The sequence below is a fragment of the Zootoca vivipara genome, chromosome 10 (genome assembly GCF_965207765.1).
Source record: "Zootoca vivipara chromosome 10, rZooViv2.hap1.1, whole genome shotgun sequence".
NCBI classification, from domain to species: domain Eukaryota; kingdom Metazoa; phylum Chordata; class Lepidosauria; order Squamata; family Lacertidae; genus Zootoca; species Zootoca vivipara.
The window spans coordinates 42548333-42796671 of NC_142593.1; the positions used below are offsets into that span (position 1 = coordinate 42548333).

Here is a 248339-nt window from a genome sequence, read left to right on the forward strand (position 1 = left end):
AGGAAATCTGCCAATGGCAGGCACAGAGATGCATACTACAATATATTAGAAATTGTTTCATTTCCCAGGGAAGGGCATTTCCCATTTCTACCGAACCTACATGGATGGGACACACACTCCTATACGCACCTAATTATACACCACTGGTGTGCGTCAAACACCTGTAAGCTAGGAATGCGCGCCTCGCACACTGATCCAAAAGTACCGGTGCACACTGTTTATGGCTCCGATTATGGAGCCCGTTGTCGCTCTACATGTTTTCTCATTCAGAGTAAGGAAGCCATATTTATTTCAGTGGGACTTACTCGTAGGTAAGGAGTGCCTCGAGCTGCAAGCCGGACACATGAACAGTCTTTTCAATTTTGCTGCTTCCTTTTTCTTTTCTTTTTTTAAGGCAGCAAGTCGCCTTTCGGAAGGGCACGACCACTTTGGTCTGGGCGTTCAGAGGCTGGAATGATGCCCCTTCCCCCAAATTGTTCAAAATCAGGAGCTCTTCCCTTCTGTGGCTCCCCTCCCAACGCCCGTTTCCTTCCTCCAACTCCATAATTTCAAAGCGACTTAAGTGCTGGTTCATCAGGTTTTCCCTTTGTCCGCACCAGCTGTAAATAATGGTTTGGAGATTAGCTAATTAAGCCGCATTAATCACTGATAGAAAGGGGATAAATCAAGGCCCTGCGCCAAATCACCCAAACTCTCCCCTCCAGCGCCAAAGGGAGGAGACAGGCAACTCAATCCGGAGCAGACAGGTGCAGTTTCAATTGCTGCTGGAAGGCAAACTCGTCCACTTCGTCTTCCTGTCTTCCTTTCTCCTTTTCTTTCTTTCCTTCTTTCCTTCTTTTCTTTCTTTCTTGGTGGTGCAAAAATCAGATTCATTTATACTTACCGATTGCGCGGCGAAACGCGCCACTTTCGGAAGCCAATTGAAAGCAGAACCAGAACCATTGGAGGAGGGGGGGGATATCGGAGTATCGACCGGAAGAAAGAGCGGGGAAATTCAGAGATTATTTTCCGCTGCCCAGTTTTGACTCTCAGCCCCAACCCCGGTCCCGGCACATCGCTTTCAATCCCTCATTTCTGACGATCCCTTATGGAGAGAGGCACGGCACTGCGTCCCACTTTCCGTGCAGAAGCAAAATTATAACTATGCCCACCCCCATCACAAAATGCCCCTGCTTTCGTCCTACCTCCACTTCTCTCACACACATTTTTAAAAATCCGGTCACTCCATTGAATCTTACTGTGTGTGTGCCCCCCCCCATTTGCAATGGAGTCGAGAGAGACAAACGGTGCGCAAGGACTTTGACCTGGTCGTGCTAGCCTTTCCTTAGCCACGCTAGGGAGCGACGAGCCAACAGGGCACCTGGATCAGGAGCGGTTCCCAACAAAGCCAAAAACTTTTGCAGAGAAGCCCCCTCCCCTCAGTCCCTTTGCGGCACAGCAGTTTGGATACAGATCTAAACCGCAACTTCCTCTCTGGCGCTCAAGAAGTATTTTCATCCCGGTGGCCTGTAGAAAGAAGCACCGGTGTGCACCCGCGGAGAACCGCTTCTCTCTGCAAGCCCTCCTGGGCATCCTTCCTTCCCCGCTGCATCCGCAGCATCAGCAGCCAGACTGAGCCGGGCTCCATCCATCCCTCAAGTGCCCTCCATCCCTCCCGAGGTGCGCACAATACTGTCTGTTTTTCTCTGGGCAGCGCTGCCAAGCGCAGGTGGCTCATTCTCTGAATACCAAACCCTCTGAATAGCGCAGCCTCCCCTCTCCCCACCCCACATCAACCCTGTCTCCCTTTGATTCTCCCAATCTTCTTCCTCTTCCTCCTCCTCCTCCTCTCTCTCTCTCTTGGTCAAGAACCTTATAATTAATTTTAAGTTAGTCAATGTACCGTATCATTAAAAACAGTCTGGGGGAAAAGCAGCGCCAGAGAGACACAGGGGAGGGAGGGAGATGATGGGGGGGGTTGTGCAGGGGGGAGTTCGGGGGTGCGAAGAGATCCACTCACAGAAGAAGAAAAGGGGGGATGGGAGAGAGGAGGGTCTATTTGCATAAAGCTTTGTCTTTCGCCTCTGTAGAGCTGCCAAGGGTTATAACGCTAATTGCGCAAGATTAATGTGGCCATTGTTGAGCGCTGCTCTCTCTCTCTCTCTCTCTCTCTCTCTCTCTCTCTCTCTCTCTCTCTCTCTCTCTCTCTCTCTCTCTCTCTCTCTCTCTCTCTCTCTCTCTCTCTCTCTCTCTCTCTCTCTCTCTCTCTCTCTCTCTCTCTCTCTCTCTCTCTCTCTCTCTCTCTCTCTCTCTCTCTCTCTCTCTCTCTCTCTCTCTCTCTCTCTCTCTCTCCAGACCTGTGGATCCAAGTTGTAAAATCCGTAGGATGTGGTGGGGGGGAGGCTCTCTTCCTCCCATAATAGCCCCATCGTTCATATTGAAAGAGCCGCTTTATGGGACAGGTGTTTAAATGTGCTTCTCCACTGGAGGAAAGAAAAAAAAGGAACGACGTTCCGGGGTAGGGATGGGCGGCGGGTGCGCGCTCTGGGTTGCTACATACCCTAGCTATTATCGTACGCAAGGCTGGATCTGCGCGGCTGGGAAAACCTGTGTAACAGCGCGGTTTAGTGGCCAGAGCGCGTATTTCAAGGGAAGCGAATGGCGGCTCAGAAAAAGCAAGCGATTAAGAGCGGAGCGATGCTGTCCCTTAGCGGTCTGAGAGGCAAATGGACTGTTCGCTTCTGCTGTTGGGCAAGGAAACGTGCTCATAAAGTGTGGCTGTGCATGCAGCAGAATTGGGTGGGTTTTGCTGCGCAACCCAGCAGTCTATTTCTCTCCACCCCCCCCTAAAATCGGTGGGGTTTCCAAGAGCCGGGGTGTGTGGGGGATTCTTGGAGCCAGTCCCGCCCCCCCCAACAGGGATTAAACCACCCCTGCTCGGTTCATTATGCCAAGATTTCGGACAGGGCTCTTTCCAAATCTTACCCCGTGCCAAATTACTAAATAGGCAGAGCAGGCACCTGTCTATGAGACCCACCCTTTTAGGGGCTCTGCAACAACGGATCAAAATATTGCTTTGATCTTTCAAGAAAATTACAATCAAGCTTTGTTAGTTCAGTGTTACTCCCCTGAGATTTTGACTGTCTATGAGCTTCCACAGGGTTTAATCCAGCACTGATCTTACCTGGAGATGCTGAAGCTAAACTTGGGTCCTACCCTCCCATAAAGAAGTTGTCTTATACTGATAGACATTGGACCATCTAGCTCAGCATGTCTACACTGGCTGGCAGCATCTTTCCCAGGTTCCATATGAGATGTCAGGGTTATCAGTCAACTGACTGATTTCTAGACCACCTCTCCAAAGCCAAAACCAGGCTCAAGGTGGGAGGTGTTTGCGGTGAGTTCTGGCACCATTTTTTTCTAGAACAATGGCACTGGTTGCAACCGTAACAAAAGTAGTCGTAAACAAGAAACGAAACGTCAAAAAATACACAGCCACACCGAACAATTTCCACAAGTTCTAAAATAAAGATACAAAAAAAATGACACCCCAGCCCACGAATCTGTTCAACAGCCTCAGTTTTTGTAGCTGGAGTCAGTCAAGGCCTTGCCCACTCAGGCAAGGTGGGGGAAGGCCTGCAAGGCAGTAAGCAGGTCTTCCAGGACTCGCTGCCAAGATGGATAGCAAGCCCCTCTAATGCCGAGGGCTAGGGCACTGTGCCATGGGGGCAGGGGACCCTGTGGGGGTGGACCACATGCCAGAGTGGCTGTGTCCTTCCTGGACCACAGGCAGCTCGGGACACGATGGCTCGGGTGCCCTGCAGGCGCAGAGCCACCCAGGGCAATCTGCCCCTCCCGCCCCCCCCTAGCTATGCTGCCAGTGTCTGTATGTTTCTACACAGGTTCTACCACTTAGCTCCCTGCTTTCTCCTTAGCTGGTGAGCATCCCAATGCGAACAGGATGCAGAACATTTGCAGACAGGTGACTCAAATGGCTTCTGGCCTGAGCTTCTCCTAGGAGGTCTGTTTGTACTACAGGAGGGGAGAAGGGAGGAAGCAGCCTGTAGCAGCAGTGAGAGCATTGTATTTCAGGCTGAGAATTGATGATAATTGATTAACCTGAGTTTTCACTTCTGCGGCTTCACCAAGCCTTTTAGCTCTGATGCCTCACTATTACTTAGGGACCTTAAAATGCAGGCCCATGAAATCCTGAGAAGGTTATTATTTTGCTGAACACCTTAGCTGAACAGCTACCCAGGGTTATGCTCACACGGGTGATGCTTTGCTGCCTAGGAAATGTACCCAATAAACTTTTAAAAAACCCCAACCTAACAACCATTGCAGTAAAAGTTGAGTGAGGGCGTGCAAGCCAATGTTACTGTTATACATCAGTAAAATATAAAAGCAATTTCTAATGGCAAAGTGAGTATTTAGTAATGGACCTAGCAGAAATAAGGAGCATTTTGCCTTTTTCTTCTTCCCACTCTCTTTTATTTATTTTCATTCTGTCCCCCCCACTGCCACCCCTGTGCACTTCTGCAAGTTTGGGGCACATTCCATGGGAAAGAGAACTTTCCCTTAGGATCACAGAACTGTAGAGCTTGGAGGAACCTTAGCATAAATGCCCAACCCTAGGCACAGTAAAGGCTCCACCGTGCAGGATACATGAAATAACTATAATAATAATAATAATAATAATAATAATAATAATAATAATAATAATAATTACCCCACCCATCTGGCTTGGTTTCCCTAGCCACTCTGGGATACTTCCAACAAAATATTAAAAATAAAACAAAACATCAAACATTAAAAACTACCATAAACAGGGCTGCCTTCAGATGTCTTCTAAAAGTCAGGTAGTTGTTTATTTCCTTGGCATCTGATGGAAGGGCGTTCCACAGGGCAGGCGCCACCACCGAGAAGGCCCTCTTTCTCTCCACAAAGGAGGGTCCACCATGTCCCATGACACTGTCTTTTCCACGGTCAAGCAACTTCTAACAGCCAGAATCTGATTCCTTGCCATTTCTTCCTGACATCTAGAGCAACAAAAAACAAGACTTCTGTGTGTGATAGTTCATATTGTGTGTCAGCAGCTGTCCTTTGGACCTCCCTGCCTATTGACATGAGGCAGGCCCCTTTGCTGTATTCTTTCCATCACCTGTTTAAAATATTTGTTTTAGTTTTAGGTAAGCCTATCCAGACACATAGGAGTTACATTTGTTTTATTTCTTTTTAGCTCTTGCTGATTTTATTCACCTGTTTTAAAGTATTTATAATCAATCATTGTAACCTTTTACATTTTTGTATCAAGTCCGCTAGGTCAGTACTTGAGAAGGCGGTGGACACCATGTGGTTTGTTAGCTCACCATGTGGTTTGTTAGCTCACAAGTGCTACATGGCTCCTTTTGCCCATTCTTGAAGGTCCAGATCATTGTGGTTGTTGTTTAGTCGTTTAGTCCTGTCCGACTCTTCGTGACCCCATGGACCACAGCACGCCAGGCACTCCTGTCTTGCACTGCCTCCCGCAGTCCAGATCATTAGAAAAACCTTTTCTGTACCACCCAAAGCCTCACCTAACCTGTACCTTCAGTGACATCCGAGGTCAGCAAAACACAAGGCAGATTTTTCTCTGCACAGTGCTCCAGATGGGGAGAGGAGCATTCAGTTTTGAAAGTTTGCCACTTTTAAAAACATGCAAGTCAATAAGCCTAATCTAGGCAGAAAAGTGGGGTGGAGAGACAGCTTGCTTTTAGCCTTTACTGATTATCTTTATGCCGCAACACTTTTTCACGAGGAAGGATTTCAAAGTGTAGCTTGCGCCCCACATGATTCAGGTGGCAGTGGGACTACAAATCATCCTTGACCATTGGCAGTATTGGCGGAGGTTGATGGGAGCTATAGTCTAACAACATCTGGAGGACACCACATTGGAAACCCCTGGCTTAGTCCAAGGCAATGATGGCGCTTCCAAGATAAACCTGTTGTGTATCATTCTGGCCCCGGTACTGAACCACAGTGTACCACTAGACCCTGGCAGGAAACAAACAAACAAACAAAAGGCAGGACTCCAAAGGCAGGATGCCATCTGAAGGACACAGATCTTATTAATCAATTTATTTATTGCATCTACATCCCACATTTTCCTCCAACGACCTCAAAGTGTGCTGTACATGGTTCTCTCCCTCCCTTCCACAACCTGGAGAGGCAGATGACACCGAAAGGCAGTGACTGGCACAATGTTACTTAATGAGCTTCCTGGCTGAGTGAGGATTTGAACCTTGGTCTCCTGGGTCCTAGCCTGAGGCTCTTAATTTCTACACCACTATTATGGGAACGTCTGCAGCTCTACATTTTTGAATGATGGGTTTTGTTTTTTAAAAAACCGTTTTCAGTTTGTGTGTGTGTGTGATTGAGAGTTACTTTTTAAAAAGGAAATATTTCATTCTCCGGATTGCAGAGTGCTCAAAAGGAGAGACGCCTTCCTCTGATTGCCTGTTGTGAAGTTTGGTCGTTTTCCTGTAGAAATCACTCAGAGGGCAGCCTGATTAATAGACAGAAGCATCAGTATAGCTGGCATTGGCTTAGCGTTGCACGGCTAGCCGGAGAAAGGGTATGTGCTTCCTTTTCAATCTTTCCACCAGCGGAAGTATCTATCTTGAGAGGTGGGGGAGCTTATCTCTTTCAAACATATTTTTAGTCATATTTATTGTATGGTTGTAAATTGCCTTGGGACTTATGTGAAAGGCAATACATAAATTAACAAAATTCTACAGATGGAATGAGAACACGCCACGGAGGGGAAGAATCGAGGCTTCATCACACTTCTATTTAGCCTGAGCTTCCAGTTCCATAGTCCAGCACATGAATGGCAGTACAGGAGGTAGAAATGGCTCTCTACATGGGGTGTAACTGCTGGAGTAGCTTTCCAGCAGATGAGTCAATGTTGTGTACTGGAAGGCAGAGGAAGAGGATCGAGATAGCATAGAGGTCATTGCAGTGCAAAAGATACGAAGGAGCTAATCTGGTGCTCCTGTTGGTGTGTTTGCACCTCGCCAACCGCACCTCTAGCATAGTGGTTCCACGTCTGACACAGGGAGGAAGTGTCCAAAAAAGCAACAAACATACTTTATCTCTCGGGTGATATGAACATGAAATAGCCAAGCCAGCCTGCACCATTTGCAACCAAGCAGCCAACTTTGTCCCCCCCCCCAAATGATTTTTATTACATTTCCAAATACACAACATCGAACAATCAAACAACATACAACAACAACAGCAGCAGCAACAAACAAAAATAACATAATTTTTTGCATTTTTCCTTCTATTCCCTTATTCTAATTCATTTTGCTCTGCCGAGCTTTGACTTCCCTCCCTCCCATCATTCGGTTTTCTTTTCTACTCCTATCTCGCAGTTTCTTTTAATCCAACTAATTAAAACCAATTCGTAGGATTTATTTCAGCCCTGCAAGTGTCTCTCCCTGGTTTCAGATCCCGGAGGTCAACTTTGCTAATTCGGCATAGTCAATCATCTTTGTCTGCCACTCCTCAATGGTCGGTAACTCCTGTATTTTCAATTTTTGGGCTAACCAAGCAGCCAACTTTGAGCACCATCATATTGCTTCCTGTTCACGTGCCCTCTCTAAGTAAGTGAGCAGTAACAGAACACTGGGGGAACAAAAACAGCTTCTGCTTGGCCTTACCCTGCTCCTTTATATTGGGAGTGGGGGAACGTTACTGCAGTCAAACGAACAATTCCTGTTTTGCCAGGAATATGAAGGGGCTGAGGCTCAGTGTTTTGCTGTAATATTTGCTAGAGAGAATTCCTTTGTCTGCCTTGGCAGGAAGCTCTAACACGATATACTTCCTTCCTGCCTGGGCAGCCTCCGCTTTCTTCATCATGCTTCGTGCATGTCTGAGCTCTGCAGCTCTGACACCATTTTCCAACTTACTATCTAAGTTGGAAGCCGAACACTTTGGTAATCAGATGTTTTGGCTCCCAAACGTCGCAAACCCAGAAGTAAGTGTTCCAGCTGGCGAACATTCTTTGCAACCCGAACGTCCGACGGGACTTCCACGGCTTCCAATTGGCTGCAGGAGCTTCCAAGCTTTGGTATCTGAATGTTTTGGAATTTGAACGGACTTCTGGAATGGATTGCATTCGACTTCCAAGGTACGACTGTAGTTATAAACCTGCCTTCATTTTGCTACTGTAGCAGATGCTTCAAGGCCTAGATTAGGTAAGTCAATGCTACTTTTACTTCTTCACAAAACAATGTATGTGCGATTGTTGTTTTTCAGGGGGAGAAAAAGGGACAATGTCAGGAAAATCCAGTCTGCCTTAAAGCATCCTGGATTATTGTTTCCACAAGGTTAAATCAACCTTGTTTTAGCTTCCAAGCTTAAGCTGTAAAGGACAGTACTCTGCTGATCTCACTAACGTGAGCAAGGAGTGATAATAACTAAACAATATATTGTCTCCTAGTCTCTAAATCCATTTCTACAGGGAAGGGAAGCCATTTTCAAGCCAAGGGCCACATTATTGTCTGGGCAAACTGCCCAGTGATGGGTGGGGCCAGAGGCAAAAGTGAGTGGAGCAAGAATGTAGACTTTAGCTTTTGTACAGTAGGCTAGTTTCGATAAGCACTCTATTTTCCATCCAAAGAAGAAGCATTATCACCAAGGACACATTCCAGCCAAGCAAAATCACTTGGGTGAAATTGAGATGGTAAGGGGTATGTCTAGGGAGGGCTGTGGTCTGAGAAGAGTCCAAAGGCTCAATTAGAGAGGCTTGGAAGGCCAAAATGGACCTTTGGCCTGAAGTTTCCCAGCCCTGCCCTAGATGATGATGCCATTTTTGGTTTACAAGGATGGACAAGTCATCAACAGCATCAATAAGATGAGGCTACTCAGGGAAGTCTTTTGCCAAGCCCCCACCTACACTCCAAACCTGGAGCTGACACTGGTGGGAACGCAGTTCTATACATGCCAAGAATTCTATATTGGATATGCCTCCACAGAATGACAGTTCTCCAGGTTTACTTGACTGGGGGCGGTTTGAACATCCATGATTTTTTTTTAAAAAAAAATTTGCAGTGCAGACTTGATCTTTATTTGAGCTGCACATATGTGCTAATTGAAACCTGCAGCCCTGATTGTATGTCACAGGGGCTGAGCTGAAGTGCTTTATTTTTACTGGTGTTTTTTTTTTTGGGGGGGGGGTGAAATAATCCCTCAAGGACAATGGGATTTCCTCCTGCTGGATCCAAATCCTCCCCCAGTTTTTGCGGATTGCTGCTTGGCAATCAAGGTGTGTTTCCTTTCTCCTCTTGGCAAGGAGGTCTTCCTCTTCCCTAATGGGTGTTATTTCCAAGGCAAAGTGTTGGTGGTGAAGTGGGTGGCCTGGCTTCAAAAGAAGTTGAGCATGGCCTGCCAGATTTGCAATTCAATTGGCAGGCATCCTAGGGAGAGGCTGGGAGGTTGGGGGACTGGGAAGGATGCAGGAGCTGACTGTACTCAACCTTTAGGATCTCCAAATCACCTAAAATGCAAAATGAGAATTTGGTGTCCAACATGTTTTCCAGACCCTTGCGAGAGCAGCAATTCAGCCAGGGCTGCATCTGCACTGAATTTGGAGTCTCAGCTTTCGTAACAGTGGTTACAACGGTGGGATAGATTTATTAACTATGCAGACAGCTCAAGCACATTCGGTGCTGCACATTCCATCAGAGGGAAATGGTTCTACTGAAACATCAGCTTGCCAATCAGCTTTCAAGTGATCACGTCAGCACAGGGGTGCCAACTTGGATAAAATATTGGGGGGGGGGCAGGTAAGCCCAGCCCTGCATAATTGATGTGGGATGTAATCCTCTGGATCAGTCAAGTACAAAACTTCCTGTTCGCCTAGAGTGGACATGCAGGGGAATGTTGGCCCTGCTAGTTGAACTTCCTGTTACACCTGGCCTGGAGCATCCTTTCCTTTGCATGTGACTTGTAGGTGGGCGTGACCTTTCCAGAGCTGGTAAAAGACCAAGTCACGTAGCCACCTCCCTTCTTTTTCGTCCTGCCTGCTTCACCTAGACTGCACTTGGTTCACTGGTGGAGGAAGAGGAGTGCGGCAGTGCGATCCCAGTGGGGTTCCATCGCTACTGCCCCCTGCCAGCGCTGGGCGCCCCGCCCCTACAGGCGGTGCCCCCACTCCCAGAATGGGCGCTATGCCCCTGCGGGCGGTGCCCCGCAGCCCTGGGATGCACACCACTTCCCTGTGGGCAGCGCCCCCCGCCCCCGGTGCCCGAGCATGAAGCTCCGCCACTGCCTTAGTTATCTCCCATATGAGGCAAACCTGTTTGTACATATTTGTAACTTTAAGCCTAAAGCCTGCCTTCTGGGATCACACTGTTCTCTGCCTGATCGTGAATAAAACTTCTTTTTGTTACTTATGGTGTCTTTATTCTTTTAGGAGGGATCAAAGGGGTCTTACCAGGAACAACAGAATGTATCTCAATCTGGGCAAGCCAAATTGAATTGCTTATTATTTTAAAGCACTCTGATGTATACGGAAACATGCTAGTGCAAGTTAGGAAGGATTACCGGTAATCAATATATCCTCTCCTGTTACCCACAATATTCCCACAATTGATCACATGACATGGTGCACGCACACAATTTGAATGGCAATGCCCATCAAATTTTTTTTTGGGGGGGGGGGAGGAACTGTAGCTTGTTATGGCTGCTGGGAATTGTAGCTCTGGAGGAGAAAACTGCACTTTTCAGGATTCATTTGTGAGTGGGATGTGCTTTAAGTATATGATGTGTATACAGGCCTAGACAGGAGCAGGATTGCATCCACTGTGTTCCTGCATTAATTTGAGCTTCCCGTTTTAGAATTTATGTGCATACAACTTATATATGGTATAAGCCCAAGGAGCATGTGGAGATGACTGTCAGGGAAACTGGACATGGTACATACTTTCCTTTCCACCATATGTCCAGGCAACAAGGCTGGTCATCTGATTAAAACTCCTGCATTCCTTTTGTATCTAATATTCATGCAAACAAAACATGTACAGAGCAGATGTAAACCTGCTGTGGAGCAGGAGGCTGGGACTGGGATCTGCTTAATGGCTCCCTGTGGTCAGGTCTGGTAGCAGATGTATACTTTTAAGTCACTGTGTTGCTTGTTGTGTAAGATAGAAGAGAAACAAGCAGAAACTAAGAAGTATTGAAGGGAAGAAAATTGAAAGCTTGTGAGAGTTTCACTATGATTTCCAGACTACGAATTTTCCCATGCGCCAGGCTTTTGATGATTATCCGAAATGAACTTCTAAATGTTTGGAAGCCTTCCCAGGAATAATCAACACATGCGAAATATCTGAAAATGATATACACTTTGCATTGAAAGCCGTGGTGAAGAACCAGCTCGGTTTTAAACTGGAAGCTCCAATGGGGACTGCAATGGCATTTCACTCTAATCTTTCATTTTCTCACTAGGGTGGTCTCCAAGTCATGTGGTTAGCACCGTTTTGAACATATGGCTATGACAAAGACTTGTAAATTGTGAGCCCTGCTTTCGTGATGACACTCGAGCCAAGCAGTGACAAAATGCATCATCAACCCATCGGGGTAGCCAGCCAACGTGGTGGCTTCCAGACTCATTTTTGTACACATTTTGGGAGTTTGGAGAAGTGCATTCCCAAATCTAGAGACTGGGACGTTTCAAAGGGTAGCTGTGTTTTGCTTTGGGTATTGTTTCAGGAAGTGTGAATTTAGGTTTGCATTAAAATGAAAAGAATTATGTGAATTGTAGTCTGGCAACATCTGGAGGGTTACAAGTTCCCCTATCCCTGTTTCTACCTTGCTTTTATGGAAGAGACTGTTCTAAAATGGCTCGGTTACAGCATCTTAGAATGGGACACTATGCCCAGATTCGCAAGGGAGCACAGAACTCCGGCTGGGACAGAAAAGCAGATCTTTGGTATCAAAGCAGTTAATGCACATATGTTTGAGAGTGGTCCATATGTTTCCAAGTGTCCGGGGCACCTGCAAAACTTTGGTGGTGATGGTTTATAAATAGTCTCTGCCATGGGCTTAGAAACAGTATAATGCAATGGAATAAAGTGCGGCAAGTAAACAGAGAGAACCTTATATCGTTTGCATTTTGAAGACCATATGTGCCTCTGAGCCTTCATCCAACTTACAGGAACTTTGTGGCCAGACTGCTGAGCCATTTCTTGGACGCTTTTCAAAGTGTGCCATTATGCTTTTGGGGGGGGGGGCTTTATTGTGTTTGTGTGTCTTCAACGTTAGTCCTACTCAGAGCAGACCTATAGAAAATAATGCGCATGGCTAACTTCAGCCCACTGATTTCAGTGGGTCTTCCCTAGGATAGTGATCAGTTGGATACAACCATGTATTTATTTATTTAGTAAGCCACTTAGGGACAGTTCTGGGAATAAGTGGTATACAAATAGACGGAGTAAATAAATAAAATCACATAATATGGGGGCTAAATTAGTTGCACTCATTTCCAGCTGAAATCAGTGGGGTTTGTTAAGACACGGCTAACTTGTCCCATTTATTTCTGCTCACTTAGGAGCAAGTAACGTGGGCTGCTGTCCTAACCCTACTTACCTGGGACTGGGAGTAAGCCCCATTGAATTAGATGAGACTTACTTCTGAGGCCCCATCTGTATGATACATTTAATGCTGTATCAAAACACTTTAAAAGCTTGTGGATTCCCCTCCAAAATCCCGGGAGATGCAGTTTGTTAAGGGTGCTGAGAATTGTTAGGGCGCCCCTATTCAGTTTCCTGGGAGGAGAGATTGGTTGTTAAACCACTTGGAGAATTGGTTACAGGTAGGTAGCCGTGTTGGTCTGGATCGAAGTAAAATAAAAAAATTCCTTCAGTAGCACCTTAAAGACCAACTAAGTTTTTATTTTGGTATGAGCTTTCGTGTGCATGCACACTTCTTCAGATACAGTGAAATGGAAGTTTCCAGGCACTTATGTAGAGAAGGGGTGGGGATGGGGAGGGGAGGGGGGATCCACCACCCTTCTGAGTGATCCCCCCTCCCCTCCCCATCCCCACCCCTTCTCTACATAAGTGCCTGGAAACTTCCATTTCACTGTATCTGAAGAAGTGTGCATGCACACGAAAGCTCATACCAAAATAAAAACTTAGTTGGTCTTTAAGGTGCTACTGAAGGAATTTTTTTATTTCACTTGGAGAATTGTAGCTCTGTGAGGGGGAATGAGGGCTTCCTGACCACTCTCAGCGTCCTTGGCAGACCGAACTTCCCAGGATTCTTTGGAGAAAGTCAGAACAGTTTAAAGTGGCATGATACGGGCGTCCCTCCCTGCACTTATGTAGGGGTTACGTTCTGGACCCCCCCCCCAAAAGTGAAATTTCATAAAGTGGGGAACATCCTCTAAAAAGCCTCTACATGCCTACTTCCCCCTGCTCTCTCGCTCTCTCTCTCTCCCCCCCCCCAGTCCAGACCAATATATCTAGAATTGAATCTCTGGGGCCAGCTGAAGGATGCACAGGAAAGCAGCTGCTGCTGCTGAGCTACCCCACATGTCAGCTGTTAGGCAGAGAGGCTGAGCAGCCTAAACAAGTCCCACTGTGCCACCGGTCTCTTTGGAGCTTCCTCTGCCCTCGCTGACATCCTCTTCAGGCTCTGGGGAAGGTCTCTTCTGAAGGCACGAGGGCTTTCCAGCTCTCTCCCGCCATTTCCTGGTATACTATTCTCTTTATTTATTTCCTGAAAGACCAGCATTTTAATAAGGAATGGGAAAAATATATAATTTACCTTAAAATCCACGGTAAGCAATTGCAATTATGAGTAGGATTGCAATAACACTTGTAGTTTAATTGTGAGATTTGGGTATAATGGAGACTTAAAAGATTTGGATTATCATAAAAGATGCAGGAGGGAAAAGATTAATACAAGGACCCACAAAGGTGAGGGAGGAAGTCCAGGAGATTCTCTGGAATTCTCTTTTTATGTTTGATAATTGTTTGTAAAATTTTTAAAACAGGGGGGGGGGTTCCTGCACATATACGCAGTTGCACGCGAGTAGAATGTGCATAAGTGGTGTGTGTGTGTGCCTGTACTGCTTTAAATGTATAGCATCTGAGTCAATGTTATTAGGACTGCAGCCTTGGGCTGACTCCAACTCATAGTGCAGAATTCCAGAATCCTTTCAGTTTAGCCATGCCCTTTCGATGATGTATGCCTCAAACTGTCACTTCACCTCCTCTTTCGTCATTGCGGTCGCTTACCAATAGAGTTGTTCAAACCTATGGGGCTTGCTACTTCGTGTATAACGGGTTGGGCAGGTTTTGCTTCCAGGCATGTGCCTTCTTGAATCTTTTGTGCAAAAGCTCCAGGAAACGAAGTGGTACTTTTCACCTTCATAGTGCCTCTCAGTCAAGCCAAGCTGTTTCTCCAACATCTGGAATCTTTTATTATTATTTTCTATGTCTAGTTTAAGAGCGTTTTGTAGGTGGTAGTCTAGTAAGGGGGGGAATGGGGAGGGCATACAAAAGGCAGTTGTCTTTAACATTAGGCCCAAAGCAAATTTTGCCAGGAAAGTTGGATGCTAATTAACAAAATATCACTAATGTTACTTCTACTAATAAAAAACAATTATCTTTTGGATTTTAGCTGAGGGCAGTGCTCCAAAAATATTTTATGTCTGATGCACAGATAAATCCATGGATGCTTCACTGATTTTTCTTGGAGTGGCCTCAGGATGAAGGAATGATATAAAAGTGAACTATTTTGAAGAGATTTCTAGTTATCCAAGGGAAAATGATCCCTGTTATTTCTTACACTGATCTACAAAGCAAGATTTCTTGGTGGTACGGCTTTTAGTTCTCTTTCCATTAAAATAAGGCAAGGAAAAGGAAAGATATTTTAGTGTGGCAGATCCTTTACTTTGAAACTCCTTGCCTAATTATACCAAGCAGGTGCTGCCACTCTGTTCTTTGTGATGCCTGCTTAAACATTTTTGTTTAGGCAAGCCTTCCCAAACACATAGAAGTTACATCTGTTTTATTTCCTTTTCGGCTACTGTTGGTTTTGAATCTAGAGTCAAAAATGACCAGGCTGTACCGTTTTCAGGCATGTGGAACAAGTTACATGATCGAATGCTATGCCAACATCTGCTCTCCAGTTTCTTGAAAGTAGGGATGGGAGGAAAGTTCAATTCAGTTCAGTTCACATTAAAAGGTGACCCTACCTAATCTGCTGTGTGGGAATCTGAACCGACTGCAGTGCCTGGAGACAGACAGTTAGGTTGTGCATCCATAGCAGTGACCAGAGGAGGAATGACCACTGGGAGGAACACAGAGAGAAGAAACATCATGGTGCATCTGCAGCAGCACAACTGGGACACAGCTACATTAGTAAAGAAAAAGTGTTTTGCATGCGTTATAACACTGTGACATCAGGTGCTGTGGAGTCCCGTCTTTCGCCAATGTGATTTCCAATTATGAAGTTTGCAACACGTTTTCCTGAAATGCTTTCTAAAAATAAAAATAAACATGTGTCTAGATCCAGCCCTGGACACCTTTATCTGCCCCAGCTGCAACAAAACATGTCTCTCCTGCATCACTCTTTACAGCCACAGCAGGCACTGTAACTCTCCAGCAGTTTGACCTTACCTCCAAAGGTGTGCTCCTCCATTGTCTGCCGAGACAGATAGATGCCAGCAACAACTTTCTTTCTTTCTTTCTTTCTTTCTTTCTTTCTTTCTTTCTTTCTTTCTTTTAGTTTAAAAATCCTTTATTAATAAATTCAAATAAAAATATTTACATGTTCAATTGAAACATGGATAATCAAATAAAGAAATGTAAATACATACCAGCAAAATATGTCATAGACAATTGTTCAGAATTACCGTACATCAGTTTTCATGAAGAAGAAAGAGGAGAAAGAAAGAGAAAAAAGAAAAGGAGAGAGTTACTCCATAGAGGGAATGTAAAAGTAAGGCGGAAAAAAAAGGAGAAAGAAGAAAGAGGGTAGAAATAAAGGATAGAAAAGAGGGGGGGGGAGAAAAGTACATTGCAGAATAGTGTAGTACAACATTTGAGACTTCCACCGCTTCTCCGTACAGTACTTATCTCAGCATGCATAAATAAAGGTAATCTGTCTTTTTGTTATTTTTCTCATTTTAATTTATTTTCCATCATAAAATTATCCCATTTTCCAATTCCTGCAAGGTTATTCTAGAGCCAGCAACAACTTTCATAGCAACGGCAATTGGCCAGCCAGCTACCTAATTTGCACTTTTGCATAGACAAACGCAGCCGTCCTTTGATATTCACTCTTTTCCGAATTTTGCAATGCAGTACTCCAGTCAAGGAAAGTGTACAAAAATGCATATAGGGGGGAAGTCTCCATAATGCATACATTCGTGGAAATAACATACAAAATGCATTATTTTGGGGGAAACTGCATTGCAATAATGTGTATATTGTTACTCGCCACCCCAATCTCTGTAAGCAGTGTGAGATTCCAATGGTTACTGGCGCACTTACCCTTTTGGGACAATGAGGCACAAGGGAGTCTGTGGTGTCTTTATGATATATGGTTTATTTACACATTTATATACAACCTGCTTCTAGATGGAGAGAGTGCAGAGCATTCACATCCTGAGAGGGTCCTGTTCCTCCCATTGTTGAAACCACTGGTTTCAAGACATGTCTGTCCCTCTCTGCAGGTCTCTCAACTTCTGTGTTCTGTTTTCTGCCTTGTGGGTGGCTTTCTCAATGGGTCATTGATTCTGCCTTTGCTTCATAATGAAATTCCCTGGTCAGGAAAACAAGTCCCGCCTGTATTATTACACTGCTAGATCCACTGTTTAAAAGTCAACATTTACTGAAGCCAGAAATTATGAGGTTTGCTTAAATACTAACATTTACTGAATCCAGAGATTTTAGGGGAGTGTTGTTGTTGTTGTTCAGTCGTTTAGTCGTGTCCGACTCTTCGTGACCCCATGGACCATAGCACGCCAGGCACTCCTGTCTTCCACTGCCTCCCACAGTTTGGTCAAACTCATGTTTGTAGCTTCAAGAACACTGTCCAGCCATCTCGTCCTCTGTCGTCCCCTTCTCCTTGTGCCCCCAATGTTTCCCAACACCAGGGTCTTTTCCAGGGAGTCTTCTCTTCTCATGAGGTGGGCAAAGTATTGGAGCCTCAGCTTCACGATCTGTCCTTCCAGTGAGCACTCAGGGCTGATTTTCTTCAGAATGGATAGGTTTGATCTTCTTGCAGTCCATGGGACTCTCAAGAGTCTCCTCCAGCACCATAATTCAAAAGCATCAATTCTTCGGCGATCAGCCTTCTTTATGGTCCAGCTCTCACTTCCATACATCACCACTGGGAAGACCATAGCTTTAACTATGCGGACCTTTGCCGGCAAGGTGATGTCTCTGCTTTTTAAGATGCTGTCTAGGTTTGCCATTGCTTTTCTCCCAAGAAGCTGGTGTCTTTTAATTTCGTGACTGCTGTCACCATCTGCAGTGATCATGGAACCCAAGGAAGTAAAATCTCTCACTGTCTCCATTTCTTCCCCTTCTATTTGCCAGGAGGTGATGGGACCAGTGTTACTCCCCCACAACTTGGGTGAGCACCTTCTCTTGGCCCCATCAACATCAGAAGCACAGCTGGTGGTGACACAAAAGACAGCTAGTTTTTTTTCCTGTGGTTGCTCCCATATTGTGGAATCCCCTTCCAAGAGACGTTAGACTGGTTCCAATTTTGTTCTCTTTCCACCAGCAGGCTGAGACCTTCCTGTTCAGACCGGCCTTTGGAAACTAAGATGCAGACGATGCTGATTCCTGGGCTGATGTCAGGGAGAAATGTATTTTAATTGCTGGTTTAAAATATGTTTAAATATATTTTAATGATTTTTTTAAATAAAAAAAACTAGTTTGTTTTTATTACTCTGTATTTTACAGTTAATGTTTTAAATGTTGCAAGCCACCTTGAATCCCAACTTGGGGGTGGAGTATAAAAATATTGAATAAATTGCCGGTTTTCATTTCTTAGTACAGAAAGTATTGGTCTGATGTGTAGAGATCTTTCCTATTCTAATTCATTCAAGAGGGTTCTGGAAGCTTCTCTGTGTGAAAGAAACTTCATGATGTTTGGGTTATTCCTTCAGAGAAGCTGAGTACAGCTGGCTTAAAATGGTTCTCTTGTCTCTTTCTGTCAAGCTCAAGCTGACTATAGGCCAGAAGGAGCCTGGCTCTCTCTTTCTGCCTCTCTTTCCTTCTGCTGTGGTCTTCTGTATGTAGTGTTAAGGTTTAGTCTCATTATAAGTATTGTAAGTTTAGGTTAAGTCTGCTGCAACTGGATTTCTTTATGTACAGTGCCAATCTTGAATGTATTGGATTTGTGACCATTTATGCTCATTTACCTTCAGTAGCTAGGGATGCGGGTGGCACTGAGGGTTAAACCACAGAGCCTAGGACTTGCTGATCAGAAGGTTGGCGGTTCGAATCCCCGCGACGGGGTGAGCTCCCATTGTTCGGTCCCTGCTCCTGCCCACCTAGCAGTTCGAAAGCACATTAAAAGTGCAAGTAGATAAATAGTTACCACTCCGGCGGGAAGGTAAATGGTGTTTCCATGCACTGCTCTGGTTTCTCCAGAAGCGGCTTAGTCTTGCTGGCCACATGACCCAGAAGCTGTACACTGGCTCCCTCGGCCTGTAAAGCGAGATGAGCGCCGCAACCCCAGAGTCGTCCGCAACTGGACCCTAACGGTCAGGGGTCCCTTTACCTTTACCTTTTACCTTCAGTAGCAGTAAAGCTCTGCTGAATGAAATGCCTCTGGTCTATTTTTGGGGGGCGGAATCCTGCAACGTGTTTAAGTTGTTACTCTGCTAACTATACATTGGAATCTACTCTGGATCAATAATGAGTAGAATTTCAATGACATAAATAAACGTAATTAGGCAAAACTGCAGGCAAATATTGTGTAAAGTGGAAGAAATGTCCACTAAACTTTGATGAATTTTCACGAGGAGGGTTTCTGTTTTTTTGTTTTTTTTTAATCACAAAACTGATGAGGAAATGCAGAGACCTAACTTAAGAGTGGGAAAAATTAGAAACTGAGAGAAACTGAAATTGACAGGACCACTCCTCCCTAACTCAATGGAGCTTGCTTTGATTGTGGCATATGTTTGATTGGAAAAGAAAGGGAGAGAGAGAGAGAGAGAGAGAGAGAGAGAGAGAGAGAGAGAGAGAGAGAGAGAGAGAGAGAGAGAGATACACATTCACCTTGGAACAGACAGAGACACACAGAGAGAAAGATGCACAGCCACAGCATAACGTCGTACTGATGGCCTGTGATGGCTGTATAGAAAAGGAAACTAAAGGCTAACCTTTCATTGGGTGCTATCATTCTCATGACCCTCTAATCATGGTGCTTATCATCAAGCCTTTTTGTTTCTAATTTTCCCTTTTCCTTAGAAGAGCACCTTCCCCTTCAAGTCAAGATCATTCAACAATCTCACGTTTCAAATTCGCCGGCTGGAGAAAGTGTCATGTTGTGTTGGATACGAAGAATAGGAGGGTGCTCATCAATCAACGGTTTTGCAGGGTGCTAATCCCCGCCACAGTTAGCTGATTTGGCACTCTGAATTTTGACCACTGCCATGGTCAATCACTAAGCAGTTCTATTCAACTTCATCACCCACTATTCTTGTCGAGTATTTTTGCTCTCTTCATCTTGGACACCTAGATAAATACAAGAGAAAAGGTGGCGGCGGCGGGGGGGGGGGGGGAGAGGACAAAACAATCAAAACTCATAATTCCTGAGAGAAATAGACAATGTAGTAGGAATTCTTTCTTTCCTTCATTTATGAGCCAAGGTATCTTAACATAATTTTACAACTCTATTCCTTTTTATCCTATTTATCAAAGCTACACACTTTCATTGTTTTGCAGCTCGATCCTACGCATGTATACTAAGGAGTAAATCCCACTGAATTCAATAGCGATGACTCTCAATTAAGTGCATAAAGGTTTTCAGTCTAGCATTTTAATCAGAAGTTTTAGTCAATGAATCAAGGTGGGCTAGGTTGACTTGGTGGGATGGTGATGGCTTTTTTTTTTAAAGCATAATTTAGTTATGGGGAGCTAGTGAATTGGGAAATAGAGAAGGGAAATGAAGATTAAATTTAAAGAAGAGTCTGCTCACATATGTTTCCCTGCCCCAAACCCTCCAAGTGTCCCTATTTTCCAGGGACAGTCCCAGAGTTACAGAAGCTTTCCCAGTTTCTGATTTGATCCTGGAATGTCCTGCTTTTCTTTAGGGTGTCCCTATTTTCATTAGAGAAATGTTGGAGGGTCTGGAATTATGTGACACCCCCCCCCCGGCAAGGTAGCTATACCTTTAGTTGGAGGGTAGTTAGAGAGTTATCCGACCGCTGAGTCATCTGATGTCAGCCCTGTATAGGGTAGATCTTTTTAATGTTTAATGATTTATTATGTTTTTGGAAGCCACTCAGAGTGGCTGGGACAACCCAGTCAGATGAGTGGGGTATAAATAATATAACAACAACTACTAAATCGGACGTCCCTATTTCATAGCTGCCAAGTTCTCCCTTTTTTAAAGGGAAATTCCATTATGCTGAATAGGCTTCCTCGCAAGAAAAGGGAAAACTTGGCAGCTATGCTATTTCCATCAGAGAAATATTGGAGCTTATGCTGCCCCCATAAAGCCAGATTGGTAGATATTTCTTTGGCTGCTATCTGCTCCTGGGGCAAAACTAGGGAGAACAAGACTGAAATCTTTTCCAGGAGTAGAGTTCGATTTGTGGGACTTCCCTCTGAAGGAGGTATGTCAGAACAGCACTTTTGGCTCTCTGGGAGAGACAAGAGAACAAGTTTCATTTCACCAGGCTTTTGAGCTTGGAACTCACAGCCCAATCCTAACCATTTCTACTCAGAATCAGAGGCGTAGGAAGGTCAGGTGGTACCCGGTGCGGAAAATCTCTTGTCACCCCCCCAATTATTATTATTATTATTAATATTATTATTATTATTATGAAAAAATGGTTTTACATTTTCTTACAAAGGAATGTGGATTCTGGGCCTCTGATAACAAGTAGGAGAATATGGACAAATACTTAAATCTACAGGATGGACTGTGTTTCAGCTTGTGTTATTTTATTTATATTGTTTATTTAATAGTTTTTTTAAAAAAAAATATCTGCAAAGTGGTTTACCAAAACAAAAACAAAAACAAAACACCACAGCAGTAAAATAAAAAAAAATTACAATCCTACCTTAAAACACACAAAAGCTGAACTATTACAATTAAAATTACTTCAACTTCCTAAGCATCTAGGTATGCTTGAATTATGGTGCTGGAGGAGACTCTTGAGAGTCCCATGGACTGCAAGAAGATCAAACCTATCCATTCTGAAGGAAATCAGCCCTGAGTGCTCACTGGAAGGACAGATCGTGAAGCTGAGGCTCCAATACTTTGGCCACCTCATGAGAAGAGAGGACTCCCTGGAAAAGACCCTGATGTTGGGAAAGATGGAGGGCACTAGGAGAAGAGGATGACAGAGGACGACATATAACAACATATAACAACAACAACAACATATAACAACAACATATAACAACAACTACTAAATCGGACGTCCCTATTTCATAGCTGCCAAGTTCTCCCTTTTTTAAAGGGAAATTCCATTATGCTGAATAGGCTTCCTCGCAAGAAAAGGGAAAACTTGGCAGCTATGCTATTTCCATCAGAGAAATATTGGAGCTTATGCTGCCCCCATAAAGCCAGATTGGTAGATATTTCTTTGGCTGCTATCTGCTCCTGGGGCAAAACTAGGGAGAACAAGACTGAAATCTTTTCCAGGAGTAGAGTTCGATTTGTGGGACTTCCCTCTGAAGGAGGTATGTCAGAACAGCACTTTTGGCTCTCTGGGAGAGACAAGAGAACAAGTTTCATTTCACCAGGCTTTTGAGCTTGGAACTCACAGCCCAATCCTAACCATTTCTACTCAGAATCAGAGGCGTAGGAAGGTCAGGTGGTACCCGGTGCGGAAAATCTCTTGTCACCCCCCCAATTATTATTATTATTATTATTATTATTATTATTATTATTATTATTATTATTATTATTATGAAAAAATGGTTTTACATTTTCTTACAAAGGAATGTGGATTCTGGGCCTCTGATAACAAGTAGGAGAATATGGACAAATACTTAAATCTACAGGATGGACTGTGTTTCAGCTTGTGTTATTTTATTTATATTGTTTATTTAATAGTTTTTTTTAAAAAAATATCTGCAAAGTGGTTTACCAAAACAAAAACAAAAACAAAACACCACAGCAGTAAAATAAAAAAAAATTACAATCCTACCTTAAAACACACAAAAGCTGAACTATTACAATTAAAATTACTTCAACTTCCTAAGCATCTAGGTATGCTTGAATTATGGTGCTGGAGGAGACTCTTGAGAGTCCCATGGACTGCAAGAAGATCAAACCTATCCATTCTGAAGGAAATCAGCCCTGAGTGCTCACTGGAAGGACAGATCGTGAAGCTGAGGCTCCAATACTTTGGCCACCTCATGAGAAGAGAGGACTCCCTGGAAAAGACCCTGATGTTGGGAAAGATGGAGGGCACTAGGAGAAGAGGATGACAGAGGACGAGATGGTTGGACAGTGTTCTCGAAGCTACGAATATGAGTTTGACCAAACTGCGGGAGGCAGTGCAAGACAGGAGTGCCTGGCGTGCTCTGCTCCATGGGGTCACGAAGAGTCGGACACGACTAAACGACTAAACAACAACAACATGCTTGCCTAAAGAAGAATGCTGTTAGCAGGTGCCCGGAAAGAGTCTAGCAAAGGCATGTGCTTTGTTGCCATAGGCGGGGAGTTCCAAAGTGCAGGTGCAGTCACAGTAAACAATGCAGTACAGATATTATGTGGAACCTGTAGTAGTGCTTGAAACTACTGAAAAGGAGATTTTATTTATTGTGATTTCACCATGCTCTGTATTATCTGAAAAAGAAAACATTTATTTAAAAAAACAGGACTGCACAGCAGCAATCTTTCCTTGCCCCCCCCCCACCAGCAATGATAAAGTGAACTCCAAACCACATGCCCATTGATTCTAAGGAAACCTTCAATTGCCTTGAGAAGGAGGCAGAATAACGGAAGCCACTTTCACAAGGGAAGAACACTTTTAAGAAACTGAAGGATGGATTTGGGCCCAACCCTAATATGCTTACTAGATTTTATTAACATTGATGTTAGTTTTGGCGGTGGTAGTAATGATTTATTCTATTTTTGATAAGCCTCCTTAAAGGCTTTTGTTGTCGTGAGGCTTGGATAATGTGCACATTTATTGATTTGTAATCAATTAATCCAATGAGTCATCGACTAAAAATGCTTTTAACTGTGCGGCACCCATGTAACACATTCCATATTTCATACGACAAACCGAGTCGCTAAGAATCCATATCCATGTGAATTTTATTTCAATGGATTTCGTTCATTCGATTCTCATTCCCATAGCTCTTAAAAGCGGAGGCAGAGGAAACTAGTGCTGTTAGACTACAACTCCCATCATCCCTGACCAGTTCTTTAGTAGTGGATCAGGCATTGTTTCAGGAGACCTCCAGTGTAGCATCTGAGGAATATTGCTCATTCTCACCACTTTCATTGCCTCCAGTCTTCGCATCTGTGCTTTGGAATAGATTTAATTTTTTAAAATTTTTTTTACTCCAAACAATAAAACCTTGTTGCTGTGCTCACTGCACAGACTCTTCTTCTTCTTTGGCGATCACTCGTAGCCGAGTAAGATTGTCTTCCATAAACACAATTTTAACAATGGGTCCATAAGTGACTGTGGAGGCCAATTCTGGATCCACATGTCCTTCTACAGTGGGGACATTAGTTTCCAGGCAGGAGTTGATCACGGTGTGGATTTGCCAAGCGTGCCTTCCTCTTAGCACGTTTCTCCCTTGCGTCCAGAGATCGAGTTTCTTCAAAGCCCATGTCACCTTTGGTAAAGGCTGTTCTCCAATTGGAGCACTCGCAGGCCAATCTTTCCTAGTTGTCAGTGTTTATACTACATTTTTTAAGATTTGCCTTGAGACAGTCTTTAAACCTCTTTTGTTGACCACCAGCTTTATGCTTTCCATTTTTAAGTTCGGAATAGAGTAGTTGCTTTGGAAGACGATCATTGTGCATCTGCACAACATGACCAGTCCAACGAAGTTGATGTTGAAGAATCATTGCACAGACTGGGTAGGTATACTTTCAGTGTAATTCTCTGCTTGCCTCTGAATAAGTAAGTCTCACTTAGTTCAACAGTGCTGACTCCTTGGTAAGTGGGTTTAGGATTGCAATTTATGTTATTCCTCTGTAGCGATTGTTACACTGCCCATTTTGTTAGTGATTTTTCTTGGCCTTTTAGTTCCCGTAAATTTTTATGCACTTAAAGTGTGATTTGATCATAGCGTTGGAAGGGACCTCAGAGGGCATCTAATCCAACCTCCTGCCGATGCAGGAAATCCACTGTTTGGAGGCTCTGCTTGAAAATCTCTCACAAAGGAGAGGGTTCTACCTTCCACACCTGCATTGTTGAGCTGTTTGTAGCTTTAGGAAATTCTTCCTATTGTTAGTTGAAATCTCTCTCTCCCCACCCCCCCCTTGGCAATTTGAATCCATTCTCTCAGGTCCTATCTTCTGAAGTTACTGAAAACAAATTGAATCTATCAGCCATGTAATAGCCCTTCAAATATTTGAAGATTGCTATCATGTCACCTCTTAATTGTCCCTTATCCAGAGTAAACAAACCCAGCTCCTTCAACTTTTCCTCACAGGAGTTTATCTCCAAGACCCTCGCAATCTTTGATGCAGAAAAGCAATGAGCATCACACCAGATTATTCCATATTTGTTGCATGCATTCCTTTACTAAATATATATCCCACTTCTCCTTTGGTGTGTTCCTTGGTATCGGATCCTGGGCTTGTTTCTTCAGCTACGGTGGTTCCACTCTTGTCTTTTTGCAAAGCTACTTTTGGTGCAGTTTAAAGAGCTACCAAGATAAGGTAGAGCAGGGGTCAGCAAACTTTTTCAGCAGGGGGCCGGTCCACTGTCCCTCAGACCTTGTGGGGGGGCAGACTATATTTTAAGGGGGAAAACAAAAAAACGAACTAATTCCTATGCCCCACAAATAACCCAGAGATGCACTTTAAATAAAAGGACACATTCTACTCATGTAAAAACACACTGATTCCCAGACCATCCATGGGCCAGATTTAGAAGGCGATTGGGCCAGATCCAGGCCTTAGTTTGCCTACCCATGAGGTAGAGCTTCATACAGTCATACCTCAGTTTAAGTACGCTTCGGTTTGAGTACTTTCAGTTTAAGTACTCCGCGGACCCGTCTCAAATGGATTAATCCACTTCCCATTGCTTTCAATGGGAAGGTTCGCTTCAGGTTAAGTACGCTTCAGGTTAAGTACAGACTTCCGGAACCAATTGTGTACTTAAACCGAGGTACCGCTGTATGTGCTTTTTTTAAAAAGGAAAAAGTACGGACTACACTGACCTCTTGTGGACAACTTGATGAATGCAACAATACCTTACGGATTTGCTCATCAGAAAATTAAGGTGCTGTGGTTTCCCATCCCTGGCCACCTGCACCCAATCACTGCATGGCTTTTAGTTGTGTTGTTGTGTGTCTAAAATGAGAATAAGGATTTAGCAAATGACTGGGTTGATTTATACACCCCACAAGCATTTAGATCAGGGATGCAGAACCTATGGCACTCCAGATGCTGTAATGCCCCCAGATGTTTCTCCTGCCCAGGCCTCTCTGTCTGGCCCCTGCCTCATCAGGATACTCAGAACCCATAGAAGGAATTCCTTCACCGGTTCCATCGCTTCTGCCCCAAGCAAACAGTGCCCATGGATGCTCTCTTGGCTGACAGAGAATTTGTATTGCATTGGCAACACCTGTAGTCCACTGCTTTCATATAATCTAGGCCTCAGACATGACTGCACACTGAGAGCGCTGTAACCTTAAAATTATGTGACTTGTTAGGTTGTTCTCAGGATGCTCATTCCACCTGTTGTTGAACTACAGCATAGCAATGGAAATCGAGGAGCGTCAGGAAGATTTGGGGCATCACATGGCAGGACAGATTCTCAAGCAAAAATGTGCTCTCCCAAGCCCACATTGCCAGCCATCTTCACACTCCTGTCTCAGCGAAATGTACGCTGGCTTGTTCATGTCCACAGAAAGGAAAGTGGCAGGATTCCCAAGGACCATGCTCTATGGGGAGCAGGTTTCAGGCGCTAGGCCTGTTTGTAGACCAACTCTGTGTTAGAAATACGTTTGCAAACATGACATGGAGGCTGGCAACGCTAACCCTGCCATGTGAGAATTCCTTGCAGAAAACCACAGTGCCCGAAGACAGGCGGTCAGGCCATGCGTCCAGAGCAGTGACCAGAGAGGAAATGACCACTGGGAGGAGCGCAGAGAGAAGAAATGTCATGGTGCATCTGCAACAGCACAACTGGATGCCTTCATCTCCTCCAGCCCCAACAAAACACGCCTCTCCCCTATCGGCCTTCACAACCACAGCAGGCACTGCAACCTTCCGACAGCTTGGCCTCACCCCCAAAGCTGCCCTCCTCCATTGTCTCCCGAGGCAGAAGGAAGCCAGCAACAGCTTTCCTAGAAATGATAATCCATGATCTGGCAGGCACCTCAAAGGCCATCTAGTCAAGCCCCTTGCCAATATGGGACACCCACTACTACAGGGCTTGAATAGGTGGCCATTTAGCCTCTGCTTAGAAACCTGGAATGAAGGGAAAGTCCACCATCTGGACGGGGAGAGGTTTAGGCCATGGGATTTTTGTAAAGGTTAACACAAGGATGCTGTGCTAGAGATCTTCCTTGATTAGGACCCCAAGGACATAGGGGCATTTGGAGTTGAATAGGAAGCCGCCCTCAGATGTTTAATTACACAACGTCAGGTATTAGAAAAGCAAGGTGAAAGGAGGGATCAAGGCCAGCCTGCAGTGCTTTTCGCCAAGCCCAGTGCAGCCCACCCATCATGCATTATATAGTTCATCAGGCGTGTGATAAGGCTCCTGTTTGTGCTGTCTTCATGGGGGTGAAAAATGGGAAAGCTGCATCAAACATCTGGTAGGTCCCTTTATGTGTCCAGGGGTGGACAGATGAGAAAGAAGATAGAGCTCCTGCATCTTTAATAGTCGCGTGACAAGTTGCGTGACAAGGTTGCCAGACATTCCCCTTAAATAACTCACACCACACACAGAATTTTAGTTTGGGTTTTGGCATTAAATTTGGCCACAACTTTATTTAAATACAATTAAATGTGAGTGTTGGCTTAGACCAGGCATCCCCAAACTTCGGCCCTCCAGATGTTTTGGACTACAATTCCCATCATCCCTGACCACTGGTCCTCTTAGGTAAGGATCATGGGAGTTGTAGGCCAAAACATCTGGAGGGCCGCAGTTTGGGGATGCCTGGCTTAGACATTGGTAAATCCATCTGTCCCCCACCTGGGACAGATCAGCTCCGACTTCCCTAGCCGTATAGGGAAGTCAAGTAAACACCCCATGGGAGAGGAGGGAGCTGTGTCCAGGCACTCTCCCCTCGACCAGAAATGCTCCCCAAGGCTCGTGCTCTGTAATGGCCCCAGCCCCACCCATTGCGGGGGTGTATGGACTAGAGCCCCGGAGCCCCAGGATTCCTTTAACGGAATACTTCTATGTGGAGCAGCATTTTAATAAGGGGTAGGCACCTCCATGCCTTACCCCTCCACCAACCAGAATTATTAACCAATGCCTAACCGCCAACCTAACAAGTTGTGACGATTTGCTAAGCAGTAGGCAAAAACCAATGGCAACAGCCAATCAGCCAAATGGCAAAATTCCTACTGGGCCCTTGCAAAGCAAGTGACCCCATGAAAGGCAAAGCAATGTCAGGCTAACCATTAGAAAAAAAGGCAGTGGGCGGGCGGGAGATCCGAAGCACTTTGCAAAAGTGAAACTAACTGCTGGACGCTGAGGTTTCAAGGGCCAGTCCCTGTCAATCATAAATCGCTACATGCTTTTTACCCCAGCAACCCAGGATGGTCCTATCACACTCACTCCCTCTCTACCAACACCACCCCAACCCAGGGGATGTCTTTTAACCCTTCCACAACCCGTGCTCTCCCTGATTGGAGAACGCGCTCTACGCCAGATGAAATCCTCTCTCCTGCACCACTATTAAAGGTGTGTGTGTGGGGGGGGGGAGGCCTTCCTCTTTTTCACCTGGCCAGATTCATTCAAGGCAACATTTGCAAGTTTAGTCACTGAGAGGTGATGTCAGGAAGGAGACAGCTGCCGAATGGAATTATCCCTGTAGTTTTCCAGCCGCAACACCTAGAAGGCCTGCCATTCAGCAAATCAAAAGCGAAGCCGATTCTGCAATTAACAGAGAACGTCTTCGTTTACGGCTGCTGTTGCTTTCGATTCAAATCCCATTCATGCAGGGCTCCAGTAAGGGGAAGCTGAAGGCTGTGTCCCTGCAATAGCAAGCATGAAGAATTCAAGGAAATCTTGATAGGATTTGGCACTTCATAAACAAAATATGAACACTCTGCCTATCTTGCCACACAGCTGCCTTGCCTTCAAAGCGATATTATCCTTTAAAAAAACGTGCCACAACAAATCTATTTGTATATCAAAATCTGTTTGGCTGCATGTGATATATAGGTCATCTGCTCCAGCTTAACTTGAACTCGAAATTTCCAACTCCCAGAGCTTAGATTGGCTCAGTATCTTATCTTTTCTTCTTCAGTCTTCAGCCCTCAGTCATGCTGGCGGTGTTCGGCTTAAAAAACCAACCAACCAATCTATTACTTGTACAAATTACAGCATTGGTAGGCAAACTAAGGCCCGGGGGCCGGATCCAGCCCAATCGCCTTCTAAATCCGGCCCGTGGACGGTCCAGGAATCAGCATGTTTTTACATGAGTAGAATGTGCATCTCTGGCTTATTTGTGGGGCATAGGAATTTGTTCATTTTTTTCTTCAAAATATAGTCCGGCCTCCCACAAGGTCTGAGGGACAGTGAACCTGCCCCCTGCTGAAAAAGTTTGCTGACCCCTGAATTAGAGGCTCATAGAGGGTATGCCAACCCATCAGCATTTGACTTATGAACTGATCATATATAACATCCTTAGGCTTCATTCCTATATATGCTTACCTGGAAGTAAGACCCATAGGATTGCATTGCACCACTAATTTACTTTGAGTAGGTATCCAAAAGAGCTCTTTCTCAGCTGTAACTGTGCACAGGACCGTCTCTTAAGCATATCTGGCACCCTGGTGTGAAGATCGCTCCGGCGCCCCCTGCCCCGTTTCCCACCGCAGCTGTCTGGTGGGCGCAGCCATGCGGCACCCCCCCCCCTTGCCATAGAGCCAGCCCTGACTGTGCAGTTTGACACCTGACCCCAAATAGGGATGGACATTTAATTTCATATAATTTATTTTAAGGGCCTCTCGAGTTCTCCTTTTCTTGCACGTTCAGGATGAATTGTGCTTCTTGATGTCACGGGGGCAGTCACATGCATTCCCACTTTCAATATTGTTCATTGTTACGAATGTCTTGTGGTCACCACACTGCTACACTTCCCATCACCTGGAGTACTGTGTCCAGTTCTGGGCACCACAGTTCAAGAAGGATACAGACAAGCTGGAACATGTCCAGAGGAGGGCAACCAAAAATGGTCAAAGGCCTGGAAACAATGCCTTATGAGGAATGGCTTAGGGAGCTGGGTATGTTTAGCCTGGAGAAGAGAAGGTTAAGGGCTGATATGATAGCCATGTTCAAATACATAAAAGGATGTCATATAGAGGAGGGAGAAAGATTGTTTTCTGCTGCTCCAGAGAAGCGGACACGGAGCAATGGATTCAAGCTACAAGAAAGAAGATTCCACCTAAACATTAGGAAGAACTTCCTGACAGTAAGAGCTGTTTGACAGTGGAATTTGCTACCAAGGAGTGTGGTGGAGTCTCCTTCTTTGGAGGTTTTAAGCAGAGGCTTGATGGCCATATGTCAGGAATGCTTTGATGGTGTTTCCTGCTTGGCAGGGGGTTGGACTGGATGGTCCTTGTGGTCTCTTCCAACTCTATGATTCTATGTTCAGTACCTAACCTGTAACATCCTGCTGAAATTGTCAAGGATTGTGAGTTTTATGGGTGCAGAACTTTCTTGAGCTTTCTCAAAAACATGCTCGCAGCTGTTGTTTATCTGTGTCTGTGAGACTCAAGGTCATTGCTCAGAGATGGGTAATATATATTACTTGCCACTGAGCTCAGTTCTATGTTCTTTTTCTGTTTTTTGTCTAGCCTGGCTGGTTTTTTTTTGTGTGTGTGTTTTGCTTCTGTAACTGGGATGTGCTCTTATTAGCTGAAGTTTTGAACTTTGCTGCCGATCCAGAGAGATCCTGTGCGCTTTTGAACCTCAGTAAGCTATTACTGAAGAATTCTACTTGCTGTGTGTGTGTTTTCCTTTGAACTCTGCTGGACAGCTGGACTTCAAGCATTTGCTACTCTGCTGCATTCTGCCCATGACCTGGAGTTGCTGTCCTCAGGCATGGAGACAAGGGTGTGTGTGACTGAATACTGCACCAGCCCTGTCAGAAATCCTGTAGCTTTTTATGCAACCCATGTTCTGGGTTTATTTTTCTCCTGCTTTGTTGCTCTACAGCATCCCCTGGAAAACAATTATGTGGTGGCATTGGGGAAATATCACAGAACAAACTAGAGTAGAAAAAAAAATCTGTCACAAATGCACTATTATTGTGTTAGGAATTTGTTGCATCTACAATAAATTACCAGCCAGGAGGGACCTTATTCTCACCTTATTCTCTATAGAGTTTCAGAGCAATAATAAATACAGTCATACCTCGTTTTAAGTATGCTTCAGTTTGAGTACTTTCAGTTTAAGTACTCCGTGGACCTGTCTGGAACGGATTAATCCACTTTCCATTACTTTCAATGGGAAAGTTCGCTTCAGGTTAAGTATGCTTCAGGTTAAGTACAGACTTCCAGAACCAATTGTGTACTTAAACAGAGGCACCACTGTAACAATAAAGCCAAATGCAATCCTCACCTCCACTACAGCATCAAATGGGGCATCTACCTGTATAGAAGCCCAGGTAATGACTGAGGACCAGGTACATATCGTGATGTATATTTTCATGGCTTACATATGCAGAAGTCTCTTTCCCTGTGCAGCTCTCAGCTGCCAGAGGAGGGGCTGATCTGTCATGAAAGCTGGGACAGAAACTCCATGCCCTCCAACACGACTGACGAAAAACCAGGACAGCAACTGCCACACTTCCACACAAGTCACGTGACCCATGCAATATTGCGGCCCCGAAAAAGTGCTTTGGGGTGGGGGAGGCGGGAATCACAGTGCAAAATCATCCAAGGTTGCATTGCTCAAAATAGCTGCTGTGCTCTTTCCCCCCTTTTCTTTTTTTGACATAGAAAGACTTGCTAATCTTTTCTCATTAGTAGTCTCATACAAATGGAAGCCTTTTGCTTTCAGAGAGTTGTGGCCCTAGATAAACTTTCAATGCAAGTAAAAGAAGGCTAAAGGACAAGGAAAGGAAGCTAAAATATCTTTGTATGACTTAGCTTTCTCTGTTTAGAAATGTAATTAACCTAGGCTGTTATCCTGTGGAAACACACAGATCATCATGGTTCTAGTTACAGGTAGGGAGCCGTGTTGGTCTGAGTTGAAGCAAAATAAAAAAAATTCCTTCAGTAGCACCTTAAAGACCAACTAAGTTTTTATTTTGGTATGAGCTTTCGTGTGCATGCACACTTCTTCAGATACACTGCTGTATCTGAAGAAGTGTGCATGCACACGAAAGCTCATACCAAAATAAAAACTTAGTTGGTCTTTAAGGTGCTACTGAAGGAATTTTTTTTAATTTTGTCTCTGGTAGTCTTTCCTTCCCTTAAGATTCTAATGTTCTCCTTTACTGAAGGTCGCCAGCAATGGTAAGACCAGCCCTGGAAGAACTATTTATAGCACTGTTAGAAAGAAGAGATCTTCAAGAAGCTATTAATGCCCTAGGCAAGAAACCCCATAAATATTATGCTGAAATGTGATTATAGACACTGAAACTGAGGACAGAGTGACAGGCCAGGAGAGGTTTAAGCAGTAGCTTTAAAAGAAAAAGAAAAAGCAAACCTACCTGAGCAGCATAATTCCTTATAAAACATTGAAATGTTCTTGTGACTCTTCAGCCAAGATCAAGAGCAGCTGACCGTGGTGCAGCTTAAAAGCACATTTCTACCCCTGCTTCCCAGTTCATATTGTTGTAGGCACCACCCCAATCTCCAAGCAATGTGAGATTCCAGGGGTTGTTGGTGCTCACCTAGGGTTCAAGTTTCCTTTTGGAAATGAGGCACAGCGGAGACTGTGGTGTGTTTGTGATATATTGTTTATTTACACCTGAGCCTACGATGCAGAGGCTTACAGCATCAACACCCCAAAAGGGTCTTGTGTATGCCATAGCTGCAGCCTTCAAAAAGATATCAGGCATTGTGCTTTGCTTCTCTGGCTTTTCAGCTTGCTTCCTTTACCAGCCTGCAACTCTTGTTCTTCTGGGATCACATCACATCACAGCAAACTCCAAACTCAGGCTTTGTCCTACTCACTATCTAAAACGGGGTAGGCAACCTAAGCCCGTGGGCTGGATGGGGCCCAATTGCCTTCTCAATCCGGCCCATGGATGGTCCGGGAATCAGCGTGTTTTTACATGAGTAGAATGTGTCCTTTTATTTAAACTGCATCTCTGGGTTATTTGTGGGGCATAGGAATTCGTTCATATTTTTTTTCAAAATCTAGTATGGCCCTCCACATGGTCTGAGGGACAGTGGACTGGCCCATGGCTGAAAAAGGTTGCTGACCCCTGATCTAAGAGGTGGAGCAGGGGACCCCCCTCTTTTGGTTTCTTGATGGCCCATCACATTTCCCTCTGTTCTCTTAATGACCCATTACCCCAGGCAATTACCTCATCAGGAAGCTGGTTTGGCTGGGTCCAGGGGTTAAAACAGAGGTCGGCAACCTAAGGCCCATGTGCCAGTTCTGGCCCATGAGCTTCCTGAAACCGGCCCACGGCCATTCCGTGGATCGGCGTGGGGATTCTGTGCTTTATTTTCGCGGTGCTATTTTTTTTCTTGCTGCGGGGACCGACTTCAAGGTCAGAAGAGTGCCGGAAATAGCGTGTGTGCATGTGGACGGGCGCTCCTCCATCCTGGAAGTGCCCCGGAAATAGCGCTATTTCCAGTGCACTTCCAGGATGGAGGAGCGCCCGTGTGCATGCACACACACTACAGTATTTCTGGCGCTCTTCCAACCCGGAAGAGTGCCGGAAATAGCTTGAGCACACACGCGGGGGCGCACGTTCCAGCCCATCGAGAAGTCTGTCGGGGAGTGGACCGGACCGGCCTCAAAAAAAGAGGAAGCTCTGGGTCACGTGCATGGGCATATATAGGTCCCTCAATCTGTTTGGACTGCGCCCCATTGGCTAGATTGAACCCAACATCGAGGGACCTACCAATCAGGTGTTGTGGCTGACCAGTCTTGCCCACCCACAGGAGGTCAGTCTCCAGGTCTCACAGCAACACGTGCCCTCTTTCAGGGAGGACACGATTTCTAAGATTTTGGGATGTATCTTTTGATTTTTCTGTTTTGCTTTGAAGAGTTATGCCAGTAAAACTTTGAATAATATTTTTATGGGTTTGGAAAATGCTTTATTTCCAAAAGGTGTCAGTTCTTATGCTTCCAGTCACTTCAAACTGTGCAGTATTAATATCTGCAACAGAGACTACAAATGCATGTTTAACTCTCCAGTGGCCTCACATTCCAAAGAAACCAGTAGCAATGCTGCCCCTGGAACTTCCTGCCACATGGAACTTTGGAGTGCACAACAGCAATCCTATTGGATAATAACAACAAAACTGGCTTGCAACAGATTTGAGAAATATAGTTAGATTGCAAAACCAAGCTAAGGAGGAGATCCTGGGTAACTGCCAAGTACAGGAAGACTAACTGTGAGAACAACATTGCAATGAAAAGGCGATGATTCTTGCCACACATAAGGCTTTCTCTATTTCTGCTATTTTCATTTACTACTTATTATCTGACATTCCCAGGAAATGCTGAAAGTGCTGAGATGCTGGGAAAGACTAAAACAGAAGGCACAGGGATCACTGGAGACAGCTAGAAATTAAGGTGAGAGGCCTCCCAGCAGACATTGCTCATAGGAGGCCTTCTTTCCCAGTCTTTGGAAATTAGTTTACAGAGGCAAACATCTGAAAATGTAATATACCGTACTCCTCCCACCCTCCCCAACCAAAGCAAATAAATTAAGTAATAAACAAGGAGTTCGGAAGGAGAAAAAGAAATACATTCTTCATGGACTGGAGGAACAAACAGCTCGGTAAAGAGGAAACGTGCAAAAACAGACAAAGTCTTGTGTGGTTTGACCAGACTGTGCTATTTCAGTGTAAAGGTTTGCGATGCCTCAATGTATGATAAGGTAAAGGTAAAGGGACCCCTGACCATTAGGTCTGGTTGTGACCGACTCTGGGGTTGCGGCGCTCATCTTGCGTTATTGACCGAGGGAGCCGGTGTACAGCTTCCAGGTCATGTGGCCAGCAAGACTAAGCTGCTTCTGGCGAACCAGAGCAGCACACGGAAATGGTGTTTACCTTCCTGCTGTAGCGGTACCTGTTTTATCTACTTGCACTTTGATGTGCTTTTGAACTGCTAGGTTGGCAGAAGCTGGGACCAAGCAACGGGAGCTCACCCTGTCGCGCGGATTCAAACCGCCGACCTTCTGATCAGCAAGCCCTAGGCTCTGTGGTTTAACCCACAGCGCCACCTGCGTCCCCAAAAATGTATGATAAAGGAGATATAAAAAGGCAGCATGGAGGAAATATTAGCTACCAAGTAATATTCGAGATAAGCATCGAATCAAAGCTAGTATCTCCCAGACAGGGTTTTAAGAAACACACTACTCTACTAGTATTCAAACCTTCTAACTTTGTGTTTGCTCCACATTATACAACTACTTGCTGTTTTTATGGCACTGTTACATTTTGAAGTGCTTGATGATCTTCATTTTCATTGTGTTCACCTGTAACAGCCCAGGGATGAAGCAGGTGAGTATTATCCCCATTTTACAAATTATTTTACAGACGAAGAGCTAAGGCCTCAGCCTTATAGGAATTTCTCCCAAGTGTACTTGCCGAATCATACCAGGAGTGGGATTAGGTTGCCATAGCACCGACAGGGAGCTAGGTGCTGTATAAAGAAATACTTTCTGGATGGGGAGTTTATCATGGAATATTGAGATGTGAGTCACTGATGCCGGGATCATTGCCAGTGCTTTTTTCCTGGTACGCATGGGTACGCATACCCATAACATTTAGTGAATCTAGGGAGAAAAAGCTAAAAAAAATTTTTTAAAAAAATAGTTTCTTCTCTAGCATGGTGAATCGTCAGTTCCGTTGCTACCCCTATGGCAGCCTCATTTCCTGTCACTGTGTTTCCCGAGTCTCAGGCGGAAGCGAGCGTTTAATGTGTGAAGTTGTGTGGAATGTGAATGTGTGGTGTTTTACTGATGAAAGTTTCGCCTCACTGAGGGGCAGTATTTATTTCCCCCGATTTGAACTATAAAATGGTGCTTTCCTTGAGTCAAAATGGGAGTACCCTTTATACAAGCACCTGACTCATGCTGTAACTTGTTATACGGTAGCTGTTCTTTTGGAATTGCTATAATAATTCCAGAACTTCTGCAATCGTCTGGTCTGTGCTGTAACATTCCAAATTGTATTTGTTTCTTTTTTAAATCCATTGAAAAAAATCCAGTTTATATCACCCTTATGATAAAAAATGTCTCTCTTTCCTTTCTCCCTCCTTTTTAAACAAAATAAAAAACACAATTTTGGCAGGTGCAGATTTTGTCATCTCTACCTGACAAGCTGTACCTACCAAAATTCCCTCTTCTATGCACTGATGCACTTTGTTCCATTTTCCCAATGTTTGTTCACCTGATAAATGTTTGTGTTTGATGTGATCTTTCACACAACACAAAAACGCTTCTGGAAACATGGCGGAATCCAGTGGAGGTTTAGTGCTCTTTTCTGTGCTTAGTGAGAGGCTTTGGGTCAGGTTACCTTTCCTATGAAGCAGCGTTGTAGGAAGGCTAAAACTAGATAGCCTTCAAAGATAGCCACCTTGAGCTCCTGGGAGGAAGTGAAGGGGGTTGGGTAGGATAGAAATATGATAAATAATAACTGTACCATTTACACTGATGCTCATTCTGAATGCAACATTTTAAGTAAATTAAATTAGATTAACTATCAGTCTCAGACATCATAAGCAACAGGCATTGTTTATTAAATGCTTAAAGAACCGGCAGACACTGTGCGGTCAATAAAGAGCAATGAGCAGGCTGTAGCTCAACGGTAGAGCATCTGCACACAGGTTCAGTCCCCAGCATCGCCAGGAAGAGATGTCAAACAAGCACACCATTCATTTTTATGCAATTTGGCATTGTTGTTCTTTCAAAACATAATTGGCGTATTTATATGTACACAGAGCCCTGTGCAAATGTGTCATCTGCCTCACATTTAGACATCTGGCAAGATGTTTTGGGTACGTTGCTTGCTTGGTAGGCTGGGCAGAGGACAGAGTCCCTCTCTCCCCGTCCCAACTTCCCCCCACCCGCCGGCCAACATGTGCAGCCTGTAAGGCCATCTAAACCAAATCCTATATTTTATTACCCTGGTTGCACATTCTGGAAGATTAATGATCAGTTTAAATGCAGAGCACTTTTATTAGCACGCTGATGTGCGTGTGTTTTTCCCACTTAATGAAACCCCGGGGGGGGGGGCGAAAGGAATTAGAGGAAACACAGATGTGATGAGCAAGACCCGACATTATACGCAAGGCAGTTTTATGTGTGGCTGGCTTGTGTATAGAGATTTGGGGGCTACTCTGAGAGGCCAAGAGGACATGGTGACAAGCAGGATTTGTCTGAATATGTCGCAGGTGTGCTCCTCATTATGACCTCCTGCAATGTGGAAAGCAGTTCTTTCCTTCTATTCCACCACCCACCCAGCACTCCACAGTGCTTAAATTCCCTGAAAATGTAGACCAATACTCTTATAAACATCATTGGTATGGCAGCGGGCGTTAAAGCAATGCTTTTCACTGTGAATTGCACCTGTGTTTTGTCTGTCAGAGCACAGTCCATCAAAACCCAGGAAAGAACCTGCATTTCTAACAAAGCCTAGCCCATGTCAGCTAAGGAGAAACCAGCATTTAACGGGGTTCTGTTTTTCAATTTCTCTGTTGCTCTGTGGATTTCCTGTGCCTTGGGTGCTACGCCTTGGGAAGGACAGCTTCTCTAGAAAATGATTATAAAATTAATTTCAGAATGTACAATATGTAGCACCAGGCTTGGGTTCATTTGCAACTCCCCTGCTCTCCACCCAAATCTACATTGCTGAGTGATTCCCCAAGCATGCACTGATAAAACACGGAAGGAAGGAAGGAAGGAAGGAAGGAAGGAAGGAAGGAAGGAAGGAAGGAAGGAAAGAAGCTTCCCTTTATACCTAGTGAGCAACAGAATGATCAACAAGCTGGGAGGGAAGAAAGAAGGGGAGAAAGCAGTAGGCTGAGGAACTCCAGTCACAATCATTGGGTGGGTAAAAGAATCAATGGATTGTCTCCAACTAAGTTCTACTTAGAGTAAAGCCATTGAAATTAATGTGCCTGCATGGGATTAAAGTTGTAGTCTATTTTCTGATAAGATTTTCTTACGGCAATATCAGTCAAGGCCTTTCGACTGGAGAATTGGCAGCCCGTCATAACAAGATGCTTTTATACTTAAAAATTGATCACAGAACAGGAATACAACACAATTACTATAGGGGAAATGGGGGAAATGGTCAGAGGAATGCAGCTGGGAATGTACAGAGGAGAGAGACCATTGATTCATTTCTTCTAATACATTATTTAATCTTTTCAAGCAGCACTTCGTTTAAGCAACAATAATAACATTTAGTGTTGCATATATAGAGATCTTTTTAGACTGTCTCGGGCACTTTACTGAGGGTGGGTTGCAGCCAAGTAAGTTCTACTCAAAGTAAACCTATTGAATGGATGTGACTCACTGTGCGTTCTGCACATATGCACCAAAGGCAAAGAAGAAATAGCAACAAAGCCCAATCCTTGCCTTTAAAATGTAGACTTTGTGAACAAAAATTGTGACAGCAGGGCAGGACACAAAACAAAACTATTATACAATTGCTTGCTTATTTTCTTGACCAAACTAGTTAGGTTAGAGCTAAGTCCCCACAAATCTACAGCCAGATGAGGAGGGCCTCCTGTAGCATCCCAACCAAGCTCTGCAAAACCTTTGTCAATATTTTGTGCTATAAAATTCTGCCAATATCTCTTAGATAATTACCAGAGGTGCAGTGAGACTCACGGAGATCATTCCTCCAGCTGAGATTCAGAGCTGGGCACAGTAGTGAAAATGAAGGCATCATAACACCATGTAGGAGATCTGGGATCACAGCCTAATTTTGGAATTTGTTCTTTCCTGAAAGCAAGAACTTGAAAGGTTGCATGGGAGGCTTCCGGTTGACCACGCCATCTTGCTCAGACGGGGGTCCGCACAGCGGAGCGGACCTCGGCGCTTCAGAGGTGGAGGGAATCGTTCCAGCGAAGCGAAACCTCCTTAAAAGCCCCAAATCGAGCTTTTTGGGGACAGATTTTGCCTGGCGGCGCCAAAAGCGGGCTCTCTCCTCCCCGGATCGGCTTTGTTTAAGCCCCCGAGAGCGAGGAGGTGAACCGCGGCGGACAGGCTGACATTGCTGCTCTGAGAGTGCGAAGCTGCAAGTCTGGGAAGTGGAGGTGGCCAATTCTTCAAAGAACATTCAGCAAATGAATAGACTGTGAGTAATTTGGATTCTTTGGAATGTAAATTAAGGCAACAATTTGGACCTGGGAGAGAGGGGAAAAGAGGAAGCCACCCCCCCCCCCTACGGTAACATAAGAGACAGTAAACAGAAACCCGAAGCCGTAAACAGAAGATTTCAACTTAAAAGGATTCCTCAAAGGCATCAAAGAGAATCTCCCCTAAATGCAGGGTAAAAGGGGAGAGAGACTGTGGTTGTGATTGCCCTGCAGAAAGAAGTTAAGACTAAGAAAGACCTTTCTGTTCCTCGGGAGCCGGCAGCCCAGACAATCCAGTGAGTTGATCAGGATTTATAGTTAAATTCTATTTCTATCTTTATCTCTGGACTTTTTGGAAATTCTTTTTTGGTTTATATACTTTTGAAATGTGAGTTCGAACTTTATTTTTAAGAATGCAGCCAGCTTGTTAAAATGGAGTCGAGAAAATAGACTGCGATTATATTCCACCCCATGTGACAAGTTTTGACCTTGACAGGACTGAACTATGTCAACAAAAAGGTACCCGCCTGAGTTTCAGCGGACTGTTTTGACCTTAATGTGGGAAGCAAGAATAGAACTATGTCAAGAGGAGACACAACGGCAAGTGTTACAGCAACAATTCCAGATGATGATGGCAGAATATGATTTCTTAGAAGATGAAGCTTTTGAAACTGAAGAAGACGAATGTGAGAATGACAATGATGAGGACTGTGATGACTTAACACAAAATGAAGCCCATCACGAAAAAAATGATGATTTTACTCTACAAAAAGTTGGATGGAGTGCCTCCCCTTCGAGGGGGGCACGATTGGACTTACTGGAACTCCAGAATGACCACAGGGAAGAAGGAAAAATTAAGCAGAGAAGAGAAGAAGCTCAGGGGTCTGATATGGAGGCCTGGATGGCAAAAGACTGTAAACAGGGGGTGGGGTGAAGGGAAAGTGAAGTTGTGATTGTAAGGATGGGTTAATAGGACTATAACTGGACTGCTGACTATGGAACTTGCTGGATTGGTGGGGTGGAGCCAGTACTCGGGGGGGTGTAAGGTTAGTTTGGGAATAATTATAGGTTTAAAAAGTGAATTGATTCTGGAAAAAGGTGAAAATATGGAGGCCTACAGAGGGGTAAAAATTAGGCACGGGAAGAAAAAATGGGAGTTTGATTTCTCAGTGATTGGACAATAGGCGAAAATGATAATAGTTAGTTTAAAAGTGGTACAAGATATAAAGGTGTATGTTATAAAATATGAACTATGAAACTGTTGAAGATGATAAATAAGGGAGGAAAACCGGGGAAGGGGGGAGGGTGGGGAAGCCCACAAAATATGGTTTAACAATTATGAATTTAACAATTATGATGAATTTTTTTTTGTCTTTTTTCCTTTTTGTCTTTTTTCTTCTTCTCTTTTTTCTCTTTTTCTCTTTTTGTATTTTCTTTTTTTTTTTTGGTATGACAATAGATGGTTGGATGGATGAACTCCTGCGTACTGCCCTGGTTCACTGGAGCTCCCTGGTGGCAGGGGGGGGGGCTTCGGGGGCAGGGGAGGGGGAGGAGGACAGAAACCCAATCATAAAATGGACCACTTCTGACTGTTCACCTGCGTGGGATACTTCTGTGGCAGGGGAGGACCCATGGAGGGGGGTGGGAAGAAGGTGGAAAAGGTGTATATGTATGTACCATCTTTTGTAATTTGTAAAATCAATAAAAATTATGTTTAAAAAAAAATGAAAGGTTGCATGGGAGAACCTTTTGAAGTCATTGGTTTAAGGCTGGCTTTTAGAGAGGAGGAAGCGGCTGAGTCTCCACCCTATCACAAAGCACATCATCCACTGATCCACATCTCCTGGAGCTGGTCATGATTACTTAGTGGCGATGGATGTATACTCTTGCCTGCAAGCCTAATTTAGAAAAGGAAAGTCTGAAACCACTACCGGAAGCCTGGAAAACAGCATTCTAGTGGATATTAAACACATTCCGCTGATGATAACTATTGACTTTCATTAAAATGGGGCTTAAGTCAAGAGTTAGTGGATTTTTCCAGATGTGATCCCTTGAGGCTCAGGCTGTTGTTGCTTCAGGCTCTGCTAGTGGTCCCATTTCCACTGATTCTTTTAGGTGGGCAAGTCAAATTATGATGTAAAACACCACTTTCCAAATAGCCATTCAGGTTTCCTATTGCCTTTTGATGAACTGCAGTTTGCTGAACAGGGATGAAATCTCCTGCGATTAAATGTGTGGACAGATGTGCCACTGTGAAGCTGTGCATTTGTGCTGACAAGACACAGATGCATTCCAAGAGTTGCCTGGGTCTTTCAGAGAGGTTGCTTTCCATCCCCAAGTGCAAGCCAACATCTATTGCATGGCAATCTCTTCACATTTGCGATGCTGCACCACATTGCACCATCATGTGCTGTATGAAACCACTGGATATAATCAGTTTAGAAAGCTCTGAGTTCAAATCGTCCCTCTCCTTCTGAATAGCCTTGGGCCAGGCTCACTCTCTTTGGTTTAGTTTCCTCACAGGAGTGTTGTGTAAAAATTAAAATGCTAAAGACCCGTATGCTCATTGGAGGGAAGATGTGGTACAAATACGTTATCCGCATGGCAAGCTTCTAGTAATGTTTTGAGATTTTGGACCATTCCTCATTGGTTGGACTGAGCCTACTTGCATACCGTGTGTCAGCACATGTGTCAGCTATATTCATAGCTCTGGATGAAGGAATGGATGTGAGAAGCCAGCAGATGGATCTCATTCTTCCTTCCCTGTCTCTGCATTAATATCCTCAAATATCGTGTGAACAGGACTAGGAATTGGATATTTTTTATAGGAACAAGACTGAAGCTCAATGATAGAGCATGTGCTTTGTTTCTGAGCACAATTCAAAGTGTTGGTGCTGACCTTTAAAGCCTAAATGGCCTCAGCCCAGTATACCTGAAGGAGCATCTCCATCCCCATCGTTCAGCCCGGACACTGAGATCCAGCGCCGAGGGCCTTCTGGCAGTTCCCTCGTTGCGAGAAGCCAAGTTGCAGGGAACCAGACAGAGGGCCTTCTCGGTAGTGGCACCCGCCCTGTGGAACGCCCTCCCAGGAGTGTCAAGGCAATAAGTAACTATTTTACTTTTAGAAGACAACTGAAGGCGGCCCTGTTTAGGGAAGCTTTTAATGTTTGATGTTTTATTGTGTTTTTAATATTCTGTTGGGAGACGCCCAGAGTAGCTGGGGAGGCCTGGCCAGATGGGTGGGATATAAGTTAAAAGGTAAAGGGACCCCTGACCATTAGGTCCAGTCGTGGCTGACTCTGGGGTTGTGGCGCTCATCTCACGTTATTGGCTGAGGGAGCCGGCGTACAGCTTCCGGGTCATGTGGCCAGCATGACAAAGCCGCTTCTGGCAAACCAGAGCAGCACACGGAAACGCGGTTTACCTTCCCGCCGGAGCGGTCCCTATTTATCTCCTTGCACTTTGACGTGCTTTCGAACTGCTTGGTTGACAGGAGCTGGGACCGAGCAATGGCAGCTCACCCCGTCGCAGGGATGCGAACCACTGACCTTCTGATCAGCAAGCCCTAGGCTCTGTGGTTTAACCCACAGCGCCACCCGCGTCCCGCGGGTGTAAGTAATAAATAGTAATTATTGTTATTATTCATAGAATCAGAGTTGGAAGGAACCCTGTGGATCATCTCGTCCAACCCCCTGCAATGCAGGAATATACAACTGTCCCTTATGGGGATCGAACCTGCAACCTTGGTGTTATCAGCACCACGCTCTAACCAACTGAGCTATTCAGCTTTTTTTATACTGAAGGTCCTGACTAGGGCTGGAAAACTCTGGAGATCCACTGCTAGTCTGACAATGCTGAGTGAAATGGTCCAAATGGTTTGATTCGGAATACGGGAGTTTCCTATGTTTCTAGGCAGCGGTGGCCCAAATTTACAATATGAATAAAATATGAATAAGCAACACTCAACATTGCCACAGAAACATTTTCCAAACATTGCAGGAGGTGGCTGCTTCAAGCTGTCATGAGCTGAATAATGGAGACATTAAGTGTGTTGTTGATCTACCATTTAACTTCACTCGGAGTTTGGATTTTTACACAGGCTCTTCTGCAAAATGATGTGGTGAAGATGCTCAGAACAGCTGTGATTCAAATACCCCACTCCCTCATGGAGAAGCCATATAGACAATGAATCTTTTAGTGGGGCAGCACCCACCTTTCGGAGCTCCCTGCCTATTGACACGAGGCTGGCACCTGCTGAAAACATGTTTAGGGAAGTCTCCCCAGATATGTAGGATGTTGACATGTGTTTTAATCCATTTTTAGTTTAACATTTTTAATTACTTTTGATTGTTTTGAATGGCTTTCAAAAACGGTTTTTACATATCCTCCAACATTTCTCCAGTGAAAATAGGGACATCCTAAGGAAAAGTGGGACATTCTGGGATCAAATCAGAATATAAGGGTGGCTTCTCTAAATCAGGGTCATCCCTGGAAAATAGGGGCACTTGGAAAGTCTGTTTTATTGATAATTGGATATTTTTCCTAAATGGCTTTCGGTTTTGTTTTGGGGTTTTAAAAAATCAAACACTACATACATTGTATGTAATAAATAAAAGAAACAATTTTAGCACATATTCCACATGTTTTTACCACAGATCATCTCCTAAGGGGTTGTAAAATCCCAGATGACCAAGGAAACCTGGGACAGTTTAGTCATCTGAATGTGGACTCACTGGCATAGGGAAGATTTCTAAGGATCCTGGGAGCCTGGCTGAAGGTCTGTTTGATTTCCTGCCTTACTCACCAAAAAGCACATAAGGCCAGGCCTCATGCTTCTGAAGCATTTTGTAGTGCTTCCCAAGCAAGAATCAGATACTCGGCACACATTGAACAAATTCAGGATTTATTGAAAGTAAACATTTGCATTGGCTACAACGTTATAACTGTTACAAAGCTGAATAAAAGAGCTTAAATGGCAATAAGAAAGCAAGTGCGGTAAAAAGGGACTGGAGAAAATATTTGGCCTTAGTGATCTTTTGGCAGTTATTTACAGTATGTACAAATTGTTCGATATCTGTAATGATCTGAAGGCACCATAGGCTAAAAATTAGCAGACTGCGAGAAGGTTTTGTGCACAAAATCCAAGAAGTTTGTTGGAAAACAGGTTGTTGAGAAACAGAGGCCTAACTGAATGCTTAAATCATGGGAGTGGCTGCATTTTCTTCAAAATTCAAATACAGTGGTACCTCTACTTATGAACTTAATTCGTTCCAGAGGCCTATTTTTAACCTGAAACTGTTCTTAACTAGAGGCCTGCTTTCCCTCTTGCTGCCACTGCGCCGCCGGCACACGATTTCCGTTCTCTTCCTGGGGCAAAGTTCTCAATTCAAGGTAACTCTTCCAGGTTAGCGGAGTTTGTAACCTGAAGTGCTTGTAACCTGAGGCATTTGTAACTTGTATACTGTTAAGAATTGGGTGATTTTATCTTTTAAATTTTATTTTTAAACGCTATTTTAAAGAGCACAACATGCTGCAAAGATGGTGTGTAAAGACTCCATTTTATGGGAACTGCTGGCAGTAGATGTTTGATGTCACCTGGGTATTTAACAAAGTTTCACATTCTAGGGTTTGTGGTGTTGTTGTTGTTCCCTTCTGACAGCTACTTGAAATGTCTTTGTCTACAAAAGGCTAACATCTACCCTACTGAACTGTACAAAACCCCAGTGCAGAATTGGACGAATTGTAATGTACATCTGGGCTGCCTTAGTCTGAGCAGACTTCAAATGGAGCAGGAAGCAACTGGCAAGTGACCCATTCAGTACTCGAGATCTAGGCTTAAATAAAAAATTGCTTGGGTCTCATCAGCAAACCAGCCATCATTATGCACATCCCACAACACAAATGATTAACGGAAGCCAAACGGACTGCAGACTTAGCTCAGTCTCAGACCACTTGAACTGCAGTGGAATTCTCTTCCAAAGAATTCTGGGAATTGTAGCTTGATATTAGGGATTGCTCCCTCTTGCCAGCTCCAACTACCATTCCCAGATTCAGAGAAGAACCTATGAAACTAGATTATGTATAGCTATACGGAAAGTGCTTCGTATGTTGAACTCCTAAGAGCAAACCAGAAGCCAGTGCCCTTAATTCTTAAAAATATAAAAGCTTTGCTTCCTCCTTGTACAGCAGCAATGGAAGCCACTGATTCCTACACCTTTAATGACTGGATGGGAGAAGTTCAAGGAGCTGTTTCCACACCTGGATGACAAAATAGCGCCTGCCAAATATCTCCCCTTCCGCACAGCTATCCAAGTCCTCCTTTGTAGTCAGTCTCCCTAGTCAAATATAATACAAGGAAGTAAAATTAATGAAGACGGTTGCATCTGTAGTGGATCAGACCCGACATATTCTGCCAGCTAGGTCTTCTTTCGCCATGTTGACTGGAAAAGCTGTTCCCTGTCTTTGGCACAAACAATAAAAGGAACAATGGAGGGGAAGTGTTATAGCTCAGGGGTAGAGTATCTGCTTTGCATGCAGAAGGTCTCAAGTTCAATCCCCGGCATCCCTAGGTAGGGCTGGGAATGTCCCCTCTGTGAAATCTTGGAGCGCCACTGCCAGTCACTGAAGACCAGGGTTTCCCAAACTTGGGTCTCCAGCTGGTTTTGGACTACAACTCCCATCACCCTGAGCTAGCAAGGCCAGTAGTCGGGGATGATGGGAATTGTAGTTTGGGAAACACTGGTGTAGACAATGTTGAGCTGATCTAGGATAAGGCAGCTGCCGTGTTCCCAGGAACTCAGGAACTCTGGCAAGGTCTGCCACTCTGAGCATTGAACTAACCCAAATCCATAACTCTGTGTGTCCAGTGTGATGTGCAAGTGGAATTCTTGCATGCACAATCCCCCCATTCACTTTAATGAGAAGGTCAACTCTGAAGGCCAAAGGAATGCATAACTAGAGCTAATCTTCTCCATCTGAGTTCCCGTGGGTATGGCAGTAACAATCCATAGGCATGAAGTGTCCTCTTCCCATTGATCCTGAGAGCAGGATCAGGCCACTGAAGAAACTCCCTACACTGACTTGAGCAGAACATTTATGAGTTTTTACAAGCAGGGACCTTTAGTGGATTTCTGTGCACTGAGTTTTTCTTTCTTTTCAGTTTATTGGGTTTTGTGATCTGGTGCCAATACACCATTGGAAATCTTTTAAGATGGAGCCAAACTAGGCAATCAGCCACTTTTCCATTCCACAAATCATGCCATCTCACCACTGCTTTGCAGCTATTCATTGGCAACCTGGCCTCCCAATACATAAGAAGAGTTGTCTCTGACCACTTTAGGTCCCAGAGCCATTTGGTACAGCCCAGATGTGCAATCTTAGTTTGAACATCTGCAATATCCACGTGAAACCCACCAAAGAAGTCAATTTGTAAATAGTCCTGAGAATAGGACAAATGTGTTTAGGGTGATGGGTTAGCACACGGGTATTAACAATCACAGAGATGCACAGAGATTCTGTTCTATTCTTAGGATAGAATAAACCTCCCAAAGTAGGTGGATGCAATTCAGAAATCATGGTGGATTGCTCTGGGCAGAGGGCTTAGAGGGTTGCCATATTTCGAAAAGCAAAAAAAGAGGACACATTTGCCGACTTCTACTTTTCACTATGGATCGCTATGATGACTCTAACCATGGAAAAGTGGATGTGTCAAGAACATATATTGGGCTCCTTATAAGATGTATTTCACCTCCATGGCACCTCTTGATTTTTCCCTACTTTGCTAGGAGTGACAACACACCTTCTTAGCATTGTAAAAGGAGCAGATTTGTAAAAGGATGGGGAACAGAAACTTAGGATACAGCTTGTCAATGAGGAACTGAAAGAGCTAAACACCACACAAGCCATTATGGCCACCCCATCACTGTACTTTCAACAGCAGTTTGATACATAGGAGAAGAAGAGGATGCTTTCAGGGCATGGAGATGTATGCTCATCACCATTTACTGCATGTTAAGCCATTGCTAAAGACATAGCAGTAGAACAGAATGAGAAAAGAATCAGTACTTGTTAGCTCTGCATGAGCTAGCATATATAAATGATCCCGCCCCCCTGCTCTTTTAGGTTCCAGGTATAAATGAAGATCACCACCCCACCATTTCTAGATCAGTTCCAAAAAACTGGACCAAACAAGACTAAACAAAAGTATCCAAGTTCTAATTCCATATCCAAACAGAACACCTTATGTTAGATTTGGGGTGCAATCCTGACACCCCCCTGTGTCCTGTCAGTTGCAATAACTAGGTGCAGAATTTCAGCCCCAGTCTCAGGCTGTTCTCCTTTTATCTTGAGGTAGTGTTTGTAATGGAGACTTTCAATGAGACAGGTGACTTACTTTGAACCAAGGTGCAAGTCCTCTGATGGGATTGTATCACTTCAAAGTGGCTTGGGATGGGGGGAAGCTGGCCTGGACATCTCTTTGATGTGTACTTTCCCCACAGACAAGGAAAGCATTTTCCCCTCGCACATTCTGGAGTGGGAGAATCTCACGAGAGGACTGTACCATGTCAGGGAATGCATTTGAAATGGCTCACTGTCAATGGGTGGCTTCCCAAGGAGAGAATCAGAAGGCAGTGACAGAATCCAGGAGGGATTTCTCTGGTGTAATGGCCATTGAAACAAGTGGAAATTGCCCCCAGACACATTTTAAAAACAGTATAGCAAGCATAAATCCCACAGGAGAAACAGTCTACTTGGCAACCAGATGTTCAATGCAAAGGGCCCTGCCCACACAGAAAAGTAGACTGCTCTATTTTGGGCTTGTGTTTTCCACAAGCATGGCAAATTCCAAAATGGACAGTTAACAAGGACATATTCCAAGCATTTAGGGAATGTGAACAGGTTCCCCATTTCCGACAGGACTCAGGTGCCTTTAAAGAACAGAATGGCAGGCAGAAATCCAACAAATGTCGGGTCCCCTACCACAAAGATATTGTGCCTCTTGAAATTCTGCCTGACATTCAGCTACAAAAGGCACTGCACCCTGAGGAATGGTAGCAGTCCTGCTTAGCTCATGCTGCAATTCTCAGCATTACTCTTCTTTTAAAATCCCCCTGCTTTTGCTTAGGAGCTATTAGCAGTGCTGTGTGTAACTGCACCATCTTTTTGCTGGTATAATTGGGCATGTTGCACAAAACTGGAAACTGGGGCACCAGTGCTGAGGGATACAATAGCATGTCAGCGTTCCTTGTTGTAAGAACAAAAGAATGGCTCTGCTGGTTCAGACTAATTGTCCATTTTGTCCCAGATCCTGCTTCCCGAAGTGGCCAATTAGATGCCTCTCGGAAAGAGCCGACAAATAGGGCACGAGGCCAATGGCCCTCTCCAGCTGCTGTTCCCCAGCAGCTGGTATTCGGAGCCATCTGATGGTATGAAATGTGTGCAGGAGAAAGGACTTGATGAGATCCTAATGGACAAGTTGTATGCAGAGGTCTTATTTTAACGATGAAATAGAGCGGCACTCCAGAGAAGTGAATTCCAAAGAAATTAACCAAGTGGTATAAAAATACAAAATCACACTTAGGACACTGCTGATACACGCCCCACACCGGGGGGGGGGAAGGGGAATTCCTTGCAAAACAATCCCACAGGGCCATGATGTGTACGATACAATCACATGGTCAGGGCCAATTTGCACAGTTCTAGCCATTTCACTCAGTCAGTCCTTCCCATTAGATCAAGAACCCTACAAGACAGGCCTTGGGGATATGGTTGCACCATTTACAAATGCTACAACCACATGAGAGAACACCACACTGCAGAGATGAATACAAAGGGGACATCCCACCAATGTTTGATCCTCATATATATCGATGCATGAGAGAATGAGTGAGCCATGGCATTTTGTTTTAGGGACTGCTGGTGAAGCTTCATGGAGCTGGATACAAGGTGTACGAAAGCAGCAAAGGGTGGCTCAGAAAAGAATGGCTGAACTTGCAGAGTACCACTGTTTCTCCTTTCCCCAGCCATAAACACATTCAGCTGATTCTTAATTTCAAGATTCCACTGTAGTGGCATCAAGTGCGGCACCACAATCTATTTCTGACTCAACCGAGACTAATTTGCAGGTGGCGTTGAAGCTGACAAAGGCCTAAGGTATGAGATCCATGTATGACCTTCTTGCAGCCACAGTAGCAAACCAATGAGTGAACAAAAACTGGGGAATTCAGCAATATATAAATTTATTCCCCCAGCCTGGCTGCTGTTCAACAAAGAGGAGTTTGAAGTTCTCCAGAAAATTTGTGGCACCATCTCTGTTATAGGGCTGGTGGCATTCTATCAGAGGAATTATGCCAGGAATGGGGAACCAATGGTCTACCAGATGGATGTTGGACTATAACGCCCATCATCCCTGGCCACTGGTCATGCTGGCTGGGGCTGATGGGAGTCCAACAACATCAAGAGGTTCACAGATTCCCCAGCCCTGAATGATGAAATTGAGGAAGCAGATGAGAAAGAGCAGGATTTGTTGGGAGTGAGAAGCAAGGATTTGGGTAATACAGTTGAGCCCACTAACCTGGGAAATAATGGTGTCTTAGATTTACTCTAAAAATGTCATTGTTCCAGACTATGTCTGCATGTGTATATGCTATAGCAAGCATTAAAAAATAAGTGAATGTTGTTGTTACATATTGACAGTTCCTAGTTAGAGGCCTGCAGGAAATGTGTTCTTCTGGAATTTGAATATATTAAAAATGTCATCATTTTCTATGGGTCTCATAAAATCTTTGGAATTACTGGCAGATGTTAACATTCACCAAGAGTGATAATCCATCACAATGCAAGTAGACTTCCATTTCCTCTTCCCCTCCCTGAAGGCCCCCCACTAACACACAAATCTGTGGAGGCTACCCCAACCCTCCAGAGCAGATCCTGGGGCATGCAGGAAGGGCAAATCTCATTGTGCATGTGGATGTCTATTGAACAAGTGGGCAAATACAATTAGATGTCACCCAGAGGGTCCCCCCCCCGGTTTACAATAACATATAGAATACTTACGATTTTACCTTTAGCAAAGGCCATTTTACCCATTCATTTTACTAAATGCTTAGTTGGGCACCCAGGAAATTTGCATGACAAATCTGGTACGTTAAATTACGCCTAGAATAGAAAACAATAATTTGAAAGATTTCTCATGTGGGAATGCCCCAGGCAAAGCCTCCTAGCCAATTATCATTGGGTTGATCAAGCATTCCATTAGGTACTCAAACTATTAGGGAACACCAGTTTTACTATTAGCTGTTTCTGCTGAATTCTGGTTTTGGAAATCTTGTGTTTCCGTGCTTTGTTTCCAGCAGGCTGAAATTTTGTATAAGTAAGAAAGTTATTATTATTTGCAGTGGCGACTGCCTTCCTGTCAGTAATAAAAGACATAATAATAGTAGGTGCTCAGCGTAATGTAGGATTGGTCCCTACGCCTGGCTGTGATCTTATTTTCATGTTATGGGAGGAAAGAACCTCCACTGTTAATTTGGCAAAAAAATATATATAAAAATGTGCCAGTTCTTGCATTGCCCATTGGTTTCGGTAACATATGCACTGAAGACAGGTGCAAGCCTTGGACCCACACATCCTGCCACATTGCAAATGGGGTTTTCATCATGAATCAATGCCTATGTAGCTAGCAGCCATTCGAATCATCTGCCTGCCACACAAAAAAAAGGCAGTGGATGAAAGCAGTGTACTTGTGTGGCCCCCAGTTCACATGAAAAAGCTGTGCACACTGTAGGAGGACATGTGAGCATGAAACCCACTTCTGCACCCTAAACCAGTGTTTCTCAACCTTTTTTGGGCCAAGGCACACTTGTTCCATGAAAAAAATCACGAGGCACACCACCATTAAAAAAGTTAAAAAATTTAACTCTGTGCCGCCCTATATTGACTATATAATTATGACTGTAAGAAACACTTGCCAATTGCTGTGTTGGTTGCAATCTCCTGTAATAAGGCTTCACAAGCCGCTGATTTCTCTGCCAGCACAATCCTTTGCTCAGCAAGTTTCAGGTTGAGCTCATCCAGCCAGCTTCTTTAAGTTTGTCTAAAACCACCCTCCCGTGGTGGTGGCTGTTGAGAGCTGCGCTCGCTCCGCGTCGTGACCCGGCCGGCTTCCTTTCCGGCGGGTCAGCGCTGCCTATTGGCGACTGCCAGGCACGTGACAATGCAAATCGCCCTTCTCGTCGCCGCACGTCGCGACACACCAGCCAGCGTCTCGCGGCACACTATTAGGTTGAGAAACGCTGCCCTAAACGACACAATGCACATGAACCAGCTCCACAAGTCCGATATATGTGACTCTCTCTCTCTCTCTTTGTGGATGCATGGATTAAAAGAACATGGTAGATTCAAAAGTACATTTCCACATTTCCATTTCACAAAATAAATGGAAAAAAGTACCAGTATCAGATGAAGGGAAACGCACAGAGGCTTCTGTAAAACACTTATGCATATTCCTGCTTTGAAGAACAGGGCTACTGCCACACAATTCAATAAGAAGCCTAAGAAGGCAGCTGGACTTTCCAAGCAATAAAGACTCAGGGCTTCACCTGTGGAAACATGAAGATTTCACAGGGGCAGCATTGACAGTTCAGGTACTCGGCAGCCCCTTACATATTGATCCACTGTGACGATTGCATGATTTTTCCACCCTTTAAAATCGATTAAGGACTTAGTCGAACCATCTTCACATGCATGACAGAAGGATGCTCTGGCTGAATCTACCGGGAACTTTTTCTCCAAAAGCTGCACCTAAAGGAATGAAAAGCGCACAGAACCAAGCACATACCCTTACGCTGATCATCGGCATTTTCATGTTGCCATATATGTCAGCGCAACAGAAAACTCCCTTTCCTGTAACATTGTGGGTTGTGTACATGATTTGTATATAGCAGAATGAATATATTACAGCTTACTTCCCCCCCTTTTTTTTACATTCCAGGCAACCAGTTTCTACGGTGTATGAAAATGTGAATATTCTACTTATTGCAAAATATCCTGTACTACGTAGGCTTCCACTTTTGTTTATTTGTTTTATAAAAAGAATTTCTGTTCCAGTCATCGTAAATTTAAAATACAGGTAATACAGTACTAAAATGATCCAATTCAAGTCTTTAATATAAAAATATCAGCACAGAACTCCTTTTCAAATTCTGTTTATTGTGAACAACCCGAAGCGTCTGTTTGACTATCAGCTGTGTGTCCCTACAGCTGCTTGCTTAGATCCCTTTCAGATTTGTTAATTTTCCCCTCTCCCCAGTGTGATAAGAAATGCTAAGTAAGAAAAAGTATTCAAAGGGTTAACTTGTTCGGAATAACAATAAATTAGGGTTGTTTCCCCGCCCGCCCCAAAATTTCTTCTTCAGTTCAAAATCCAGCTTTGAGACTGAGGAAGGCTTCCAAATCACATCAAGGAGTTAAGAGTGGTCCTTTTAACCAGTAGCAGTTTGATTACCAATGACCCGGAGTATTTCTTTATGAATGCTTGGCTCTTGAGTGTTTATACTTGTGTCCCCTACTTGGCCATCTTCATAGCTAAGAAAGAAAGAAAGAAAGAAAGAAAGAAAGAAAGAAAGAAAGAAAGAAAGAAAGAAAGAAAAGTACACAAAATAAATTTTAAAATATATATATTTCGAAACTTTCCACAGTACAAGAAACAGTGTGATCCTCCGCCTAAATAAGGGGAGTCGCCAGAGTGAGGCCCTCTAGATCAGGGGTCAGCAAACTTTTTCAGCAGGGGGCCGGTCTACTGTCCCTTAGACCTTGTGGGGGAGCCAGACCATATTTTGAAGGGGGGAAATGAACGAATTCCTATGCCCCACAAATAACCCAGAGATGCATTTTAAATAAAAGGACACATTCTACTCATGTAAAAATACGCTGATTCCCGGACCGTCCACGAGCCAGATTGAGAAGGCAATTGGGCCGGATCTGGCCCCTGGGCCTTAGTTTGCCTACCCATGCTCTAAATGCTGTTGGATTTCTGCTCGCATCAGCCCCAACCAATATGGCCAGGAATGAGGCGAGTTCAAGTCCAGAAGTATTTGGAAGGAACCCCATTGGCTACTCCTGCTGTATATGGTTTGCCCTGAGTTGTGCCACGTTTCTGGATTCTGTCAGTTTACAATACCGTTGTACCTTGGATCCCGAATGCCTTGTGACTTGGACGTTTTGGCTCCCGAATGCTGCAAACCCGGAAGCAAGTGTTCTGGCTTGCGAACCTTCTTTGGAACCTGAACGTCTGACGCTGCTTCCACGGCTTCCGCTTGAGTGCAGGAAGCTCCTGCAGCCAATCAGAAGCCCTGCCTTGGTTTCTGAACGTTTTCGGAAGTTAAATGAACTTCCGGAACGGATTCCGTTTGAGAACCAAGGTACCACTGTAGTGAGTCTGGGAAGTGGAGAAGCAAGGAGGAACTACAGCACAGGGTAACAGAATGCACTTTTTTTCTTTTTTGAAAAATGTATTTTATCCAAACATTCAATGTGCATTTGGGGATGTTATGTTAATGGTGGGCACACTATCATTTGGTCATGTCTGCCATGACCAACTCAATAAAGAATTTGTGACAAACGTCTTGTGTCAACTGGGTGGTGGAAGCAGAGTTGTACCTAGGCTCTCCCCACCCCTGCTGGTCCCTTGAATCCTTGGCAAGGAGATGTATCAGTAGCTCCCTGTCCCCAGAACAGTTTGTAAACCACTACTCTAGGAGACTGTAGCTCCGTGAAACAGCAATGCGGATCTGATCCAGGGATAGAGTTTGCGGAGGTAGCTTGGAATAATTTGTGGGGTAAAAATCCCACTAAAATTAGTATCAACTGGGATCTGAGAAAATGCCTTTAAATTAGTACAGTGGTGGCATTTGATGGCATTGTAGTGTAACGATATTAGTAAAACTATTGCACTATTGTGCTGGAGATTCTGCAATAATATACCGGTAGGTACAACATTTCATATGTGGTGGATGTTTGGATTTGATATCCCGCTTTATCACTACCTGAAGGAGTCTCAAAGCGGCTAACATTCTCCTTTCCCCTCCTCCCCCACAACAGGCACCCTGTGAGGTAGGTGGGGCTGAGAGACTTCAAAGAAGTGTGACTAGCCCAAGGTCACCCAGCAGCTGCATGTGTGAACATATAAAGCCCTTTGGGCAGACGGAATTTGCAGAAATGAGCTATATTACAGGTGAACATGTGTAATGTATCCCAAGTTTGGAACTATTTTTAAAGAAGGGCAATCTAACCTTTGCAATAAAGAAATAAGTACTTTTCCCTTAGTAGCAGCATGCCTACTAGTGGTACAGAATTGGAAAGGATGGGAACATCTGTGTATCTCTTGTTGGAAACAGAATTTAAGGTCTATTGATATATGAGAAAAATTAACAAAGAGATTAAACACATTCAATAATACAAATGGTGTAGATGTATTTGTCGAAATATGGATTCCTTTTATGAAAGACTTTACTGATAACCCTGAAGAATGGCAGCTACCAAAATCACAGATTGGACTTCGGCCAATTTGATTAGATTGATCTGTCCTGGAGGGAGGTAAGTTGGAGATGAATAAAAATATATTCATGTTTTTAAAAAGAACAGAAGAAAAGAGAAAAGGAAAGCACTAAAGACTTAGGCCTGCTTGAAGGGTTTAAGTCAGGCATCCCCAAACTTCGGCCCAGCAGATGTTTTGGACTACAATTCCCATCTTCCCCAACCACTGGTCCTGTTAGCTAGGGATCATGGGAGTTGTAGGCCAAAACATCTGGAGGGCTGCAGTTTGGGGATACCTGGTTTAAGTGAAGCCCAAAGCAGTTTGTTTGATTGGGACAACAGGCAGGTTGCATCCTCTCTTATTTTAGCAAGCTGTTTATTTAAAAAGAAAAAGAATAGCAAGTTATGAAAGTTACAAAGCAGTAAAAAATGTACATTTGAAAGTCCTCTGTACTTACACAAAGAAGAATCTCGTGCACACATGATCAGTGTTGGGAACTACCCATATCTCCCCATGTTTGTGCAGATCAGGTGAAGTTATCACTATAAAGATGAGAGAAATTATTGACAAAATGCCTGCTGAGTTTCTTTATTAGTGGTCAACAGACAATTAAAGCATTTTAAAACAGCTGACAAGCACAAATGATGACATTAATAAAAAGGTAAAGGTAAAGGACCCCTGACAGTTAAGTCCAGTCGCGAACGACTCTGGGGTTGCGGTGCTCATCTTGCTTTACTGGCCGAGGGAGCCGGCGTTTATCTGTTTTTCCCGGTCATGTGGCCAGCATGACTAAGCCGCTTTATCTACTTTATTTATCTACTTGCACTTTGATGTGCTTTCGAACTGCTAGGTTGGCAGGAGCTGGGACTGAGCAACGGGAGCTCACCCCGTCGTGGGGATTGGAACCGCCGGCCTTCTGATCGGCAAGCCCAAGAGGCTCAGTGGTTTAGACCACAGCGCCACCCTTAATAAAAATGTAGGTAGAGGTAAAGGGACCCCTGACCATTAGGTCCAGTCGTGACCGACTCTGGGGTTGCGGTGCTCATCTCACGTTATTGGCCGAGGGAGCCGGCGTACAGCTTCCAGGTCATGTGGCCAGCATGACAAAGCCGCTTCTGGTAAACCAGAGCAGTACACGGAAACATCGTTTACCTTCCCGCTGTGTACCTATTTATATACTTGCACTTTGATGTGCTTTCGAACTGCTAGATGGGCAGGAGCTGGGACAGAGCAACGGGAGCTCACCCCGTCATGGGGATTCGAACCGCCGACCTTCTGATCGGCAAGCCCTAGGCTCTGTGGTTTAACCCACAGTGCCACCCGCGTCCAATAAAAATGTAAATACATCTAAAAACACTGATTTAAAATGCTAGAAAGTGTGCATATGTCAGGCAGTCATGAGAGGGTCTAATAGTATGCAAAAACTTTGCCACTTGCTCTGTGATTGACTTATTAGATAGATCCTTGAAGCAAAGCAGAAGAGAGTCAGAGGAGTGATCGGGGACGGACTGTGTGGATATATCGGATCTTTCCTAGCCCCTTGATGAAAGTTATAATATTGTTCTTCTTGCTTACCTTCACATAAGGCTATACATTTTAAGTTTCGGCTTTGCAAAAACTGAGACTGCTGTCCTTTTTTCTGCGACTGTAAGGGAAGGCAAGCGTTGGAAGACAAAATTATACTAAATACGGATCACTGACTAGATGGTTACTAAATATAAAGTTGTGCTCTAAGAAGAAAGCAATTTGAGGAAGGGCTGCAGCTCAGTAGTAGAACAACTGCTTTTTGTGCAGAATGCCCCAGGTACAATCCCCATTGGCATCGCCAGGTACATCAGGGAACGGCTGATGCCTGGATCCCTACACAGTCGCTGTCAGTCAATGTACACTGTATTAAACTAAACTAATGTTCTGATTTGGTTTTAAGAATGCTTCCTCTGTTCCAGTGGTACAGTATTTTTCTTTTTTAAAAAACCCAATGTTGGCCAATGAAGGAGTTATTAATAGGTCCGGAAGTTCATATTAATATTCTCGCTTAAAGTACTGATATCATTATTATTTTTCTGGCAAATCTATAAACATTCTCTGAAATATTGCTCATAGCTATCAGTTCAATCCTTGGTTTAAGAACAGATCAAATTTCTCCTAGCAGTAGGAGAGCAGAAAAAATTCCTTACAAGAGATGTATTTGCTGACAGATGAACGAAAGAGTTCAAATTAGGATAATATATGTGACAGTGTCAATCTTTTTTGATTACCAATCAAGCATGAGATATTTGAGCTCTCATTAGCCCATCCTGTGGAGTTGTATATATACCAGTTATGCCTGTTAGTGCCAACACAGAGCACAGGGCAACAATACTGGAATGGGGAACCTGTTGTACTAATACTAATACAGTGGTCCCTCGACTTACAAATTACTTGACATACAATGTTTTTTTACTTACGAACGGGACAAATGCTTACGGATTTTTCTACATCCGAACGGAAACCGTTGGCGGTTTTAAATGCGGTTTCCTCGACTTACGAATTTTTCCGAATATTTTTTTCCTTTGGGAAACCACTTTTCGACTTACGAACTTTTCGACCTACGAATGTGCATTTCAAACGGATTAAGTTCGTAAGTCGAGGGACCACTGTACCAATACTAATATACCACTCATCTAACTAGATGAACTACAACTCCCATCATGCCTGACATTTGGCCATGGTGGCTGGGGATGCTGGGAGCTGGAGTCCAGCAACTTCTGAAGGGTCGCAGGTTCCCCATCCCTGAAACAGAGGAACGGCAGTCCAACAACTTACTATTTGACACAGAAAACATTTCTTGTAGAGTTCTCAGTTGTCAATGCAATGCCCTTATGGATACCTCCATCACCACTATCTCATGTGCACATGAATGCTCTGGGCTAAATACAGCACCTGCCCTGAGCTAGCACGGACATAAAACTTAAATGTCTTTTAGAAATGCTTCATATATTTCTTTACCTGTAACACATTGCTGTTTTTACTGCCTGAAGCAGGCTCATCCTTCGCTGACACCTTCTGCTGCTTCTTGTTCATCCCTAAAGACATTAGATTTACATCAGACATACTGGTGCATAAAATGTCAGATGTTCCACTTCATATAAATGGAGAGTGCATGCAGACACGGATATTACAGCTGATCCTTCTTTCCAGCAGCTGACAATCCTGGTAAATTGAGCACTTTCTACGCTGCCAGACGAGATGGTACAATCTCTTCTGCATCCTGTGCTGGCTCAGTCCTGTCTCATCACTGCTTCAGGGCTTTCTACCGACCATCACCAGCAGAGTTGTTGTAAGCAGTAGCGCCTGCCTGCTCACCTTTTGTACAGGTGCATTGAAGCGCTCTTCAGCAGTGCAGCTCCCCCCACAAGCAGGGCCAGGCAGGGCTGGGTGGAGGGACAGCCAAACCCACATCACCCCTCTCCCCACCCCCAGATGGCAGATTTGGGGGTTTGGATTGCTCTGCTTGGTTTTGATTTCAGGGATTTCAAAACTATGTTTTATCAGAAAGGAGTCTAAGAGAGTTATGTTTCATGCACAGATATGGCTTTGCGGAGGGGGTGGTGGTGGAGCAGTTTTGTTGGCCGGCAAACAGAATAAAATTACAGTGGTACCTCTGGCTGCGGACATGATCCATTCCGGGGTGCCATTCGCACCCTGAAAAATCCGCAGCCAGAGCGGTGCTTCTGTGCACGCACAAAGTGCAAAGAACGCTTCTGTGCATGTGGTGAAAACCAGAAGTAAACACTTCCGGGTTTGCCGCATTCACAAGTTGAAAAGACGCAACATGAAGCAGATGCAACATGAGGTATGACTGGAGAATAAAGGAGATTACAATAAAGGAGTAAATAGTGGGGGGAGGGAACCCTGCAAATTTGCTCAGGTAGCTAAATTAAGCACATTATATTAAAACAAGGGGAAAACAGTGACGGAACAAACTGGAATTCCTCTGTAGCCTATGGATATATTTTTTTTGCTTTGGATTTTCAGTGTTTTATAGCTAGTAGATAACTAATACTTCATTTCATTTCAGCTCGCCTTGGATTTTTTTTTAAAGGATTATTGTTTTACTATAAATATTTGTAAAGCAAATACACTACCATATGGATAAAGAGATGTTTTCTTTTTATTTGTGTGCTTTTTCTTGTGGTGGAGACCAAATCAATTAGCAACAAAAACAAAATTGGGAATGTGGGAGGCATGTGCCGTCTCCCCTCCCACTGCAGAAAAAAAAATCCTACCCACCTCCCCTGGACTTTGCAGTTTGGGATTAGCCAATCACCCGATCAGTCACCTGCTTGGAAGTAAGCAGTAATTTTCTGGGAGGGCGCAGTGATATTTCCTACACCTAGGAATGCAATCCCTCCCTCCATCAAAGTATTGCTGCCAATGCTCCTGGGGTTTACATGACAATCTGGTAGATGACTTTCTTTGGTCACAGCTGGCATGTCCAGTATGAGTAGGGAAGGCATTAAAGCAAAATGCAGAAGACAACAGTGAAACATTTTTAATGGTGGAGGGCTCATTATTCAATCAATTCTTCACAGCCAACTGGCTGGAGGGTACATGGGAAGAGAGCCAACTGGGGGAACTGGTGGCTTCATCACATCTATGCCTGTTCTTGTAACATGAGATGGAGCTTGACACACCTCTAAGCATGGATCAGTTAATGGACTGATTTGGTGCTTGGAGCCATGATGAAATTGTTGCCTATGTAAGCTGGGAGTGTTAGTTGTCTCCTGCCAGTATGTTGCATATCCTTGTAAAGGTACCAGGTGTGTATCCTAGCAAGGATGGCCCTTTGTGAATCTGCAACCTAGTGTGAATTGTGAAATATAGATCATATATGCCCTGTGCTGTATCCAACTATACTGTTCATGCAGAACAACTTTAATGAGTGCAATGTAACTTTGCACCCATCTCGTCCCCCTGCAGGTCCCTCAAATCTGCATGAGCAGATATGGGGGCAGTGCGGGGTGTCTGCAAATAAAGGAAAGCAGGGTTAATACCACTGGACATGCAATAATTTAGTTGGATTCAAGTCCCTCTGTTGAGCCAGACAACTGCAACAACCTCCAGCCTCCATCTCACTTCCTGTGAGATATGACTTATCTGACTTCCACTCCTGCTCCTTCTTCCTGCTATATCGTTTAATCTCTGCAACAAGCACATCCTTGAGCCATATATAGAATGAGGAGGAAAGTTGCCACAGGCTAGTTCAGCAGGCATTTGGTTCTCTGTTTTAAAAATACATTCACTCTGCCATATCCCACCCCCTCTGCACATAGAGAGATTTAAAAAACGTCACCTGAGTAACCAAAAGATATGCTTGACAATGGACTAAGGTAGATTCCACTTCCAAACATTGCACCATGGAGCTGCAACAAAACAAGGACCTTTTAGCTCATTCTTAAATCTGCTACAGTTCTTAGACCTGCTACAGAATAGCATCATGCAACATTTGAATTATTTTAGCCTCATCTCAAACTCACAGTTTATTTAGTATTCAGTGGTATACAGTCTTTGAACTGCAGTTAGCTATAATGGCCAACATTACAGAGAGCTGTACCCAAAGGACCTGTAGCTCAGTGGTTAAGCATCTGCTCTGAATGCAAAAGGTCCCAGGTTCAAATCCTGGCATTCCCAGGTAGGGCTGGGAGGGAACCGTGTCTGAAATCTTGCACAGCCTCTTTTAGTCAGTGCAGGCCTTGCTAAATCAGCTGGAATAATGGTCTGACTTGATCTATGGCATCTTCCTATGTTCATTTGAGACCCTTATCCTTATTGCTTAAGCTGTTCAAAGCCATCAAAGTTGGTGGCCATTGCTACACCTGCCACAGCAAATTCTACACATCAAGCAATGCATTATGGACGGGAAACCTGTGTCCCCTTTGAAGTTTTTGGATGCCAGAACCCACCAACTTCAGCCAGCAGAGCCAAAGGTCAAGGGTAGGAGTTGTAGCCCCAAAACAACTGGGAGGTCGCAGCTTCCCCACTGCTGCATTATGTGAATTAGTACAGTTTTGTCTGGCTGGAATCTACTTTGTGTTGCAATTCAGTCCTATACAAGTCTACTCAGAAATAAAGACCCCTGAGTTTACTGGTCCGTTCTTCCAGATAAACAATGCTGTTTATAAGCTTGTGACTTCAATGTCTTGCACCCAAAGCTGCCTTTAAGAAACAACCCATATATTTCCCTTTTCAGTTTTACTTTTACCTGCAATCTTGTATTGGAAGCAACTACTAAGCCATTCCTCAGGATAGAGTGCCAGTTTTCAATGTGTGACCCACTTTCAGAAGGGGGGAAAACACACAGAGAGGAAATTAGTACTGTCATAGACAAACCAAAATGAAAAACATTGTGTTTAGTTTTTGTTTTTATTTTGCCTTTTGTGTTCTCAATTTGTATTTTTTAATGATGCGAACAGCCCTGTGAACTTCAGATGAAGGGCAGTATACTAATTAAAAAAATAATAACAATAAATAATAAAACTAGCCATTTGCTCTAAAACCATGTGCTGGAAGAAGAAAAGTATGCATTTCAGAATATTTCATACTGGTGATTTTTAAAAATTTACAGCTTTTGATACTCACTGAAATGCAAAGGTACTTCCATAGAGATTTTTAGCAGCTCTGAAATTGGATTCTTTGGCTGGTGGACTGCTGAGCAGAAGAAACTGATGTGGGGTGTGCATAAACTTCAATTGCTGAAAAAGAATAGGAGCAAACCAGCAAAGGGAGGTTAGCGACATATTCTAATTCTCATGAATTCTCTAGTGTAAACATATTTTTAAGGGTCAAACGAAGCTTAAAATGAGGGAATCTGCAAACAAGATCTAAAAGATCAAAGCAACCCCTCGCCCCTGATATGCAATTAGCTCTGTGGCCCTCAACTCCTTCTCCTTTGCACTGTTTTCCTGCCCACCCTGCCCTTGATTTCTATTTATTCCCAAGGAAAAATATGCTTGGAACCATACATCTGTATTTTTTGTTGAAGAAAAGCCAACAGCAGTTGATTCAATGGGAGTTAGAGATGGGAGTTCAGCCAGGAAAACTGTTCAGGGTTGACCCTGCCTGACCCCCATACACTAATCTCTGAAAAATACCCCATTCGATATAACAATCACATAGCTCCTGCGTCTAACATTTTACTTTCAGCTTATCAAAAATAACTTGAGTTTGGAGATTTTAAAAAATCTAACAAGGAAAAAAAAGGAAAATACCTCTTGTGTTTTCCTGTTCTCCATGACATTGTATATATTGTGACAAGGCATGCAGCTAAAGATGGGTGAACTTTCTCTGACTTCCTTATACTTTCCTGAGTTTTCTTCAAAGCATCTCAGAAGAAAAGCCTGGGTCTTTCTAAGTTGTTCTGGTTTCTTCTGAGAAAGCTTTTTTAAAAACCGGATTTTGGGGGACATATGACTTCTCCCAGTTCTTTCAAAGCAACCGTACGCTGCCACATAGTGGGGCAACCAGGGGAAGGAAGGTTCGCTCATTATAGCAGACGCCTTGCAGACCTCTTCCTTCTAGCCTGGATCATCCTCAGGAATGTCACCAAGGAGTGTTCATTGTTGCCTGCTGAATTGCACAAGGCCTGCCATTTCCCATGACCCTTAACTTAATGGATTTGGCATGGAGATATAGGGAAGTGATAGTGATGATGATTTCTTAGCCAAGGGCAGATGACAACAGTTGAAAAACACAACACACCCCAAATTCTGAGAACAATGAAACTACCAAGATGATTCTTTTCTCCTGATCTTAATACCAGGGTCTGTAGGGAAGGAGTGGGTCTTCCAGATTCCTGCCCAACAAATTCCACTAGAAAAGGATGCTCATGAACCTACTAGAACTTAGGCTTTAAGGATGAGGCCTACAATGTATGTATGGTATCTTGAGACATCTGGTTTCCCCACCACCTAGAAGAATAAGTTGGCACAGGAAGACAGTGGAAAGTAGCAGCAGTGGCTGGCTGGCTGACTTGGTGGGAGTTTGGGCTCTGTTCACAATGGAGCTCAGATTTCCAAACTTTGGTGAGGTGAGTTTGTACTTAAAACCCTTCTCCCCACTTTCTGAAATCCATTGTCATTTCTACATCCAACCTATCATGTCATCACCCAGTGTTATCAGATGGTGGATGGAATACTTTATATTGAAAGACATTGAGCCATTAATCCATAAGATGATCTAAGTTAACACGGCTTGTTCTGAGACATTTAATTAACAGTGGGCTGAACAGAGATGGCTTTAATGCAGTTCTTACCCATCAAAATAAATTGGAGCCTACATGCCTAAGTGAACATTTCATCTATTACATTTTGTTCTATCCTCTGAAGTCAACTGACTGCCTATTTGAGATTTATTTATCAGGAATGCAGCCCAGAAAAAGTGAAGCAGGGCTAAGTCTTGCTGAAATAAATGGGACTTATCAGAACAGTCCTACACACATCTCCTAAAAAATGAGTTCTGTTAAGTCCAGTGAGGCTTATTTCTAGGTAAGGGTGTATAGGATTGCAGCTGTAAATGCAGTCAAATGCATTCATTTTAATAGCTCTTGGAAGGGTCTAACATTATTTTGCAATATAACTCATGCCTATAATGAGAGCAAGCAGGGAGGAAACTATAATTCTTGAACTCACTCACTTGGACATTTCCTGATGTTCCAGTTTTGCCAATTATTGAAAGGACATGTAGTGGCTGGAACTGACCAGGTGCTGAATGGTCTTTGGATTATGACTTTTAAATATTTTAATGACTGTCTTTTAATTGCTTATTTAGTTAGCTATTTTCATATTAAGTTCCTCAGTCCAATTCCAGCACAATCCCTTGCAACTTTACTGGAAATAAATGCCCCGTTCTCCTTGTAAGCTCCCTGGTAGCAGCAGTAGGATGAACATCTAGCAAACAGGCGAGATTAGTCTGAACAGCTGTGACTGCACATATATGGACATTCCTTTGAAAACAAGACCAAACCAATAGCCAGATACAATGGATTCAGAAGCATTCAATGTATATTGTACTGGGTGATGGGCTGCTGAACGTTAATAAGCAGTCTTTTAGCCAGCATCCATTGCCTACCCAAGACATTTTGTTGCCTGAGGTGGAGCAGCAACTCAGTCAGTCAAGCACAAGACTCTTAATCTCAGGGTCATGAGTTCGAGTTCCACATCGGGCCAAAAGATTCCTGCATTGCAGGGGGTTGGACTAGATGCCCCAAGTGGTCTCTTCCAATTCTACGATTCTATGATTCTCTTTCCCTCCTCCAACCCCCAGCCTAGTATCTAAGACTCGTCACTTTATTTGGCCCCTGAAGAAGAAAATCCCACAAGCACCTCTTCCCCTTCCCGGCAGTAAAATGTAATAAAATATATAATAATAATAATAATAATAATAATAATAATAATAATAATAATAATTTGCTTCCTGTTCAGGACAGCCATTTCCCTGTACCTAATGGTAGGGCCATTTCTGTCATTACATCTCTATGCAATTGATTCACAAATCCCCCCCCAAGTGTTTAATTTTATATTATAGAAGATCCAACATAACACTTACCCTGTTCACAGGTAGCTTCACAATATGTGATCTGTTACTTGAAATAACCCTGAAAATAACAATAAATGAATGATATGATATGATATCCCACTGTTGTAGTACTAAAGTATCACTAGCAACAACTAAAATAATATATAAAGAAATGTTTGCTATTGGAAAAGCTTGCCTAAACAGTAAAACACTGATAGACGAGGGTATTGACAAGAGAGGGCCAGAGAATTCCTCTCCGCTGATACAAAGAGGGCCATTTCTCTTCTTTCCATTAGCTGAGCCTCCACATTAGTCAGGGCACAGTGAAGGGCCTCTATCTCAACTCTTAGGGCACAGGGAGGCACGTATGGGAAGAGGTGGCCCTTCCCTGTATATGAAACAAGATAGGTAACCAACAGGTTGGTTTCCCCATAAAAGTACTGGCAGGTACCTTCATTCCATTTTACTTAAGCCCACACAGATGATGGAAAGCCCCTAAAGTCTGGCTCCCTCACCCCAAGATAGCTTGGCCATTTGTATCATTCTGCCAAGCAGAAATGGGGATTTTTACCATGCATTCGTTAAAAAAGTATCTTAATATCTCAGAATGCACTTAACTTCATGGGCTCCTTGTGTATGCAACAAGTGAGAATTTACAGGTGTGAAATGATTTTGGATAGTCAACCCATTTTTCTGGGGCTCATTTTCAATATTTCTTTTCTTTCAATTGATATTCACAAATGAATGACATGATTCATTTTCATGGGGTTGCTTTTAACTTTCCCAACAACCACACTCCTTTCGAGTAATGGGAAGCCTGCGCCTACTTGCCATATGCCCATTCTATGGCCCGGATCTGTCTTTAAAAAGCAACCTTAAAAATTCAACGAATGAAGTGGAGCTGCTGTATGTGCAGGATAAATTAGCATGCATGGATTTCCCAGTACACCAAATAGTGAGGCACACTGCACTGCAACAAGGGCTGTGTTGAACATGGCAAGATCTTCTCTCACAGGAGGTGATGGATTGTGCCCTACATTAATGACAAATGGGATCTGCTAAGAACGAATCGTGTCATCAAACACCTAGCATGCCATCTAAGTGAGAACTTTACCACTGCAGAAGAGGATGAGCAAGTGGGTCTTGTTTGTCCATCTGCTTCTTTATTTCTAAATAAGGTGCCTAGGAAATAATAACAGTGTTACAGTTAGCCAAGGGAACATTCTGAAAGCTAGACGACAGAAGCTAGATTCTGGTAACTCTCCCCACCGGAAAAGGCGCAGGAAGGTTTCACCAATAAATGCATCTTATGCACAACAAATGGAATCGCCCAACAAAATCTTGCCATTATCCTTACCTCCTAATGGGAATCTGTTCAGGGTTCCAGTTAGGCAGCCCCAGTCCCCCAGTTCCCTTTTCCAACTTTCACTCAATAGTTTGCTGCAGCTGAGCATGCTCAGTTCTCATTGGGCTGGGTATTTTTTAGAGGGGGCTGCATGCACCTTAAGGGATTGATTTTTTTTTGTACTTCTGCAAGTCTTAACATTTCTCTGATTAAAGCATTGTTAGCCTCTGCCCCCCCCCCACCCCAAAAGGACTTGCTTTGGCTGAATTTCTTTTGGCACTCAATATGTGAGCTCGCTAACAGAGCAAGCAATTCAGTGCCAAGTATAGACAGAGCTATCTTTTTTGGTGTGGAAACCATTCTTCTTGTACTCCAAGACTCGTTGACTTGCAGCTCACCAAGAATTCATCAAAACCAGAATTCATGCGCACCAAAAGGACAGTTAATAGTGGCTTCACTTTCAAAGCATTAAAGATGCTTGTAAGACTCAGACTTGTAAGACTAAGACTTGAGAGTCCCATGGACTGCAAGAAGATCAAACCTATCCATTCTTAAGGAAATCAGCCCTGAGCGCTCCCTGGAAGGACAGATTGTGAAGCTGAGGCTCTAATACTTTGGCCACCTCATGAGAAGAGAAGAATCCTTGGAAAAGACCCTGATGTTGGGAAAGATTGAAGGCACTAGGAGAAGGGGACGACAGAGGACAAGATGGTTGGACAGTGTTCTCGAAGCTACGAACATGAGTTTGACCAAACTGCGGGAGGCAGTGCAAGACAGGAGTGCCTGGCGTGCTATGGTCCATGGGGTCACGAAGAGTCGGACACGACTAAACGACTAAACAACAACAAGACTCAGACATCAAGCCAGTCTCCCTAGAGGTCCATTCACAATGATATCCTCATATGACAAACTATCTTTACCCCCGTTTTGTAAAGGTCAGCTCACTTGTTTATGCTTCATACTGACTCATAACCCTTCACAAAAATACATGAGTGGATCTTTGGAAAACAGTGGTAAAGATACCATGCTCAGGAAAGAATGCACAATTGTTTAAAGAGAACCATGGGAAGAATCAAATCCTAGAATTATTACAGGAGAATTCTAACTAAAATGTGGTCTCTGCAACTAGATTATGTCTACACTTCATACCCTCCAAGTCCCAGATTGAAAAAAACCGGGATCGGCGGCGGCGCGGCACCGGAAGTCGCTTCTACGCATGTCCAGACATGCTTAGAAGTGACTTCCGTTGCCGGCGCCGCCCAATTTCTGGTGTGCAGACATGGGCAGAGCGGCACCGGAAGTTGCTTCTATGCCTGTCCAGACAGGCGTAGAATCGACTTCTGGTGCCGGGCTTCCAATGTCTGCATGTTTGGGCACCAGAAATCACTTCTGCACATGTCCAGACGTGCGCAGACAGCTAGGAGCAGGGACGTGGCCGGCAGCAGGAGCTTTACGGGATAGTTACGGGATATAATCAATTCAAGATAACAGAGGGAAATGGTAACAAATTACGGGGGTTTCCCGTGAAAAACGGGAGACTTGGCAGCTATGCTACACTTACTCTTTTTGGATGTAATGATAAACCACAATACTAGCAGCACTTAGTCTCAAATTCATTCAAGTGCTGCTCCTCACTCCCTTCCAGTGTGACTGTGAGGAGATCAGATGCCTTTACATCCTGTTTAGGTTGACCAGTGTTTGTCTCACAGATAAATTAGTGAGAACTCTGGTTAGTTTTGTTTGCTCGGAGAAGTCAGGGTCAAACCCTGGTTTATAATCCCAGCTTCTTAACAAATAAGAGTTCCCACCAGTTCAGAGATAACAAGAGTCTTTCCGAGCTTCCCCTGCACTTGAGTTTGGATGTTCACAAGAAGTCCTTATTAGTTTAAAACTGGAAGAGGATACCGTCAGTCTTCCCTGCACAGCTATGTGGGTGGAGGAGATGGGAGGAGAGAGCACGTGACCTTGAGATTCACTGCTGCTCATGCAAATAATGATAAATCATGCATCACACCTGAACCTAGCTGTCCAGAGCAATCTGGTGTACTCTGCTAACGTACAAGTCTGATGGACTCATGGATTAATAAAGTGTACGACAAAGCATTCACTTTGTCAAGTTTATGGCACAACTTGAAAGGACTGTAACAGAAACTAGCTTCCGCTGACTATTGAGAAGATTCACACTCCAACTCCCAACCCACTTCCCTTTTACTTAAGCAAGCACACTTTTAGTTCTAAAGCCATCACCACAGCAGATCATCACAAAATCAACAGAGTTGGATCCAGAGAGGAGCCATGCTCAGAGCACATCCATTGGCATCAATGAGAATTAAGCTAGCTATGAACCAGTCCAATGTCTCCCCTCACCTCTGGCCCTTTAGAAGGCTTTGGCTTGGCTGTCATATTGCATTCAAATAAATACATAAAAATTTAGTGAGCAGCCACTGATCACTGCTCCATTCCACTGATGGTGGAAACAATCTACTGCTCCTAAGCAGCCTCCGCTGAAAATAAATACTTTTGTGCAACTCTTGCTCATTTCCATTCAAGCTTTATGCGCCTGCCTTCTGGTTCATTGATTTTATGTTGTAGCTTGCTGGACTTTCAAAGTCTATTACTTTGATAGGCTTTTCTTGTACGGCTCTAGTAAAACAACCGCGCAAACAACGTTGCAAACTCATAAACAGATGTACCTTACCAACAGTTAAGGAACAAAATGAGTTTTATGCTTACCTGCGTCATTTCTCTTATTGAAGTAATACTATCCAGTGCTTTCATGACTCGGTCATAATTCTTCTTCTACGGTGAAACAAATGAATAGATTAAACACAATAGATTACGAATGGATTAAATGCAAAGCATTAAAAAAAACAACCTAACTGTGTACTCACAAAGAGCAGGAATCTTTGTACAATAGTACATAGATGCCATGCATTACAGATAATCTTCTATAAGATGAGCACAGTTCAAAGTGTTGGTGCTGACCTTTAAAGCCCTAAATGGCCTCGGTCCAGTATACCTGAAGGAGCGTCTCCACCCCCATGGTTCTGCCCGGACACTGAGGTCCAGCACCGAGGGCCTTCTGGTAGTTCCCTCGTTGCGAGAAGCCAAGTTGCAGGGAACCAGGCAGAGGGCCTTCTCGATAGTGGAATGCCCTCCCATCAGATGTCAAAGAGAAAAACAGCTAACAGATTTTTAGAAGACATCTGAAGGCAGCCCTGTTTAGGGAGGCTTTTAATGTTTAATAGATTATTTTATTTCATTTTTATGTTGGAAGCTGCCCAGAGTGGCTGGGGAAACCCAGCCAGATGGGCGGGGTATAAATAATAAATTATTATTATTATTATTATTATTATTATTATTATTATTATTATTATTAACATCTACCTTTTTGCAAATGAGGTTTGGATGGGCCAATCTTTGCTTGAGAAGACTTCTTTATTTTGGGAGGCGTTTAAATGGTCAGAATTGAAAACTTAAGATGAAAACTGTGTGATAACTGATGTGCCTGATTGAATCTGCTGCTCCTATTCTATTTTTAGTTTGCGATGCTTATGCTGTGGTTTTTGTATCACTGCTATTGTTATATTTTTCTGTTGTGATTTTCACTGCTTGTAAGCTGCCTTATTGAGTAGCTGTGCATCAAACAGGTAGAATATCTTTTTAAATAAATCTTTTGTTTGTCTGTTTGTTTTTCTTCTTTCGTGTCCTCTGCCCTGGGCCATTGTTGGGGGTCCAGAGATTACACGTACATGAGGGTGGTGGACGATTGGTGGAGGGATCCTGAGTGAACGGCTGGGAAGTGAAGATCTCCCAGGGTGAGAGGCCAGGAGAAGAAAGAGGGGTCCACCACTTTCTGCAGGTAGCAAGGTTTAAGAGCTATTTTTCAGAGAGGACTCTCTTTCTCTGTTTTTATTTAGATTAGTTTCTTATTGTATCATGAAAAAGCTTTAATAAAATACTGTGGAGGGAAAAGAGATGGCGGAAATTGTAATCCAACATTATCTGGATGACCACAGATCCCCCAGCCCTCTCTAACTGATCTACAACACTGTGTGAAGCATTCAGAAAGGGCTGTTTCCCAAATGTGATCCATCCATCCTTTTGCACAAAGCTATACCTTTTTCTTAATATTGCATCGTGCCTCTGAAGAAGGATTCACATTCAAAACACATTAGACTCAAAAACCGTAAAATGTAGAGTGTACATACCCTGGGATTAAAGGCCAGCATCTGAGAGTCATTAGGATCAACTACAGAAGGATATGGCTCAAAAATGACAACTTTCCTGGGTGATTCCAATGCAGAGCGGCACATGGAGACCAACAAGTCTACAACCTAGAGATAAAAATGGAAACATGCACAGTCTCTCTTACTGCGAGAAATAATATCTTTGGCGCTTTCCCCCATGGCTGATTCATCCTTTTTCAGCCTGAGGGATACATTCTCTTCTGGGCAACTTCAGGAGGCCACACTCCAGTGGTGAGCATGACCAGAGGGGAAAGGGAGCAGGGCAACGAATGTAAATATGTACAATAGACTAGCTTTAGAAGAAGGAAGAAGAAGAAGAGTTTGGATTTGATATCCCACTTTATCACTACCCGAAGGAGTCTCAAAGCGGCTAACAATCTCCTTTCCCTTCCTCCCCCACAACAAACACTCTGTGAGGTGAGTGGGGCTGAGAGACTTCAAAGAAGTGTGACTAGCCCAAGGTCACCCAGCAGCTGCATGTGGAGGAGCGAAGACGCGAACCCGGTTCCCCAGATTAGGAGTCTACCGCTCTTAACCACTACACCACACTGGCTCTCACACAGTCTTTACACACAGTCTCACACACAGTCTCTTTCCTCCAACCAAGTAAGCAAGCAGCATTATCGGAGTTCCAGGATACATTCCAGACAAGCAAAAACACTTGAGGATTCCCATCCCAGGCTACGGAATGGGAAGTAGATGGTGCAACTGAGGGGAGCCTATGTCATGATGCACAGCCACCACTGCAAATAGCTAGGACAGGGGCCAGCAAACTTTTTCAGCAGGGGGCCGGTCCACTGTCCCTCAAACCTTGTGGAGGGCCGGACTATATTTTGAAGAGAAAAAAAATGAACGAATTCCTATGCCCCACAAATAACCCAGAGATGCATTTTGAATAAAAGGACACATTCTATTCATGTAAAAACATGCTGATTCCCAGACCATCCGCGGGCCGGATTTAGAAGGCGATTGGGCCACATCCAGCCCCTGGGCCTTAGTTTGGGAACCCCTGAGCTAGGAGGTAATACTGCAGCTCAGTAGGTCAGTGACATAAGGGGCCAATTGGGTTTCACCCGATTATATAAAGCTGCTAGTTCTGGGCTGGCTCCTCAGCACGTTCCTCAGGTAGAAACCCTATTCAGGGATTCAGATCACTCACTCAACCAATAAGCATAGGGCAGCAAGTTCACACTTCCTGATACACTCATTCACTTAGTGACTGGATGGCGCCATCATAGAGAGACCTCATTCAACAGGATCAGAAACACAGTTGGTGGCACAGTTGCTGTTCACATGGACAAAGCCCTCTGCATTTATACAGCTGTCTGTGCAGGGCATTCGCTTGCTTACTTCCAAAATATCATTCTCAGCTAGCGATAAAGTCCTGAGCTGAGAATCTTATCTTTCATAACACATGGAAAGAATGATTCCTCAAAATGTAGCCGTGAACTTACTTGGATAAATTAGTTAGCAAAAATACTGCCACTCTAAAAGGAGACCATTTCTGAAGAAAGAAAGGAGGATTTTAAAATAATTAAATAAATGATTTGACCATGTGATATTAAGATTGATTCCAACTAATTGTAAGATAGAAAAATCACCTGCCAAATATCCTGAAATTCTCAAGTTGCACACATATTATTATTATTATTCTGACATGGCACGGAAAGAAATGAATGATTTTGTTCAGAGTCCCTCCCCTCTATCTTTCTATCTTAGATTTAAAATAGTTCACTCACTGAACCCATTTAAAAAAGAAGATGGATTTTGATTAACACTTCCCTCTGGTTCCACCCACAACCCCAGACAGACTCTGACTCATGCCAGTTCTAAAACCTTTATGTTCAGATCTCTGGAGGGAAATAAAAAAAAATATGATCCTTCCAATAAGTGAAATTAAAAAAAGGAGAGAAGCACCAGGAAGAGGAGGCAGATCAAGGCTGCGTTCCTCATCCTCTTTTGCACACTTGGAATGATTGCTACAGTCTAGTTGCCAGTGAACCAGCACTGCCCAGCGCTGCCCAGCAGGAAGACTAAATGAATGAATTGCCAATAAATATGGATTCAAATACCAGCTTGGTCAAAGAACCACTGGGTACCTATTGTCCTTTGGCCCTCCAGATGGTGATGAATTCCAGTTCCCATCATCCCTGGCCATTGGCCATGCTTCCTGGGGCTGATGTGAGTTGCAGTTCAGCAACATCTGGAGGACCAGGTGTTTCCCACGCCTGCTCCAGGCAAATGTAGACAGGTGGTACTTTAAGGTGACTTGACCCGCTGAAATTCTAATACTAGTTTACAAGCTGTTGGGAATCAGAAGTGGGGAGAGCACTGTTGTACTCAGGTCCTGCTTGTAGTTTTCTCGTGAGCATCTGGTTGGCCACTGGATGGATCTCTGGTCCGATGGTCTTACGTTGTTATCTAACGTGGCGACCACTATTGTGACAGACCCAATGGCCCAGTTGACGGCTTGCCTCTTTTTTAGCCATTTAACAGAGAATCAAAGTCTCCAACGAGGGCCAGAGGAAAGAATATCTTGGTGCTCATTTATGAACAAGTGAACAGAGGGAGTCTCAGGGAGACATTTTGGAGACTACCAAGTCTCTGTGTTTATCTGGGTTTCTGCTGTGGAAACTAGCAGCTCAGCTCTCCTTGCTAGCATGCTTGAATTCCAGACTGAGATAGTAACCAAGTAACCAAGGTCTTAGCACAGGAAGAGAGAGAGAATGGTTTAAGATTTGAGATTGGGGAAGCAAGACTCATCTGTGCCAGGGCTCTGTTTATCTGGTTGTGTACCTGCTTTAGTATTAAGATCATGGGAGAAGGGAAATAATCAATCAATGAATGAATTTTTTTATCGATTATTACTTTTGACCTTTTGTGCTGTCCTGTTTTGTTTTATTATTTTTTTAAAAATAGTTTATGCTTTTTCAGGTTTATACATTTCACTAATTTTACAATCATTTTAACATTTCAAAACTTGACTTCCTCCCCCCTCTTTCTGTGGTTCCTTAAATTTATTTTTTAATATATTCTGCATATCCAAAGTTCTATCCTGTTTTATTAACATACAATATTTTTAAAATATATAATAGAAGGCTAAAAAAGGAAAACGACCCCTGCTCTTAATTGTCTTGACAATGCGCTTTCTTTATAGAGTCAGAGGTGATGGCTTTGATTAGACCTGGGAATTTGGAAAAGTGTAATACTGTAGGCTTCCCATCTTCTAGGAAAGGGCTATCACTCAGGCAGGAATTCTTGGTCTCTGACACTACGCCACCATAGAATCACAGAACTGCAGAGTTGGAAGGGACCACAAGGCTCATCTAGTCCAACCCCTTGCAATGCAGGAATCTTTTGCCCAACATGGGGCTTGAACCCACAACCCTGAGATTAAGAGTCTCATGCTCTACTGACTGAGCTATCCAGCAACCAGTAGTCTGGGCCTCTTTCACTCTAACACAGGGTCTGTGGGCTCAGGTTGGGCTGTATGTGTGGTGCCCCCAGTTCCCCAAAGGCTGGCAACCCCTGCTGTACCCAGATTGCTCCAAGGGGAGTCTATAGGCAATGGTTCCCATTCCACAAAAAATCTGTGCAAAATTAGGCATGTCACTGTGAAGACTTTGGAATTGAAATTCCTTCATCTCTTTACTCAGCCATGAAGTTAATTGGGTAACTTCTCTGTCTAACCTCTCTCTTAGGGCTGTTGTGAAGATAAATTGGGGTAGGGTGGGGGGTTAGGAGAACCAGCTTGAAAGATACTCTTCATTCCCTGGAGGGTTTTGGATAAAGTGGTATTTTCCTAGAAGGGTTGAGAAAAAGAAAAGTCTCAGCCGTTTTCTCAGAAAAATGTCATCTGTGATATTTTCGCTCAGCTCTAAATAACACTGTGTTTAATGTGAGATTTCTTATACTTCAAGTGCAGGCAGAGTTTCAAAAGAATAAAATGAAAGCTTGAACTTTTCACTCAACTTTTCATTTGCTGTAGGGTGAAATTCGAGCACTTCTGAAAATACCAGCTGCTCAGTAAAATCATAGCACCATTAGTCCTCAGTGCTTTGGATGCAACAGGGGAAAAATAAAATGTAGCAAAATGACATGGGAAGATGCTTAATAATAATTGAGCCAGCAATGCAAACATAATTCACGATTGTGTCTTTGTTTCACTTTACCTGAGCCCCTGTTGCGATTTCATCGGCTGCTTCATTCATCACACCGAGAGTTTGGAAAGCAAATACACACAGCTCCCGTTCACACACGGTAGGCTAAGATCGGGGTGGAAAAAGAGAGAGAGAATCTGCATGAGTTGCATTAGAATAATAGAATAATAGAATCATAGAGTTGGAAGAGACCACAAGGGCCATCCAGTCCAACCCCCTGCCAAGCAGGAAACACCATCAAAGCATTCTTGACATATGCCTGTCAAGCCTCTGCTTAAAGACACTCCAAAGAAGGAGACTCCACCACACTCCTTGGTAGCAATTTCCACTGCCGAACAGCTCTTACTGTCAGGAAGTTCTTCCTAATGTTTAGGTGGAATCTTCTTTCTTGTGGTTTGAATCCATTGCTCCGTGTCCGCTTCTCTGGAGGAGCAGAAAACAACCTTTCTCCTCTATATGACAACCTCCTCTATATGACAACCTCCTCTATATGACATCCTTTTATATATTTGAACATGGCTATCATATCACCCCTTAACCTTCTCTTCTCCAGGCTAAACATACCCAGTTCCCTAAGCCTTTCCTCATAAGGCATCGTTTCCAGGCCTTTGACCATTTTGGTTGCCCTCATTCATGGAAATTATTTCCTACTAGGAAAATGCCCAGTCTTATGAAGGCTTGTATACTGCAAGGGCTTCATGGAGTACATACAGGTATATGTCCTTGTTGGGTTAAAAGACAGGCTATAAAAAACAACAACAGCAACAACAACAGCAGTTTGTCTCTGTAGTCTTTCAAAAAAAGAATATTGGTGGGAAGCACCTCCCTTGCCCACCAGCTCAACAATCATCATGTTCATTTGTATGGCACTTTCCTACAGAATTCTGCCCCAAGAAGCTCACAACACGCCAGGTGAACAATTAGGTATAACAATTCAAGAAATATATATGACAAACAATTAACAATTATACAGAACAGTAATATCAAATACATAAATACAACCCTGACGATCCATACAAGTTTGTATGAAGCAATGCAAATAACTCAATCTAATTTAACAGCTCAAAACTAAACAGGAGAGAGACTAATGCCTAACACAAAAATAAAAAAGTAGTTATACAAAACATCCATAGGCCCCCAATACAGTACAGTACAGTAATTCAGATCCAAGGTTGAAACTCCGCCTCTCTCACCTGGGATACTGCAGACCCTCCCAGCCTGGCTCTCACCCAGAGGAGCCTTATGACCACTATTAACATGGTCCTAATGATAATATCACTCCACACAGAGGCCAACAACTTTCCTATCACATTCTTCCACCAATCAGCACAGAACCATAGAATAAACGTCATTGCAGCAGTGTCCTGGGCCTCTGAGCCTTGGGAAATGACCTGTAGCTCCTAGCTGGTGCCCATAAGGACACAGTTTTTAATGAACGTCAGCGACTGCAGGATAACTGTAGCTGACACTTCTTTGTCCAAAAGCATCTATGCACCAACCCTAACAAAACTCACTAAGAGCAGAGCCACACCATAGCTACAATTCCCAGCAGGCTTGACAAACTACAGTTCCCAGGATGCTTTGCGAGAAGGCATGTGCTTTAAATGTGCATTGAATGTGCTTATGTGTGGTGTGGATCTGCCCTAACAAAGAACTTGTGCTTCAGTCCTCCATTCTACTTTCACTTTCCATGCCATTCCATAAAAAAGTAATGCCTGCCCATTCGGAATCCCATTTCACCACAGGCTGCATTTTCTGTGCCTTCCTGGAAATATAGATACAGGTAATGATTTCTTCTGGTTTCCTTCATTGGCAGAACCTTGATTAAAGTAGAGGCACTTCCAAGTTTCCTGTTCAACTTCTCAGCTACAGTACTTGTAAAACTCTTTATGCTCCAGAGAGGGAAACCACTCCATGGCTTATCCTGCCAATGCATTTATGCCTTTGGCTGCCGTCAGGATAACTGACGAATCCATCTTACTCTGCTCTAGGGGTCACTCTTGGCAGAAATGAAAACCAAACAAGAATGTGTGCCAAGTGTTGGAAGAAATAAATATAAAACTATAGAATGGATTTGCTCTAAGAAAAATAAAATAAAAATTTGCATCCCTGGGTGCACAGATGTCCACACCAACAGATTCCCCTTGCATTTTGAGAGCATCTAAGCCATTTTTGTTTGCAGGAACTTTCCCTCTCCTCTCTGTCTCTCTTTACCTCAGTGACTGCACAGTGACTACAACACTGAAATATTTTCACAGAGATTGCTTTAGAAAAGCCATCATCTTTCAAGTCTTATACAGCATCATTCATTCGATTTATCTCATCTGCCGTGCTACATTGAATTAGGCAGCAGATGAAGCTGAACACCGTCCAATTCACTGTAGCATGGCACTCTAGTAACAGAAGAAGTGTGTTTATTACCTCCAGCGGCGCCCCGTGCGCACACTTTATTTAGGAGCCTCGAGCATACAATCAGTTACTCTGCATTTGGCCCATGTGCTTCAGTGGGTCCAGTTCTGAAATTATCAGCCTGGGCAGGGCAGGGCTGGGCCATGATATTTTGGCACCCGAGGCAAGCTGTGAGAAGGTATGATGGGAGCGATAGCCCACCAACAAAACGGTGCTTCCACCAGGGAAGAAAGGGTGAGTGAATATCTACATTGGGAACACGGGGGGAAGGAGACAAGCAGTGCCTCCTGATCCCCAAGATACTGCTGGAGAGGCGGCATGGAGGTGGGGATGTCAAGCAACTACTCTGTGTGATACAAGCTGGTGCAAGCTGGAAGTTTCTAGCTGACAAGTAAGCTTCCATTCTGCCTGGAAGCAAGCTGAAGGTTCCTGATGTTTGGGTTATTCCTTCAGAGAAGCTGAGTTAAGCTGGTTCAAACTGGTCCTGTTATCTTTCTCTCAAGGTCATGCTCCGGACTATAAGAACAGGCCAGAAGAAGCCTGGGTTTCACTTTCTGTCTCTCTTTTCTTCTTGGTTCTCTCTACTGTACAGTACTTAGTTCTTGTGTGGAAACTAAGTATGTTTAAGTGCTAAGTGTCAGCGGCGTAGCTAGCCGCTCGGGTGCTGCGTGCTGCGTGTGCGTCCTGCAGCCAGGGGTGGGGCGAGCCGCCCATGGGTGTAGGGCAAGCCGCCCATGGGTGCAGGGTGCACTGCGTGGAGCCTCTCCGCTGCCCCCCCAGCTGTAGGGCAGCGGAGGGAGAGGCAGAGGGGAGACACAAGTCCCATGCTGCTGTTTCAGGCAGCGCGGAGCCTGCAGGCGCCCAAGCCACCACGTCACTCCCAGGAGAGAAGCGTGGCTCGGTCACACTGCAGGCCCCGCGGTAAGTGCTGGCCCCCGCGGTGTGGCCCCCAGTACCAGCCATGTTTCGTTACATTTGCTGACTGAACTAAAAAATTCTGTGAGCCCAAATTATTGTTGTTGTTGTTGTTGTTGTTGTTGTTGTTGTTGTTGTTGTTGTTGTCTCATATTTTTGTCATTTTGTCACCCCCCTCAGTAATGACACCCAGGGCGGCCCGCAGCCCCTGCAGCCCCTTCCTCCGCCACTGCTTAGTGTATTGCTCTGGATCATTATGGAGCTAAACTACGACGGGGGTTGCTAAGGAGGCAGCAGATCTGGCTTCCAATGACTGCCATTGCAGCAGCAGTAGTAGCATAGCTGCCAAGTTATCCCTTTTTTAAAGGGATTTTCCCTTATGCTGAATAGGCTTCCTCGCGAGAAAAGGGAAAACTTGGCAGCTATGAGTAGTAGTAGCAGGCAATGTGCTCCTTGGTGGACAGATCTGCTGCCCCTGTGAATCTGTTGCCCGAGGTGGCCTCCTTGCCTAACAACCCTGGGAGACAGAATGATGGTAGGACTAGCCCAACATTTAAGGGAAAGGCCGTGGCTAAGAAAGATGCAGCTAAGGAAAGCTACACCTGCTAAAAATCTCTTTTACACAACTCACAAAGTGGCCACGTGTCTGGATTTAAAGAGGATGATCCCTCTTTTGGGAAGAAGACCCTTCTTGAAGGGCTGTCCATCCACAGTTAACAGCAGGCTGAGCAGGCAGGCAGGTTACCTGGTTGTAGCGTAAGATTGCATCTCTCTTTAAATTCTAGCAATGAATTCCAGATTTGCATCTATAAATATAAATTAGCATCTGGACATTTTATTTCTTTTATCAGCTGATTCAAATGCAGCTATTAACAGATCACGTTCTTTAAATTCTAGTAATTATTTTTAAATTAATTGCATCTATAAAGTAAGCATCTGCATGGTTGGTTGTTTTTTTTCCATTTGTTGATTCAAATACAACTGATAATGACAGTAATGACAGATCACATTCTTGACAAATGGGATTGTTACAATCGTCCAGAATGCAACCTGTTACTATTGTCGTAAGTTAAATTTGTACAAACAAATAACACAAATCCATAGAAAGCATACACATATTTTATGTAAAAATAAAAAAGTCAACTTTTGCTCTGTTTTTTGACAATTCATTTTTGGGCATACAGTGGTACCTCGACTTACAAACGACTCGACAACTGAATTTTTCGACTTATGAATGGGGCAAATGGCCACACGCTTACGAATTTCTCGACATCCGAACGGAAACCGCGGTGGTTTTAGATAGGGTTTTTTGACTTACGAATTTTTAGATGGGGTTGCTTTGACTTACGAATTTTTCCGTTTCCAATGCATTCCTATGGGAAATCGCGTTTCCAATGGCGCTTTTCGACTTACGAATTTTTCGACCTACGAAGTTGCCTTCGGAATGGATTAAATTCGTAAGTTGAGGCACCACTATACTGGATTCAAGATGCAGGAGCCCAAATTTTCATCTGCTTTGAACACAAGATACCAGAATCGATCCCAGGTATTTCAAGTTAAAAGGTCAGATAGCAGCTGATGACAGCTAACATCCTGCATTAGACTCTAGACATTCAATGTAAATAGACCTGGGCTAGATGGGCTGATTTGGTACACAGCAGTTTCATATATAGGCAGGTTAAAGTGGCATTTGGCAGGTTGGACATGGCCCACTGGTGTGGCACTGATGGAGGCAGTAGATAATTTATTATTTTAAACACACTCTGGGATCCATTTGGATTCTCTGTCCCTGATCTCAACAGTGAATACGTAGGAGCTAAAAGAGACAAACCATGCAATGCAGGGAGATTGCAAGGGGGGGTGTTATTCTTTGCAATCACCCTGAATTCCCCCAATGCCGCTAGTAAGATCGGCCAGGGCCTTCTTGATAGTGGCCTCATTGTTATGGAATGCTTTTTCTGCAAAAATTCTGCTAGGCCACTGAAGGCCAGCTTTTAAATTGGGGCCCTCAAAACTTATTTATTTCAGGCTGCTTTTGTCTGAAAATATTTCTGTAAATCTTGTTTTACATGACCCTGAGCTGTTTAGTTATTGATATTCTTATAGTACTGCTTGGATCAACCTTGTTCAATGGTGTACATTCCAGGTATTGCTAGACTACAACTCTCATAAGCCCCAGCCAGCATGCCCAATGGTCATGGATGAAGGGAGTTGCTGCCCCAAACATCAGGTTGGGGGGGGCTGGTTTAGATCTATGAGGCTAAAGTGCTCTCTCCCAAGAATATAATAATAATAATAATAATTTATTATTTATACCCCGCCCATCTGGCCGGGTTCCCCCAGCCACTCTGGGCGGCTTCCAACAAAACACTAAAATACAGAAATCCATCAAACATTAAAAGCTTCCCTAAACAGGGCTGCCTTGAGATGCCTTCTAAAGGTCTGGTAATTGTTGTTCTATTTGACCTCTAGTGGGAGGGCATTCCACAGGGTGGGTGCCACTACCGAGAAGGCCCTCTGCCTGGTTCCCTGTAACTTGGCTTCTCGTAGCGAGGGAACCGCCAGAAGGCCCTCGGAGCTGGACCTCAGTGTCCAGGCAGAACAATGGGGGTGGAGACGCTCCTTCAGGTATACCGGACCGAGGCCGTTTAGGGCTTTAAAGGTCAACACCAACACTTTGAATTGTGCTCGGAAACGTACTGGGAGCCAATGTAGGTCTTTCAGGACCGGTGTTATGTGATCTTGGCGGCCGCTCCCAGTCACCAGTCTTACTGCCGCATTCTGGATTAGTTGTAGTTTCCGGGTCACCTTCAAAGGTAGCCCCACGTAGAGCGCATTGCAGTAGTCCAAGCGAGAGATAACTAGAGCATGCACCACTCTGGAGAGACAGTCAGTGGGCAGGTAGGGATTCAGCCTGCGTACCAGATGGAGCTGATAAACAGCTGCCCTGGACACAGAGTTGACCTGTGCCTCCATGGACAGCTGTGAGTCTAAAATGACTCCCAGGCTGCGCACCTGGTCTTTCAGGGGCACAGTTACCCCATTCAGGACCAGGGAGTCCTCCACACCCGCCCACCTCCTGTCCCCCACAAGACAGTACTTCTGTCTTGTCGGGATTCAATCTCAATCTGTTAGCCGCCATCCATCCTCCAACTGCCTCTAGACACTCACACAGGACCTTCACAGCCTTCACTGGTTCTGATTTAAAAGAGAGGTAGAGCTGGGTATAGGTACCAATTTGATATGTGTATGCTTAATGTTAGCTATAAAGCATTTTTTGTGTATACCATTTTATGAACACAAGGGCAGCTCACAAGTACAATCTGCTCCATTTCGGGAATGCAATGGATGATCTGAACCCAAACAGGTCAATGTGAAAATTTTCTGTTCCCACAACCATAGTGAATGAGGCCAGCTACTTTGTTTTTTTTTATACTACATTGCACCGCGAATGCTTCTAGGTGGTTTTCTCACAGTCTCAGCCATTCATCACGAACATGCAATGCAATCCAAAATACAATGCCAGATAAAAGCTACATTGTATTGGGCAATCAATCTAAACATGCACACGCCACATGACAGTAACAAAACCAGCAGCGATAATCAGGCAGCGAGACAGGAAAAAAAGTCTAGCTATTACTTCCCAAAAGCTCAAAAGGATAACTTTGTTTTAACTTGGTGCCTAAACGATAGAGGAGCAGACACAAAGCAACTGTCTTTCAACAGTGTCCCATGACTGGGGTGCCACTGCAAAGAAGGTCTTACCCCTGATGCTTATCCACTTAAGCTCTGAAGGTGAGCCACCTCAGTGATGACCTCAGTAAATGGGAAGGCTTGTTTGGGAAGGAGGAAAACTTCCAGGTATGCTTGGTCTCAGGCATTTGAGGGGCTGGGGCTGATAGAAGTTGGAATTCAACAATATCTGAGAGGCCACAAGTCAAAACCAGTACTTTGAATTGTGGCCAGAAACACAGAGGGTTTGAAAGAGAGGCACATTCAGTACAATGGAGCCCAGAAAACAATTCAATCATCAGTTTCTTTTGTTTGTGTGTGTGTATGTAATGACTTAATTATCCCACTGGCCACATAATACTGTAAGGTGGGATGGAGAGTGGAAAGTACTTAGATTGTGCAGGAGAGTATTTAATATCACATAATCCAGGCATGTCCAAAATCCATTTCAGGTGCCTAATCTGGCCCGCCGGTCGGTTTAATCTGGCCCCTATGGCAGTTTATTTTCTGGGGTAAAGGTAAAGGTAAAGGGGCCCCTGAACATCAGGTCCAGTCGTGTCCGACTCTGGGGTTGCGGCGCTCATCTCGCTCTATAGGCCAAGGGAGCCGGCGTTTGTCCACAGACAGCTTCCAGGTCATGTGGCCAGCATGACAAAGCTGCTTCTGGCGAACCAGAGCAGCGCACGGAAACGCCGTTTACCTTCCCGCCGGAGCGGTCCCTATTTATCTACTTGCACTTTTATGTGTTTCGAACTGCTAGGTGGGCAGGAGCTGGGACCGAGCAACAGGAGCTCACCCCGTTGCAGGGATTCAAACCGCCGACCTTCTGATCAGCAAGCCCTAGACTCTGTGGTTTAACCCACAGCACCACCTGGGTCCTCCATTTCCTGGGGTAAAATCCCTTTTAAAAAAGCTCAATCTTAAAGAAAGCTCAACAACTTCAATCCTTAAAAAAGTCAACAACTTTGGTCGGCCCTTTGGTAGGCCCTCACGCATGTTCATCAAATCTGGCCCTCTTTGAAAAATGTTTGGACACCCCTGAGTCATAATCGAACTGTTCAAGTGTCCATGCTTTCTGGGACCTGAGGAAATTGCCATCTCAATTTTTTCATTAGAGCTGTCCCATTCTTCAGACTTCAGTTCCCTCTCTAACATCTCTAGAACATCAGCCTCTTGGTAGGCCACAGCTGGTCTTATCCCTAGTTTCCATCAATGTTAATACATGTACATCCAAAGTAGCCAACATGGCAGCCTCCTGCTGTTGGTGAACTACAACTCCCATCAGTCTTAGCCATTACAGTCCATGGGCAGGCATGATGGGAGCTGTAGTCCACCAACATCTGGGGAGCACCACATTGGCTCCACTGCTGTACATGAACACTAAAGAAGCCTCATAAATAAGCCCACAAAAATTACAAGTCTGCCACTTTAAAAAAAAAAAACTAGCATGGTAACAGGTTAATGGGGCAGGGGTTTTCTACCAAGTGGATTGGCAGAAAAGGGCAGAACTAAGAGACAGGATTCCTGTCCTCCACTGGTCTCATGGAAACCATACAGAGTGACCACTGGCCTATATGGAATTCCATTGAGATGGGTAGCCGTGTTGGTCTGGATGAATGGCTAAATACATGGCCACAATATGCAAATTATGGCTCTTACATTGCACAGACTGAAGCTTCCGAGTTCTGTTTTGAATTGCTGGTTTTTCTAATGTACCTTGAATCAAAATAACACACAGTGGCTTTGCTTTTTCAATCCGTGCAGGGCAGGCGATTGCACAGCAAACGAATGAAGCATACATGAGGCTAAGCCTTCAACAACCTGTATTTCTGGAAGGGGGTGAGTTTCATAACGAGGCAATGATCCTTGCTATGAACAGGTGCTCCAAGCGTGTCTCTGTTTTCGCATGTGAAACATTGGCAGTGATGTGACATTCGTTCAATGATATGCTGGACAGCAGGAGGGCAAGATATCCCAGCCACAAAGGCATGCTGCTTGTGCTAATTTATAGCCTTCTGATTCTCTTTCCATTAAACACAGACACACAAAGTTCCAATCCTATCGGAGGAAGTGATCCAATTTATCCTGTTAATTTCTCAAAGCTTTTATGAAGCTCAGACGGGGAATGATTACAAGGGCACTAATAAGTCTAGGACATAACTGGCACTCCAAAGTATACTATTGATCTAAAAATAGTGTAGCGAAAGGAACGGTAATCTCATAGCGGCTGTCATTAAGAAAGGAAAAGGAAGCATTAACAGTTTCCCGAGTTCTACTTAAGAAAGTTTTTGCAGTGGGTATCAGCCTTGAAGGCAATCTCCTTTCTTTTCCTTAGCTATGGGGACATTTTCTTCATGAAACTAATATAAGAAACTATATTCAAGTTACCGCCCAAAGCCAAGAAGAGGAGGATTGCCCACCCACCCCCAGCTTAGTTTGCCCTAAGATGTTTCTTCAAATTTCCTTGCATTTCTTTTTCTTTTTTGTGTAGAAATGTTTAATATATATGACACCACTGATTTTCTTACTGATGACAATTTAGCTTCATTGTCTTTGGGTGAGGGGGAAGTGGTTTGCTTTATTTATTTATTACATTTATATCCCACTCTTCCTGCAATAAGCTAGAAGTGGCATACCCTTTCTCCATGTTGTCCATGCAGCAACCCTGAGAGGTAGGCAAGGTTGAGGGGCAGGGAGGGACTGGCCCAAGGTCATGGCTGAGAGGCAATCTGAACCCTGGTCTCCCAGGTTCTTGTCCAACCCTGTCTCAACATGACACCACAGTTTCGAAGAAATGCTTGAAGTCTAGTTTCTACACACACTCAAAACACCATTCTCTCTCCCCCATCCAAACAAGCAAGTGGTATTATCAGGGTTCAAGGACACATTCCAGCCAGGCCAAAATATTCGGAGTGCAAAGCAGGGCATCCACTGAGGGTTGTGGTCTGGGGAGGTTCCTGGGGGCCAGACAGAGAGTCTCAGAGACCTGCATTTGGCCCTCGACCCTGAAGTTTTCCACCACTGCACTACAGCATGAAAATCACATTTGAATCTTCCAGAGCATTGCAACACCCACCTCTGTTGTGATAGTGCATCCCCATCATTATGCCAGAAGCGCCATAAAACAGCCCGAGTGCATAAGAGCTGGAGGCTATAAATTCAGATAGAATGTTTTTGACATTGGATTTGCCTTTCCTTTTTGGCTTCAAAGCATTGGAGGGGACGGAGGGGGGAAACCCTCCTAGCAGAAGAGAAAAATGCTGCCTAGATGCAACTTTGCAAAGGTGAGGTTCTTTCTCTCAGATGTGAGGAATAAAAGCAGGGCAGAAGAGAAGCCATGTCTCTCAACCCTCAATGCTCTTATCTGTCCCACACCCTCACCTTCCTGTGCTTTGCGGCAACATCCTGCATCTCATCCCAAGACCGGCTGTGCAAAGTTTGCACAAGGCAGCCAGCAGTGAAGAATGATAGAAGTTGGAAGGGGCACTAAGGGTCATCAAGCCCAGGACCCCTAACAATGCAAGAATCTCAACAAAAGCATCTATGGCAGGTGGCCATCCAACCTCCCATTAAACTCCTCAAATGCAGGAGAGTCCACCACCTTTTGAGGGAGTCCGAGGAAGAAGACAAAGATGGAAATGACTACTCTTTCTAGACACTGGATTTCAAATATGCTGAATCATATGTTTTCCCACAATAGAAACAGAAACAATTTGGGAAATAAGGTGGGGGGGGGAGCAGAGGTCCAGTGGGGAAGGAAAAAAGTCCCACTAGAGGTTGACCATCTCAGTAATTAGACTGAATTATGGCATTTTCCTGGCAAACAGCAATTTTGAAGTGGTTGGGATCTCAAGTCAAGTTCGTATGCCTGATCTGGATCGGGGACCCAGACCCATTTCCTGGCAAAAAACAAACCAACCCACATCTCCTCTCCCTCCACTTGGTGCTATTTGCCCTGGAAATTAAAAAAAACTTTTAAGGGCAAATGTGAGACAGGGGGAGGATTGGTAGGGAACAAGTGTGGAGTCCTGATCCAGATTAAAAACATATTCTGGATAGGGGCTTCAGGGCTGTTATTCCTTCATAATAAAAGTAGCCACTTTTAAAAGTGTGTCTACTGTAACATGTAGCACGGTGCTTAAAGTGTGTTTTTGTCACAGATAAAAGCAAGTTTAAAACTCCACTGTGACCTTCCTTCAACTTTTCTTGCATTAGTGACCACAGAACAAGTGGGATTCCAGGAGAGCTGTGTTGATCTAGACCCAGAACCATTCATTTTTTTATTTAAGGGCAATCCAGACAGGAGCTTCTGTGGCAATGGTAAAGCAATGGAACATCTAGCTTGTGCCAACAATGGAGAACAGTGATCACCAGCTGCTAAACAGTCTATCATTCACAATGGGCAGCAATGAAATGTCGTCACAGAAAGGTCAACATTTTGCAATTAAGCTGATGTGTAGTTCTGCCAGCTATAACCCCCTGAGATTCTCAAGGGCTTGTTAAGGATAGATAGATGATAGATAGATAGATAGATAGATAGATAGATAGATAGATAGATGACGATGATAGATAGATACTGTAGATAGAGCATTTGAAAGGCTTCAAACCAGTGATCTTAATAAGACACAAAACAACCCTGTAATGTATGTTACTATTCATCTGTTCATAGTACAGATTCCAAAGGGAACATAGGAAGTTTCCTTATACAGACCACAGGTTCATCTTTTTACCTCAGTATTGTCACTCTACACAGACTGGCAGTGGGCTTCCTGGGTTTCTGAGATAGATCTCTCACTGTCTTACCTGGAGATGTCAGGGATTGAACTTGCAACACCTGTGTCATGGTCCTAAAGCTAAAGGCAGAAGCTAAAAGAGAGTGACTTGCTGAGGAGGCAACTGAGCCAATTCCTATGCAAGTTTATAGTTCAAATACACGACTGTCAAACTACATTGGCTCTCCTCTACAATGCATATCTTGACACATTTCGTTCATTACGAATATTATTCAATTTAAAGGTCAGATGATTCCATTTTTTAAAAAAAGATCAACTCAAAAGGAGTTGCTGGTTACTCTGAAGATTTCTTTTTTAAAAAACCCAATTATTTTAAATAAAACTGTTTTAAAATACTTTTAAAATGACAACCACACTCTTCTCTGTGAGACGGGGATGCCAATTATGAAAGTGCATCATTTAATAATATAGTATGTTTATTCTTTAGAAACGCCCCCCCCCAATTGTACACATTTCCCCTATAAATGTTTCCCTAGAATTAAGCCTCAATGAGTTCAAGGCAGCTTACTCATGGGTAAGTAGCACCATATGTCAAGAAACTGGATTGTGGTCAGAGGAAGGTGGTCAAGATGGTACAGGGTGTTGTTGTTGTTGTTTAGTCGTTTAGTCGTGTCCGACTCTTCGTGACCCCATGGACCATAGCACGCCAGGCACTCCTGTCTTGCACTGCCTCCCGCAGTTTGGTCAAACTGGTACAGGGTCCTGGAAGCCAAATCCTATGCACAATGGTCGAAGGAGTTGGGGATGTTTAGCTTGGAGAAGCAAAGATTAAGGAGCCGTGATAGAGATCTTCTTTTGAACTAAGTTCCTATGAGCTTCATTGCCAACCTTCCTGCTTCTTTGACATTAATAGAAAGGTTGGCCGGGGGGGGGGGGGTAGTCTGAGATTTCAACACAAGGGGGCACCCGAGAGGAGAGTTTGCAAGCTGATGGAGAAAACATTGAGACATATTCCAGTGGGTCCCCCCACCCCGCTTACTAAGAAGTTCCATCATCTTATCTGGTTACTATTCATGCTAATGCCCGAGACATAGGTCGTTGCTGGTGCTGTTTTGAACTATTCCAAATATGCCTTTTTGCTAGGTAAATTATTCAGAAATCATGCAGAAGAACTTTAGCAAACAGAACATGCATAATTTAAGGAGACTGAGAGGGCAGATCCACTGTGTCACGACACTAAGCGTCACGATGACCTCCTTTTCTTAAATAGTTCAGCATCTTTAGTATCAGCATTTTTCTTTAGAGTATCTCAAGGAGCAGGTGATAACATACAGGAGAAGGGCCTTTGCTCAGTGGCACAGCATCTGCCTTGCATGCAAAAGGTCCCAGGTGCAATCCCTGGCATAGGGCTGCTGGGAATATTCCACACCCCAAACCCCAGAGAACTGCTGCTAGTCAGTGTAGGCAACATTGAGCTAGATGGATAAATGGTGTGGCTTGGAAGAAAGCAGCTTCCTATACTCCCATGGGTTCTGTCGGTACAGCTTATTCTGGGCTAAAGGGTCCAAGGATCTGAACCATATGTGGAAGCTTCAAATGGTTGCATTGTTAAGAGAACTGTTCCCTAGAACCAGGGCCGGCCCACCCATGAGGCAAGGTGGGGTGTCTGCCTCAGGCGGCAGAAACTACAGGGGCAGCAGATCCAGCCTCCAAGGAATGCATACTCACTGCAGCCACCACTGCTACAGTGGCAGCAAAAGCTGTGGCATGCTGCATGGAAGCTGGATCTGGCACCTCCTCAGCACCCCCCATGCCTCCTCTATTCTCTAGTCCAGGGGTGGCCAACTTCCAAGAGACTGCGATCTACTCACAGAGTTAAAAACTGGCAGTGATTTACCCCCTTTTGGGGGTTCAGGTCAAAGTTGTTGAGCTTTTTCAGGGAGGAGGTAAAATGTTGAGATTTTTTTAGGGGAGCCACAGTTGTTCAGCTTCTTTGGGGAGAGCCAATGATCTACCAGTGATCTACCACAGACGTCCAGTGATCTACCTGTTGGACATGCCTGCTCTAGTCCACTTGGTGTAGAACTTTATTTCTCCTTTATTCCTAATTTATATCTTCCCTCCCCTTGTTCCCTGGTGGTGGGGCAGTGGGTGGGGGAGAAGGGAGACGCACACTGTTTTGGAGTTCACCCCAGGTGCCAACATGCCTTGGGCTAGACCTGCCTAGAATATTAAGGTTGCATTCCATGCATGCTTGTTTTTTGTTATTTATATATTACTATTATTATTAATTAAATTTGTATTCTGCCCTTCATCCAAAGATCACAACATAAAAATGCAAAACGAGGAAACAACTAAAACAAAAAACAAAAGCCATTGTAATCCACAAACACATTTTAAAGGCCACAGGATGGTAATATGTGGATGATTCAGACTTTAATCTTGTGTCATCAGTATGCACATTGTTTCACAGTGATAGCAGAAGCAAAACAAGGTGCCTGCCCTCAGGATCTTACACTCCAAAGCTGCAATCTAACAGAGAGTGCCGCGTGCTTAACTCTACTGAAAACCCAAGAGATATGGGGGAAATATGCTATTTGCTTTTGAACAGAAAATCAAGTTGGTACAATAAGATATTGCATGTTCTGCCTCCAAGGATAAATTTAGGGCAGTGTGAATTCTGCAAGCATCAGGTCATAGATTTCATTTCCTGAATGCCAGCATCTAATGCTGTGACTAACTCTCAACTGTGACTAACTCTCAAAAGTCAAAGTGGAAGGTGGGGGAGGAATCCCTAATTTATACAAATTGAAGAATTTAGCTTGCTGCAGGATGTGGGCTACCTTGTTGCAGCATACACAAAGATGGGCTAATGTCAACAGGATAATGCCGGAGAACAGGGTCCCATCCTAGCTGCTCCCCTTCCTGCCTCTAATATTGCACCAAGAGAGTATGCTCTCCCTGAGCCAATACTCTTATCAGCTATGAAGTTAACACTTGATGGGAGGATGGAGGGCTAACTATGGCTGCATATACACTATACATGTATATTTAAGAACTTTTAAAGCATAACCACCTCAAAGAATCCTAGGATCATTTACTTATAATTAACAGTAAAGGGACCCCTGACCATTAGGTCCAGTCGTGACCGACTCTAGGGTTGCAGCGCTCATCTCGCATTATTGGCCGAGGGAGCCAGTGTACAGCTTCCAGGTCATGTGGCCAGCATGACAAAGCCACTTCTGGCGAACCAGAGCAGCGCACGGAAACACCGTTTACCTTCCTGCCGGAGCGGTACCTATTTATCTACTTGCACTTTGACGTGCTTTCGAACTGCACGCCAAACAGGAGCTGGGACTGAGTAACAGGAGCTCACCCCATCGCAGGGATTCGAACCACCGACCTTCTGATCGGCAAGCCCTAGACTCTGTGGTTTAACCCACAGCGCCACCTGCATCCCAGTAAAAAGTACTAAAACACATTGACATCTGTGTGGCTGGATGGGCTTCCCTAGTTGGGCCCTCTCTGAAAAGAACAGTCCAAGGTTTGGTGCATCCCCAAGCCCAGAGGAAACCCCTTCAACTTCTATTGCCACAATTAGCATTTTGTCTCTTTTAAAGGTCAAATCACATGCCTTTGTCTTTTGCCTTTTTTAGAAAGAAAAAAATAACAATAAATAAATGGCTTGGCCAAGCTCAAATCTGCCACAAGTATGTGTTGTTGTTTTTTTAAAGAAAAGATGCAGGGAGCCAATTTCCTCCCCAATAGCATTTGTTTGCTGGCTTGCTTAGGTCCAGCTGTGGATTGTCACCTCGTCAATTCTTAATCTCCTTCATTGTTATTCTGGGATTCCTTTGAAGCTGTTTATCTAAAGGGAGAAGGCAGCCGAGGCCAGCGCTCTCTCTGCTATGTGCTAAGCAGCTGAATGAGAAATCCTGACTCCCTGAGGTTTCCTCTCAAAGAGCCATGCCTAACTGGCAGAAAATGAAATGAAAATATCCCGGGCAGCTCTGCTTGAATAGAGGTGGAGGGTGTTTGTGGTGGTGTGGGGTGCAGTGCTCTGGGGGCACAGTAAGAAATCCACCCTGGATATAACGCTGAATGTCAGTCTGCCAGCTGCTCTTTTTCGGTGGAAAGTTCTGCCTCCCTTTTCCCGTGCAAGTTCTTTAGCACACAGCCTGAAGTTACTCTGGCTGTCCTGAGCGCAAAAGGGGATGGAAACCCGGGAGGGGACATGGGTCAATGTTGTCAGCAACCCGCCCCCAGCAGATTTTGGTGGTCAAGGGCCAAGGAGAGGTTGCCAGCCATCTAGCTGTGCGGAGTCCGTGCAGGGTTAGTGCGTAGCTGAAGGTTGGGGAACCTTTTTCAGCCTGAGGACCATATTCCATTATGTGAAATCTTCTGGGGGCCACATACCAGAGCCAAATGCAAGAGTAGGCAGAGCAATTGATGTTCTCACAGTGGCCAACCAGGTGCCCGTGGAAGCCTGAAAAGAACACACACAGACACACCCTGCCTTCCAGAGGATGCTTTTTAGCCAGACACAAGCTGGAAAGGAAAGGGGTGTCCCAAGAGCCAAAACAGACTGTGTGCAGTAATGTTCCTTTCCACCACTGCTGATTTGCAGTCAAATCTGTGCAGGGGTTGCTACAGATGGCTCAGTCCCTGTGCCACATTACACTGGCACAGAGGCCTTCCCCCACTGCCCAAACCTGGATGTAGCCACCACTTTCTCTGGGCAGTGATGGTCAGTATGTGCAAGCCCACTTGGCTGCTTATGTCTGCCTCCTTTCCACTCAAATGTCTTTCTCTCCCCCCTCCCCTCCCCTCTGTCTTTGAGTTAACTTCGCCTAACATTCTCAGCTGCTTTTTTCTGTGTCTGGCTGGGTAGGAAAAGAGAGGGTTCCTTTTTGCTGGCTGTACCCAAATTGGGGAACACTTGTGAACACCATAGGCTCTGCTCCCTCACTGTTTTCACTGCTTGTTGAGTACCTTAAAAAAAATCCAAGCTGTTTTTTATGAATTATGTTTAAACTGCTGGCCCTGCCCTTTGGTGCAGTTTCTGTGAGGTTTATTGTGTGTGGTGATTTTATGCTTTTGTTTATTCATTACATTTCTATCCCCTTCTTTCTTGTAAGAAGCCCAAGGTGGCCTCCATGGCTCTTCCCCCTCCATGTTTCTTCCTCACAACAACAACAACCCTATGAGGTGGGTTAGTCTGAAGGACACTGACTGCCCCAGGGAGCTTCATGGATGGGTGAGGATTTGAGCCTAGTCTGTCTCTCTTAACCACAACATCACCGTGGCCCTGTGTGGTGTATTTACACTAGAAGAAGGGTGTACATATAAATGTTCTAATATAAATAAAATAGTATATGTTAGTCCCAAAGGCAAATGGGTGACATTTGACCTTCTAGCTGTTTTGTTTTAAAAGCATCTATCTGCACAATGACAGAGGACAACACTGGGGGGTATCAGCAAACCAATTTTTTATGGCAGGAGCATTTTATGGATGGACTACAACCGCCATAGGCCACAATGTGGCTCCCAGTCACATTTCAGATAGAACCAGCAAAGTGCCAAGACCAAAAGCCCCTGAAGAGTTCTGGCTGCACTGCTGGACGAAGGACATCACACCATACCATTAGCTCATTTCTTTCATTTCATCTCTGAAATCTGAAATGAAAGAAGTGAATGGTTTATTTGCTTACATTCAGGTGCATCCAACTGACGCACAATCACACATGAGCGCATTGTGCCAAACTTAGAAGCTACCTTTAAAATGGCAAAGGTGTCCCTAAAAGAGCCCAGAAATGGCAAAAAAGGCACAAAAACAGTGCCTAGCCACCCCGCGAGCCTTTGCAAGTGCAATCCCAGGAGCCCTTGCACTGACTGTGGAGGCCTGTGGAGGGCTGGAGTTTGAGCAAGGAGGTTTGGAGGGATTGGTTGTGGTGGAGTTTGACGGAGTTTGGAAATTGCTGCTGGTTTTTAAAAGGATTTTTCAAGGGTTTACAGAGGTTTAGAGGCTTTTTCAGTTGGCACAGGGCGTCAACACACATTTTTTTGTACACTGCCTTAATATTCTATAAGGGGAGGGGGGGTCCATTTTAAATAAATAAATAAATAAATATAAATAAATGAACTGCATGAACATACAGTTCAACTAATTGAGCAAGTAGATGCACAGATTGTACACTCATTGAACGTAAGGTACAAATGCCCCTATGTGCTTTACCAGCTGTTTACTCCAAAGTACTAAGGAACATGCACATACACACCCAAAAACATACCACATGGTTACATTCAGCTTCCCCCAACCTGGTGACCTTCAGATGTTTGGGGCTACAGAAAATGGCTGTGGCTGGTGGGAGTTGTGGTCCACAACATCTGGGAGGTAGCAACTTGGGGAGGCTGTTTTAATTCAAAGAGCAACAACATACCCTCAGCATGGGCCCATTTTGAAACACATGTGGCTCGTCACAGACCACGCAGTATTCGTTGAGCACTGGAATCCGCTGTTCCGCAAACTCAATCGTCTGAGGACAATGGAAAAGAGAACAATACAATCTGCTTAAAATAATTAACAAGCAGCTCCACGTCCTCCAGCTTTCCGAAACAGAGGAGGCATTCTATCCTACCTGTACGAGGAAGCCGTGGTCTCTTATTGGAATGGATTTTGCACCGTAATTTGGCTGTTTTAAAAAGAGAGAAAAGTAGCGGCAGCATTAGAGCAAGTCTGGTATACTGAAGCATTAGTTTCAGAAACAGGAGATGCATTGGTCTTTATTATATAAAGCATGAAAATTTTGACATTTGCACCTGGAACGCACTTAAGGGAAATCCATGTCTTATTCCACTGGTTTTCACTTGAGCATGTTTAACAACAACAGCAGTAGCAGAAATTGGGGCCAAACAAAGAAAACAGGGGCCAACCCATTCGCACAATTAGCAAACTGCATGAATGTCTTTTCAAAAGTAAATAGCAGGTGAGGTCAGGACTGGGAGGAAAGGCAGAGGCTCTTTCAGTTTTGATTAACCACAGATTGGCATGTCACCTGAATCCAAGAAACTACGGTTAATCTTTGAAACAACCTAACTTTTAATCATGGGATGTGGAGCTATACAGTACTTACATTAAGCATAGTTTCAGTTTCAGATGCTATGCTAGTGCTGTTAATCAAAGCCAGAGGTGAAAGCTTCCAGTCTCCTCCTTCCAACCATGCTGAAGATGGAGGGGGGAAATGGAGGCTTACATAAGCTCATTCCCATCACATATAAGCCATTTTTTCTCATAATCTCTTAAAGCAGCCATTGTGGAGCCTGAAGCATTGTGGAGCCATTGTGGAGCCTGGAGACACCCACTTCATTTCTCCAAGTCCTTTCTCCAAAGGCTAAACTATCATCAAAAGCAGTATTATAAAAATTAATTACTGCACTTTATCCATGAATTTGCAACAGCAGGAAAACCAATATGGTGAGGCAGAGAGAATCTCACACCTTTCATTCTCTTCACATGATTTTCCCAGAGCAAATAACAGCTGTCTGCATGAATAAGATTTTAAATATCTGTACCAGCACTCAAAATAATAAAGTCATGGCAGAATTACTTCCATGATCATTTCCCCACTCCTTGTTGAAAAACAGACCATGCCATCATTATACCTAGAGATTCCTCATAATATTTTGTATTTTTTTTTAGACATGATTTCATACTTCCTCGGGAGATATTCCCAGAATTCACGGCACTATGAAGCCTGGCTATATTATCAGTACTAAATATTGATATAGTATCAAAATGTGCTGGAAACTGAATAAATATCTCTATCTATCTTCTTATCGCCTTTATATGGATTAAATATATACCGTTCAGACATGATTTTCCAGCAGGATTGGCTCATAGTACCATGGTTAATGGTTGCCATCTGTTGCAAGAACACAAGGCCCGTTCCTTTAGTCACAGAAATGTTAACATGGCAAAATATCATGCAATAATACATTTGTTGATAGTAAGTCCCAAGGGGACAGATCAAATCAGGTTCACCAGTGTGAGTGGAAGCTGAAATGCTTTCTAAGGCTACAACCAAAAACATATACAGTGGTACCTCTACTTACAAATAACTCTACTTACAAATGTTTCTACTTACGAATAGAGCTCTGTCCGCCATCTTGGATGCAGTTTAGATAGGATTTTTTCTACTTACGAATTTTTAGATAGGGTTGCTTCGACTTACGAATTTTTTCTCCCAATGCATTCCTATGGGATTCGACTTACAAATTTATTTGACTTACAAATGTGCGTTCGGAACGAATTAAATTCGTAAGTAGAGGTACCACTGTATTCAAGCTGGACAAGTTCCACTGACTTAAGTAGAAAATGGTTAAAATTGGCTGTGTGGCAACATGTATATGAACAAAGGTACAATTTCATGCACTTTACCAAAACTCTGTTTCCACTTCTGCATGTATTGTATGTTTAACTCCTCCCGCCCCTGCCCCCCCTGGAAATATGTGGAGAAGAAAAAAAGGAAAACCCACAGAACAAAACTGGTTACGCACAGTAGATTGTGATGGGGATGATGAAGATGGTGTTAAGATACCAATAAGCCCTGAGGTAAGAGAGAGCCTCCTGCCCTCTGCTATGGTGGGTTCTTTGAAAAGATCCATTTTAGAAGACTTGGGGACACCAGAATAAGCCTTGCTGAGCAACTTGTGATTCTTCAGCCCATCTAATTCATCCATCCTAAGGTTACTGGAGTAAGACCTGCTCAAAAGTTTGTGGGGCTTCAAAGTACTGTTGTGCTCACATCGAGTATCCCCAGAGCATGGCCTGCTGAGCAACTTGTGGGGCTTCAAAGTGCCACACTCGTCCTGCTTGATGGCTGCCGAGCACGAGTGGTTCAAGAGTTTGTGCGATTTAATGGTCATGGTGTGTTCAGCCCTGGGATCGCTAGACAAGGAGCGGCCAAAGGTTCGGTGGGACTTGGTGACACACGCATCCTCAGCCTTAACTGTGCTAGAACAAGTCCTTCTCAGCAACTTGTGGGTTTTTGAGATGCCATCTTGTTCGGGTTTCAGTTTTGATTTGTTTTTCCCACAGCCTGGTGGAGGATAACTCGGCGACCTTGAAAACAGGCAGAGAGAAAAATTAACTGGAGCACAGCTTGCTATGAGAAACACCAAAAACATCTTGCTTTTGCTCAGGTCTCAGTTGTTGCCTTGACCAGGAAGTGAACCCTCTTCTTCTTTCCTCAGGTCCTTCTTGTGAATGCCTGTCAACAAACCATCAAGCCAAGCTCCAAATAGGGGAAGGCCACAATTGAGTAGTAGAGTGTATACATCCAAGTTTACTTCACAGCATGAGCAATTAAGGATATTACTGGATAACATCTGCTCCTAAATGTAGCTTCAGGAGAAACAAACCCAATACTTCTTCACACAATGACTGACTAACGTGTGAAATTCAGCTTCACAGGATGTGGTAAGGACTAGTACAGGCATCGGCAACCTCTGGCCCATGGGCGGATGCGGCCCACGAGCCGCTCGGTCACCGAGCTGCCTGCTCGGCAAGTCCCCGCGCCACGCCGCACTAAACCAACGGAGCGCGGCGTGGGGACTCACAGAGTGGTCACTTATCAGCAGGAGCTAAAAATCATATTTATCACTTTTGCGCTCTGCAGTGTTCACCCCCTCTATGGTTGCTGTTAATAGAACTCAACAAGGCACAGCTGAAGCCCTTATAGGAAGTGGGATGAAAGAGATTGGGGACCTGAAGAACTTGTTGTGTGACAAGTCTGAGAAAATCACAACCTTCTGAACTCAGTTTACGTGATTTGCCCCACCTCCTGCTCAGTAGAGCACTGAAGTATTGTATACACGAAATCCAGCACAAATCCTGTTTAGCCCAGGATTCTCCCTTGCATGGGGGACCCCTTCACAGGAACATCAATATTTGAAAACGGCCTTGCCCACTTTCCTTCCAAGTCCCGGACTGCAGAATCCAGGAACGGCAGCCATGTGACACCGGAAGTTGCATCGACGTAACTTCTGGTGTCGCTTTGCCCTTCTATGGGCACCAAAAATGGCCACCACCGGCTTCAAAAGTAGCTTCTACGCATGACCGGAAGTGCGTCGACGCAACTTCCGGTGTCGCCCCGCCCATCTATGGGCACCAAAAATGGCCGCCGCCGCCACCGGAACTCGTGTCTACGCATTTCCGGTCATGCGTAGATGCGACTTTTGAAGCTGGCAATGGCCATTTTTGTGCCCATAGAAGGGCAAATCAGAAAGAAAAAAATGGCCGCCGGCAGGAGAAAATAACGGAGAAAAACGGGAGACGAAGTGATATGCGGCACCACTGGGAAAAGGTAAGTAAAAACGGGGGGTTTCCCGGGGAAAACGGGGTACTTGGCAGCTATGCTTGCCCAAATTGCATTGCTGCCAAACACACAGCTAGTAGGGTCAGATGCACACATCAAGAATTAGGGGAGGGGTTCTCACTGGTATGACACTGTGGTCCCCTCATACATAGAAAGTATGTTTGCGACAATCTGAGTGAACCTCTCTCTTAAGGAACCTGAAAGACTTTATTCAATCTTCTAGTAGGATATCACCATGCTGTTCCATGATCACTTGTGCCTACCTGCGCAGTGTAGAAAAGATGTGCAGAGGAGATTTCACCTTCTTCTCTGACATTTTTTTGTTGTGCGTACTGTTTGATTTCTCTTTGCCATTTTTCCATTGTTGCGTGACAAACGTTTGCATGATTCTGAAAGTTGAAAACACAGAGACAAATCTCTGATGTGCATCTGCACACATACGTGAGACTTGAAAGGGTCCCTTTCCCCCAATCTAACCCTGAAGATTTGCTCTTTCTAAATTGGCTCACTGGATGTTTCTTACATACACGACATATATAGAGATAGCCATCCTTAAATATGCCATTGAGAGAAGTGATGAAGCTATGAAATTTTTTTAGTTGTAGCAGCCTTGAGGCAGAGTGCGGCTTCCAACCAGCTTCTCCAGTTGGGATTGGCTACTGTTTGCCAACCAGAGTACAACCAATGACAACCCTGTAATGCATGGATGGGGAACCTGTGGCTCCTCAGCTGTGGCTGGACTACAACGCCCACCATCCCTGGCTACTGAATACTGTATACTGATGGGAGGTGGAATCCAACAACATCTGGAAAGGTTACTTGTTAGCCACCCCTGCTGCAATGTGTGAAGGAATATCTACACTCTGATTTCCTCAACTGGTTGTGTTCCAGATACTGTTGGACTACAATTTCCATCATCCCTGAACATTGATCATACTAGCTGGGGCAACAACAACATCTGGAATGAGCCAGATTGAGGAAGCCTGGAATATCAATAAAGGTATGACATGATAGGCCTTGATCTGTCTTTCTTTGGATCCTTGGAAAACAGGTGCCCATGGTAATGCTGTTATTAATTCAGACCGCATCAGTCCAAAAACAGCCAGACACAATACTTTGCAACAAAAACACACACAATATGGGATGTAGTTTTAGCAGAACTCACTTCTTCAGCTGATGCCCCAGTCCAAACCTTTCCTTAGTAGAGATCTGAAATACATCAACGGTGGGCACTGTAGGACAGAAGATATTGTTGAAAAACTGAGAGAAGCTCACATAATCCAAAGCCTACCATTACTATAGTGGAGTATTAGAGCCCAGCCCCCATTGTGTCTGATGGAAATTGTGTACAAGCAAAGTTCACAAGACTGTAGAAGAGCTGAACAGAGAAAAGGCTTTAGAACACTGAGACTCGTGGAACATTGTGAGTTCCCTGCATATCAATGGAAAGGACCTTCCCCACAGGTTCCATGTTGGCAGATGCCATGCCAGATATCATCAAGGATAGCCATGGGTTCAATTTGGATTGGTATTGCTAAAAACAAGGGGATTTGGACTCCGTTGAATTAGCTCATTTCAATATTGGGCCCATGCAATGCTTCAGGTGATGTCACATTCTCAGAAACACAAAACAGTTGGAGGCCTCTCACCTCCAACCCCCCCAGTTCGTTTCCCCACTCAGATTCCCTTTCTGCAAAACCTACCCGGCAGTACTGGAGCCAACAAGAAAAGCTGCTGAGGTGGCTTTGACCAGGCATTTGGATGCTGCAGAAACACCAACCTGGACATAACATTACATTTTCCTTAGGAGTCCATAGGCCTTTATACCCACAACGCATCAGCTGCCCTTCCCAGGGCCACTGTCTCCACCAGGCAAGTTTAAGATGGAAAAAGATTTCTGTGGTGTTGGGAAGGGCTCTGGTACTTAAGCCCACCAAATTGTGATCAGAGCCCAAAACTTCAGAGAGACATGGGCCTAGTTTATAATTTGCCTGTCAGTTCTGAAATAGGGAGGTTCATACTCTAAACTCTCCCAATGGGTCAACAACTTAAAAAAAAAAATCCAACATGGGTGAGAAGTACCCTTAGAGCAGGCTTCCTCAACCTTGGCCCTCCAGCTGTTTTGGGACTACAATTCCCATCATCCCTAACCACTGGTCCTGCTAGCTAGGAATCATGGGAGTTGTAGGCCAAAAGCATCTGGAGGGCCAAGGTTGAGGAAGCCTGCCTTAGAGAAAGGGCAGGGGTGATGGGTGATCAGGCTTTCTGAAAAGCAAAGCACAACAAAGCAAAATCTGGAAAATTGCCAGATGAATTGCAGAAAAGAGGAGGCCATGGCAGTCCAGCAATACAGTAGTGTTGCCAGAATCTCTGGGTTTTCAAGAGGGCTCAAAGAGGAGCAGAGGAAAAATCTTAAATAGGTTATTACTTCTTAAGAAGCCAGCTGAGGAAAGGGAGAATATTTGCACCTTATGTAACGTGGAGCAGGACTCCTCCGCTTTTAGGAAACTGGCATTAGCTACAGCAGGTGCAGCTTTATTATACTTGTATGTTAAGTCAGATTCCAAACCTCTAGACATGCATTTTTATTCCATAGGGTTCAAGTGTTTTTTGCACTCAGCTGCGCCATCAAGGCTCGCGACCATGGCTTTCAGCTTGTGAAAGGTTACAGATTATTGCCACATTAATTTCTTGCAAGGGCAAGAAAGGCAGGTGTTGATCTGGCTGCCCTGCCACTGACTGTGCCTGCTTCACTGCTGGATGCGATCCAAAATCCACAGAAGAGCAGTACCATTGTTAGGATCAACGAAATAAAGACCAAGCAATTGCAGTCTGCAGAACAGAAAACTAGCTCAGGCAGGAAGTTAAACAAGGATATAAAGCCAAGAGCAGTGTAGCCTGCAAGTTGCAACACCCATCAACTGGAGTGCTTGGCTGCATATGATTTTCATGAGACTACTGGACAGGTCTGTCTTTGGACACGTGCAATATTATTTGAGTCACTACTTGGCTGTGGAGAAAGAACCTCTCCTGCTTCCAGGAGAAACATCACCTGAAGGCTTTTAATTTAAGTACTGGTGAGACACAAGAGGGATGGGAGCAGAGAGAACAGAAAGGGAGATAAAAGTATGGAAAGGAAATGTATAATTTACAAAGCAAGGCACTTGATGTGGATAAAAATTGGCTGCATTCACAAAGCAGTTTATTCCATTTCCCCAACATTTCCCTGTTAATTCCAGTATTGTATTTGACCTTTCACACAGTGTGAAAGTCACTTCCCGGAATATAGTACATTAACCTAGAAAATTGCAGGAGTAAAATGACAAAATTTGGGGCAATATATCAACAGACGATACAGAAAGGGTGGGGAGTAGTGGCATTGTCCAATGGCTTCCTGGTGCAAATGGAATTTAGTGTGGCATGGCAGTATAATGGTCTAAAAGTTCCATAAGACAACCAATACTTGCAATGTGATGGGAACATCAGAGAACAGGACAGAAGTGCCAGCATTATTAGCAGGAAAACCAACACAATATTCCTCACATCTGAATGCACCCATTGATACAAGTGACGAGTGGGTAGGTGTTGAAGGAAGACCTTTTCCTTTGGCTGTTTTGGACTGGAGACAGGAGTGCTCAGCCAATGCAGGATTTAACCCCAACCCCAGATGATGTCACAGATAGGGTTTGGGGGAAATGGTCTCATGGGTCAACTCAAAAATATAAACAGGGCACAGATTGCTATAACAAGGAGACAGCTGAGTTCTTTCATGAATGTGAAAAAGTAAACAACTATTGAAAGACGGTCAGTTGTTAGTACAAAGATAATAAGTGTCCATCTACCAAACAAACAAACAATCTAACAAACAAACACTTCTTGCTTAATTTTCAAAAGGATGCTACCTCTAACAATTGTTTTGGATTAGTGTTAATGGTGATGCTTAGACAAGAGAGTGCAAAAAGAAATACTCATAAAGAAAGAATAGTTTCCTCAAGTGATGAAATTAATTGTGCGAGTGAAGGAACAGCTTATCAGATAATTGTGCTGGTGAAATAAACGCTTATCAGAAGTTCATTTCAAAGTTTTTAAAAACTGAGCAAAGGCTGGTCCCCTATGATTGCTGCTATAATGAATTTTCTATGCATAGAAAAATCATAACACAACTTGGTTTAAGTCTTACAGTGAAATCTTAGCGATACATGTTATTGCTTGTAGGGAACTGAATTTTTCTCTCTCAGTGGGTCTTCTGTGTGTCTCAGGGCTTTTTTTCCAGCCAGAACTCACCAGAACTCAGTTCCGGCACTTCTCAGGTGGGCACCATTACCATTGTAAGAGAATAAAGGAGGTGTTCATGGTGCGTTCTGGCACCTCTTTTTCTAGAAAAGGGGAAACTTGAAGCCCAGTGATGTAGCATCACACCCTTTAGAGCATTACGTGAAAAGGAAAGGAAGAAACTGGCTGAAGTTTTCAGCAGTAGGCGTGCATTCTCCATAATATCTCCTGACTTTCAAACCATTTCCCTCAAAACCCTCAAGTTTCCTGGAAGGTTATCAGAGCTTCCTCAATGAGATCACCACAGGGGGGGGGAGATTGCCAGCTTATACTGATCTTCCAGTGCAATATGTAGCCATGAAAAGGGTGGGTGGAAAGCTGCCATAGATTTGTGTCCCAGAATTCTCTGCAAGGCACCAGGGTTTTTCAGGAGGTAAACAAATGCAAAAAGGTTGTGGATTTGCTGAGAGTAGGAAGTTGCAAAGTAAAATCTTAAGAAGGATCAGGAATCCTGACCTGATTGAGAGTCCATCACTCTACTTCATTAGCAATCCGTTCTGACTGCTAATCGCCCACACAGATTTAATAATTGAATTTCTGTAGTATTAACATCCACTCATTGATTATTGCTATGTCTCTGTCTGCTAAAATTAAACAGCCCTTCAGAAGCCAATACTCTCTTCTTGAGAATATAATTATGCACTACAATCGAATCTCATAATTGCTTGGTGGAGAAAAATCATCATGGGCGCCATGTGCAGGACTCCCTACGAAGGCATTGCATAGGAAAAAGGAACGACAAAAGCGACTTACCGGGGCCATTTAGATATTGCGTGAGTGAACAGTGCAACCGCACAATTATAGGCTCTGTGCGGATCACGTCCCATGCCACTGCAATCTCTTCCTGAATCAAGAGCACAACAGAAGCCATTAGCCATTATCATCAGGTTCAAATCCCGCCATTCTTGCTTCCAGGGCTGGCAAAGGAAATGAATGTGCTGGCCTAAGTTGCTGTCTAGATTGATTTGCCAAGGCATGAGTTCTATCAGCTTCTACTTGATACTAGTAACTGGAAAGAGGTCAGTAATAAAGCATGAACTGGATTTTGACAGAAATGGGATTCACAAATGAGAAGAATATGGAACTTTCCCCTTCCCGTGGTACCTATACAAATCTCTGCCATGGGCATCATTTTATCCCATAGGTTTGCAGAAATGAAGTTGTACAAAAGTTAGTCTTCTTGTTTTATTCCCCCAGAATGGGGAGCGAGGGATGGGCTACGCAGGTATCTACGCACTATGGTTTCCACCTTTAGTCGCATGCAACCTGATTCTATACAGATTTACTTGAAGTCAGTCCCACTTACCCCTACAGTGGCTTGCTCCTAGTGAGTATAGGACAGTTGCCTTTGTCCAAATAAATTCATCCCATTACTTCTAGATTACCCTCAAATATATTTCAGTTTCAGAGTCAGAAATAGGATGGCTTCATTAAACTATAGTCTATGGTTAACAGCTTTTACTTAGTGAGGTGTGACTTATAAGAAAGTGGGCTGCTTTGTTCCCATAAATTGCCCTGAATTTCCTCCATGAAATATCTACATTTAAAATAAAAGTTCTTCTTCAAGCATGATAACTGTTGAAGGAACATTTGTTCCTATATGGTACAGCTGTTAAATGTGATAATGGACAAAGATCTTACAAACCATTTGAATCATGAGCGATTGCCATCTACAAGCCACATCAAAAATGTTAATTCTGAACAAAGTTACATAAAAAGATGATTAGAATCCAATTCCTGATTTATTGGTCACAGTTATGATCTCTATACCGATAAATTTTGGCATGAACTAAACATCACAGTTACTAAAAGCCGACTGAGGAAAACTTTGTGGTTTTGCAGCAATGGAAAAGGTCAAAAATGGTTTTAAATGAAGAAATGGTAAAATTTATCCCACTACATTTAAAACAAAATAGTGCTTTCTTTCATAGAGATTTTGGCCTGAACTTTGCATTTCTTGGCTTGGATGACAAATCTTGGCAACTCATCATCTTCCTATAAGAGCCAAGCATTGTCACACGCATGCCACCAAATTCTTCTTCAGTTCAGATACTAATCCAAGATGGAGAGGAACACAACTCCTCCCTGTCATTGAGAATCCATTCCCTCTGGGTGTGGAAGGAAAACAGACACTAGCACTATTTGGTAAAAGTTTGCCTGTGGTTTTCTAAAAGGGTTCACACAGTGCTACAAAAGATAGGTCCTGTCACAGTTCTAATGCTCCTTTGTGTACAAGGTCTTGTGCAAAATAGAAAACACACACACATTTTCAACTTTCAAATTCCCAAAATGAGGGGTGCTGAAAAGTTGTAACATGATTTGGGAATTCAAAATATATTTTGGTTAAATTAATATAATTTAGTTTTGCTTGGTAAATAAAATGTGTGTAAAATTGCACAGAAATCACTAAAAATGATTGCCAAGTACTTGCAGTTGTATATGATGATGATGATGATGATGATGATGAATTACCTGACATTTTCAGAATGCAAAATTAAAATTCTTTGGTTTTCCGAAAGCAGTTTATGTGCTTCTGAATCAAATGTAGACTTACCAAGCTCACTGTTGTCCGATCACAAAAATAATAGCAGATTTGAATTCCTCACACCCAAAAATATATTTTTAAGAACTCCTCACTGAAGGAATTTGCAAAAATTAAGTTTTACTTCCTAAAATGGCATGCTCTACCCTAGTGTGCAGTAGGCCACTACTGTGGATGACACATGCCATTCAAAAAGGCACTTTTGGACCAAAAACCATCCGCCCATGCAGTAAATGGCTGGAGGATATGCAATATGGCCCATGGGATATCTTTCCTGTCTTTCCTAAACTTTACACACTTTCTTGCAAACACGGCAAACCAAAACTTAACATGAAGAACTAATGCGAGGCTATTACACCAGGTCCCTTGTCTCCTGCTGTAAACTTTTAACATTAATGGAGAAAGCTGTATCTTTTTAAGTCATCATGACATAAATGTATACCACTACACCAAATATTTAAGAGTTGCACAAAAATGTTTCTACTGAAAACAGACTCATGCAATGGAAGCTTCTGGTGGTAAAAAAAGAAAGAAAAAAGAAGCTATGTGCCAGTGTGTGGCTGACTACACATCTTGATGAAAAACAAAGGCAGATATGTATTAATGATTGCTATATTACCATATGGTTCAATTACTTACATCAAGAAAGCTAACATCAATATGCAGATCAATGTCTACATCATCAATGGCTCCATATTCCCTGAAAGGAAAGAACAGCATGTTACAGCTAACTTTGATACTTGTGACTATCCGAAAGAGATATCCTATCAGCAGATTGAAGAATATAGAACTAGGAGACAGTCAACTGTATATTCAACCCTGTTTCTTCCAACATAAAAATGGGATTTCTTGCAGTATTGAATAGGTTCTGTTCACCCGCACCAAAATGGTTCCAATGTCACCTCTGCATGGCTTTTGCTGAGACCGTACCTCAGCAGCAGAGCTGATAATTTGCACACAGCAGATATTATATACAGTCTCCAGTATCGCTGCATAAAAATCTCAGGTAGCAAATGAAGAGATATATATTTTGCCTCAGATCCCAGAGAGATACTAACAGCCACAGCAGACATTACAGTAGTGAGCTGGAAGGACAAATGTATAGTCTGATAGACAATAGCTTCATGTGTCTTCAGCGTAAAGAAATTGGAGGAGACTATGGCAGGATAACTTCCAACAGGAAGCGTTTGGGAAGTGAGTGGCATTTTAGCTTACATTTGGAGATGTGGTTTTAATGGTGAAAATGAATTTCCATGCTAAGCCACAAAAATGAAATGGAAGAAATGAATGTGCAATCCAAAACAGCCGAAATAATTTCCATTCTAAGACACAGCTGGTGCGATGCAGCAGCCCCAAAGACTTAGTTATGAAGCAGCATTGCCATATATTGCTGACTTTCACCAAGTCATTATTTTAAAATAATTAACTTTTGGAAAAAGCCACACAAAACGGACACCTCTGTGAAAGCAACAGGATTCCCACAGACTATTGCAGCCTGTAAGAGTGAGAAAATAAATATTTTACATTTTGATTGTGGTTTCACACTTCCTGTTCAATTTCATTAGAAGTATGGTTCAGGATCACAATGTGTTATTCTGTTCTTTGTACACCTTGACTTGTTTTGTCTGTTTGTGGAAACAAAACCATTGTTCTACCAGGGACCATAGGTGCCAACTCCCGGATTGAAAAACCTCACATGGGCTTCCGGGTTCAGCGCCAGCGCCGATCGGCGGGGTTTCGTCTCGTCTCCGAGACGGCCCGTCCCTGCTAGGAGTGGGGAGGGCAGCGAGAGCGACGCTGCGCCCCTTAGAACCTCGGGAAGGGCGTCCTGGGGGCAAATATGCTTGGCACAGCCCCAATCCGGACTCCCCAACCCTTCGGCTAGCTCTAATAAGAGCTCCGGAGCGAGGAGGGTAGAAGTCGCGGGGGCCATTTTGAGCGGCAACGTTATTCTAGCAGGGAGAAGCTTCAAGCCGAAGGCGGAGAGCGCTGGATTCTTCCGAAAATAAAACGATTGGAAACAAGATTGTAAGTAACCTCACGATTTGGATTATAAAACAATTTGGATCTGGGAGAGAGGGGAGAAAAGAGGAAGCCACCCCCCCCCCCGGCAATAAAAGAGACAGTAAATAGAAACCCGAAGCCGTAAACAGAAGATTTGCAATTCAAAAGGATCCCTCAAAGGCATCAAAGAGAATCTCCCCTTTGATGCAGGGTGAAAGGGGAGAGAGACTGTGGTTGTGAGTGCCCTGCAGCAAGAGGTAAAGATTAAGAAAAACCTTTCTTTTCCTCGGGAGCCGGCAGCCCAGACAACCCAGTGAGTTGACCAGGATTTATAAGTCAATTTTTATTTCACTTTGTATTTCTGGACTTTGTGGAATTTCTTTTTTGGTTTAAATGTTTGTGAAATGTGAGTTCGAACTTTATTGTTAATAAGACTTGAAGAATGCAGCCAGTTTGTTAAAATGGAGTCGAGAAAATAAACTGTGATCATACTCCACCCCACGTGACAAGTTTTGACCTTGGCAGGATTGAACTATGTCAACAAAAAAGTGTTCCCCTGAGTTCCAGCGGTCTGTTTTGACCTTAATGTGGGAAACAAGAATAGAACTATGTCAAGAGGAGTTACGACGGCAAGAGTTACAGCAACAATTTCAGATGGTGATGGCAGAATATGATTTTTTAGAAGATGAAGCTTTTGACACTGAAAAAGATGAATGTGAGAATGACAATGATGGTGACTGTGATTTGGAAGGAAAAGATGAAGATGAGGACTGTGATGATTCAACACAAAATGAAACACACCACGAAAAAAATGATGACTTTACCCTACAAAAAGTTGGATGGAGTGCCCTGCCTTTGAGGAGGGCACGATTGGTATTACTGGAACTCCAGAACGCCCACAGGGAAGAAGGAAAAAATATGCAGAGAAGAGAAGAAATTCAGGGGTCTTGTATGGTGGCCTGGATGGCAAAAGACTGTAAACAGGGGGTGGGGTGAAGGGAAAGTGATGTTGTGATTTTAAGGATGGATTAACAGGTTTATAACTGGTCTGCTGATTATGGAATTTGCTGGATTGGGGGGGTGGAGCCGGTAATCGGGGATGTAAGGTTAAATTGAGAATAGTTATAGTTTTAAAAGTGAATGGATTTTGGAAAAATGTGAAAATATGGAGGCTTATAGAGGGAGTAAAAATTAGGCATGGGAAGATAAAATGGGAGTTTGATTTTTCAGTGATTTGAATATTAGATGAAAATGTTAACAATTGATTTATAAGTTGTATAAGATACAAAGGTGTATTTTTATAAAGTAAGAAACTGTTGCAGATGATAAAAAAGGGATGAAAACCGGGGAAGGGGGGGGAGGGGAAGCCCACAAAATATGGTTTTACAATTATGAATGTAAGAAAATTTTTTCTGTTTTGTATTTTTTTTTCTCTTTTTTTGCCCTTTCTTTTTTCTCTTTTTTCCTATTTCTCTTTTTTTCTTTTTTTGGTATGACAATAGATGGTTGGATGGATGGCCTCCTGCGTACTGCCCTGGTTTGCTGGAGCTCCCTGGTGGCAGGGGGGGGCTTTGGGGTCAGGGGAGGGGGAGGAGGACAGAAATCCAAGCATAAAATGGACCATCTCGGACTGTTCACATACATGGGATACTTCTGTGGCAGGGGAGGACCCATGTGGGTGGGTAGGAAGGAGGTGGAAAAGGTGTTTATGTATGTACCGTTTTTTGTATTTTGTAAAATTAATAAAAAGTATGTTGAAAAAAAAAAGAAAAACCTCACATGGAGGAGGTACACAAAGATGGGCCAAAGTTGATTAATGCAGAGTCTGGGCTGGTTTATATGAGGAATGGCAGTCCTTGAGGTATTTTGGTCCTGAGGTATTTAACAATGTACTGAGCTCTCCCGCTGAAATAAAGTGGTTTGCTTTAAATTTAGCTGGACTACATCTTAAATATTTACGATAAAACAAACATACAATAATAGCAGTGTCTTGAAATATTAGGGCAAAATCGATTGACTGTTCTCTAGTTGAGTAAGCTTTACAGAGAAAATGTTATTCCAACAGTGTCTGTAAAATGAGAGCGTGAATGAAATTTAATAATGCGCATCCAGTGCGACGGGCAAATATTTGATGATTTTTCTGTTTTATCTTGTTCCGATTGACTCATTGCATTGGCTGTGCTATCCTTGTCTCTTTCTCCTGTATTAATATGTCATTCATCACTTTGGGTGCATCTGGTCAAAAAAGTAGCATATAAATAAACCAACACACACACACACACACACACACACACACACACACTGATTCAAAAAGAAAATTGTAATACTGGTAGTATTTTAGAACAAGAGCAACTCATCTATATTAAATATTTTGATCAATATGCATATGCAGGGAAGAAAACCTAAACTTTAAAGTTCTCCTCTTAAAGCTATCAAGCAGTAAGCGCAGAATTCACCAATGCATAATATATGCACAAACTTCTAGCATTTCAACAAGATTGCTTGTGTTATGCTTCCATGCTACACTTTACACATTGAGTATTGAGAGATAGGGCCTTAAGACAAAACCTCACAGTTAAAAATTGGTTTAGCAACACCTACAACCTATCGAGTAAAGCCAAGATACTAAGAATACATTTTTATGGGTCTTCTGTGTTTGCTTAGGTTCTCAATAAATATACGGGACACAATTTGTTTACTCAGGTTATCATTAAGTATATGGCTTCGGTATGTTCAATTTCTTTTGTTTGTTTACAATGGGTGGGATTCACCTAATGCAGCCGATCAACAGAAGCCCTGTACTGTACAAGGACTTCCACTTGCACAATGGGGCTTATCCTCCTCTCCTCTCATGTATACCCCCCCCCCCAAAAAAAAACCTCGCTCTGGGGAGGTGAGAACACTCAGAACAGCACACAATAGGGAGGAGAGTGAGGATATTTCCATCTGGCAAGCTGCACTGCATGCCCATATGGACACTGATCTCTACCCAGAATTTTAAAGCCACTCCCATCACAGCATGATCCCAGGGTGGGAGTACAAAGATCATGTAAAATCACAACAGAATCAACAGTAGCAATAAGAAGTTTAAATCCCAGATAAGGTAATTAAGCCCCCATATAGCCTGCTGGATGGCGAGAGATACTGGCTATCACTAAAAACTCATCAAGTGTTAGTATATCAAGGTACCAGTCATAAACATTATCCCTCATGATATTGTAACAATGCTAAATTCTGCCTCAATGACTCTTTGCACATACTGTGGAGCATTCAGTGCAGTAATGATATCATGGCATCTGTCCAGTCAAGTATGGGGAGGCTACACTGGAGATTTGCTATTTGGATTTTCTATTCTAGGCACAAGATGTCTCTTAGGACAACCGTGTGGATAATGTCATTATATGGTTTAGCCACTAGGTGGCACTGGATTGAGTTGCATGAAAATTCAGAGGAGCATGTTTTGACCACCAAGGAACTTGTAAGCACTTTCAACAGTGGCACAGAGAAAAAATGTAAAATGTTTTGTGGTTGTTTGTTTTTTTCTTTTCTTTTGCAAGCCAGAAGCAGCCAGTTATTAAATGAATTGGGCCTCAGAAGATCACACAAATTATAATGAAGCAGGTACTGAAGAAATGGAGCACGCTGACGTTTTTATAAGAAGTTAACATTTACTTTCATAGCTTGTGGAGCCTAAGGGAGCTTATTATGAAGGTATGCATTGCTTCCCCAACTATAGCTGTTATCAGCCTTGCAATTAAATGATTATCTTCTTCATTCCATGTCTGGCCTTTAATTTCCAATACGCTCTGTACTTAATGAATTTCCACTTAATTCAAAATGGCACGTAATGAAAGTAAGATTTTCCTTTAGTCGTATTGTCTAAGGAAGTGCAACGTACATTCACAAATTCAATTCATATGCCACTCAGCAGAATGAAACAAATGGATTCTAAGGAATATTAATTTGGCTTCACTAAATGGAGAGAGAAACATATGCACAGCTCATGTTCAAATTCTGACAACTTTTTATATTTTATTCTATGCTAAAATAGAGACAGTCTGAAATGGTGATGAGGAATGGTCACTTGTAAAGTACTCTAAGAACTGAATCCATGAAGATGAAATGGCAAATTAAACACAATGATGGAAGCAGACTGTTCTTTTAGGTGTTCTTCAGGTTAACTAGACATTTGACTGATCTCTTTCACTAAAATTATGTTGGATATTCAGGTACCACAGAGTTTATGAATTAGCAGCCTGACCAAGTTCAGACATAATGCTCAGCCAAACCATGGCTTGTTGTTGTTGTTGTTGTTGTTTGGTCGTTTAGTCGTGTCCGACTCTTCGTGACCCCATGGACCATAGCACGCCAGGCACTCCTGTCTTGCACTGCCTCCCGCAGTTTGGTCAAACTCATGTTCGTAGCTTCGAGAACACTGTCCAACCATCTTGTCCTCTGTCGTCCCCTTCTCCTAGTGCCCTCAATCTTTCCCAACATCAGGGTCTTTTCCAAGGATTCTTCTCTTCTCATGAGGTGGCCAAAGTATTGGAGCCTCAGCTTCACGATCTGTCCTTCCAGGGAGCACTCAGGGCTGATTTCCTTAAGAATGGATAGGTTTGATCTTCTAGCAGTCCATGGGACTCTCAAGAGTCTCCTCCAGCACCATAATTCAAAAGCATCAATTCTTCGGCGATCAGCCTTCTTGATGGTCCAGCTCTCACTTCCATACATCACTACTGGGAAAACCATAGCTTTAACAGAAAACCATGGCTTAGCATGAATAACCAAATGTGTGGGTGCTATGGACTAAGCCAGAGTTTGCCATCCAAACCCAGGCTTGTGGTTTATCTTGCTCCAAACAAACCTTGAGCTGTAGCCCAGGTTTGTACTATGGCTTACCACTTGTGGTTTGTCTGGGGGAGATAAGCCACAAACTTATGTCCGGACATTAATGCTTAAGCCAAACTGTGGCATAGTTCGCAAAGGCATTGCAGCAACCAGAGGAGGAACAAAGCAGCCACCATCTTCTCTGTTTTGTTTGTTTGTGCTAATCCATGGTTTGGTTTAGTGTTATGGGTGAACTTGGCTAACTATGATGCAGCACAATCCAATGGATGTTTGCTTGGAAGTGAAGTCCCGGTATATTCAAAGAAGTTTAGCAAGTGTGCTTAGGATGCAGCCCTGAACTGCCAAAAACTGCTTATTTAATCACCCGAAGGCTTCAAATGGCCAAAGACATTTAGCAGTGACCCCAAAAATAGTGTTGTGTATTGAATTTGCAGGCACAGCACAGTAGCAGAGCAGGCAGGAACTAGTTAAGGGAGGTAGTGACTGCTTTTAATTAGCTTCACCTGGGTTGGGTAGGCTAGCCCAAGTGCCTATATATAGCAGCAGGGCTGAGGTGTGTGTGTGTGTGTGTGTGTGTGTGTGTGTGTGTGTGTGTGTGTGTGTTTACTTGCTTGCTGCCATGAATAAAGATGTTACTATACTACCACTGGCTGGACTCACTATACAGTGGTACCTCTACTTATGAATAACTCTACTTACGAATGTTTCTACTTACGAACGGAGCTCCGTCCGCCATCTTGGATGCTGTTTAGATAGGATTATTTCTACTTACGAATTTTTAGATAGGGTTGCTTCGACTTACGATTTTTTTCTCCCAATGCATTCCTATGGGATTCGACTTACAATTTTTTTCAACTTATGAATGTGCGTTCAGAACGCATTAAATTCGTAAGTAGAGGTACCACTGTATAACAAACAGCATCTTAAATTTCAGTAAATTTAATGCAACCAAAGGGGAGGGGGGCAGATCCAGACACCTGGGGGGGGGAAACTATTCAATTTCTTTTTCCTCTGCATATGCAGGAAATGACATGGCATGCTCCTGCTTGTTCTGAAACAGAGATTCCCCTGTAGAATAAGGTTACCAGATTTTTTTCAATGAGTCCGGGGACACTTTTCAACTTCCTACTAAATAGATGGATTTTGTTAGGGGACTGATTTGTAAATCTGGGGGATGTCCCTGGAAACCTTACTGTAGAAGCCTTTATTTACTCAGTTTTAGATACCAGATATACAGCTTCCCCTCAGTGCTAAGCTATATTAATTTGCCATCTTCTTCTTAGCTACAGAGTCATCCTTAATTCACCTTCGCAAAGAGATATATAGATACCTGAGAGAAACTGCATTTGGCCCATAGATCTCTCTCACTGCTGCCAAGTCCGCTTCCAACTGTGGGTGCTTGTGAAGTTCTCCATCATAACTAACCTGCAGAGAAAAATGGGAAATAAGTTTTGCTGGGAGGTTTTCCTTCTTAGTAACCCCCCCCCCAACCCATCATTAATGACTGGTCCAAAGTTGAGGTTACCTTGTGGCAGAAACACAGGGAAATGCAAAACGTATAAGAGCATTAAAAAAGAATTCTCAGTGGATGAGACCAAATGTCTGCTTTGTTTTCTGCAACACTAGGCAAGTGGGTTTAGGATGCCCACAACAAGAATATGGCAGAAGGGTTGATTGTATACACTGTTTGGGTATTCACTGAGCGTACAGCAGCTTGTAAATTCTGAAATAAATTCAACAGCCTTGCCTGTTGATTTCCCCAAGCAACTGGCATTTATAGATATCCTGCAGTTACATTATACAGAGAACAATAATGTTGGGTGGCCTTATATAAATACAGAGGAATAGTGGAAGGAACCAGCTGGGGAACCACCAAGGGAAGAAGGCTCAGAGTCCGGGGACTGGTGGTAGGACAGTGATGATGAGTGGTCACAGGGAGAAGGAGGAGAAGACTGGGAAGAGGAGGTGTAAGTACTGAAGGGGTAAAAGGGCTCAGTGAGTTGGGAAAGTCTTTGACTTCTCGGTAGTGGCACTCGCCCTGTGGAACACCCTCTCGCCAGATGTCAAAGAGAAAAACAACTACCAGACTTTTAGGAGGCATCTGAAGGCAGCCCTGTTTAGGGAAGCTTTTAATGTTTAATAGATTATTGTATTTTAATGTTTTGTTGGAAGCCGCCCAGAGTGGCTGGGGTATAAATAAATAAATAAATAATAATAATAATAATAATAATAATAATAATAATAATAATATATTATTACTATTATTATTATTATTATTATTATTATTATTATTTGACAGAGAAGTCAAGAATCAGAGGAAGAAGCTGAAGCAGACGAGTGGAAGGAGGGAGGTCAAGAGGCAAAGATAAGTCAGGTTGGTCGAGAGTCATGGATGTCTCCTCCTGCTGCTGCAACAAGCAAGCTGAGGCCTTACCTGCCCACGGACTGTCTCGCCAGAGTGGTGCATGCTTTAGTTATCTCCCGCTTGGACTACTGCAATGCGCTCTATGTGGGGCTACCTTCAAAAGTGACCCAGAAACTGCAACTAATCCCGAATGTGGCAGCTAGACTGGTGACTGGGAGCGGCTACCGAGACCACATAATGCCGGTCTTGAAAGATCTACATTGGCTCCCAGTACATTTCCGAGCACAATTCAAAGTGTTCGTGTTGACCTTTAAAGCCCTAAACGGCCTCGGCCCAGTATACCTGAAGGAGCATCTCCTCCCCCATCATTCTGCCCAGACACTGAGGTCCAGCGCCAAGAGCCTTCTGGCGGTTCCCTCACTGCGAGAAGCAAAGCTATAGGGAACCAGGCAGAGGGCTTTCTCAGTAGTAGCGCCCACCCTGTGGAACGCCCTCCCATCAGATGTCAAAGAGATAAATAACTACCTGACATTTAGAAGACATCTGAAGGCAGTCCTGTTTAGGGAAGTTTTTAATGTGTGATATTTTAATGTATTTTAATTTTTTGTTGGAAGCCGCCCAGAGTGGCTGGGGAAACCCAGCCAGATGGTTGGGGTACAAATAATAAATAAATAAATAAACAAACAAACAAATAAAGCTTTCCTCTCCCCTTGTCTCCCAGAACCAGAAGAGGCATGAAAAGAGTGGAGGAGAGATTGCTACCAATTGTTGCTACCGACTGGCAACATCTCTTTGGGGCTTCAGGCAGGATCTTTTCTCAGCCTGACCAGGTGACACCAAAGAATGAACCTAGGACCTTTTGCACACAAAGCACACTCTACCACAGAGCCCAGACTGGTAACATCACCACCACCAAAAAAAAGGGGTCATAAGAGATTCCTGGTCTTTGGGAGGTTAAATAGATGCAATACCTTCTTCTTTCAATTATCACCCAATGACAGAAAACTCTGATTAAAGGAATCTCTTTGCTGTCAAACACACACACACACACACAGAGGTTCTGCAGAAAGAGGTTCTGCAGAGGGAATTTCATTTATTGGATTATCTTGCATTCCCTCTGTACCACATTCCCACACAGTACCAGTAAAAATTCAGTCCCTCTCAGCAGTATTTTCACCTCATCTGGAGCCCTTAAAAATTAATTATCCTTCATTAAACAGTCTATTTTTTCTTGGAAATGTAAATGAAAGGGTTTTGCAAAAAGTCTTTTGGGTAAAAATGAAAAGGGTTTTGCAAAAAGTCTTTTGGGTAAAAATGAAAACGGTTTTGCAAAAAGTCTTTTGGGTAAAAATGAAAAGGAAGGAAAGTGAAGCAAACATTATTTGGCCTGTTTAAATTGAAATAGGGCTCATATAATAATGTTAAGGTACATTACTGTGGAGTTAAAATGGCAAGAAAGAGGCTGCATTCCTTAAAATAAAATCTGATTTAAACTATCCTGCTTCAGGAGAGGTTTTCTTTGATTTAGGGAAGTTAAGAATTAAATCTTTGTGAATTCTAGTATGAACTGACCTGATATGCACCTCCTGGAAGAATGTGCGGATTGCAACAGAACTATCTATTGAATCTTGCACTTCTCCAGTGTTGTGACACAACTAAAAAAAAAGTATCAAAATGTGCTTTAAAATGCCTATTTTGAATGATACAACATTTTTAGAGAAAATCCATAGAGGATTTTCCATCCAATGGGATGGAACTGACACCTGAGTATGAAAGTGATGTATGAAACATTGACCAAAAAGAAACCCATCCATTCCTAACCTAGATGCAATGAACTTTGTACTGGGCAGGTATATTTATTTGTTTGTTTGTTTTTTGGGTGCACTGAGGGCTTACCCTAATAAAACTTCATCTATGTCAGGGGTCAGCAAACTTTTTCAGCTGTGGGCCAGTCCACTGACCCTCAGACCTTGTGGGGGGCCAGACTATATTTTGAAAAAAAAATATGAACGAATTCCTATGCCCCACAAATAACCCAGAAATGCTTTTTAAATAAAAGGACACATTTTACTCATGTAAAAACACCAGGCAGGCCCCACAAATAACCCAGAGATGCATTTTAAATAAAAGAACACATTCTACTCATGTAAAAACACACTGATTCCCGAACCATCCACGGGCCAGATTTAGAAGGCGATTGGGCCACATCCGGCCCCCGGGCCTTAGTTTGGGGATCCCTGATCTATGTCATGCAGAGTTAGCCCCCAGTCTCCCTGGACCAATGATACTGTGCTCTATTTCAAAATGCCACAGCAAGAATCTAAAGATTATTTTCCCCCCACAATGGGAGTAGATCAGGCATCCCCAAACTCGGCCCTCCAGATGTTTTGGGACTACAATTCCCATCATCCCTGACCACTGGTCCTGTTAGCTAGGGATGATGGGAGTTGTAGTCCCAAAACATCTGGAGGGCCGAGTTTGGCCATGCCTGGAGTAGATGTCTGCATTAGGAGAATAGCCTCCTCCATTGGTCCATTCAACACTTTTAGAAGACACAGGACAGTGGCAAATTATGTGGTAATGAGAGCATCACCCGAAAGGGGGAAATCTCAGCATGGGAAGCAGCCCCACTTCTTGTTGGATTTGGTTTTTTTTAATCTACACTGCCACTGAAAGCCTTGAGGAATGGCAGCCACAGAACTGGTGGTGGGATGGTAAGAAGAGAGTGGGAGAGAGCCAAAGAGAAGAAATGGGTTCACAATAAACTTATGACAGAATTATAGCCTATCTGCCGTCTTCTGAATTGGACTGTAAAAAGCTACGGTTGCTATGAACCTGGTGCGGCAGATAGTAGAAAATATTAGCCATCCAAGTGATGATTTGAAAACTTCCATTATCCCTAGCTCGTCAACCAGACCCATGGAAATTTTCAATGACTCTAACAGCCCATAAAGCTAAGACTCCAATGAAGTCAATACAAAATAGATTTACATTAATATAGTGTAAATAGGAGGAAACAGGGTAGTCTTGTATCTCATAGAAAGTCAAACACTAATGTGCAATTTTGCCTGTGATGATGTCAGGGAGTCTCAGACCTTAATCAGAATAGTGAATATAACATTCAGTTCTCCTGCTAAGGGGCTAATTACTTGATATTCAAAGAAGTCACATTCAGCAGATGCTTAAAATGACTAGGTCTGAAGCTTAATCCTAAAATATTGTTTGTTTGTTTGTTTGTTTGTTTAAAAACGTACTTCCGAGACAGCTAACAAGTCAAAAAGCCAGACTAGTTAAACTCAACCAATGATGGTTGGAATGCTGGCCAGGATCACACCTGTTAAAGAGGATTATTAGATTATGCATTATTATTAGCATATGCATTATTAGCATATGCATACTAGCAACACTTATATAAGACAGGATTCCGAGCTTCTGTCTGGGATACTGCTGAAATCAGGAAACAGCTAGGACTGATGGGATATCTGGAGGGCACTAGGAAATTCTTTTATTGGGCACTAGGAAATTCTTTAGAAATGTGATCCCTTACCTGCACTCTGAAGAGTACAGCGAAGCATCTTGAGAAATGAACGTTTTGTTCATGGATATGGACCAGAGCAGGATGCATTTGCCCAAGCAGCAGATGTCTCTGTGTGTATCATTCCATCAGCCTACGTTGGTATGTGTTTCAGATCTGTCTTTGTGTGTGTGTGTGCACAGGGAGTTGTCTGTCAAGACGGCCTGTGCACCAGTCTCTGCTTGTGTTATCCATCTGTCTAGGAACTTTTAAAGGCAAATATTTTCTTTCTCTAGGTAAGTTTGAATAAGCCTTTTTTTCTGGGAAAAGGGGAAGAGGTTTGGAAACACTTATCTGCAGTCATGCCTCGGTTTAAGTACGCTTCAGTTTGAGTACTTTCAGTTTAAGTACTCCGCGGACCCGTCTGGAACGGATTAATCCACTTTCCATTACTTTCAATGGGAAAGTTCGCTTCAGGTTAAGTACGCTTCAGGTTAAGTACGGACTTCCAGAACCAATTACACTCATACTTCGGGTTAAGTATGCTTCAGGTTGAGTACTCCGCGGACCTGTCTGGAATGGATTAATCCACTTTCCATTACTTTCAATGGGAAAGTTTGCTTCAGGTTAAGTACGCTTCAGGTTAAGTACAAACTTCCGGAAGCAATTGTGTACTTAAACCGAGGTACCACTGTAGATACATTCAAACGTCTGGTGGGATGGGGTAGGAGAATCGGATGACCTACAGTCTGGATGCCTGTGTATCACATTTCAAAAGGTTCATGGTTCTTGAATCAGTTTACAAGGCCCATAACAACATGAGTTCCGGTTATCTTAAGGATCACCTGTTCCCTTATATCCCAATCTGATCACTGAGATCTTTGGGGGAGATACATGGCTTTTAACTATGAGGAGCTGTGTGCTCAATGCAGTGGTGCCAGGTCTGCAGAACTTCCTCCCAGCTGAGATTGGACAAGTACCCTCTTTGCTTCAGGTGTATGACTAAGACTCTTAAAACTAAGGCAGCATTTTAAGGTAGCATTTGGTTTTGTGATAATTATAATTATAATAATTATAATTTATTATTTATACCCCGCCCATCTGGCTGGGCTTCCCCAGACACTCTGGGCAGCTTCCAACAGAATATTAAAATACAATAATCTATTAAGCATTAAAAGCTTCTCTAAACAGGGCTGCCTTCAGATGTCTTCCAAAAGTCCGGTAGTTGTTGTTCTCTTTGACATCTGGTGGGAGGGTGTTCCACAGGGCAGTGTCACTACCGAGAAGGCCCTCTGCCTGTTTCCCTGTAACTTGGCTTCTCGCAGCGAGGGAACCGCCAGAAGGCCCTCGGCACTGGACCTCAGTGTCTGGGCAGAACGATGAGGGTGGAGATGCTCCTTCAGGTATACTGGCCCGAGGCCATTTAGGGCTTTAAAGGTCAGCACCAACACTTTGAATTGTGCTCGGAAACGTACCGGGAGCCAATGTACCTCTTTCAAGACCGGTGTTATGTGGTCTAGGTGGCTGCTCCCAGTCACCAGTCTACCGTAGCTGCCACATTCTGGATTAGTTGTAGTTTCCGGGTCACCTTCAAAGGTAGCCCCAAAGGTAGTGATAATTTTTTTATTATCTCATGTTCTGTGGGTTATTTTTCTCTACATTCTTTAGAAATGTGAATAATTAAGTGATAGATAAATGTCTTAAATAAAACAAAACTATTTCTGACATAACACTTCTAGTGAGTAGAAACAGAATCCCATTCAATAGTAGCACATGTTATAAGTAAAATACATATAGTGTCACTCATTCTAAGGAGAAACACATACAAATAGCTGGCGAGTGTCAAATTTAAATATAGGATTGTTGTTTTGTCTGTCAATGAACAGATTCTAGGAGCAGCACAGCCAAAAAACTAACCATACATGCTTTTGCTTGGACAAGCACATCTCTGTTTACAATTTAGAGAGAAGAGCAAACAAAAACTTTCATAGTGAAAAGTAAAATACCTGTGAAGATAAAAGGTATCACTTTCCTGTGTCTGAATGGATTGTGTTTAGAAGAGATGAGCTGTTAAACCGAGACATAATATAGATTTTTGACTGTTGTTCTAGAGAAGGAAAGCATTTTTTTCTCTCCTGAAGAATTCTGCACAGGTGACTGGCAGGAGTAAAGAAACCCTTTTATCAAAGATCAAAGCAGAGTTTTCTTCTTCGCCGCCACTGTCTTATAATCTCTCCATCGCTCACAGCTCTTTGTGTCACATCTGTTTGGTTCAGACTACTAAAAACTGGAGCTGTGTGTAAAAGGCCTGTTGAAATACTTCACCCAGTTTGTGCATAGAGAAATTTGGAAGGCCATTTCAGTGACTTTCTCCAGTAGTTTTCTAAGGGCAGATTGGCCGCCATCTTGGACCCTCCACAAGACCTAGCTTTGTTGTGGGGCACTGGGCAGGAGGGAGCCACCACACAAAAAATAACAGAATGTTTAGAGAAAATAGTGCAGAAGGACCTTTTTCTTTGTGGGTGAGAAAAATACAGTCTTAAGAATCACATAGCAACAGGGATACTATCCTCCAACAAACCCATAGTTTCAGTGCCCTCAGCATCTACATCAATAGCTTCTTTATGATGGTAACAAGGAATATTGGAAGTTCCCTTCTGGCTACAACATGGTCTGATCCATGCCTCACAGTGGTCTACACCCAGAAGCATGAATCTGGAGTTTAATATATGCTCTGCCTACTTTCTGCATTAAGGGTTGAGACCAAGGGAGCCGATTCTGCCAGTGAGCAGTTGCTTCTCTCAGATCTCTGCTACCCTCCCCCCCCTTCCTGGGAAGATTTGGGCAAGTAAATGCTCCCAGAATTCCCCCTTACAAGAAGGAGATGACAGATTCAGGAATCCCACCAGCTCGTTCTGAAGTAAAAACTGAGGACCTTTGCAATTTCATAGCATCCTTTTTCCTAATTATGTTTATCTTAGGCTTCCATTGCTTGACATCCTCCCTCCTTCCTTCCTTCCTTCCTTCCTTCCTTCCTTCCTTCCTTCCTTCCTTCCTTCCTTCCTTTCTTGATCTACCACCTTGCTTTCTTTTTCCTGAGCCCGAGAACTATGCTTCATCTTTCTGGCTCTGCCTTTTAAAATTCCATTTCAAAACCTGTCTGCCTGTTTCCCCTCCTGAACGCTTGTTTGTACTAATCCCTCATCTTGCCTCATGCTCTATTTGCCTTCTAATATACAATTTAGGTGTCTTGAGTGCCGAGTGCCAACAAACTATTCCTCTTGTACTAATTTTGTTTTCCTTTAGGACAAATGTAATTGCTAGTTTGTCCACAACAGCATACACTTTATTGCTACTTCTCTTGGTTGAATTCCTCCAGGATATTATACACATACACAGAGAGAAAATGATTCATAACACAAATTCACTTTCTAAAAAACAAAACAAAAAAAACTGCATAGCTATTGCCCAAAATTTTGCTACGTCACTAAGCATCACTGGACTTAGTTGTATATGGATGGAGCCAGCCAGGAGTTTCCTGTTACAGCTATGTCCTGTTTAAGAGAGGCAACAGGGTTGCCTTGCCTACCAATGAGACTATCCTCTTAAACCTTCCATTACAAACTGCTGTTGTAACTGGATATACAGTGATGCCTCGCAAGACGAATGCCTCATGCAACAAAAAACTCGCAAGACGAAAGCGTTTTGTGATTTTTTGGGTGACTCACAAGATGAATTTTTCTATGGCCGTGCTTCGCAAGACGAATTTTTTTGCATATATATTTTTGTTTTGGTTTGGTTTAAATCCCATGGGAAACCGCGCTTCGCAAGACGAAATTTTCGCAATACGAAACGACTCGCGGAACGAATTAATTTCGTCTCGCGAGACATCACTGTACAGTTTTAATTGTTTAAATGGGACAGAAGGAAGGCCATCTGTCACAGATGCTTTAGTTGAGATTCCTGCATCGCAGGGGGTTGGACTAGATGGCTCTTGGGTGGGTCTCTTCCAACTTTATGATTCTATGATCTGCACTAGGCATTTAAAGCCATGTCATGACAATTTGAGCAGTCGTGGTTTCCTGAAAAGTATCCTGGGAACTGCAGTTTGGTTTAAAATGCTGAGAGTTGATCCCTATTCCCCTCCAACGGCTGCAATTCCCAGAGTGGTTTCACAGTCAATCCCTCTTCACAGGGAACTCTGGAAATTGTAGCTCTGTGAAGTGAATAGAGGTCTCCTAACATGCTTTCTGGGGTCCGAGGTTCTTTCCCCCTGTTCTACAAGCATCTGGTAGGTCATTGTTGAAGGAAGTACGCTGAATCAGACGGAACTTTGTTCTGATCCAGCAATGCAAGTTTTACCTTCTTATGTAAGTGGAATAAAATGGCATAGGATCAAAGGCAGAATACAGAGGAGGAAGGTTACACAAAAAGGCCTGAAAAGTTCCCAGCCGGCGTTTAGAGGATTTCATAGAGGACAGTCTCTCCAACAATATTTCATTAACGATTGTACAGATTCACTGACATTTTGTTTCAAATGTGTCTTACAAAGGACCTAAAGCATGAGAAGCAACTTCTGAGCACCAAAAAGATGAGTTGAAGAAAGTGCCCTAATCAAAACTTTCATTGTTCTCACAAAAGACATCACAATGGGGACAGCACTTTCATTCCTCTTTTGGAAAGAGGCTGTGCTAAGTATTTTCAATTCCACTGAGAGAGCAAGAAACAAGGCGGGGGGGGGGGGATGAAGCCCTGGTTTAAAAAGGAAAAATAATAATAATCAGCAAATCTCAAGGTGAATCAGATTTAAAAGCTCCAAAAATGGACACTGCGATTCTGGATTGGGGGAAAAAAGTTATGTAACTGACTTTTTAATATTGAAAAATACTGGGGTACATTTTTAGCTCAGTGGGAACCATCTAACACCTTGTGGGTTTTTTGGTGCCATTTCGTTAAGGCTGCAGTTCCTAAACACATTTACTTGAATGCTATATTCCACTGGAATTAGTGGGGTTTTATTTCCAAACTCCAGTGTAAGCCTATGCATATTTACTCAGAAGTATGTCACAGTGAATTCAGTGGGGCTTACTCATAGATAAGTGAGTCTAGGGTTGCAGGTGGGTAAATGGGTGAAGGATAAATATATGAAACTCAGCTCTTCAGACCACATTTTAAGATTGGCATTAATTGAACATATTTTGTACAGTTTTGCTCAATTACTTGGTCTTTTCCAGAAGACAGACTTTGTGAAACCCTTCCTAGGCATGTGTGCTCAATCCACTACATGTGTAAGCATGCATATGTCTTTAAAAATAAGCTGCAGAAGCAGTCCAAAAGCATGAATGCATTTTCTGCAAATAGACTTTGCTAAGCCCTCCATTATCTATCTGCTGTCAATCCATTACATGTGTGCGTTTGCATATGTCGTTTTTAAAAAATCATAAGAACTGCCAGGCTTGCCTGCTCCCACCTCCTCCTCTGGCACGGCTGCAATAATAATACTGCCAAGCAGATCAGAAGCTTCTATGCTCATATAAGATTAACTGCAGCTTGCCATGCTGTACAAACCCATGCAAACTGTGGTTAAACACAACTATGCTTAGTGGAAACAAGCCATCTTCAAACCATATTTTGGCTTTCTTCACTAAACATAGTTAAAATTAACCACAGTTGAGTGTTTGGATGACACGCTAAACTGTGGTTAACCTAAAAGTCAAAGCTTCCAGTCCCCCCCCCCTCAGGGCCATACAGGAAAAGGCAATGGGTACACGAGCTCAGTGGGGACTGGGCTTGTTCACAAATGTAGCTAAGGAACCTGTCCTGCAGCTTCATAGGCAAGCTACACAGGATTCATCACTGATATACAATCATCACATGATTTGCTGTGCTGCAAACAGGCTTCAAATCAATGAAATCCAGTACTGTGTTATTATTGGTGCCATGCCACTAAAATCTCTCTTAAGAAGTGATGGCTCAATTATTTCAAAGCAAGTTAGAGGTGTGGGTTTTTCTTTTAAATAATAAATGTTTACCAAATTAAATGTATTTTCCAAAGGGAAGATGAAAAAAGAGCTGCAGAGGTGATTTCCCACCTGCACACTCTTCAGATAACTTCTGCTTTTAATTTTTAACAAGATGAATAATTATTCTCTCTTACCTGCCCACCATAGTAAAACTCTTCTGAGTCATTATCTCCTTCTGAATCTTCTTCAACCGCACTACTGTGCCTTGATTCCTGCTTAAAAGAAAAGCAGATGAACTGAGTAAACTTGAAATACAGCTCTCTCTTTTTTACCTTCCTCTTCTTCAACTATTGGAAGCTTGTGCAGCACTAGCTAATTCTGAACAATGAGCCAAGAAGTCCCTGGTTTGAATGACAGCTCTGCCATGAAATCACTAGGAAGCTCTATCACAGCCCTCTAAGACTTCCTCTATGGCCCTCAGGACTCCCTCTAACCTTGCTTCACATCCTTATTGAGCGGTTTCTTAGCCTGGATAGAATACATCCTTTAATAATGCTACGGGATGGAAGTTGGGGGAAGAGGAAGCTAACACTGCATTTATTGTTCCACCCACTTTTGCATCTGACTCTGCTCACTATATGGTCCCTGGAAGGTTGCCTAGGAATTAACGTGGACCTTGGGCTGAAAAAAAAAGGTTGCACACTCTTGATCTATAATATGGACTGTATGTGTGTGAGAGAGGAATACAGTGGTACCTCGCAAGACGAATGCCCTGCAAGACGAATTTTTTGCAAGACGAATGCATCTTGCGATCTGATGGTGACTCGCAAGATGAATTCATTTTGCGAAAAATTCGTCCTGCGAATCGCGGTTTCCCATAGGAATGCATTGAAATTTAATTAATGCGTTCCTATTGGCAAAAAGAGAAATTTCAGTGCATTCCCATGGGAAACCGCGATTCACAAGACGAATTTTTCGCAAAACGAATTGACTCGCGGAACGAATTAAATTCGTCTTGGGAGGCACCACTGTAATAATATTGCCAATTTACAGGGTGGTTGAAGAATCACAGCTATGAATGTGACGTGCTCTAAACACTTGAAAGAGCTACGCAAAAGTGAAGTGTTGTTACTAAAAAAAACCAAGTCTCTACCAAAGCTGGGTCCTTGCCGCGTTTGCCTTAGGCCTCAAAGTATCCCATGTAAAATGGTCGGCTTCAGGGAGGTCAGCAGGAGGTTGGCCAGAGGAAACACCAAACTATCTGACGATGTCATCACACAGGGTGGCACACTGATCTAGGCACTAAGTTACTATTAGCTGTGAATACATTCTTGGGGATTCTCTGAAGCAGTAAAGAGATATCCCACTTTATACAGTTCAAAAGTGTGACTGTGTACACAAGCAAGGCTGTAAATGGTGCATGGTCCAGGTTGAATGCACAAGACCTCTATATGATCACAACAGCCTAGAAAGTATATGGAAATGGGTGCTGGCTTCCTGTGTGTAAATTGGAATATACCAGCTATTAGAAAACCTACCCAAGCAATGCTCATTAACTTCAGTGCAGTGACTGCAGTGTCCGTTATATTCTAAATATCAGAGAATCTACATGAAAATAAACGTCCTTTTCCATCTGTAGTAACTGTGTCAGCTCCTGTTTAATGAAGAATTGTTTGACCAATCTAAGGCATGTCCAAATCGCATTCAGTGTACTCGTTCATACTAGTTTTTCTCTCTCTCTCTTCTCTTCTCTTCTCTCTTTCCATGCAAAACTGTGCGTAGTATTTTAATTTTTTGTTTTTTTTTATCCAGTGAATTAGCCTTATGTCATTACTATGTACTAACAGTGACTTGTAACATAATGCAGCCAGGTCCACAAAATAAATAAGTCTTGGTCATCTAAATACTTGGTGCTGGCCCCTAAGCATTTTAGCATTATTCCATTCCTGCAAAACTGTTGTCTAAATGTACCATTCAGACACGGAGAAACTGAAAATACTTTCCCAACTCTTCATGCAATAGACTGTCCTGGAGGAACCCTTCACATAATAGCATGCTTCGTTCATTTCTCTATTTGGAGGAAGGTTGCAGAACCAGGAGGACAGCTATTTAAACAAGGTTCTATAAACACTGAGCTACACAGAGGACACATAGCAGGTAACTAGCAATGTCATATCCCTGCAGCTTACATAATGACTACATTACTGTATATATTAGAATCCCATTACCCACATTTCCCCCTTTGATCAAAACCATTTTTGATCTAGGCTATTGTACTTTCTTCATTCATGTCTTGTACACAGGTCTGTAACTGAATGGAAATCAGCTGTGTAACTATCAGAGAATAAAAGCAAGAGAGATCTGCTCAAAATCACATTCCATTTGCCAGCAATTTCCACAGCTTGTGATTCTAATCTTTTTACAGTTACCTTCAAATTCTTGCTTTATGTGCTTCATGTACATAGACAGGAAAACTGTACTGTCAAGAAGTATTAAACAAGAAGACTTTTTTTTTAAGGATCACCCAATTTTCTGGGGGGGAAATATGCTGATTTATTTTATTTTCTCCCTATAAGTAACCTTAACGAAAGGGGAAACATGCTGCAACATCTACAGTTCGCTGTAACGAAGGAGCCTTCTCAAATGCATCATCATCACAGATGATCAAATCATAAAATGGAATAGCATGCTGTGAATGTTCGTAGGCACAACTCTTGCCCAGTTCCCACTGAAATGAGAGTTTCACAACAGCACTGAATTTTATGAAAGAGAGGCACCTAATAGATTGTACCTCCTCAGTTAAACTAGGTTTCAAAAATCCTTTTCCAGGCTGTTTGGATTCAATGTAGTCTCTGCCATGCAACAACTTGAGACACTTCTAGGAACATAAGAAACTGCTTTATATTGAGTAAGACCACTGACCAAGCGAGGGAAACAGCAGACAGAGTCTCTTTACGCAATTAGATATTTGGAAGATGAAGGTTCCCAAAGCTTCGTGAGACAACCTTTTTGTTCTTTCTTCCCATAGGCCCAGCAGTGCTTTCTTATTTAGACCTCTTTCCACAGCCTTAAAATCCCTCTTCTCCCTGCCACCCACTCAATGTGATGTGTGCAAATCAGTTGGTTCCCAGCATTAAAATCAATACAAGTAAAAAGAAAAGGGGGGGGGGAACCAGCTCTCTGAACACGTTCAAAATCTTGTTTTCCCATTTGGAGCGGGAAAGAACTTGAGAGAGACATAATATTTGGCAATTATTGTTTCTGAGCATTACTAGGTCGGCAAATTTGTATTCTAGACCAGATCATAACAGGTGTCTGCAACGTCACTACTGATGGAAGATCACACCACTTTTATTTATTGCTTGATTGATCAATGTTTATTTACGACTGGACTACCAGCCAGTCTTCAGATTTTATTCACATCAGATAACCTGTACACACAGGTTCCATGGACATGATATCATCCTATTCATTTCTCTGGCAGGGACAGTTCCATGTGCACATTCCACTAAAGAGTGAATAGACCTTTGGACAAAAGCTGGAGCTTCTCTGACCATCCTAATTTGGCAAAAGTGGTTTCTCTGGCTTTTCTTAATTTACTCTGTGATCTGTTTGCAAGCATTGCACTAACAAAGCAATACTGTACCTCTCCATTTTCCCTTTGCAACCTTGATTTTATGGATAAACAACAGTTGACATCACTGGTTTTTCGCAATTCTGGGAAAAGAAAAGAAAAGGGGGGGAAGAGGACAAAGTTAGCAGGTAAGAATGCTAAGGGGAACTTTCTGGTCGGTGACCATGGACTTTGATATAAATACCTGCAAGACAGAACTAAACCATAAGAATCTGCCCCTGTATGTCTATCTATCTATGACTGTATTATCCACTCTGGCTTAGCAGATCTCCAGAGTGTCTATCAGAGGTCTTTCCCACCTCCACCAACTGGAGATGAAGGTAATGAACATGGGACTCTCTGTGTATGTATCATGTGCTCTACCACTGAGTTATTGACCCTTTTTCACTTTGATGTGCAGAAAGCAGTGGGCCAGGGAAACAGACATGGGGTTCTGTTTTCTTTTCTTTCGTTCTTTTTTATATTTACATTTCAACAACAACAAAAATTAAACAATTCTCACATATCAAACGTCGACTTCCCTCTCCCTTTTTCAGCGGTTCCATGAATTTACCCTCTTTTCTTCTTCTTCTTCTGTATATCCCAATTAACTCTACAGTGGTACCTCTACTTACGAATTTAATGCGTTCCGAACGCACATTCGTAAGTCGAAAAAAATTGTAAGTCGAATCCCAAAGGAATGCATTGGGAGAAAAAAATTGTAAGTCGAAGGAACCCTATCTAAAAATTCGTAAGTAGAAAAAATCCTATCTAAACTGCATCCAAGATGGCGGATGGAGCTCCGTTCGTAAGTAGAAACATTCATAAGTAGAGTTATTCGTAAGTAGAGGTACCGTGTTTCTCACATTTTAAGACATGTCTTATATTTATTTTACTCAAGAAAATAAGCCTATGGCTTATTTTCGGGGGGTGTCTTATTATTATTTTTTACTAACCGGTAAGTTGCTGCTGCTGCTCAAGCGCCGACAAAGCGCCCAGCAGCGCGCGCCGCATGGAGCCCCGAGCCAGCGGGACCCAGCAGCGCGCTCTGGGCTTTTTCTTCTTCTTTCTCTTTCGCCCTCCTTCGCCAACAGGGGATCCATCATCGCCTGTTCTACCCGCCCAGAGTGCAAGAGATCGTAACTCCCCGCCTTGCAGTCCCATTCATGCTTCACACACTAATACAACTCCTTCCTGTACAGGATGTATTATTACCATCATTTTTTAAAAAATGATCCGGCGCTCTGTGTGTGTGTGTGTGTTTTTTGTAAGGCATGGTTTGAACTCTTCCCAACCCAAAACTTTGCGCTTTGCCAAGGCAAAGCTGGGAAGAAACCCCACGAGTTCCCCCCGCCCAGCACTGGCGCTCTGCAGGAAGGAAGCGATCTGGTTGGGCGGTGCGGCGCGCACGGCGGCGGCAATGCCCGGGCTTGGCAGAAGCGGGGCACCCCGGGTGCGTCACCGAGGGCCGCCGAAATCACTTTTGTGACCCAGACTCACAACTTCGACTGCACACAATCGCGAGCGCACGCATGCCTCGCGCCGATCCGTTTTCTCGCCGCCTGCCTATTATCTTTTCGAATTAGATTAGTAATAACCGAAAGAGAAAAGGGAAACTTCAGCGTGAGCCCCAGCAGCTAGGACTTTGCTTTCCGTGCCAAGGGGAAAGGAAGGGAGGAGGGGAGAGAGAGCGGGCAGAAAGGGAGGAGGGGAATAATCGCTGGCGCTACACGGCGAAAGAGAAAGGCAAGTTCTCCACGTGGAGCAAGAGAAAGGCAAGTTCTCCACGTGGAGCGACTGTCCCGAGATAATTGGAAAGCAATCCTGCACTGTGTGAGCGTTTCTGCAGACCACGAGGCGCTGCTTGGCCCTTCCAGTTTGCTGCTGCTGCACGCCACGAACAGTGGAGGGTGAAAGGAGCAGCACCGGGTAGCCAGAGTAACCTCCACCACCCCACAGCCACAACGTTTCCCAGCACAGGACGATTGAGGCTTTGTTGGCGCTTCAGCTGGGTCCCGCTGGCTCGGGGCTCCACACGGTGCGCGCTGCTGGGTGTTTTGGCAAGGCCCTCTAGAACTGCACTTACGGTAGCACTACGGCTTATTTTCGGGGTATGTCTTATATTTTTTCAAAGCATGAAAATCGTGCCATGGCTTATTTTATAGGCACGTCTTAAAATGTGAGAAACACGGTACCACTGTATTTATTCTTTTCCTCATCTAATTCATATATGTTTTAGAATCTGCAAGTTTTTCCAGTAACCCTGCTAATGTCTTAATTTGTTTACAATTTGTTTGTAAATATTCAATAAACAATTTCCTTTCCTTAATAAAAAGTTGGTTGTCTTGATTTCTTAATTCTTCCGGTAAGTTTTGCCCTTTCTGCATAGTCCATGAATTTCTGTAGCCATTCTTCTTTTGTCGGGACTTCTTCTTCTTTCCATTTTTTGGGCGAATGTCATTCTTGCGGCAGTAGTTGCATACACAGACATAGGGTTCTGGCGCATATGGCAAGGCTAGTACAAGAATTGGCACAATCCTCAAGGATTTTGCTAAAAATCAGATTCCAGACACTGAATTTTCAGTGCCCATCTGTGTTTAGAGAGCACCTTCCCTGCGTACTGCCGCCTTCCACTGAGAATCTTCACATTCCAGCCTGCGGCTGCCAGAATCATCTGACGGGGGCGGGGAGCCTCTTAATGTGGTGGTGGTGATCTGTGTGACAAGGCACTCAAAATGCTACAAAGAGGGTGTGATTAACAAACCCCAGGAAGGATGTTTCCAGTGCCATTCCCATGGTGAGGTATCAGCCCTAAGTTAATATTTCATACTCTTGTAAATCTCACATTTTATTTTCCTGCCAGCTAGTGTTACCGTGCTATTTTAAAACTATTGTAGAATAAATGTTCTAATCACATCTGAGTTGTTGATTTTAATTGCAATTCCTGTAAAAGCTAATGTGAATGTATTCCAAATATAATTTCTACTCTTAACCACGGACGTAAAAATGGCCATTAAGTCTTGATGGAAAATACAAAACTAACGAGTTAGGTGTAAAGAAAATGGTCTATGTTTACTGTGGCCAATCAGAGCTAGCCTAGCACATTTTGGCATTGTAATAGCCAAAATTCTGAAATCACACTTATCCCTTTACTTACTGATATCTTTGTCCTGGCTGCAACCTTCATGTTTCTTACTATGCAAGAGCAGTCAATGCAGTGGGATGGTGCTACGCAGCCACCCTCCCGAAAGTAGGGCAAGGAAGGCACAAGCAGTGGCGAACAGTGCCGCTTGGCTGCCTGGGGCGGTGCTCCCTGGGGTTGGGGCGTCGCTCCCCAGTGTGCATGTGTCCTGACGCATGCGTTGTGACATCACGACGCACACGCCAGGACAAGCTAGGATGGACTGTGCATGTTCGCACATGGGCAGTCTGTCCGGGTTGGCACTGCTGCTCTGCTTGACCAGAGTGCTCGGCCGGCGGCAGCACTTGGGCGGTGGCGGCGAGGGGTGGGCCAGGGACCAGGGGCGCTGCCCCTGTGCGTTGCCCCCGTGCTGCCGCCGCCAGACTGGAGCTAGGGGCGGCCCGTCCCCTACGCCCCTCCCTTGCTACGCGCCTGGGCACAAGGTCAGACATGCGTTGGCACAACAGTAGAATTTCTACTGGTGCACCCACACAGTCTCGACTTCCTTGCCACCCAGCCACTGTACTGTCCTGGTAAGCGGCAGCAACAATGCAGTGGGCAGGGTGGCACTGCTGACTGGCTCTTCTTCTTATATGAATACATATCTTTAACCTCTGTTAAATTACACCTGGCCAAGTTCTAGGTATCACCAGCCATCCTTAATAGAAGTTGCATCAGTCAGCTGGTAGGGAGTCAGGAATGGATTGCCCCGACTAACAACTGAATTATCATTGGTATAAGACAATGCTTTTCTCTCTCTCTTTTGCCTTTTGATAAGCCTTGGGGGTGGTTGAACAGATCTTCCATGGTTTAAGGAGCTTTCCACTGCCAAAGCCAAGCATTCCCACTTCTTCAGTGCATCACAAGATACAGACTTGGGTCATCTCAGCATTACCTGTAGAAATTCGGTGGAAAATTATTGGAATTGGCTCTGTTGTAACTAATACATCTTCATCATTATCTGAACTGGACACGTAGGTATTGTCTGTAAAAGGAAAAAGAAAAACAACAAATGAATTTAATGTGTATAAGGATTTAATGTGCAAAGATCACATACACTCCCCAAGCACTCCATGCCGTGCGTCCATCATTTTAGGATAAAAACAGGCTCATCGTTAAGCTCTCTGGTTCCTGCCCCCCAGCCCAGCAGTAGATACCTGCAATTCAAATCCTGAGCCCTAGAAACCCTGTAGGAAAAAAACTGCAGCCCAGCACTAGCTTTGACATGCCAAAGTCAGAAAGCCAAACTGTGGGAAACAGCCTTTCCTTGCCTCTGAGAAATACATAATAAAAGCATACTCAATAATCAGTTGTATAGATTTAGGCTGCAATCCATAACCCACTTAGTTGAAGCCTTAAACTACTCTTTTTTTTCTAGCTGTTCATTGATTTTCAGTCTCATCTAGAAACTCAAACTAGAAAATGGTTCCCCCACCACCACCTGAACCCATTTCTCTTTGATTTATTTGGTTTAAGGATTCAGGATATAATAAAACCTGAAACAAAGATACCCATTAATTTTGATTTACTTCATCTTGTCCCTACCAGGGCACACCTTGGTGTTGGCACACAGCCTTTGCAAAGGCACATGAACGCACTGTTCAGGGGAGAAAGTTCCACCCTTCCTGGGTTCAGTAAGTGAAGGATGGGTGCTCTCTATCTGCTGGCAATAGGGTCAAGCAGTTATTCATTGGAACCTACTCTTTAAACTATAATGACTCCTAAAGGGCTCCTAAAAGAGTCAGTGTGCTATATTGTATTGATTCTCAGTAATGGGACTTTTAGTTTCCACTATGTGTATTGTTAGCTTGCATGTGTGCTGTAAAGATTTCCCCCATGCACTCTGAAAAACATACTAAAGTTAAGGTTGCACACACACCGTATTTTTCCATGTATAAGATGACCCCATGTATAAGACTACCCCCTCTTTTTTTGAGCCCCAAATTAAGAAATAAACATTTTAAACCCCAAACGGAACAACTTTGATATTTTATTGATTGAGGTTGAATCCTGACAAGACAGAAGTACTGTTTTGGGAGAACAGGAGGCGGGTGGGTGTGGAGGACTCCCCTGAAGGACCAGGTGCGCAGCCTGGGAGTCACTTTGGACTCACAGCTGTCCATGGAGGTGCAGGACAATTCTGTGTCCAGGGCAGCTGCTTACCAGCTTCATCTGGTACGCAGGCTGAGACCCTATCTGCCTGCGGACTGTCTCGCCAGAGTGGTGCATGCTCTGGTTATCTCTCGCTTGGACTACTGCAATGAGCTCTATGTAGGGCTACCTTTGAAGGTGACCCGGAAACTACAACTAATCCAGAATGCGCCTCCATGGACAGCTGCGAGTCCAAAGTGACTTTTGTCTCAATATTTACGGTATGTACCATATTTACTCCATGATCGCCAGCAGATGCGAATGCTGATTGAGGAGCTACAACTGCCAGAGCTGCCTGAGTGAGTGTGCTTGGGGAATGGGGCGTCTGGGTAGCCAGGGGGTGGCTGAGGCAACCGGGTGGAAGGGACAATGTCCAGAGTGGGGGCATCTGGGGGGGGAGGAGTACCAGACCAGAGTTTGTGGTGAGGCCAATAGTGAGGGGAGGCTGGGGGAAAAGAATATAGATGGCAGCATGTATTCATTTATATATTTAATTGCAACATTCCATGTATAAGACAACCCCAAATTTGAAACTTAAAAAAATGGGGGAAAATATCGTCTTATACACGGGAAAATACGGTATATAGCCTTAACACTTCTCCCCTCTCCCTCCCTTCCCCCCCCCTCTATACAGTGGTGCCTCGACTTACGAAGGCGATCCGTTCCGCAGCGCTCTTCGTAAGTCGAAGCTTTTGATTGTCAAAGCGTCCATTGTGTGCATGCGTGAAGTGCAATTTTGTGCTTTGCGCAGGCGCAGAATGCGCACGCGGTGAAAAGACCTCCGGGTTTGCCGACTTCGTAAGTCGAAACCTTCGGAAGTTGAGTCATTCGTATGTCGAGGTACCACTGTATATATAAACACCTTCTTACAAGAACGTTTAGGAGGCTTACAACACAATCCCAACCAAGTCTACTTAGAAGTCAATCCTACTGAATTCAGTTGGGCTTACTCCCATGTCAGTGGGCTTAGGATTGCTGCCTTATTGTGGTCGGAGTTGTGGATTGCAATCGTTTTATTCCTATAATTAGTTGTATTGTTTGCATAGAGCATATCAACAATCAGGAATGCTAAGAGAAGCCAGATGATGTCAGAGGCCTATCAAGAGCAGCTCCTGGTTCCCACAGTGAACAGCTGGGTGTCTATGGGGCTTCCACAAGCAGGGCGTAGAATCACAGAATTGTAGAGTTGGGAGGGTCATCTAGTCCAACCCCCTGTGATGCAGGAAATGAGGGCATGAGTGCAATGGCACTCTCCCATTGTTGGCAGCTGGTATGTATGCCACCCCTGATCCTGGAATATATAAAGCAATCACAACCAGCAGCCATAGCCTTCATGAATTATTCCAATCCTCTTCTAAATCAATCATCTAAAGCAGGGTTTCCCAATCTTCAGTCGCCAGAGGTTTTTGGACTACAATTCCCATCATCCCTGACAACTGGTTCTGCTAGCTAGGGATGATGGGAGTTGTAGTCCAAAAAACAGCAAGTTTGGGAAACCCTGTAAAGTGACTGCAGGTGGAAGCAAGGCAAGCAGAGCACACATGCCCTTGATTCTGCTCACACCCCAGGCCAGCCTAGGCCAGCCTGCCAACTGAACTGAAACAAAGCTGCACTGGGCCGGCTGCCTTGCTTAGCCTGAGATACTGGGTGCAGACATTGCTGTCAGCACCCATGACCTCCAACTGCAAAACCTGCAGCTCCAAAGAAAGGAATGCAAGACCAGAAGGAAGAACAATGCAAATCTTGGAGGAGGGAGGATGAGATGATAGAAGAATCCACTCATCAACAGTGGCCGTTCAAGTGACTTTGTAGGTGAAACCTCTGGCAGCTTCTGTCATGGCAACGTGGAAGGAATTCCTGCCCTAACCATTAAGGAGGAGGTGCAGGGTACTACAGACAGCCCCGCTGCTGAGTGGAGAGTCACCTCTGTGGATAGTAGCGCTTGTGCCTTGGAGACTATCTCCTCAGCGATCATGCACTCCTGTCCCACGCACCCACTGCCCCCTCCCACTAGGAAAATTCCCTTCCACTCTAGCACCACACAGTGGCCTTTGATTGTTTCACTTAGCAAACCATTTCGCCAGTGGCATACGAATCACAGCGTGGTGAGAGAGGCAAAGATTTGTGCCAAAGATCTGAGCCCCTCAAGCCTTTATGAAACATTGTCCGTGTGTTATCAAGTGAGACATGAAGATTAGAAACTCTCTTTAGCTTCTGAATGAGATCAGAGAGTGGGCCCTTTAGTTACATTGGCAGTAGATTACCCCATCATTGATGGCTGTAGGCAGAGAACATTCTCTCTCTCTCTCTCTCTCTCTCTCTCTCTCTCTCTCTCTCTCTCTCACACACACACACACACACACACACACACACACACTTAAACACATCCTCTCTCTCACAGCCTTCCACAAATTGGATTCCTTCATTCTCACCCTGCCTACAAACGAAGGCAGAAAAACAGAAATAACAGTGCAAATGAAGTGGCTAATGAAATGTGATTAGCACAAAGGTGATGCAGGGGCAAAATAATGGTGTTTCAAATGCCTTCAGCGCAATCTTTTTTAAAAAACCAAAAAAACAGCAGCAGCACGGAAAGTAGCACTTTACCTGGATAATCCTCAGAGACGTGCACCGAATAGGATATGCTGTTTAAAAGAAAAAGGAAAGATAGATAAGGAAGACTGTAAGAAGCGGGGGGGGGGGGATAATTGCACTGAACTGTCAATGTTTATTTATAGATTTCTGACAGCTCTGTAAGGCTACTAGTGTGACAACTTTCAGAGCATGCCATGCAAATAAATAACTAAATAACCAAACACAGTGCTAGCACTGCTCCCCCCCCCCAAAAAAGTGTTCTGCTGCTCTAATCCAAAACCACATTTCAGGGAGGCGGGGAAAGAGGAAGAATGAAGATTGACTGCTCATGAGCTCAGAGTAGTATTTCTGCGCCGTCTCTTCTCTCTTGTCTCTTTTATTTTTATTTCTAAAGGAAAACATATTAGGGCTGCAACCTACAAATCACTTACGAGCAAAGTCCCTGCAAAGATTTACGAGTTCTTTCACTGCTGCTCTCTTATAGCCTGCAGTCTGCAGTTACATGTACTGCAGCCTTTGGACCCAAACCTATGAGCGCAACTGGTGAAGGAGCAGCCTGTCCCTTCAATGACAGCTATCATTCACTTACTGTTCTGTCTTTGGGTCTTTTTTTTTTTTTTGAGAAAGTGAGGGAAATTAATCACCCTGCAATCTGTGTGACATGCTCTTCTTCCTGAAAGAACATGCCATGGCTTGTTCCTTATGTATTAGTCTCCAGAAAGCAAACCTATACTGACTCAAATTATCACTCTACCTAGCTCACTTTTGTCTACACCAAAAGTCTTCAGCCTTTTCAGACCCCACCTTTAATCCAAACGTGTGTTTTTGGACCCACCTCTTTGTGTTTTTATAACTTGCTTTTGTATGGTGGCAGTCTCGCTACTATGACTCATCTTAGATCAGGTCATGATGAGTACCAACCCACCGGCTGAAAACCAAAGGTCTACAATGACTGCCAGCAGTTCTCTGGGATTTCAGACAATGGGTATTCCTATCTGGAGATGTTGGGGAATGGCCCTGAGAGCTTCTGCATGCAAAAGAAGATCCACTGAGCTACAACTGTTCTCCTTAAGTCAGACTATTGGTCCACTGAGCTCAGTATTATCCATCCACTCTAGCAATATCTTCCATTCTCCTTAAGTCAGACTATTGGTCCACTGAGCTCAGTATTATCCATCCACTCTAGCAATATCTTCCACTCTTCCCTATAAGGTCCTATGGCAGGCATCCCCAAACTTCAGCCCTCCAGATGTTTTGGACTACAATTCCCATCTTCGCCGACCACTGGTCCTGTTAGCTAGGGATCATGGGAGCTGTAGGCCAAAACATCTGGAGGGCCGCAGTTTGGGGATGCCTGTCCTATGGCCAGTCATAACAGTATAATACACATTTATAAAAGAAAACAATTATAGTTATTTTTTAAAAAAAGATAAGTAAAGCAAGTGAAACCATTCCAGCCGGAACAGAACAGTATAGATTCAGCAAAAGAGGTGCATCCCACAAAACAATGATGGACTCCACTTTCCGTCCATTATATGAAGTCTGGCCACTGGACAGTATTGTGTTTAAATGGCACTGGGCAATATTAAAAGTGGTGATTAACCTGCAATGCCACATTCATTGCAGCATCTGATACTACAACCAATGATGATGACCATGCGTGTGTAAATTTTCTCATCAACTGGTGCCATAGTAGCTAAAGTTGGATCTGAATCCTGGCAAAATTACTCTAGCCTCAGACTTTCAAAGGGGGGAGACTGAGCATCACTATCTACCCTTCCATACATTAAGAGTATGTCTGGCTTTTACCATGGGACACAAAGGATGTACTAGGCTGTGGGTACCATGTAAAGGAATATGTTCACAACTGTGTTCAGAATCCAGAACATAGCTGCCAAGTCTCCCGTAGTCCCCGGGAAATCCCCATTTTTCCAGCTGTTCCTAGCTGAAAAAAACGGATTTTTTTTTTGTTTTCCCCCGGTTTATTCTGGAGCGGCGACCATTTTGGAACTGGGTGGAGCATGCTCAGAAGCGACTTTTGATGCTGCTCTGCCCAGTTCCAAAATGGCTGCAGTGCGACTTCTGGCGCGACGGCCATTTTGGAACTGGGCAAAGCAGCATCAAAAGTCACTTCTGAGCATGCTCCGCCCAGTTCCAAAATGGCGGCAGCGCTACTTCCGGTCTGCTACTTCCGGCCCGGTCCCTTATTTCTCTGACAGCAACTTGGCAGGTATGATCCAGAATTGCATAAAACACAACATGAATTATATGCTATGCATAAACCAATGGAATGTAATCAAAGGTTAAATTGTGGAAAAATAATTTGGCTGCATTCAGGCGTCACAATAAATCACACTGAAGTGTGATAAGAAGAAGCCACAATGAGTTTTGGGCTTACAACCCCACCCCCTTCCCCTCTTCTTCCGGTGCAGCTGCAAAGAACAGATAGGAAGCTTCACTTTTAATTTAAATTTACCATAGTTTAGCATTACATCTGAACCTTAAACTGTGGTTCATGTCAACTATGGGCTGCCAGCTCCATAACCCATGCTTTGAAGTTGACTTGTTTCCAACAAACCATAGTTCAGATTAACGACAGATTGCCAGGTTCAGCTGACACAACAAACTAATCCAAGGTGGAAACTAACCTCTCATGTTCCTCCACACAGCTAGGGCAAAAGTGGGAGGGGGTGAGCACATGAGCCCAGAGGTGCTTGAGAGAGAACTTTAAATAAGATAAATGATGCATTACTGGCGCTTTAAGAATATTCAGTAATTTTAGTAATACTAATAAAAAAATGTTCCTGGTGCCAGGAAAAATGCCCACTTTCATTGGAGAGGATTTTTTAAAATGTACAGGGTGAAATTAAATCAATCGATGACCTCTTTCCTAAAATTTGCAGCAACTATTCCAGGTAATGCAAACAGCAGAGTCTGTGAAATTGATGGCATGAGCTGAGTCTCGCCTAAAACCGCTGACTCTTTCTGCATGGGTACTTGTACAGCTGTTGGGTGCCACCATTTCTTATTTTTGAACTAGTTCAGTCTTCTTACTGCTTAGTAGGAAGACTGTGCGCACTGCTTGTTTTGTTGCCTATGGAAAGCTTAAAGAATTATTTACATTAAATATTAAACAAATGTCATAATGCCCCCCAAGTAGACTCTGCAGTTTCAGCACCCTGTGAAAATGATAGGTGCTTGCTTTGATCTGTTTTGCTTAAAGAGGAAGAGTTCTTAGGGGAAGAAAGCTTCCCTTGCCCCACTTATTATTCTAAATCAACAATGGATCCAATATTTGTAGGGTCTTATAATATGAGCATAGAAAGATGACTTATGTCAAGTCAGACCACGGGTCCATCAAGCTCTCCATAATTTCACCCGGAAGTATTTCTCAGCTCTACCTAGACACATGTGTATTCAGAAGCTGTCTCCATCACTGGAGGTAGGACATTTCTATCACTGCTGGTAGCCTTGTTCGCCATAAATTCCTCTAATCCTCTTTCAAAGCCATCCAAGTAATCTGCCAATTCATAGCAAGTCAAGTGCCAACAACGGAAACACCAAAGAATAGAAGGAATGGAACCAGTTAGAATTTGGTTGCAGCAGAGGGGTGAGAAGTCAAGAAGGGCCATGTGAATCTCCACTCCATTTGATAGTGATGAGATAAGAAAGGGTGGTGGTCCACCAAGAAAAAGCAAGCCATAGAATCGTAGAGTTGAAAGGGACACCAAGGGACACCTAGTCCAACCCCCTGCAATGCAGGAATCTCAGCTAAAGCATCCATGACAGATAGCCATCCAACCTCTGCTTAAAAACCTCCAAGGAAGGAGAGTCCACAACTCTGATCAAAATAGTGATCATCAAAGAAACAAAGTTCGAGAACCACTGACCTAGGACAAATAATTTTTCCTTCACCTTTGAACATACTTTTGTATTAGTGATACAGAATAGGTGGCTAGGGATACTGAGTACTATCCAGTATTATTCAAACTTAAGAGTAAGCTAGCTGAAATCAATTGCTGTAAGCAACTTGAATTCATGAAATTGGATGGGTTTACTCTAGTAATGGGTGTCACTCATAGTTTAAAGAGAATTCCAACTCAGTTCAGAGCAGCTAAAATAGAAAACAGGCTGGAATATTGAACTGGATGACTCTACTATTGTTTCTGGAGAAAGATCAGTGTAATAAAAAAGGGGGGCTTTTCTGGCCTAGATCATTTTTGCACTTATTGTTACTGGAAATCAGTAAATGAATGATGTGTTGCAGATATCCTGAAGTGGAATCTTGCATGATGCACAGTGTGATTTATATATAGTCTCTAGCTTATCCCATATTCACGGCATAGACCAGGCATCCCCAAACTTCGGCCCTCCAGATGTTTTGGACTGCAATTCCCATCTTCCCCAACCACTGGTCCTGTTAGCTAGGGATCATGGGAGTTGTAGGCCAAAACATCTGGAGGGCCGCAGTTTGGGGATGCCTGGCATAGACAAAAGCTTTCCAGTGGCTCAATATCTCATGCCTAATGTCACAGCTACTGCCTACAGGGAGCTGAAAAGCTGCCTTATGAGAACCTGGGCAAGGGGTGAGGTGATATATGCTCTGTAATACCTAGACTGTCCATAAGCAAATTTGTCATTCTTTGGGCTGATGAACTAAACCACAGATGCCTGATACATGCGCAAGAAGCCAGTCATGCGTTGAAACTTTTTCAACCCCCTCCTTTGATACAGTGCCTCTTGGTGGAACACAGATGCTGAGTCAAAGTTACTGAACATTTGCATTTTTCACTAAGAATAATTCTCACAGTTAGCTTGTCCATGTGACTCAACCACAAGTGAACTAAATGACAAGTATCACTTGTAAATTGATGCTTGAATTAACTTGCCATGCAAATGGACCGGTGGCAAGCTTCTGCTGCACAGCTACCTCTGTTTTGCAAAGTTTCCACTACAAGACAAGCTCACAGCAATCCCACTTCTAAGATGCTGTTTATAGCCTCGCTGCCAACAGTCACTTGTTTAGGGCATTGGGACGACAGCACCTTGGAAGGTCATATTCACTAGTCAAACCAATCTGGTAAAAAGTTTTCCTTACTTCTCAACAACAGTGAAGGCTTCTCTAAAATTCTGGCCTCTCCCAAAGGAAGGATGAGCAATTGCTAGGGGTGAATCAAGATCTAGCACAGGGGTTGGCAACAGGGCCGTCTTAAGTATATCTGGCACCCTGGCGCCGTGGTGCGACGGATCGCTCCGGCGCGCCCCCCGCCCCATTTCGCAGCGCCCCCTGGCGGCCTGGCACCCTGCACCACCCAGCCTGCCCATAGGGCCGGTCCTGGTTGGCAAGGTTTACCTCACCTGGGCCAATTCACTCCAGCGGAGATCCCTCCGTGGGCCAGAATGCATGGGCACCCACAATTTTCGGCATCTGCGTCTGCACACATGCGATTTCCAGCACCGCGGAAGCGAGTCCCCGTGCCATGCTGCACCGGTTTAGCGCAGCATGCAGGGACTCATTGAGTGGGTGGCTCAGTTCGGGGGTGGCTCATGGGCCGGTTAAACGACCCCCATGGGCCACTTGTGGGTCATGGGCCTTAGGTTGCCTACCCCTGATCTAGAAACATAAAGTTGGAAACAACCTGAAAGTTCAGCTAGACAAACCCCTTGTCATAAAAGGGGCTATCTAGCCTCTGCTTTAAAACCACCACCTTTTCCAGGTAATCTGCTCAACACTGTCAATCAGCTCAGGCCATCTAGTGAGACCTTTTTTGCCCCAACTCAATTTTGTCTCTCTCTCTCTCTCTCTCTCTCTCTCTCTCTCTCTCTCTCTCTCTCTCTCTCTCTCTTTTAATATTATTCTTTATTATTTTAATGCTTTAAAATATGAGAACAAGATATACAAAAAAGAATACGCATAGAAGATACATAAAGTATAAAAATTCACACAAAAATTACATAAAGAAAATATGTAAAGATACGGAAAAACCCAGGATGCTACTATAAAAACAACATTTCCAATTATTCTCTCTGTAATTTGTACAATAAGAAATGAAATGACAAGTAGATAGTTATAAATGTGCGATAAAATAGGGGGGGAAAACAACAACTCAATTTTGGCTGTCTCTCAATGGCACAGCACTTTTTTTTTCTAGTCCTGGTCTCCAAAGTTCCTAACACATTGCCAATAGCCAGCGAACATTTGCTGTTATGAGTTGCTCGGTTCCTTTATCATCATTCTGAAAAGCACTACCTTCTATATATTTTCACTCTCTTTCATGTTTATGACCTTAGGGAGACTCAGCCTTACTCACACAACCACAAAGTCTGTGATCGTCCCCCACTCCCGGCTCAAGAACAGCGTTGATTACCAAATGCTGTGTAATGACCAGAGCTGCAGCAGCTTGGAGATGAGTGTTGTGCTTGCTCTCCCTGGGAGTTGCTGAGCTCCCTGCAATCCACTCATGAAGGGTGCAGGATTGCAGCCACAAAAGCCAACAGCAAAAGTGGCAGCAGTAAAAAGAGGATTTGCAAGTACCTGGTGTACGTTGCAGGCACTATGGAAAAGATAAACGACAACAGCCAGCCAGCAATGCAGAAGAAGGTCAGTGTATGGCAGGATAATATGTACATTCTGCAGCTGCACCACCTAAGCACAGAATGTTGACACTATGTATGCTGTTTGGCATATTAAGAATGCCAACTTAAAAGTAAAGCAAAAACAACCTGGTAGCAGTTAACCTGCAAATATAGGTTTTTATCATTCACGTACCAATGTGTGGATGATCAATATATATATATATCGAGGAAGCAGACCAGTGGGACTGCACAAAACTCTCCCTTCCTCATATCCAAACATACCTATTCAAACACATCCACACATAACACCCACACACCCTCCAAGCACCCCTATTTTCCAGGGACAGTCCCGGATTTACATAGGACGTCCCTGTTTCTGATTTGATCCCGGAATGTCCCGCTTTTCCTTAGGACGTCCCTATTTTCATCAGAGAAATACTGGAGGGTATAGCAGGATGTCCCTATTTTCATTCATTCCCATACATGACACACACCTGTTCATTCATGCGTGCACCGATTCATTCACTGTCTCTTCGTCCCACTCTCACATACACCGTCCACCCATTGAAGCCAATGGGAGACTCCCCCCCCCCGAAGCCCGTTTACTGCACAAGGGGCAGGGTTGGATGGGGAGAGGGTTTCCCCATCCCCGCTGCAGTCAAATCTCATTGGACAACACAGTATTGCAATGTCGTTCCATTCATTGCATAATCGCTATTTAAGGACTACAGTACTGCCATAGGGAGAGAAAAAAAGAAAAGAAAAGAAGTTAGGTCAGTGAAGTGACCTGTCCAGTATCACAGGTTCAGAGGGATAAATGCACAAAGGTCATAATGCACAGGGTTAATGTGAATGGGGAAAGCAGAACAGAAACCAGATGGGAAGTAGAAAGTCCTGTGGTCACAGGGTCAGGCTTCACTGCTCTGCATAATACCACACTCCTTTCTCACCATGACAGAAGACAAATAAATTATGCAAAATAAGCCAATTAAGCACCTTTGCATACATAAGCTTACAGGATCCAGCTTTTTTTTGGGGGGGGGTACATACATGAATTTGTTGTTCTTCGTTTTATTTTTCTTTAAGCACAAGCCACTGATAGTCCCGCTTGGAAATAAAAGAAGTCATAAATGTCTAAGGAAGTCAGTATCCCGCTACAAAAAATAAAATAAAAATTCTGTCTGAAACTATATATAAAGACCAGCCTGTGGTCAACACTGCACCAGTTCCCAGCAGTTGCAGATAGTTAGTAACACTAGAAATAGGAGAGCAGTTAAATCAGGACCATGAGAAGGCTGGTAAACATCCATTATCTTAATCTGAAGTCAGTTTAGAGAATTTGACCAATCTGAAAGATGGAAAAGAAGCAATCAAAATGCGTGTTTTTTAAAAAATCTATTGAAATTGATTGTATATGCATATGCATATATAATGAGGAAGTATCAAATAATATGTTCCTATTTGAGCTCCTGGTTTTTAAAATGAGCACCCAATGGCATCATTTTAAGTTTTGACATCCTGGTAGATCCAGAGAGGGAGAGAGAAAGCGAGAGATTTGGGTTGGCGCACAAAGCCCCATCTTGCATTGGTTTTCCTTTTTTAATGAAGCAGGACCCTGCTACCTTTTATGCCACAATAAAGCACCCAACAGCAGTAGTTAAACTGAAAGCCTGCATTATATTGTTGGCCACAAGTATAAATTTCAGAGACAGTCCAGGTCTGTAGGATGGAGGCAAAATACAGCTTAAAACGTCTGCAATAGATGCCAGGAATCCCAGTGCCATAAATACGTCACACCAATTGGAGAGAATTCAGGAAGCAATAACCTCAGTGTATCCCAAGGAGTATGAAATGGATAACAGCAGTGATGGTGGTGGTAGAGCTAATGAATAGATGTAGAAACAAATCCAGAAGACAAATTATTTGTAATGAGGGCATGCAAGAAATACACAGAAATCAAATCTGATTGTTGGGTCTATATAGTAGTCTTCTTCTTCTTTGATGATCATTCGTAGCCGCGTAAGATTGGCTTCCATGAACATGGCCTTAACAGTGTGTCCGTCGGTGACTGTGGAGGATCCATACATCCTTCCACAGTGGGGTTTCCAGGGGAGAGTTGATCATGTTGAGTTTGCCAAACATGCCCTCCTCTTAGCGTGTTTCTCGCTTTTGTCCTGAGTTTGATTGTCTTCAAAGTCCATGACACCTCTGGTAAAGGTTGTTCTCCAATTGAAGCGCTCACAAGCCAGTGTTTCCCAATTGTTGGTGTCTTTAAACCTCTTTTGTTGACCACCAGCATTACACTTTCCATTTTTTAAAGTTTGAAATAGACCAGTTGCTTTGGAAGACGATAATCAGGCATCTACACTACATGACCAGTCCAACAAAGTTGATGTTGAAGAATCATTGCTTTGATACTGGTGATCTCTGCTTCTTGCCCAACATCTCTGACCATTGGCCATTCTGGTTGGGGCTGATGGAAGTTGGAATCCAACAATATCTGGGGTGTGGTGGTGGGGTAATACATTGGCTATTCTGGGTCAACGGTGACTTGCAGTGGCTAGCCAGTGTTTCAGAAAAGAGCGTTTCTTAACCTAGAGATGCTGGAGTGTGAAAATTGGATCTTCTTCATGCAAAGCATACTACTGAAGTATGGCCCTATATGACTTGGGCACTGGGTACCCAAAGGAACACCTATGTGGCACAATGGGTCACTGCATCTGGCTGTTAACCAGAAGGTTGGTGGTTCAAGCCCACCCTGGGATGGCAGTGGGCAGGATTCCTGTATTGTAGAGAGTCAGATTAGATGAGTTGAGTTCCTTCCAACACTACAATTCTATGATTCTATGAGAAATCTCATGAAAGGAAGAAGAGGCAGCAACTGAAATACCACACCAACCTGCTCATACATTTAGGTAATGGAGACCCTCCTATGGATGACCATCTTAGGTGAAACAGGTGGTGACTGGGGATGAGGACTTCTCTGTTAGGGTGCCCTTTCTTTGAAATAGTCACCTGACCTCCTGCACTCACATATTTGCACTAGTCAACAAAAGTTGTTTAATGTCCACATGATTTTTAAACCTTCTGTTTCATGCTGAAGGATTTTGCTGGAGTTTTTTTGTCTAATTTTCTGTAGTTTTAAAATAGAAATTATGTATTAAACAAATAAAGAAGTTCTCGTGAATCTGCATCTATGTCCTATCCAGAATATGGTATTTTGCCTAGCAGTTTAATGTTAAGTTATTTACTTGTCTTTTAACATATTCATATGCTGCCTAAAAACAAGGTCTCTACAATAATGATTAACACAAAAATGCAAACATAAGACCATAAGGTGTCGAATATTAGGTTATTTGTAATGATTGAAAATTCAATTCACTTTTTAAATGTATTTATATTGAGCTGCTTTCTTTCAAACAAATAAACCATAAGATCTAATACAACATAAAAATCTGTTGGGCTTTTATAATGGAAAACATAGCCAAGTTCCTTGCTATAACCATCAATGCCAGACCACACAATTGTTGTCTGTATTTTTAACTATCTCTGATTGTTTGCAGGTTTTATTACACCCTTGTTTTAAAAGACACATGTTGTGTGCACGTATATTGTGGTTATTTTTCTCCTCTGCCGTGGTTGCCTTGATAACTTCACACTGCAGCTGCTGTTTAAGGTCCGTAGATCAAATATGAACTAAACTTAAGTAATAAATAAATAAATAAAACCGTAAGATCTAATACCGCATAAAACCCTGTTGGCAATTGTGGTCTGTCAGTGGTTTCTGATATGTATCATTCACGACAATACATGACTAGTAGGAAAATAGGAAGCTATCGTATATTGACTCTGTAATGCCTACACTGACTGGCAGCAGCTCTCCAAGGTTTCATGCTCTACTTGGAGCTGCTCAGGATTGAACCCAGGCCATCCTTGAGGTACTGCAGTCCTGAACCGCTTAAGGCTTTTCAGTATAGGTGAAAACCAGCACTTGGGCCTGGAAGTATGACTCTGAATACCAGTTTCTGGGAATCGCGGGGGAGAGAGTGCTGTTGCCCTCTGGCCCTGCTTCTGAGTTTCCCACAGGCATCTGTTTAGCCACTGTGAGAACAGGATACTAGAGGAGATGGGCCACTGGCCTGATCCAGCAGGGCTCTTATGCTCTTTCATATGCAAAGGCCCTAAGAGAAAGAAATAGAGGGAACAGAGGGAGATCATCTTCTGAAGGGAGACTATCATTCTTTGTGTGCCTCCTCCTCGAGAGGTCTGGAGGGTGGCAACATGAGAACAGGCCTTTTCTGCAGTGGCTCCCTGTCTGTGGAATGCTCTCCCCAAGGCAAAAACGGTCCTTTTTAAGCAGGCCTCTGGTTGATTTGATTGACACCCTAAGCCCTTTTGAAATGTGTTGGGGGGCGCGTTATTGGGTTGTTGTTGTTTTCATTTTAATTATGTATTTTGTGGTTTTGTATTCTGATTTTATTCTGTGAACCACCCTGAGACCTGGGGGTATAGGGCGGAATAATAATAATAATAATAATAATAATAATAATAATAATAATAATAATAATACTGCTGAGTGTGTGTGTCACATACATTTGGCATCTTCCAGTGTAAAACATGCTAATTTAGCTGCAGCCCTCTGGTTTATGATCCATTTCTGACCTGGCCCTCAGTACTGAACAAATCTGCCCAACCTGGTATGGAAACCAGGAGAGGTTTAGCATATTTACTGGATTTCCCCAAAGGAGAAATTAAAGACAAGTGTGATGGGGCTGATTAGAGTGATCGCAAAAACATAAAATAGTCTTCCCAAGAGAAGAGAAGGAAGCCGCATCATTCAATAACATTAAAATGTGGAATGGAAAATGCTGTAAAGTATAATTAATGGAACAGTTCCGCACTGGCGAGGTCATGGACCCATATGATTCCCATCACTAATTCTTACGAGTCTATGATGGGAAGAACTGCTAGAGACTGAGGAACGGCGTAGACACTGGCTAGCCTCAAGGTGTCATGTTTTATAAATACGAATAGGGAAATGAAAATTCAAAGTATACCCTTCCTATATACACTGGTATGCAGAACACTGACAGGGCGCAAGAGTTCAAGAGCATCATATCTGAACTGGCAGAATCAGCTGAAGGGTGTAATCTACCAGGCACTCTTTTCCATACAGGCCTTAGTCCGTACAGGTTGTGAAAGGGCCATTCTTGGTAGATTATGCACCCAAAGGCTGAAACAGTCCTTTACAAACTTCTCATTTATTTTAGCAACTTGCATATATATCCAGGGGCGTCGCAATAGGGGGAGGGGGCAGGGCCCCCCGGGCTCCAGTCAGTGGGGAGCAGCGCGGCTGTGGGGGGCAGCGCTGCTCCGCCTGAGTAGGAAGAAGCACACATCATGCTACGGAGCGGGTTGCCGGCGGCGGCGCTTCAGCGCCCATATCCTCGGATCCAGGCGCTGGAGCACGGCCCCCCGGCAACCCGCTCCGTAGTGCGATGTGTGCATCGTGACATGTGCATTGTGACGTGTGATGGATGCCCCGCCCCCCCCGGCAGGGTGCCTTCTGGTTTGCTGCCCTGGGCAGCCAGAAGGCTAGCGATGCCACTGTATATATCTTTGATGCTTATTTTAATGCCAGACTTGCTGCGTCCCATTTAGCAATCAAGCTCTATTTCCTCTCTCCACCACCCCCTGCCGCAGCACAAGTGTTCTTTTGCTTGCCAAACAAGAACTCTCTCCTCTCCTCTCCTCTCCTCTCCTCTCCTCTCCTCCCCTCCCCTCCCCTCCCCTCCCCTCCCCTCCTGTTCTGGGTGTTCTCCTGACCCTCCCAAGTAGATTTGGGTGAGAACACTGGGAAAACAGGGGGGGGCGGAGTCCCAATGTGCTAGTGGGATTCGTTGCGCCAGCTTCTAGCACAATAAGTGGAGATAACTCCTTCAAGGGGACTTTTTCAGATCAGGAAGCCTGAGCAGCTGCGGACGCAGCGGAGAACTGGAGAAATATTTACTTCCCAGAAAAACACATGCAAGCACGCACCATGGTGACCCCACAATGAAATTCCAGAGTGTCCTGAGAATGAAGCGGGGGGGGGGAATGGAAGTCTGTCACAGAAAACGGAAACTTTCAAGCAACTGGAAGACCAGATTTTGCCACAGCACTACTGTAAATGCTCTTTTCTTGTTCTTATAATTGCTGCATTTGCATACTGGGGAAAGCTTCATTAGCTAAGCTTCTGCTCATCGTGCAGCTATTAAAGAATCGGGAATCCTTTAAAGGAAGAAAATGGGGGGGGGTGGCAGAGATATAACCCCCTTTTGCTTTTTGGTGGGCGCTCTTCTTATTGTCTGCTCTGTTTTCATATTCTTTTCGACTGCTTTTAGCATTGTAGGTTTGTGGGGTTTTAAAATTTATTTTTAATTATTTTAAAAATTGTATACCTATATCTATATTCTATCTTTCCATATTCTGTATTCCAAGGAGCTCAATGTAGTATACATGGTTCTTTCCTCTCCCCATTTTCACAACAACCCTCTAAGGTAAGTTAGGCTGAGAGTCACTGACTGGCCTAAGCTCTGTGGCTGAATGGGGACCTGAATCCTGGTCTCCCAGGCCTTCTGTTAGGTTATTTTATGTCAAATTCCAGTCAACTGTTCTATTATAGTAGAAAATTGATACGTCTCCTACCAGCTATAACGATACAGTGGTACCTCAGTTTATGAACACGAATCTCTTCCAGGCGGTCCGTGGAGTACTTAAACTGAAGTGTTCATAAACTGAAGCGAACTTTCCCATTGAAAGTAATGGGATGGGTTCCAGATGGGTCCGCGGCGTTTCTAAACTGAAAATTCATAAACTGAGGTGTTCATAAACCGAGGTTCCACTGTATATGTAAAACAGTGGGGAAAATTAAAGAAATTCCTCGCTGGTTGATTAAACTTTGGGACTTTGCAAGGTTCAGTAACATAACTTGAGTTAATTTATGGTTAGGATGAAGGAAGCAGATAATTAATCAATTTGAGCAAGAATGGGAATTATTCAAGGCCTTTGGGGATATGAAGCAAGATATGATTGATTGTAATACTTCTCCTATACTGTGAGGAGAACTTGAACTCCTATACCGTGAACAGAACTTGTCAAACTTGTGCATGGACAGTCTGTAAGGATGGTATTATTTCTATTCGTTATTTATTTATCTAGTTTTATGTTTATTATTTATCTAATTATATGTTTCTATCGAGGCCCGTCCCTCCTGGTGTCAGATATGTGTACGTGTGTGTTTAAAAAATAGACGTTGTATCTGAATATTGTAAACAACAAACAAACAAATGTGGTGATAATTTCTGAGAAGACACAGAGAAGGGAGTGGGTAGGATAACAAGCTGAAACTCTTGAGACAGAGCACTCAATTCAGCAACCCGATTCTCTCTTTTCAAGCAATTGTTTGGGGTTTCTGCGGTGTGTGTGTGTGTGTTTTCACCTAAAAGCAAGCTTTAATTCTTCTACAGCTGCTCTATTTTAGCTGTGCTGAACAGTTTTGGTTAAAACTGTTGAAGAAAGTAAGCAAGCAAGAAGACAAAACCACAACGAATCCCTTCACTTCCTCAGGTACATGCTGCCGTAGGAAATGTTTTGTGAACTTGAGGCCTTTGCTCAAGAGATGAGAGATGAGAAAGTGAAGGGTGGGGGGAGAGAACGCCACAGCCATTTTGTACACTTTCCGTGGACAATACTGTGACTACTTGAAAGTTCAAAACGAAAGAAAAAAGGATGAAATGAATAGGTATTACTGTTCTTGCACTCTCTGACCCATCAAGGGAGGCCACACGTCCTACTTTACAGAGGACAGATCTTTGTTTGAAGGGCTATCCTGCCCAAGTCCTGTTTAAAGATGACTAGCCAGACGGAGAGCAGCAGGGGCCCTGAAGATGTTAATCTGTAGTCAGCAGCTGGACAGCAGATTGCGCAGCCACATGGGTAACCTTGTCAAAATCTTCCCCACTGAGGTGAGGTGCACTGTATTACTACTTAAATTACTGTAATTATTTCAGAACCATCACACACAATTCTCATGCATATCTCAGTCCTCTTTTGTAGGAACATAGAAAGCTGCCTTAAACTGATAGTCAGACCATTGGTCCAACTGCTCAGAATTGCAATATTGCCTTGGTAGGTGCTCTCCAGTGTTTCAGGCAAGAGTCTCTCCCAGCCCTATCTGGAGATGCTGGGAACTGAACTTTGAACCTTCTTCATGCCAAGCAGCTGCTCTGCCACAGAGCTACAGCCCAGTGAAGAATTTCCTCTCAGTGACAATTCATAAGTGGTCACTCTGCTCCTATCTTTTATGCAACTAGGCCCATTGAACAGCACTGGTTCCTGCCTCTTCTATCCCAAAGCCTTTGAGATCGCATCTTCTACTTTGGTTCATAAGCATGCACACATTTAAAACCCTGTTCATGTATAAATTGGGAGCTCATTATATGACACTCCACAAATGAATCTTTCCTCCACTGAGATTCATGGTCCATTTCAGTGCAGAGGAAAGATTCCATAGGATTCCAGATAACATGGAGCTTGACACTGTGGATTCAGGATTCATTCATATGCAGATGTTCATGAGCCAGGGAGCATGAGGTGGTGAAAGGGCAAGGTTGCAAAGGAGATGGATTTATTTATTACATTTCTATTCTCTTCCTCCTCGAAGGAGAGCAAGGTAGCATCCACATTGTTGTCCTCCTCCCCCATTTTATCCTCACAACAATCCTGTGAGGTAGGTTAGGCTGAGAGTGAGTGACTGGCCCAAGGACACTTAGTGAGCTTCATGCCTGAGAGGCAATTTGAACCCTGGTCTCCAAGGTCCCAAGGAAATCAGCCCTGAGTGCTCACTGGAAGGACAGATAGTGAAGCTGAGGCTCCAATACTTTGGCCACCTCATGAGAAGAGAAGACTCCCTGGAAAAGACCCTGATGTTGGGAAAGATTGAGGGCACTAGGAGAAGGGGACGACAGAGGACGAGGTGGTTGGACAGTGTTCTCGAAGCTACGAACATGAGTTTGACCAAACTGCGGGAGACAGTGGAAGACAGGAGTGCCTGGCGTGCTCTGGTCCATGGGGTCACGAAGAGTTGGACACGACTAAACGACTAAACAACAACAACAACAACTCCAAGGTCCCAGTCCAACACTCTAACCATTACACCACATTTACCACTTGGCACCCCCAATTGCATGGGAATCCCCAAACTGAAAACTAGCCTGTGTGGCCATAGGTTGAGCGTCCATTGCTGGTAGAGTCCACCTCAATTCTAACAGAGAAAGGGTCCTCAGTGTAGCATGGCTCTCTAGATACAGGAAAATATATTAGTCCCCTTCACAAATTGCTTTTCATGAATTCACGGGCACATGAAGGCAAGGAGTGGGATGCACTTCATTATAAGGCAGCTTTCTATGTTCCTATGTTGGAACCCTACTATGGAATCCCACATTATAGGGCAAGCAGGCATGCTTAACAGAGGTGGAGTCAATAGTGTGGATCTTTCCTCACTATGTCATGGTCCCCCCTGTTTGGACGTGTCCACACACACTGCCCTGAAAGCTCAAGCTTCCTCCGTAATGAACTTTCCGAGCTGACAGGAGTACAAGGTGTCCACCTTTTTGTCACGCCACCTGCCTTATTGGTGGCAGAAAAAAGTTTTGGTTGGGGCAATCTGAAGGAGAAATGCAGTCAGGATCACAGCTGGCTTACGGTTACGGCAGAGGCGTGAAAGCTTGCTGGAAAGCAGAACACTCAGTTGAAAGCAACTTTTCATTTTAGGATGTGTAAATATAAATCTATGCATATTGAAGTTAAACTCCCCGCTTGCCTTTGCATTTATCTGCACTCAGACACCTTCAGGGAGTCTGGATCAATGGCTAAGTATATTTTCCTGTACAGCTGGCAACTGGGATGCCACGGGGCTCTATTACTCATCCTGCTTGGCAGGGCTGCAAATGAAGACCAGAATGGGGACTGCGATTATAGCTCTTTCATTTGGAAAGGTCACTCACCTCTCATCATCCAATAGTATCATTAAGCTTGGGAGAAATGGGAATGAAGTGTCCAGAATTGGTGCCCAGGGCAGAAGGGAACAGTTAAACAGTGTCCTTTATTTGCACCAGGAAAATTAACATGAAAAACACACATCTTTTTCTTCTTCTGTGAAAGCCTCAAAATCATTCTAGCTTCTGCAAAGGCTTCAAATGACATTTTTAGATATATGGACACACACACACAGAGAGAGAGAGACCTGGTTAAACAGGCATTTTAAAAGACATTCATGGGAGGATGTGTGGACAATCGTCTTACCAAATCATATACACCAGTCCACATTTCCTGGAATATGTTAAATAGTCTCAGTGCCCTCTTAAGGTCAACATATACTGTGATAGTTCAATGGTCTGGCAAATATGATCTAGGACATGGATAGGCAAACTAAGGCCCGGGGGCTGGATCTGGCCCAATTGCCTTCTAAATCCGGCCCGTGGACAGTCCAGGAAACAGTGTGTTTTTACATGAGTAGAATGTGTCCTTTTATTTAAAATGCATCTCTGGGTTATTTGTGGGGCATAGGAATTCGCCCCCCCCCAAAAAAAATAGTCCAGCCCCCCAGAAGGTCTGAGGGACAGTGAACCGGCCCCCTGCTGAAAAAGTTTGCTGCTGTCCCCTGATCTAGGAGACTTAAATAATACTAAAGATTGTATGAAGCAAATGGCTGAAAAAAGGGTTCAGTTGTTCAGACTCCTTTTCTTCTCACAAAACTACAATTATCAGAGTTCCCTGGGAAGAGAAATTGATTATTAAACTCTGGAGATTGTAGCTCTGTGAGGGGAATAGGGGCCTCCTTCTTTGGCGATCACTCGTAGCCGAGTAAGATTGTCTTCCATGGACACGGTCTTAACAATGAGTCTGTAAATGACTGTGGAGGCCAATTCTGGATCCACACGTCCTTCCACAGTGGGCAAGTTGATCACGGTGGGCTTGCTTAAAGTAGCAACATAGTGCTTCAAGTATATAGTGTGAATGTGGCATAAGGCTGCAATCCAAACACCAGGTATCTTGGATTAAGCACCACTGAATTCAGTGGGACTTTCTTCTGAGTAGACATGGTTAGGCTTGCAGCTTTTGTCCTACGAAGAAACGTTTAGGGAGAGTGGTATGTTTAGCCTGGAGAAAAGATGGTCAAGAAGCAATATAGGGACAATCTTCAAATATCTGAAGGGCTGTTCTGTAGAAGATGATGGAACACATTCATTTTCTCTTGTTCCAGAGGGCCAAGCCCAAACCAACATATTCAACTTATAGAAAAAGGGATGTCTATTAAACATTTGCAATATCTTCATGGTAGAAGCTGTTTGACAACAGAATAGCCTCCTGTAGAGGATAGTGGGCTCTTTTTCACCAGAGGTTTTTAAGCAGAGGTCAGATGATAATTTATCAGTAATGCTTTAGCAATGGATTCCCTGCATTGGCAAGGCATCAGACCAGATGATCTTTGATCTCCCTTCCAACTCTTATCATTCAATACTGCTATATTTTATTATGCCTGTTCTGCTAACTTTTACCATGTTGCACAATTTTTTTCCCCATTCGACTAGTACTGGAGCAATGAAGGGTGCTGCCTGCAGTAGTGCACTCAACAACTGGAAATCTTATCCAGCCATCCCTCTCACTTCTAAATCTCAAAACATCCCTTTCAGGACTAGAAACCAACCCGAAACAGGATGGACGAGAATGCCAAAATGGCAGCAACCGAGGGGAATGTAGGAACCACAAAGACCACCATGATCCCGAACAACAAACAGGACCCAAAAGAAGATGACCTGAAATTAAAATAAGGACTAGAAACCTTACTGTTCCATTTTTGGGTTTTTTTTATTTATTTTTAAGAAACGATGCCCATAGATTCTTGGGAAGGTGAACGGCGTGCAAGGCTGCCAGGCTCCTGTAGTATCACGGTGTACACACAGCCCTGCTTATGAATAATGCATGGAGATGCCTAAATATTCAAGCAATGACATTAACAAGGATCAGGTGAGCAGCCATCTTTATAGCCGGCTGCCGAGAACTTAAAGTGAGAACCAATCATCTTTTGGGATTTATGAGCAACCTTTTCACAGAGATGACATTGGGAGTCAGGGTGCCAGGATGACGATTTGCCTAAATTGCTTCGCCCTTAAATCATGCAGCATATAAAGCAAAATACACTAGAGAGCTCCGAGAGCTCAGTTACACCTGAAAGTGATCCTGAGCATATTAATCGCAATACAAAGCTTCTAAGTCGCTGGAGAAAGGTGAGTTAGCTTCCTGTAAGAAATGCCCTTGACCTCTGCAAATAAAAATATCTGGCATAGTAATAAGTAAGTTACAAACCCTGGTTGTCATCCTGTACAATTTTAGTGGTACCTCGCAAGACGAATGCCCTGCAAGATGAATTTTTCGCAAGACGAATGTGAAATCGCAAATGCATTGAAATTTAATTAATGCATTCCTATGGGCAAAAAAAGAAATTTCAATGCATTCCTATGGGAAACTGCGATTCGCAAGATGAATTTTTCGCAAGACGAATTAACTCACGGAACGAATTAAATTCGTCTTGCGAGGCATCACTGTATTTGCACTGCTGCAGGGTGGAGAGGGAGGATAGGAAACATTCACAACTGTGCTCAGAATATATGCGCACAGAATACAGTGGTGCCTCGCTTAACGAATGCCCTGCTTTACGAAATTTCCGCTTAACGAAAGGATTTTTCGAGCGGAGGTTACCTTGCTAGACAAATGCGTTTTACGAAAAATTCGTCTAGCGAATCGCGGTTTCCCATAGGAATGCATTGAAATTCAATTAATGCGTTCCTATGGGCAAAAAAAAATTTCAAAAAAAATTCAATGCATTCCTATGGGATTCGCTAGACGAATTTTTCGCTATAAGAAAAGACCCGTGGAATGAATTAATTTCGTCTAGCGAGGCACCACTGTATATGAATTGTTACAAGTGCTACCGTGTTTCTCATATTATAAGACATGTCTTATATTTATTTTTTCCTCAAAAAAACACACTATGGCTTATTTTCAGGGGGTCTCTTATTTTTTTTCTTCCTCCTCCTGCCGCGGCCAGCATTGCTGCTGCACCTATCACTATGTCTTATTTTCGGGGTATGGCTTATATTCCTTGAATGCTTAAAAATCCTGCTATGGCTTATTTTATGGGTATGTCTTAAAATATGAGAAACAGGGTATATGAGGAATAGTTTTCATTAATGCACCAGCACTTGTGCCTAACTGTGAGCCACTACAGAGTCCTGAGATTAACACAATAAGCAGCTTTGTCTGATATTTCTGTTGCTCACTGTATGACTTCACAGGTGGAAAACACCCCATTCCACCCACCTCAGTGCTAGAAACTCAGATATATAAGCCAGGTGTCAAATGGCTCCTTAAACCGAGATTACAGTTGCCAAAATGGAATGTCTAGTTGCCAGATGGCTTGAAAGTTGTATTTTTCAATACAGCTTTTTGGTTCCTGAAATCTGTTCTGCTTGTGCTGATAAAATATAATGGATAGAATTCTACAGGAAGTGTTGTTAGTGTGTGAAAACAGGCAAGATTCAATAAAATAATAATAATAATAATAATAATAATAATAATAATAATAATATATTATTATTATTATTATTATTATTATTATTATTATTATTATTATTATTATTACTACTCTGCCCATCTGGCTGGGTTTCCCCAGCCACTCTGGGCGGCTTCCAACAGAATATTAAAATACAATAATCTATTAAACATTAAAAGCTTCCCTATACAGGGCTACCTTCAGATGTCTTCTAAAAGTCTGGTGGTTGTTTTTCTCTTTGACATCTGGTGGGAGGGCGTCCCACAGGGCAGGTGCCACTACCGAGAAGGCCCTCTGCCTGGTTTCCTGTAACTTGGCTTCTTGCAGTGAGATAATCGCAGCAAGGATCCCTAAGCTTGCACCGCCAGATGGTGGAAATGTCAGGCACCATCGAGGCCCCCAGGCACCTTCACTTGGTTGCAAGTGGCCGACAGCCAGGTGCAAAATGCAGCTGATGAATTCTGAACACTGGCTTATCCACAAAACTAATCTACAATCTTTTCATGGACATGCTCATCCTGAACATTCTGGACATGTGGGCAGGGACCTTCTTCCCAGAAGCAAACCCTGACACATTTGATACACACACCCCACCTAAGAACATAGGAAGCAGTTTCCCTCCAGGTCAATTAGTCAGTTTCATCCAGTATTGTCTGCAATGTTTCAAGTTGCTGGTTTATTACAGGAGTAGCCAATGCAGTGCCTTCCAGATCTTATGGGACTACAGCTCCTATTATCCTTACCCAATGATCATGCTGACTAGGGGATGATGGGACTTGTAGTCCAAGAAGTTCTGAAGAGCACCATGTTTACTATCCCTGGCATTTATTGATTGCTGATCAAAATGTATTGCATCTTTTGCTATTTCTTCTAGGATGCAGGGCAGGGATAGGAAATCTGTGTCCCTCCAGGTGTTGCCAGACTCCAACTCCCATCATCCCTGACCAATGCAGGGTATATCAAAACATCCCAAACGTAACACCTTTTGGCTGTGTGAGCCTGAACATTAGTTAAAATAAAAATGAACTTCATTCACCATCAGAACACATGTTCACTTTGAAGTGAATGCCATGATCATAGTGGTAGTGAAGGTGGTGGTTCAGTTGCATAGCTGCCAAGTACCCCGTTTTTCCCGGGAAACCCCCGTATTTTCTTACCGTTTCCCACTGGTCTCCCAAATGGATTTATATGCCATAAATCCCCTGGAAAGCAGCTCCTGCCGGCGGCCATGTTTCTGGTGCCGCTCTGCCCATGTATGGGCACCGGAAATTGGGCGGCGCCGGCATCGGAAGGTGCATGTCCGGAAGTGCGTAGGAGCGACTTCTGGCACCGCTCTGCCCATTTCCAAAATGGCCGCAGTGCCAGAAGTCGCTTCTACGCATGTCCAGAAGTGCATAGAAGCAACTTCTGGCACCACGGCCATTTTGGAAATGGGCAGAGCGGCACCAGAAGTTGCTTCTACGCATATCCGGAAGTCGCGTTGAAGTGATTTCCGGTGCCGTGCCACTGCTGGTCCTGGATTTTTCAATCCAGAATTTGGCAGCTATGTTCAGTTGTGGAAATGATTTGAAAATATAAGAAACTACCTTACATTCAGTCAGGCCATTTGTCCATCTAGCTCAGTACTGTCTACACTGGCTGGCAGCAACGCTTTGGGGTTTCAGGCAAGGAGCCCTTCCCACCCCTACTTGGAAATGCCACAGAGTGAACCAGGAAACTTCTGCATGCATTGCAGATGCTCCTCCTCTGAGCTACAACCTTTCCCCTCTGAGTCATTAGTCACTTGGGGAGATGTTGCCTAAATCACAAGGAGCTGTTTTGTTCCAATCTTAAGCACGTCTGTCTCATCCTCTGGCTTCAATATTCCAGCTCAAAATAATTATTTTTTCAGTTCACACATACATCAAACCACTGGATTTTATTATTATTATTATTTCTTTACATTTTTGTGTCTTTCGAGACTGCAGCAGTTCCTCCAGAGCAAAATCTCCCACTGGTTTTTATACCGGTAGTCTTGTCTTGCCTCCACACAAGAACTGAGGCAGCATCAAGCTGTTTGAATAAGGACGGGTTTTGCAATCTCAAATGCAGTTCAGGAGAGGTCACTCAAAACTTCCTGCCTATCTGCTGCCGTGGAAAAAAATATTTCACTGATGACTCACATGCCCATCCAGCAGCCCATCTGAGGATGAGGAAGAGAAGCTAAAGTGCTTTTGTTTACTGAAGCAAATTGTGCAGTCAGCCTTTATCTCACATGATGTGGACTTTGGATTCTTCTGCTGCTAAATGTTCCCTGCAGGTGAGAAATACCTGCAGTTTGGAAAAGTATAACCCTCACAATGCCAAAATAAATTTAAATTTTTTGGGGGGGGGGAATCCAGTAGCACCTTAGAGACCAACTAAGTTTGTTCTGGGTATAAGCTTTCGTGTGCATGCACACATCTTCAGATACCCCACAATGCCACTGTTTCTCTGTGCAGGGTCACAGAAGCCATTGCAAGTCTACAGGAGTGGTATTACAAGATGTTGCTTCAGGTCCGTTCCATATCTCTTTATTTCTACTTCCATTTCCACATTCTTCACTAGCATTATAACCCCACCCCCACCTCCTGCTTCCTTGAAACCTTGGCTGGGTCTAAACATGCACAGCGGTGTCGCTAGCCTTTTGGCTGCCCGGGGCGGCAAACCAGAATGCACCCCGCCGGGGGGCGGGGCGTCCGTCACGCGTCACAACACACACATTGCAATACAGAGCGGGGTGCCGGGGGCGGATCCGAGGAGCACCGCCCCCGGCACCCTGCTCTGTAGCGCGATGTGTGCTTCTTCCTACTCAGGTGGAGCAGCGAGGGGCGTCAGCGGAGACGCCCCTCGCAGCTACGGCCAAGGCTGGCTCTAGGTAGACCCCCGGTGGCACAGGGCACCATGGCGCCAGCCCGCGAGGAGGGCTCCGCGAGCTGTGCACGCCCGCTGGCCGGCCGGTCCGCTGCGCACGGCACCCACCCGCCCACTGCGCTGGGAAACAGGGCGGGAGGGCGCCGGAGAGATCCGGCGCACCACGGCGCCAGGGGCGCTTAAGACGGCACTGGCTACGCCTGAGTAGGAAGAAGCACAAAGCATGCGGCAAGCCGATCCATAGCGTGCTTTGTCTTCTTCCTACTCAGGTGGAGGCGGAGAGGCGAGGGGGCGCCACGCTGCCCCCCGCTGACTGGAGCCCGGGCCCCCCCCCCCGCCCCTATTGCGACAACCCTGAACATGCAACAGTATGAGAAGAGATGACATCATTTCAAACTGCAAGTGACTGCCCTGCAGATAGAAAACTAGAGTGTTAGGTTTAAAAATTGCTCTTTCTTCCTGAAATGCTAGTAGATGTTTTTGCAGAGACTTAGTTTTTGCATGGGATAAACATTCAAAAGTGGTATCCCTCACCCAGCGGTGGAGCAAGCCAATCGGGTGCCTGGGGCAGTGTGTGTGCCCTGCGCCCAGGGGTGGGGCGAGCCGGGGCAGGACGCTCCACTGGGCCTCCGAGGAGTCTGCCTGCCTCCTCCCACTCAGCTGCCCTACAGCTGGGGGGGAGGTGGTGGGCAGATCGTTTGGGGCAGTGTGTAGCCTGCGGGCGCCCAAGCCCCTGTCTCACTCCCAGGAGAGATGTGTGGCTCGGGTGCACTGCAGGCCCTGCGGTGAGTGCCGCCCAGCATTTTGTCACCCCCCCCATCAGTGGTGACACCCAGGGTGGACCGCCCCCCACCGCACCCCCTTCCTCCGCCCTTACCCTCACCTGTAATCCAAAGTGGTACAAACCATCCTTCATTTCCACCTCATTAGTGCAAGTCTGACCTTAGACTGGTTTGGACTATCTGCCTAGGTGTTCTAATAGCCTTTTGAGTTTGGGATAGACCGGACCTTTTGGAGTCTGCACTGTGCCATTTGGCATCGGAGGCAGTGCACCCAATAGAGAAGTCCACACAATCCAAAGCTAATCAATAGTGTCACAGTACAAGCCTTGAAACCAGAACTCTTGCCATTTTAAAATTCTACGGGTGTGATGGAGCTTTGGCACTCATCGCTCTCTGCTGGGGAATACAAGGGCTCAATTAGGCTTTGGGCTCTTATCAGATCAACAGCTGCCTCCCCTGGGAGAGATTTCCTTGATCCTGCAGAGCTGTGACTAACACTGCTTCCATTAGCAGGAAGTTGTACTTTTGACCAGCTACACGTTACTGGACAACTCCAGGTCTGGCTTAGTGCCCTGCAGGATCACAGCCAAGCACAAACAGGATATTTATTTGGAAAACAAGATGGGGATGCTTGAAATCACTTTCCACTCAGTTTGCACAATAGGTAACCTGAGCGCCAGGCTTGATCACATGGATCAGTCCTCCTGGGTCCGTACCAAAACTAGCACATAAAAATGCAAAAATCAACATCACCACTCACAATTCTAGATAAAGTAAACACTAGGGGTTGTTCCTTGTGGGTATATAGTAAGTTTGCATCACTAACTACAAAAAAATGAAGAAACTTGGAGTTCAAACCCTGAAGCGGTTCTGCCACTGAAGTGCAAGATGCTCAGGCCGACAGACCGTAATGAGGCAGAAGCTATCAGGAAGCTCCATAAGCTGCATTGAAAGTTGATCATCTCACACAATGATATCTGCATTGCCCAATGATATCTACCTAATGGATTTTACTTAAAATTATTGCTTGGGTTGTATTGAGCTAGACTCATTAGCAGAGGGTTTATTTCTCCCCATTCATTGCTACATTTTCCTTCCCATTTCTCTTTCCAAACAAAGGAGCATGTTATCATTGATCCAGCTCCAACATAGACAGGGGAAAGGGAACATGCACTGCCTAAATCTATACCAGAAGGTATGTTAGCATGTTAGAAACTGTTGTGATGCAAGGCACACATATTATCCTATGGGCTAGGTGCTTTAAGCTGCAGTAAAGGACAATTAGAGCTGCCATCACCCACTCAATTTGGTACTTTATTTTTCAAGGCTGGGGAGGGGGAAAAAACCCACTTCAGTTCCTCCCACCATCTCATCTGAAGAGGAGCTGCATTAGTCAGAGTGCCTGCTGTTCTTCTGTTATGGAATCAACCAGCATCAGAGAAGACCAGATAGTTGTGTATCAGACTGAATGGGAAGCTATCCTGTTATATCACATTTCCCTTAATAAAGGAACAGAGAGAAAGTGCAAATTCCCAAAAGAAAGCAAGAACCCTGGGTTAGTGCCTAGAAACCCTGCAGTCTCTCACATTGGGTGGCATGTTATACTATTTGCATGTCAAGGTCCCCAGACACCCCCCAATAAATCACACTTCACACATAAATTAAGTTTAAGGTTTTTGGCATAATTTTGGCCACAACTTTATTTAAATACAAAAAAATGTGAGTGGTTGCTTAGGCATTGGTTCCATACATACACATACATACATCTGTCTCTAAGGCAGAACTAACTGACTTCCCCACTTCCTGAAGTCAGTGCGGGGAAAGCATTTTGGGGAGAGACTGGAGCCGGAAGGCTGGCCCTTCGCCTCTCCGCCAAATGCTCCCAGGGGCACTTGCGTGGCCCTAGCCCCTTATTGGGGTACGGACTAAAGCATGTCGAGCCCCTGGATTCCTTTAACAGAATTCACCCTTGCAGCAGCAGCATAGGAGGGGCCGGCACAACCAACAACCAATTCTGGCCCCTCCACCAACCAACAGCATTGGAGGGACCGGCACAACCAATTGTGATCCCTCCACCAACCAATTTATGAACCAATGCCTAACCGCAACCTTACAAGTTGTGACGAATTGCTACGCAGTAGGCGAAAACCAAGTGGCACCAGCCAATCAGCCAAATGGAAAAATTCCTACCAGGCCCCTGCCCCAAAAGCAGATGACCCCATGACAGGCATAGCAAGGTCAAACACAACAGCCTATTTAAAGGGAGGGTGGGCGGGTGATCCGAAGCTCGCAGCAAAGAGAAAGAGAAAGCCCAGGCTGCAAGCAAGGAATAGAAAACCAGTGGGCTCTCCCCAAATTGCAACATCCAAATCTTCCCCACGACACGAATCCACCAATTGCAGCCCTGGTCATCTAGTCAATCCCACCCAACAGAAGTGAGGGTGTCCTGTTAGCCCCCACCACAACCCAGGCTCTCCATGAAGGAGAACCTGCTTTCTGACTTTAGTGGCTCAAGCACTTCAGAGGGAGTAGTTATGCACTTTTAGACGCAGGGCCGTCTTAAGCGCCCCTGGTGCCGTGGTGCACCAGATCACTCCGGCGCCCTCCCGCCCCGTTTCCCAGTGCGGTGGGCGGGTGGGCGCAGTGCGGCTGCCACAGGCGCTGCTGCGTGGCGGGCGGGCGGGCGGGCGGGCAGGCACAGTGCGGTTGCCATGGGCGCAGCTGCACGGTGGACTGGCCGGCCAGCGGGAAATTAAACAAAGGGTCTGCTGGTTTCTCTTTAAGGATTCCAGACTCAAAAGAGAGCAGGGCAATTAAAGGCACAGAAGTCCTGTCCTCTATTGAGTCTGGCAACCCTGCAACTCACCCCAAACCACTTGGCAACCTGAATCCAGCCTACCAGCCCTCCATCAGTACCCCATCTTAACTAATAAGACTAATACTTTTTCTCTTGGGAAAGCACTTCAGCCTGCTTCAAAATACAGAAAAACCCTATTGAATAAAGTTTGCAGTCACATATCCTCGCTTGCAATGTTCTGCTCCATTTTTATTCTAAAAGACACCAGCTGCTTTGGAGCTATTTGGGAAGCTTTTTTGGGGGGGGAACATGTATTTGAGTCAGCTGCGACAACCATTCTGGAGCATTTCATAGTGGTGGGTGGGGAATCCTGATAAACCACAGGATATTCAGATGAAGCTGCCAAGTTTGGAATGTGGCTCCCTGGCACTCAAATACCAGAAGATGGAACCGGCAGAAGAGACAGAGAAAGAAAAAAGATTGAGGATGCAATCTGGCACGCCTGGAATGCACACAACCAAACCAAACCATTCGTCTATTTAGTTCAGTATTGTCGAGAAGAGAGAGAAGAGAAGAGAAGAGAAGAGAAGAGAAGAGAAGAGAAGAGAAGAGAAGAGAAGAGAAGAGAAGAGAAGAGAAGAGAAGAGAAGAGAAGAGAGAGAAGACTCCCTGGAAAAGACCCTGATGTTGGGAAAGATGGAGGGCTCTAGGAGAAGGGGATGACAGAGGACGAGATGGTTGGACAGTGTTCTCAAAGCTACAAACATGAGTCTGACCAAACTGCGGGAGGCAGTGCAAGACAGGAGTGCCTGGCATGCTCTGGTCCATGGGGTCACGAAGAGTCGGACACGACTAAACGACTAAACAACAACAGCAACATTGTCTACATTGGGTGGTCCTACCTGGAGATGCCAGTAGGAACCTAGGACATTCTGCATGCAAAGCAATTACTCACCCACTGAGCAACAGTCCTTAAGAACATAGTGAGTCCCTGCTGGATCGGGCCATCTACTGCAGCATCTTTTTCTCACAGTGGCTAACCATGTGCCTGAGGAGAAGAGCTCTCTCCCCTCCTGCGGTTTCCAGCAACTGCCTCCAGTTGGGGAGGCACAGCATAGTAGCCGTTGAGAGCAGTGTTGGAAACTCATATATATATATAAGCTAATTGCCAAATGGCACCTTAAACCTAGGTGACGGAATGTCTAGGCACCTTTTCTTTGCAATAATTATCATTATTATTATTAATTTCATTTCTATACCTCTTTATATTTTAAAGGAAAAAATCTCAAAATGGTTTACAACACATTAAAACACCAAAGGAAACAATCTGGTATAAAACAAAGCCAAGCTTCAAATAAATAATAAATTATTATTATTTAGGGAAGTTTTTAATATTTAATTCTGTATTGTTTTTAACACTCGATTCCTGTATTGTTTTTAACACTCGATTGGGGAAACTCAGCCAGATGGGTGCAGTATAAATAATAAATTATTATTACGGTATTATTATTATTATATATTCAAGAAAAAAGTTTTCAGATTCTTCTCTAAGTGAGATTTTGCTTTCCTCATATTTATTTACCTACTTAATTTATATTGCTGCCCCATAGCAGAAGTACTGTAGGATGACAGTGTGGTGTAGTGGTTAGAGTATCAGATTAGGACATTGGAGATCCCTACTCAGTTATGAAGCTCAATGGGTGACCTTGGGTCAGTCACAGCCTCTTATCCTGCCTCACAGGGTCAATGTAAGAATTAACTGAAGAGGGGAGTGAAGAAAAGGATGGGATATACATGCAATAAATACGCCCTTCTGCTTACCTGCTTAAGAAAGTTGGAGGGGCCAGCCAGATGGAGATATCAGCCACATCCAGAGATCTCCATGTGGTCACAATTGGAACTGCCCCAGTCAGAAAATGGGAGAGCACTGATTGAGAGCCTTAGCCTACCTGGAGAATAATAGTTCTTCCCTATGGAGCTATTCAAAGTCCTTCCCTGCTGCTATGCTGTTGAGCACACAACCCTCAAAATTACACCCATGGCCATTTCATACTAACCAGACATTTTGAAAAGAAGCTACAGTACAAATGGCTAGTGAAGTCTACTGGATCCCATAATGAAACTTTCCTAAAATGAAGGGCACTGCCCTTGGTCTTTTCTCTCCCATGCATTCAAGCACTGGCTCTTCAGCACTGCATTTGTATTAGGGAAAACAAGGCTTCAGGTGCCCCTGGCTTGGAAAGGTAGCTTAGAATCTATAAAAATAAAAGTAAAAAATGATCAATGCAAGGAAAAGGAAAGGTTATGTTTCTGTGAAGTAGTATCTGATGAGGGCAGACAGAGCAAGCAGAAAGAAAAGAAAATGGACGTGCAGAGCAATCATAGACAGCAGGGGCGTAGCTACCGCCTCCAGCCCCCAGTGCTCCACCTGGGGAGGGGTGCCGATCACAGCATGGGGGCACTTTGCCCAGATGGAGGTGCCGATCACGGTGCGCCAGTGCTCTGTCCGGGAAGGGGGTGCTGATTGTGGTGTGGCGGCACTCCGCCGGGAGGATTTTTTGTTACCCCCCTTAGGGATGACACATGGGGAGCTCCACCCACCCACCCCTTCCTACGCCACTGATAGACAGGCATACTCAGAAGCAAGTCTCTCAGATTCCAAAGACACTGTGAATTTATAGTTGCAGCCTCATTGGGATATGTTAGGCAAGGGTTTCAAAAGACACAAGGAGGAATTCAACATAGCACTATGGCACCACAGCAAACTTTTCAACTTGCCAAGTGGAACAACCCCCCCCCTTCTCCTCTCCAGTGCACTAGTCTGGAGTTTCTCCTGACCCCCCTGACCCCCGCCCTGAAGCCAATTTTAGGGGGCACAGGAAAGAAAGGGGGGAAAGCTCTCTTGCGCCAGGGGAAGTCCTTCCAGGACTAGTTACCTGAATCCTGGCCACAGGATTACCTTATACCATCAGATCACTGGTCCTTCTAACTCAGATTGTCCACAACGACTAGCAGAAGCTCTCCAGGGTTATGATTGTATTATATCCTTAAATGTCAAGTTGGCATATACAGAGTATTTACACATGGATTCTATCAGCAAAATTAACTCAACATCAGCTCTCGTTTTGTGTAACTTGCCATTTATTATTATAATAATATAACGTGCCCTTGCACACTCTCCATAATGTAGTCCCAGGGTAGGTTACAATCATTTTTAAGATATTATATTGACACAGTTAAAACAGATTGCAGTTAAGAGAATAGGGGACAGTCCCAGTCCTACTTGGAGATGCTGGAGATTGAACCTAGGACCTTCTGCATACAAGGCAAGTGTCCTACCACTGATATAAGGCTGTACTCCAATCCAGCGCAATGTATGGAAGGGTTCAACACCAAGGGGAGCATCACAGCACAGACTGGGAAAGGCCATATGGCCTTAGGGACCAACCAGGCAGACCTTCATGGTGGCATCACATCACGGCTGAGCTGTCTCTGGACTGCTTGTAAGAGGCAACTCCCAAATAGCCAACCTCCCACAACTGAAGGAAGCTGATCTGCTGAAAACTTCCTTCTATTAGTGAAACAAGACCTCTGGGTTGGAGAGGTAGTTAAGAAACTTTCAGAATAAAAGCAGAACAATCAATGAGAGGAAATGAAGAGTTTCTATATTCGAACTGGTATCTAATAACAAGGGCAGACAAAGACACACACTTCTCTACAGGTTCACAGATTCATGGCAGTGCAGGGGGGAATCATGCCTGCTGACAATGGCCCTCACATGCTAGTGGCTGGGCATCCAGCAGCAGTGTGAAGAAGCTATACAGATGTGCATATATATGGTTCTTCTACAAAATGGAAGGCTGCATCAGTGTCCAGGGGGTGCAGCCAGCAGGAGGCTTCCCAACCAATGCATGAGGGGTATTCATTTCCCCATCCTTAAATCCATCTACCGATGAACTGACCAAGCTGGAAAAGGCTCAGGTTCTTTCCTAGCTGCTGTCTGGAAAACGCAAGCATTTATTCTATACAAGTTGGCCGGTTGTTGTTTTTAATGAATTGTTATACTGTGGTTAGCCAGTCTCCCACTTAAGGCATTTTCTAGCTCTTAAATCTAGATCATGTCTAATATATTTGTGGATGGGATGTCAAAATTTATCTCAGGTTAAACAAGACATATTGCCAAACTCAAATTACTGCAGACAGAACTGGGTTGGGGAGATAGGAGAAAGAGAGAAGGGGAGAGAAAGAGAAATATGATGTGTTTATATTTTGTGAAGAACTGGGCGATTAAGGAGAGAGTTCAACTAATGTGTCCCATCAGTGCAAGGATTTATTTTCACTTGAGCAATGGAACTTTCCTCCCTCTTCTCTCCCCATGCGCACCCCCATGCCCTCTCCAAAGCTGCTCCAGAGGATTGAGAGAATACATAGAACAGATTTAGGGGGTGTGCAGGGCAAGTAGAGGGGGATAAAATTCCATTTTGCAAGCAGAAATCCTTCATGTAGAGCTACTTGGGATACTTAACTTATTTTAAATGGCAGTAATATTTTATGGTACTGATTCGGTCTTTTTTTGTTTGTTTTTTTAGAAACATGACTTAAACCAGTATGCTTTTGCTCATTTTGAACCCTGAACGAACACTGTCTCCCAATTCTTGTTCACAGGTCACTTGTAGCAGAGCTTCCATTACTGGGGCATCAACTGTTTTGAGACCCAAAAGGTACAAGCATGGCAGTGGTAAACTTCACCTTCACTTCACCAGTGATCTCACAATTGTCATACAGTAAGTATCCATGTCACCTGTGCACTGATGAACCACACCACACTCATTAGGGACAATGTATAGACTTCCAGAGCTGGGAGATGGGCTCACATTTCCCTAGCAACCGTCTATTGTTGTTGTGTCTTAAGCTCTTCTACCAAAGTCCTTCTCTAATTGCCTCCTCTGCCAGAAGTGCATCATTCAGTTAAAAGGGATAGGACTTGTTTCAGTGGGGGAGCTCCAGTTTTGGAATGCCCACCGTAAAGAGACTCACCTGCAACCCACACCGAAATTCTTTCGGCACTAAACTAAACCTTTTTATTTACCGTAGCCTGTGTAATGGTTTTGATGTTGGTCTTTTCCTTATTTTGGTTATTTTAATCTGTGTGTATGTATGCATGTGTGCCTTGTTGCACACCACTCTGGAATCCAAACTGCATGAAGAGTGGTATGTAAAGGATTGAAATAATATTTTTTAAAAAAATAATAATGCATGAATATTGGGGTAAACATTATTTCTTCCACAAGAGTTGTGCTTCCTTAAAGGAGGCCACCCAGACTCCCTGCAGGAACTGGCAAATCACTTTACACCAATAATCCAGGAAATTCAATGGCTCACAGTAAACAATAAAGGTAAAGGTAATGGGACCCCTGACCATTAGGTCCAGTCGTGACCGACTCTGGGGTTGCGCGCTCATCTCACATTATTGGCCGAGGGAGCCGGTGTACAGCTTCCAGGTCATGTGGCCAGCATGACAAAGCCGCTTCTGGCAAACCAGAGCAGCACATGGAAACGCCGTTTACCTTCCCGCTGTAGCGGTTCCTATTTATCTACTTGCATTTTGATGTGCTTTCGAACTGCTAGGTTGGCAGGAGCTGGGACCAAGCAACAGGAGCTCACCCCGTCACAGGGATTCGAACCGCTGACCTTCTGATCAGCAAGCCCTAGGCTCAGTGGTTTAACCCACAGCGCCACCTGGGTCACCCACAGTAAACAATACTGCTTAATCCTGTGGTGCATGTTATTGCTGTTTCTCATTTATAAACTGCAATATCTAGAGTTGGGGTGATATCCAAGTAATTCATTCCATCAGTGCAAGGATTACCACTTTGCTGACGAAACTGAACAAAACACAGAAAGGCAGTGGCATAGCATGAGTTGCCAGTGCCCAGGGCCGTGCAGAGGTGGGTGGGGAGGAGGGAAAAGGACAGAGTATGCATGTGTATTCAACTGCAAAATGGCATTAGGGTCACCCTGCAGATTGCAGCCACAGAGAGGTCTGGAGATGTCACTTCCGGTTGGCATGGAGAAGCCATTTTCAACAGAGCTTTGAGAAGAAAGAATAAGAGGTTTTAGAGCAGACTTTTGTACATAGCAAGGCTAGGTATACAGGTACAACTAAATATACAGGGGAAGACTCTCACAGAAATACACAGCCAATCAGAGCTTGTCCTACCTCAGCAAAGATCATGCCACTCTGGCAGGTTGCTACGCAACACTTCCTCCACTTCCATCACCTTGGTTAGCTGCGGTTGGCTAATTCTTAAGTAGAATTAGCCCTTAAATTACACATGCTAGTCAACATACAGAGCAGTGAACAACACTTGTTTCTCTTTCCTTTGAGGCTATACATATATAGGCACACAAACATAGATATATTCTGCACAACTGCAACCACTTTTCAGCAGGGAGGAAATTCGATTCAAGTAATACTTAATGCAAGATCCCCACAAACACATTGGTCTTCCTATCTGTGCCACAACGAACCGCAAAGGGTTGTTTTAATATTCATAGTAGGTAGAGATCATAGTCACAGATAAGCTAAATCCTCTGCCAAACAAAATGTCAAGCACTCTGTGCTGAGCTAATTTCCCAATGTTCCAGCAGCATCGCTTGCACTACTATTTTCAAATAAAAACCTGCTTCATTTTGCAGTTCAGCTTCAGAGTTACAGCCACATGAAATTTCGGAACAGGGGGCTGTTAAAGATGGGCAAGCAAAATGAAGTGATTTAATTCAAGCATGACTACAATGATCTCCATGACAAAACGATGTGCTTTGGGCATCTTCACTGATGGATTTGAATCCATGAAAAGAAAACAAACAGCACAAAATTGCACCTAAAAGTCACAAGGAAGAGGCAAAATTACAGGGGCTGACTAGAGGATAGGGTGGAAAGACACTAGTTCTTACTCAAAAGTCTTTAATAAACTGAAAAATGAAGGAGTGGTACCAGTTCACTTCTCCAGATTGGCTAGCATAGATTTCCTTTCAATAGCTTTCTTTATGAAAAGGACAGTGCAAGGATTTTGCTGAGGGCAGGAAGAGATTTAATACAACCCACTATCTACCTGCAGCCTGGACGCTCCGTTTAGGCTCCGTTTAGAAGTTGCAGGGGGGCGCGATCCCCCTCTACGTAGCACCAGTGGGCTATCTGCCTGGAGCCTGGATGCTCCATTTAGGCTCCGTTTTGAAGTCACGGGGGGGGGGGTGCGATCCCCTCTACGTTGTACGCATGCACAGCCAAGAAATTCAACTATATCTTACCTCTTCATTGGCTTCTACTAGTTTCCATTGATTGAAGAATAGTTATGTTTAAAAGTCACATTTACTAAATTCCCCCCTTTATCTTTACACACACCTATAGACATTTGTTACTAGCTGCCAACAATAGAAGTGACAATAGACTTAGTGTTTAATAAGCCAACAATGGGACCAGGCTAGAATGAGCAAGTCGAGCTCTCAATTAATTCTGATTTAATTTGTTTACCTGAAATGGAAGTGCCTTGAGGTTCTGCCAAGATTTAATCGGCTGTTCTGCTTAGAATTTGCAACTGACTACAGGAGTTGCAGCAGAACAAAATGAGGAAGTTGGAGCCAACTTCTTCTGTGATTTATACCAATGTAATCCAATTAATCAAATCAGGTTTGTCAAAGGGAAATTATGTACATTTTTTGACATTGGGAAGATTCTAGTATGTATGCTACCTCTAGGGCAGTGATATTCAAACTAAAATCCAGGGAAGCATGGGTTCCTGAGAAGCGTATTAAGTGTTTCCCAATGAAAAATCAGGAATGGTGTGGAAGAAAGCTGTCCACTCACTACCAAGCATCTCCTGCCACATGCAACCACAGGAAAGCATTGGCTTTGTTCTCTGGCAGCCTTGGCTCCAGAGTTTGGGGTAGAAGATTTCTGGGGACAGACGACTTTGTAGCAATGCAAGATAAGGTCAGGAGTTGGACTAGAGAAAGGGAGACTGCCTGGGAAATAGGAGCAACAGCTAAATTACTTTCCAAGTCTTCATATTAAACACTCAACAATCCCGTTGAGGATTTTCAAGTGTTCGATACAAACGCTCCAAAAACAATTTAATCTGAGGATCAGTACACATCCTATGTCCTCAGGCATCTTTGGCTGAATAAAATGTGTTTGACCAGTGCCAGGAATATATATCACAGCACTGCTAGGACCTGCACCTTATAGAAGGGAGGAATCAGATGACATAGTCATGAGGAAGGACACTCCAATCCGATAGGAGGGGCACCATTTGGAGGTCTACCTCAGCTGCCAAAATGTATTGGGCTTGCCCGATCACTGATAACATTTAGGACACGCCCCAATTTCTCCTCAGGATCCATTGTTTTCCAAAGACCACATTTTAACTATCAGTGGACGTACAGTCTCTGCTCCAACTGACGGGAGTCCACTGGTGAGCAGCTTTTTCTGGCCTGGTTCACACACAACCCTAAACTCTGGTTTCTCCCTAGTCAGAGCCCACTACCACTGGTTTCCCCAGCCACTCTGGGCAGCTCCCAACAGAATATTAAAAACACTGTGAAACATCAAACATTAAAAACTTCCCTAAACAGAGCTGCCTGCAGATGTCTTCTAAAAGTCAGATAGTTGTTCATTTCCTTGACATATGATGGGAGGGCATTCCACAGGGCGGGTGCCACTACCAAGAAGGCCCTCTGTCTGGTTCCCTGCAACCTCACTTCTCACAGTGAGGGAACTGCCAGAAGGCCTTCAGAGCTGGACCTCAGTGTCCGGGCTGAATGATGGGGGTGATGACGCGACTTCATGTATACTGGGCTCTTACAAAGGTAAAAGCTAAAGGTAAAGGGACCCCTGACCATTAGGTCCAGTCGTGACCGACTCTGGGGTTGCACGCTCATCTCGCATTATTGGCCGAGGGAGCCGGCGTATAGCTTCCAGGTCATGTGGCCAGCATGACAAAGCCACTTCTGGCGAACCAGAGCAGCACGTGGAAATGCCGTTTACCTTCCCGCTGTAGCGGTTCCTATTTATCTACTTGCATTTTGATGTGCCTTCGAACTGCTAGGTTGGCAGGAGCTGGGACTGAGCAACGGGAGCTCACCCTGTCACAGGGATTTGAACCGCTGACCTTCTGATCAGCAAGCCCTAGGCTCAGTGGTTTAACCCACAGCGCCACCTGGGTCCCAAAGGTAATATTTGTAATTGTTGTTCTACCTACTTTTGCCTCTGTTCCCCAATGGCATGTGCCCCTGGAAGGCTGTCCAGAAGGGAACATGGCCCTCAGGCTGCAAAGCGTTTCCCATCCCTATCCTACTCTCTCAAATTGTAAGCCCTAGAGCTGTGCCTTTTATTTCATTCTATGGTCAGCAGCTAATTTCTATAGGCACTGCAGAACAAAACTCTACACATTGTGCCTTTCCTGCTAAACAATGCCTTCTAATTCTTGAGGAGGAGACTGTCTTTCAGCCTGTGGTGTGGGAGAGGTGGTATTTCATTCTGAACGGACACTTGGAATCATGATTTAGCGCTGGCCCTATTCAAGCAGCTCCAGCTGGGAACTACTGACTGCTGCACGTAACACTGGTGGCCCCAATCTGATTTTTGGTCTATTTTTAGCCCCTGAAGGGCATCCAAAGTAATACATAGAGTGTGGAGCACCATTTCCCCTCCCCCCCAAAAAAATATCTCAAGAATTGCAACAATGACAGTGATCTGCAGCATTTCTTGCAATGTTTCTGCAAACCCTTGAGTGTTTTATGCCACATAATGAAATGTGACAACAAAGTACCCTTGGTTGGGACATACAGCAGAGAGTAAGGGAAATTATGGCAACATTTGCATAATCAAATTGACTTCAAGGATCTGCAGCAGAATTGACCCAATAGTGCTGTTCACTGCTGAGAACCCCAGCTGTCCATGCCGATACAACACAATGTCGTTTTATGATTCGCCAGAAATAAACATCCTCAAAATGATTCAGAGATCTTAAATGTAAACGACTGCATTCCTATCATATGGTTTGTAGGATTCATAAATTCCTGATTGAATTACACCACTCAGTTAATGCAGCCGTCCATCTGTGAAAGATAATCTCCATTTCATATGCTTACTTCTCTGTAACAATTTATGAACGATTGCCTGGGATATCACCTCAAAATGGGAATTGCTTATAAAGGATGTTGCGCTGCAGCAGATTCAGGTGGATTTTATGGGACTGTTATATATATATATATTCCAGTCTCCAAATACACAAGGCTAGGGAAAGGATAAAAAAACACCTACAGTGGTACCTCTACTTACGAATTTAATACGTTCCGAACGCATATTCGTAAGTCGGAAAAAATTGTAAGTTGAATCCCATAGGAACACATTGGGAGAAAAAATTCTAAGTCGAAGCAACCCTATCTAAAAATTTGCAAGTAGAAAAAGTCCTATCTAAACCGCATCCAAGATGGCGGACGGAGCTCCATTCGTAAGTAGAGTTATTCGTAAGTAGAGGTACCACTGTATTTGTTTAAAGGGTGAAACTAGGAGTAGAAACACAAAATATTTCAGTAGGCTTGACCATACTGGAAATAGAACCCAGGACTGAAGGCATAAGCAAATGTTGTTGTTGTTTAGTCATTTAGTCATGCCCGACTCTTCGTGACCCTGTGGACCAGAGCATGCTAGGCACTCCCGTCTTCCACTGCCTCCTGCAGGATGTATGGGAAATGCCAACCCTTTTGTATGTTTTTACAGTTCATTTGGGTTTTTCAGGGTCTTCCAAGTAACTGGAAAATCCTCAATGCCTTCCACATGCACTGCATCAGTAGAATTTTGGGCATCTAATGGCAGGACAGAATTTCAAACAAAAATGTGCTCTCCCGAGCCCACATCCCCAACATGTTCGTACTCCCGTCTCAGCAACGTCTATGCTGGCTTGGTCATGTTCACAGAACGGAAGATGCTCTACAGGTTGCTGGCTGCATGCACCAGACTAACTCTGCATTACAAAGATGTCTGCAAATGTGACATGAAGTCTGGCAACATCAACCCAGCTGTGTGGGAATCCCTTGCAGATGCCCGCAATGTGTGAAGACAGGCAGCCAGGTCATGCATCCATAGCAGTGACCAGAGGAGGAATGGCCATTGGGAGGAACGCAGAGAGAAGAAATGCCATGGTGCATCTGCAGCAACACAACCAGAGGCATGCATCTGCCCCAGCTGCAACAAAGCATGTCTCTCCTATATTGGGTCTCTACAGCCACAACAGGCGCTTTAATTCTCCAATGGTTTGACATCACCCACAAAGGCACATTCCTCCACTGTCTCCTAAGACAGACGCATGCCAACAGACTGCTGCTGAAACTGGAAGTGAAACAAGACACAGGCTTATTTTGCCAACGATTCTCAAGTGTATGCAGAAGACATGGGTTGGTGGTTCTTGTTTCACTTCCTGTAGAGTTTTATGAGAAGGCTAGATGTGGTTTGGATCTATCTCATAGCTCTTCCCTTCCCGGGGCTGTAGTGGTGCTGAGGGAAGTGGGAGGGGAGGAAGAGTCAAGGGTTCTCAGAAGATGAGATCTCTCCAGGGGTACAATACCACCAAGAAGCTCTGCAGCAATTTGTCAGGTGCAGAAGACTTGAGGAGGGGAGGGAGGGGCCATTGACAACTAATAATATTACCGGCTTTTAAGCCAAATTAAAACGGCATGAACCCATTATGAACTATGCTTTTTCAAAACTTTTGTAGCCACCCATTTTATCGGATGTGCAGTTTGGATGTACTTATTGTGACTGGGTGCAATTTATTGTTGCCTAATTTGGGTTTATAAAATGCTTATAAGGGAAGCATCTTATAAAAGAATGAATGAGTGAGACCACTTGTCTGCATATGGCAAATAGGAAATATTTCTAGTAGCTGGGTGTTTTGTCACTTTGGAGCCATAAATGTTTGGCTGTGCAATCCAAGCCCCCCACCACCACCCCTGAGTGGGCAGGTTGGATTCAACAGAGGTGTCCCTAATGCCAGGTATGCTGGCCTCCTGCCAGTGGTGAAGGTGTCATCACTGAGGGGGGTGACAAAATGAGGTGATTTTTTTAAATTAAAAAATGGACTCATGAAACTTTTTAGGAGTGACGTGGTGTCTTAGGCGCCTGCAGGTTCCACACTGCCTGAAACGGCAGCATGGGACTTGTGTCGGCCTACTGCCTCTCCCTCAGCCACCCTACAGCTGAGGGGGAGGTGGCGGAGAGGCTCCAAGCATCAGAGAGACTCACCCCGCCCAATGGGCAGATCACCCTGCCCACGGCTGCAAGGACATCAGATAAAATGAGTGCCCACCACCACCAGGCACCCGAGCAGCTAACTACGCCACTGCCTCCTGCTGGCCAATGTCCACTAAGTGCTGTTGCCAGGATCCCCACTGGCAGTATTCAATGGAAGCCCCTGAAATGGGGAGTTTGAGAGGAAGGGAAGGGTGAGTCAGCTGAGGATCCATGGGATCCCAAACTGAAGGGAACAAATCCAAACCTGCCCCCAACTTTCTACCACAGCTGCTAAGTCCTACTGGCAGCTGGGTGGGGGTTGGATTGTACCCCAATACAGGTCTGTGTGGCAACACAGGTTATCAAAAACATTAGCTATGGGATAGTAACTTTTAAAAGTTTTTTTTCCCCAAAGCTGAAATGAAAGCTGAGAAGTGCTGTCCTAGATAGTAGCTAGTGAGAATAGAGTCCCTTGAGGATGCCACATAGCAAAGTTAAAATTAAATATGAACAATGTTCTTGCATTACAGTTCTGCAGCAATGCATGACATTTGATTTACCCAGCTGCTACCAAACTGCCATGCATGGTGCCAGATGTTCCAAAGATGTTCTATGATGCAGCTCCAATAAAATGAACGTCCCCTGTTTGCAACTGCTGCAAATTAAAACTCACAGAGGACAGGCTGACTGCCCACAGCCATGCATTCTCCCCCCCCCCAATGAATGATGTCTATCACAATTCCATGTTATTTCTACTGTAAAGTGACCCACTGCCGACAGACAGGAAAGGTCTGTTGTCTCTAGATCAGGGATAAGAAACATTTTTGGCCTAAGGGCCACATCCCCTCATGGGTAACTGTCCAGTGGCCGCATGCCAAAGATGGGTGTAGAGGCAAAAGTGGGCAGAGAAACGCATGCAACACTTGGCTTTGGGGCACATTCCAGCCACACAAAAGGTTTCTGTGTGGGCACAACTCTCCATCCTTCATCCAGGCAAGCAAGAGGCATGATCACAATTAAAAAAAACAACAACAACATCTCAACCAGCTTGAAACAGTCAAGTGGAGCCAGCGAAATGTGTGGCTTGGAGAGAGGGTAATATGGCCTGGGGACCAACCTGAGAAGTCATGAGGGAAAGATCTGGAGGGCCACAATCAGCAGCTGGGTCTCAGGTTCTAGAGACTTTGAACACTGGTATAACATTCTACAAAGGTAAAAGTTTGTGGGCAGCAGGAAACAAATTGCTACCTCTCTTGGTTTCCATTTCAGGCTAAGGTCCAGTCAGCAAAATGCCCAGCCAGCTCCCGAGGCCTTGACAGGATTCACTATCACTGACATCCACTCCTCCTCCCCAATCTTGTCCCACTCCTGCCAAGACATCACCACAGGACTCATGAAACTGGTCCAAAGAACTCTCCTCAGGCCACCCCCCCCCCATTCACTGGCCCTGCTGCACACCCCAAAGTGTTTCTGCCTGGCTGAAACATATCCTTGAACTCTGATCATGCCTTCTGCTTGCCTGAGTGGAGGATAAAGAGAGTGTGCACAGAAACTAACCTACTGCACAAAGGTAGAATTTAGTTCTGTTGCTCCTCTCACTTTTGCATCTGTTCCTACCCACCACTGCCATGTGGCCCTCAGAAGCTTTCCCAGAAAGTAATGCGGCCCTCAGTCCCGGGAAGAGGAGTTTCCCCATCCTGCTCTTGGGCAATGACAGATTGAAACCAATTGTGGGGAAATTCACATTTACCGTAATAATAGAGTAGCATATTTGTATAAATATTTTCAGACAAGGCAGGAAATTTTTGATGGTTCTGATCAGATTAAGATGCATGGAAATGACAGAAGCTATTTCTGATTTGCTGTTTCTTCCTACTTTATTAACTTCAAAAGGGCAAAATAAAAGGCAACTCTAAGCTCTCTCCCAAGAGACACCAGTGATTATTTCTATCCATCAAATACTGTCTCTCAAATCATAATCTGTGATATCATTAGCAGAAATAGCTTCACGCCAGCTAGAATTTATTATATTGAGAAACACAAAACTCGGTGCCCCCAAAGCTAATCCTAAACGATGCTGCTTGAAGGAGAATCCCAAAGTTGTGTGAGCAAAAGGTCATGCAAAAAATAATAATGTTTGAATCTCTTTAATTAATGCAGGCTCAGCTGAGTACAGATTGTTCCACCAATGTTATTTAACAATCTATGAACTGATCTATGAACTGCTGGTGAAAACATAATTATGACTGTGGTAAAAAGAAGGGGTACTGCTGCCTAGAGCTGGTACCTTGATACTCTTATTTCTCATTGTCAAAAGCAGCAACATATGACATATTTGTGTGAGGATTGGGGGGGGGAGATCCCCCAAAGTACCAAACATTCTGGAAAGGGTCCCCCTCACTAAGGACAAACAGACCAGAAGAAGACATAATTAACCTGTAGAATTCACTTCCACAAAATGTGGCGATAGCCACTTAAGTCACTCCCAGTCTGTCACTATATTGCAGAACATTAAGTTTGTTCAATTACAGTGGATAGTGGTGTTATAATAATTTCAACAGTGGATAGCTCAGTCCGTAGAGCTTAAGGTTCTTAATCCCAGGGTCGTGGGTCTGAACCCCACGTTGGGGCGAAAGTTTCCTGCACTGCAGGGGACTGGATTAGATTACCCTCGTGGTACCTTCAAACTGTACAATTCAATGGACTTAAAGCACTCTGTTGCCCTGGAACGAATCCAGCAGGAAGATGTGTAAACATATCCAAGCAAATCAGGATGAATGCGGGTTGAATGATCACTGCCATATAACCATTCCATTAACAATTTTTTTGTTAATACCCCAGCCCCCAGATGTAGTCTAACCACCATGTAAGCTTTGTGCAAACAAATTCGGATGACTGCTCAATAAGCAGGTCATCACAAGCTCCTACCCCACTGTGTTAGGTTAACTGTAAGTTATGTGACATGAAAACAGAAGGGCAAAAGGTCCTTGCATTAACATGAGCATTTCAAAATGTCGTGCACTTTTCTAGACCTCCGTGTGCAAGAGTCAAACCATTTTCAGCCCTTTTAAGCCTCACTGATTTCAAAGCATTTATAATGCAACCCTAACTCATAAATAAGTTCCATGGCATTCAGTGGAATTTCCTTCCAGGTAAGTGTGTACAGGCTTAAGCCTTGCTGAACATGGTGGGCTTTCCTTCTTAGCAAACAGACGTAAGATTGCACTGTTAAGCATGTGCTTAAATCTCCCATTGATACCACCAGGACTTAAAAGTGCTTACCTTTGGTTGAATTGTGCCCTGAGTAATTAATCACAAGCACGTTGTAATCGCTACCTGCTGTAATAAGCTCAGTGTTTGCTATTTGGAATGCTCCGTTGCTACAGCAATGCCTGATCACTGTCAATTGCATTGTAACTCTAGAACTCTGTGAAATCAATTAATCTAATAAGGAAATTAGAAATGCTGCAAACAGATCAGTTGGTATTTTCCTCCTGTTCAGATTCTCTAACACATCTGAACCAAATGCTGCAATGGAAAATTAAATATGCCTTGCACATGGAATCCTCTCTATTAAAGAGAAAATTTCTCAGTTCTCAGCAGGTTGAAGAGATGCATGCCCACCCCCACCCCCACCGTCCTGAGCTGCAAGAGAAGGAATAGCTTTGGATGTGGAAGCCACTCCCCTGCTCCAGTCCTCCCCCAGCTCCATTTAGGATCGCTCTGCCCAGTATATAGGGTCACATTACCCCAGAAACAGCAGCTGGTGCTTTGAATGCTGGACAAATGTCACAACCCAGCAAGCGAAAACCTTAACTGAGAAAAGGTGGCTGGATCCTCCTTAAACCACAAGAAACAAGTTTATAGAGGTAAAAAACACAATAGTTGAGAATACCCATGCAGTAATTGTTTTGGCCTAAATAAAAATGCCTTTAGAAGAAGAAGAGTTTGGGTTTGATATCCCGCTTTATCACTACCCGAAGGAGTCTCAAAGCGGCTAACATTCTCCTTTCCCTTCCTCCCCCACAACAAACGCTCTGTGAGGTGAGTGGGGCTGAGAGACTTCAGAGAAGTGGGACTAGCCCAAGGTCACCCAGCAGCTGCATGTGGAGGAGCAGAGACACGAACCCAGTTCCCCAGATTAGGAGTCTACCGCTCTTAACCACTACACCACACTGGCTCCCTTAGAGAGTAAGGGAACAGGGGGGCACTTGTTCCTACTGCAGTCAAAAGGAGGAAGCTGAGAACATAAGAAGAGCCTGCTGGATCTAGCATCCTGTTCTCACAATGGCCAACCTGTGAGAAACCCACAAGCAGGACCTGAGCACAAGAGCACTCTGCCCTCCCTTGGCTTCCAGCAACTGCCATTTGTCAGCATTGCTGCCTCTGGCTGTGGAGGCAGAGCATAGCCATTGTGGCGCATAGCAACTGATAGCTCCACTTCCAAATGTTCACAGAGGATAAGGCGAACTTCTGTGATTTATACTGATATAATCCAATTAATCAAGTCATGTTTCTGAAGGGAAATTACTGGTACATACTTGTTTACATTTGGAAGAGTTTAGTATGTAGCCTACATCTAAGACAGTGATGTTACAAACTACATTCCAGCATGAGTTTTGTGAAAGCTTACCAGATGTTCCTGCCCATAAAGAAGGCTGATCGCCGAAGAATTCCATAAAGAAGGCTGATCGCCGAAGAATTGATGCTTTTGAATTATGGTGCTGGAGGAGACTCTTGAGAGTCCCATGGACTGCTAGAAGATCAAACCTATCAATTCTTAAGGAAATCAGCCCTGAGTGCTCCCTGGAAGGACAGATCGTGAAGCTGAGGCTCCAATACTTTGGCCACCTCATGAGAAGAGAAGAATCCTTGGAAAAGACCCTGATGTTGGGAAAGATTGAGGGCACTAGGAGAAGGGGACGACAGAGGACAAGATGGTTGGACAGTGTTCTCGAAGCTACGAACATGAGTTTGACCAAACTACGGGAGGCAGTGCAAGACAGGAGTGCCTGGCGTGCTATGGTCCATGGGGTCACGAAGAGTCGGACGCGACTAAACGACTAAACAACAACAACAACAACCAGATGTTCCACAATGGGAAAATCAGGAGTGGTGTACAATCTTCCCAGAAAGAAGTCTACCCACTACCAACTGTTTCCTGCCATATGCAAGCACAAGAAAGAGCTGGGCTTGTTCTCTCACAATCTTTAGCTCCAGGTCAGATGACTTCATAGCAATTCAAGGTAAGGGCAGGCGCTGGACTGGGGAAAGTGTGACTGGCTGGGAAGGGGACGGAACAGCTAACTTGCTTTTTGAGAACACTCAAAAATCCCTCTTTGGATTTTCAAGTGCTTGATAGGAACGCTCAAAAAAACCTTTGAGGATCAGCAGTAAGAAGCATGCATTCTCTGTCCTCAGCCATATTGGGCTCGATTAAATTCATTTGGCCTGTGTCAGGAGTATATATCACACACAGCACTCCTGGGACCTGCAGCTTATGGAACTGGAAGGCAGAAATTGAGAGGGGCAGATGAGTTACAAGGAAGGACACTCCCAGCCTCCTTTGGGGAAACCCTCAGCAACTGAGATCAAATGCCCAAATCCAATGCATTTGACAGGACTGAAGCCTTGCAAATGCCATTACCAAGTCCTTCTGCTCCAACAACTGTCCACTGATAACTTTTAGGACTCTTTCCTCACCCTCTCTTCAAGTTATTTTGCAGTTTTGCCGCACTAGCTCTAGGGCTGATACCACTGAGGGACTGATAACCAGACCACAGGGCTTTTTGGTTCCTGCTTCTGGCACCCCACCCCCCAAATGCCTCCATTCAAGTGGTAGGAGAACCACCAGCAGCAGCTTTCCACCCAGTCAGATGGAAGTCAGGCCTCTGCTTCAGGAGGGGGAGAAACCCCTACCTCCTACCCCATCAGCAGCATTCCTCTCCGCAGGCAGAGGTTGGAAGGCAAAAAGTTTACACTGCATCCTACTCCTGCTCCCTGCAGCTATCAACATCAGGCAGGTTAGGGCTGCAGCTAAGAGTTTGAAATTGTGAACTTGCACATCCTTGGTTGAAATTCTCACCATCATCTTGCAACGTCTGCACCAGATCACTAACATGGACATGATAATGCTGATTGACCGTACAAGGATTACAACAGCTGCAGTTGACCTATGTGGCTGAAAGCCCTCATTCTCAGGACTGCTTTACTAACCAACAAAGCAATGGGTTTTATGCCACCAAGTCCTTACGCTTCTCCAGGCTACTGCTGTGCTGAACCCTATCCAACAGTTTCTTGAAAGTTTTCTTCCCTCATTACAGGGGCTTATATTTTCTTCATTAGCTGGGCGCTTTAGAACTTCTTTTTTAAAACATCAGAAGGTTAGGACTAAGCTTATTTCACTGTTGTCAAATACTTTTTGGTACAGACTGTGTTTCAGTGGTATACCAGCAGATATTAAAAAAAGATACAGAATTACAAATTACACAGATAATGCATATTTGTAAATATGTATACTATGTAGCAGAGCAATTAAAATGCACTACTACAAATCAGGAGAAGAGTAGCTTGAATTTCTTCTCTGCCATGAACTCACTCTAGGTGGTCTTAGTCAAGCAACTATCTCTCAGCTTAAGTTTCCTGCAAAATGGAAATGACAATAATACCTCACAAGATTGTTGTAAGGGTTGCAAGGCCTTCAAGGAAAGAGCTCTGAGCATGCTCAGAACATATGTGCTGCATAGTGGGTCTACCACAGCAGCAAACCTGCTAATATTATATCCTATGGATATCATGGCAACATGAGGGGAGGGAAAACCTCACAAACTGGAGGATGGGGGAGAAGCTCCAGTAAGATACAAATTTATTACTTTGTTTTTTCTGCTTAGAGACAGAGGAGTGGGACCTTCTGACCATAGCAGTACTTGGGGGCTGAGATTGTGAAAGAATTTTGAGATTTGGGGGGAAACTTAAAAAAAATGCATAGCATTTCACTTGGTAAGGGTATCTCCTGGTTGTCCTAATGAACCAGCTTCCACTGGTTACAGTTTGGTACTGTATGTGAAACACTTTGAACACTTGCAGACACCATATGAATGCTAAAAATTAGTATTCCATCGTATTGTAATTCACTGCTGTTTACTGTTTGCTCCCTGCCTGTTTTGAAATTACTGTGGTGAAATCACAGCCAGAAGGGAAGGGAATAGGGAAAATTCCACCTTCCTCTCAAGGCCTCATGCCTCTCAAGGCCTCGACAATCCCCACAGCAATGGGGATATAACCTTTTGTACCACTGATAATCGCAGCAGTAATTTACCATCGGCCTGTGAGATTCATGGCTAATTCACATAGGAATTAAGAACTAATACAGATCTTGGGTTTTAAGAACCAAAAAAGGTAGAACAAAGGAAATAGATTTCCCAGTATCTTATGTTTCATTGTACTTGCATATATCATTGTATTTGAGTAGGTGGCTTACAAATGCTCAAACAAACAAGGATGAACATACAGGAGAAGTCTGCAGGCTTCATTATAATGCTAGTCATTTAAGCCTTTCTTCCAGCTCTGCTAGTAGAACTGAGCACCATTAACTAGGCTACATTAACTAGCACCATTAACTAGGCTATTATCCCTTCAGCTTCCTCCCACCTGGTGCACTCAAAATGTTTCTCACTACAACTCCCCTAACAGCACAGCCCCTAACATCACAGCCGTACTGGCTTGGGCTGATGGAAGTTGTGATCCAAAACATTGGTACCAGATTGGAGAAGGCTGGTTTAATAAAAAAGAAGCATTCTCACTTGGGCTATATGTACAGTAACAGAGTTTCTGAGGGCAGTAATTTCTGAAGAATTGGCTGTTTCATGTTCTTGGATACAACACCTTATATGGACACTCTTTATTTTAGAGCAGACCCTCGCAAACCCACCAACTTTACCCAAGATTAACAGACCTCATTATTTCAGTGATTACTTCTCCTAGATACTGCACTCCATTGCTTAAAGAATTCTGTCATTCAGCATAAATATAGATCTTTATGTCTTTATGAAAGACGATGCGATAATGTCAAATATTATGAAAATCATCTTATGTTATTTTATATTATTCTCTTTTAAAATTCAACTGACATATTTTGCATGTACTGTTCCTCCCCCCCACTAGGTTAACTTCCAGCTACTGTTTCACCTAGAAATTATTTTGAAGCTATTTTTAGGTACTTAGTTCAATATTAAGTACGCATTCAATGGAACTGACAGATTTGGCTTTGCTTAAAGATGTAACAAATTACCTTCCTAGGAATTAATTCTGTGACATCCTGTTTCTCCGACACGAAGGTTGAAAAAATATGGAAAGAAAAATGTGACTTTCAACAAGCAGCCTTCTAGCTATCTCTGTCCTCTGAAATTGCAAGAACTTGATAAGAATACATGAAAGGAAGCCTTTCCTCCCTTAGATAAATTGCAGGTCTCCCACCATCTAAGAAAGTACTCAAAAATGAGAACATGTCTCAAAAGGCAGCAGTTATAAAAGAGAAAAGGGCACATCATAACTGCCCCAGCATGAAAAATTACCTGCATTTCAAAACACTAGAACACTCAGGGTCAAGCATACCATTCAATTGTAGTGAAATAAATCTACTCCCCCACTCCACATATCAATGATGATTCTCTGGATTTGCATCCATTTTGCAGAAATTAGAATTTGGACCCAAAAAATGCTTTCCCCCTCAATTAGGCTTATTGTCTGGTTTGCAACTCATTCTTCTAATGTGGCACAAAAGCAATGTCAATTAGCAGTGTAGCTTTACTTAACATGGATGGCTCAGAGGAACCCTTGTCGTTAAAGAGAGGGGACAGAAAGAAGAAGCAGAGACGAGAAACAGAGCAGGAAATCAGATATTCTACCATGAGCAGAAAAGTCAATGACCCAGAATAACTTCTCTCTCTAAACTTTAGACTAGAATAACTTTTCTCTCTAGCCTTTAGGGCAGGGGTGGGGAACCTCTAGTCCAGGGTTTCCCAAACTTGGGTCCAGGGCCGGTGCTAGGGTTTTTGGCGCCCTAGGCGAGGTCACCTTCTGCCCCCCCCCAGTGTGAATGGCAGGAGGGATGAAAAGGGGCACAGAGCCCATGTTGCTGGCCTGGGCAGCGGACACTGTCTCCGTGCTGCTGCCGGCGCCGCTTCCTTCCTGCTCTCGGCCGCTTCTGGCTGCTTCCTCCCGCTGGGCCCAGAGGTGCCCGCAGCTTCTGGTTGGCTGCTCGCTAGCCCGCCCCCTCGCCCGTCAACATCAGGAGAAGAAAAAATAAGAAAGGAAGCTGCAGCCAGCAGCCTCGCTCGGCCGGGGGGTTTGGGGGGCAGGCTGGCCAGCGCCCCCTCCATTTTGGCACCCTAGGCGATGGCCTAGTTCGCCTAAATGGACGCGCTGACCCTGCTTGGGTCTCCACTCCCATCATTCCCAGCTAGCAGGACCAGTGGTCAGGGATGATGGGACTTGCAGTCCAAAAACAGCTGGAGGCCCAGGTTTGGGAAACCCTGTGTCTAGTCGATGGGCCTCGTTAAGCTCACCAGGTTCCCATTTGGCCCGTGAAGCCATTTTGGCCAAGCCATGCCCATCTGTCCTGCACTAAATATCATATATGATATCAGGTGTAGGGGGCAGATAAAACCTGGGTCGGCCTAAAGGGCATTTGCAAGCACTGCTAATCAGTGGTGCCTGCAAACCCTATTAAAAAACACTTGGCATGGTCATGTGTTGTGGTCCAACAATATTTAGGAGGGCCACAAGTTCCCCATCCCTGCCCCAGACGATTGGAACCAATCAGTTCAGGTCAACCCTATTAAAATCAAAAGAAATTCTGATGTTTACTTCAATGGTAAGCCAATTACAAGCTAGACATGATGCAGAGAATATAAAGCATGTATTGCTTTCATGGAATTCAGCGGGAAATTAGTGAAATCACAGTTGCGCTGCTACTAATAAGAATAAGTTCTCATCTAGCAGTGCAATCAAAGACATCTGCACACTTCAGCATAAGGGGATGTGCCAGCACATATGTGGCATTTCAAAGCTCTGGCATATAATTTTACGGTCTTCATTTTACGTTGGCGTGACTCCAATCCACTAACTAGTACTACCAGATGAGGCCATTTATATGGTAGGCTCCATCCTCGGATGCCGTGCGTTAATTTTATCAAGTATAGCTTCTTGCCATGTGTCATCAGACTTCAGCACACGTAATTCCTTGAATGAAGCACTATAAGTTCCTTTGTGCTTTTAATGCAGCCCAAAGAAAATTGCAGAGAAAACATCATCATCATTCAGAGGCAAATAATCAGGTCAGTCTTGCTGAAATAACACAGTCGTTAGGCTCTTTGCAGGGATTCATTTAGTATAAGCAAGGCCAGAAACATTTGTTGGGTTTTTTTTTTCCCTTTTTGCTTTTTCCAGATTAATTCTCATTTCAAAGTCTGTATCATAATAACAAACTGCTGGTGACATAAAATAAGCATTTCCTCCGGGTGAAGGCTGTCAGTGCAGGGTGTGAATGGAAATCCCCATTCTCAGGGCTGGACAAAGAAATGTTGTCACTTTAGTCCGAGTAACCAATGCGTGTCCCTCCCCTCAAAACAAAACAAAAACCCTCAAGGTGTTTAATGATGGAGGTCAGCCAAGTTATTTTAGCACTTGAGGCAGAAAATCCCGGAACTGCCTTCCCCACTACCCACAATAAAATATGAATAATAACCAGTGCTAATTTTCTACAAAAATCGGTACTGGAGCTCACTGTTAACTTCTCCCTTGTTCTCTTAGAATGGCAATGGCTCCCACCAGAGAGGTGCCAGAACTGAGCTTCGGCTGAATAAAAGCTCTGGTAGCAATAATAAATAACTATCAATTTGCAGCCTTTTTGTGGCAACCCAAATCACCTGCAAGAGGTGACCACCTCAAAGCACCTAATGGGAGGGCCAGGCCTGTCCACCCTCCATCTTCTTTAAAGTTCTCCTCAAAGTCTACCCCCCCAAGCCAATCCTAAGCCATCACAGGTGTCCATTTCTACATGCTATCATTCCCATCAAGCTGCCCAATCCATCCTCAAATGTTTTCCTTTCCCTTTTGCTTCTTCCTTTCAATCAACCCTTCCGTTCTACATACTTGGAGCTTAGTGCAGAGCTGCAAAAGCATTGCCTTGCATCCTACAAACAGAAGTAAGTTCTCAGAAGGGTCCTATCCCCTTCAACAGTGTGCAGAACTGTGCTCCCCAAAAAAGCTGCTCTGGAGGGCTGCGGGGAGCTTCTGAACAACGTTGTACAAGTTGATGGTGGTCATCCAAAATCAGAAGGTGCTGGCTCTTTATTTGGGGAAATTTTCACCTGCCCCAGCAACAGGCCCCAATGCCTTCCACAAAGGTTTCAGGGGGACAGAAGTGGCTTCACCCTTCACCTCAAAGTATTAAAATACAATGGCTTGTAGCCAGCACTACTGAGATGTATTTTTTTTGGCATTATGGACCTTCTGGTTGACATTTGCACAGCACTCTGAGGAATGTCATACATTAACTCCACTAAAATATCTTATCCAAAGATGATCTGGAACTCTTGCTCTCTCTTAATTCTCATTGCTGAAGGGAATACACTGGTTCAACTAAATGACTGGGGATTTCAACACCCTTCTCCTTTCTCTTTCCTGTTTTCGAATCACAGTTAAATACAGATTGTGCGAGCTTCGCCCTCAACATTTCTTAGTTTATTATCACAAATAAAGTTTACCTCCCATTCATGCAACTTGGAGGAAAACCGTTAAGCTCTTTTGCTTCCAGGCCACTCATTATTTGAAAGTCCTTGAAAACAGATATCCATTCATCTTGATATGTTCCCCCACAGACCTATTCCCCGAGAGGCACTTTACACATTACAAACAAACATATGAAGCTGCCCTGAAACTGAGTCAGATTATTCTGTCCATCCAGCCCAATAGTTTCTGCTCTGACTGGAAGTGATGTTTCGGGGCCTGAGGGAGGGTGGTTTGTTTCTCCAGCTCACCAGAAGTACCATAACTGGAACCTTATCTTAAGAAAGCAAGACACATGAACGTTCTACCACCAAGCTATTTCTCAATTACATTATTACTAGGGTTAAACTGTTGGATTAGTTAATTACAAGCTCAAAAGTCAAGGCTGGCCCTGTTATTAGGCAGAATGAAGCAGTAGCCTTGGGCAGCAGATACTGAAGGGCAGTGAATCGACAGAGCTCTCTGTGTGTGTTCTGTCCTGCTGCCCTCCACTGCCATGGAGGATATTCAAGTACGTAAGATAAAACTTCCAGTCTGGTCAGCTTTTGTGCATGGAATAGAGGTTCAGGGGAAGGCTTCATTTTATCCTTTGTTTCCGGCAACAAAAATATCCTTTGTTGTCAGACAGTCATATTGAAAGGTCTCCCCCAATTTTATGTGATTTTAAAAAAATTAAAAACCATAGATGAAAAGCACCTCCTTAAAAGATGGAATGAGGAGATTCCTCTTCCAAGATGCCACCTGATGTGACATATACATGCACCATCTAAGTATGATTTTTTTTATAAAAAAAACACCCAACATTTCAGAATTACTGGGCCATACAGTATTTATGCATACAGATTTAATTAATTTAATTTAATTTGCTTTAACTAAGGCTTCCTTAGGGATGCAGGTGGCGCTGTGGTCTAAACCACTGAGCCTAGGGCTTGCCAATCAGAAGGTCAGCAGTTCGAATCCCCACAACGGGGTGAGCTCCCATTGTTCAGTCCCAGCTCCTGCCAACCTAGCAGTTCAAAAGCACGCTCCCCCCCCCAAAAAAAGTGCAAGTAGATAAATAGGTACCACTCTGGCGGGAAGGTAAACGGCGTTTCTGTGTGCTGCTCTGGTTTGCCAGAAGCGGTTTAGTCATGCTGGCCACATGACCTGGAAGCTGTATGCCGGCTCCCTCTGCCAGTAAAGCGAGATGAGCGCCGCAGGCCCAGAGTCGTTCATGACTGGACTTAACTGTCTTGTCAGGGGTCCTTTACCTTTACCTTTTTAAGGCTTCCTTAACTGAATGGCACCCCCAATTATTACATTGATATCCTGTGTTTCCTCCAGACATGCAAGGAAATGTGCAAGCCTGCTTAGCTTCAGCTACATTGCTGCATTGTGTTCTTTTCGACCATGGCCTGGGACCAAACTATTGCCTTGTTTTCCACTGAGTATACACTTATCTGAAGCTGTAGTTAGTTCCAAATATATAGTGCTTCAGTGCTGGTTGATTGGCTATAGCCAAGTTGTTCCAGAATGCCCACAATGCCCTTTTATGCAGTGTTATCTTTTAAACTGCATCATGGTGCCATCTGATAGCAATGGTAAGAATGATAACTCCTTGGTCCATGCCACTCAGTATTTTCATAGAATCATAGAGTGGGAAGAGACCACAAGGGCCATCCAGTCCAACCCCCTGCCAAGCAGGAAACACCATCAAAGCATTCTTGACATATCCCTGTCAAGCCTCTGCTTAAAGACCTCCAAAGAAGGAGACTCCACCACACTTCTTGGCAGCAAATTCCACTGCCGAACAGCTCTTACTGTCAGGAAGTTCTTCCTAATGTTTAGGTGGAATCTTCTTTCTTGTAGTTTGAATCCATTGCTCCGTGTCCGCTTCTCTGGATCAGCAGAAAACAACCTTTCTCCCTCCTCTATCCTTTTATATATTTGGACATGGCTATCATATCACCCCTTAACCTTCTCTTCTCCAGGCTAAACATACCCAGCTCCCTAAGCCGTTCCTCATAAGGCATCATTTCCAGGCCTTTGACCATTTTGGTTGCCCTCCTCTGGACACGTTAAAGCTTGTCAATCTCCTCCTTGAACTGTGGTGCCCAGAACTGGACACAGTATTCCAGATGAGGTCTTACCAGAGCAGAATACAGTGGTACTATTACTTCCCTTGATCTAGATGCTATACTCCTATTGATGCAGCCCAGAATTGCATTGGCTTTTTAAGCTGCTGCATCACACTGTTGACTCATGTGAAGTTTGTGGTCTACCAAGACTCCTAGATCCTTTTCACATGTACTGCTCTCAAGCCAGGTGTCTCCCATCCTGTATTTGTGCCTTTCAATTTTTTTGCCCATGTTAAAATTCATCTTGTTTGCTTTGGCCCAGTTTTCTAATCTGTTAAGGTCATTTTGAAGTGTGATCCTGTCCTCTGGCACCCCTCCCAATTTGGTGTCATCTGCAAACTTGCTCAGGATGCCTTCAAGCCCATCATCCAAGTCATTGATAAAGATGCGAAATAGCAGTGGCACTCCAAGACTTTAGACAGGGCTGTCTCCCAGCCATACCTGGAGGTGCTGGGGATTGAACCAGGGAACTTCTGCATGCAAAGCAGATACTCTACCACTCCTGCCCTTCACTCTATCCTTTTTTAAAAAGTTGAGGAGTTTCCCCTCTTGTTTGGTTCCCTACCCCCTTGTTTGCTTAAATCACTTTTATAACAGCATACAAAACCATAACCAATACAAACATTTCTCGTTTATAGTTCCCTGTGTGTTTTATTTGTTTAATCTCATTATTTTTAAAAAAACAGGTCTTGCAACTGTTTTGGATATTTCTTTAAGTTTCCAGGATGAAACCCAAGCGGAGATGTTCAATCTCTTGAATATCATTCACATACGTTTATATTTGCATTACACTGTGAGCTATAAATAACAGTTGATTACAATAGTTTATCATAGTGACAATTGACTAACTGGGTTTTTTGTAATTAGCATCCGTCTCTCTCTTTATTACATTTCTAATACATCTGTGCTCTAAGTACTTGACCAGGATTTGGAATGAGAAAAGTAACTGCAGCAGCAGCAGGAGCCAGAAGAGGACAGTCAGCCAAGAGGATGCTCCTTCCACCCTAAGTTGGAGCAAGTTGTCATAGGAAGTTTGCTTATAATGAGCCAGACCATTGGTTCATCTTTCTCAGGGCTGCCTACAATGACTACCAGAGGCTCTCCGGAATTTCAGACAGGATTCTCTCCCAGAGATGCCAGGGACTGAACAAGCATCAAGCAATGCTGAATGAAGGGGAACTTCCAATCTGTGAACCTGCATCTTCTTAAGAATACTGTAACACCATTTAAAACAGACTGCAACTCCAACAACAGATTTTTGAAGAGGCTTACAAACCATCAATGACAATAAAACATACAATGGGTTGGTTCAGTTGTATTGCTAAACCAGAGTTTAACAGTACAAGAAGAAGCCTAGGTAATCCTAGAGCTACCGTGTTCCTTCCTCCTCCTCCTCTGGCCTAACCAGAGTTGGGAAGCTTTTGCTTCCATTTTAACCACAGCCATAACAAACTGGGGTTAATTTTGATGACTGCTTGTTGAAACAAATCAACTTTGCACCATAGGTTTAAAAGCTGGCTTCTTTCAGAAGCAATAGCTAAAATTAATCACATTTTAGGATTTGGACATATTGCTAAATTGTGGATGACCTAAAATGGACACTTGTGTTTTCCTTGGGGCTGCACTGTTTCTTGTGTCTTGTGCCCATAACACCAAGCACTCCATTACGTGAGAATTGGGTCCGTACCAAATATATTGTTGGTTGTGAAGATCCAATTAACCCTATGTGTCTGGAGCTCCAGCTATGAATATGGAAATTATATAGAATAAGCATCCTCTCGAACCTGTACGGATGTAATAACTGACAGGGAAAGGGATCAATCTGAAAAATATTTAGCACAAGACATGGAACTGATAATAGAGGGTATTTAAGTGAGTCACACCATCCCATGTCACAAGAACCTGGTGCAAAGGGGATACATGAGCTGGCTCATTTATGGGCAATGCAAACATGTCTCAGAGAGGGAGATACTAAGGTCATTCTTTGTACAACACTCTGGAACACAGTTTTATTGGCACTATATCCCACTTTATAGCCCCAAGAGGCTCTCAAAGTGGCTTAGATTTGGGAAATGCAATTACATTCAAGTGCAGTATCAGGAACAGAAATACCAGGGTGTCCCTCTGGTGCCAGGATTGCTCAGGCAGTATTTTCTGTCCTCATCCCTGAATGGTAGCCCTTTGGGATTTGCCTTCAGACATCATGCAGAAAGCTGCAAGCCCCTCAAGGACCCTGAAGACATTGCGGTGGGGCAGAGCAGTTGAAACTCACCCAGGCATGGTGGAGTAAATCTCCTCTTGCTGTCAGCTCCCCCTGAGAACTTCTGAGGCAAGGGAATGGGGCTGAGCAGCAGGAACTCACTCAGCCAATGATGGAAGCAGCATTTCTCAGTCACATCTTTTTCAACGTGTCTGCATCAAGTGCAGATACTACCTCCAGCTACCGTATTCCCAATTTTCTTCCTCCTAGGAACATAGCTCACTGATCCTGGGAGGATGGTTGCTTTAGCTCTGGGGGGGATTTTAGAGGGAGTCAATCACTTTAAACAACTGCAGCCTAAAAAGCCAAGGACAACGTTGGAAAACAAGGCTTTGTTTCTTCCTGCACAAGCTGGAGGCGTGGGGGAGACTGAGCCACATATAAATTTGTTATACACTTCTGCGGAATAGGACAAAAAGCCTTTTGGTTCTCTCTATAATACTGTATATCAGCTCTCCTGACTAATGAGGCCCCTGAAAAGATTTTATTTACCATGGTAACCATGGCGCAGATGACAGGTCTCTCTGTTCCAGTGTACTTGATCTGCTGCATGTACGATCACATGGTAAATTCAATTAAGCTGTTGTAATGGATGGTCCTCAGAAATCCTGTCAGCATCCCATTAGAGGAGAGGAAATTAGCAAGCGAGAATCCACTTATCCTTGGGAAGGGAGATCTTTTCCAACTACAGTACATGAACAGTGCTACCAATGTCAAGGATCTGTCCAAGGTACTGATATAGACTGAGTGTATACATAACATTGTCCAATCTCCTAACTATAGATGGAAGGCACACAGCAGGGCTGGGAGAACCAGATATGGCTGGACTCCAAATCCCATCATCCCTGAGTATTGTCAATACTCAGTGAGGCTGATGGGAGTTGCGGTACAACAGCATCTGGAAAGCCACAGGTTCCTCATCCCTGGTTTCGACTGCCCCCACATTATCACAAACACCTAGCCCAGGCATCCCCAAACTGCAGCCCTCCAGATGTTTTGGCCTACAACTCCCACGATCCTTAGCTAACAGGATCAGTGGTCAGGGAAGATGGGAATTGTAGTCCAAAACAATTGGAGTTTGGGGATGCCTGACCTAGCCTCTCACACCCATCTTCTGCACTGCCTTCCATTTTCAGATCAAACTGTTTTTAGCGTTAACATCCACACCAGCATATCCACTATTCGTAGGTAGTGCCAAATTGCAGAGGGCACCCACAGACAGACATAGGTTCACAAACTGGCTAGGCACTAAACATAGTACAGAAAAGAGCCACAGCAAATGTAGTAATCCATCGGCACAATTCATTTAAAGCTGCATCATACCACTTTAAGCCACCATGGCTTCCCTAGAAGAATCCTGAGAGGTATAGTTAGATGGAGGGTGGGGGTTAGAGAGTTGTTAGGACTCCCTTATTCCCCTCCTGGAACTCCAATTCCCAGAGTGATCTAACAATCAATCCCTCTTCCCAAGGAACTCTGGGAGGGGAATAAGGGTCTCCTAACAACTCTCAGCACCCTTAACACACAACACCTCCCAGAACTCTCCCAGGACAGACATGACTGTTATGATACTGATTTAAATGTACAGTGTAGATTGGGCTACTGTCCCAAAATATTTTTCTGGCATCTCTCTGACCCTTTCATTCTCGCTTTTTAACTATTAATTACTTATGTGTTAATTATTGCTGGGATGGGCTGCAATTCTCAGGAGTTCCCTGGGAAGGAGGACTGGTTGTGAAACCAGTCTGGGGGGGGGAATAGAGGCCTTCTAACAACCCTTACAGCAGGGGACCCAGGTGGCGCTGTGGGTTAAACCACTGAGCCTAGGGCTTGCTGATCAGAAGGTCGGCGGTTCGAATCCCTGTGACGGGGTGAGCTCCCGTTGCTTGGTCCCAGCTCCTGCCAACCTAGCAGTTCGAAAGCACGTCAAAATGCAAGTAGATAAATAGGAACCGCTACAGCGGGAAGGTAAATGGTGTTTCCATGTGCTGCTCTGGTTTGCCAGAAGCGGCTTTGTCATGCTGGCCACATGACCTGGAAGCTATGCGCCGGCTCCCTCGGCCAATAATGCGAGATGAGCGTGCAACCCCAGAGTTGGTCACGACTGGACCTAATCATAGCTGCCAAGTTTTCCCTTTTCTCGCGAGGAAGCCTATTCAGCATAAGGGAAAATCCCTTTAAAAAAGGGATAACTTGGCAGCTATGGACCTAATGGTCAGGGATCCCTTCACCTTTAACAACCCTTACAAACTACACTTCCTAAAAAAAATTGGGGGAAGCCATGACTGTTTAAAGTAGTATGATGATACTTTAAATGTATAGTGCATTTAAAGGTGCCTAACTGTGGGTGGCTCCAAAACTGAGAAGGAAGAGCGATTAGCCTTTTAGGGCTTCAGCATTCCAGCATATTCTACAAATCTTTTTCAGTTGTGCTCTATATCCTAAAGCATGTCTTGTTTGGGGTTTTATTTTATTTAAAAATTAATAAATGCTTATTGTGATATATTTGCCTGCAAATTTATACTATTTGCCATCTTCTCAGGGCATGGCACTTAAGCCAAAATGCTCCTCGCTAAGTTCAATTCCATCCTGACAGTCAGCTTTCCCTGCACGCCTGGAACTCCCATTGCTATTATCATTCCTCTCATGTAGAGAGAAGAGCACATCATGGTCAAAAGCCGCTGTGCAGAGCTAAGAGAGAATTTTGCTGACAAAAAAAAATTAAGTCTAGGAGTTTAGGAGTCTGAAAAGTTCTGGCTCACAGCCTGATTCTAGGAGCCACTGTGGCGCACAGGATATAGCAAGCAGGTACCTTCCCTGTTGCTTGAACCATCCCATATCCAAGTCAATCTCTGGTGTTTATGTGCTAGCACTTCTGCCCCTTTCCCCTTTGCATCCCAGGTGTGTTGCACAAAGGATCTATCCCGGCAAGGCATGAGTAGGACTGGCAACAGCCCATTTGTCACTACTCAGTACAACCTCATGCCACTTTTCTTCTAGATACTATCTGAGGGACAGCATAAGATGATTCTGCTCAATTTACCATATACTGTACAGAATTCCAGCTGGTTGGTTGGCATCTGTCTGTCTTGAGAAACAATGGAAGAATGTACCCTCAGGGGATAAGTCAAACTGCTGGAGAGCCACAGCGCCTGCCAAGGCTATAGAGACGAGTACGGGAGAGACCTATTTTGCTGCAGATGGGGCAAATGAAAGTGTCCAGTTGTGCTGATGCAGGTGTACCATAGCGTTTCTTCCTTTCTGCACCCCTCCCAGAAATCATTCCCCCTCTGGCAACTGCTGTGGATACACAACCTGACTGATTGTCTCCAGGCACTGCAGTCGCCTGCAAGGGAATCCCACACAGTGAAGTTAATACTGGCAACCTTCACGGGCCCATTTGCAAACATCTTTGGAATGCAGAGTTGGTCTGCCACCAAGCCTAATGCCTGAAGCCAGCTCTCCATAGAGCATATCCTTGGGGATCCTGCCATCTTCCATTCCGTGGACATGGCCAAGGCAGTGTAATTATCACTGAGACAGGAGTGTGAACATGCTGGGAATTAGGCTTGGGAGAGCCCATCTTTGTTTGAGACTCTGTTTTTCCATGCGGCACACCAAATCTTGCTGATGCAGTGCATGTGAAGGTGTTGAGGCATTGCTCTTGGTAGGTCTAAGTTGCCCGTGACTCACTACCATAAAGCAGCAGGCCCAACACGCAAGCCTAGTAGGCCTTCACATTCGTATTGCTTGTTAGCATCACATTCTCCCATACCCATTGGGAGAAGTGAGCCATTGCCGTAGCTGCCTTGCCAATATGCTTGCCCAGATCAGCATTGATGGAGAAGTTGCTGGTTATTGCAGAACCCAGGTAGACAAGATTGTTTGCCATCTCAAGTCTGCGGTCACCAATTCTGATGTGTAGAGTACTGGTGACGCCTGACCCAGGATGTTGGTCTTCATCAGGATAAAACTATTAGTTTTATGACACACAAATTGAAATTACCAGCATCTTCCCCTTTCCCCTTTGTTATTTCTACCAGTGCAGCTATACCGACACAGATTTATTTATTTTTATCCAGTAGATATATCAAGGCGCCTGTACCATGAGCACTGTCACTGTCTCTTATCTGCCTTTTAGGTCAACCCACTGCAACTGACTGACCTTAGCTGTTTCCCAGTCTCTGTTATCTGTTTCTGAAGGATGGCTTTACTTTTCAGAAGGGTAACTGTAACAATAACATTAGTTTCCTAGCAGTAGTAACAGAGAACAAACAGTATCTGTTTATTTTCAGCTTTATTTAAGGGGGTGGGGAATAGTGGGCCTTTACCAATCCCAGTAGTGATGTATGGAAGTGAGAGCTGGACCATAAAGAAGGCTGATCGCCGAAGAATTGATGCTTTTGAATTATGGTGCTGGAGGAGACTCTTGAGAGTCCCATGGACTGCAAGAAGATCAAACCTATCCATTCTGAAGGAAATCAGCCCTGAGTGCTCCCTGGAAGGACAGATCGTGAAGCTGAGGCTCCAATACTTTGGCCACCTCATGAGAAGAGAAGAATCCTTGGAAAAGACCCTGATGTTGGGAAAGATTGAGGGCACTAGGAGAAGGGGACGACAGAGGACAAGATGGTTGGACAGTGTTCTCGAAGCTACGAACATGAGTTTGACCAAACTGCGGGAGGCAGTGCAAGACAGGAGTGCCTGGCATGCTATGGTCCATGGGGTCACGAAGAGTCGGACACGACTAAACGACAACAACAAGAAAAATATATTTTCCGGCAAAAGCCACTTCCTTGATGATACAAATTAGCCTAGCTGTGTTAACCATATCACAAAACCCTGACTCCATTTTCTTTTAAAAGAAAGCAAACCTGTGAGGAGCTGAATGAAGCAGTAGGCCAGGCACCCCCCAACTCGGCCCTCCAGATGTTTTGGGGCTACAACTATCATCCCTAGCTAACAGGACCAGTGGTCAGGGATGATGGGAGTTGTAGCCCCAAAACACCTGGAGGGCCTAGTTTGGGGGTGCCTGCAGTAGGCCTTGCAAACACACCACCACCTAAACCAGAAGGTAAATCATGGGGCCCATCATCTCTGACCATTAGCCATGCTGGCTGGGGCTGATGGCAGCAGGAGTCCCAAATCCTCTGGCAGGCCACAGGTTCTAATCCAGAGGTTGGCAACCTAAGGCCCATGGGCTGGAAGCAGCCCATGAGGGTCGCTTAACTGGCCCATGAGCCGCCCCTGAACCAAGCTACCCGCTCAGCGAGTCCCCACATGCTGCACTAAATCGCTTCTGTGCATGCCCAGATGCCAGAAATCTGAGCAGGCACGATTTTCAGCATCTGGGCACATGCAGAAGCCTTTCTGGCATCATGGACATGTGCAGACGTGATTTCTGGCATCGCGCTGCGCCAGTACAGCCCACGGAGGATCTCCATGGGTGTGATCCGGCCCATGTCCAGTAAGCCTTGCCGACCCCTGTTCTAATCCTCCAACCTAAACCTTGGAGTGGAAACATCCAAGCTTAACCACATTAATCTTAGTTACAGGTAGGTAGTCGTGTTGGTCTGACATAGTTGAAACAAAATAAAAAAAATTCCTTCCAGCAACGCCTTAGAGACCAACTAAGTTTGTCATTGGTATGAGCTTTCCTGTGCATGCACACTTCTTAAGATACACTGAAACATAAGTTACCAGATGCTTATATATAGTGAGAGGGTAGGGAGGGGTATTACTCCCTCTTTGTGGTGGGAGTGGGTGATTGATTGACTGATTGATAGCTGTTGACGACTGTTAACGACTGCAATTGGTCTTACAGGAAAAAGCAAGGGGTGAGATGGCTAAAGATAGCTTTATCATGTATAATGAGATCAGAATCCAATGTCTTTATTCAGACCTGGTCTCTCCATGGTTTTAAGCTTGGTAATAAATTGCAAGATCTCAAAGTAGCTGTCTTATTACAAAAGAATTTCAGAAATAGACTGGAAAGAGAAGTTGCTGAACTGCAACTTATTGTTGTTGTTGTTGTTTAGTCGTTTAGTCGTGTCCGACTCTTCGTGACCCCATGGACCAGAGCATGCCAGGCACTCCTATCTTCCACTAAGCTTAAAACCATGGAGAGACCAGGTCTGAATAAAGACATTGGATTCTTATCTCATTATACAGTCGTCAACAGCTATCAGTCAGTCAATCACCCACTCCCACCACAAGGAGGGAGTAATACCCCTCCCCACCCTTTCACTACATATAAGCATCTGGTGACTTCTGTTTCAGTGTATCTGAAGAAGTGTGCATGCACACGACAGCTCATACCAATGACAAACTTAGTTGGTCTCCAAGGTGCTGCTGGAAGGAATACATTAATTTTGCCATTTTTACTGACTGGGTGGAAGAGAATTGTGAATGATAGTCCAGGAACATTTAAGAAGCATAAAACTGGGAGTGGAAGAATACGGTAGAATTTCATGGTCTATGCCACCTTATGCTCACTGGAAGGACAGATCCTGAAGCTGAGGCTCCAATACTTTGGCCACCACATGAGAAGAGAAGACTCCCTGGAAAAGACCCTGATGTTGGGAAAGATTGAGGGCACTAGGAGAAGGGGACAAAAGAGGACGAGATGGTTGGACAATGTTCTCGAAGCTACCAACATGAGTCTGACCAAACTACGGGAGGCAGTGGAAGACAGGAGTGCCTGGCATGCTCTGGTCCATGGGGTCACGAAGAGTTGGACACGACTAAACAACTAAACAACAACAACATGCCACCTTATAAGCTTTCTGCCTCACATTTTGGCTGGGTACAGAATTAATATTTACACAAAGCAATAAGAGTAGCTTTCTTCTAGTGCAACAGTAGCCCAACTTCAGCAAAAACTATACGCAAACAACAACGTTTGAGAGATGAAGTCTCCTAGCAGGAGGAAATGGTAGTGATCTCCATCGTCCTAATTCTTTTTATGACCAGCACTTCTCTTGGCTCTATTCCATTTACCTGCAGGTAAATGGAACAGTGAAATTGACTAGACCAGCAACCTCCTGTTCAAACATGTTTGCCGTTCTGGGGAACTTCACACTTGAATAGCTCTTTCTTTAGAAGGCTGCATAGATATATATGCAGGTAGGGACCCAGGTGGCGCTGTAGTTAAACCACTGAGCCTAGGGCTTGCTGATCAGAAGGTCAGCGGTTCGAATCCCTGTGACGGGGTGAGCTCCCGTTGCTTGGTCCCAGCTCTTGCCAACCTAGCAGTTCGAAAGCACGTCAAAATGCAAGTAGATAAATAGGAACCGCTATAGCGGGAAGGTAAACGGCGTTTCCATGTGCTGCTCTGGTTTGCCAGAAGCGGCTTTGTCATGCTGGCCACATGACCTGGAAGCTATACGCCGGCTCCTTTGGCCAATAATGCGAGATTAGCGCGCAACCCCAGAGTCGGTCACGACTGGACCTAATGGTCAGGGGTCCCTTTACCTTTACCTTATATTTGTATCATTTGATATGCTTTTTAGTATATAGATATAAAAGCCAGGATTTTTTAAAATGAATTGAGAAGAAAGGTGTTATGTGCCTCATTTGGACATTCATGATATGGACATGTAAGCAAATGCAGGAAGATAAGAACTTAGGGAAGTTGTATTGTACTGAGTCAGACGACAGGTTCATCTAATCCAGTAGTGTAATGTCCTCCTGGATTTTAGGCAGGATGGTTTTCCCAGACCCTACCAGGAGATGCTAGAAACTAAGCTGGGACCTCCTGCATATAAACACGTGCTCTACCTGCAAGTTACAGCCTTCCCCTCTTAATAACAACTGCTTACTAAGTGGGGCTGCCTAAGGGAAACACATTGCACCACTCCTGAAACTGGTGGTCCATTTCTAAGAAACTACAGTGGTACCTCTGGTTATGAACTTAATTCATTCCGGAGGTCCGTTCTTAACCTGAAACCATTCTTAATGGTTGGGGGTCTCCCACTGCCACCGTGCCGTCGGTGCACGATTTCTGTTCTCATCCTGAGGTAAAGTTCTCAACCCAAGGTACTACTTCCGGGTTAGCGGAGTCTGTAACCTGAAGTGTTTGTAACCAGAGGTGTTTGTAAACTGAGGTACCACTGAACTTATTTTACCTTTAAAGCAGCCTTCACCAACCTGGTGCCCTCCAGGTGGGGCAGACCACAGCCCCCATCAGCCCCAGTTTGCACAGCCGAGGAAGGGTGTGGGGAGTCTGCTGCCAAGCCTCACCCCTGGCACATCAGCGGTATTCCATGCAGAGCCCTACACCAGGTTTAAGGGTGAAGGGAGTCATGTGGCGACTCCCCAGGTGATTTAGAAACCCTGATCGTGCAGGATTCGGCTCCAGAGAGGCCATTTGAAATCAATTTGTTAACTTAGAGGAAAGCCCTGTTTAAAGCAGAGAGAGGGAGAGAGAGAGAGAGAGAGAGAGAGAGAGAGAGAGAGAGAGAGAGAGAAGCGCTAAGCCTTCATTTTACGTAAACTGAGTACAAATATCTGCAGACTCCAGGGCACAATGTGTTATCCTTTGCAAAAGTGCCAGATCAGCACTCCTTATAGTCCGCTGGATTCTGGAACGTCCAGCATCCCACAAAAAGCAGGGCAACAAAGTAGAACAACAGAAATACGCGTTACAATTCTAAATGTCATTATTTTTTCCGTTCCTGCGGAAATAAATAAATAAATAGCCAGGGCTGGTGCTGTTTAAATGGAAAGTAAATCTTGCCCTGTCACGGCACCTGACTGAGCATCGTGCAATAGGGGGTGGGGGGGGTGAGAGATCTCTCAACTTGTCTGAGAGCTTTCCAAAAAATGGCAGTTTAAAAATTACCAAAATTGCTATACAGCCCTGTTCCATATTTAGTGCCCAGATTATCCCACAAAGATGTTCTCAACTAATAAATTCCTAATTACAGTCTTCCTAAACCAGCAAACACTTCAGGCCTGTCAAACAGCTCCAATAATTCAGAAATGTGAACGCAGATCGTTTTTCGAAAAATGAAGCAGTGCCTGGCCAGTCAGACAGCCAAAAAATGATTACTCAAGACTCACAGGGAAAGGATTATTTATGATAATCCATGCAATTCACAGACTCGAGCTCCACAGGAGGTTTTCTTTTTTCTTCCTTTAACTTTATTTGAAGTGAGAGTTGGTGGGGATGCCAAACTCCTTCAAATGCCAACCCTGCTTTGCCCATATTTATGTCCAGTCTAAATCTGATTGTCACGTAATTTCCACAATATTGCAGCTCAATACCGTTTATGAGTAAAGATGTTCTTATTGATCCAACCACCCAAATCACAGGCTGGGCTCTACAGGAAGCCAGAACTGAAATGACAGCAAAACTACAGCCTTAGATCCTGTGCAGAAACTAGGGTGAATAAAGCCTTCTCCTTACCCGCCCGATTAATTTCATTGCATTGCTATTTTTGAGATCAGGCCCTGAACAATTAATTGCTGGGGAATCCATGACTCTGCATGGCCACAGTGACGCTGCCAAAGGGAATGGATGTGGCGCAATGGTTACTGCACCAAATTAAGATGGATGAGACCTTCTAATACCCATTCAGCTCTGAAGTTCGCCATAGCCTTGGTAACCTTGTGCCAAACCTTGGTAACCTTGTGCCAAACACTATCCTTTGGGGAAGGACTGTAACTCCGTGAGAGAGGATGTGGTTTTCATGCACAAGGTTCCAGGTTTGACCCCCAGCATCTTCAGGTAGGACCAGGAGAAAAGACCCCATCTGAATCTTGAAGAACCACTGCCAGTCAGTGTAGACCTAACAGAGTCAATGTGGTGCTGCTGAACTTCATTGACACCAGCCAGCATGGCCAATGGCAAGAGATAGCAGGAGTCTTACACCAACACCATCTGGAGGAAACCACTTTGGCTGCCCCTTGTGTAGACAATACTGACCATTGGTCTGCCTCCATATAAAGGCAACTTCCTACGTTCCATTTCCTGTTTTCCTAGGTCTCTCATCCTACCAGCATATAGTGAACCTAACCTCCAGGAACCTGTCCATTGGCACCAACTGAACAACATCAATTAGCCACTCCCTACTGCAGTGATGGTGAACCTATGACACGCGTGTCAGACGTGACACGCAGAGCCCTCACTGCTGGCACGCGCCCCATCGGGCAATTCGCGCTGTTGTTGTCCCCCCCCCCCATTTGTTCTCCTGCTCCTCCTACAGCTTGTCTCCGCTACAGCTTGTCTCTGCTGTTAAAACCCGGATCCTTTTTTGTTGTTGCTGCTGGTAGCCAGAGATTGGTTTTTTAAAACTTTCTGTGCTGTTTTTTTTTTTCTGGCGCTTTGGCAGACTATGATTGGGTGTAACAGTGTTCGTTTTTTAACCCGTTCTGTGCTGGGTTTTTTTTTTGGCACTTTGGCAGACTATGTCGGTGCTGTGTGTTAGTTCCAGCGAAGGTATTATTTGTCATTTATTTCTGTTCCCTTCCCCCCCCCCAAAGCACAGCAGCTTTGGAGCATCCCCCCAAAAAAGCAACGCAACTTTTGCACACACACCCCAAAAAACCTCCAAAACTTTGGTCAGCAGCTCCCCCCAAAAAGCTCACTTTGTGATAAATAAGGGTTTTTTGGTTTGGTTAAATAATTAGTTTTTGGTTTATTAAATACAGTTATATATTACAATTATACATTTTTGTTATTTAAACTATAAATATCACAAAATTATGGTTTTTTTCTCTAAGTGACACACCACCTGAGTTATGCTCGGTTTTTTGGTGAATTTTGACACACCAAGCTCAAAAGGTTGCCCATCACTGCCCTACTGAGAGGCAATATGCCAGCAGGTATTAGTTTCTAGGATGGATTGGGGATAAATTAAATTCAGTTCACATTTTGAGGCTAACTTACTTAATTCACACTTTTGGAAACAATACGAGAACCAAAACACAGCCATCCTTTGAAATTTGCACTTCTCCAAATTCTGCAATGCTGTTCTCCAGCAAGGTAATGTGTGCAAAAAATGCATCTATTAGAAAGGTGTGCGCATACATGCACATAAATAACTTACATAGATGCATTATATTTGGGGGGGAAAGTGTATATTAGAGGAAACCGCATACAAAAATGTGAACATTAGGAGAAATTTGCACTAAAATGTAAAAGAATTTTAATGAGAACATTTTTAAAAAATGCAAACCAATTTGAAAATGTAGAGAACTGAACTTAAGATTGGAAAAATCAGAAATGGGGAGAAACCAAACTTGACAGATTTTCCCATCTCTAGTTACCAGGGTCCTGTTCTCCCTTTCATTTCCTGCTTGTGAGATTCCCTAGGCATCTGGCTGGTCAATGTTGGAAACAACAGGCTGTATTAGATAAGCTTGAAGATTAGATAATACAGCAAAGCCATTCTCCAAATGTGCAGGGAGGTTTCCTGTGGGGAATGGAAAACTTTCCTAGAATCAAAAGAAACTGCCTTACCATATATCCCAGGGATGGCGAACCTATGACACGCGTGTCAGCCATGACACGCAGAGCCCTCACTGCTGGCATGAGCCCCATCAGCCCATTCGCGCTGTTGTTGCTTCTCCCCCCCCCCATTTGTTCTCCCGCTCCTCCTACAGCTTGTCTCCGCTAGAGCTTGTCCGCTGTTAAAACCTGGATCCCTTTTTGTTGTTGTTGTTGTTGTTGCTGGTAGCCAGATTGGTTTTTTAACCCTTTCTGTGCTATTTTTTCTGGTGCTTTGGCAGACTATGATTGGGTGTAACAGCGTTCCTTTTTTAACCTGTTCTGTGCTGGGGGTTTTGGTGCTTTGGCAGACTATGTTGGTGCTGTGTGTTAGTTCTAGGGAAGGTATTATTTGTCATTTATTTCTGTTCTCTTTCCCCCCCAAAAAAGCACAGCAGCTTTGGGGCACCCCCCCCCAAAAGCAAAGCAACTTTTGCACCCCCCAAAAAACCTCCAAACCTTTGATCAGCAGCTCTCCCCCAAAAGCTCAACAACTCTGGGCACTTTGTGATAAATAAGGGGTTTTTGGTTTGGTTAAATAATTAGTTTTTGGTTTATTAAATACAGTTATATATTACAATTATACATTTTTGTTATTTAAACTATAAATATCGCGAAATTAGGGTGTTTTTTTCTCTAAGTGACACACCACCCGAGTTATGCTCGTTTTTTTGGTGTATTTTGACACACCAAGCTCAAAAGGTTGCCCATCACTGGTATATCCAGTGAGGCTGATTTGTACGTCTAGGCCAGTGTTGTCTATTTTGACTAGCAGTGGCTCTCCAGGGTCTCAGGCAAAGGATCTTTCCTGTGATCTCATCCCTGATTCATGACAAGCTAGAGGATCCACACACTGAACCTAAGACCTTCAGCATTCAGAACATGCACACTTACCACCAATGTGCAAGCTGGAATGCCATCGTAGTCATGAGGTTGCAATTTTAAGCACAGAATCTGACATGCATCGTTAATATTGGGGCAAAGCAATCTTAACGCAAGGAATGAAACAGAAAGATGAAGTGGGCAATTCTTGCCATAAAAATAAGGAGAGGGGAGCCCCAACAAACCAGTACCATGGAAATATGCAGACTGGTTCTCACTTTTGTGGAAAAGGAAAATTCTCCACTTATTGCAGCCTGTTTGAATTTAACATCCCTGAAAATGCAAAGTCAACCTGGGCCCATCAGGTTGGTCATAGTTACCTTTTGGTCATAGTTTCAGCTATGAATTTCTCTTCTGGGCACAGTAGAGCAAACGAGAAAATATTTTTCCCCTACCATGAATGAAGCCAGGCTGAGAATCCCATCCTGCATGCACTTGAGCGAAGCCAGCTGAGACGGAAGTGCTCTTCGTTCCCCTCACAAGCTCAAACATGCCACACAGTCACAGAAGAAATGCTAACCCCTCTTTGCCTCGGCCACAAGGGACGCAGGTCTTTACAGAGTCAACATTATCCATCCTAATAAAAATGTCATGTCAGCTGGTTTGAATTCCCCTCTCTTTGGCATCAGGCATCAAGAATTATAATCAACTTTCAAATGCTTAACTCAGGCAGGTGAAAGGAAAACTGTGAACTCCAGGCAAGTTAGCATTCGAGGGCCTTCAATCACATCTAAACTTAGCAGTGAAAAGACCTTCGCACAAAAGATGGAACGATCTTGTTCTCTCTGTTGCTCCACAGGGCAGGACTAAGCCAGCGGGTGGAAATTGCAGGGAGGCAGGTTGGGATGAACTTTTTTAGGGCAAGATCTGTTTGAAAGTGGAACACACGGCCTGTGGAGACCCCTTTGCTGGAGGTCTTTAAACAATGGCTGCACAGCCATCTGTCAGAAGTGCTTAGTTTCACCCACCATTGTAGATCCTGCACTGACCACCAAAATCCTTTCCAACTCTAAAAGGGTGCTTCCATAAAGCAATTTATTGTGGAGTCAGTGACTGCATACACACCAAAAGCACATTTAAAGCATATTACTTTCTCCAAAGAATCCTGGGAACTCTAATTTATGCCTTGCAGAGCTACAATTTCCAGCACTTTTAATCCAGATTTACCAGACAGAGGGACCCATATGAAAGCATCAGACAAGTATCTTTTGGGTCCCAGTAGGGTGCAGTTAAGCACTAAAACCTTTTTTTTTTACACGGACAAAACAGAATTGCTAAATTCTGACAGCAAAATGTTTCAGCTTCAGCCTTCGCAAGTTGCTCTGATAAAATATAACGCTTTTTCCAAGGTGACCCATTATTGAATTCTGAGCTAACGCTGGATTTTTCTGGGAAACAGCAGATCCTGGTTAAACACAAAACTAATGTGGGGTATTGTGTGGACACTGTGAGACGCTTGCATGCACAATTAGTTCCAACTCCACAATAAACTGTCTTGCGGAAGCCCACAAATTCTATGATCTTATGGAAAGAAAAAAGAAAGAAAGAAAAAGAGTTTGATGAATTCTTTCTTACAAGTAGGTGCAGGAACAAAGTCATTTCAGTGTTCTGAACACACAAACCCTTCCTCTCCAATCCCCTCACCTGCTCACCTGGTTTCCTGCCCACCTGGCATGCTGTTGGCAGTGGTAATAGCACCATAAATCCTAGGGCAGCTGCATAGAGTGAGACAGAAGAAGCCCCATTACCTACACCACCACCCTGCCTCTCCTGCTGGAGGACCTGCTGAATGCACATTATAAGCAGACACTTCTTTTCAAGAGCTTTAAAAGTGAGCAAATTTTTTGAAGGCTTCAAATTTTTTATCCTTGAATTGCACTCCAATTTACAAATGGAAGCTGCTGTTTGCTCACCCCAACTTACGGCACAGTGGCTCCTCCCTGCTAGTCACACGTGTCATAGAATCATGGAATCAAGGGACCACAATGGTCATCTAATCCAACCCCCTGCAATGCAGAATTTTTTTTTGCTCAGGATGGGGCTCAAACCCACAAGCCTGATATTAAGAGTCTCATGCCATACTGACTGAGCTATCCTGAGCTATAGACAAGACAGATGCAAAGGCCAGTGCAGAAGGATTCATTTTTTAACACAGGAGTCAGGGGATAAGTAGCTTCTTCTTCTTGATCCATACCCTTACCCTGCCATGCCCCTGAAATGAGCTGTACTCTATATTTCTGGAGATTTATTTGGGGGTGCTGGGAGCCTACCTGCAGTGGATTCAGCGAAACAGCAGTTCCACCCCATCCTAACCCTCCTCAGGTGGACTTCTGCAGGGGTTAGGATTGCTTTGCCCATTTATCTCACCAACTAGTAAAGCTTTTACTATTACACTGATAATGCAAGCCCTGTCCATCTCCTGGGTTGGATCTCGACACATCAAAGAAGTGTTTCAGTTAAAGGCATTGTAAACTATGTATGAGAAATTGGGTTGGCAAAAACGGAACTCTACAGCGCCTTCTGGTGTCACAGTGTTATAATGCATATAAAGCGCTTTCTCTTTGCCAATGTAGCTGAGTCCCTGGAGATCATATGCCATTGGCAGCAGAAGCAAAGCTATACAATCATCTCTCAGTACAGCAAAACTGGCTCAAACTGACTGCAGTCTTTATTTTAATCTGTTGCCTATTCTTTCATATCCCTTTTCTCTCTGCCCACTAAAAGGAGGTGTTGCCATTTAAAGGTAATCCCTTCCCTGCCCTTTGTGAAATGAGGACTTGCCCTGGTGTGGAGAGGGTTAGAAAAAGCCAGAAATGTGAAAAGGAAGTGTTAATGTGTCTCCAAATTTGTTAACTGACCTCAGATTCATTCTCTCTCTCTCTCTCTCTCTCTCTCTCTCTTTTCAGTGTGGTGTAGTGGTTAAGAGCGGTAGACTCGTAATCTGGGGGACCAGGTTCTCGGCTGCTGGGTGACCCTGGACTAGTCACACTTCTCTGAAGTCTCTCAGCCCCACTCACCTCACAGAGTGTTTGTTGTGGGGGAGGAAGGGAAAGGAGATTGTTAGCTGCTTTTGAGACTCCTTAGGTTAGTGATAAAGCGGGATATCAAATCCAAACTACTACTCCTCCTCTTCTCCCCCCCCTCTCTCTCTCACACACACACATTCACACACCCATCTTTTCTCTTTTCATCCAAACAGCCCAGAAACAGAAGGAATAAGCAAGGCAATGGCAGAGGCAGAGGCAATCAACAGCATGGCTGCGATTCTAATGACACTATATCCAGCTGCTACAATCATGGAAATTGCTCCTAACATTTATCTGCTGTAGCCCATTTCACAGATTATGATCTCCCATGCTTGGGGACAGCCCATGCAGAAAAACAATAATAATTCTAGGAAGCTGGTATAGTATGGTGGCTAAAAACGTAAGTGAGAAAACTCCCTGTTCAAGTCTCAACTCAGTCAAGAATTCATTACGTGGCGTTACACAAGCCAGTCGTTCCCAGACTCAGAATCTGATCACAAATAATTGGGAATACAATTTCCAGGTTCAGGAGTTTGGTTTCATGGGTGTTCAGTACCCATTTCCTAGAATGTGTCTATCTAGTCCCACAATGATGTCCAAGTATGTGCAGAACATGCAATGATACAAGACAGGTCTATGAAGGCCAATACATGGATGGCATGCATAACAGCTAACCCACATGAGAATGAGGGTCCCAGCTGAATCTGACCTATCTCACAACAGTGCTGTAAAGGTGACCAAGATAATAATGTGAAGTTATTTGAACAGTCAATAGAGTGTTTAGCAATACTGTATCATCATTCCACTGTGATTTGATACACAAGGCTCAATACCCATTGCAGGTTCAAGGAATGAGATTTTGGCTTATGAGGGCAATCATTAGAAGCCAATTTCATATATCTAAGAATAATAATAATCAGCAAACCAAATCACCAGCACCCATCTGAGTATTAAAAATGTTGCAAGAGTTTTCACAATAAATCACACAGCACCAAAAAGGTCATTGAGTCCCAGCCTTGAGCTATTGATCATTCGTACAAAGCATCTCTAAAATTGCTGATGAGAAAGCAAATGCATTAACTTCCTTGGTTATGAAATTTAATTGTACATGTAAATGCTGTTTGCATTTGTTTCTTGCTTGAAGCTAAAGGACCTAAAGCTGTAAGGTTAAACACCCTAATGTGAATTCCAGTATCTTGTGAAATCTGAAAACACTTTCAAATCTAGTGCTTTTCCCACTAGATAAACATTTTAAACTTTATTGTAGACACACACGCACCATCAATACACAGTCCAAGACAAACACCTTCAGTTCATAGATTTCAACAGATGTGTGAATTGATCCTTTGCACTCAAAAGTAAGTCCCTTTGATTACAAAGGGGTTTGCTGTACTTCCAAATAAGTTACAGGTAGGTAGCCGTATTGGTCAGACATAGTCAAAAAAATTTTTAAACAAATCCTTCCAGCAGCACCTGGATGTGCATGCATTCGTGTGAATGGTATCTGAAGAAGTGTGCGTGCACATGAAAGCTCATACCAATGACAAACTTAGTTGGTCTCTAAGGTGCTGCTGGAAGGAATTTTTATTAATTTTGTTCCCAAATAAGTGTCCACAGAACTGCAGCCTAAGGCTGCAATCCTAACACACCAGCGAGTGTGTCATATTGGGCGCAGTTGGCCTGAGTAAACATGCTTAAAAGATTTCACTCTTACACACACTTCAGTCTGAAATCATATGCACGTTTGCATGGAAGGAAGTCCTACTACTGAGTAAATATGTTTAGGATTACACTGTAACTCTGTTTTGGATTGTGACCTGACAACAGTTTGCATTTCATAGGACAGCGGTGGCCAAACTTCCCCACCAACCATGGACCACTTGAAAATCACTGGTGGACCACTTAATAATTTTTCTAGCTTTTGTAGCAACTGTAATACACTGTGCTAGATGCTGTATGATTTTGAATTGTACAGTACTTTTATTGCTTCCTTTATTGCATTTTATGCAATTGTACTACGTTTTCAATTCTATAGGATTTGAATGGTAATACAGTAAAATGTAATAGAAGAAATGAAGAAAGAAAAAAAGAAAAAAGGAACCCAATTAAAAATCAATAGCAACATTTAATGTGCTGGATATGCTGCCTCTTGTCTTCAACTGCAAATTCACAGACACATCACAGACCACCTGAATGTAGCTCCTGTAGACCACCATGTAGCTCCATGGACCACAATTTCTGAACCCCTCTCATAGCAGACTTCACCCATTGAAAAACCTCATCTGTGACTGAAATCACATCTATTTATTCTCGCTGGGAATATAAAACCATGTTTGTCACAAACATATAGCAAAAGTAACTGGCATTTAAACTTATTCCCATAGCTAAATTGGTGTAATAGAAAGTTATTCTCATTAATGTACTCATAGCATCTTCAACATATTACTCCCGATACTGGACATATTTACGGTACTAGAAAGGAAAGTATTGCTTGCACTATTGGAATTTATGGGACTATATCCAAATAAATGCCCTACTCCACCCTATAATGTTAACCTAGTCAGTCTCTCAACGTAACACCGCAAAAAGCAACTTAATCTCTCTAGACAATGGGCAACAGCTTTTCCTTGGAAAGTCCTTCTGCCTTGCAGCCAAGCCTCTTTGCCCATTAATACAGCACATTATGCAAGAAAAAAAATGACATAGCTGTTGCAGGGTTTTTTATATAAAAAATGAAACACAGGGTGAGATTTATTCAATGATGTGAAGATTACTGTAGCCAAAACAATGTCCACCAACTGTGAATAACTTCAAAGTGTGTCACAGTTAATTGGTTCATTGCTCAGCTGTTAAAGAAGTGATAGTTATATGCACCATAAACTTTATTGAATATTCTCCCCCTTATTTCAATTATTTGCAGCATTAACACAGAAAATTGCAAAGAGTGTTTACGTATTGCAGCCTTGCCTTTGCTGCTGCTGTCATTACTTCCTTTTACTTTTGCTGATGGTTGACACGGGATCTGAATTTCCATGGACATTGCACTACAAACATTACTCATTCCTGACTGTGCTCTCTTCTACACCCACGCCTCTCAAAACACTTACTTTCTGTTCTGGTGATCCACCTCCCTCTACACCTGTCGAAAATAACCCTGCATATATTCAGAGCAAGAGCAAGGAAAGGCAAAACAAGCAAGAGCAGAGCCCTTGATCAATGAGCCTCTGGTGACGAATCATCGCCCCACAGAGCACCTGTTTCCAGACCAATATTTCTCCCAAAAGCAGCCTCAAGGCATCAACACTATCTTCAAAGGGGGAAAAGGAGGGGGGGGAGAATTCTTAACTTACTGAATACAAGCTGGTTTGGAATCAAAAGAGAGGCAAAGGAAATTAAGCTGCTTCAACTTACTCATACCTTTTGGATCCTCCGACGTAGGTGAAGGTAAAAGTGGAATCTGTGTATCTGAAATCTAAAACACAAAAGGGCTGTGTTGTTGCTGAACGCTTATTGTTCGCTTTTGTGCATTACACCTGGCATGTGAACTTGCCTCTCGTGTTCAGCCCACCCCCAGCCTGGCACCAATATGGGCACAGGGATTAGTCTGAAGGGGTGGGGTGGGGAGAGAGAAATAATGTTACAGCAGGAACCCCCCCCCTCCCTTCCCTGCAACAAGTGCTGCCTCGGTACTATGGCAACGGAAAGAATTTCCATTGTCAGTAAAGGCAACAGGCAGCAACAAGCCAGGCTGCTAAACGCATATTAAACATTGCAAGTAATGATCATAGAGGAAAGCAACAAGCCAAATATTGAGGCGGGAGAGATGGGGTGGAGAGGAAAGATCACAAAAAAGGAAGACAGCCCAGCTCTGGACATCTGTGGATAATATCTCCCCAAGTTCCACCCTGGAAGGAGCCTTCCTCTATGCCACCATCAGCCTGCTCCCCATGCACACAAAATATGGGCACAGTTTTGTGTTGGTTTTTATTTTATTTTTGGTAAAAATAAATAAATAAATTTGTTTTCGTTTAGCTCTGCTGATCACACACACCAAAAAATAAAACAGGGGGAGACTATTGCGAAATCAGTCAGATGACAGGTCTGACCAAATAGATCGAAAGGCAACCTAACTGAGGAACGCATCCAGTGCTTGAGGTTCAACTCCCCCATCACTTAGGTGCCCCACAGAGCATTAGTGTTGTATGTGCGTGTCTGTATATGCCGGGGTGGGGAAAAAGGAGGGAGAGATCCTTGCAAGCTTCCAGGAGAAAAAAAGATCAGCGTTGTTCTCACAGAGAACTGTCAACAGAGAATCGTGATGCCATTTTTTTTGGGGGGGACACCCCTCCCCAGGAAAAAAAAACGCCCGAAAGCATTTCATGGGCGCGGGAGTGGGGGGGGCATCGAGGAAGAACCAAGAGCAGCGGCTGGCAAACTCACCTGCAAACAGGCAGTCCTTTTCCGCCTTGCACTTTTGGATCACAATGTCAATATCCTTCTGAATCCTCTCTTGCCTTGAACACATCCCCATGAACTAAATCCCTGGGGGAGGAAAAAAATTAAAAAAAAAAGAGCAGCCTTTGGATTTCCAGCCCCACCACCACCACCTCCACCACCACCACCACCTCGCTCGCTCGCTCGCTGGCTTCCTTCCTTCTCTGCCAGTGTTAAGAGGCAGTTAAAAGATGGAAACCTCCGAGGAAGGATGGGGGGTTAGCGGGGAAAGAAAAATAGCCAGAAGGCGAGGGGGGAAAGGTCTTCCTCCTCCTTGTTTGCTCCCCACCCCGGAGGAAAGGTCGATGTTGCATGCCCAGATGCGCTCGCCCAGATGTGCAGAGCGATGTCCTCCTCCTCCTTCTCCTCCTCCCGGCTTCGACAATAGATCCAAGAGTCAGGGGGTCGAGAGGGATCCTGGCGCTCGGGGAGCCGCGGGGGGAAGGCAGCCAGGCGGCAGCAGCAGCAGCAGCACCCGGGAGAGCGAGGCAGAGCCCACCGAATCGGAACCGGAGGCTTCACTTCCCGGCTCCCCTCCGCCACCGCTGGGCGGGAGAGATGTTGACAAGGAGGAGGAGGAGGAGGAGGAGGAGGGGGAGGAGGAGGAAGAGGAAGAGGAGGAGGCGAAAGGAGAGCAGCCCACAAGAAGCCTCGGCGGCGGCGGCAGCAGCTGGAAGCGGCAGGCGGGCGAGCGCGGCTCTTCCCCCGTCGGCATCCACCCGCGCGCGCACAGTGGCGGCTCCCCGAGAGGCCGACACTTCTGCAGCGACGCCAAGCCGCAAACCCCTCCCCTCGCCGCCGCCGCCGCCGCTCCCAGCCCAGACACTCCGCCCGCCACACGTACTGTTGCTCGCCGACGCCGGAGCCGGTGGAGGCGGAGGAGCAGCTGGAGGAGGCGGAGAGGTCCAGGCGAGCGGCGGCCGCGTTCCCCTGCCAGGCGGCTCCTCCCGAGAGAGGTGGCTGCCTCGGGCAGCGGCCAGAGGAAGAGGAGGAGGCGGCGGCTCGTGGTGGGCGCGGGGTAGAAAAGGCTCCTTTGCGCGCGAGTCCCACCAGCTCCTACGCTGCTCTTTTAGGCTACTAGGTTAGGTTAGGCCTCGGCGCGGCCAAGCAGGGGGGTTGGGGCGGGAGGGGACGGACCTGCAACGCCCGTCGTCCCTGACCATTGGGCGTGCTGGCCGGGGCCGATGGGAGTTGGAGTCTGGCATCGTCTGGAAGCCCAGCCTTATACCCTAGGGGCCGAGGTCACTTCGGCTCCCCCAATAAAAGATTTGAGGGGGCTGCCCCCCAAAGTTGATGGACATTGCCATTCAAATAGTGCCCACGTGCTGCGTCATGTGATCGATTATGCGGGGCGGGGCTTACCTGTGGCCCCCAATATTTTTTTCAAGTTGGCATCCCTGCATGTACCCATGAAAGGTATCCCTGTGTGGCTTGATGCTTGGCAAGGGTAAGTTCCTGTGGTACTGAAGGAAAGCATAGTGTGGAATGATGGCTAGTGTCTGACTAGGACCTGGGAGATCAGGGTTTGAATCTCCACTCAGCCACAAAACTTCCTGGGTGGTCTCATTGCTCAGCTTAACGTACCTCACATGGTTGTTGTGAGGATAGCTCAGTTGATAAAGCATGAGACTCTTAATCTCCAGGCCGTGCATTCAAGACCCACCTTGAGCAAAAGTTACCTGCATTTCAGGGGATTGGACTAGATGACCCCCCATGGTCTCTTGTTGTTTAGTCGTTTAGTCCTGTCCGACTCTTTGTGACCCCATGGACCAGAGCACGCCAAGCACTCCTGTCTTCCACTGCCTCCTGCAGTTCTGTCAGACTCATGTTCGTAGCTTCGAGAACACTGTCCAACCATCTCGTCCTCTGTCATCCCCTTCTCCTTGTCTCCAACATCAGGGTGTTTTCCAGGGGGTCTTCTCTTATCTTCTCATGAAGAGTTTCTCTTCACGGTCTCTTAGGACTCTACAGTTCTAAAGGTGGTGTATCACTGTGATAAATAAATCCTCACTTGACCCTGAAGCTCCCTGGGTAGCCATGGGCTAAGCAAACTACCTCACAGGGTTGTTGTGAGGAGAGAAAGTTGGAGGGAGAGAAGCCAGAGCTCAGTAAAGAAAAGGTGAGATATAACACAGACAGACATGTTACTGATCACACTTGGGATGTTTAAGCAAGGAAGGGCTTTTATGCCTGCCTTGAATCCTATATAAAGTGGGCCTTGAAATCAGTTCTCCTGGCCTTTAGTGCTCATAACCTAAGCACAGCCTTGGGGCCAAGCCAGATGTGACTGCCATGATGGGTGTCCGCCTAACTCTTTGGTTTGCACTCCATCAAGTTCAAGCACGTGAATGGGTCATCCCACATAGCTAAATGTGTTTATACATAGCAGAGTCTCTATGTGGTAGGAAGCAGTGGAAGTCACATGCATTCCAATGTGGATGGCCTTAAAGGACAGGACCCATTCATGGAAGATAAGGCTATCCGTGGCTTCTAGCCATGATGCCTATGATCTCCACAGTTTTCTGAATACAGTACTAGATGCTGGAAATCCCAGGAGAAGAGAGTGCTCTTGTGCTCAGATCCATCTTGAGATTTTCCCTCAGACATCTGGTTGGCCACTCTGAGAACAGGATGCTGAACTAGATGGGCAATTGCCTGATCCAACATGACTTTCCTTACGTCAGCCTTGCAAAATCCATAGTCCCAGGAACCCAGCAACATCCAGGGCCTTGCAAGAATTTTGCATATGACACTAAAGAGACCTTTATAGCTCACCTGGATTTGGTTCACACCTGTGTTAAAACCAGGAATGGGGGGCAGTTAAACAACTCCACAAAAATCCCAAGTCCCCACCACAGCCTCAAACTAAGGCCAGGACAATGACCGTTGACACAAGCACCATACATACACAACAGCAAAAAGCAGTCTATAAAATTGTAGCAATAAGTGGATACCATGTATCATACTGTTTCCTCTGACTATCCAATATAGAATCAAATAATTGCCTGGCATGCTATGGTCCATGGGGTCACGAAGAGTCGGACATGACTAAATGACTAAACAACAACAACAATTGCCAAAATTCAACAGTTTGACTTATTTCCTTAGTTCCAAAGCCTAATGACTCCTCTGGAAGAGGGGACTCCAGGGCTCCCCCTGCCGCCATAATCCCTTAAGCATAAGGTTAAATGCTCCTTGCCCCTTTACAAGTTGTGAATTTAGCCACGCAATAGGAGGCAGGTGGCAATCAAGGGCAGCACATACCCCAGACAGAAATCCATCAGATGGTGGATTGAATCCTGATACTTTCTTTCTGTGATTAATATCTTTATTGTTTAAAAAGGCATAAATACAATCAATACAAGGTACACAAATATTCACACATTCAAAAAAGAAAAATACACAAAAGATCAAAAAAGACAAAAAGGACAAAAAGAAAAAAGAGGAAAAGAAAGAAAAGAATTTTTTTAAAAGAGATAAAAATAAAGATTGGTCTTCCAATTATTCCGTCTGTAACTTCTATTATTCCTAATTTCTTACACATTCATAGATAAGTTAACTACTTATTTTTTATTCATGTATTGTAACTCAGGTTCAGCCTAAACCCGCTATTAGAGATTTCGATATTCCATTTTTCATTAGATATTCTTCAAATATCTCCCATTCTTTCTTCACTTTTTGTTTTGTTTGCCCTCTTATTCTTGCAGATGTTGTTGCCAATTGGATATATTCTACCATCGATGTTTGCCATTCTGCTATATTTGGTACCTTCTCTGATTTCCAATTTCTAGCTATCAGGATCCTTGCCGCTACTATCCCATACATAAGTAATACCCTTTTTGATGATTTAATTTCCTCCGGTATTAAATTTAACAAAAATATCTCAGGTTTCTTCCTAAATGTGTTTTTAATAGTTTTTTCAACTCTTCATATATCATACTCCAATAGTTACTTATCTTAGGACAGCCCCACCACATATGTATCATGGATCCTTTTTCTCTTTTACATCTCCAACAAAGGTCCGAATTGTTTTTAAACATTTTGGCTATTTTCTCCGGTGTTTGGTTAGTTGGTCTTTAAGGTGCTACTGAAGGAATTTTTTTTATTTTGCTTCGACTCAGACCAACACGGCTACCTACTTGTAACTAGGAGAGAAAATGAAACTGTAGGTTAACAAAGGGTGAGCCACTGGCTAGAACACAACTAGTTTGGGTAAAGGCAAGTAGATCAGTGGTAGAGCATCTGCTTTGCATGAAGAAGTTTCTTGGTTCAATCCCTGGCATCTCCAGGTGGGACTGGGAGAGGTTTCTGTCTGAAACTCTGGAGAGCCACTGACAGTCCATGTAGACAATACTGACCTAGATGGATCAGTGTCTCTGGCTCAATCAGGAATAAGGGGTGTGCCTGGTTCTACCATTAGGCAAGTCAGGCGGCTGCCTCAGGCAGCTGATTTTGGGGGTCATGAAAGGGTAGCAAATGGTTGGTGATGAAACATAGTATCATTGTCTTTGGCTGGTCCAGGAGGTTTCCTCTAAGCCGGGGTGGGCAGAAGGTGTTGGAACCATACCACTCATGTCAAGGACATTTAAAACACATGGCTTCCCTCCAAGAACTGTAAGCGTGCAAAGGTTCTGAGAATTGTAGCACTGTGAGGGATAAACTCCCAGGAGTCTCTGGGGAAAGCTGTGTGCTTTCAGGGTATGGTGTGCATGCAGATCTGTTGTTATGATTTCCAGTAGGTCGTGAAGAATTTCTTGCTCCCGATTGTTTAACAATGACAGCAATAAAATGACCGCACACAAAGAAAAACAAAATAGATCCTGCAAGTCAGCTCACTGCTCTAGGTCTTGCATTGCCCCAGGCAAAAAGTTTCCATGCACATTTGTCAGCAGGTCTAGATATACTGCCTAAAATTTTCAAATCTCTAATAGCATGCAGTCCCTTGTAGGTTCCCTGCCCCCTCCGCAAAAGTGATAAGTCTGTACAGTACATGTCTCTCGAAATTCTGCAGAAAGCTCAGATGGAAGGAGAAATATAATAGAGCTTCCTGGAAGAAGGCATGGCTGGCTGGCTGGCTGGCTGGCTGGAACCCTGGACTAGAGCAGTCCTTGCTACAACATTTTGTTGCAGGTCCCACTTGTACACACTTGAATACTAGGAACAGACAATGAAGGAATGCCACCACAGTCACCCTTTGCTTAAAGCTTCCATAGGCATCTGCTAGCCACTGCTTGGAGTAAAATACTGAACTAAATGAATCTTGGTCTGGTACAGCAAAGAAGTTCTTATGTTCACAGAAACATTTTTATGACTGCAGAACTGCATATGTGAACAGCTCCCTTGGCGTTCTCCATCTTTGGCTGCAGGCCAGATTGCTTTGACCCCAGCTGAGGGCTCAGTGAAAGTATTGTAAGTTAATTTCCTAGTCATCCAAAGACTGAAAGTGCTGGGGCAGGAGGAAAGTAACATTGAGCAAGGGAGACGGACATAAAGAAAGGGCAGGGAGATCTGGGTTGGCAGGCAGCACTGGCTCTGCATTTTGTTTTGTTATTAAATCTTCCTGTTTCCATGTAAGTAACATATAAACCTTGTTTCCATTTAAGTAACAGTATAAATCTTGTTTCCAATGAAGTAACAATATATACTCTTCTCCTTTTTAAAGAGGATAGAAATTTAACATACGGTATATATAGTGGCAGGTAGTTCCCAAACATCTAACGGTAGTTCATCTCCAGAACAGGACTCTAAACCTCACTCAGATTACAGTCATACCTCAAGTTAAGTATGCTTCAGGTTGAGTACTTTCAGGTTAAGTACTCCATGGACCAGGAAGTGTTTACTTCCGGGTTCCGCCGCGCTCATGCGCAGAAGCGATCTATCGGCGCTTCGCGTATGCGCACTATTGCCTCTCGGGTTAAGTACTTTGCGGGGTGTGAATGGCACCCCAGAACCAATTAAGTACTTAAACTGAGGTACCACTGTAAATGTTAATTTTTTTAATCTACAATACTGTCTTATTTATTTTATAGTACAGTACATTGATTATTGCCTTCATTTTATGGATCAATGGTCTCGTTAGACAGTAAAATTCTGTTACCTCCGAGCACAATTCAAAGTGTTGGTGCTGACCTTTAAAGCCCTAAATGGCCTCGGTCCAGTATACCTGAAGGAGCATCTCCACCTCCATCATTCTGCCCGGACATCGAGGTCCAGCACCGAGGGCCTTCTGGTGGTTCCCTCGTTGCGAGAAGCCAAGTTGCAGGGAACTAGGCAGAGGGCCTTCTCGGTGGTGGTGCCTGCCCTGTGGAACTCCCTCCCATCAGATGTCAAAGAGGAAAACAGCTACCAGATTTTTAGAAGACATCTGAAGGCAGCCCTGTTCAGGGAGGCTTTTAATGTTTAATAGATTACTGTGTTTAATTTTTCTGTTGGAAGCCGCCCAGAGTGGCTGGGGAAACCCAGCCAGATGGGTGGGGTATAAATAAATTATTATTATTATTATTATTATTATTATTATTATTATTATTATTATATAAAATTCGTGTTAAATTGCTGTTTTAGGGGGGTATTTTTTTAGGGGGGATTAATCTGGAACGGATTAATCCACTTTTCATTACTTTCAATGGGAAAGTTCACTTCAGGTTAAGTACGCTTCAGGTTAAGTACGGACTTCCGGAACCAATTAAGTACTTAACCTGAGGTACCACTGTACACTCATTTCATCACATCCAGGATTCCTCATGGTTCAGGGTGAATGTTTCAATATTACAATGACCTTTATCATGCTTAAGGGATCCTGCAAAAAAACAAGCAAACCTACACCTCCTTTAACTACAATGACTCGTCTGTGAATTTTAATATAGGGTAAAGGACAACTTAAGGAAATGATTGTTTAAAGAAGATTGTCATGGTAAGAAGGCAAATGCTTCTGAACCAAGAAAATAAAAGTTAACTTACATGTTTCAATGCTAAAAATTCATAAGCACCAATATGTGCCTAAACCAGGCTTCCTCAACCTCGGCCCTCCAGATGTTTTTGGCCTACAACTCCCATGGTCCCTAGCTAGCAGGACCAGTGGTCAGGGATGATGGCAATTGTAGTCTCAAAACATCTGGAGGGCCGAGTTTGAGGAAGCCTGGCCTAAACGCTTGACTTTGGCAAGAGAAATATCTAGAAATATCATATGGCAGCCCCACCTAGTGAAGAAGCCTAGCAAGCCTGCTCTTCTCTTTCTGGTCTGTAGATATGTTTATCTGCTATTGAAGTTGTAGGATTTATCCTCATATCAATGTGTTAAGAGTCAAGTCCTGTTCCTATGGATAGTATATACTGTAATCATTCGCACCAGAACATAGGAACATGGGATGCTGACTCAGAACATTAGGTCAATTGAAAGGAATGTAGCTTAGGGGTAGAGCTTCTGTTTGTAGGCAGAAGGTCCCAGGTTCAATCCCTGCCAGCTAGGACTGGGAAGAGGCCTTTGTCTGAAGCTCTAGAAAGCTTGTATACATGAGCTACATGGGCCAATGATCTGAGTTGGTATCAGGCAACTGCATTGCAGGGGGTTGGACTAGATGACCCTAGTCCTTCCAACTCTATGATTCTATAATCCCCGTTTTCCTACACTCACTGGCAATAGCTTTCTGGGGTTTCAGACAGGGGTCTCTCCCAGCCCTACTTGGAGAAACTGAACCAGGGACCTTTTGCATGAATCTCAGGTGCTCTGCCACAGAGCTACAGCCCTTTGCATATCCCCCACATTCCCTTCGATGCTTTCTTTCCACAACGAAACTTGTCTTGGGCAAATTGATTTGCAATGTTGGACTGGTCCAGTGTCATGCCACAAGTCTTCTCCTGCTCCCATCCACTTTTCTACTTTTCCTGATAAAGGACAAGGTCAGGCCATGCAATTCAGAGGTCTGAAAAATTCCCAATGGCAAGCAAGGTTAAAGAATGTTGCTGGGAATTTACGTTTATGGCACTCCTTAATTCTGAAAACAATGGATTAAAGGGCTCTCTTAACTTCACAATACTGTAATGCAATACATTACTGTGTCTCCTTCACTATGAGCCTTCTATTGTCTGAGGGCTATTTGATGTTTGCGAAGTACTTTGTTATTAACAATCTTGTTTTCATGGAACTAACAAGCCTTCCATTGTCTGTTATAACTTGTTTTCGTATGTAAAACTAAGCATCCGTCTTCTCATTTCTAGCCAAAGAAGAGTGCTGCCCCTTCTGAGAGCCGACACTTGGTAACAGGATGCTGGACTAGATAGGCCTATGGCCTGATCCAGCAGGTCTCTTCTTACATTTCTTACAATGAGAGATATCAATTAATGAAAGACTTTCCTGAAAAGTGTCCATGTTAGATCAAAGCAACAGGAAAAGCTGGCAGCTTGATCCAAAACCTATTTATCTAGAAGAAAATGCCATGGAGGTTTGTTTTTCTGAGTAAACTCACTTGACATTTGCAGCCAACTACTGGTACAACACATCACAGGTGGCGCTGTGAGATAAACCGCTGAGCCTAGGGCTTGCTGATCAGAAGGTCGGCGGTTCGAATCCCTGCAATGGGGTGAGCTCCCATTGCTTGGTCCCAGCTCCTGCCAACCTAGCAGTTCGAAAGCATGTCAAAGTGCAAGTAGATAAATAGGTACCACTACAGCGGGACGGTAAATGGCGTTTCCGTGTGCTGCTCTGGTTCTCCAGAAGCGGCTTTGTCATGCTGGCCACATGACCTGGAAGCTGTACGCCGGCTCCCTCGGCCAATAACGCGAGATGAGTGTGGCAACCCCAGAGTCGGTCACTACTGGACCCAATGGTCAGGGGTCCCTTTACCTTTACCTTTAACTGGTACTTCACAAACAAACTACCTTGAAGTCCCATCTCATTCCCAATAATTAAAGATGTAACCTGGACAAAAGTCACAGCAAGGACTAAGTAATGTTTTCGTCATCCTTCATGGACTTATCAGATTGTAAATTTCATCTCACTGTGGTTTTCCCACATTGCTAGGGTTGGACCATTTTTGGTCCATTTCAATTCTGGGATTGTATTATCTCTCCCTTCATTTTCTGAATAAAACTGGACGCAATCTGGACCAAAACTAAACACCTTCCAACAGGGTTGTTACTCGGTACTTGGGACACAGGCCCATAGTAAAATAAATTTGAGCCTGGGACAAATCAAGATGGCAAGTGGCAAGCACACCCTGTAAGAAAAGTTAAACAAATAAATTAAAATCTGCTTCCCAAGCTGTTGTTACAGCTGAAAGCACTGATTGTATAGAAAAAGTGAGGTGGTGCAGAAACACTTTCCAATGCAGTTGTTGGGAACTAGATGCCAGGGTTTGGTTTTTTTCCACCCACAACACCCTTCTGCACTGGTTGTATGGGAGATGTTCACTGACCATAAATGAAAATTACAGCACGCTCCTATACATGTCTACACAGAAGTGAGTCATTGCAGCTGAATTCGGAAGAACTTCCTCCAAGCAAAGTTGAATACAGAACTGTAACTTCAGTGATGTACCAAACCAGCCTTATTTCCCACTGGAATGAATGGAGGTGGCATGGGACTAACTTTTGGTGGCTTCTGCCTGAGATCCGTATTAGTGGCTTTCAGCAACCTCGTGTATAAATAGTCACATACTGTATTACACAATAAAATTCAAATAGGTTCCTTAAACCCAGCCCTGCACCTGGAAATCCATTTAATACCCATCTGCCCAAGAGGCCGGTGAATAATTCATAGCAAATAAATGGGCATGAATCTAGTGGAAGGAGATTTGTTTAAGAATTCAAAAGAATATTCGTGGATTTTTACACCGTACTCTCTCTTCTAATCAGCACCTATGGTTTATTCATCATTGAGCACAATTGCTTTAGTGCTTTTCCATTAGGCTAGTCTGTATTAATCATGTATTGTTAATGTCAAGCAAGGGGGAGCAAAGGCATTGTTTTTAAATAAACACTTGGAACTGCAAATTTAAGAAAAGAATCAAGACCATTGCTTGACATTTGTTGAGGTGGGCTTTACAGAATTAGATCACAGGCCTATTGACCTGCAGGCTTTGACAACAATCCATTAACAGCAAACAACTCAAGTCAAGTGTTGCTGGATTCTGTGTTTTTGCTTCCCACCAGTTGATCATAACCACCCTCTCCGTATGCCTTACCCCTCTTTCTCCCTGCTTCCTTAAGTATTTTTGCCTGACTGGCATGTGTCCTTGAACCCTGACAATGCCGGGATTGTTGAAACCAGTTTATTCAACCAGTTTATTCAAAGGTTTTGAATAAACTAAAACATGTTGTTTGGTCTGCTTTGTCTCTGTTCCCATCCACCAAAAGGCACACGGCCACCAGAAGGTTGCCCAGAATGGACTCTTTATGTACTGCTTCTTCTTGTTTTCTAAAGGAGAAAAGTAAACCAAGCATTTCCAAACCTGGAAAAACCGCAACACTCTTTTATTATCGCTGGATTCTATGTGTGTTTTGTTTTGTTTTTTGCTTGTACTATTGAAGTGAGAGGTTCCAGCAATCTTTCTCAGTCATAATACATGAACACAACAAATGATTTATTTCTGCTCTCCGTCTTCAAGGCAATCAGAACACAATCAAACACAATAGTTTCATAAGCCAAAACTTTTAAGAATTTTCATCAGTCAGCTTTATGACCAGGTTCCATTTTCTTCGGATGTTGACTTTACTTCTGTGATGTCCAAGAAAGGGTGTGTGTGTGTGTGTGTGTGTGTGTGTGTGTGTGTGTGTGTGTGTTTAAAAAGATATCCACTTAGCCTTGGTTCTGAGTCTGACTAATGGACTGGTGGCTGCTGAGTGCGTCAAGATGCTTGTTGTAGCATTTGGTCCAAGTCAGAGATTTTCAAACATTGTCATAGGAAGTCAACATGAATCAAGAGAACTCTCTTGACCCTTTCCAAATATATCTGCTCTTCCCTTCTGTCTTCTGAGCCCCTTGTTATCATTGCCTTTTCAACTCTTTAGCTCCTCTGTTCTATCTCCCAGTCAGAAGTTAGATGAGTGATGTCTGGTTTGGAATATGCTTGTAAAGTGTGCTCATATTCAGAACTCGGTCATGTCACCCCAAAAGCTCTTTGCTGACTCCCATTCAGTCGCCTGGCAATACCATATGTTGTAAAATTATGCTTAACCCTGTTGGAGATTTAATCTATAAAGTCTTTCACATTTAGGGGAATGCTTTGTTTTTGCTGTCAATCATGCTGCCTTAAATGTATATTTTGTATTTCACCTTCATTTGCAATATTTTATTTTGTTATTTTGGCCAGTGGTCAGGGATGATGGAAATTCTAATCCACAGCCTCTGCAGGGAAGCAAGTTGGCTCTTTCTAAATGAAACCACAGAAGATATGAGCTGCACTCTTTAGCCAGCCTATGGGTGGTCAGATCTCTGTGCTTCCTTGCCCCCGTGCAACAGTAGCTAGTAAAATTAATGGCCTTGAAAAAATCCAAAGTAATTCTCATTTTTCTTTGTTCTCAATGCCCCCCCCCACGCCACTTCTCTCTGTGGGCATAAGTCTTGCTTCTGTAACTGTGGTAATAATCAAGTTGATGATCTTCCTCAATATTTCTGTAGTTTCCTGCTTTTGCAGACTGCAAGAGAGAGAATAATACCACTGAGATATATGGAAGACTATGGATCATTGTTTCCCAAACCAGATTCTTTTAAGCTAGCATCAATGGAACCCATAAAGTGGCTTAAAAAAAGATTTTAGCAATTTTTGTGCTGGTTAAATTTTTTAACCAGCAAGATATAACTTCTGCTCTAGAGTTTCAATGTTTTCTCATTTAAGTGAATGATTGACGGGTATGGTGATCTGTACTTTCTGTTACTGTGGCTAACTGCTAAAACAAAGGATTATGTCTTACAAAATCACCCTGTTGGTGCAAAGAATTCCAATGGAACAACATAACTTACTCTTCACCCACTGTTCACTGTTTTGGGGTTCTCCCACACTCCAAATCAGATTCAGGGGGAGTCATCGGGAGATGAACCTCCATTGTATAAGTAGAAATCCTTGTGTGAACAGGATAACTTTGTCTGAAAGAACCCAATAAAACTAACAACAAACTGATTGCTAAAAAATAAAAAAAAAGTACTGGCATAATGTACATAATCCAGATGGTCCTACGGTAGTTAGGAGTCTAGCAAAGAGCTGGCCCAATAATTTGTGCCACCCAAGGCAGAATAGTAAGTGATGCTCTCCTGTCCTTGCCACTAAGCTAAGGTACATATACCGGTAGTACCCAAGGCTAGCCAAATTATTTTAACACCTGAGGCAGAAAATCCCTCAAGCACCTCTCCTCCTGTCTGATAGTAATAACTCAGAAATAATTACAGTCAACTGCTCTTTTGTGACCCTAAGTTCAGTTGCCTAGGGTGGCTGCTTACCTATCTAATGGTAGGCTTACCCCTGGAATATTCTGGACCAGCAAAAGTTTCTTAGTAGTCTTCAGAATTAGTCCCATGTACATACTATAACATAAGGCAGTAGCCTAGTTTTCGAGAACATGGGATCACATGGACAACAGTGGCCAAAGTTATAGGTCGAAGGCACTTTGGGACCAATGCCACTTGAACATCCCAAACTGGAGGGGGGGAACACAGAGAGCACAGTCCAACCCAGAACAGGTTGAATGCCACTTCCAAAGTCATATAAAGAACCAACCACCAGAAGCTCCATTTTGTCATAAGATGATAAAGACTATGATCATCAGCATCAGTTTTAAGAACAGATGATATACTTTAAATATATTAAGCAGTTTAGAAATTAAATACTCAATAATCAACATAAGAAGAGCTTACTGGATCCAGCGTCCTGTTCTCACAGTGGCCAGCCAGATGCCTGTGGGAAGCCTGCAAGCAGGACCTCAGCTTGAGTCACCAGATGTTGTTGGACTACAACTCCCATTATCCATATCCAGTACAACCGTACCTTGGGAGTCGAAAGGAATCCGTTCCAGAAGTCCGTTAGACTTCCAAAATGTTCGGAAACCAAAGCACAGCTCCTGGTTGCTGCAGGAAATTCCTGCAGTCCAATCGGAACCCCGTTGGACATTCGGGTCCCAAAGAATGTTCACACTCACTTCCGTTTTTGTGGCGTTTGGGAGCCAAAATGTCTGAGTACCAAAGCGTTCGGGAGCCAAGGTACGACTGTATAGACAATGGCCAGGAATTATGAAAGTTGTAGTCCTAGAATGTCTGATGAACTAAGGTTGAAGGACACAGATCTAGCCTTCCCCCACCATGCCCTCTTCTAGATTGACCTCTGCCCTTGTTTCCTGAAACTGCATCAGTGCAAATCTATGGTATGTCATAAATACCTTTCACTGCCATAGCTGTGCAAGGACAGCTAAACCAGTGTTTCTCAACCAGTGTGCCTCCAGATGTTTTGGGACTACAACTCCCATCATTCCTGACCACTGGTCTTGCTAGCTAGGGATGATGGGAGTTGTAGTCCCAAAACATCTGGAGGCACACTGGTTGAGAAACACTGAGCTAAACGACTAGGCAAGAGAATTGTGCTATTGGAAACTTTATTGCCTCATCAAGCTTCTCTTTATAAATCTGCAGTTCCTTTCAATCAATGATTAATACGTCAATTGTCATTGTTAAGCCATTTTTGTTACAGCAGTTGGTTACAGGGTAGGCTGTGGTGTGCACAGCAATGATAAAATGTTACATAACAAGATTTATCTCAGTCATTAGGCCTTGGTGAATTTTGCTATGCATCAACAAATACAGCTGAGTCTTATAAACTCTATTTTGATCAGAAATTAATTTTCCATCCTCCTAAGTAATTATCTCGATTTTCAAAACCTCTTTGATTTGGCACAGTGTTGAATACTGACATGAATCTTTAAACAGGGAAAAATAAAATACGGTACTTACGATTTATGAATTTAGTAAATTGAGAAGTGCTGCCCTGACAGTAGCTAGGAGATAAAGCTATTAACAAGCACTTTGTTAATTTCATGCAAGATATTTATGTTTATAATTTTTTTGATCGTATATAGGAACACAGAAAGTTACCTTGTACTTAGTCAGATCTGCGGCCCATCTGGCTCACTATTATCTACCGTGTTTCCCCCTTTTTAAGACACCGTCTTATTACTTTTTTTTCTCAAAAAACCACAGGGTGGCTTATTTTTGGTGGGATGTCTTACTGGTACCGGTATTTTTATTACGAGTCTGAGGGAAGGGAGGTGTGTGCGTCCCTGGTGCAGCCCTCTCTCCCCGGCCCTGGGATGTTCGCGAAGGGCTGCTCTCTCTCTCCTCCAAGGTGGGGACTCACTTAATAGCAATCTGCTACACTGGAGCTTCTTAAATCTAAACCAGTATAATGGAATCTATCTGTGTGATACAGTCCTAGCAGTAGCCTATACCTAAAGCAAGTAAGGATCTCTACCAGCCAGCTGCCCAAGACTGCAAGACTGTCTGAAGTTCCAACAACATAGCACTTTGCAGTGCTATCACTGATAGCAAAGAAGCTACCTGCTGAGAACAAAGAAGCCAGCTAAGCAGCAATTAAGATTGCTGACTTGGTAAATGGTAGCAATTGAGAAGCAATTGAGCCAGCGAGGTGAGGAAGCACGTGTTGTTAGGACCGGCAGTTTAACTTTTGTGTAAAGCAGCGTTTAGCAGCTCCTTTTAGCAGCTCGCAAACAGCGAAGGAAAAAGTCCTTAATAAATAAATAAAAGTCCCCAAGGCAAGGACTGCGATCCAGACTACTTACAAATCCTTAAAGGGGCAGCTCCACAGACAACCAAGCAGCATAAGGTAGAAAGAAAACTGCAGCAGGATTTTTAAAAGGCTGCTTTATGCCCGGTAAAAGCAATGAGACAACAATCAGACACGGGAGATTCCCGTTAAGAGGAAATCAACGTGCATTGAATGGAAGGGAATTTAGGGAAAGGTGGGGGGAAGCGAGAGGTGGGCTGTGTGTGTGTGTGTGTGTGTGTGTGTGAGAGAGAGAGAGAGAGAGAGAGAGAGAGAGAGAGAGAGAGAGAGACGCAGGGGGGGGGGAGAGAGACAGACGCGCGCACGGAGGTCTCTCCCTAAAAGGGAAAACAGCCTTTGCATTCTTCAATCGCCCCTCTTTTCTTCCTCGTGCCTTCATCTCCTCCCCACCCCACTTTTCTCCCCTTCACCAAGTAGAGCTTACACAGCTTGGCTAAAAAAATTATTTTTGGATCTTTTTATTTAAAAAAATGCTCTCAGAAACGGGGAAGAGAAATCACAAGGCTTCGGCAGCCAGCAGCTACGGCTGTTCGGTGCATTTTTACAAGCTTTTAAAGGAAATACGTATCTGTGGAGCGACAGCAAAATGGGGAGAGATTTTTAAGGGGGGAGTTGGCTGGCAGGAGGGGGGTTATTGCTAGTGGGTGAAGGGTCTATCAGTATGTCTTATTTTCGGGGTATGGCTTGTATCGCGCAATTGCTTAGAAATCCTGCTATGGCTTATATAATGACTACGTCTTAAAAAAGGGGAAACACGGTACACTAACTGGCAGAGACTTTACGGGATTTTAGACAGGACATATTCCCATCGCTACCTGGAGATGCCAGGAATTGAACTTGGGACCTTCTATTTGCAAAGGCGATGCTGTGCCAAGACTGCGGAAGGGTTGATACATGTGGAGAACACCTATAAGCAATCACAAATGACTCTGTATTACTATTGTCTGCAAATTCACAACAAATGTTGGAGCAAATTCATGTGCCTCAGATTACATTGATTCAAATGGCCTGAAAACACACACACACACACAAACACACACACAAACACACACCAAAATTGAAGCAAATTTTCAGTAAACGAAACTTTATAACGTGTCAAAACGCCTAGAGTTGCGTTCAGACTAGCAGTACAATCCTATGCACTCAGAAACAAGTCCCAGGTAAGTTCAATGGGGCTTACTCACAAATAAAGGGTTTACTATTCCAGCCTTAGCTTCATTTAGTTCCCATTGAAATCAATGGGAAATCGGTGCCATGCTGTTATTCATTCATTGGTCTTTTCTTTTCTTTGAACAATACAAGCATCGTTTAAAAACCTAATGGGATGGGGGAGGGTACATGGGGGGGGAAGTAAGAGGAGAGGTACCTGGATTACATTTCTTGAAAAGAATCATTGTCTGCCTACAGCTCATTACACAGCAAGCAAGAAATGGAACATTAGCAGCAATATGAGAGTCCCGTTCATTCTGCTGGCCAGGGCAGAATTTTTCCCAACAGAGAGATTGAGATCCAGTAGCTCCTTGGCTGACTCAGCTCTGCTCCTGCCCCACCCTGCAAAAAAAAACACCCAATTTTGGAGCCTTCCCCCAGTGGTAGCTCCTTCACTGGCAGAGGATGCTGGGTCCTTAATTCTCTCCAGCAGCATGGACTAACGCCCTTAGTAGTGTTCGGCCAAATTTTACTCAGAGCAGAGCCACTGAAATGAATGAAAATGGCTAAATTAGGCCCATTAATTTCAATAGGTCTACTCTGAGTAATATGAAGTGGAATACCATCAGATATTTGAATCCAAACCTTAACATGCTGCCATTCGTATTTACTCGGAAGTTAGTCCTATTGGGTTTGTTCCATGGGAAGTGTGTGCAGACAGGCTGCAGCCCTATCTGGTTAAATATTACCAGTAGCAAAACATCATTTGCCAGCGCATCCTTATATTTTGTAAACCTGTATTTAACATTTGTTGCTGTGTTGTTTTCACATTGTTAGCCTCTGGGTTTATTTTGGAAAAAAAATCCCATCAAAATAAATCATTTGGGCAGATGAAATGGCAGAGCAAGAAACATAATAACAATATAAGGATTGTCCCGTTAGTTTGGACCAATGATCCATATGTTTCCTGCAACAATAAAATATTAATAAAAGTGATTTTAAAAGTGTTTCCAGCAACAGGTGGAATATTTGACTTTGAGGGAGGTCATAAAAAGGGTTATACTGTATATTCCTGCGTATAAGACTACTTTTTAACCCAGGAAAATCTTCTCAAATGTCAGGGGTCATCTTATACTCTGGGTCGTATTTCTTATACGGCGAGTATATCCCAAACTCTATATTTTAACTGGAAAAGTTTGGGGGGGTCGTCTTATACGCCCAGTCATCTTATACGCCAGAATATACGGTATATAGCCTTTCTCTATGCTGCCCCCTTTATCTTCCAGATCTGATATGCAGAGGTATACTGCCCCTGTTCATGTGGGTTTCATATTTCTATTGGCCAACTCCACCTGAACACATCTAGTCCTTTTCACAAGCTATCAAAGCTGCAGTGAAATGTGATCCTGAGTAGAGATTACTGAGAAGGCAGAGAAAATGCCTAGGACATGATGGAAAGTGAAAAACAGAAGTACTGGAAGGCAATGAAGGGGACATTTTAAAGGGTGGCTTTGTTGCGAGAGTTTTTAGACAATAAAAGAGATACTGTGAAGCTATTAAACTCACTGGCATTCATTGAACATCACTAACAGTTGTTATGCTTTGTTCAAACTCCTTATCCCCAGTCCTAACTAGGGATGGGCAAATATGTCCATTCTCAGGGACGTAGCCAGGATCAAAATTAGGGGGGCAAGGGGCAGGGCCAAGGCATGGGGAGGGGCCACAGTGGGGCAAGGAAAGCCATGGTCGTTCAGGGGCGAGGGGGCACCAGGATCAGCCCGAAATTGGGCTGCTCCACCCTCCTCCTCCCCCTCTGCAACCGGCAGGGGCAAGGGGGCGCCAGGATTAGCCCGAAATCGGGCTGCTCCGACCCCCTCCTCCCCCTCCGCGATTGGCAGGGGCGAGGGGCGCCAGGATCAGCCCGAAATTGGGCTGCTCTGACCCCCTCCTCCCCCTCCGCGATCGGCAGGGGCGAGGGGGCACCAGGATCAGCCCGAAATCAGGCTGTTCCGATCCCCTCCTCCCCCTCCGCGATCGCCGGGGCGGGTGGAGGGAAAGCTGACTTTCCCTCCACCCGCCCCACAGCCAGCAAGGGAGAAGGGAGAGGTCCCTTCCAGCCGGCTGGCTGTGGGGCGGGTGGAGGGAAAGCCCCAGAGCCGCGCAAAGCATTCCCCGCGGCGGGTAGCGGGGCAGGCTGGCCACCAGCGGCCCTGCTTCTAGGGGGGGCAACTGCCCCCTCCTGCCCCCCTGCCTACGCCCATGTCCATTCTTGTTCTTTCATTTTGTCTTTTGTCCAATCTTAAAGCCAGTTTTCCACCTTCTGCAGCAATCTGAGGAAAATCCATCAGTATCTCAGCATGAATTTCTCATAATAAAGACCTTTTGTGTGCATTTACTTGGTTCTGCCCATCATTGGCTCTGGCACCAGCTTCTGTTGGTCTCCCTGCCTTCCACCCTACCAGTCCTGATTAGCACCAGCCACCACTGTTGCATGCAGTAAAGAAATGAGCAAATGGATTCTCAAAAGTGACTAAGTTTACTGAAGCCTGACGTGGAAATTGTATTTCTGAAAATGCACTGAGCTTCCATAAAAGTCAGGCACTTCTGAGAATCCCCTTCTCTATCATTTCTTCCATGAGCAATTCCACCATTTCTTCCTCTGAATCAAGCGCTTCAAGTCACCTGCATGTTTTGATCGTAAGATTTCCCCACTTGCTATGCTGATCTAATCCCCTGCTGCATGGCTTGTAACATTCCTACCACAAATTAAGCCAACCTAAAGACAACCAGGACACTCGTAAATAAGCATTAGGATAGACTGTTCATGAATTTAGATGGGTTTGTTGGCATTTATGACAACACTCTTTGTTTGTTTCCCCACCAAAAAAGAGTAAGAGTTAATTATGAGTACTCCAGATTGTGCTCAAACTGTAAGAGTCCTTCTGGAACAGTAATTTTTAGTTATGTACTTTGTGGAGCAGTTTTCATCCACTTTTTGCCTTCCACAAATCAACTTGCTTGTAAAATACTGTACAAAGGAGAGAGTGAACGAGAACAGAGCATTCTATATATGTGAAACAAGAAAGGACAGGAGCTTAAACAGAGCTGGGGTGGGAATGATTGGTTTATGGCTCAGAGGTAGTAAAGAATATCCTCAGCTTGCCTTATTTTTTATCTGTACCAAAGTTGGCTACTTGCTGCAGTCTAGAAATCTGTTCCACTTGCCAGTGGGGAGGAGTTGCAGTGGACCACATGGCCACCCACTCCCCTCCAGGGGTGGGGGACAAATTCCCGTGTCTCCTGGAGGTTCCCGGCCATGTCATTCGTCTGCCAGCCAATCCGCTGGCTGGGAGGGGGTGTGGCCGGGCCCCATTTAAACTGAGGCGTGAGCCGGACAGCTTCCTCTTGACTCGCTTCCTCAATCTCCTGCCCTCCCTCCCTACTTTCAGGTTTCGAATTTGGCCTTGCTATGGACCTTGGTTTGTCACTATTGAGGGACCTGGTAGGAATTTTTCCACTTGGCAAATTGGCATGGGCCATTTGGTTTTTGCCTACCTCGTAGCAATCGTCACAACTTTGTAAAGGTTTGGCAGTCAGGCACTGGTTGATCTTATGATGGGGGAAGGGAGGTGTGGTCATCACCTGCCCCTCCAAGCTTATTCGGTTAAAGGAATCTGGGGGTGTGGATCTTGTCCAAAGTCCAGGGCTGGGTTAGGGCCACAATTCCAATGCCTAAGCCAATAGCGCTCACATTCTGTAACCAATAAAGCTGTGGCCTAAATTTTCCCAATAACATTAACCTAATATCTGTGTCCTTGTGTCTTATTCATCAATGAGGCGGTGGTCTTGGGGTCTCAATACACAATGAAGGTACCTGAAAAGTGATGAAAATTGGGGGATAAATTTTGATGCTAATTTGCTTCTAAAATTCTAGTGAGAAACAACAGTACAATTTTCAGATGCTGTCTAGAGGGAGATGGCTGAGCCGGGTGAGAAGAGGTGTCAGGTGTCTTCAGGTTGCCATCTCTTCTGGGTCTTTTCAACCTGCCCTCCCACCTGGTGTAGGTGCTGTTGATATCGGATCACAACATAATTCACAACTTAATTATGGATGAGGGTGCTAACCTGCTGTGCAATACCAACACCTGTGTGAACAACTTGGGGGGTCTAGATTTGTCTATCCAGGTATTCAGTGCAACACCAACACAAACTGAAGGACTGCTTGTGTGCTGTTTAAGTTCCGTCTTGCTCTCCAGGAAATCAATCCACCTAGGAGCCAGAATTTAATTTCATAGAATCATGGAGTCATAGAATCATAGAGTTGGAAGAGACCACAAGGGCCATCCAGTCCAACCCCCTGCCAAGCAGGAAACACCATCAAAGCATTATTGACATATGCCTGTCAAGCCTCTGCTTAAAGACCTCCAAAGAAGGAGACTCCACCACACTCCTTGGCAGCAAATTCCACTGCCCAACAGCTCTTACTGTTAGGAAGTTCTTCCTAATGTTTAGGACCGGTGGAATCTTCTTTCTTGTAGTTTGAATCCATTGCTCCGTGTCCGCTTCTCTGGAGCAGCAGAAAACAACCTTTCTCCCTCCTCTATATGACATCCTTTTATATATTTGAACATGGCTGTCATATCACCCCTTAACCTTCTCTTCTCCAGGCTAAACATACCCAGCTCCCTAAGCCGTTCCTCATAAGGCATCGTTTCCAGGCCTTTAACCATTTTGGTTGCCCTCGTCCAGCTTGTCAGTATCCTTCTTGAACTGTGGATTGCACCCTAAACAATTTAACAATAAACCCATCTACAATACAACATATATAAAAACCATTTTAAGTCCAATACAGATACAGCTAGAAAAGAGAACATGCCTGATAAATAATGTGAAGGAGTTTCCAGAGTTGAGGAACTGTGCCTGGTAGGAGGCCCAAGAGCAGCCTGCTGGAAATTCCCAAATGTTTGTGGAAGCTTCAGTATTCTCAAAGAGGCCGTGACTCTGCTGCCGCCCTTGCACCATACTGACCTCCATCTCGTTTGTTGCCAGCAGTGACCTCTGCATTGGGAAACCACTCCTTGCTGGCTGCTGCTGCTGCTGGTGGTCTCCCTTTTCCAAATGCATCATTTTATCCAGGTGTTTGCGGGGGAGCCGAGTTTTAAATGTCTCATTGCCGCTGTCTTGTTGATCTTGCTAATGTTTCGTAGCAGCATTGCATTTCAATGTACTTCTATCGTTTTAATTGTGTGCTTGTTTGCATACTGCCCTGCAATCCTTTGGGGGGGGGGTGAGTGGCCATTTAAAAGTTTAACAAACAATAAAATGATGAAGTTTAGCCATATCGTTTGCCCATTCCCAGGCGCAAGGAGCCACCCTCCTCTTCTTGAAACGCTTGACAGCTCTTCTGTGTCAAGCGAGGAGTGAAATGGATAACAAGGGCAGCTTAACTTTGCAACACCGAATGCAACATTCGTTTTATAAACGGCGTCTGGAATGCCACCTGTCCTAGTTTATAACAGCTCCAACACCACTCCATATTCATTCTGCAAGTTGCCAGAGAGCTTTTTAAAAAAACAAAACAAAACTGAGTGCATTTCAAATGATCATTTACTGCTGGAAAAGAATATTTTAACAATCATTGCCAAATCTAAGAGAGAAACAAACTGATGACAAATTGCATGCATAAAAATTTCAGGCAAACTGCTGACAATGGAACCACTTCAGCAATTTTTAGTGAAGCTTAAAAATGGTCGGTGAGCAGAATTTTAGATGCAGGTGTTACTCGGCTCCAAGAACCACTCCAATGTTCCCATTACCCATGGCGTGATTGTTTTACATCGCCATTCAATACATGGCTGTTGTTTTCAGCTGCTCTTGACACTCGGTGGAACAAAACTAAAATTGTCAAAGGAGATTAAAGAATTAGTCTGTCATCCCTTGAAATATTAAACTGTGGCCTGATAACACATATAGAGTTGCCTTTTTGAAAGATGAGAATAAAAGAAGACAGGGTTTGTGTTTATCGTACCGCTGTGGAGTGTGACAATGTTCTATTTTATTGAAGAGGCAGCTTTCGTCAGGGCAGAGAATGGCGTTTTTAGAAAGAGTTGTGTGCACTGGAGAGATGAAAAACAAATAATAGGAAAGACTGAAATAACAAGGTGCCGTGCCTCGTGAAGGCTCAGCAGTTAGGAAGGCTAAAGTGATATAATTCCATTGGCCAGGCCAGGCCAGGCAGCTGTACAGGTTAAAATAAATCTGGATCAATAGCACAAATCATAGAATTCTAAGAGGGCTAGAGTGGCCTGTACAATCAAGCAACAGGTCAGGTTTCCTCTACCAGCAATCCTTTGATGTGGAGCGGAAATATGGGACCACAGGTTCATATTTTATGGAACAGATCATGAAAGGGAAGAATGCCAAGGCTCCAAAGTAGTGTATAGTGCCTCCAGCTAACTGGCTCTATATTTCCTGCACAGAGGTAGAGGGAAAACCAGTAGAAAACTTATAAATCTACTTGAAGGACTGTATCCTCTTATGCGAATCTGCCCAGCCTTTCAGATCGGCTGTTGTGCTTCTTTTGTATGCAGTGTTGCCTGCTGAGGCAAGGTTGGTGGCAATGCACCACAAGACGGCTTACTCTGTGGTGGCCCCCTGATTGCCAAACACCCTGTCGAAAGAGGTTACCATTATCTTCCTCTTGAACTGCGTTCCACTGGCAACTTAAACATTCCTTTATAAACCAGCTGTTGAGTCCGTTGCTGCTTAACGTATTGATTGTGGCTTTTTAAGGTTGATCACTGGTGTTTTAATGGTTGGATGTCTGTTGCTTTTCATATGTGCAAGCCACTTTGAGAAAATTTGTTGTGGAGGGGAAAAGAAGGCTGCAGACCCTCCAAGGGTCCCTACCGTATTTTCCAGGGATGTCCCTGATTCAGAGAAGCTGTCCTAGTTTCTGATTCGATCCTGAAATGTCCTGCTTTCCCTTAAAGGTAAAGGGACCCCTGACCATTAGGTCCAGTCATGGATGACTCTGGGGTTGCGGCGCCCATCTGGCATTATTGGCCGAGGGAGCGGCTTCCAGGTCAAGTGGCCAGCATGACAAAGCCGCTTCTGGCGAACCAGAGCAGCGCATGGAAACGCTGTTTACCTTCCCGCTGTAGTGGTACCTATTTATCTACTTGCACTTTGACGTGCTTTTGAACTGCTAGGTTGGCAGGAGTGCTTTCCCTTAGGATGTCCCTATTTTCATTGAATATATATGTATGGAGTTATGTGACCCCCAAGCCATCCGAAGGCAATCCTGTATAGGGAAGTTTTTAATGTTAATAATAATAATAATAATAATAATAATAATAATAATAATAATTTGATATTTATATCCCATATTTATACCCCATCCATCTGGTTTGGTTTCACCAGCCACTCTGGGAGGCTCCCAACAGAATTAATGATGATGATGATGATGATGATGATGATGATAAAGCAATAAAACATCAGATATTAAAAGCTTCCCTATTATGTTTTTATATATGCTGGAAGCTGCCCAGTGCAGCTAGGGCAACCCAGTAAGATGTTTGGGGTATAAATAGTAAAATTATCATTATGGAATGAGATGTTCCTATTTTCATTGGAGAAATCATAGAATCATAGAGTTGGAAGAGACCACAAGGGCCATCCAGTCCAACCCCCTGCCAAGCAGGAAACACCATCAAACCATTCTTGACATATGGCTGTCAAGCCTCTGCTTAAAGACCTCCAAAGAAGGAGACTCCACCACACTTCTTGGCAGCAAATTCCACTGTCGAACAGCTCTTACTGTCAGGAAGTTCTTCCTAATGTTTAGGTGGAATCTTCTTTCTTGTAGTTTGAATCCATTGCTCCGTGTCCACTTCTCTGGAGCAGCAGAAAACAACCTTTCTCCCTCCTCTATATGACATCCTTTTACATATTTGAACATGGCTATCATATCACCCCTTAACCTTCTCTTCTCCAGGCTAAACATACCCAGCTCCCTAAGCTGTTCCTCATAAGGCATTGTTTCCAAGCCTTTGACCATTTTGGCTGCCCTCTTCTGGAGGGTATGAGGCTGTACATTTCAAAAACAAACAAACAAAAACAGGGTGGGGGGAACAATAACTAGGAGAGAGCAGTGTATGAGTCTGGCCACACCCACCCCTGATACGTGGCCCCCAGAAGATTGCTCTTCTGGGGAATGTGGTCTTGGGTTCCACCCATCCTCTAACTGCTCTAGTGTTCCAATCCATTCCCAAAACACCTCTGATTGCCAAATGCTGGGGACAGACATGGAAGGAAAGCTCCTTTCCATTCTGCACTATGTTGTAAGCTTCCCAGATGCCTCTGGGACATCCGGACAGCCACAGCTGGAGAAAAGGTGTTGGATTAGATCAGGAAGAAGGAACTTGTGGCCCTTCAGATATTGTTGGACTAGAAATGTCATTCCAGACCTCAGTCTGTACAGACTGGGGTTAATGGGAACTGAGAGTCCTACAACTTTTGGAAGGCCACAATTTTTCCATCCCTGTATCATATGGGCTTTGGGTCTGATCCAGCAATGATAACCACTTGCTCCAGGAAAATAATATTAAACAGGAAGCACTGCTGATTATGTACGGATTGTGCTTTCCCATTTCCCCAATACACTCTCGCAATGTGGGATTAACGCAAAGGGCAAGCTTTTCGGTGCAGATTTGAGGACCGAGCCTTTCTCATTATCAAAATTAAACATTGCCCGTAAATGACAGAGCAACCTTTTGCAGGGCCACAGGAGTAGGCTGGTGCATAGAAATGAAACTGGTGGTGAGTTGGTTTGCTGTCCAAATTTAGCAAAGTGCTGCTTTCTAAAATAGAAATGACTGCCTCATTCACAAGCATCAGAAAGGAAATATTTTTGGGCCCAAACCTCAGTGTGATGAGAAAAAGATGACAACAATTAATGAAGGGCAACAATTTTATTGAACGTTAACTGCAACACAATGAATTCCCTCCTGAGCTGGCCCGACTCTTTCTCATTTGGTTATGATGATTTGTGATCACAATGGTATCCAAGGTTGTTACACAAAATCCTGCTTTCAATACTTAGCTGAAAGAGTTTTGGGGTAGACATACTGCTGCATTTGGGGTAGGCATACTGCTGCATACTAGTCCCATTATTTTTTAATTAAATTTGTATACCACCCTTAATTCAAAGATCACAGGGTGGTTCACAACATAAAAATACATTTCCAGTCAGTCCTTGTAACCCCCTGCTGAAATCATTTAACTTCTTATGCCACAAACAAGTACTGTACAGTGGTACCTCAGTTTACAAACACAATTGGTTCCAGAAGTCTGTACTTAACCTGAAGCGTACTTAACCTGAAGCGAACTTTCCCATTGAAAGTAATGGAAAGTAGATTAATCTGTTCCAGACGGGTCTGCGGAGCACTCAACCTGAAGCGTACTTAACCCGAGGTATGAGTGTAATTGGTTCCGGAAGTCCGTACTTAACCTGAAGCGAACTCTCCCATTGAAAGTAATGGAAAGTGGATTAATCTGTTCCAGACGGTCCGTGGAGTACTTAAACTGAAGCGTACTTAACCTGAAGCGAATTTTCCTATTGATAGTAATGGAAAGTGGATTAATCTGTTCCAGACAGATCCGCGGAGTGCTTAAACTGAAAATACTCAAACCGAAGCGTACTTAAACCGAGGTATGACTGTATAGACAGACAGACAGACAGACAGACAGACAGGCAGGCAGGCAGGCAGGCAGGCAGGCAGGCAGGCAGGCAGGCAGGCAGGCAGGCAGACAGACAGACAGAGAGTCCCATTTTTGTTGCACTGAAGTGCAAAAGTGCCCCTGCATACAACAAGAATGCAATAGCACTGAGGAAGCACTGCAGAACAACTAATAAAGCGGAAAGATTTGTGCACATCCCAGTATCAATCCAGCACTAATGCATTGTTATTATTGCATCAATGACATCCTGCTGCAGCAATAATGGGCAAAATGACAACTGAAAATCCATTGCCAGCTGACAATTGAAAATTTAAAAAAATGGTGGCAGTGTTTGGTGAGATGGGAGTTCAGAATACACCTGCAAAAAGCCTACCAGTCTGGAGGGACCATAGTGTGACATTTTTACCTGGGCTTCTTGATTACCGTATGTTCTGTTTTCATTCACACTACCAGCATCCGATTTCTTCCCCTTTGGAATTCTTCTTGTAAAGGTTTTGACACAATCCTCCCCAAACAAATAGGCAGAAAAAGGCACTCGTCCAAATAAGCACAAAGTGATCTCAACACTATAAATGGCTAGTGTCTTTACTTTGAAACAATAGCGAGTGCAAATGAGAAATGACAGATAAACACACAGATTAGAACGATAACAAAAGTTGAGCCATGACAAAACATTAATTTTGACTCAGTCTTTTGCTTGTGAAATGTGAGAAAGGGATAGAAATGCATTGTGCGTAACCATCATTCCTCCTCGGTTCCCTCGAGTGGCAGCAAAACCACTCGGGAAATGATGTAAGACAGCTATTGTCTCTTCACATCTTCTGCTGTTTCAGTGGTGCCATCAGAGCTGGACTTTGGGGCAGAAGTGAAGGGCTCCAGTCAGCAGAATAAGCGGAAAGGCCCCAAAATGCATCAGCAGTGGGTCACCACATTTTGACGCAAATGACATAATAAGCATTCCCATCCAAAGAAAGCTCCCCTGTAAGACTATTAAGCAGAAAGATTTAAAAATTACCTTAGGTGACCCATTGCCTCACTTTTCTTGTAGCAGCTAGTAGTAACTTAATAGTAAAGAGTAATATTTAGTTGTTTGCCCCCTTGGATCTGGCCCTTCGTCTAATCTCCTGTGACCCCAGGCCTAATGCCCTGTAGATAGCAAGGAGAGGAAGTAACAGAAAATAACAGTGGGGGGGGAGAGAGAGAAGAGGCTAGTCCCATCCATTTTAGGCTCTGACCTCACCAGGGCCGGCCCACCCTTGAAGCAAGGTGAGGTGACTGCCTCGGGCAGCAGGATTCACTGGGGCAGCAGATCCCATCAGTGATTTTCCTTTGCCCCTTGTTTCTGGTGAAAATATTCCATCACCCTTTCTTCCCTGATGGGGAGGGAGCATAATTTTGGCACTCTGAGGTGCCAAAATGTCTTGGGTTGGCCCTGGACTTCACCCACCCAGGGACTTCACGCCTACCTACAGCTGGTCTGCAGCCTCTGACAGATTATCCCTGAGGCAGAAGTGGGGAACTGGATCCTGATTTCCCCCCAACTTTCATGAGCATAGCCAAGATTTTTGATGTGGGGGGGGGGTAAGGCCTTTTGTTCAGAGGGGCACAACCTCAGTTTACTATGTATTTTTATTAATATTTTTTTATTTGATGGGCAGCTGCCCCTCCCTGCCCCCCTGGCTACGCCCATGCTCCCATTCCAGCCTGCATTAGCTTGCATCCCACCTAAGGCTATGCAGCTCCTGAAGAACTTCATTATCACATCCTGGCAAATAGAAGGGGAAGAAATGGAGGCAGTGAGAAGAAGAGAAGAAGAGTTTGGATTTGATATCCCGCTTTATCACTACCCGAAGGAGTTTCAAAGCGGCTAACATTCTCCTTTCCCTTCCTCCCCCACAACAGACACCCTGTGAGGTGGGTGGGGCTGAGAGACTTCAGAGAAGTGTGACTAGCCCAAGGTCACCCAGCAGCTGCATGTGGAGGAGCGGAGACGCGATCCCGGCTCCCCAGATTACGAGTCTACCACTCTTAACCACTACACCACACTGGCTCTCTGAGAGATTTTACTTTCTTGGGCTCCTTGATCACTGCAGATGGTGACAGCAGTCATTAAATTAAAAGACGCCTGCTTCTTGGGAGAAAAGCAATGACAAACCTAGACAGCATCTTAAAAAGCAGAGACACCACCTTGCCGACAAAGGTCCGTATAGTTAAAGCTATGGTTTTCCCAGTAGTGATGTATGGAGGTGAGAGCTGGACCATCAAGAAGGCTGATCGCCGAAGAATTGATGCTTTTGAATTATGGTGCTGGAGGAGACTCTTGAGAGTCCCATGGACTACAAGAAGATCAAACCTATCCATTCTGAAGGAAATCAGGCCTGAGTGCTCACTGGAACGACAGATCGTCAAGCTGAGGCTCCAATACTTTGGCCACCTCATGAGAAGAGAAGACTCCCTGGAAAAGACCCTGATGTTTGGAAAGATTGAGGGCACTAGGAGAAGGGGACGGCAGAGGACAAGATGGTTGGACAGTGTTCTCGAAGCTACAAACATGAGTTTCACCAAACGGCGGGATGCAGTGGAAGACAGGAGTGCCTGGCGTGCTCTGGTCCATGGGGTCACGAAGAGTCGGACACGACTAAACAACTAAACAACAACAACAACACTTCCACGCTGGCTGGGAACAAAAGACCAAAAACCAACTCCCCAAGACAGCGATATGCAATTCAAGAGCCTCCCATGTGATTTAAGGTTAAACACTCATGTGTTAAAATAGAAAACAATAACAGTTCATTATCAACCCATCTAGGAGCTTAGAGAACCCTTCTTGCTCTTCTTTAGCATCGCTTGAATCTTTCAGTTAAACCCTTTCAGAAATAAGCACAGGCCTTCTCCATTTCAGTGTGAATTAAACAATTATACTTGACCCCCACCCCACCCCGAGGGAATGCGGGCTTCCCCCTTCAACTGAAAAAGTTTGCCCACTCCTTCACTAGTGCTAACACATGCGTACGGGCCCAGATTCAATTCCTGCTTATCACCCATTTTGTTTTGAACTCCGCAACAGAGCTGGAAGAATAGAAAAGATTAAACTAATGGCTTTCATCTGTGGCAGCTTCATATGAGTCATAGCCAAATATTGCTCAGCAGTTGTATTACAGCTCATTATAGGTGAACACACACACCTTTCCTTGTATAACCATGGCTCTTTTGAAAGATACGAAACTCTGAATTGTAAAAGAAAAAGGGAAAGTGCAACTCCTCTTTTCACTCAGACTGAATCAGAAAAGCAATGCTGCTGGCAGGATGACAAGGCTCTCCAAACCACATACTTTCCAGTCTTAGTTGACACATGTTGCCACTTTAAGAGCCTGACCTTTCTAGGCAAATATGTAAGGCTCTGTTGTTCATTTTTATAGCTTCTGTTGCATAGGAAAAGAAAGAAAGTTTCCATTTAGCCTCACACCCACTTAATGCAACTGAAAACTGTATGCAAGTTTCCAGCAAGATCTGAAATTTGCAGAAAGCCAAAAAATAATTAAACTGATGTACGCAACAAATCTAAAGGGGAACCTCAGACTTAGGGGCCAAATGCGGCCCTTCAGGCTTCTTTGCCTGTTATGCAAAATAGCCTGTCGTGCAAAGTAAAATTTATATTCATGGTTCCCAGGGGCAGTGCATCCTGTTTCACCACTCAAGGTGAAACTGAAAGTGCCATGCTGCCTCGGCCACTGGTTCCTCCACCATTAGTGCCGCCATACCTTTGCATCCTGCCACATCCAGGCAGGTGGTTCAGGAAAGTTGCCCAGAAGGGAATGCATCCCTAAGGGTGAAACTCCCCCATACCTGCCAAGTTCCTCTCTGAAAAATAAGGGACCGGACCGGAAGTAGCATACCAGAAGTAGCGTGGCGGCCATTTTGGAACTGGGCAGAGCAGCATCAAAAGTCGCTTCTGAGCATGCTCCGTCCAGTTCCAAAATGGCCGCTGCGCCAGAATAAACCGGGGGAAAACAAAAAAATCCGTTTTTTTGGCTGGGGACAGCTGGAAAAACAGGGGTTTTGCAGGGGAAACGGGAGACTTAGCAGCTATGAACTCCGCCCCTTCCCCCAACCCAAGTGTATCATACAGTATGCTAAGTTACATATTGAACAGGATTCCAACAGCATCTTAACCGTGCACAGGATTGCAACCCTGGTTATTGCTATGGCGTGGGAATAGGGAGAGGAATCAGACAGCAACCTCATAAGCAAATGGTTGAATCCAGACTCAGAATGCAATCCTGTAGCAGTCTGGGAGTAAGTGCCATTCAAATCAGTGGGACTTCTGAGTAGGCATGCATAGGCTTGCAATGTAAGTGAGTAGAATTTAAGTCCCCCTGAAACCAATACTAGCTGCCCCTAAAGATGTTTAATGCAATTCATTTGCCTTGGCGCTGTTTAACTTTTAGAGCATGAAACTCCCAAGATCTCTGTGTTAAGTATAAAACATTCTACAATTACTTACTAATGATATAATTAATGCTCTTACCTCCCTAGGTATTACTATGTTGTTAATAGCTGTATCCGATCATGCTCTAGGGTATATTACCTAAGAAAGTGAAAGCCCTCAACAAAGCCTATTAAAGCTTATTAATTCTAAATTACTCTAAGTAAATGTATGAGAAGTTTCGAAATAGAGAGTGTGTGATCGTTGCATGCACCCTGAAACTAGGCTTCTAATTCTCAGAGTGATCTCACATTCCATCCCTCCTCAAAAGAACTCTGAGAATTGTAGCTCTGTGAGGGTAATAAGAGTTTCCTACCCATTCTCAGCACTCTTAATAAACTAACATTCCCATGATCATTGGGGGGAAGCCATGACTGTTTAAAGTTGTTTCATGGTGCTTTAAATGTATGTTATGGATGTGAACTGGGTATATGCATGCAGGTGGGGAGGGATGTGATCACACCTATTGTTCACACCTTCATTGTGTTCATTTTAAGGATGAAAAGGAGTCTATTGAGTCTACATTTTATGCACATTTCTACCCTTTGCTGCACTGCTATGTAGAACTTGTTTTGTTTCCTTAATTATTATTTTTCAGGACTCCCAGGCCAAGTCACACACGGCTTTAAAATTCGTTCTGTAAAGTGAGCCGTTCAAGGTTAGGACTCAAAAGATGGGGTGTAAATATGCACTACTTTTTTAAAAAAGGTAAAGGACCCCTGACAGTTAAGTCCAGTCGTGAACGACTCTGGGGTTGCAGCGCTCAACTTGCTTTACTGGCCGAGGGAGCTGATGTTTGTCCGCAGACAGTTTTTCCAAGTCATGTGGCCAGCATGACAAACCTGCTTCTGGCGAAACCAGAGCAGTGCACAGAAACGTCATCTACTTTCCTGCTGGAGTGATACCTATTTATCTACTTGCACTTTGACATGCTTTCAAACTGCTAGGTTGGCAGGAGCTGGGACCGAGCAATGGGAACTCATCCCGTCATGGTGATTCGAACCGCTAACCGGCAAGCCCTAGGCTCAGTGGTTTAGACCACAGCACCACCCGCGTCCCTCTAATGCACAACTTAAAAATGTATAAATGTGCACATACCTTTGTACAGATACAAGCTCTGTTCTGACTTTCTGATGGACATGTGTGGAAGTTGTCTTCGGGGCCACAGGCACAACCCTGCACCACCTCCCTAGAAATGATTAAATCCCTTGAGTCAGGTGTGGAAAAACTTTGAACTTCCAAGTATAGCTGAACCACAACTTACACCATCTCCAAAAAGCATGGCCAATGCCCAGGGATGCTGGCAAGATCTGGAATGCCAATGGTTTCCCACTCCTGCCTTAAGTCTTTCTTAGAAATAATCCCATTGCTATGTGTAGCGAAAGTTCTCCAAAAGGCACTTTGATATGCAGTTTGGAAGCAACTGTCCATGCAGAGAGGGAGTGGGAAGAGAAAGATTGGCAGGGCTAGTCTAGACCAAGCAATTATCTGTCAAGAATAGTAACCTGGGACATTGGTTGGCACATACCCAGGCAAGAGCAACAGGGAAAGAAACTGAAACTAATTTTGCACTAATGACTATTGATCATTTTGTTTACAGTCTCTGTATGACCTATTCATTGTGGATGTTGCCAAGGACTGTGATTTCTGCCATGGCCTGACCCAAAACCTGCTGAAACAACAGAGAATAATTCTGTTGATTTGCTTGAGGGCCAGCTCCAGCGCATTTATGACTCACTGAAAAAGAAGAAATGCATTAACCCCCAAGGCAAAAATGCATATAGATGTACTTAAAAGTCCCCTATACTAATTAGGTAAACTTTCTTTATATTAAAAAAAGCTAAAACAAAGCATAAAAAGAGCCTTGCTGGACCAGATCAAAGACTGGTTTCCCACAGTGGCTGAGCAAAGGTCCAAAGGAGAAAATCTCCAGCAGAGTTCATTCCCTAATGAGCTAGCTTTCTACCTGCAGGGGAAAGGAAAGCTTTCAAACATATGGTTCTTCCTCCACCTCAACTCATTCCTGTTCATATGTAGACTAGAGGCTGAACTTCATGAAAAACCTATTTATGCAATTAGCCACTGGCTTGATCGAGATCAGTTCTCTGGTATGGAGAGGGACACTGCCTCCTATTGTGAGGAAAGTTTCCTATGGCAGTAGAGATTCGCCGCCCCCACATGCACGCACATACACCATGCAAATACTGTAGCAGGCCTGCCAGGGGGTGATCTGGAGCAGGATCACAGTGGGGAGCAAAGGGTGAAAGCCCCTCTCCCACTGACCTGCATGCTAGAGCTCCAGTCTGGATCAGGACCCCTGTGCTTGCAATGTACTTTGAAAAAAGCCCTTCACACAATTGTTAACTGCATGAATAGCATGAGTGAGGGACCTGTTCATGTTGGCTGGGTCAGACAGGAGTTGAGGTCCAACACAGCTCAGCTGGTAGATCATGAGACTCTTAATCTCATGGTCAGGGGTTCGAGCCCCACATTGGGGAAAAGATTCCCTGCATTGCATGAGGTTGGACAAGATTATTCTTGTGCTCCCAACTGTACAATTCTGTGAACACTGGAGGCAGACCGCAGCACAGTGGTAGAGCATCTTGCCTTGCATGCAGAAGGGCTCAGCTAGCTTTGATCCCTGGCATCTCCACAGGGAGACCTTTTTCTGAAGATAAGCAGCTACTGCCATACAGAATAGACAATTCTGAGCTAGTCGGACCATTCAGGCAGGTTCCAGTCATCAGCACTCCTGCAGTAAAGGTCTGAATCTAAGGGGAAGCGAAAGGAGCCTGGAATCTGGGTTGTCTTTAAGGCAATTCTGTTCCCTTAATTCACCCTGCCTGGTCACAACATCTTTCTGCTGGAGCAGAGAAGGCGCTGCACGGCTTCATGTAACCTGGACTTCCCCCAAGCCTGAGTAGAGGATACCCCTTCACTGCCACCATGTGGTGATTCACTCATTTGCTAGTCATTTCAGGTGAAGGGGGAAAAGGCCTTTCCAGGTCATGCAACCTTTTAAATGAATCTTTTGAAGACGGGCCTGCTTATACTGTACAGGCATTCCATTGATCTCTCTGTCCTGAGCTTCCCGTTTCAGCCGTTCTGTTTTTATATGAGATGGCTTTATTGTCTGTTTTAAATATGGATGTTTGTGTTTTGATGTTTCTGTAACTGGCTTTTATACTCTGTGTAAACTACTTAGAATTCTATTTGGGATCGAAGCAGTATATTAAATTATAATAATTTGTGGAATCATCGTGACTCTGGCAGGCTATATTTTGGTCGGAAATCTAAAATGCTGATATAGAATCATTTTTTAAAAAACACACACATATCTGTTGATTTCTGCCTGCCATGCACAACAGACCCCCTTTGCTCCATGCCCCCATATCTCCCCTCTAACCTAGACCCCTATCAGGGGTGCCATCTGGGGTGCTTTTAAGGACAGGGCTGAGCCCCCTCAGTATTCCATGGTGACATGCACACATAGTGTGCACATGTCATGTGGTGTACTTGTGCCATTCATACATGCCGCACATCTAAAGGGGCCCATAGTTGCCTGGATATATTTTTTTTTATTCACAGCTTATATTCCGTATACCAGCCTTCCCAAACACTGTGTCTTCCAGATCTTTTGGACTGCAACTCCCATCAGACACATCGGATATAGCCGTACTGGCTGAGGCTGATGGGATTTGTTGTAAAAACGGGAAGGCGTGATTTTTTTAAAAAAAAATACTTCCAATAAATGTTAAAACATAATTAGTGATTATGGGTAGTGGCAATATATGTCTTCATCTCGCTTTAAATGTCGCTCCTGAACTGCATTATTTTCTTCCATCCCTTAAGGGGTTAAATTCAGCTTATTCAATATATTTAACTCTCATATTTGTTAGTAAGGGGGCCCAGTTCAAATGTATAGTCAAGCAACTGATCTTTGTTTTAATCTGTCTACTGATGGATTACCCAATTCCAATAAGTATTGCAGTAATCAATATTGATCCCTTCATGGATCAATGCCTTGTCGTGGCGAAGGGGCTTGAATAACTCAGAGAAGCTATGAGCTATGCCATGCAGGGCCACCCAAGATGGACAGGTCATAGTGGAGAGTTTTGACTAAACGTGATCCACCTGGAGAAGGAACTGGCAAGCCACTCCAGTATCCCTGCCAAGAAAACTCCATGGACAAAGACAACAGGCATATAAAAGTTATGACGCTGGAAGATGAGCCCCTCAGGTCGGAAGGCGTCCAACATGCTACTGAGGAAGAGCGGAGGACAAGTACAAGTAGATTCAGAGCGGATGAAGCGGCTGGGCCAAAGCCGAAAGGACGCTCAGTTGCGGATATGCCTGGAAGCGAAAGGAAAGTCCGATGCTGTAAAGAAAAATATTGCATAGGAACTTGGAATGTAAGAACCATGAGTGGAGGTAAGCTGGATGTGGTCAAAAATGAGATGACAAGAATAAATATCGACATCCTGGGCATCAGTGAACTAAAATGGAAGGGAATGGGCGAATTCAGTTCGGGTGACTATCATATCTACTACTGTGGGCAAGAATCCTGTAGCAGAAATGGAGTGGCCCTCATAGTCAACAAAAGAGTGGCAAAAGCTGTAATGGGATGCAATCTCAAAAATGACAGAATGATCTCGATACGAATCCAAGGCAGACCTTTTAACATCACAGTAATCCAAGTTTATGCACCAACTACCGGTGCTGAAGAAAGTGAAATTGACCAATTCTATGAAGACCTACAACAACTTCTAGAAATGACACCAAAGAAGGATGTTCTTCTCATTACAGGGGATTGGAATGCTAAAGTAGGGAATCAAGAGATAAAAGGAACAACTGGCAAGTTTGGCCTTGGAGTTCAAAATGAAGCAGGGCAAAGGCTAATAGAGTTCTGTCAAGAGAACAAGCTGGTCATCACAAACACTCTCTTCCAACAACACAAGAGACGACTCTACACATGGATATCACCAAATGGGCAGCATTGAAATCAGATTGATTATATTCTCTGCAGCCAAAGATGGAGAAGCTCTATACAGTCAGCAAAAACAAGACCTGGAGCTGACTGTAACTCAGATCATCAGCTTCTTATAGCAAAATTCCAGCTTAAACTGAAGAAAGTAGGAAAAACCACTGGGCCAGTAAGATACAATCTGAATCAAATCCCTTATGAATACACAGTGGAAGTGAGGAACAGGTTTAAGGATTTAGATTTGGTAGACAGAGTGCCTGAAGAACTATGGATGGAGGCTCGTAACATTATACAGGAGGCAGCAACGAAAACCATCCCAAGGAAACGGAAATGCAAGAAAGCAAAATGGCTATCCAACGAGGCCTTACAAATTGCGGAGGAGAGGAGGCAAGCAAAATGCAAGGGAGATAGGGAAAGATACAGGAAACTGAATGCAGATTTCCAAAAAACAGCAAGGAGAGACAAGAGGGTCTTCTTAAATGAGCAATGCAAAGAAATAGAGGAAAACAATAGAATGGGGAAAACCAGAGATCTGTTCAAGAAAATTGGAGATATGAAAGGAACATTTCGTACAAAGATTACCATAATCAAGGACAAAAGTGGTAAGGACCTAACAGAAGCAGAAGACATCAAGAAGAGGTGGCAAGAATACACAGAGGAATTATACCAGAAAGATATGGAGGTCTCATACACCCCAGGTAGTGTGGTTGCTGACCTTGAGCCAGACATCTTGGAGAGTGAAGTCAAATGGGCCTTAGAAAGCATTGCTAATAACAAGGCCAGTGGAAGTGATGATATTCCAGCTGAACTATTTAAAATTTTAAAAGATGATGCTGTTAAGGTGCTACACCCAATATGCCAGCAAGTTTGGAAAACTCAGCAATGGCCAGAGGATTGGAGAAGATCAGTCTACATCCCAATTCCAAAGAAGGGCAGTGCCAAAGAATGCTCCAACTACCACACAATTGCGCTCATTTCACACGCTAGCAAGGTTATGCTTAAAATTCTACAAGGCAGGCTTAGGCAGTATGTGGACCGAGAACTCCCAGAAGTGCAAGCTGGATTTCGAAAGGGCAGAGGAACCAGAGACCAAATAGCAAACATGCGCTGGATTATGGAGAAAGCTAGAGAGTTCCAGAAAAACGTCTACTTCTGCTTCATTGACTATGCCAAAGCCTTTGACTGTGTCGACCACAGCAAACTATGGCAAGTTCTTAAAGAAATGGGAGTGCCTGATCACCTCATCTGTCTCCTGAGAAATCTCTATGTGGGACAAGAAGCTACAGTTAGAACTGGATATGGAACAACTGATTGGTTCAAAATTGGGAAAGGAGTACGACAAGGTTGTATATTGTCTCCCTGCTTATTTAACTTATATGCAGAATTCATCATGCGAAAGGCTGGACTAGATGAATCCCAAGCCGGAATTAAGATTGCCGGAAGAAATATCAACAACCTCAGATATGCAGATGACACAACCTTGATGGCAGAAAGCGAGGAGGAATTAAAGAACCTTTTAATGAGGGTGAAAGAGGAGAGCGCAAAATATGGTCTGAAGCTCAACATCAAAAAAACCAAGATCATGGCCACTGGTCCCATCACCTCCTGGCAAATAGAAGGGGAAGAAATGGAGGCAGTGAGAGATTTTACTTTCTTGGGCTCCTTGATCACTGCAGATGGTGACAGCAGTCACGAAATTAAAAGACGCCTGCTTCTTGGGAGAAAAGCAATGACAAACCTAGACAGCATCTTAAAAAGCAGAGACATCACTTTGCCGACAAAGGTCCGTATAGTTAAAGCTATGGTTTTTCCAGTAGTGATGTATGGAAGTGAGAGCTGGACCATAAAGAAGGCTGATCGTCGAAGAATTGATGCTTTTGAATTATGGTGCTGGAGGAGACTCTTGAGAGTCCCATGGACTGCTAGAAGATCAAACCTATCCATTCTTAAGGAAATCAGCCCTGAGTGCTCCCTGGAAGGACAGATCGTGAAGCTGAGGCTCCAATACTTTGGCCACCTCATGAGAAGAGAAGAATCCTTGGAAAAGACCCTGATGTTGGGAAAGATTGAGGGCACTAGGAGAAGGGGACGACAGAGGACAAGATGGTTGGACAGTGTTCTCGAAGCTACGAACATGAGTTTGACCAAACTGCGGGAGGCAGTGCAAGACAGGAGTGCCTGGCGTGCTATGGTCCATGGGGTCACGGAGAGTCGGACACGACTAAACGACTAAACAACAACAACAACAACAATCAATATTGCATTATGCCTTTATTGGGGAAATTCTGTGCATAGCGGAGACTCTTCTCTCTCTTTTTTTGGCTACAGGAAACAGATAAAGTCATTTATTTGGCGGAGAAATTGTCTTTAAAACACACTGCCTGATTGAACAAGATATATACATAGCTGCTGCTTCTTCTTCTTCTTCTTCTTCTTCTTCTTCTTCTTCTTCTTCTTCTTCTTCTTCTTCTTCTTCTTCTTCTTCTTCTTCTTCCGGTACCAAACATGCTATCATTTTGTTTTGTACGTCATGAACTCATTAGCCATCTGTACTAGTTAGCTGCTTAACTAGTACCCCCCAAAAAATCACAAGTAGTAATTTATTAAATAATAATAAAACACCTGATCAAATGGATAACATCCAATCAAATAAACTCAGACTATGCCATCCCCTCACCTCACCATAAACCTACAATGCTATTTGAATCCCCCTCCCCCATAGGCATCTCCTTCCCCATTAACACAGCTTATAAGGGCCTGCAGCATCCTTGGGCTAATGGGGCATGCAGCCTATAAACCACACAAAGAGGAAAGCTTGATTGAGAAGGTGGGTGCATGGCATAAGGCCGGGGGGAGGGGATTTTTGTGATCTAGTTGCCAATGAAAATATGCAGAGATTTAACCAGCAGTGGGGAGAAGAGAGCTTTTAGCAACACTTACTTCTTGCAAAGAGGTTCCTGGGCTGTCAAGAAAACACAAGTTTCAAGATGAAGGGCAAGTGCAAAGTGCAAATCATTATTTATTGAATACCCTAGTTAATAGCCTGTCAATTCCATAGTGTTTGGGAGGCAGAGGCAACACTCTGACTAACCCTTCTTCCTCATAAGAGCTCACTTGTTTATTACTTATGTGCATGGGCGTACCTGGGGGGGCAGGGGGCAGCTGCCCCCCCAGAAGCTAAAAAGGAAGGGGAGAAAGGTATAAATTACAGCTCGCGCTGTGAGCTGCAGCATCACACTGTTTTTTTTTCAGTGCAGAAAGTGGCCGGCGGGGAAAAGTGGTTGCGGAGAACCGCATGACCGCTGCCTCCCCTCTGGGGGGCGTGGACATCATAGCCAGCCAATCGTGCGAGGAGGCAGCGCCGTTCCCGCCTCTTTCCTCTCCCACCCAGCTCCTGAGCTGCTTCGGTGGGGAGGGGTGTGTGTGTGCGTGTGCGTGTGTGCACTTTGCCATGGTCGCCTCCACCACAGGATCGGGCTCCAGAGTGACCACTCCGCGCTGAGGAGGAAGAGGCTAGCTAGAGGAGCCTGCTGCAGTGGCTCCTCTCGCCCTCTTCGCCCTCGTACTTGCGGGCAAGTTCGGCGGCAATCGGTGGTCGCAACTTGGCGTTCGCAGCAGGAGTGGAGCAGAGTGAGTCTGAGGAGCGGCGGCAAGGGCGGGAGAAAAAGTGCTTGAGTTGTGTTGTGTGCGAGGGAGAGGGCGCACACGCATTTCCTCCTGCCTGTCTCCTTCGCCAAGCTCCTCTCGGTCTCTCTCGCGTCTCTTAATAGTAACTGAAATAGTGTTCATCTGGCAATGCAGTCTTTGAAACACCTGTCGATGCCTGTGGATGCACGATACACATGAATGAGTGCCAAGGTGATCGTAAGGACAGGGATCCGGATAATAACACTGTTTCGATTTAATCTTCCTCAGCGTTAACTACAAATAATAATAATAATAATGTCAGGGACGAGAACCTGCATGAACATGAGTCCTGATGACCAAAATCATTTACAAAACATACATGATAAAATGGAATAAATTCCATTAAATCAAGCAAAACAAATGCATACCTCAGCAATGAAGAAAGTGAACTTCTAAGGAGCAGTGGTCATAAGCCTTCCATAGAGAAGGTCCAAGGTTCATTCTCCAGGTTGGGCTGGAGACCCTGAAAAGCTGCTGCAGGACTGAACTAAATGGACCCATGGTCTGATTCAGTAAAGAAATTCCAAAAACGTATTTAAGATTTTTCATGTACGCCACTGTGGCTGCTAGGATTCTTATCGCCCAGAAATGGAAAACAAATGAAATTCCATCTATTACTGAGTGGCAATCGAAGGTTCTAGAATTCATGCAATTAGCCAAATTAACACACAGAGTACGGGACTTGGATGATACGAAGTTCCGATCTGAATGGAGTAAATTTATAGAATATGCCAAGGGTAATTACACGGGTATGAGAGCGTTAGGGGTAGTAGCATAACCTCTACAATGTTACAAACTTGATCTAAATAGAAAATACAAAGTAGGATTGACAGAATTTACCACTTGGTGGAAGGAAGGACGTCAAACTGTTTGGAATATATGTAAAGTCGAATTAATGTAATTATGTTTAAAGAAAACGAATAAAAACTTATTTTCAAAAAGATTCAGTATCTTCCTATGCTCTAGATGCTTAATAACAATAAAAATAACTCTCTGAGCCATTTACATAAAATAATGGAAAATATTCATAAGAAAGTACCTATAAAATCTACAGACTTTAAAAACAAGCAGGCACAATAAAATGATCCAAAGGCAGATGAAAATAAACAGTTTTTAAAAAGAATATACATGAATATTTTTTTAAAAAAAAAAACAACCAGAAGAGTTTTTAGCAGGTATTGAAAACAGTAAAATTAAGGAGCCTGTCTAATCATTACCACCCACACATTGTTCAAGGAAATAATGCATTTGGCCGCCTGACTCCAGTCTGACCCAAAGACAAACTTCTC

At 44.1% G+C, this 248339-nt stretch overlaps 1 protein-coding gene across 9 annotated transcripts; it reads right to left on the reverse strand.

The window, feature by feature from the left end:
* Positions 1-52201: 52201 nt before the first annotated feature.
* On the reverse strand, positions 52202-208884 carry PARP8 (poly(ADP-ribose) polymerase family member 8). Of its 9 annotated transcripts, none has more exons than XM_088653241.1 (27): positions 208867-208884; positions 208170-208271; positions 207141-207201; positions 133183-133220; positions 129320-129409; positions 125277-125347; positions 121825-121905; positions 111119-111213; positions 103576-103636; positions 101148-101238; positions 97228-97294; positions 96326-96451; positions 94222-94807; positions 92325-92378; positions 92127-92222; positions 73910-74002; positions 69699-69824; positions 68221-68286; positions 65257-65324; positions 64173-64221; positions 61209-61321; positions 60832-60904; positions 59923-59992; positions 57576-57652; positions 56163-56232; positions 55045-55129; positions 52202-52636 (listed from the first exon to the last, which is right to left on the reverse strand). In XM_088653241.1, the coding sequence occupies exons 2-27, from the start codon at positions 208258-208260 to the stop codon at positions 52534-52536; spliced, it is 2601 nt and encodes an 866-aa protein (XP_088509367.1). In that variant the 5' UTR covers positions 208261-208271; positions 208867-208884; the 3' UTR covers positions 52202-52533. The 9 variants fall into 9 exon arrangements, with proteins under 9 accessions (XP_088509367.1, XP_088509372.1, XP_088509365.1 ...); XM_088653246.1 differs by lacking the exon at positions 208867-208884 and adding an exon at positions 208513-208735 and having other exon boundaries at positions 94243-94807; positions 121825-121902; positions 207147-207201; XM_088653239.1 differs by lacking the exon at positions 208867-208884 and adding an exon at positions 208513-208646.
* Between the last annotated feature and the right edge of the window lie 39455 nt (positions 208885-248339).

Coding starts and splice junctions, on each gene's coding strand:
- PARP8 (XM_088653241.1), bottom strand. CDS start 208,260: ATGGGGATGTGTTCAAGGCAAGAGAGGATTCAGAAGGATATTGACATT. Junction 103,637..111,118: donor CCAAATGCAGTTTCTCTCAG/GTATCTATATAT, acceptor CTTTCCTTTCAG/GGAATATGGAGCCATTGATG. Junction 52,637..55,044: donor TGCACGAGATTCTTCTTTGT/GTAAGTACAGAG, acceptor TTTCTTTCTTAG/CTATGAAGATGGCCAAGTAG.